The sequence below is a fragment of the Schistocerca piceifrons genome, chromosome 7 (assembly GCF_021461385.2).
Source record: "Schistocerca piceifrons isolate TAMUIC-IGC-003096 chromosome 7, iqSchPice1.1, whole genome shotgun sequence".
Taxonomy (NCBI): domain Eukaryota; kingdom Metazoa; phylum Arthropoda; class Insecta; order Orthoptera; family Acrididae; genus Schistocerca; species Schistocerca piceifrons.
The window spans coordinates 336989274-337277631 of NC_060144.1; the positions used below are offsets into that span (position 1 = coordinate 336989274).

The 288358-nt window shown below is 40.9% G+C and overlaps 2 protein-coding genes across 2 annotated transcripts; one reads left to right on the plus strand and one right to left on the minus strand.

Annotated features, from left to right (window-relative positions):
- Nucleotides 1–1629: 1629 nt before the first annotated feature.
- On the minus strand, nt 1630–196819 carry LOC124805050 (centrosomal protein of 97 kDa). Its single transcript, XM_047265473.1, has 15 exons — nt 196726–196819; nt 196215–196366; nt 195981–196139; nt 152418–152519; nt 150061–150257; nt 132341–132424; nt 127939–128138; nt 122033–122146; nt 121647–121871; nt 90372–90749; nt 89585–89677; nt 81546–81663; nt 67479–67578; nt 26234–26344; nt 1630–5230 (listed from the first exon to the last, which is right to left on the minus strand). The coding sequence occupies exons 1-15, from the start codon at nt 196736–196738 to the stop codon at nt 4601–4603; spliced, it is 2676 nt and encodes an 891-aa protein (XP_047121429.1). The 5' UTR covers nt 196739–196819; the 3' UTR covers nt 1630–4600.
- Nucleotides 196820–196862: 43 nt separating this feature from the next.
- Nucleotides 196863–198100, plus strand: LOC124805051 (NAD(P)H-hydrate epimerase). The gene has a single exon (XM_047265474.1). It carries the CDS (start codon nt 197150–197152, stop codon nt 197906–197908), a length of 759 nt encoding a protein of 252 aa, XP_047121430.1. The 5' UTR covers nt 196863–197149; the 3' UTR covers nt 197909–198100.
- Nucleotides 198101–288358: the final 90258 nt, after the last annotated feature.

Consider the following 288358-nt stretch of genomic DNA (forward strand, 5'->3'; position numbering starts at 1 on the left):
GGAAGAGAACTTCAATTACTGCATTTAACGTCAGAAGCGCAGGTGGTGTTCATTGCAGCATGTCAACTAGATATATTTTTAATAAGTGAATATATTGCACACATTTCTGAAGAAATCTCACATGTGATACCATCTTAGTAAACAGAAACAGACTGTTCTTAAGTTACATCAGTAGCTGCTAAAGCCAAGGCGAAAATGAGAAGACTGTGCAGAATACTGCTTCAAGTGTGAGTAAGCCCCATATCATGGAAAAAAATACTCAAATATTTGTTAAGTCCAAGTCAGAAAAATATGTTATTGTATGGTGTTGACAAAAATAGTGTTTGTTGAACTATGATGGAGTACCATGAAGTACTCAATAACACTCCTATGCTAAATTAATTTCTCTGCGTGGTTACAGATACATGTTTTCATAGCTACTCTGAAGTCTCAGATCTCTTGTTTAGTTCAGGTTCGCTGAAAATATCTTCAAGATCTGGACCTTGGGCCAAGACACTATCCTCATTTCTCCACAACCTTATCATCATCTCTCCCATCTGCTTCAGCTGGTTCCCTCAGCCCAGCATGACACTTTCCTTGACATTAACTTTCACCTCAGCGACAGTTCAGTAAAAACCTCTGGCCATATCAAGCCCACCAAACATTGATATCACCCCCATTCTGGTAAATGTCCTCCCTTCCAGTGCCACATCCACAAATGCCCTTAATCCTCCAACAATCCAAGTGAACGAACTCTAAAAGGAGCAACCCCTTCATTATCCAATGTCACCTCGGACTGGAACAGCTTAACCACATCTTATGTCTGGGTTTCGACTACTTACATTCAGCTGCCAACTCGAATGAATGAACACTGTCAAACTGTAGCCAAGAGCAGAGTTGACCACCCTGAACATGCTACTGAGCACAACATGATAAAATTTAAAAGGCTGCATTGCAGCACACACCATCTTTATGACCCCCCCCCCCCCTCCCCAGAAACACTAGCTTCACAGAACTATTTAGAGGGGGATTGTCTTTGAAATACATCCACCAATCCCGCAATTCTCCTTCTCTCGATCTCCACACACCCTCATTCTGAACCTATCTCTGTCCTTGTCTCCATGCTCACAACTTACTCTAAACTTACACCCTCCTCTGCAGTCTCCATCTTCCTCTGCTATACATCCATCCCCCTTCCCCCAGCCTCTCCTCCCTGTCATTCTACTTTACTCCTCCTTGTCATTCTACTTTACACAACTCCCTCTTCCTGCGCCAAAGCAAGCTCACCTAGTTACATTCCTATCTATTGTGTTTGCTGCCTCTTGCTCACAGCTGTGAGCCAGTTCTCTTCAACTGTGTCCTTACCCCTCTCAACTTTCTTTCTTCGCTCCCCAATTCCACTTGATACATACTTCCAGCTATACTGCCAACAAAATGCAGTTGACCAGGACAATGCGGCAGCCAGCCGTGTGTGTGTGTGTGTGTGTGTGTGTGTGTGTGTGTGTGTGTGTGTGTGTGTGTGTGGGGGGGGGGGGGGGGTTGAACTACCGTGCGCGCGCGCGCGTGTGTGTGTGTGTGTGTGTGTGTGTGTGTGTGTGTGTGTGTGTGCGTGTGTGTTTTTTTTTTTTTTTAACTACCCGATACTCTAGCTATTGAATATTCATCAAAAAGTTTACCAATGTCTTTCTTATGTGTCCAAAGTTTATCAATGTCTTTCTTATGTGTCCATCATCAAACACACAATGCTTCAGCTATATAGTGTCTTTAAATTTACTACTTTCATTTATATTACGATTCTTCTGATTATACTGCTTAACTAACATGCATCCAACAAAAACTGATGCACCAATAAAGAAAATGGTCAATAAAAACTTATTTATCAGTTGCTACACTGTTACTCTTCAAGGCTTTTTAAATCACCGTTTTGTTTTACATAAAGGAGATTATTTTATAAAATTTTAGATCTCTTTGACAAATGAAAGAAAGCTTTCAACATCAAATGTACAAATATTACTAGAGGAAAATGTCATCATAGATTTGTTTTATAAGTACCATAAAGATTTTACAGTAATCTAATACTGATGGTGATACAATGCCAGTAACAAAATTCAGCTAATATGAACAACATGCTGATAGAGAACAGTTTTAAAAGAAATAAGTTGTAAAAATAAAGTTGTAATATTTAATATACATTGAATACAGAAGGAAACAATGGCATATTTGCCAAAACTGGATTTGAAACATATTAAATATTGTTTTATAATCCTCAGATCTTACAAAATTTTCTCCTGAGAAAATAAGATGTTGCTTTTTTTTTTGCTTCACATGAATGATAACCAGAGTTGTCAATTACTACATTGTTACAAATATACTGACCTGGCATTTTTTTTAAACATAGTAGTGTGGAAACATCTGTTATATCTTAATTGTGCATTTATTTTACCAAAAAATTACTTTTAGTTCTCCAGATTTCACTTTGTACTGTTATACATTGACTAGAAAATTTTTGTAGAGTATTTCAGCAAACGAAATACCTGTATTACAAGGTCGTTTCAAATGCCTCCTTGAGGTCTGAAACCTTCTCCGTAATTATACTGAAATAATCACTTAGGTTAATATAAAAGACATCAAAGAAGAAACAGGGTGATCACAAATTAAAGTTTCAGTTATATGAGTAATCTAAAACACCTTAATTTTGGGTAAAACATGAGTATTTCCTTTTGCAGTAGAAAAGCTACTGGTAACAGCCATCGCATACATAATTCCTCTGCTGGTTGCTGAAATGTCTCTAACAAATTTATTTGCTTCTCCTATGTAATATCCTTTAACTGAACAAGATGTTTGGAGACTATTACAAAATGAATCTATAAAGTAGGACCAGTGTCATTTATACAACTGCAATGGTATTTTAGTTTACATTTGGCAAATCATAGCATATAGATCTCTACTTATTATAAATTCCTAAATAACTAATAGTAAACACATAGATCAATGGGAAAACAAGGATGTGAATGTTGCTTGTACTTAATACTTTGTGATACACACACGTCCTTTGAAAGATATTTTGCTGTTTAGAAAATTATTTCGCCCCATGCTAAATTTCTCCTTTGACAGTTGACCTTAATCTCTGCTAAGAAAATTCCATAGAAACAGAACTGAGTGTCTGCAATAAGCACCAAAATTTTACACAGAAGATTGGCCCCTAACTAACACACACTGATATTTGAGAAAATTAGTTCTCTGTCAATCCTTATCTGTAGAGAAGTAGCCACATGACAATATATTAGAAAACATACTGCAGTGGACAGCACACAATTCCATCACCACAGAAGTTCACAAATTATATAACAGATAAATGAAACACTGTCCACTATACTAACATCAGTGGCAGTCTAACATTTTGTTCAATAGGAAACCGGGAAAGAAAATCAATTTCAGCATGACATTACTATAACCTGCTCCCCATTCCACATAAAATTATACAAAGTTAGACAGCATTGCTATTAGAGCAGAAGAGCTCAACTACATTACGCTGAGCAAGACAATTTTTGATTTTGTAAAAAGTTGTATAATACAATCTTTTGAAAAGTCATTGCATTTTTGTTTCATTTAGTCACGTGTGAGGTAGGCAAGAGCTTTGATACTTCACAGTCCTGCGTGCAAAGCACTGGTAACTTATACATAAATTGAGAGATAAAATGGTAATGAGCATTTAAGTGTTATGAGCAGTTCGTGCTTGAAGACTAACTACCTGGCTATTTTCTCAGCAAGTACTCAATGTGCATATTAACATTACTCTGACAGAGCTGGACGTTTTTGTGCATTGAAGCAATGACTACAAGGCCACTGACAGGTTCAGACAATTTGTGCTTCTACATATAAATACTTGATTCAATTATAATAAACATAAATCTTGGAAGCAAAAACTCACAACCTAAGATTGTTAGAAAATTATGACTACTGGGTAATTACACAAAACTTTCACACACAAATTGCTCAAGCAAGAAAACTGTAATTTTATTTGACCTACTTAGAACTACAAATCCTGTAGAACTTGCAATCTTGCAATCAATGGCAGTGACTGATTACACAGAATCTGACTTATTTAAAAAGTCATCTGTTTGAGAGTTCAGTACAAAACCTCACTAATGTAAGGAAACATTTCCATATTTATAAGCTGGAAAAAATGCAATTTTGGGTTCCATTGAATGGTACACTTATAGTGGGAGAAAGTTTAGAAAGAATAGTTGAGATTCAAATATTAAATTTATAACTAGTGGATAGACTCCAAACATGAGGCAACAACAAGCTGAATACTTTTTACAACAAGTAAAAAGAACAACTTATACATATTTCTCTTGGACATAATTTATATGTATCACAGAAAGATGAAATGAACTGCTAAAATTGCTTACAAAATTAAGCTCAAACAGTAAAACACTGGCAAATAAAATTGAAATCAGTCAACATGAAAATAACTATGGGTAGTTATTCATAAGATTTGTACAATCTGTATTAGGAGCAAGCCAAGAAATATGCTTTAGTAAAATGTCTTCAGCAGTCTCAGCAACAAACCAAATTAAAGCTCAACCGTAAAAGCTCCAATATGACTGGCATTCTACTATGCAACTGGCCCATTCTCAACTACAGGTGCAGCATCTGTGTTTGCTTTAACACAAATGTTACCAACACTTTCATGGGTTGGATTGGAATATTGGGATGCCACCAGTAATCCTTCATCGTGCTCTGGTGCAGAACAGCCACTCTCAACTGTAACTTCTGTCTTCTTCTGTGAAATATGTACACTGTCCTCTGTCTCTGAACATACAGCCAATTTTTCTGGTTCCCCATTGGCAAAAACATTATCTCCTGGTGGCAAGCACTCTGGAAGAGTAGGTGCAACTTCATCCTCCGGCAGTGAGGCACAGCTTCCAGCAGCTGTGTCACTACCCTGTTCTGCAACTGTTCTCAGAACGCCATCCACCAAACTATTGGCGAACTGTTGTACCGATTGTTGCTGATCAAGATCACGAGGACTCTGGGATGGTCGTGATATAGGCAGTGATGAAGGGCGGTGTGGTCGACCATATGGGAAACCGGGAACACTGTCTGTCTGTGGTGTATGCACGGCTACAATGTCAGTCTGTGTACCGGCAGTGTCAGCTGAGAGGACCCGCCTCGGCTGCTGAGAAGCACAAAGGAGGGACATGCGTTGCATCATGCTCTGCATCGAGCCCTGCAGCTGCTCCACCTGTAACATGCAAACATATATTACTCATATAATATTTCTTCTTTATAACAAGAATATCCAGAATTCATTTACCAGAGACAAATCAAGATGGTAATGTGAACTTGTTTTTAATAACCAAGAACTGTTCATTAAGATGCCAGTTATGCAATATGATCCATTTTTATGAGTTTCTTTATGGAAATGAATATGTTAAGGGAGGAATGTGTTTCTGCTCCAGATTAAATATTCTCTTTTGGCAAATATCTTTCTTTATCTGTTGGAATTGAGTACAGAAGTTTTCAGTGATTCAATATTTCTCTTCCATCACTAAAGCTCATTTTTATGTGTTTTAAAGTGATTTAAAATTTGGCCGGCTGATCACTGGATTAAAAAAGAATAAGTCATTTTGCAACACACTAAAACCCAAAATATATTTGTCAGTCGTCCTGCCAGCATATGAAGCTACAATAGAGCCAAATTTGAAGGGGGTTCTGAATAATTTTGTCCCATCACAGTGACTAGTATGACGTACGCCACTACCAGACAAATAGCTTAATTGATTGCGGCTTCTTATCCCTCACTGTCTGCCACAACTCCTCCCGCACGAGACGATACTCTGCAGGGGTGTTCCCACTGTACTTTTATTACCTGGCTACCATATCTGCTTGCACATTCTCCTAGAGCTGTATGTGTGCACTGGGTACCTAGCAGAAGTGTATTCTGTATACTTTTGGTAATTTTTCAGCTGAATACATTTGTTGTGATGTTTTTAATGCAGAAAATTTTTATTTCTGCGATGTCTATTTGCTCCATCGCCCCCATGACTACATACATTGTCTGACAAAAGGGAAACACCCAGAAGGGAAGGAGAAAACAGAAATGTAACTTCACAGACTAAGAGGTTATGTGATGTTTTTCCAGTGATTACACATTGAGGGAAATTTCCACAGAACTCGGCAGTATGAGCCTATTTATCTGTATGACACTGCAATCCCTTTAGCCTGAATGTGTGTGCACCGATTCAGTTGGGAAGGGCATAGTCACTATAATCCTGGGAGGCAAGCTGGCCTACAACTGTTTCAACTGGTCCTTCACATCCTAGATACTGGCACTGGGATACAGTTGACACCTAAGGTGGTCCAACACATGTTCCGTCAGAAACAGATCTTGCTGCCCAAAGGAATACCTCAACATCACACAGACATTTCAAAAAGGAGTGTGCCATGTGTTCACAAGCATTTTCCCATTGAAAAATGGCATTACGATCCTGTCACATGAAAGGGAACATGAGAATGCAGGATTTCTGTGATGTACTGCTGTGCTGTCAGAGTTCTGTCAATTGCTACCAGTCAACTGCTCCTCACAGCATGATGCCAGGAGTAACACCACTGTACCTCTACAAAACATTGGAGGACTGTGAACTCTCCCCACGTTGTCTCCACACCTGCAGATGATCATCTAGGTAGCAGAACTGCAATCCATCACTGAACACAATGCGACACACACAATGAAGGCTTTCATGATCAGGTGTCTTAGCTGCAAGCAAATCTTTGGAGCTGTATAGCTGTGATCCAGTTATCAGCAGTCTATGCTGTCATGAAATCACTTGAAACGCAACTGTCTGTGTTAAGCGTTAACAGCATGCTATGCATGGAGTGGTGATTCACAAGTCTGGCTGCTGTTAGTCCCTGACAAATGGTGCGGAATGACATGGAATGTTGCAGGGAATTCATTACTTGTTCTCAGATGGATGGTGCACAATACGGCGATCTGCCCTTGTGATAGAAGTAGTCAACTGGAAAATTGTATAAGTATGACAGCCCTGATGTTCCTGTGCAGTCCAACATCAAGCCACTGTTACTTCCAAATGCCCCACAATCTGTAAATTACACAACTTAACCGACTGGCCAACTGGTACCCACAATGAGGCCTCTTTCAAATTGTCAGGTGCTGATAATGCTGTCTCACAGGAGTATGCAGAAACACTGTGCCCTTCGCAGTGATCATTCAACATTTGAAGCTATTCATGCCCTTATATATCTTACCAGGGCTTGCAACAACACTAAACACAAACAAAACCCTTGCACTCTGCTGATGTACTATTCGTCAAGGGCAACTGCAATTCTTAATATTTTACAAAACCACCAATGATGGTGTTCATATATGAAGTTACAGTGACAATCAACTGTGTTTGTCAGGCACGGTTATATACAGGAAATTCCTTAGGAAGGGGAATACTGGTGGCACACTTAGCAAACATTTTTGAAGAGCCAACACAGTGCCCTTGTTTGGAACTACCATTACATTCTACAAAAAAAATTGTGGGGCTTATCTCAAATATTACAAGTATAACATAAAGACTTAGAAGATGAGCAATGCACTGAACTCAATAGTTCGCACCCGGCAAGTTCAGAATTGTCTTTGCCAGTTAGAGGGTCTTTGGTGTTCTCTCTGGTGAAAGAAAGGAAGTGGGCTGCGTGAAAAGGAAGGGGGCAGTCGGAACTGAGCAGTTGTGGTGGATGGTAGATCCAATGGAACATAGGGACATCCCGGAGAGCAATAGGGCAGCATTGCCTGCACACCATTTTTCTGGTCTGATGATAGTGATTGGTCGGTATTCTTCATGCAGGGCTATGTGGCTATTGATGTACCATGCTGGGCCAGCCTAATCCTGTCCTGGCTGTATTTGTTCACGCAGTACCCGAGTTCCTCCTAGGGAGTTTGAAGCAATTTGGCACAGCCCACCAGTTGTGACCCCTTCTGCACTAGACAAACGGAACGCCTTTACCACAGGATTCTGCAGGGCACTGGGTCAATGTCTTCTTTGGGTTCCGTGTGTGGTGAGTGTCATTTGTATGTTCCCTAGTGACTTGTCTTCATTGCTGCTGTTTGTTGTGTTTGAAGCAGCTTGGTTCTGGCCTTCTGTTTGCTTTCTCAATTTTTTGTTGTGCTACACTCCCCCATTTTCATTTAATGTGATTTTGAAATGGTTTTTGGCATATGTTCAACTCTCTCTCCCATTGGGATATTTACTTGTGTTTAGAGTAAATGTTTTAAACAATTTTGGGTGACCAATTTTAAGTAATATGCAAACAGTTGTTTTCATGATTTAATTTTAAGACCTTGAGGCCAGTGCCTAATTCTAAGTCACATCTTGTCACAATGTTGGCCTTTATAAAAGACGTTAGCTTTGTTTAGTAGCATTAACTTGTTTTTTGCAGTCACAAAGTTTTTTCTTTCTGCTTAGATTCATAACAACCTTTACAAAGAATACGAGAATTTTTTTTATACAATGCTTAAATGATGCTTACCTCTATTAAATTATACATAAACTGTGCCAAACACAATTTCATGATAACAACAGAAGTTCCTAAGAACATCTGATTTGACTGTGATGCTAATAATTGGTCATTGGTATATCTTGGGTTGTGAATGTTAGTTTGAAGGCTGCTTCTGCATTTATTAAGAGTGTGATGATATTGGTTCTACCTTTAAGATATTACTAATTTGATCATTGGCCAGTAGCAATTTCGGCTTTAATTTTGTATCTTACCTGACCCTGTTAAAGTTAACTAGCGTCACGAGGGGAGTTAACATTCAGTGCACTTTTATTTTAACTTTGTCTTAGTTTTTGGATTTCCTTAGAGCCGGGGCAAAGGCTTTAGTATAATTTAACCAGAAATTTGCTGTATATGTTGCAGTGCACTACCTATCCTGCCTTGGCTTCTTATCAGTAGGGGGCTGGGTCCCGATGTCTATGCCTAGAGTCTGTTGTGTCGTCTGTGAGTTTGTGCCCTGATCTGATGGGAGGGGCTGTTCTATTACTTCATTGTAATTTTCAGGTTATGCTGTGCCTCGACATGACTTTCAATGTAAATTAATAGTTTCAAAGAGTACTTAGTAACAAATGATATCCAATGGTTTTCCCCAGCCCTTCCGCTAGGACCTGTTACAAGGTTTTGTTGCCTGTGTCAGAAGTTAAGCATAAAGTGCATTTATTTTTAAACCTTGTCAACTGTAAAACACATCTGAGGCTGTCAAGAACACAATGTGATCTTCTGCGTCATCTTGACCATACAAAATGAAATTAAGTTCAAATCTATTGATACTAGTAGTTTCTGCCTATATCAACAATTGGAAGCCTGTGTTTGTGAATTACTGCTACCAGAAAAATCATTTATAATTGTTACATTATACAGATTCCCACTGGGAAAATTTCACATATTCTTAAAAAGCTTTGCGTCTTAATTATGACACCAGTCAGACACAATAAAGGAAATTATGGTATATGGAAATTTAAATATTAACTTCCAGGAAGAGTATGATAAAAGGAACAACTTGGAAACTAAACAAAACAGCCAAATAATAAATTGTAGCCACCTGGTAGCCAATGCATTTAATAATCACTTCCTAGAATTAGTTCAGAAAATTGGTACTGGCGTTTCAAGGCATAAAGAAGCAGAATATATGCAAGAAGCAATGCCTCGGACATAAAGGCAAATTTCAATTACTCCATACGCTGTCAAAGAAATTAATATAAGTAACTCCCTCAAAACCATGAAGTCTATGGGACTTAAAATGAGCATTAAAATTCTGTGGCATGTCATTATCAGAGGGGATGCATCCAGGCATATTGAAATTAGCAACTGTCAAGACCCCTTTACAAGGAAGGCTGTAAAACACATTACTAACTACCAACCAGTTTCACTACCTATCACCTCCTCAAAGCTGCTGGACACTATTATGTATGCAGGGATAACAACACACCACTCTCAAAACGTATCCAGCCTCAATTTGCATTGCAAAGGGGCCTCTCTCTCTCTCTCTCTCTCTCTCTCTCTCTCTCTCTCCCTCTCCCTCTCCCTCTCCCTCTCTACAGAACATTATTTTTAAATTCACAAATTAGATTCTACAAAATCTGAATGACTAAATACCACCAACTGGCATTTTCTATTACTTGTCAAAAGCATCTGATTGTGCAGTTCACAGTACTCTTGGAGAACCTCAAATGTGGCATCACATATCTCATTAATTGTTTCTCATCCAATTTAACTGAAAGAATGCATACAGAAACTTGAGAAGTGCAACCAATGAAACAAAATTTCCAGAATGGGGGGAAAAAATCTTTATAGGTGTACCACAGGGATCAACTTCTGGTCTGCTCTTGTTCCTGTTATGTGTGAATGATCTTCCATGACATATCTAAGAAGCAGAAATAGTTCTCTTTGTCACAGATACAAGTACTATAATCAAGCCTAACTTCAATACTTGAAAAATCTGTAAATGATTTTGCAAGTGGATTGTAACTGAATTTAGATGAAACAATATACATCCATTTCAATACTGCACAAGGTTCAGCACTTCATTAGAAATAACACATTAGGGTACATCAATTATTATTATTATTATTAAGCATTACAATCCATGAAGGCTTTTTGCTGCAGAATGGACAATGTTGAGCCACTTTGCTCTGTCTTTACAAGTAATTTGCCACTGTCTGTCATGTCCTAGTTTTCTGAGATCGTCTTGAATATTGTCCAAGTATCTCATGCGTGGGCGTCCAAGAGGTCGTCTTCCGGTGGGAATCTCTTCAGTCAATAAACAAGTATAATGTGTGTTGTCCATTCTAGAACCTCTTGTAGACAGTTCTTAAAACAACCGTGATACTGGCAACAGCCCCATAGTACATTTTCTCTCCTTTGAAGGTTGTCAGCAATCAATCACAGAATGACAACAATAGTAACAATGATAAACATGACACCAGAAGGAGAAAGGGTTTACACTGACCTTCACTTTGCTGTGTCACAGAAAGGAGTGAGATATTTAGTCATAAAATCTTTGCCTAGCTACCCAGTGATATAAAGAATTTAATAGATAACAAAATAAACTTCAAAGACTAGCTGAAATGTAAGGACTAGGTTTTGGCTTATTAGGCCATTCAGGAAATAATGACTAGCGTCTGAAAGGGGCAATGGTTCTTAAGTAACCAAATATTATAAGTAAAGGCACAGTCCACCTGCATACAATACTGTGCATCAAACTTGTTTCTTAAAGTTGAAATTACACTTTACACAATGGACATTATTAAGCACAATTAATAATTAATCTAAACAATATTACAGGTTATGAATATAATAGAGGGAAACATTCCACGTGGGAAAAATATATCTAAAAAGAAAGATGATGAAACTTACCAAACAAAAGCGCTGGCAGGTCGATAGACACACAAACAAACACAAACATACACACAAAATTCTAGCTTTCTCAACCTATGGTTGCCTCGTCAGGAAAGAGGGAAGGAGAAGGAAAGACAAAAGGATATGGGTTTTAAGGGAGAGGGTAAGGAGTCATTCCAATCCCGGGAGCGGAAAGACTTACCTTAGGGGGAAAAAAGGACAGGTATACACTCGCACACACACACACATATCCATCCACACATACACAGACACAAGCAGACATTTGTACAGGCAAAGAGTTTGGGCAGAGATGTCAGTCGGGGCGGATGTACAGAGGCAGAGATGAAGTTGAAAGACAGGTGAGGTATGAGCGGCGGCAAATTGAAATTAGAAATTAGCGGAGATTGAGGCCTGGCGGATAGCAAGAAGAAAGGATATGCTGAAGGGCAAGTTCCCATCTCCGGAGTTCTGACAGGTTGGTGTTAGTGGGAAGTATCCAGATAACCCGGACGGTGTAACACTGTGCCAAGATGTGCTGGCCGTGCACCAAGGCATGTTTAGCCACAGGGTGATCCTCATTACCAACAAACACTGTCTGCCTGTGTCCATTCATGCGAATGGACAGTTTGTTGCTGGTCATTCCCACATAGAACGCTTCACAGTGTAGGCAGGTCAGTTGGTAAATCACGTGGGTGCTTTCACACGTGGCTCTGCCTTTGATCGTGTACACCTTCCGGGTTACAGGACTGGAATAGGTGGTGGTGGGAGGGTGCATGGGACAGGTTTTCCACCGGGGGCGGTTACAGGGGTAGGAGCCAGAGGGTAGGGAAGGTGGTTTGGGGATTTCATAGGGATGAACTAAGAGGTTGCGAAGGTTAGGTGGACGGCGGAAAGACACTCTTGGTGGAGTGGGGAGGATTTCATGAAGGATGGATCTCATTTCAGGGCAGGATTTGAGGAAGTCGTATCCCTGCTGGAGAGCCACATTCAGAATCTGATCCAGTCCCGGAAAGTATCCTGTCACAAGTGGGGCACTTTTGGGGTTCTTCTGTGGAAGGTTCCAGGTTTGAGGAGATGAGGATGTGGCTCTGGTTATTTGCTTCTGTACCAGGTCGGGAGGGTAGTTACGGGATGCAAAAGCTGTTTTTCAACCTGAAAACAGCTTTTGCATCCCGTAACTACCCTCCCGACCTGGTACAGAAGCAAATAACCAGAGCCACATCCTCATCTCCTCAAACCCGGAACCTTCCACAGAAGAACCCCAAAAGTGCCCCACTTGTGACAGGATACTTTCCGGGACTGGATCAGATTCTGAATGTGGCTCTCCAGCAGGGATACGACTTCCTCAAATCCTGCCCTGAAATGAGATCCATCCTTCATGAAATCCTCCCCACTCCACCAAGAGTGTCTTTCCGCCGTCCACCTAACCTTCGCAACCTCTTAGTTCATCCCTATGAAATCCCCAAACCACCTTCCCTACCCTCTGGCTCCTACCCCTGTAACCGCCCCCGGTGTAAAACCTGTCCCATGCACCCTCCCACCACCACCTATTCCAGTCCTGTAACCCGGAAGGTGTACACGATCAAAGGCAGAGCCACGTGTGAAAGCACCCACGTGATTTACCAACTGACCTGCCTACACTGTGAAGCGTTCTATGTGGGAATGACCAGCAACAAACTGTCCATTCGCATGAATGGACACAGGCAGACAGTGTTTGTTGGTAATGAGGATCACCCTGTGGCTAAACATGCCTTGGTGCACGGCCAGCACATCTTGGCACAGTGTTACACCGTCCGGGTTATCTGGATACTTCCCACTAACACCAACCTGTCAGAACTCCGGAGATGGGAACTTGCCCTTCAGCATATCCTTTCTTCTCGCTATCCGCCAGGCCTCAATCTCCGCTAATTTCTAATTTCAATTTGCCGCCGCTCATACCTCACCTGTCTTTCAACTTCATCTCTGCCTCTGTACATCCGCCCCGACTGACATCTCTGCCCAAACTCTTTGCCTGTACAAATGTCTGCTTGTGTCTGTGTATGTGTGGATGGATATGTGTGTGTGTGTGCGAGTGTATACCTGTCCTTTTTTCCCCCTAAGGTAAGTCTTTCCGCTCCCGGGATTGGAATGACTCCTTACCCTCTCCCTTAAAACCCATATCCTTTTGTCTTTCCTTCTCCTTCCCTCTTTCCTGACGAGGCAACCATAGGTTGAGAAAGCTAGAATTTTGTGTGTATGTTTGTGTTTGTTTGTGTGTCTATCGACCTGCCAGCGCTTTTGTTTGGTAAGTTTCATCATCTTTCTTTTTAGCAATATTACAGGTTAAATGGATATAATGCTTAAGTTTGTGAGGGCTTGACATTGGCTGTAAAACTGTTGAACAGTGCACTCTTCATTTATGTTTTTGCAACAAACATGATTTTAAACACTGTAAACTAAACTTTAGGCAATGGACAGTATTATACACAATAATCAAAATACACATCCTTACAGTATTACAGGCTATGGGATTATGACACCACAGTTTGTGAGGAGGTGACATTGGTTGAGAACTTAAGTGAGCACTAATAACTTATGTTGTGCAACAAACACGTTTTACACATTGTCTTTTAATTTCCTCTTCACCGGCAGGAAATGGTTGTCACCAAAGGAGATCTGCATTTCTCACTATGAGGTACAACAATACAGTTTAATGGATCCTGTAATGACCAGGTGATATGTAATAAGCTCTAGACAATGCAGATTCCAACTTCCACATGTAAGAGGTGAAGTACCACCCTGTCCTTTCTGTAACAACACACTGCATAATGTCAGAAGACTCAATCCTGATTGGTGGTAGTCGCAACTGAATTTATACATTCATCTCTCTCTCTCTCTCTCTCTCTCTCTCTCTCTCTCTCTCTCTCTCTCTCTCTCTCTCTCTCTCTCAGTACAGTAACAATCAAGTGAAACCTCCTAGCAGATTAAAACTGTGTGCCAGACAGGAACTCTGCAGAGGTACTGCCCAAAGTAAAGCTGTGAGGACAGGTCATCAGTCTAGCTCAGATAGCTCAGTTGATGAGCACTTGCCCATGAAAGGTAAAGGTCCCAGGCATGATTCCTAGTGTGAAAGGCAGTTTTAATCTGTTATAACATTTCAGTTCAGCACACACACTGTTGCAGAGTGAAAATTCATTCTGGAAATAATCAACGATCTTACGCCTTTTCCTGAAAAAACATTGCAACGGTCTTACATTGTAGAACATGCAGTGCTGATTGGCAGTAGGCTGTTGCCCTGATTCCTTCTTGCCCTCTGTAATAATTCTGTGACATTTTGTCCCGACAAAGTGCTATGAAGTTTTCAACTTTTATAGTCCTGTCTTCCTCAGTTGCGTGTAATATTACGGTATATTGATAATTTTTACTTATGGACCGTCTGACAGCAACTGAATTAAACACAATTTTAGTGCCATACGCGTTTCGCCTTTATTTTCTGCAAGGCATCATCAGTGGCCTGGAATATGTACATATGTTAGCTATTTTTTTACATTTTTGTCATTGTGCCTATAGGTTATAAACAGTTCTGGTGGTTGGTATTTCCTATTAAGTAGTAATGTTTTGAACTGTACTTACAGGTTGCGTGGACAATTTCTTACATATTACGCTCCTGTTGCATTTTAAGTGTTGTTCTTCTTCTTATGAACGCCAATTTGCGGTTTTTTCCACATTCCACAGCACTATGCACTGAACGCTTGTTTTAATGCAGTGTTTTGGTTTCTGTTGCCGACTGTCAAATGTTTTTGCCAAAGATCGAATGTTATTGCCAAACTTATGAGTGTAACTGTTGGAGGATCTGTGGTCTGTTCGTGTATGCATGTGTGTGTGTGTGTGTGTGTGTGTGTGTGTGTGTGTGCGTGTGTGTGCGTGTGTGTATTTTTTGGTGTTATATAATTTTTTATTTTATTTTATTTATTTATATTTTTTTTGGCACTAAAATTGTGTTTCATTCAGTTGCTGTCAGTCGGTCCATAAGTAAAAATTATCAATATAGCGTGCTATGAAGTTGTTTGACAATGGAGGATCAAAAAAGTTTCCATTTGAGGGTATTGCTGCAGAGTATATGCAATGTAGCACAACCCTGATGCGGGTATATACGCAGCAACACGTAGGCGAGGAAGTAGTGTGGCATTCTTGTGTTTCTGACATGCGTGCGGTAAATGTGGAAATGTTAATTATGGCAACGTTATTAACAAATCTGTCCAAACAGGACCAATGCGCTGTTATTCTTTTCCTGCTGCCAAAGGACACACCAGTAAGACATACATTAGAGAATGAAAAATGTGTATGGGGACACTGTGTCTGTTGAAAACTACTGCTGTGGAAAAGTAGGGAAAAACTGCAACAAGGAGTGCTGCTGCTTCATGATAATGCACAACCCCATAGGGCAAATGTTGTACCAATTGGTGTACCAATGCTCGACTGTACAGCCTTTGAACATAAGCTTTTTGAGCACATATGGCGGGGGGTGTATATATATATATATATATATATATGCCGCCCCCCACCCCACCCCCATGAACCATGGACCTTGCCGTTGGTGGGGAGGCTTGCGTGCCTCAACGATACAGAGCTTCATAAGGCTGCATATGGCAGTTCAATTTTACATTGGCTGTTCTATGAACGAGTAAAAGAATGTGTGCACCGAGCACATTGTCTAACAGTCTAGTCTAAGGACAAGGACACAACATGGTGACAGCTACATTATTAGCTCAAAAACACTGTACTGCTTCAAAAAGTGTCATGTGACAGTTGTTTGGGCTTGTTATTAAACGGACATTGCTTGTTTTACTTTGTTTCTAACAACTTATTATTGGAAACTAATGGAAATTTGCCCAACAAAAACATTTTATTTACAAACTGCAAATTTTTGGTGCCACTAATATAATTTTTGCCAGATTTCTTTTCCCAGTTACTAGTACTTTTTTTAAAAAAGCATTTATAACTCAGACCAATAAATGACTGAAAAAGTGCTTAATAAGACTAAAAAACCAGTAGGTTTTCCCCATCCCTATTCCTTGGTTCTCCTTGGATCAGTGACAGCTGGCATCCACCAATACCGAACTAAAGAATTACTGTTAACTATGCCTTCTCTGGGATTCTCCTTACTCAGAAGATCACTGTCATCACACACACATGAAACCCATAAGGTGCACCAAGAATGGGGTACTACTGTAGAGTAGTAATATTGTAAGTTCTGTGGTTTTGTAGATATTGATACCACGAGCTGACCACAGTGCATTTTCACCTCGTATCAAGACATTTGATTTTGCAAGACTGACAGTGATTTGTTTTACAAACTACTGACAGTTGTGAGTTTGGTCTGCAAGAGTGCAAGCTTGATTTGCGTGATATTAACACTATGGAATCTACACACAAGCCTGAGGCAATGAAGAGAAATATAAAAAAAGAGAGAATGATGAGAAAAGGAAAAAGTGTCAGACAAGCTTAGCCAGGCTAGGATTTGTTTCCCACAGTATACAATGGTAAAAGAAAGGACAAAAACCAGTCATTTGATGTCAAAGCCACACAAATGGAAAAAAGATGTGATTGTGAAATAATTATTGTTTATTGCTATGTCATTTCATATAATTTTATTGTCTCTAGTGCACTATTATAAATACTAAATTGTAATAATTTATAGTCTGATAGATAAACATTTTGATATCTTTGTACTGTCCAGTGATAATGCACTAAACAGAAGTAATTCTAGTGATTTTCATGCTTCCTTCGAATTTCATAAGAACTGTGCATAAGCCGATCCAGTGAAAACAGGATAAATCACTTCTTACTCTCTGGCAGCTACAATTGGACCCCTGCCTCTGATCTGGTCAGCAGTTGTCAATAGATACTGGAAACTGTTATCATTGCAACTACCAATGCACAGTATGCAAACGAACAGTGAGTTGCGGTATATTATTACCCGTGTGTTGAATAGCTATGCTGTGACTGACACTGACTGGCCACGAGTGAAGAGCTACAAAGTGATTTTTAACAACATTTTCACTTCCTCGCATTATTTCTGCCACAGCAAATTCTCGGTATAAAATGTGAAGTTTTCAGTATCGCACAGCACTGTCTCCCCGCACTGTTCCTAATTACTCATCCGCCATCATAGTCTAATAGTATGTATGGAACAATGGGGTAAACACCACTGCCATCACAAGGAGTAGTATAATGCGAGCGGAGATCTCCTGCAGTGCTTACAACATTTTCATTTTCAGCTCATGCTATGTTTTAAACACATGCTGTGATGGAAATGATGCAAATGCAACAAGGCTTTTTGAATGTACACAACAGAGACATTCATTTCACATGTTACACTTATTTGTAGCAATGTATATGAAGTGAAATGGAATTAAGGCTGCAGCTCAATGTCAAACACTAAGCAGCTCAGCTCACTGTGTAGTGCCTACCTGAGTGCCATACAGTTTTAGGTCGTATTGATTGGCAGGAGTGGCTGACTTTATGAAAACTTCCAATTTCTGTCAACCAGTTTCAAGAAGTCCAAGGGGTTCAAGCCTATAGAAAAGTTGAATATGCAATAAATTTCTGAATAGCCATTGTTAATTAACTCATCTGCTTTGACAGCTGACTGGTTTGCATGCCAGTCTTCAGACACAGAGGTACCAGATTTGATTCACAAAAAATTTCCAACTAAAAAAAAAACCACCATAAACGTTTGATGTGATTCATGTTAGGTGATCTGGGTGGCCAAATCATTTGCTCAAATTGTCCAGAATGTTCTTCAAAATAATCCTGAACCATTGTGGCCTGGTGACACAACATCGCTGTTTCGAACATGAATGGCCGCAATTGGTCTCCAAGTGCCAAACGTCACCATTTCCTGTCAATGATCAGTTCAGTTGGAGCAGAGGACCCAGTCCATTTCATGTACACACAGTCCACACCATTAGCCACGAGCACAGGAGAGGCACTGCAGGCAACATCGCGCTATCAGCAAAGGCACTTGTGTCAGTCATTTGCTGCCACAGTCAATCAACGTGAAATTTCGCCAAGTCCTAATGGATATGTTCGTCGTAAATGCCACATTGATATCTTGCAGTTATTTCACGCAGTACTGCTTGTCTGTTAGCAATGACAACTCTATGCAAACAATGCTGCTTTCGCTAGTTAAAAAGTTTGTTGGCCACGGTGTTGTCTGTGGTGAGAGGTAATGCCTGAAATTTGGTATACCTGGCACACTCCTGACACTGTGGATCTTGGAATATTAAATTCCCTAATAATTTCCAAAATGGGATGTCCCACACATCTAGCTCCAATAAACATTTTGTGAGTCTGAATACCTGTGTTGTGGCCATAATCATGTTGGGAACCTTTTCACATGAATCACCTGAGTTCAAATGACAGCCCTGCCAACACGCTCCTCTTTTTATACCTTGTGTATATTATACTATCACCATCTGTGTATGTGCTTATCACTATCCCATGACTTTTGTCAATGTAGTTTAATTGTTTATTATTTGTCTGTAAGGCATGTAAAAGTTTTAGTGAGCTCAGCCACAGTAGTTCTAGATTGTGATAGCAGATGAATGGTAAGAGGTGTATGTTGATAAAACTCAACAAAATGGCCAAAACTGCTTTCTTCTGCACCACCTGTCTTCCCATGGGAGTTATGTGCTCTGAAACCTCTCCTCGCAAACTTCTAACAACCGAGCTCACTAAAACTTTTTCAGACTATATAGCTCGCCCCTTCTTTCTTATCCCCTGCTTGGAATTTGTCAATACAATGAGGAAGCCTTCGTGTTGTTTTTAATTGCTGCCAACTTAGGCGATCTACTACTGTGTGGCACGATACTGCACTAGCCATTATGCTGTGGATAGCTTATTGTTCATCACCGAGTTGTGTGTTAGGCCACTTTAGAAAGGTGTTCACAAAATGTTGTTACTTCTGTGCATCACTTCCTCTGCAGCACGTGATTAGTATGAGCAATGTGAGTAGAGAGTGTTGCCAGCACAGCAGGAAATAATCTCACTGCACCATTCTTCAACTAGAGGTTCACCCAGTCATCTTCAGACCAATGAGTAAGAACCTCCTTCTGGTGGTAAATCGCAGTTTGAGTAACACATTGATCACTGTTCACTCCCACAATGTATTCAAAAGTAATTAATATGAAAAGAGTTTTGATACTGCAGCAGTGAGCCTTAGGATCATAGCAAAAATAAAACCAGTAACTTCTTGCAAACCCCTATTAACTAGACACAATATTCACTCAGTTTATGCCACGTATATACTAGAAACTATAATGCTAGTGAAAGGAGACACTAAAATCACAAAAAGAAATATGGATATTCACAATTATGAAACAAGGTGTAGAAAAGATTTTCATATGGTTAACAGAAGATTAACAGCGAAAAGCCCCTATGTCAAAGGAGCTGTTTTTAGTAACTTGTTACGAAATGAATTTAAGATACTGACAGGGGATACTTTTAAAAAGCCAGTCAAGCAGTGGCTTACCCAAAAATGCCCTTATAACTTGAATTTATCATGAATTAAAATGTAATAAGAAATAATATAAACTACAAAAAATTGTAATTGTAAAAACTTTATACTTAGTTGAAAACGCACATGCATGTAAAATTACGTGTTGTGGGCAATAAATTTAATTGAACTGCAAAGCGAGAGTGAAAATTAGAGCACAATCTTACACCTCTTGTCACTTAGTACTATCCTGGTCTTGAATGTATTAATCAGCCACTTTGAAAAGGCTATGATTTCCTAAAATCATGCCCTGAAATGAGGTCCGTTTGTCTGACATTTTGCCTACCACGCCTAGAATAGCAGGGCCAGATGAAGAAAACAGACAAGAAGGTGTTGAGGTTCTGGAGGATTGCGGAATAGGGTATTCTCACCCTACCAAGTTCCTTAGTGGTCATCTTGAAGGACCATATCCGCGCCCATGGTAGCATCACCTACAAACAAATCCCTGGTATGGCAGTGGACACTCACAAGGCACCATCCTATGTCAACCCATTCATGGTCCATCTAGAGGAATCATTCCTATCCATCCAGAATCCCAAAACTCTCACCTGGTTCACATTCAATGATGACATCTTTGTGATCTGGATCAAGGGTGAGGACACCATATTCACATTTCTCAAGAATATGAACACAATCCTCCCCCATTCGTTTCACCTGGTCTTCTTCAACCTAATGAGCCATCTTCCTCAAATACTGACCTCCACCTCAAAAGTGGCTACACACCTACCAACCATCAGCAATGCCTCCATTTTGACAGCTGATACCCATCCCATACCATGAAGTCCCTTCCATACAGCCTAGTCATGCATGGTCATCATATCTGAAGTGATGAGCAATCCCTCTCCAAATAAAGCAATGATCTCAAAACTTACTGTAATTACACTGCTAACCTTGTACAGAAACAAATTTCATATTCCTTCTCTCCTTTTCCTCTTTTTGGCTCCCTCTCTCTCCCTCCCATCCAACCTTCTGACTGCATCAAGCTGCCTACCCTTCCCCACTACATCCCTGCATGCCCCCACAAGCAGCACTTTACTGTCACCCATCCCTATCCAGTTACTGCTCCTGATAAAGATGAGTGTGTCACAGGCATATTTTTAGATCTTTCTAAGGCCTTAGATACAGTAGACCACAAGATTCTATTAAATAAATTAGAAGCATTAGAAATAAGAGGGTAGCTAATGACTGGTTTCGATCATACCTAGCAGATAGGGTACAAAGAGTAGAGATGACACATACTCTACATAGATCTAAACATTTAGTAAACCACTTATCAGAATCAAATACATTAATATAGGGGTTCCGCAAGGTAGCATATTACGACAAATACTATTCTTGATATACATCAATGACTTTCCCACTCATGGTGAAAAAATTTTCTTCACTGATGACAGCAATATTATAGTCATTGGGAAAACAAGAGAACTCCTTGCAGAGAAAGCAAATGAAACTCTCAAGGAAGTTTATAATTGGTCAATAAGCAATAAAGTGACGTTGAACATAAAGAAAATGAATGCCATGAATTTCAGTTTGAAGAGGAAAATGACAATGTTAATTAAATGTAAATGGCACCTTTATAGACTGTATAACAAATGCAAAATTTCTAAGAATGAATATTGATTCTCAGTTGAAGTGGTGTGAACACACAAAGGTACATGCAAACAGAATGTCATCAGCTTGTTATGCCCTTAGAATCCTATCATCATCAGTGTGTAACATGCAGTGTCTTTTAGTTACATACTACTCTACTGGCCATTCAAATTGCTACACCACGAAGATGACGTGCTACAGACGCGAAATTTAACCGACAGGAAGAAGATGCTGTGATATGCAAATGATTAGCTTGGCACCGGTGGCGACACCTACAACGTGCTGACGTGAGGAAAGTTTCCAAACAATTTCTCATACACAAACAGCAGTTGACCGGCAATGCCTGGTGAAACGTTGTTGTGATGCCTCATGTAAGGAGGAGAAACGCGTACAACCATGTTTCTGACTTTGATAAAGGTCGGATTGTAGCCTATCCCAATTGCGGTTTATCGTATGGCGGCATTGTTGTTCGCATTGGTCGAGATCCAATGACTGTTAGCAGAATATGTAATTGGTGGGTTCAGGAAAGTTATACGGAACGCCATGCTGGATCCCAACAGCCTCGTATCACTAGCACGCGAGATGACAGGCATCTTATCCACATAGCTGTAACGGATCGTGCAGCCACGTCTCGATCTCTTGAGTCAAGAATGGGTTTGCAAGACAACAACCATCTGCATGAAAAGTTCGACAACGTTTGCAGCAACATGGACTATCAGCTCGGAGACCATGGCTGCGGTTACCCTTGACGCTGCATCACAGACAGGAGCGCCTGCGATGGTGAACTCAATGATGAAACTGGGTGCATGAATGGCAAAAAGTCATTTTTTCGGATGAATACAGGTTCTGTTTACAGCAACATGATGGTCGCATCCGTGTTTGGCGACACAGCGGTGAACGCACATTGGAAGCTTGTATTCGTCATCTCCAAGCTGTCGTATCACCCAGCATGATTGTATGGGGTGCCATTGCTAACACATCTCGGTCACCTCTTGTTCGCATTGATGGCACTCTGAACATTGAACGTTACACATTTCAGATGTGTTACGACCCGTGTCTCTACCCTTCTTTCGATCGCTGCGAAATCCTACATTTCAGCAGGATAAAGCACGACTTCATGTTGCAGGTCCTGTGTGGGCCTCTCTGAATACAGAAAATGTTCGACTGCTGCCCTGGCCAGCACATTCTCCAGATCTCTCACCAATTGAAAACATCTGGTCAATGGTGGCCGAGCAACTGGCTCGTCACAATACGCCAGTCACTACTCTTGATTAACTGTGGCATCGTGTTGAAGCTGCATGGGCAGCTGTACCTGTACACGCCATCCAAGTTCTGTTTGACTCAATGCCCAGGCGCATCAAGGCGGTTGTTACGGCCAGAGGTGATTGTTCTGGGTACTGATTTCTCAGGATCTATGCACCCAAATTGTGTGCAAATGTAACCACATTTCTTCTTGGTGCAGCAATTTTAATGGCCAGTAGTGTATTCATATGTACACTCAATTCTTAGCTATGGCATTCTTTTTTGGAGAACAAATGCACAAAATATGAACACAATTTTAAAAGGATAATAACCTAAAATACTAGTCGAGCTCATTGCAAAGATATGTTCAAAACATGGGATTTCAACTGCTCCATGTGAGTACATTTACCAGTCAGTTGTACACAGCAAAAATAGCATTAGTAATTACTGCACAAACAGCTCTGTCCAAGACCATGCAACAAGAGCTAGATTCAACTTACATTTACTAAGAAAAAATAAACATAAAACTCTAAACAGCATTTTCTACCATGGAATAAAACTATACAATAAATTACTAAATGAGAATAAAGAAATTGCTAAAATATATTTATTTAAAAAGGCAGCTAAAAAGCACCTGTTACGCAATACATTTTATACATCGAAGGATTACTTCGATAAAACAGAGTAGGTGTTTGAAAAAAAAAAAAAAAGTTATACAAATAAATAATAATAATAATGATTATAAAACATCCAACATTCCACATAACACCTTCACATTATGTTTTTTTCCTTTCTAGAACTACTTACCCCCAAGCTATGCATAGCACAATAGTAACACCTCTTTCTCTTTCTGAGCTCAACACTTCACTCATTATATACAGATGCTGACTCTGCTTTTCAGGATAGCAAATGGGAAGTTGTGGTACAGAAAATGACCCAGAGATCACCAGTGTGTGTGTGTGTGTGTGTGTGTGTGTGTGTGTGTGTGTGTGTGTGTGTGTGTGTGTGTGTGTGTGCGCGTGCGCGTGTCTAGTGAGTGAAGTGTTATGAAACAATGTGTGTATAGTGTGTGCAGTGACTGATAGTGCGATATGAGTGAACAGTGTGGCATTACATTATTTTAATAAGTTATTTGCAAAAAAAAGTATTGTATACCAGGAGTAAATCGAATGATTATCACTAACTAGAAGTCTGTAAATGTATGCTGTCCTCCATAAGTTTGGAAACACCATACAGCGTATTACAATAGAGCAAGATGAAAGTGATCTATGTGAGTTATTGGTCAGAATACGGAATAGCAAGCTCAAATAACAGTTAATAATGAAACGTACAGTATTGTACACTTCATTATTGTACATATACATACATATTGGAACATACTAGTATTGCTCCATTTTATGTAAACTGACGTTATCTGTCCAAGCAGTTCTATTAAATACGCCAGGTGGTACGAGTTGGCTGCATGGCTATGTAGAGGTCTGATGTTTACATTTCTGTTCACTTGTGGTTGCGTTTGCATAAAAATATAAAATGCCGCGAAAGTAATTAAAAAGGCCCCAAAGTGCCAGACTGCTTATGAATCACAGGTAATGACAATCACTATGCACCAAGAAGGCAATAGTGTCCGACAAATAGCAAAGAAACTGATTATTTTCATCAGCGGAGTTGTAAAAACCATACACTGGCATCAAGAAACAAGCTCCTATGGAGATCGTCCTTGCTCAGGAGCACCCAGGAAAATATCAGAATGACAGGAAAAGTATTTGGTAGTGACCAGTAAACATAACAGATTAAAAACTGTCCATGAATTGACTGCTGAACTAAACGCAACGAGGGATACACTGGTGAGAGTCAATAGTGAGACGACTCCTGGCAGACAACAACCTCCAAGGTTATGAAGCAACAAAGAAACTACTGTTGCGCCCTGTCGACAAGAAGAAAAGGCTTCAGTGGGCTAAGAGACACCAACATTGGACAGCAGGGGATTGGGAAAGAGTCTTATTCACTGATGAATCCAAGTTCAAAATATTCGGAAGTAAACACCGTCAATTTGTACGTCGTTTGCCCCATCAACGCTTGAATCCTCAGTGCGTAATTCCAACTGCAAAACATGGAGGGGGTTCTGTGATAGTATGGGGATCCTTTGGAGGGAATAAAGTTGGAGATTTGGTGAAAATAGATGGAAAACTGAACCAAAAGGATTATCAGGCCATTCTCCAGCGACGTGCTAAGACTTCTGGTTTACATCTGATTTGGAAAGGGTTTGTCTTGCAGCAAGACAATGATCCGAAACATATGTCTCACTTGTGTCAGAAATATGCGAAGTCTCTAGAGGTTCATAAAATATTGGAAATCATGGAATGGCCGCCCCAATCCCGATTGTAACCCAATCGAGCTGCTATGCGATGAATTAGACAGGAGGATCTGAAAATGGGAAATCATGAGTGGGTCACACTTGTGAAAGGTCCTGCAGCAAAAATGGAGATTAATTCCAACTGAAACCTTGGCAAAACTGACACAGCGCATGCCGAGAGTGTGCAAGGCCGTGATGAAAGCAAAGGAGGGGCTATTTAGAGGAATCGAAAACTTAATTGTTGCATCTTCCTGTGTATTATCTGAGCTTAATAAACATTTGGAAAACAACAAAATGCACTTTTATACTGTATTTCCTTTCCATTGTCTATAATTACTCAAAACTTATGGAGGGTAGCGTATGTGTATATGAATTAGCTTATTTTAAATTGGTCTAAGCTTGTAAATATTTTGACATGTCCTATATCCTTGTAAATACTACTTACCAACCACCCTTTGACATTACGTGCTGTAGAATCCTGCATGGTGTTGTGTACGGCCCTATATATAATGTACTCATGGCTTTACTTCTATCTATTTTGTGTGGTTGTGCTGAAATGTTACTTCCTTGCACATCAACTACTTCAATGGTCATTGCATCCTTCTTGAGGCAATTTTAATGGCCAGAAGTCTATTTTGCTGTTTCAGTGTACTGCACATCTTAAATGGAACCTATAACTATCTTGGGACTGGAATGTTGTACATTACTACTTGTAATTAATGTTTTAGCCCATCATAGTTTATAACCTTGAAGTATAACAAAAGAATATTCAAATTAAAATCCTATTTTCAAGCATAAATGTGCATGCTTCTTAATGAATTGAGATGAAATGTGTATGGGAAAATATAATCTACTTTTATTCAGTTGCACTTAGACATACAGCTACCAACTGAGGAATGACAAGTAAACAACAGGTAATGTTTTAATTGACTTTCTGTACATCATAATTTAATAGTCATAGATAATTCAATTTTAATTTGATTATTACATTTGGATCTTGCTGTCAAAGATCCAAATCCAATAAATCTATGCCTATAAATCTGTTACTAAAATAAAAAAAAACCATTCTTGTAAGTATGAATTGTTGGTCAGTTTCTTTCTCAGTAATATAAACAAATAATTACCTGGCTATGCAGACGTGAACAAGTTTCAGTAAGTTCTTTCATTGTGTCTGCGTCTGCTCCTTTACTGCTTCCACTAGGTTCATTCTTAGGTGATGGCTGGAGATTAACTACCTGTTAAAAACAAAGTCTGTTTTACAATATTTCATTTTATTGTGTTCCACAAGTTGTTTATTAGAATATATTTACTTTCCAAGCAGACGAAGTTAAATGAATCCTTTTGCAGCTTTATTGTAAATAAACATTTATCTTTGACAATTTCCTTTATTTTACTTAGGATAAATCTCTCTCTCTCTCTCTCTCTCTCTCTCTCTCTCTCTCTCTCTAAAATGACACAGTTCTAGAAACTGTAAATGGTATTGTCTGCAAGCTGTATAGAATGTAGTAACCTGCAGAAGCAAAGGATATTTTTTTATGCTAACTAGTACAACAGGATCTACATTAGATCTGTTTGACATACACTCACAAAACCAACAATAGCAGAATAGTACTGCCTTTTACAATTTGTTACCAGGGACACAAAGCTTAGGTTGTTATAAAAAAAACTCTCATGTTGCTTAACCTTACTGAAGTGACCTCTTTAGTTCTCGACTTATTACACAAAGTCAGGGCCGTAAAATGGTGTCTGTTCATTGAATTTGGACCTTGATGGATCCTAAATGTGCCTATTAGACATCCAGAAACAAATGTGGACAAAGAAGACCATTTAACACTTCCAAATTTTCAAAGTACATACAAAATCTAAAAAGGAAAGAAGTCCAGTTACCTAATCAGATGCATACAAATACGCTGTTAACTGATCATTTCAGCTGACTCTGGGAGATTTGATCAAAATTTCCAGTAGAAATGAAAGATGTTGACATTGTTAACCAAATCTTCACAATGCAGTCCATTGTATGGACGGCAGTAAACATTTTGCTTGAAATTACAACCAGAACATTGTGAAACAAAAATCTTGAGGTACACAATTATGCCATTTTTGACCATCCAAATTGACTGATTATAATGTAACAATGGAAAGTCCAGGATGGATAACAATATTGAATAGATTCTACTCAACACACAGAGGTGGTGTTGAACCAACTACAGGCACAATGAAAAAGAACACTAGAAACATATTTAGCTTTCGGATAAAGCTCTTCTTCAGAAGCAGAATTCTCATGCATTCACACAACAGCAGCAGCAACAACAATAAACCCCCCCCCCACACACACACACAAGTCTAATAAGACCCAACTGAGACTACATCTGACGTCAGCAGCAGTCTAGTTGGGGCGGGTAGCGAGGTGGCAGCATGTAGGCAGGGGGAGGGAGAGCAGGGTAGGGATGGGAGAAGATGTTGGTGCTGCTGTGCAAGTGTGGAGGGCCATGGTAGCGACAGAACAGGACTGCTACCTGCAGCAGTGGTAGGCTGTGCTGGGGGAGGAGGAAACTGAAGAGGGGAGAAATACCGAAGATAAAAGGTCTTGTAGGTGTGTAGGTGGGATAGATGGCAGGTCTGTATTGGAGTGAGTGCAAGAAAGGAGATAGGGAGGTGGAGGATGGGGATTAGTGAAAGTTGAGCCCAGCAGAGTTAAGGGAACAAAGGATACGTAGTAGGAAGAGTTCCCACTTGCGTAATTCAGGAACGCTGGTGTTGGAGGGGAAGAACCAAAATGGCAAAGGCTTAAATGCAGTCAGTAAAGTAAAGCACATCTTGTTGGGCAGCATGCCGAACAACTGGGTAGTTTGGCTGTGTCTTAGCCATTCTTGCAGACAGACAGTCTGTTAGTTGCCATTCACATGTAAAATGCAGCAGTGTTTATAGCTGGTTGTAATTATAATATAAATTAATGTCATCCTCATGGAACACTGCCTTAATGACGCACTGTCAGTGCAACTGAGAGCTAAGCTGGCAGTAGCATTTGTTCAGTTATGGTCAACCATACCAGACAGGTCTCAGCTGAGGAGCCAGGCAAAGTGTTGCATATCGATCTGTCTTCAAATACCTTTCCCATAATAACCCGTATCTATACCAACAGGAGCTAACAGGTGGACTGAGCAACTCAGATTATCAAAATTATCCTTTTTCCCTGTTCCCCCTCGAATAAGGTACAGTAACCCTAGCAGAAAACTCCCTTGTCATCTACGTTAAGAGGTTGCTGAAGGGCTGGCATCAAAAAATTCTATATTACTCAGATCAGAAGCCAACAAATTATGTGATGACAAAGGAAAGCATCAAGACTAAACGATTTTGGAATCTAAGATATACAGGATGTTTCAAACCCGCTATTACAGACTTCTAGTAGTTGTAGAGGGGACATAGTAGATAAATATTTGATAAAGAATCCATGTTCAGGAATGTGCATTTGTATATGAAATAATTTTGAAGGTCTAACCACTTTCAAATCTCCCACTTCACAGTAGGTACTGAGCACTATGTACTCTGCAAAAGGCCATGACATGGGCACTATTTCAAGTACACTTTGATGGTTCTCTTCTACATGGTGAAGGACATCTTCCTTAAACGCGAGAGTGTGGTGCATCTATAGAGTGCCACAATCAACCCTCCTAGTTGTGAACATACTGCTTTCTCACATCTATTATTGTTGTTAGGCGAAAATGATATGTTGTTTCATAATTATGAAAGTGACTGACGACGCCTGTATCTCAGTTTGTGCATGTGCCGTGACGTGGGAGATATGAAAGTGATCCAATCCTCAAACTCATTTTATACCCAAACGGCAAATTCCAGACATGGGTTCCCTACCAAAACTTTATCTACTATGTCCCCTCTAGAATCATTGGAAGCTTGTAATAGAAATTGTGAAATGCCCTGTATAGAAAGCAGGTATTTTAAATCTAAGAGCTGTAAAAAACAAAAAGGAAGAACTCGTTGGGAAGCTGTTTAGAAAGGAAATTGATATTACAATAATAATGAAGACAAAAAAGAAATTGAAAGGAACTAACGAAACACAAAAATAAACAATGTTTGACAGTGGAGCTGCCTAGGTAGAAAGAGCTGTTTCCATAGTGGAAATATTAGCAGAGAGAAAATGAAAAAATAAAATGTTTTTAAGTTTCACCAATCTAAGTGAACGGATTTTAACTCTTACATCAAGAACAGAGAGAGGAAGCCTAACTTTGACAGCCATACATGCCACAGAGGAAAACAAACAAGAGAAAGCTAAGCAGTTCCAGGAAGGTCTTCATTCAGTTATGGATAAAATTTGTAAGAATAATTTCCTTATTGCGTTGGAGATCTTGGTGCTCTTGCAGGAAACACGCCAATTCTCAAACTAATAAAAAATAAAAGTGGACACACATAAAATGAAAAGCATTAATCATCGAGAGAAAGAATATTCACAAGTTTACGACAAGAGGACAATGATTGACTGTGTGATAGACAATAAAAAAGTTAAACCTACATGTAGTAGACACCAGAGTACATAGAAGTAGCATTGTTTACATAGATCAGTTCCTAGTAGTTTCTAAAATGAGAATTTTTGCTGAAAGCAGTACAATGCTACATAAAATTATACAAAATGAATGAAAAATTTACAAGATATATTTACAACAAGTCAAACTGATAAAATATCTGTATTAAAGCCAACTACAACTGTTGTAGAAATTGCTTGAAAATCCAATAAGTGGCGATATTAGCAAAGAATGGAAAATCTTAATGTTGGCAATACTGAAAGAAAAGTCTGTCTAAAGCCCTACTAAACCGAGCAGAATCTCAGCTGGATTCAAAACTAGGAGAATACCAAGGTGGCTTCAGTAAAGGCTGATCATGCGCAGAACAAAGCCTTAACTTGAAAAACTCGATGAAATATTTGCATAGTACTTCAAACAAAAGTTATGTCATCATGTTTGTCGACTTTAAAAAAGCATATAACATTATAGATCGAGAATCCCTTTTTGAAGTGTTAGCAGAATTTGGACTAGATCAAAAGACAACAAACATGATAAAAGAAACATCACGGAGACCAAATCCAAAGTGAAATTTATGGGAGAATTGAGCATAGAATTTGAAATAGACACAGGAGTACAACAAGAGTATGGACTGTCCCCAGTACTCTTCAATTGTGTTCTTGAAAAAGTTGTTCCAGAATGGAGAAAAGCAGGTGCACCAGCACACAGATTGGGACCAAAATGTAAGGGCATAGAATTAAACTGTTTAGCATTTGCTGACGACATGGCACTGATGGCCCAAGACATTACCGATGCACAGAAACGGCTAGAATTATTACAAGAGCAGGCAGCAAAAATAGGATTACAAATTTCATTTGAAAATAAATAAATAAATAAAATAATAATAAAATACGACTGACAACTAAGATGCACCTTCTGACCTCAAAATTGGTAATAACTACACCTCTCGAGTAAAATAATTCAAATATTTAGGTGTATGGATTGCAGAAAATTGTAATGAAAAGAAATCTGTCGGATCAAGAGCCCAGAAAATGGAGATGGCGTTTCAGTTAACAAAAAACATTTGCAACAAAAAGAGTCTCTCGTGGAACTGGAAAATACAACACTACACAACAGTAATTAAACCCGAAGCTCTCTACATATCTGAGACACTAAATCTTCAACACAGAACACTAAAAGGGAAATTAGAAGTGAAAGAACATAAAATAATGAGGCAACTCCTAGGACCAAGAACTCAAGATGGTGTGCATTATCCAAAACCCAATGCAGAAATATATTAAAATATCTCCAAAATAACAGACACAATGTGCATGAGAAGAATCCAATTCATGGGGCATTTAGAAAGAATGGACTAAAACAAGTTTATGCACAAAATCCATACATTTTTAAACAACAAAACTACAACACCAAACTGGTACAAGCAGACAGAAAAAGACCTGAGAGAATTAGGGTCTCCAAATCTACATGACAGAAATGAAATCAGAAAAATCACAAACACACAGGATTTTGAGGAAGAAGAGAGGAAAACTAACGAACATACGTGGTCTAAGCAATGAATGCTAGCCCATTCGTTGCTTATGAAGGAATAGTGGGCGAAAAGGAAGGCCAACAAATACTGATTACGCTTGGTCCTAAGTGATCCATCTGCAAAGAAGAAGAAGAAAAGAAGAAGAAGAAGAAGAAAGAAGAAATGGAAATTCCAGAAAAAATTCTAACAGAACGATATATATATATATATAAAAGGAGCATAGCATCGTCAACAGGCACACACAAAAGAGAATGAAGACTTGTTAGCTTCTGGAAGAAATCCTTTGACATGCTAGAGTAAAACACACACACACACACACACACACACACACACACACACACACACACACACACGTACATACCCCTACAATGTGCTGGCTGAACACACAATGCCTGGATTACAGTTTAGCAGGTCGATTAGCGAGGAAGGAGGGAGGGGGAGGTAGAGGGAGAAACAGGTGGGAAACAGCTCAGGTGTGTTGGCTAGGAATGTGGGAGCGAGACGAGGCAGAAGCCTGGGCTAGGCATATGATACACGGGCTGGTGAAGTGCAGTGCATCATGAAAATGATGTGGAGGCATGGTGTAGGGCTTATGTTGTTGTTGTTGTTGTTGTTGTTGTTGTTGTGGTCTTCAGTCCTGAGACTGGTTTGATGCAGCTCTCCATGCTACCCTATCCTGTGCAAGTTTCTTCATCTCCCTGTACCTACTGCAACCTACATCCTTCTGAATCTGCTTAGTGTATTCATCTCTTGGTCTCCCTCTACGATTTTTACCCCCCACGCTGCCCTCCAATACTAAACTGGTGATCCCTTGATGCCTCAGAACATGTCCTACCAACCGGTCCCTTCTTCTGGTCAAGTTGTGCCACAAACGTCTCTTCTCCCCAATCCTATTCAATACTTCCTCATTAGTTATGTGATCTACCCATCTAATCTTCAGCATTCTTCTGTAGCATCACATTTCGAAAGCTTCTATTCTCTTCTTGTCCAAACTATTTATCGTCCATGTTTCACTTCCATACATGGCTACACTCCATACAAATACTTTCAGAAACGACTTCCTGAGACATAAATCTATATTCTATGTTAACAAATTTCTCTTCTTCAGAAATGCTTTCCTTGCCATTGCCGGTCTACATTTTATATCCTCTCTCCTTCAACCGTCATCAGTTATTTTGCTCCCCAAATAGCAAAACTCCTTAACTACTTTAAGTGTCTCATTTCCTAATCTAATTCCCTCAGCATCACCCGACTTATTTCGACTACATTCCATTATCCTCGTTTTGCTTTTGTTGATGTTCATCTTACGTCCTCCTTTCAAGACAATGTCCATTCCGTTCAACTGCTCTTCCAAGTCCTTTGCTGTCTCTGACAGAATTACAATGTCATCGGCGAACCTCAACGTTTTTACTTCTTCTCCATGAATTTTAATACCTACTCCGAATTTTTCTTTTGTTTCCTTTACTGCTTGCTCAATATACAGATTGAATAACATCGGGGAGAGGCTACAACCCTGTCTCACTCCCTTCCCAACCACTGCTTCCCTTTCACGCCCCTCGACTCTTATAACTGCCATTTGGTTTCAATACAAATTGTAAATAGCCTTTCGCTCCCTGTATTTTACCCCTGCTGCCTTCAGAATTTGAAAGAGAGTATTCCAGTCAACATTGTCAAAAGCTTTCTCTAGGTCTACAAATGCTACAAACTTAGGTTTGCCTTTCCTTAATCTATCTTCTAAGATAGTGGAGATTATAATCTAATGAAATATCTCTACAAACGTGAATGGAAAACTGCCAACAGAAATGTAATAGAGAAAAATCAAGGTTAAAACACTATAAAGAATTTGTACAATTTTAATAATAGAACTAGGGAGGTTGGAGTCAGTTTTAAAATCTTTCAAAAATATGAAAGTTCCAGAATTATACAAAATAAACTTGGAAATAGTCAAATATAGTGGAATAATTCTAAAATGTAGGTATTTACATCTAATTAACTATGTTGGAAATACAGTCACACCAAAGGAGTTATGGAAATACAGTCACACCAAAGGAGTTATGGAAAGCAAAGGTAATCATCATTCAAGATGGGAGATATAGTATTCATCTGATTATGAGACGAGATTTTCTTCCCAAATTCATTATTTGAAAAATACTGGGTCATCTTAGATTTGCTGATTTAACTATTGATGCTGAGGTCAAAATTTTTATTTTTTGTAGTTAGGTTACGTTACGTTAGGTTAGGTGTCATCTTACATTTACAGATGAAGCTTTGGCAATTGAGGTCACATACAGATTTATTTTGAAGACTTTGGAAAGGTACCAGCTTGGCTGAGAACTAGGACAAGCGCGGAAAGTGGTGTGGTGAGTGAGCAACAAAATTTTATTGTGCTGGCAACCATGGAAATATATACCACGTACCTTGACTAATTATGAACACAATGCCTATGTTTAAATGGCAGTATTCCTGAATTGGTTTATAGTCAGAATTGAACTGACTTTAAAATTGGACAAATACTCAACAATAGTACACATTTCTGCAGGAGACAGTAAATTATAGATGGGGGGCAGTGGCATAATTATGAGTTTTTTGCAGGAATGTTGTCAATGCTCACCACGAGGTTTGATGCAAACGATAGGGGGTGTGTTAGCTTCTGTTTCTACACAGGCAATGCAAGACCAGAGGGCAGATGACATATCTGGAAGCAAGAGACAAAGGAATATTGTCGCATTCTCATGTGATATAGATACGAAATCTGTTATGTGCTTGGAAATATCGGCTGTGTTCTCAAGTTCCACTGTAATCACAACCTTGGAAATTGCAACATGTTCTGAAGAAACAGCCAAATATTTCTGACAACCCACATTAAATTTCACTGCTACTCGAATACAGAAATACATTGCCTCTTTCCTCACCTCTCATTCGTTAGTGAAACTATCATCCAAGATGATGATGATGATGATGATGATGATGATGATGATGATGATTATGAAAAACCGTGATATCACAGACAAATGGCTTAAATAGAAAGCAAAAATGGAAGTGAAGATAAAAATAAATGTAAACTATTTTTTTTTGTTTATTTTATTCTCTCCTTCCATCAGACTGTAGACCATCAACAAAATACATAAGTTATAAGGTATAATGTTAGCTTTCTTATACAGATACTTTACATCAATAAAACAGTTTGCAATTTTGATTAGTCAGAATATGTTAAAATAAAGTTTTCACAACAAGCCTCTTAAAAATGAGGAGAGTAAATTTTATGTGAAGGGGATACTCGGATAAACGCGGTAATTATCGAGGAATAAGTTTTTTAAACTCATGTAAAATATATGTGAAAATAATATATAACAGGCTCAATATGATAGCACATGCTCTTTTATCGGAAGAACAATGTAGAATTAGAAAAGGTAGATGCTGTGTAGATGATGTATTTAGACTCAAACAGATATTGTAGTAAAGATGAGAGTTTAACCTGAGAACGTACATTTCCTTTGTTGATTACGAAATGGCTTTTGATTAAGTAAATATGGAAGAGCTGTGGAGCATAATGCAAAAGAAAGGATGTTCAAAACATCTGTGTAATACGGAATTTATATAAATGTCAAAAATTGTGTTAGATCTTGGATACATAACTAACAGAAGAAATTTTCATTAACTGATGTGCGTGGCGTAGTTGTAACTTCTCACCAATTCTCTTCGACATATACTTGGATGAAGCAGTTAGAAAATGGAAAGAAAATGTTCATCATAGAATAGAAGTGTACAGGGCTATTACAAATGATTGAAGCGATTTCATAAATTCACTGTAGCTCCATTCATTGACATATGGTCACGACACACTACAGATACGTAGAAAAACTCATAAAGTTTTGTTCGGCTGAAGCCGCACTTCAGGTTTCTGCCGCCAGAGCGCTCGAGAGCGCAATGAGACAAAATGGCGACAGGAGCCGAGAAAGCGTATGTCGTGCTTGAAATGCACTCACATCAGTCAGTCATAACAGTGCAACGACATCTCAAGACGAAGTTCAACAAAGATCCACCAACTGCTAACTCCATTCAGCAATGGTATGCGCAGTTTAAAGCTTCCGGATGCCTCTGTAAGGGGAAATCAACGGGTCAGCCTGCAGTGAGCGAAGAAACAGTTGAACGCGTGCGGGCAAGTTTCACGCGTAGCCCGCGGAAGTCGACGAATAAAGCAAGCTGGGAGCTAAACGTACCACAGCTGACGGTATGGAAAATCTTACGGAAAAGGCTAAAGCAGAAGCCTTACCGTTTACAATTGCTACAAGCCCTGACACCCGATGACAAAGTCAAACACTTTGAATTCTCGGCGCGGTTGCAACAGCTCATGGAAGAGGATGCGTGCAATGCGAAACTTGTTTTCAGTGATGAAGCAACATTTTTTCTTAATGGCGAAGTGAACAGACACAATGTGCGAATCTGGGCGGTAGAGAATCCTCACGCATTCGTGCAGCAAATTCGCAATTCACCAAAAGTTAACGTGTTTTGTGCAATCTCACGGTTTAAAGTTTATGGCCCCTTTTTCTTCTGCGAAAAAAATGTTACAGGACACGTTTATCTGGACATGTTGGAAAATTGGCTCATGCCACAACTAGAGACCGACAGCGCCAACTTCATCTTTCAACAGGATGGTGCTCCACCGCTCTTCCATCATGATGTTCGGCATTTCTTAAACAGGAGATTGGAAAACCGATGGGGTCGTGGTGGAGATCATGATCAGCAATTCACGTCATGGTCTCCATGCTCTCCCGACTTAACCCCATGTGATTTCTTTCTGTGGGGTTATGTGAAAGATTCAGTATTTAAACCTCCTCTACCAAGAAACGTGCCAGAACTGCGAGCTCACATCAACGATGCTTTCGAACTCATTGATGCTCATGCTGCGCCGAGTGTGGGAGGAACTTGATTATCGGCTTGATGTCTGCCGAATCACTAAAGGGGCACATATTGAACATTTGTGAATGCCTAAAAAAACTTTTTGAGTTTTTGTATGTGTGTGCAAAGCATTGTGAAAATATCTCAAATAATAAAGTTATTGTAGAGCTGTGAAATCGCTTCAATCATTTGTAATAACCCTGTATAATACATGCATAAACACAATGCTATTTATGGATGTTCAAGTAATTCTACAGGAATATGAAAACAAATTTCAAAACTAATTTTGTTTTTAAATTTTGCAGATAGCTACAAAGAAACTAAAAGTCATGTCATGGGTAGGGAAATATAAAAGCTTAGGCTGCAGTCATCAGCTGAAACAGACAGCAGATCCCCACAGAAATTCTATTCCACACACTCTTCATCACAATATAAAATGGACTCAGTTAAAATGTGGTGTACAGTAATTTGCATGCTACAAGCATCAGAGAATGAAGGGAGGTTCTCTTTCCAGTGTATAATGCCATATATTAGGGGGCAGTGCCCATTTTAGAGACAGCACAGAGATGATTCAACCCACCACAGCGACTGGCAAGCCACAGCCAGGTAGTTTGCTTCAAGTGCAGCTTATTGTCCCTCACTGCCATCCACTCCTCCTCCCACAACTGTGTGGATCTCTGACTCCCCAGTGAAATGATAATCTGTAGGCGAATGGCACAATGTGTAATGACAAGATGTTCCCTGCAGGCCCCTTTGGCGGCTCTGTCTGCTTGTTCATTCTTCCAAAGTACCATGTGTTCTGGTGCCCAGACGTGGGAAGTAGGTATTATTCTGCTGAACACCACCTGCTTCCCATGTCACTGTAGGACATAAAGTTGGTCGTAGATTAATTGGACCATTTTCTCTGCTGGTTACATGTCCCAAAAAAAAAAAGGAATCTGAACAGAGAAGAAACTACTTGCCCGGACAATGACTCTTCTGCTTTAGAACTCTCAGGGTCAAACAGAGCCCTGCAGAAAATATAGTATAATCACAGGAAAGACGAATCCTGAAGACATGGTAGAGGAACACTACATATCAGCTAAAGGAGTTCCCTTATTTGAATCCATCAAAGTACACAATCTTAAAACTGCCAAGCCAATTTAAAATGCTAAAATGCGGAGATTTACATGTGAAATGTGGAGTGCAATTTTTATAAAAATTTGTCTAGCCTAAAGTAATTCTGGGCCTCTATAGGAGCCAAGGTGAAGGTCTGCTCCAACCTTGGTGTAAAACATTAAAACCAGCAATACCAATCTCTAAAAGGTAACCTTGTGTGCCAATTCCATACAGCCTCACCAGTCAGTGTTGAGCACGAAAGAGTCTTTCCATCGATGACCACGCAACAGTATGGTATGCAAGTTTGTATGGCATGGACAGTGTTCTATAATACTTTCATGTCATGAGGAGTTGTGGCCTGACATGAAATGGCGGTTCACTAATCTCAGTGCAAAGGCTCAATATGGTGCTGGTACCAAAGGCCCCCCTTGACCAGCGGAATTCCTTCATGGTCTACCACGTCCAGCATCATGCTGACCCATCCACTGTGCACCCACAATCAAGCCATGAGTACAAAAAGACCCTGTAAAACTGGAGCAGACATGTTTGGTCTGCTACCTGTGAATTTTCACTAAAATAGTTTTAAATACTGGGTGCTTGAAGAGACTGTCTTTCCATGTGCCTAAGGTGTGGTAACTATCCACGTTTAGAGTCGAATGTGAGACCAGAAACCGCACTATGTCATTAAAATTATAAATAGTCCCTCATCTTTGACTACGGACAGTTTGAAATGGAATGCAGACATCTTACTTATGCGGAGTTTATTACTATGACAGGGCATATGCGCGAGCAAGAAAAAAAAATTCCTGGATTTTTCCCAGATGTCCCGGTTAAAAATACACTTTCCCCTGGGTGAAAACACATTTTTTCCGTGTTACGTACAGTATATTTTCCCTCGAAACTGCAAAACTTCTTTGAATGGTTATGGTTTTATACATGGTCGTAAATTTTCCCGGCACTTTAGAAAACGAAACTCAGGGAAAAAGACACGTTTTGGAAATATCTTTGATGTGCAGCAACATGTGCGCTGCGTATTTTTGTATTACGAAAGAATACATTGGAATTCCACCAAACACCGCATGTTACTTGAAATCGAGATTGCGATGCACTTTTGTACACCAGTCATAGCTCGTGTAACGTTATCTCGCTAGCCGATGACAGCGGATATTCAGAGCATAGGACACGTAATGCAGTCAGCCAACAGCAATATCACTGTTCAGTAGCATGAACACACAAACAGGGAAAGTTAATAGTTTAAATTAATTATGTATATTAATTGTGTTGCGGCAAGAAAAGCAAAGCTTTTACATATAATATTGGTCTCTTAGATTAATAAGCTGCAAGATAAGTTAAGCCTTCGCATATAATGTTGATCTTTTTTGCTTGTGTTACACTAAGATATATCACACAAATGAGCCAGTAAAATTTTTAATAATGACGTAAATGTCTAATCTTCAGGGTTGTAAAGTCTTCTAAATGGCTCATCATCAAAGAGCTGATTTTTAAATGAGAGTCAAGTGCACTGTGATTTAAGAAATTCACTGTACATTTTCGCACATAGTCCACCTTACATAAAAGGATATTTACTTTGAAAGTAACACTTTTCAAACCACCATTCACAATATTTCTCGCGACCTGTCAGTAATAGGCTCATTTCAGCAGTTGCCAGAGATCGCAGGTAACAGACAACACCGCACTTGCGCAGCTACCATGACGTAGGAAGCCCGTACGTACGTACATGTAAAACATTGAAAGATCATACATTATGTCATAAAAGAAACAACACATGAGAGGATACTTCAAGAGCACCGGAATTTCATGAACCATACTTAAATGTGCACATTTAAAGTGCATACTTAAAGTGCACATTCATATGTCCATATTCCTGAAGTCGACCTCGACCTGATATTAAGCTTTTCAGTGTGGTTTTCAGGAAGTAAATTTTCTTGGAGCACCAGTACTGTATTATATCATGCTTGGTTCTTTACTATGGCATAATGCCATGCACGCTAGAAGATGAAAAAGTGCACCTGAAATGCAATGAACAGTTGAAACAAGCCGGTACTGTGGAATTAAACATTTCATTTCAAATACATTGACTGCCTCTGCAGAAAAGGTTAATAAAAGTCAAATTTCTTTAGCAGGCAGACAAAAATAACTTCACTGTTCTGCAAGGTGATTAATGCTCGACTGTCAGGAAGGTGGAAATAAAACAAAATCTGAAACTAATAACATATTTTAGCCTTCCGTAATTATGTGAATGTATTTTAATTCACTTGATAGCTCCCAGCCACAGATAACCATTTTGTTTTCATTTGATGTGAGAGCAAATGAAGGGGGAACAGCAAAATCACCAAATGTAAACACAGGTCACATGGAGACTACCCACTGTAACTCAGACTGCTCTGCGCATCAGCCCCAGATCTACAATATTTACTAACTGGGTCAATACTAAAAAAATCGAATTTTCAAAAATATTTTCATCCTGTAGCGCACATCTTCCTGTAAAGTCTTAAACATAAAACATATATGTTCAAGGAAATGTAAGGTATGTTATTTTGTCTCAAGTGTGCCAAAGTGCAGTGCCACGCGTTTTCATACAGCATTCTTCTATCGCACGTCACTGTATTTCGCTCTGTGGAATTGAAACATGTATATTTTGTAATGAGTGCCATCAAATTATATTCAGGACATGGGGTGAATAAGAACTCTTCAGAAAATTTTCACTCTTTAGTGTCTATTAGCTAATAACTTGCTGTTTTGTCTGACATAAAATGAAATATAGGATACATAACACCAATAAAGACAAGAGACAAGCAAGAAAGTACACATTTATTCAATCCTTAGTTCCTAGCATTTTTTTCTCTCTAATCTTGCTATAGCTTTACATAGCGTACTTTCCTTTTTGCGAAAGACTCTATTACCTTATCTAAGTTTATCCAACGTTTTGCTACATGAAAAATTGAAATGTCGTTATCTAATACTGAAAAAGCTGTCAATACAAATAATACCCAAGACGGGTGTGGTTTCTCAATCTGATTACATCTATTTTGTCACTGCCTGCTAGCTAAAATAAAATATTCTAATATTACAGCAATTTTGTAACACACAACAAATAAACGAGACTGTTTTGGCACAAATGGTCATTTTTATAACACGACAGAATATAATTCACGAAGTACCAATATCAAATGCCTATTAGGCCTACTACAAGCAAAAAGCTTTATGTTAGGTAATAGTTTCACATTTCATTCATATGCACCAGTTTTTCAAGCGTGAGATCGAAAAGTGGTATTATAAAATTTTTATATAAATTTGGAATCGTCTTATTCTTCCATAATTTGTGTGATGTGCCCGTTTCTTCTCCTTCCTCGTTCTAACAAACAATCTTGTCATCACCAATTCTGTAGCTATTCCTGCCATTGCCAAAATTTGTTCGCCAATAAACTAACCCTGCCAGAATCACAGGTTTAGTTATCCTGCGATTATTCTCCAGTTAGGCGTCGTTACATGTTTGTGCAACACGTTTTCCACATTACTTCCCAACTAGAACTTAAGCGGCTGCTAGCCGGGGACTGTACAACTGGTCCTTACTAGTGTAGTGATCTGGCCAAAAATTTTCTGCCCAAATCTATTTCTTGGGTACACCGAGAAGATGATACGTAATCTTTCTCACATGTTATTCCTGTTAGTAATTTATTTCCATTCTGGTAGTCTGAATCTATGGATTTCGCTAGCAATTATAACAACGCTGTTCATTCACAAACCCAATCAACCACATAACCAGACATCGATTGGGATTCATTCGTTTGGCTTTACTCCGCTCAGCTCGTATAGCTCCGTACCCTTTTGTTTGCGGAAAGTTTGTTTCTAGATGCGACAAGGATTCTCCTGACAGAAACATCACGTACACTATGCAGGAATTCAAAAACCAACTTATGATTCATTCAGAAATTAACTTAAAATGTGTTCAAAATGTTCAAAAACCAACAGGGATGCATTTCAAAATCATATGAATAATCGATAGACCAATGTGCACTGGATGCTAGGTGGTTTGTGAAACAAGTTTTTTTCCCTCAAGAATATGAATTTGACGCCCCCTTTTCCCAGCAGAATCAAGCTGCGACTGCTTGCAAAGCCAACAGCCACAATCCTGTAGCCAGAAGCGGGAGGATCTACTACTCAAATGTGACTCATCTGCGCATGTGCATGAGCCCGCTCAATTGCCAAAAGGAATCTAATACAAACAGCTGTGACTTCATGCTCATCGGAGGCAATTTGTTGTTATGAAGCATTGCATAGTCTTCCTAAAGCCTTTGACACATTTTGCTGTTGACAGACACTTGCATGAGCATTGTGAGTCGTTGTCGTATATGGCGCGTTTCCTTTGCAATTTAAGCTATTTTAGTTTTTTTTCCTCTCATTTATGTTTTATTGTTGAAGTATTATTCTGCAGTAGCGGGATACAGTAGCATCCTTTCTTAGAGTATAGGTTCTTACGAGTCAAAATTACAAAAATTTAACAGAAAACTAAAACAATAAAAAAATTCCCGGGTTTTTCCCGGATCTCCCGGTTGTCCCGGGTCGTATACACCCTGTATGAGCAGTTGCGCACCAGATGTCATTCCACTTTTGGGCAAAGAGAGATTTGACACAGATCCACATATCCACAGCTGGAATCATGAAAGAGAATGAGGTAAGTATCTGCTTCTCTAGCCAATTGGTTAGCCAGCTCATTCCCTGGCATGCCCGCATGACTTGGGACTCAGAAAAAGACAAATGAGCAGGCAGCACGGCCAAGGGCAGAGAGGAGGTCATAGATAGCAAGACCAAAGGGTGAAGAGAGTAGCATGGTTGATAGCCTGCAGGCTGCTCACTGAGTTGGTACAAATTAAAACACTGTGGAGGGATGCCTGAGAAACCAAATGGAGGACCCTGTGAATGGCTAGAAGCTCTGCTGTGAACACACTACATGATCCTGGCAAGAACTGGTATTCTAAGCCAGTAGGAGATGTGAAAGCATATCCCACCTTATCTATTGTCTTAGAACAATCAGTGAAGAAGTTGGTGGTTACAGGACTCCGGAAAACCATGGGAGTGACAGAGACCTTAGGACCCTCGAATAGGTTGGTCTAAATCTGTGGTCTAGACACTATCCAAGGGGAGATGTGGGAGAAAATACATGGAGGGCATTGCAGTGGATGGAGATCCAAAAGATGGAAGTGAGACACATGCTGACTGGCATTCCCACCCATGGGTGGTTGTCAGGAAGGAGACATCACTTGTTTGAAAAGAGGGCGGGGTACACAGGATGGTGAGGGAATTGGCGAATGGCGATTGTGTAAGAAACCAGGAGTTGGCTCCATCGTATATTGAAAATAGGAGTTGGCAGGCGCTGCAGTAAGTTGAAAGCATAACATAGCATCGAACTTCCTGAGCTGGAATGTCTGTGTTTGTCCTTTTGAAGGTACACATTGTCTGCCTCAGTGTGATGAGCAGCTAACTCTCTGTCAAGTTGTTCTATAGAAGTATCTTTCACTGAAGAAAATTTATTTCTAGCATATAAAACACCACATTTTGTGACACATATCCATTTTAGACTCTTAAAATGTAAGGTTCACCTTACATAATTCACTCTTGTGTATTCCTCTCGAAACTGGCCCATCCTTTCTATCACAGCAGAGCTTGTACATAGTTCACAAATTCAGATATGGCGGTAGAGAAACTTTATTACTTTCTTTACATGCATAGTGTGATTTATAATGAGGATATAATGAAATGTGATGTTTTTTTCTTTTAGTTTCTCAGGAGGGTGTTCGTTACCAGGTGGTGTTTTTCCCTGTTATCACTTAAAGTTCCAGACACATTAACCTGTCGATTGGTATATGCAAGTTTAATGAACATCTGGGACTCATCAATGATATTCATGAAACATCTGCAAACACGAAATCATTCTCCTTTTACTTGGAAATGTAACAAATGAGTAACCATATGTAGTGATGTAAACTGCCTGGGCACATATAAGTTGGGGCAGATGCCCAAAATTTGTAAATGGACAAGCATTTAAGTATTTTAAAGATTATTGATAAGCATCGCTTATAAAAAAAATTTAAAACTGATATTTTGCATTGGAAAAGGTATTTTGCAACACTGCTTCTGTAGTGGTTGGGTACACGAGTTGAAAAAGCTGCTAAGTATTGTTTTAATAAGCAGATAAAAAAAGAGTAAAAAAAAAGTTTGTCCATAGTGATTTTAATTATGCATGAGTGGTGTCGATTCTGATTCCTTGACTTCAAGAATTGCCGATTGTCTAGAAATTGACTAGTAACATAATCGAATGAGTACAGCATCTTGGGCATTGATTCTTTGTTAAATCTTTTTTATGTTAGTGTTCTCATTTTATCTTCACAGCAGTGCAGTCATACAAAAGTATGATAAAGAAAGGAGCAGAATAGAAAACCATAGTCTCTCAAACGTTGCTACATCTGACAGTACAGATACGCAAATGATTAGCTTTTCAGAGCATTCATACGAGGTTGGCGCCAGTGGCGACACCTACAACATGCTGACATGAGGAAAGTTTCCAACTGATTTCTCATACACAAACAGCAGTTGACCAGCGTTGCCTGGTGAAACGTTGTTGTGATGCCTCGTGTAAGGAGGAGAAATGCGTACCATCAAGTTTCAGACATTGATAAAGGTCGGACTGTAGCCTATCGCAATTGCGGTTTATCGTATCGCGACATTGCTGCTCGCATTGGTCGAGATCCAATGACTGTTAGCAGAATATGGAATCGGTTGGTTCAGGAGGGTAATACGGAACGCCGTGCAGGATCCCAATGGCCTCGTATCACTAGCAGTCGAGATGACAGGCATCTTATCCACATGGCTGTAACGGATTGTGCAGCCATGTCTCGATCCCTGAGTCAACAGATGGGGATGTTTGCAAGACAACAACCATCTGCACGAACAGTCTGACGACGTTTGCAGCAGCATGGACTATCAGCTCGGAGACCATGGCTGTGGTTACCCTTGACGCTGCATCACAGACAGGAGCGCCTGTGATGATGTACTCAACGGCGAACCTGGGTGCACGAATGCAAAATGTCATTCTTTCGGATAAATACAGGTTTTGTTTACAGCATCATGATGGTCACATCCGTGTTTGGCGACATTGCGGTGAATGCACATTGGAAGCTTGTATTCGTCATCGCCATACTGGCGTTATCACTCGACGTGATGGTATGGGGTGCCATTGGTTACACGTCTCGGTCTTGTTCGCACTCACGGCACTTTGAACAGTGGACATTACATTTCAGATGTGTTACGAGCCGTGGCTCTACCCTTCATTCGATCACTGTGAAATCCTACATTTCAGCAGGATAATGCACGACCACATGTTGCAGGTCCTGTATGGGCCTTTCTGGATACAGAAAATGTTCGATTGCTGCCCTGGCCAGCACATTCTCCAGATCTCTCACCAATTGAAAACGTCTGGTTAATGGTGGCCGAGCAACTGGCTTGTCACAATATGAAAGACACTACTCTTGATGAACTGTGGTATTGTGTTGAAGCTGCATTGGCAGCTGTGCCTGTACACGCCATCCGAGCTCTGTTTAACTCAATGCTCAAGCGTATCAAGGCTGTTATTACGGCCAGAGGTGGTTGTTCTGGGTACTGATTTCTCAGGATCTATGCACCCAAATTGCGTGAAAATGTAATCACATATCAGTTCTAGTATAACATATTTGTCCAATGAAAACCCGTTTATCATCTGCATTTCCTCTTGGTGTAGCAATTTTAATGGCCAGTAATGTTTAAGCATCCTTGAAACACACAAACACCATGTTTTGTAATAAGTGCAACTCGTCCTCCCTCGCATATCCGTAGTTTTTCCTATGCACATATGGTCATATTGCTGCAGATTTATTCAAAATCTGTTCATAACTGTTCTGTTACTAAGCTGCAAATGATCTTAAATGTACATAATTATGTTTACTATCTGCTCCTTGGACAGTGATTGTCCTTTACTACATTTCACTGGAGACAGGATTCATTGCTCCCTGTCAGACAAGAATGATGAACTACACATCTGACAACTGTTTCAATATCACTTTCAGTTGTTAAGTGAATTTCGTTGTCACCGTGCTCCTCACGTACCCTGTCCACATATTCGAGTTTATTCAACACCACAAATTCCACTGACTCATCTCTCAAAAATAGTTCAACTTCCACATCTTTTTCATTCTGCAAAATTCCTTGAGTTCCTTTCTGGTGAAATGTCAACTTCCGGCAACTGTTGTAATAGATACAGTGCATTTTTTGATTTGTTTATTGTTGTCATTGCTCTGCTCTGTATCAATGCTACTAGCACTGTAGCGCTGTTGTGAGTTACTCATCAAATAAGCAGTTCATAGCCTCATGCTGTACTCACCATTGGATACTTCCAGTCCTGCCTCCTGTTGCCATTAGCAGCCAATATTGTGGTTGCGTGGTACACAGTTGTGGGGCATCAAAAGCTGTAAACATCATTGGCCTTTTGCAATCTCACACTCAAGGGGTTCATTATTATTTGAATGGTTTATGGTGGTCAGGAACTGTTGCAATGATCTCCTCCTTGGTTTCTCTAATAATTCAGCACCATTTTGCCCTTGCCACCTTAGTGGCTGTGAGGTTCTCTGCAGCAGGCTGACACTTGAGCCTACACAGTCACACTGGTCCTGATTGCAAAGTGGCAGTCTTCACTCCACCAAGGGACTGGCTGCTATTTCAGCTGGCCTGAAGACTGTTGAATGGATGCTTCAGTGACATGGTGGATCATCTGGGTAATATGATCCACCCATTCTTGGATGCTGTAATGGTATTCAAACACAACAAGTTGGTGGTAAAGCACCCATATTGCCCTGCTGAGCATTCACTGTGGTAGCTCTCTTTCGGACACCAAGGTGTCTGGAAGGTGAAGCCAGATCAGGAAGTTATCATCTGAATGCAGTTTATCGACCACTTCCCACCGAGAGGTGTGTGCGTGGTCTCGAGAGCATACTGAGAGATTGATAGCCGTGATGTCCCTGTTGTAGCGCTGAAATGCATGTATGTTGAACAAATACACACTTGTTGACAGGGGAAGTCTCCATTGCTCTACTCCCGGGGCAGGTGGTTGCTCACCTCCAAAGCACATTATGTGAGTTACAATCATCACTGAGGATGAAGGGGTGGTGGAGCTGAGTATGATGGTCATGTAGAGCCTCTTCATCCAGCACCTCACATTGTCAACCTATGATGCACAACTGCTGATACAGCAAATGCTTGTAGGCCGATTGTCGATTGTGCGGGAAAGATACTAGAAGTGGTAGGCACCATTGAAGAAAACAGCTATTCCTCTTTTAACTAAGGTCACCTTTTTGTGGAGAATGTAGCCATGTAGTAAGAGAATTTAAAATATGTCTCTTTAAGGCCAATACCCACTGGTCTTCCCAGAGCCAACAGACATAGCTTCTCCATGTGTCCTGAACCCATTCAAGTTCCACTTAAGTATGCAAACCATCTTAATGGTAAGCCTTTTCCTTCGTCTTTCCCCCTGTAATTCCTCTGTGGTTGGGACAGTTGTGTTACTTGATTGACTTGCCAGTTCTCTCAAGAAGATACCGTCATCCATACCACAATATTACCGTCACAGTCTGATCCATAAGACACGATCGTTTTGGCTGTTGGTTTTCATACCCAGCTTGGATTTTGGAAATGTTGGCAAGACTGTTTTAATAGGAACGATTAGATGTGTCTCTTCTACTGTGTGTTATCGTTTCTGACATTAGTTTCAGCAACCACCAGAATTTCATTGGTAGGAAGGCTTGGTTGTGGGACTAATGGTACAGACGCATAGCTGCATTTACAAGTGCAGGTTAATATACTCTGCTCCGCTGTCAAAATCTGGCTGCCAATACTAGTCTTTTACATGTGTTGCTTCACTGCTGAGGCAAACGACTTCACAAAAGTGAGTGCCTGTGAGGCCTTAAATGTCTTCCTCACATCTGAAGAGGGGATATGTTGGGTGACTAATTTCCACAGTTTCTTCTCTTCAATAAAGACAGAATGTTTCTTATGTTTCTTGTTCCAAGCTGAATGGGCTTGGGAGCAATGGACTGACTTGAATTGACTCACTTGGGACGAAGGAAGGAAAATTAGGATTTAATGTCTCATCTATATCGACGTCATTAGTGACAGAGTGCACATTTGGAATGTTTCAAGAATGGGGAAGGAAATAGGCAGTGCCCTTTCAAAGGAATAACCCCAGCATTGTCTGGAGTGATTTAGGGAAATTGTGGAATACCTAAGTTGGGATGACTGGATGCAGATCTGAACCACTGTCCTCCCAAACGCGAGTCCAGTGTGCTAATCACTGCACTGCCTTGGCCAGGAAGTCGATCAGTCACAGACAATGGGTAGACCAGTAAACCGAATAACTGGTTCATAGAGAGCATAATCAGATCTTCCATGTCTTGTCTGATCTTAGCCCATAGTGGTATGACTGAAGCAGTGACACTTAAAGCAGTCTATTGGATTAGGTACACAGGCTCTAACTTTAAGGCGGAGAAAGCCTGCCACAATACAGTTAGGCACCGTCTGGAAACTGAAGGTCAGATAATGCATGATGACTTATGGAGCTCACCATCAACCTTTTTTACGAAATTCTGTACTCTAGTGACACCTTGTATTTCTCATTCCTGTTGCAATTATTTGGTATCTACACCCATGTCTTGGCATATGTCACAACTCCTTTACAAGGATTTAGCCACATGCAGCTCACTGTTGCTAACATGTTTTCTATGTAGTTTAGCATGTAACACTTATTCAATTGGTTAGCTTTCAGTATTTTGATCGATAATGTACCACTGCACAGCCTCTTGATGGATTTACGTTGTCCTATAAGACCTTCTTGAGCTCTATGGCTGTAGAAAGGTATCAGTTTTTCAAAGGAACATTCTACATATTTAACAATAAACAGATTATCTACCACACAATGTGATCCATTACTATTACAGCTTTCTCATACATTCCCAGACATCTCAGGCACATCAGTCACGAGGTCTCTCTGTGTTTGCATGCTAACACTGCCAGCAGACCACTCTAACCACTGGGAGTAAAGGTAAGGATTTAAGCTTCATTAATGTCTTATGAGCAACTAGGGAAGTAAGCGTCTACCCAGACAGTGCCCTGCTCAGCTGGGTAAGCCTTATACAACTGAGACGTAGCAGGTTCCCCAGAGATCGCCCACTAATGACTGTTCTGCCGTAACAGCCATGCATCTGTAGCATGCCTTAAGATTGATGGTTTCTTTACAGAGGTTTACCCTATCCTTGCAGTAGGGGCGGTTAAGTCGAGATCCCTGTTCCCCATGATAACGCAATGTTCCATCTCTGCAACACATGGTGGTCACTGAAGTACGCCCAGAGCTTATGGTTACAGAGGACTTATGGCTCTCCAGCCCCCAGCTTAGTCTGTCAAGCCCATATCCAGCAAACAATTGCTGAGCTCCTTAAGGTGCTTGCCATTAAGAATGATCCAGGGGCAACATCTGGCAATATTGAAAACATCACAGACATGGCAAGTATTACCGTATTTACTCAAATCCAAGCTGCACTTTTTTTCCGATTTTTGTTATCCAAAAAAAACCGCCTGCAGCTTAGAATCGAATGCAAAGTAAGAGGAAGTTCTGAAAAATGTTGGTAGGTGCCACTACAACTAACTTCTGCGTCTAATATATGTAGGGCTACACAGGCATGCTTTGCCGGCACAAAGACAAATACTGGTGCCAAAACCTCTGCATCAGTAAATAAATTAAAAAAGGCTAGAAGACAAGCTTTTTTCTACACCCCAAGTTTTGACTACTGCATTTTCATACATTATCCAATGAAGTAAATAGAAATTCCATATTCTGCATCTTCGAATGTAGCAGCCTTTCAAATATTCGCAGCAACAAAAATAAATTTCTTTACACAAAAATACCAACAATGCACAAGGCTTTAGGATTGTTGCAGGAGTTGATATGCTGGGGCTCAAAAGATTTCACGTAGCGGCACCTATTGCTTCATGGAATTTTGTGAAGAACTTTCATTATAGTGCCAAATTCAAAAGGGGAGTTATTTCTTTTGTGGAACGAAGTTCTAATAGTGCTGCAGGTTTGCGATACAGGATTGACGAGACCAACATCAGGCAATGGCGACTGCAGAGAGACAAATTATTTTAATGTTCCAGTAGCAGGAATGCATTTAGTGGGCTAAAGTGTGGCCGATATCATGCACTAGAAGTAATTTTAAATGCATTTGTCAAGGAACAGCATCAGAAATTCCTGCCTGTGAATGCCGCAATTTTAAAAATTAAGGCATTGCTGGAAAATTTTAAGGCTGGTCGCAGCTAGATTGATCTGTTTATGAAGTGCTGGGGTTTATCATTTCGGAAGCGAACTTCAGTTGCACAGAAGCTGCCGAAAAATTATGAAGAAAAACTTGTGGAATTTCAGCGCTTCATAATTAGGCGGTGCACAGAAACGCAATACCTTCTTGGTCAGGTAGGAAAGCTGACCAAACTCCCGTATATTTTGACATACCGTCAAATTATACAGTTGACGCCATAGGAAAGAAAGACTTAAGTGTTCTTATTTCAGTTGGTGAAAATCAGCGGATGTCCATCATGCTTGCTTGCACAGCAGATGGACATAAATTACCCCCATTCATAGTTTTCAAGCAAAAGGCTTTACCAATATCAGGAGTGTTTCTAAAAACTGTAATTGCCCAAGCAAACGAAACTGGGTGGTTTTCACACGACATGGTGCTGGAATGGATTGGGCGGGTATGTGTGGAATCATCGTCCTGGCACAATGCTTGGTTTATGCAGTCTTTTGGTATTAGATGCGTACGCAGGCCATACAACACCTGCAGTAAAGCAAAAATTACAGGGAAGCAAAATGGACTTGGCAGTAATTCCAGGCGGGATGACTTCAATTCTGCAACCACTTGACGTCTGCTTGAATAAACAATTTAAGGGCAAGCATGTACACAAACTGGCTTTCGAAAAGCAACAGACAACTGACACCAACAGGACGTGTAAAATACGCATGTTTGTCAATGGATTTATGATGCATGGAAGTATGTTTCAAATCAGACTGTGCAACAAGATTTTTAAAAAATGTTCGCTATACAATGCACTAGATGGTACAGAGGACGATGCTCTGTATGAAGAAATGAGCAACAAGGAATCTAGTGATAGTGACTCAGAATCAAGACAGAGATTTTAAACATTTCGTATAAGGGGTATTACAAACCTAATAAAATTTTCTTTAAATTTCAGCGTTTAATTTCTAAGTTATTTCCATTCTTATGCACAGGACACAAAAGCGTGGAGAGCTACATCAAACCAGTCTACAGACTGAAGACAACAACACACTCTGCATTTGAACTCATCACTAAAAATCTACTACGAAAATCCGACTGGCAAGACTGTTTGAGACGTATGTCAATATGGCCAATTCTACGTTCTGAATTTTTTCCTACCTGTTGCTAATAGGAACTTTTATGAATCGTGAATCACATGCAGTACTCTCTTCACCATAAGAATAATACGAATGTAAACATTATGCCATGTACTCTTTCGTGTTTGCTGCTATCTCATTTAAATCCTGTCTGCCTAATAAACTACGAAACTAGAGTGAGACAACCACAAACATGGAAGAATATACATATCATGTCATGTTTATATTCGTATTATTCTTTTGCTGAATAGTGATATAGTCAGAAATGAAGCACAGCAACTAACTAGATTTTCAATTCTAAGATGACTAATTTCTGTGCAGAATGTAATGTACTAAAGAGACGTCTGCAAAGATTATCAAATGGAGAAAAATTTCTGCTGAACTCTCGTTCAGAACATCTTCTGTCATACGCAGTCAGTTATTTGGTTCTTGTTTAACATTATCAAAGAAAGCAGCAGTGTAAGTAACAACAAATAGCAGTCTCTTGCCATTGCTTCACTAATGAGACAATTCCTCCCTTTCTTTTATTGTAAGCGGCGGAAGCGTGCACAAAAGCAAGCCATGCCGTAAGCGGCGACAGGTCATGAACACTCATTATCAGAATGCGACAAACAGTGGATGACACAGTACAATAATGCATTTTCAGCTTCGAGTTACGTAAACCCATATTACAATGAGAACGGCACTTATCAGATCAAAGCAAAATAAGCAATCAATTCAAACCAGACGAAGCATGTTGAAATGTCTCTGTTGGATTCCTTTCATGTTAATTTCTTAAATATGTTGTCATTTATGGCATAAATTCCGCGTCTAAATTTACTGTGGTGTTTCTGACTATCTGGGAGGAGATTGGGCAGTGAAACGTGTTACTTTTACACATAAACAAGAACGATCTGTCACACTACTACACTTTAAAACACAGTTTATATGTAATTCATGTCACACAGTCTCATACGGAACCTACATCTGCTTTCTTTTATATACTGTATAAGATAAGATACTGTCATCCCCCTTCCCTTCTGTGTGGGAGGGTGAATGAGCAAATGTGTTTCTAGTTGCATGCTTGAGGGTAGCAGACAAGCCTGTCTGCTAGAGAACAGTAGGACCAATGTCGGAACAGGTAGCTACGCTTTCTAAAGGCAGAGAGGTTTCCATTCTTAGCATGGTCCTGGCCGTCTCTTGTCATGTTGGTATAGGAAGCTGCCCCTCTGGCCACTTCCGTTTGTATTTGTGAGGCACCCTCAGAAAGGGAGCAGGGCAGTCTGCCCGCGGCGAGCGTCTGAAGTGGTAAGATCTCCGGCTAAGCGCGTGTCTGCTAAGTCCGTAGGACAACGGATTTCTTAAGTTCAGCCTAACTGAAAATTTAATCACCTTCATTTCAGGTTTAGCTCTAAAATATCTAATGTTATCTTAAATTGCAACGCAGTGTAATTCGCGTGTGAAGTAGTTCAGAATATCTTCCGGTAGTTGCTTTGTCACTACTTTGTGAGTAAAGTGGAACCACGTGTTGATCAGTAACTCTAACTAAGATCATCAATCTTAAATGCGAATGCTCGTGTGATTATAACATCTCGTCTTGACAATATTTTTCAATATAGCAACTTTTCTTTATGTTCAACCCACGTGGGGTGTACTTTGTGAAACCAGTACCACGTGCTTATACAATTGTTTGACCCATCAGGTTAATAGTAAGGCGATAGTAACCAGTTCGAGGTTTTCCTTTTGTAAATTGCTTTTTGATCTAATTTATTTTAATTATCAAAATTATTGTGGAGTTACACTCTTTGTGTAAACCAAGTTGACCACATGAAGCATGTGGTATAATCATCAAAATAGCCCTCAGCTATTCTTTTCGGGAAGATTTCACAAAGAGTTAATATGAATTTAGTACACTAGTGTGTGGTAATTACATGACGGACAGGATTGTGCTACGAACGTAACTTCTTTGGGTGAAAATTGAATCGGTTGGTAGTGTTTAATTTTCTCTTGCATATGTTTCAACGTTCTTTGTGTGTTGTTTTATGAATGCAGTGTTGTACGCAGTCTCCCAATCTTGGCCCCCTATTTGATGTGTTCCTTAAGAGTACAAACTCACATTTTCACAATCCTAAATAAGGCACCAGCTTAGTTATGAGTCACGTTTAATATGCTGAAATTTCAATGATCAATGTTAAAATAAATTTCCAAATATAAACTGATTTATTTCTTTTTATTTAAATTCTCTTAATATCGTATGCCTATTAAAAGATTATAATTCATGTTAGTCTGGTTGGGAATTTGGTAAGCTAAACTGGATACCTGGTGAAACAGTTGCTCAGTAATGCAAGGTTAACTTCCCCAGACAGCTCACAGCTTTTAATGCCCATCAGCACCGCTAACAACACAAATTAAAGTAACAACGTTATACATGGCGACCCTGTTCTGTGATCCCGCTACACTCTGGAATCTCTGAAACGTTAGATTGCAAGCGTTGTATAATCTTAATTTTTTTTCCCTACAGCGCTCAAACAACTTCTGCGTTGTTTCTGAGGAGACTTTCAAAAGATTCACTGCGTTGTGTTGTTTGTCTTGTTGTTTTGTTTTCTATATTTGTGTGTTTATATGTGTGTGTGGTTTTTTTTTTTTCTTCTCGCTTGTACATTGCACTGTTTCGGTCAAAGATAAAAATTTGTTTTGCGTGTGAAAAAGTGCGAACTAGGTTGGGTACCTTTCGTGTAACTGTCGAAATTTTTGGTGGATACATTTATTGTGATTAGTGTGTTGCGTACCGGGTATAAATTGAACTAATGCAGACACGTAACCAAGCTAAAAGTAGGCGGTCCAACAACGTAAGCAACATGGACCAAGGGGATAATTTGATTTCCAATATTAACGCGTCGGGCGGTTCCGAAAATGCAATGGGGAATACTTCAGACGAAATGCAAAACAGGAAAACGGGCTCACAGCAGAGCCAGAAATTAATTTGCCTCCAACTAACCAAATTGATTTGGCAGAACTCATGAAAGCCTTATTGCAACAAAATAAAGAAAACGCAGAGAAATCTGAAAAATCGATCCGCGAGCTAGGGGAACAAATGACGCAGAAATCAGAAAAAACGTTCCGAGAACAAAAAGATTCATCCGAAAAATCGATCCGAGAGCTAGGCAAACAAATGACGCAGAAATCTGAAAAATCGATCCGAGAGCTAGGCGATCAAATGACGCAGAAATCTGAAAAATCGATCCGCGAGCTAGGCGAACAAATAGACGAAAAACTAATCCAGCAGACAAATAAAGTCAACAAGTCGATGCAGAGTGTGTCCGATGATATCTCACAAAGAATAAACAATCTGGCAAGTGAAATAAAAAGTGATATTATGAAAGAATTAGGCCGTACATTTGAACAAATCGATGATCGTCTGCAAGCCCTAGAACAGGGCAAGCGGAGTCGCGATGCGGAATCCAAAGAGCGCGAAGAACAGCTACTTAGGAGTTTCCAAGCGCTGAGAGAAGAATGCCAACGCGAACACCAGCAGGTACTTTCCAGGGTCCAGGAGGCGGAAACACATTGTCCCGCGTCCATTAGCAACACAGTAGCGGACAACGGTCGAGCGATTCACGCACTCGAACAGCAAGTAGAACAATTGAAGCAGACTGGGGCGGAGGACAACAGACAAATACATGATAAGATTGCGGCATTAGCGGACATCGTAGGCACGATGAAGGTGACGGAAAGCGAGAGCAATACTACACCGGTAGCGGTCGCAGAGACCGAAGAAGTGCGTTCCCTTCTTATATTTCAGAAGGGACAAGTTCGAAGTGAACAGGCGGCACAAAGCTGTAACAGGCGAATTACAAGAACGCGTGGCGCATCTGGAAAACCGCATGGCGTGTGATTCCGAACTCGCCAACAGCACTAAAAATAGCCGTACGGACAGTGCAGAGAGGGACTCCGGCCACAAGGGAGATTTTGACGACAGGGAAGAATGTATTTTGAGGGGCAGACATGAGAAAAATAGAAACATTCAAGGGCATCGCCGGGAGGAAATGCGGGGATTTGATTTCAAACATTTCCTTACGGTGAGAAAGTTTGAGATATTTCGAAATTCGCAAAAAGGAATACATCCACGAGCATGGCTCGAGCAATTTGAGTTCTGTCTTCCCCCCGACTGGGCAGATTCACATAAGATAGAATATATGTGTGGCTATTTGGAAGGCGAACCGGCGATTCGCATGAGGTCGGCAGCGCGTCACTGCAACTCCACTCGGGAGTTTCGACAAGCCTTTCTGTCCGCCTATTGGTCGGAAGCGGCACAAGATAGGGTCAAACATGGCATAATTATGCTGCCAAATTTGAACCAGTCCGGTTTTGGCAGCCCAGCACGCCTATTCGACCACATGCTGCAGGCAAATCAATTTTTATACGACCCATACGGGCCTGCGGAACTAATTAGGATATGCATCACCAAATTGCCGATGCATTTGCGCCACGTCATTCTTGCGGGACGATGCAAAGAGGACATGGAAACGTTTAAGACACTTCTCCAAGAGTTGGAATACAATACAGGAGAATGCCTGCCTAATCTGGCACAAAGTTATTACGGGGCACAGCAGCGCGATCGCAGTCGTGGCCTTAGTACTAATCAACAGTGTGACTGGTCGTCGCGACGCGAACGGAACAATAATCGGGACCGGCCGTATAGAAACTGGTGTAACAGTCGCGAACAAAGGTGGAGCAACGGAAATGATCGAGGACGTGGACAAGATCGTGAACGCTACAGGTACGCCAACCAGAATCGATACTACGATGAATACGGTGGGAATAGGACTGTAGGCGGAGCACCTCATGATGCTGAAATTCGGCCGGCTAACCCTAGACCTAATCCAGCAAATGGAAATGAACAAAACCGGCAATGACAAACGATCAGCGCAGAAGGCGCCCAATCGGAACAAGCGAGTGACATGGCAAATGAGTAGAAAGGACAGTGAGAAGTAGAGAGGATGGTGAGGAGAAAGAATTGATTAGTTTAAATTTGTGACGTATGCATTTTGAATAATATGTTGGTAAAAATAATGATAAAGATGTTTCTATGTGATTGATTGAAGTGATGTTTTTAAATTTTTTTTTTCTTGTGCAATTAGGATTTAGGTTGGTTCAAATGTGAAGATAAAAGGTTTCTTTGTGAACGAGTGAAATGCTTTTTATGGTTTTTTTGGAGTAAATTGAAAAAGAGTCGCTCCTGAGAGAAGCAAGATCTGTGTTGAATTAATGCAAAACTCAAGGAAATATCCGATCTGTGGGTATTATGGGTCTGGCAAACCCAGGTCCCCAGCTGTTAGTAGCCTTGTTTCCGATTTTCTGCTTTCAGTGCTACTATCTATCTATTACTATTCTATATCTGTCAGTATAAATGAGGATCTCGTACTATAGTATGCGTGCGGTATGAATATTTTAAGATAGGAGAACTCTGAGAAAGGAATGAGGAAGTTTAGAATCTTGAAAACAGGATGGGATAATACGATTGTTTAACCATTGGCTTCCCAATATGCGATGATATGTTAATATTGATGATATATGTCTTTTTTGTTCTTTATAGCCGAGTACGTAAAGTGCTGTCTGTGGATTTCGTAAGTATATTGATTCCTTTCAAGGTGAAAGAAGAATTGTGGTTTGTGTAATTTACGTGGCCCTGAAATATTATTGTGGTAGTCAAATACGAGCAGATTTTCAGCAAATGGAGAATGGTACAGAAATATGGATCCTTTCTGTAGTCTTGATTGATGTTGACCCAAAGCCTGGAAAACTTATTCCGCGTTAATACTTGTCCCAGAAAAGCAACGTTTATGTGTTTTGCTGATGCTGTGAGCATTACAGCTTACTGTTTTCGCTGGTGCGAGATGCACTGCAGCCTATATGATTTGTACTGAGGAAATTTCCCTCTTGAGTGTAGAGGAAGAGTAAATAATTTTGATTATGAGACCGAAGGAAAGCTTGGTTTAAGGTAATAAGGATGAAGCAAAACATTTGTCATTTAAACTACAGGAGGATTCGGATCTTTTGTGTCTGTTGTGAGTTCAACATGTTAAGATGAAACTGTTTTACAGAATAGAGGTGACCACAATTTTGCCATTCATGAGAAATGAATCCAGAATAACCACCACAGGCGAAATAACTGATTTGGAAGCAAAAGGTAACTTAAAGAAGGAACGAAATCGCAGCAAAATGGGTAAGAAAATGTAGTATAACCCGTATAATGCAGATATTTTTACCGTTCTCAGAGTCATCTGCCTGATTAATTCTTGTGATAACGTAATTTTAGATGAAATTTTCTTACTGTTTCATGTGTGAATGTATGAGTATGATAAATGTATAATTGCGAGTCTCTTATCAGGTGTGTCAACTCGTATAAATGTTTTGGCGTGTAAATAACCATTGTTCTTTTTACTGTGTATGTTTAAGGAAAGTTTCTCCATATTTATCATGTGACAAGAAATATGCGGCGAGCGTCAGGAAGAGGATGAATTAGGACAATGTTGTAGTGGTGTAAACACGGTGTTGAAGTAGCATTGAAGTAGCTTGTTGGATTAACTAGTAGTGGATAGAAGTAGACTTTTGAGTAATGCATGTTTATGGGTAGTTAGTTTGTAGAATAGACAACAGGTGTGCATGTGTGTGTGTGTGTGTGTGTGTAAATAACATGTGAACCCTATGCTGTCCAGACCTATACTTGCACAAAGCATAATCATATTCATTTTAGTGAATTAATAAGTAGCATTTGATTTATTAAAACGTAAGTGAACCACATTAGTGATGTGGATTTAAATATTATATTGTCAGTTCATTTAATTTTTATTTTTATACTGTCAAGTCACTTGACTTTTATTTTTTTATATTGTCAAGTCATTTAACTTTTATTTTTATATTGTCGATTCATATAATTTTTTTTATTTAAAAAAAATAAATAAATAAAAAAATAAATAAAAATTAAGTCTCACTTTCGTTCTTAAAAATTGTGAAAGACAATACGAAGTGGTATTGTGTATGACATTTTGTAATCACATAAGTATGATGAACAATTTCTGTGAATGCAGTTGAGAACGTGAAAGCGAACCGGCTAAACTCTTACGAGATAGCGGGAGCAGCGAGGAGGAGGGCTAGTTGTAAACTAGCGGGTTTCCCAGCAGGACACGCTGTCAACCGGACCACTTCGGGAGCGCGGTTGACAACAAAAGAAGGACACACGACAAACACTTTCCCTTGCACCTGGAGCTAATGGGCGGCCGCCCTGTGCGACCCTTCCTGGAGGCGATGACCTGAGATGGGCGAGCGGTCCACCGCGCGGAAATCCATCTGCTGGCAACGCACCACACGCACGCGACCGTGGCGAGACGGGCGCGGTGAAACAGAAGACAGGGGATAAAGGGGCGTGGAGCCTTTTGACAGGTACTGTCCAGAGAAACTGGCAGACTTCAACGACGCCTACCAACATTTCCTGACGGATGCCCACTGTCAAGCGACAGTAAATCATAGATCGATGTTCTCTGGTTGCTAAGGGTGGCACAAAGAAGAGTCACTAAGTGTCATCCTTGCCCAGGAATATCAAACCGGCGAGCCAATTGAGGATAACTCAAGAATGTAACAACACAAGGGGCGTGGAGCCTTTTGACAGGTACTGTCCAGAGAAACTGGCAGACTTCAACGACGCGTATCAACATTTCCTGACGGATGCCCACTGTCAAGCTACAGTAAATCATAGATCGATGTTCTCTGGTTGCTAAGGGTGGCACAAAGAAGAGTCACTAAGTGTCATCCTTGCCCAGGAATATCAAACCGGCGAGCCAATTGAGGATAACTCAAGAATGTAACGACACAAGGGACGTGGAGCCTTTTGACACGCACTGTCCAGAGAAATTGACAGACTTCAACGACGCCTATCAACATTTCCTGACTGATGCCCACTGTCAAGCGACAGTAAATCATGGTTCGATGTTCTCTGGTCGCTAAGGGTCGCACAAAGAAGAGCCATTAAGTGTCATCCTTGCCCAGGAATATCAACCTGGCGCGTCAAACGAGGATACCGCACGAATTTGACAACACAAACATAGAACCAAATCGAGATGTACGTGACACGGGCCACCAAGAGAAACTTCATGAGAGGGCAGAGACGGTGGGATTGCATGCAACAGATGGACAAAAATCCCTACTGACAGCTGCGGCGACGAACCTCCCCCCCCTGCCCTTATATTGTGCCTCGGAACAGTGGACGTACTGAGTGTGTCGGTGAACAATGATTATATGGTTCTTAGTCCAGTGCATATACGTGTGTTTCTGTCACAGAAACTTTGACTCGTGTGTTTTGCAGGAGTTCGATTTATTGGTGTTTATTAGACTGACTCTTGTATTTTGCAGGTGTTCTATTTATTGTTTTTTTTTAAGACTTTGACTCTTGTATTTTGCAGGTGTTTTATTTATAGGTGTTTTTTTTTTAGACGTGACTATTGAACTTTCAGAGCTGTTTTATTTGTCAATGTTTGTTTTTGTGTGATGTATTAGTTTTGTGATATTTTGTTTCGTAAATTCATTCCTGTGGCATTGCTTCGTTTATCAGTCAGATAGCTATTCATTCTCATTGGACTGTGATCGATTAGCCTTTGCATGGGGCATATTTATAGTGAGGAACCCCATAAGGGTAACAATCACATAATTAATTGTATTTTCAGTATAATGACACAGTGATCATTGTTTGCTAACTAACTGAAATATAGTAGAATGATTAAATTAGTGGCACATAGTTATTTTAATTCTACAAATTATTAGTCTTATAAGATATAGAATTTTTTTGCAATAACCACTTTGTAAAACATGTTTTTTCTCTTATCATTTTTTTTGCTTTGCGGATTGTGCATTGTAATGTTCTGCTTTATAATACGGATGTTATTTCCATGTTGTTTTTTTTTATTGCTGTGGCACCTTTGCTATTTTCATAAATTTTACTTGTCAATAAACAGTCAAATTTTCCTGTGATCAGTTGGCTCTTGCAATGAGCAAATACGAGTGAACTCCATAAGGGTAAAAACCAGAAATTGTTTTCATATTAATGACACAGGAACCATTGTTTTTACTTGCTGACCGAATTAGGGCTACACTATCTTTTAAATAGGTGTCACAGATTGTTTTTTTCTCTTTGAAATTGGTAGATTCTAAAGATGTGTTGAAATTATTGTGTTCTAGCAAGTAGCTGGTGACCTTTTGCCTTTTCTTTACATTTTTGGTTTAAGTAGGGTGCGAGAAGCCTGCTTGGGAATGTCCTAGCATGGCCAGAAAATTCCCTGCACAGTCTTTCCCTGAGCGTTGAAAGGTCTCTGTTGGATTCCTTTTATGTTAATTTCTTAAATATGTTGTCATTTATGGCATAAATTCCGCGTCTAAATTTACTGTGGTGTTTCTGACTATCTGGGAGGAGATTGAGCAGTGAAACGTGTTACTTTTACACATAAACAAGAACGATCTGTCACACTACTACACTTTAAAACACAGTTTATATGTAATTCATGTCACACAGTCTCATACGGAACCTACATCTGCTTTGTTTTATATACTGTATATGGTAAGATACTGTCATCCCCCTTCCCTTCTGTGTGGGAGGATGAATGAGCAAATGTGTTTCTAGTTGCATGCTTGAGGGTAGCAGACAAGCCTGTCTGCTAGAGAACAGTAGGACCAATGTCGGAACAGTAGCTACGCTTTCTAAAGGCAGAGAGGTTTCCATTCTTAGCATGGTCCTGGTCGTCTCTTGTCATGTTGGTATAGGAAGCTGCCCTCTGGCCACTTCCGTTTGTATTTGTGAGGCACCCTCAGAAACGGAGCAGGGCAGTCTGCCCGCGGCGAGCGTCTGAAGTGGTAAGATCTCCGGCTAAGCGCGTGTCTGCTAAGTCCATAGGACAATGGATTTCTTAAGTTCAGCCTAACTGAAAATTTAATCACCTTTATTTCAGGTTTAGCTCCAAAAAAAAATATCTAATGTTATCTTAAATTGCAACGCAGTGTAATTCGCGTGTGAAGTAGTTCAGAATATCTTCCGGTAGTTGCTTTGTCACTACTTTGTGAGTAAAGTGGAACCACGTGTTGATCAGTAACTCTAACTAAGATCATCAATCTTAAATGCGAATGCTCGTGTGATTATAACATCTCGTCTTGACAATATTTTTCAATATAGCAACTTTTCTTTATGTTCAACCCACGTGGGGTGTACTTTGTGAAACCAGTACCACGTGCTTATACAATTGTTTGACCCATCAGGTTAATAGTAAGACGATAGTAACCAGTTCGAGGTTTTCCTTTTGTAAATGGCTTTTTGATCTAATTTATTTTAATTATCAAAATTATTGTGGAGTTACACTCTTTGTGTAAACCAAGTTGACCACATGAAGCATGTGGTGTAATCATCAAAATAGCCATCAGCTATTCTTTTCGGGAAGATTTCACAAAGAGTTAATATGAATTTAGTAGACTAGTGTGTGGTAATTACATGACGGACAGGATTGTGCTACGAACGTAACTTCTTTGGGTGAAAATTGAATCGGTTGGTAGTGTTTAATTTTCTCTTGCATATGTTTCAACGTTCTTTGTGTGTTGTTTTATGAATGCAGTGTTGTACGCAGTCTCCCAATCTTGGCCCCCTATTTGATGTGTTCCTTAAGAGTACAAACTCATTTTCACAATCCTAAATAAGGCACCAGCTTAGTTATGAGTCACGTTTAATATGCTGAAATTTCAATGATCAATGTTAAAATAAAGTTCCAAATATAAACTGATTTATTTCTTTTTATTTAAATTCTTATATATATATGCATCTCAATCCTTCTTAAAAAACCTTAATCCTACACCCAACATCACCACTGCTGAAGCCCAGGCTATCCGTGATCTGAAGGCTGACCGATCCATCGTCATTCTTCCGGCGGACAAGGGTTCCAACGACCGTGGTACTTGATCGTCGGGAGTATGTGGCTGAGGGACTGCGTCAGCTTTCAGACAACACCACATACAAAGTTTGCCAAGGTAACCCCATTCCCGATGTCCAGGCGGAGCTTCAAGGAATCCTCAGAACCTTAGGCCCCCTGCAAAACCTTTCACCTGACTCCATCAACCTCCTGACCCCACCGACACCCCGCACCCCTACCTTCTACCTTCTTCCTAAAATCCACAAACCCAATCATCCCGGCCGCCCCATTGTAGCTGGTTACCAAGCCCCCACAGAACGCATCTCTGCCTACGTAGATCAACACCTTCAACCCATTACATGCAGTCTCCCATCCTTCATCAAGGACACCAACCACTTCCTTGAACGCCTGGAATCCTTACCCAATCTGTTACCCCCGGAAACCATCCTTGTAACCATTGATGCCACGTCCTTATACACAAATATTCCGCACGTCCAGGGCCTCGCTGCGATGGAGCATTTCCTTTCACGCCGATCACCTGCCACCCTACCTAAAACCTCTTTCCTCATCACCTTAGCCAGCTTCATCCTGACCCACAACTTCTTCACTTTTGAGGGCCAGACATACCAACAATTAAAGGGAACAGCCATGGGCACCAGGATGGCCCCCTCGTACGCCAACCTATTCATGGGTCGCTTAGAGGAAGCCTTCTTGGTTACCCAAGTCTGCCAACCCAAAGTTTGGTACAGATTTATTGATGACATCTTCATGATCTGGACTCACAGTGAAGAAGAACTCCAGAACTTCCTCTCCAACCTCAACTCCTTTGGTTCCATCAGTTTCACCTGGTCCACTCCAAATCCCATGCCACTTTCCTTGACGTTGACCTCCACCTGTCCAATGGCCAACTTCACACGTCCGTCCACATCAAACCCACCAACAAGCAACAGTACCTCCATTATGACAGCTGCCACCCATTCCACATCAAACGGTCCCTTCCCTACAGCCTAGGTCTTCGTGGCAAACGAATCTGCTCCAGTCCGGAATCCCTGAATCATTACACCAACAACCTGAAAACAGCTTTCGCATCCCGCAACTACCCTCCCGACCTGGTACAGAAGCAAATAACCAGAGCCACTTCCTCGTCCCCTCAAACCCAGAATCCCCCACAGAAGAACCACAAAAGTGCCCCACTTGTGACAGGATACTTTCCGGGACTGGACCAGACTCTGAATGTGGCTCTCCAGCAGGGATACGACTTCCTCAAATCCTGCCCTGAAATGAGATCCATCCTTCATGAAATCCTCCCCACTCCGCCAAGAGTGTCTTTCCGCCGTCCACCTAACCTTCGTAACCTGTTAGTTCATCCCTATGAAATCCCCAAACCACCTTCCCTACCCTCTGGCTCCTATCCTTGTAACCGCCCCCGATGCAAAACCTGTCCCATGCACCCTCCCACCACCACCTACTCCAGTCCTGTAACCCGGAAGGTGTACACGATCAGAGGCAGAGCCACGTGTGAAAGCACCCACGTGATTTACCAACTGACCTGCCTACACTGTGATGCATTCTATGTGGGAATGACCAGCAACAAACTGTCCATTCGCATGAATGGACACAGGCAGACAGTGTTTGTTGGTAATGAGGATCACCCTGTGGCTAAACATGCCTTGGTGCACAGCCAGCACATCTTGGCACAGTGTTACACCGTCCGGGTTATCTGGATACTTCCCACCAACACCAACCTATCCGAACTCCGGAGATGGGAACTTGCCCTTCAGTATATCCTCTCTTCTCGTCATCCGCCAGGCCTCAATCTCCGCTAATTTCAAGTTGCCGCCACTCATACCTCACCTGTCTTTCAACAACTTCTTTGCCTCCACACTTCTGCCTCGACTGACATCTCTGCCCAAACTCTTTGTCTTTAAATATGTCTGCTTGTGTCTGTATGTGTGGATGGATATGTGTGTGTGTGCGAGTGTATACCTGTCCTTTTTTCCCCCTAAGGTAAGTCTTTCCGCTCCCGGGATTGGAATGACTCCTTACCCTCTCCCTTAAAACCCACTTCCTTTCGTCTTCCCCTCTCCTTCCCTCTTTCCTGATGAGGCAACAGTTTGTTGCGAAAGCTTGAATTTTGTGTGTGTGTTTGTGTGTCTATCGACCTGCCAGCGCTTTTGTTCGGTAAGTCACCTCATCTTTGTTTTTTTTTATATATATATATATATATATATATATATATATATATATATATATATATATATATATATCACCGGTTATCGTATGCCTATTAAAAGATTATAATTCATGTTAGTCTGGTTGGGAATTTGGTAAGCTAAACTGGATACCTGGTGAAACAGTTGCTCAGTAACGCAAGGTTAACTTCCCCAGACAGCTCACAGCTTTTAACCCACTTTTAATGTCCATCAGCACCGCTAACAACACAAATTAAAGTAACAACGTTATAACGTGAAAAAGGAAGGGCACCCGTATAAATACAGACGGAGTGCCTGACATAGCAATGGCTACCTGATAAAGCTTAACTGCTAAGCTTACGACTCAAACCAAACTACTGTAGCTGTATCTTCATCCAATCGACCTAAATTGTCTCTCATGTTACAATGGACCAACTTTATTTCGATTTGGAGGTGCGGTCTAAAACTTCCCTCTCCCCTTGAATTTCGAGTCTCAAATTTCAGGTGCAGCTTAGATTCGGGAGTTTTTTTTCTCCTTGATTTTGCATCTCATTTTTCAGGTGCGGCTTACATTCACATGCGGCTTAGATTCGAGTAAATACGGTACCCCCATGAACGAAGGTAAAGAATAAGAGATTAAGTTCTGCAATACAATGGCTATACTGAGTCTGCTGTATATAAGTGAGATGCTGATGAATAAAATAAATAACAGAAATAAAATACAGGCATCTGAAATGAGATTTCTGAGAACATTTAAAGATTACTCTATAAAGGTTAAGGATGGACAACAATAGGTTCTTTAAACTTGCTGTTGAATAGCTTCCCTGGGAGAAGAGACATTGGTTGTACTGTGAAAAGATGGTTGTGAAATCTGAGGTCGAAACATGCTACAAGCCAATCCATAAAGAGGATGTAAGTACCTCATCAGACCAAAAAGTTTCAAGACTGGGAAAAAAATAGTTAAGACAGTGGCGTTCTATACAGTCTCCTCTCACTGGAGTACAAGGCACAGAATGTTCATATAAATATCTGAAACTGACAGAAAAGTCGTTCTTTGGGATGTTGTTCAACTTGTGTATTACATGGGCTTGAATATTGCTCATGTCGTCAAGGCGTTGTCCCCTCATGTGTATTTCAGCACTCTGTAACTCTGTCTTGGTTTGTACTGATTACACCAACTCTCATCACCCATGGTGATTTTTTTCCAGAAAATGACTGCCCAAATTTTGAATTTCAATCAAGTGACAGGAATCCACGTGCTGTATTTGTTTGGGAGTCAAGGTGTGCAGGCCTAACTTTGCACACATTTTTCACTTCTTTTAATCATTCTAGAGAAAGTCTTGAAAACCTGACTTAGAGATGTTTTCTCATTGTAATTTTGACACAGTACTGTTGACATACTATGCCCACACACCCACTATTTAATACTGCCTGCTCACAACAGATTTGTCAAACGCATATCTGTTGTTTACAGTTGTTAGTTAAAGCTACCTCCATAGTTACTGTGCTCACATCACTTACAGAACAGGAATAAAATCAGTACTGGAACTATTTGAACGGATGGTGTAAGAAAATAAGCAAGTAAGTAAATAAATATGCTGCATTCACAGTGGCACCGACAACAGTCATCAGATGTCGTTGCCAAAGGTTGCCCAATAACATCAGCCGACAACTTTGTCACTGTGCTTCCGATCTCATTTGTCAGTTTTTGATGGGATCGAGGATGTTAGGTTAGGTTGGAATCTATTTTATGAACGAAGTAAGTTATATTTTAACCTCCAAGGATGGGACGGATACCACGATGCCTCTGTGCTTGGAGGAAAGTGCTGCAGTGCACTTTTGCCATTAAAAAATGCATGTAAATGAGCTATATCTGTCTCGAAAAGAACATGGCGTGTACAGAAAGTACTGTCCTCAGTTACTGGAAGTATCAGACAAATCTTATAAATATATGATATTAAGGAAAAAGCACCATCCAACAATAGTTAAAAATGCTTTAACTTTGTGCTGCCACTTTCCTTCTCTCACCAGAAATTTGTGTCAGAATGGGCAACTACCTTAGAAACTAACAGCCCATAATTGATGTTTTTCATATTTAAACGAATATATTATGAAAGTATGTAGTTTTAGTGATACAATGCACTAATGATCTTTCTAAGACACATTGTTCAGAATGTGTTTTATTGTGATACTGTGGCAGGATGTGCAACTGTGGTGTGTTAAGTTTTTGCCACAGAGTATGCACACATAATGGTTAATTTATATGGTAAAAGTACATGTTTCTATTATATGGTACATGGATAAAATGTGTGTGTAAGTAAGCAAATATTAACTAATTAACGAAAGGTAGATCTGTGGTTTCACAGCAGTTCACTTTATTCTAAAAATCGTGAAAATTAATGCAGTACTGGCAGGACATTCAGATAATCTGATTCTAGTACACTTCTCAGCTCTCTAAACACTTATCCAGTGGATTTGAGATAGGAAGTAATAATATAACTGGAGACAGTATTATTTCAGATTGGGTGTTGCTTTTAATTTTAAAAAAAAATCAACAATACTGTGTTGTCTTTTAGTGCACTTGCACAGCTCCAAAAATTCAATACTGAATACATTAAAAATTTTGTAGTATAGGTATTTGAGGTGCAAGAATGAAAATATTAGATTTTAAATCAGTATTTACAGCATCGTAAATAACATCCAACATATCACACACAAACTTTGAAACTGCACTTTTCGGAATGTGGTGTAAGCCTAATATTAGAAAGATGTACTCAACAGAAGTCAAATATCATAGTGTCACTTCTAGTTTTACTTGAACCAAAACTGCATCTTTGATGTGAGAATCTGATTTTTTAATAGATCTCTAATCACACTCCAAGTAGGGGCCTGCTCGAAATCTGTTTTGCTGAATTTAACATTGTGCAGGCATAGGTCAATTAACCTTCAATCACTGTCATTCATTAAACATATGAAAGACAAATACGAAGTTTAGTGTAAGATACTCTGAACATCTAAAGCACTGCAAAGTGGAAACACATACGTACACCACATTTGCAAAGCACTTCATCTAGTAGAATCACCACCCTACTTCCATAAAAATGACACCAGTAAGCAGCAATAATAATTTGTAGACAGCTGATGTTCACCTACCACAACCCAAAAAGATCCACTTCAGTAATTTTACGCCAAAGATAAACCGTCCTTATCACTTGAACAAATTATTTTTTTATGTTATAATCCACACCTAAAATTTCTGATAAAGATTTTGCCCACTTGTGGTTTTCAATAAACCTGCAATTTCAGTCCATAGATCCCAAACTATATCCTGGTTATGATATTTTTTATGCTCAAGATGCCACAAACTCCGCCTTTGACTAAACTTATCAGCTTCTCATGAACAGTTCATGTTTCGTGTCGTGTTAGCCATTATAGGGGTGGGGGGGAACTATTTGAATTTCACCGGTTGTAGTCTGAAATATGTAAATTCAGACAATGAGGTTAGCTACACTGTGACCGCACACAGATAGTGGCGAACTGATTTGAAATGATCAGCTGTCCTTCTCCGATGTTGGTCGTCGGCAGAATCTACTGATACAGGTGCCACTGTGATGCAGCCTAAGTATAAATTTATACAACGTGCAGAAAACACACTATGAACCATTTTACTTACTTTTTTCCAAAGAGCATTAATTGCTTGCATCTGCAGGAGTTGTAACTTCCGCTCACTTTCCAAAGCGGCTCTTGTTGCTTGCATATCAGATGAAAGCTTTCTGTAAGTTGTAACACATATTAAATCTTTGTTCCATAAGGTTATCCACAGGTTTTTATTTAAAAACTTTTATTAGATGCACAAGAATAATGCATAAGACATAAGTACAGTGACAAGCTAACCAAGCCTGCAAATGACCCAGTAAACTCAGTTTGCAAGCGACACATTATTTTTCTGAGTAATCCATAGTGATAACAGGATGTAAAATTATAAACCATCATTATCTATGTTTTGTTCTTTGATGCTCCTTGACAAGAATTTTCCTTACCTTACATCACCAACTCTTTATCTTATACAGTGAAGGACAGATCCATGACTTGGTGTGATGTTTCACTTTCATAAACTTTTATCCATAATTTTTTGCCTGTTTCCAATCTACCTTTTCCTCATGACCTCTGTCCTAGCAGTTAAGCTATACACCAGCTAAGCCGCAGATGCCTTTTACTGTCCTTAGGTTAGTTAGGTTTAAGTAGTTCTAAGTTCTAGGGCACTGATGACCTCAGATGTTGAGTCCCATAGTGCTCAGAGCCATTTGAACCACTTTTACTGTCCTACAATGTATTATTTTTCTAAGTCATGGATAATGAAATGAACATTATACTGTGAGGGTACAGATATCCAAATTAAAAATTTGGGAGTGCCATGCATCGTATGATGGAGCCCCTCTATGACGAAGTTTCTCGATGATGGTCAACAATGATCTGTAAAATGGAGTAAAGAAGAATTTTGTCAATAGCCTTGGAACAGTTCATTGATGCTTGTATTACTAATGAGTTGTAACTTGAATTGTGATTTAAGTCTGTTTGTAATCTGGCAAATAAAACCAGATCATCTTCCAGAACAATTGAATATTTCTTCTTTCTAAAAAGCAATTTTCAAAAAGAACTTATGGAAGAAGTGGGGAGTTCTGCTGGCTGAAGGTAAAAGTCAGCATAAAGATGGCGAAACCCCTATAAAACATTTTCCAAATCACTAGAATCAAATAGCTGGTGATAAAAGAACTTTTGCTGGAAAATTTATGAAACAGGTTACACACATGAAAGGCCAAAGATAGCATAACTCAGCTTAAAAGCACAACATTCTACTGAACTTCTAAATAATAATAATAATAATAATAATAATAATAATAAATGTACAAACAGTAGAACAAATAAGAAGCATGGGACTAATAGAGAAAACAACAAAAAATCATTGCCTAAGAAAAATAAATGAAGGCAAGACGTTTGTTCGAAAAAAAAAAAAAAAAAAACTGATACATCTACATCTACATCTACATCTACACTCCGCGAGCCACCTTACGGTGTGTGGCGGAGGGTACTTATTGTACCACTATCTGATCCCCCCTTCCCTGTTCCATTCACGAATTGTGCGTGGGAAGAACGACTGCTTGTAAGTCTCCGTATTTGCTCTAATTTCTCGGATCTTTTCGTTGTGATCATTACGCGAGATATATGTGGGCAGTAGTAATATGTTGCCCATCTCTTCCCGGAATGTGCTCTCTCGTAATTTCGATAATAAACCTCTCCGTATTGCGTAACGCCTTTCTTGAAGTGTCCGCCACTGGAGCTTGTTCAGCATCTCCGTAACGCTCTCGCGCTGACTAAATGTCCCCATGACGCATCGCGCATAGTTTCAATAAAATTGGTCTGGGTGTGTGAACACATCGCTATGTAATGAAAGTACTAACAGCTTGAATGCAGGATGCCTGTGAAAGCAGCTGGAATGTTAGTAGTTTTATCACATCATGATGTGGTCTCACACCAAAAAGAACTTTACTGAAACAGTTTCTGGCAATGAAAGATTCACTTTGCCATTAATTTACTGACCTCAAACTGCATAATGGGTACAGTACCACTGACAACAAAACCGACTTTTAATATTATTGCTCGAACAGTCCACGGGTGTACTGTTGGTCCATAGTGTCCAACGGGCACAATATTTCGGTGATCAGACATGTCACCATCATCAGGTGCACTGACAAACTGAGCTCCTGAGGGCGGGCGGCCATCCTAAATCCCCTTCCCCCACGAGGCATTCTCTCCGAGGTCCACGCCCGCGGCCGCACGTCGGCGGTCGCTGAGAGGCTGGCGTCAGTGTAACTGCCTCGTCCGCCCTGGTCGCTTGAACGAGCGACCAGGGTGGACGAGGCAGTTACACCGATGCCACCACAGACGCCGACGCCAGCCTCTTAGCGACTGGCGATGTGCGGCCGCGGGAGCGGACCTCGGAGAGAACGCCTTGCAGGGGAAGGGGATTTAGGACGGCCGCCCGCCCTCAGGAGCTCAGTTCGTCAGTGCACCTGATGATGGTGACATGTCTGATCATCGAAATATTGTGCCCGTTGGACACTATGGAATGACAGTACACTCGTAGATTGTTCGAGCAAGAAATATGCCGGGAGAAGTTAAAGAATCACATTTAATATTATTCATCACAGTTGGTATACGAGACACAAATATATTAATTTTTTAACATATAGGGAAGAAATCTGCCTTGAGTAACAAACAATAATATTCGAGATGTTCGGAACTTTACGAGCTTAGCTGCTTAAAATTTGTATTTTGTCAATCTTTGTAAGCAACAGTTTTCATCTCTCTCTCTCTCTCTCTCTCTCTCTCTCTCTCTCACACACACACACACACACACACACACACACACACACACAGAGAGAGAGAGAGAGAGAGAGAGAGAGAGAGAGAGAGAGAGAGGTTAATTACAAATACCAAAGAGGGAATGTGATGAAATATTTACCGCTAAACCATCAGATTAATTAGTCATAGTTGTGAAATAGTAACATGACTCACCAGAAGAATGGCACAATTAGAGGCCAACCTGGGGGAAGACCAACTTCAGAGGCAGAGAAATAGAGCATGTGAAGCCATAGTGACCCAACAACTCATTTTAACAGATAGGTTGGGGGTTGGGTGTGGGGGGTGGGGGTGGGGGGAAGGAAAATCCAAATTTATACCATACGTAGATTTAAAAAAAAAAAAGACTGCTACCTCGCATACAGTCTTTGAAATGCAGGCAGTAGCATGAATAAAATACAGGGAACAAAAGATTATCTACAACTGTGAAACCGAGGCAGTAATTAAGAATGGAGTAACACTGGGTTGTAATCTATCACTCACATCATTCAACCTGCACTGAGAGCAAGCAGTAAAAGAAATCAAGGAGACATCTTAATAGGGAAAATGTGAAATAACTGATGGCAGAAGTAAAGAAGACTGGCAATGCCAAGACAAGTTTTCCTGGAAGAGAAATATGTTGATGTCAAATGTAAATTTAATAGTGAGGAAGTTTTTTTGAAAGTATTTCAATTGTAGCTTTATATGGAAGTGAAATGTTTATAATAAGCAAAACAGAAAAAAAAATATTTTCAAAGGTGGTGCAATAGAAGTACTCTGAAAACCAGGTACTGTAAGTAGATCAAGATACTAACAAAGATATACTGAATCAAAATGGGTAGGAAAGAGCTTTATGGCACAATTTGATTAGGCATGAACACAGTAAGAGGGTTCAAATGTATATTACAAAGTGGATATTTCGGAACCCAATACCAGTTGCAGGTTGCCTATCTAATAGCTTCCAGGGACAACAAAAATTTGCTTTTGATATTTCATGTAATTATTGCCCAAATTTAAAACAGACATAAACTGCTCATTAAGAGTTATAGTTTTACTACTTCCAACAAATATTACATGCAATTTCAAACTTTTATGAAACTTTTTCTCTCCGACACTCCCACAAAGAGATGAAAGGAAAAAGTTTCTCACTTAACTACATTTTCTAGACACAAAGGAATTAAAGACATTAGCTGTCGGTGGGCACTGATTTATACCAATGGGACAAGCTGAAAATTTGTGCCATGTCAGGATTTGCAACCAAACCTCCTGCTTACTAGGTAGCTGCGCTGACCACTATGCCATTCGGACACAGTGGTCTCCACAACCACATGGACTACCCTACCATGTCGTCCGTCAAAAACAAGCACTTGCACTTGCCCATGAAAGGCAAAGGTACCAAGTTCGAGTTTCGATCTGGCACACAGTTTTAATCTGCCAGGAAGTTTAATATCAGCACACACTCCGCTGTAGAGTGAAAATTTCGTTCTAGAAACATCCCCCAGGCTGTGGCTAAGCCATGTCTCCGGAATATCCTTTGTTCCAGGAGTGCTAGTTCTGCAAGGTTCGCAGGAGAGCTTCTGTGAAGTTTGGAAGGCAGGAGACGAGGTAGTGGCGGAATTAAAGCTGTGAGGACGGGGCATTAGTGGTGTTTGGGTAGCTCAGTTGGTAGAGCACTTGCCCGCAAAAGGCAAAGGTCCCGAGTTCGAGTCTTGGTCCGGCACACAGTTTTAATCTGCCAGGAAGTTTCACAAATTATCAACTAATACCACACACTACCGATGTAGTGCCCTGCTCACTGGCCTCATTACTTGCAGCATCTCGCCAATTGCCATTAAGAGTTCGAGCTTGGTATGCATCTGTACTGAAGGTATAACTGGCTGTCATCACCTTAATTATATGCATGTCATGTCTGAAAGAATGGACACCACATATATGTACTACATTTTGTCCTTTCATGCAGAAAATCTTCAGCATCAAACATGCTGTTTTAATTTATTAATTCTTTACTACAAACTCTATTTGCAACCCAGTTTACAGACAGTATCCACATATACCACTGACTGTAGCTGCACAATTACATCACTGTTTGATGCATAGTTCAGGAGATATGACGTGAAACATTGAGACTTGTGAAAAATTTTCTTCTGCTTAAAAAGGAGTGCAAATTAGCCAGGCTATATTCACCCTGTGTTTTATAACGACTGTGCTCAGTGACTTCCAACACACTTTAAATACAATTTCAAATCTCTTCTAAATTTTCTCTCTCTTACAGGCCTATTTTAAATATTTAACACGTTAACTCATTCGTTAATGTACAGTGAGTAGCTATGTGGATGTGACAGACTTCCACAAGACAAATTATCATGGAGAGCAGCATCATACTAGTCTTCTGACTGAAGGCAGAAGCAGCAGCAGCAGCAGCAGCAGCAGCAGCAGCAGCAACAACAACAAAACTATGACAAAAAAGAGTACTTTTTATAAAAACCAGCTATCTGGAACTAGTAATGATTGCACAAAACTGAAGCACAGAAACTTAATGAAACACTGTTTTGCCTAGTACTGTAGTTTCCTTATGTGGACTGTGTTGTACATCACTACATCAAACACTGTTCCTTTAAACTTCCTGTGTGATTGCATTCTGTCATGAAACAACATTACCTATTATGGGGGGGGAATCCCCATTGTCACTGCAACAATTGCCATGAAATACTGGAAACTAGTAAGTGCCCTTCCCACAGATCCATGAGCCACAATCAAACTGTAATTCTGAAACACAGTTAAAGCTCTTATTACCAGTTTTTGGTCAAGTGATGGTAAATGGATCATGTTGCAATACTGGTTCACATAATCAGGTGTGCGCATGTATAAAGCAAAACACCTTCTTTCCTTCGTATGTGGGCTGTGTGGTTTTTACAGACCCAATACTAAGTTGGGTGCTAGCTGGTTGGTTTGGGAAGTAAAGGGGGCAAACTATGGGGTCACCAATCCCTCTTTTCTCATTTAAAAAGTTCTCGAGTTAAACAGCCCAAAAAGGAATCGCAGAAAGTAAAAGGTGTAAAACTAACATTGAATCGCATTGAAAGACAAAACTACATAAGCTTACAGAAAGGGGAAAACATACACTAAAAGGAAAAGATAATGGAAAGTATTAAAGTAGCATAGCAGATGGCCTGGGCGCTCGTTCACAAAAATAAAAAAGGATGAACCAGCCACCCTACACACACTAAAATCTCAAGCCTGAAAGACAAGCTTAGAGGATCAAATATAGGGAAAAGATGAACACCAAGGTGAACAAACAGCAAAGAAAGTGTGAGGAAGAGTTAAAATAGAGGGAGGGTGGAGGCCTTAGATTGTGTGATAAATTAAGTGGGCATTGAACATCAGTCCCAAAAAGCGGTAAGTCTCCACTTCATAAAGTAGTTGGTCATTGAGGTAAAGTTCTGGATATGGGTGGACACTATGACGACAACCGTGCATGATGCAAGTCTTGGCGGCTGAAACATGAAAGCCATGAGTGAGGGCCCACAACTGCTGCTTCCATATGGCTCCCTGCAACTGGAGTTCAGACACACCAATGGAAGCGGAACAGAAGGAAATACAAATATCATCAGCACATAGGAGAGGAGATACTGAGGACCCTAACTCTAGAGCGAGGCCATTAATGACAATTAAAAAGAGTGGGACACTAAGGACAGAGCCCCGCAGGACCCCATTCTCTTGTATATGGGGCGCAGTGTGGGAAGCACTGCCGCAGCGACCCCACTCATGCAAAGTAGCGAGGATGTGGTGTCAAAAGGCGTATCGAATGGCAGACTCCAGGTGCACAAAGTTGTCAACAGTGGAGTGCCCTTGGCGAAAACTGCCCTTGTACTGAGCCAGAAGGCCCCAAACTCTAGGAGCCAACACGATCGCCAACTCACCATACATTCAAACAGCTTGCACAGAACGTTGGTGAGGTTGATAGGAGGATAGCTATCCACATCTAGCGGGTTCTTACCAGGCTTTAGCACTAGAACAATGACACTTTCCCACCACTGCGATGGAAATTCGCCATCGCTCCAGATACGGATGAAGACGGCAAGAAGGTGGCGCTGGTAATCCACTGACAGTTGTTTAATCATTTTGGAATGAATATGGTCTGGGCCAGGGGATGTGTCAGGACATTTGGAAAGGGCACTGAGAAATTCCCATTCACTGAACGGAGCATTATATGGCTCAGGGTGGCTTGGAGCAAAAGAGAGATGATGATGTTCCACCTGCTGTTTGAGGAGACAAAAGGTGGGGCAGTAATTTGCAGGCGCAGAGGCGCAAGCATAATGTTCAGCAAGACACTCTGCAATTATGCCTCAATTGGCAGGTACACCTCCATGTGTGGAAATTTCAGTATCAGGTACACTGCAGGGTCTGATAGCTGTCAAGTCATCTGAGCTTGGTAAAATTGGGAAGGAGAGCTTCGTGCTCCAATGGTGGAGAGGTATCATTCCCAACATTCCTGCTTCCACTGTTTGATGAGTAGGCGCTTATGATGTTGGAGGACCCTCCTATGGTCTCTAATGGCTGCAGTGATTTCTGGCAACCACCAAGGTATGGACTTCAGCCAGGAACAACCTGGTGAATAAGGGACTGCCGATTCAGCTGATGGTGTGGATCACCTCATCAGTGTTGCCATGCAATGGAGATTCAACAGTGGTAGCGGAGGTGAAAAAATCCCAGTCAGCCTTGGTAAGAGCCCACCAAAGTGGAAAGTGGTCACTAGCAGACAAGTTGTCATGAGCTCCCCAGTGGATAGAGGGGGAGAAGGCCAGGACTGCCAACAGAGAGATCATTTGCCAAGTAATATGCCAAGTGTCACACTGAAGTGAGTGGGGGCACATGTATGAAGGAGGCAAAGGTCGAGTTGAGTTAGTAGGTCCTCAACATCTTTACCACAGCCAGTGACCTTGGTTTCACCCCAAAAAGAGTTATGGGTGTTAAAATCACCCAGACGAAGAAAAGGTGGGGGAGTTGCGAAATTAGTGCAGCCTACACATGGGGTTGCACTTCACCATCTGGAGGGAGGTAGATGTTACAGATGGTAATTTCCTGCGTTGTCTTCATCCTGACAGCCACAGCTTCTAAAGGTGTGTGAAGGGGGCACAGGTTTGCTCCAGACAGAGGAAAGGACCTAGATAAAAACTCCACCTGACAGTCTGTCACAGTCACTAGTGTTTTTGTAGTACCCTCCATAGTCACAAAGGACGGGGGTCCGCACTGTGAGAAACCAGGTTTCCTTGAAGGGCAGTGCCAAAAGCAGGTGTAACACTTAAAGAGTTGTCATAACTCAGCCAGGTAGGAGAAGAAAACCACTGTAGTTCCACTGGAGGATACCACTTTTGGTAGTCGGGGAAGGCATGAAGTGACCAAGAAGGCAGTTTATGCCTCAGCATCACCTGCTGCCACCGGTTGAGTATTTGTATCAATTTCCACTGCGGGTGAGGTGTTGGCAATATCCAGGTCCTCAGGGGACGCTAAAATCTCCACCTCATCCTCAGACACAGAACTTGTAGGGAGTGGCGATGTTGGGGCCACCGGAGGGTCCCATTTCTTAGTAGACTACTTCTTCGTCTGCTTGTTCTCTCGTTTCTCTATAGGGGCTTGCTGGGGGGACTTCTCCAAAGTCGCTTCAGGCATGGAGGAAGACCGTGAAGCCCTTCATCCAGCAGCTTGTGGGTCCTTCAGCCACTGGCGAGTGTCCACATTTGCATTAGTGGAGACCTTGGAAGGGAGAGAGGGAGAGTCCCAAGCGACCCCTTCAGTGCGAGAGGAGGCGGAGGAGACTGTAGTCTATCCATCTGTGGGATGTGGACTGATGTCTCTGGCACTTGGAGGGGTATTGCTCTCAAAGTAGGTGCTTTGGGAGCAACAGAAGAAGAGATGCATCCAACCGCCAAGGTTGATGTTGACGTAGATACAGCATACATAGATGTCGAGGGGTGGAGTGCAACTGTTCAAATTTACATCTAGCCACTTGGTAAGTCAGCCGGTCCAGCATATTGTACTCTATAATTTTCTGCTCCTTTAGGAGTACCGTGCAGTCTGGCATGAAGGGAGAGGTGCTCTGAACAGCTGACCCAAGTGGGAGGAGGTGCACATGGAGTATTGGGACACAGTGGACGACCGCAGTCTCAACATGTGCCCGACACTTAAAGCACAACATAGGGTGGCGGACGTTTGGCTTTATGTAACATGACCTTTTCAGGCAATTAATCACCCTCAAAGACCTAGATGAAAGCACTGGTAGCAACCCTATTTTCTTTGGGTCCCCTATAGACCCGCCAGATGAAGTAAACACCTTGTCTAAATTGGCACAGAGCTTGTCGTCAGACTGCAAGAGAAGATCACGATGGAAAATAAGACCCTGGACCACGTTGAGGCTTTTATGGGGGGGTGACAGAAACGGGACTATCACCCTGCTGGTCACAGGTGAGCAACGCCCGGGACTGGGCTGGAGATGCTGTCTGAATGAGGACTGCCCCACTTCTCATTTTCGACAGTGTAGCCACTTCTCCAAATTTGTCCTAAAGGTATTTGACAAAAAATAGAGGCTTTGCAGCCAGAAAGGAGTCCCCAACCATTCTGCTGCAGATTAAATACCTTGGCAAATAAGACTCGCTCTTTTCCACAGTTCTACGTTCCTCCAATGGTATGGCTAGGGAGGGGAATGATTTGGGGTAATATCTCTCAGCATTAAAGTTGATTTTTCCTTTTTTGGGACTGCTGTGGGTCATCCGCACTGATGGCACCCAGTCCTACCAGGGGCTCTCTCCACGGCCACCACCTGGCTACAGCAAAGGCCACATGGTGTGATGGCCATCGCCGGGAGTCCCAATGCCCCAACAAGATGGGAATCTGCTCCTTGGCATACATAGGGAGATTGCAGCTCAGGCATCAGCAGTGCAATCCCTGTGTTGTTAACCACAATGGACTGGCTACTGTGCTGGACATTGGATGCCAAGGAATCCAATATTGTCCTGGGGATGAAAGAGGACAGTGGACTAGGGAAGCAGATGATGTACCCTGTAAGCTGTCTTTGCCCAGATAACTGGATTGCACATGGAGTTGCAGATCCAGGACAATATGAGGTGCAGAAGGTCTAATTGCACACTGGATATATGGCACACCACATAAGGCGTCCTTCCCCAAATGGCCCGTGCTTCAGATAATTTTGAAACGTGTAGGTCAAACCCTGAAAGGGGACAATAACTGATTAGGGCAAAAAGTTTCTTTTGGAGGGTAACCTCAAAACCACACCAGACAGACATTCTGTTCTTCTTTAGGGAGTATATACATCCTCAAGTGAGGATATTCCAACCAAAGATACTTCTCTGAAAGAAAAATAACCATAGCAATTATTCAATCTCAAGTGCAGTAGGTCGAGACACTGTCCATTGGGCTGTAACTTGTAATGAAAATGACAACTGCAAATGTAGCAGTATCCACGTTGACAATGATGGAAGGCAAATAAACGTAAATGAGGAGATCCCATGCAGCAGAATGTGCCTACTAATGATGTATAAAATAATATTCCTGAATCAGATAGAAATCAGTTATTTAAAAAGAGGACAAAACAGAGATGGAAACATTAGTACAGAAACCACAATAGGAAGACCAGGAACAAATGTTGCATCCAAAACAAGGACTACTTTACTCAAAGAAATGTCTTCCAAGAAGCTAAAAAGTTCCAATGTCTTCTGTCCCTGCAAATGTTTCGAAAGAGAGAGGACATTGCTAGGAAAGAATGTGACAAATATTATAATGCTGAATCTTCTGATGCCCAGCAGGCATATTTGCTCATTGTTTTCCGATTTCGAAAACATCAAGCAAAGAAAGTTTAGTAGGTTATATGGACTGTGTGGAGAGGTCATATTTAAACTATTCTTTTTACGGGCATTAAGGATATCAAGTTGTAAAGTAAATAATGCTTTGCAAAAAACAAAATGCCCTGTAGGGCTTTGTGATTGTCGTGGAGCAGGTGGTGGAAAAATAAAATTGGTGCTACTAGTCTACAGGAGATAATTTAATACATTAAGAAAGTCCCCAAATATAAATCTTTAATGTTATTTGTAGTGTTGAAATTGTTTTGTGTTTCAAAAAATCAATGAAAGATATTCCCCAGCAACAATAATGACAGTTTTCTCACCTTCAGTATGTTTTTCAATAATGTTTAGCTTAGAAAACATTTACCATTTATTTGACCTTTGATTACAATATACTGCACCTCATCAAGTTGTGAAAGCCATGGTTCACTAATAATGCCTTATTGTTACAATAGGTCTAATGCCGTGTTTGTTATGCATAACGAGACCAACAGATTTTCAAGTCTTTTAGTCTATTGATGCATAACAGAAGCTTATGAGCGGCAGTTGAATATATATAGGCTAACAATAATTTTCATTATTTTTTCATGTTGTTTAGAATGTAATTACACTGAGGTTCCACTCTTAACTGAAACAGTACTAAGCATGTTTCAGTATAAAAAAGGTTCAACAATGTTACATTTTGAAAGGAGTGGAAAATTTGGGCTCCACTATCTCACTATGATATTTTGGCACTTGGTCCAATGATTACTGTCCACATATGTTAACACTTCCAATACCTGTGTACATTAAAATATAAAAAAATCACAGAATAACTGTACACAAACAAATTATACCCTTCTATGAAAGAAACGGATCAAACCTCTGGCAATAACATTTGTAGATTTTAAGAAGACATATGACTGTCTCCACAGACCTTCGGTATTAAAAATTTTAAGAAATCTAGGACTCCATCCAAAACTAATTAAAATAACACAACTCACTCTAACCAACACCAAATCAAAAGTGAAGTTTAGAGGAGAAATTTCGGAACCATTCCTCATAAAAACAGGCTTAAGACAAGGTGACTGCCTATCACCATTACTGTTGAACTGTGCACTGGAGTACATAATGAGAGAATGGTACAAGGACAGTCCAAAGATAAGAACTGGAAGTGTAAAAGTGGATATTAGCTTAAACTGCTTGGGATTCACTGATGATCCTGCTCTCCTAGCCAACACCGTTCAAGAGGCCAGGCAACAAGTGAAATCACTACATGAAATAGCAGAGAAAGTAGGCCTTAGAATATCATTTGAAAAAAAAACAGATATTATGCTAACTGATCCACCACTTGCAAAGAAAATTACAATATGAGAACAGGAAATCAAAATTGTTGATAAATTTCAATATTTAGGCGAAATAATAACATACAATCTAAATGGGAAGCCATCATGGCAGAATAGAATAAAAAAACTGAACTACACCAATTACATTACCAAAACTACGTACAACAAAAAAAGCCTATCTATAGATGCAAAATTGAAACACTATAAAACAGTTACACAACCAGAAATAACATGTTGTTGTTGTTGTTGTTGTTGTTGTTGTTGTTGTCTTCAGTCCTGAGACTGGTTTGATGCAGCTCTCCATGCTACTCTATCCTGTGCAAGCTTCTTCATCTCCCAGTACCTACTGCAACCTACATCCTTCTGAATCTGCTTAGTGTATTCATCTCTTGGTCTCCCTCTACGATTTTTACCCTCCACGCTGCCCTCCAATGCTAAATTTGTGATCCCTTGATGCCTCAAAACATGTCCTACCAACCGATCCCTTCTTCTAGTCAAGTTGTGCCACAAACTTCTCTTCTCCCCAATCCTATTCAATAGCTCCTCATTAGTTACATGATCTACCCACCTTATCTTCAGCATTCTTCTGTAGCACCACATTTCGAAAGCTTCTATTCTCTTCTTGTCCAAACTAGTTATCGTCCATGTTTCACTTCCATACATGGCTACACTCCATACAAATACTTTCAGAAACGACTTCCTGACACTTAAATCTATACTCGATGTTAACAAATTTCTCTTCTTGAGAAACGCTTTCCTTGCCATTGCCAGTCTACATTTTATATCCTCTCTAACATATGCAGCTGAAACTATCTTCAAAACAACTAATACAGCAGAAATTGACAGAATACTAAAAATAGAAAGAAGAATAATTAGGACATGTATAAATAAACCGTATAAATAAATGGACATTGGAGAATAACATCAAATGAAACAGTATGTAAGAAAATAGAACCAGTCATGAGCACGATCAGGAAGAAACGCATCTCATTCTTTGGACATCTGATGATAACTCCAGAAAACAGAATTAGTAAAAAAATAATAAAAAAACTGTGGAATAGCAAGAGCGACATTAAATGGATCACAGAAATTAAGGAAGATATAAAAGAACTCCAAATTACAGTAGATGACCTAAAAAACAAGACAGAGAAAACCAGAATACTGCAAGACCCGCAAACCAGACTACAAATGAAAATCAAAAAAAGGAGTACAGGAAGAGTGGTCTCAGATGAAGAAAGAAAGAAAATATCTGAAAGAATGAAGAAATACTGGGCAGACAGAAGAGCAAAACACCTTTCATATAAGAATAGACTCTAATAATTATATTACCTAAATATCATATTAAGTTACTGTAGAGCCAAATTGTATCCCTGTATAACAACTTGTTTACAACTTTGTATTTTTTGACTAAAGTGGTCCAATGAAGGCCATAAAATGAAATTAAAATAAATAAATAAATAAATAAAAATACTCTTCTATGTACTACAAGGTTACTATTATTAAGATAATAGTTTCCTGTCAGTTTCAAATGAGATCTGTACGCTGTAAGTGATGTCAATTTTTAAACTGATTATTATCAAATAGCTTTTAAATGATCTTTTTTCTCATGTACTGGAACATCAGATACAGTCACACACTGACTCGTAAGAAAAGGAGTAAATGAAAGACTGCAAAAGATTGTGTGTGGGAGTTCTGGCACTTTTTCACCACCTGAGATAATTCTTTAATTTGAAATGATGAGTAAATCAAAAATTATGGTACATTTTGTCATTGGCCATAATTTTACTCCCTGAAGTCTATGAAAGCAAGTTTCTTTATTTCCCATTTTTCCTTTTCCTAAGGAATAAGAAGCAAAACATTTTAATATTTTAAGGAAACAATTGTTATCATCTGCTTATAATGCAAATCAGCACATGTGCTGTGGCTGGGAGGTTTTTAAGTAACTAACTAAATAAACAAACAACTGTTCAAAAAATGGAAGCTACAGTCATATAACAAAGCAGATTACAGACTTTTGTCTATACATGATCATATGGTTGAATACAAAGAGCTCTCTCTCTCTCTCTCTCTCTCTCTCTCTCTCTCTCTCTCTCTGGCACTCATACACGTGGTACCACAAATATAGTATAGTTAATTTCACTGGCAAATGTGACAACTTACTGAATGTACTGGTGTGTTCTGGAATCATGAAGAGTGCGGTATATGGCCTGAACACTCTTGTTAAGATTGCGAGTCTGGTAACCGCGCCACATTCTTTGTATGCATGTTGCAGCTTTCTCTGTTAGGATACAAAAACTACAATTATTTTCTGCATTAAATCACACAAGATAAATATTCATGGATAAAGCAAATAGTGCACGCTGGTACAATCAGCTTCTCTCCTGGTATTTACTTCTAGTTATTTGAAGAGGCTGTTGTGTCATGAATTATGATTTGCTTTGTATAAATCCTGATATAACAGCAGGATTTTAGAAGTTACTAGAATAGTTCTGTATGTCTGTTGATCCTTTGCTCTTCAAGGAGGCAATATTTCTTTCCTTCATTCCATGGCTTTAGCTACAAATCACTGCAGCCTAACATTCAGTAATACTCACTGATGAGTTTTGCAGTAAATTCTTGTCTGTTCATATATTTCCTCAGTAAGTATATAAGAATGTCTCTGTATTAGTACATATTTCATCGATCTTTCATTGTTATATTACAAACTTTATTGATTTTAGCACACATTTTGTTGATTTCGATCTAAAACAAGCTATTTTAGATTTCTTAATTATTCTGCTCAATATTCTGAAGACTTATTTGTCTAGAGTTAACTGAGTGGAGTTGTCAATGTTTTTGATGTAACATATCATTCTTAAATTTATTTATTTATTTGTTCTTTGAATCATTTTTTACAGGACATGCACATGGAGATGCACAGACATACAATTGGTATTGGACAATTCATAGCATCTGTGATGGTTTGACAACATGAGGTGAAGTGATTGGAATGTATGAGGGCTGTTCAAAAAGTAACTTAACTTTTCAAATTGCACGGCCAACGTACATTCGATTATTGTTTTTTTTTCTGTTCTGTTGGTACACATGTCCTGAACATAAGTTCACAGTTTCAAGTGTACAGCATACTTCGTTTGTTTTTGAAAGATAGAAAGGTTAGACGTATTTTAGTGTGCTTGGCGATTTTCGATTATTATAAAAAATTGAGCAAAGAACTTGCATCAAATTTTGCGTGAAAAATCGAATCAAGTACTCTAAAACACTTGAAACTTTGACAGTGGCATATTGTGAGTCTGCTGTAAGTGAAAAACAATGTTTACAATTGATACAAGCTCTTCCAACATGGCTGAGAAGATGCCAATGACGAACCTTGCTCTGGACACTCCAGCATATAAACAACAGATAATAACATTGAAGCTGTGAAGAAAATTGTTTTGGAAAACTGTCGAATTACCATAAGAGAAGTTGCTGATGATGTTAGCATATTGGTCAACTCATGTCATGCAATTTTTTCAGATGTTTCGGATATGAGATGTGTGTCAGTGAAGTTTGTTCCAAAACTTCTCAATTTTGATCAGCAGAACTGTCACATGAGCATCACTTGAGCATCACTCAGGAGCTCTTGAATGATGTCAATGGCGATCCTGATTTGCTCAAAAGGGTCATAACCGGTGGTGAAACATGGGTTTACAGTTACGACATCAAAACCAACCAATGGAAGCATCCCAGAGAGCCATGACTGAAAAAAGCACGTCAAGTTCGATCACATGGCAAAGTTTTCAATTACTGCGGTCTAGTGCATCATGAATTTTTGTCTCACGGTCGTACAGTCAATAAGGATTATTACCTTGATGTTATGCGCTGTTTGTGAGAAGCAATACGCAAAAAAGTCCGGAATTGTGTAAAAACAATTCGTGGCTTTTGCATCATGATAATGCACCTTCTCATTCATCGTTGCTTGTGAGAGATTTTTTTGGGGGGAAAAAAAAAATCACGACAATCATACCTTAGCCACCATATTCACCAGATTTGGCACCCAGCGACGTTTTCCTCTCCCCAAAATTGAAGAGCCCTATGAAAGGATGAACATTTTTCAATGACTGAGTAAATAAAAGCTGCACTGCTGGAAGTACTCAAGGCTGTACCAAAAAGTGCTGATGAGAAGTACTTTGAGGATTGGAAGAAGTGTTGGACCAAGTGTATTCTATCTGAGGTGGTATTACTTTGAAGGGGACAACACATCTCATACACACGATTTTACAAAGTTACTAATTATTTTATTTCCATTTCTTTCTCACATATATAAAACACATGCCGTGTTGGCATACTTAAAGTACAGCATACATGTTGCATATTTTTAGATAGTATAAACACAAAAATATTTTGCATATATTTTACATTAATGTTTAGTTCTTGTACAAAAATTCATTCTTGCAACTGACTCATATTTCTTTTCACACATATGGGTCAAAAAATTCAGATGCTGTGTAAAAGCAATGATCTAGCAGCGGGGTTTCCAGAGGCTTATTAAACAAAGGCAGAAACTTCCTGTTCCTTATTTCTGGTGGCAGACTGTTGTATAGTTGGATGCTTTGGTTAAATGGTGAGTTTTTGAAGGTGGAGGTCCACATATTTTGTACATGGAGGTTTTTTTTTTTTTTTTTTTTATTTATTTTATCTTGTACCGCGATCATGAACATTCACATTTTTGTTGAGTTTAGTAATATTACTTCTTACATGTTTCTAATATGTAGAGACTGCCAAGAGGAAGAATGAGTGAACTTTGGAAGAGAGGTCTGCAGCTGTCAGCTGGCTTTGCCCTGTTCGTTATGCACTCAGCTCTCTTCTGGGTGAGGAGAATGTCTTTGCTGTGTGCAGAGTGTCCCCAGAATACAATACCATACCATTTTACACTATGAAATTGTCCATAGCAAGCAGTGCAGACAGTCTCTGTACTTGTGCAGTGTACAAGGATACGTAGGAACAGCACACTTAGTTCAGCTTATTATTTGTTTTGCTGATGTGTTTCCCACTTTAAACTGTCCTAAACCTAAAGGTGAAAAAAACTTTTTTTCTGATGTGGGGGATATAACAGAGCCATGCATTCCATGTGAAGTATAAATTTTGTGTTTCTTAGTTGGAAGTTTAGAAAGGTGGTTTTCTTTGTATTGACTATCAGATTACTTCTGTCAAACCAATCGCCCAGCTCATCTGCATTTTTAGTTACAGCCTCTTGCAGCTCATGGTCATTTCTACTGGTAAGGGGGATACTGGTGTCATCTGCAAAGAGTGTACTGGTAGTGGTACTTACATTCAATGGAAATTCCTTAATGTAAAGAAGGAACAGAACTGGTCCAAGTACTGAACCTTGGGGAACACCTTTTGCGATATAGTCATAGTCATAGAGTAGTTTCAATATATCCATGATCATTGTTTGTTACTGGTACTTTTTGTTTCCTGTTTGAGATACATGAACTGAACCAGTTCAAAGGAATGCCTATGATGCCACACAACGGTTGTTTGAGAAGTAGAATATTGTGATCAATGATATCAAATCCCTTTGACAAATCTACGAAGAGCCCAATTCCTTTTTGTCTTGTATAGAGCATCTAGGGTGGACTGTATGTATTCATACCCGTTGTTGTGGATTTATTATTCCTGAAGCCACACCGGGCATCTGTGAGGATTTCATTATTTTACAGAAAGTTTATTAATCTTTGATAGATCAGTTTCTCCCAAAGTTTACCAAACACAGGTATCAATGATATACGTCTGTATTTTCCCCACATTATTTTTCTCATCTTTCTTAACGACTGAGATAACTTTTGCCACTTTCACACTATCAGGAAATGTACCTGTCATCAGCGATGAGTTGTACACATTACAGAGGGGGACATTTGTGAAGTTCTTTAAGATGAAATCTGGAATGTCATCAATTCCACATGATAGATTGTTTTTAAGGCTCTTTGTGCTTAATATAATTTTGTCAGTAGTAGTTTCCCAGAAGAATATAGAGTCTATGAACTTTTTATTATATTTTGTCTATTGGGCGTGGGTGTTCATGTTCATGCTTTGTAGTAACTGGTTTACAATAGTTATGTAGTAATAGTTGAAAATAATTGCAACTGCTTGTGGATTAGCAACTATGGAATTATTTTGGGTCAGTGTTGTATTTTCATGTTCACAAGGCAGCTGATTTGTTTAATTTCTTATGATACTGAACACTGCCTTGGCTTTGTTTGAGGATGTTGCCACACAGTTGTCATTTGCCATTCATTTGGCTTGTGCTACAACTTTTTAAAGGATTTTGACATATTGCTTGACACATCTCTCTCTTGGGAGGGGGTGAGGTTGTCATTTTTAAATACTTCAGCAGGTCTCTCTTCCTTCTGCAGGAAATCCTTATGCCAGTTGTTACCCACGGCTTCTTTTTGGGTTCTTTTTATTTAATATGTTTTAATCTGAGAGTAAAAGCAACACTGAACTGATACAGGTAGCTATTTAAGAAAGATTCCATTTTTTGTCTGCATCATTTGCTTTGTGTACCATATTTCATTTTTCTGCTACCAGGGAATCGTTGAACATTTTCAAGGTATCTCCATTTCCACAGTAATCAATGATGTTCAGTGGATTCTTTGAGGAGATTCCTTTAAATGTTTTGAAAGGCAGCTTCATTATTGTTCTGTTTGATTACTAAACAAGTAGTACTCGACTTGATATCTATTTCACTACAAGTGTTTCAGATTCTCCATTTTGAAGATCTTGCATGGTATATCACATATTTAACATCTCATCATAACTGCAGCACAAGATCTCACCCACCTAGAATCTTTGCTGTACTAATCTACAAAATAAAAATATTCCCACTGGTTGCATTAAGAATGGCTGAAGTACTTCCTAATGGCAGTTTCAGGAATTCTTCATATAAAATTAACACATATGCTGTCCAACAATGTTGATTATACTTCTTGTTCCCATGTGACATGAACATTTATGTATAATGTACTTCTCACTATGTTAACAAGGTTAACATTACTCACGTAATTCTGTTTAATCAACATTTTAACTTCCACTATTATTATTATTGCCACTTGGTGTAACTAATTGTCTACACTCACTTTAACATTATCTGCAAAGAAAATACCTTGGAAAGCCTTATTATGACCTAAAAGAAAAGGTATGCCCCCAAAAAGGTTTACTCTTGTCTCTCCTTTAAACAAACCCACACTGTTAAAATGTAGTGTGCAGTAATATGTATGGTGTTTAAGCACATATTTAATTTCAGACAATATTTTTGGTTTGTTTTTTTGCAACAATGACTGAGTCACTGGACAGTACTGAAGAAGAACTGCCAAGTGGAAAGATAAGGTATATATTGAAACAATAGCAGATATTTCTAGTTGCTTGTTAGTGTGACAATTTATACATTTAAAATGTAAACAAAATTATGTATAAGCAGCATGTATATTTTTTCGTTAGTTGAATCATAGTAGGACCCAATTTCTGTTGAGGAACATGAAAAGGAAGCAGTGGTTGGGAAGGGAGTGAGACAGGGTTGTAGCCTCTCCCCAATGCTATTCAATCTGTATATTGAGTAAGCAGTAAAGGAAACAAAAGAAAAGTTCAGAGTAGCTATTAAAATCCATGGAGAAGAAATAAAAACTTTGAGGTTCGCCGATGACATTGTAATTCTGTCAGAGACAGCAAAGGACTTGGAAGAGCAATCGAACGGAATGGACAGTGTCTTGAAAGGAGGGTATAAGATGAACATCAACAAAAGCAAAACGAGGATAATGGAATGTAGTTGAATTAAGTCAGGTGATGGTGAGGGAATTAGATTAGGAAATGAGACACTTAAAGTAGTAAAGGAGTTTTGCTATTTAGGGAGCAAAATAACTGATGACGGTCGAAGTAGAGAGGATATAAAATGTAGACGGGCAATGGCAAGGAAAGCGTTTCTGAAGAAGAGAAATTTGTTAACATCGAGTATTTATTTAAATGTCAGGAAGTCGTTACTGAAAGTATTTGTATGGAGTATAGCCATGTATGGAAGTGAAACATGGACGATAAATAGTTTAGACAAGAAGAGAATAGAAGCTTTCAAAATGTGGTGCTACAGAAGAATGCTGAAGATTAGATGGGTAGATCACATAACTAATGAGGAGGTATTGAATAGAATTGGGAAGAAGATGAGTTTGTGGCACAACTTGACTAGAAGAAGGGATTGGTTGGTAGGACATGTTCTGAGGCATCAAGGGATCACCAATTTAGTACTGTAGTGCAGTGTGGAGGGTAAAAATCGTGGAGGGAGACCAAGAAACGAATACACTAAGCAGATTCAGAAGGATGTAGGCTGCATTAGGTACTGGGAGATGAAGAAGCTTGCACAGGATAGAGCAGCATGGAGAGCTGCATCAAACCAGTCTCAGAACTGAAGACCACAGCAGCAGCAGCAACAACAACAACAACAACAACACCTAAGTGTTGAGAGATAGTAAGAGATAGCACATATGACAAATTGAAGCTCATCATTAGTCACAAATGCTGTGAATCAAAATTTCATGATTTATGAGCTGCTGCTAGAGCTGTATCGATTGGCAAAGAATGTGCATTACTAATAGCCCTCAAAACCAAAATCAGAGTTCAGTGTCAGACACAATTTTGGACAGATACTGATGAGGCCACTAACTTGGAAGATTTCAAAAGAACCTCTTATCCTATTGCTGATGTGATTTGATTTTAGGAGCGAAACAATCTTTGAGCTCTGCATGTAGAAGAGCTAGAATTTTCATAACATACAGTCCCAACATTTCTGGGTGAAGGTAGTGATAGTTTAAAAGAATTCAAGCATCATTATGAAGGCAAATGTGGTTTTTGGAATTACAGAAGTTGAGGATGAAATAATCTACGTAGGTGGATGAACTTTAAGGGGGTGTAAACGAACCATTTTAACAGAACTGTGAAACAAACTCTTAAAATGTTAAGGAATCTTATACTATAAATGGAATCAGTACATAGATATGAGTTAATGAATTTGCTATTCTTAGTTCAGAGCATCATTTCAAAAAAACGTACGCCATAATGTTGGTTCAAATTGATGTTCATTCTGTTCTGCGTATTATAGTGACTTTTACATACATGTTATGAATTCAGGGAGAAATATAATTCTCAGTTATATGAATACCTCATACGTGCTCCTTGATAATCCTTCATGAGTTTGAAAACTTCTGTTGTAGAGCACAAGGCAAAGCTTAAGTATGAGACTGTTGGGTTCAACGTAAAGCAAAACTGTCTTCACTGATTGTAGGTATGGAGACAAAAGCAAAGGTATTTTTCAGTTTGTGAAATGTCAGAATTCTTATCAATTACAGTAGCAAATAATGGTCACTGTTTTGCTGAATAACTGTGCCAAGGAAGAAAGTGGAATGTTATCCATAATAAGAAGTTTGATGGGATATTGTATATAATAATTAAAATGGATTTGGATTTTAAAGCTAAATATTTGTTCCTGTGGGACAATATTTATTCATTTAATTTATCTACCACATCACAGATTTCAGAGCTATTTCCCACTCACAGTTCCAATAACATAAGTAATAAAAAGATCGAAAAAATTGTGGCTAACGACAGCAAATAATTTGATGCTGGAAACAAAAACAGAGGTGCTGTTTGCAATGATAACTGTCAGTGGTGAAACAGAGAAGAATGAGATTAAGAACTTATGTAACACATCAAAGCAAGAAAGCCAAACAACTGTAATCACTGCAGAACTTTTCAGCAAAGCCTGTTTGTCTCACAAAATAAATAAATGTGTACCTGTGTCAAAATGTTTTAAATATTACAAACAGAAACACCCTTCTGTTGTCTTTCAATTATGCAAATCTTGTGCATGTCTTGCCAGTTATATGATTCTAATGAAGTACACAAGAGAGACTTAGTTTCTTCCCACACAGGAAAGAATTTCTTTCACGAGGACTCATTTATGGGGTATTCATTTACAAAATGCTATGATCTTGATTCCACAAGCTTGGTTTCTTCTTAGTGCTAAAATTAAGACATGAGCGAAATTACATTTTTGCATTTTCCTTCTTCACTGAGTTCACACAAACTGTATACAGAGCTGAAACTAACAACCACAGAATAATAAAGAAACATGTTAGTGTATTACTATAAATTATGGAGTATTTAGATGTCTTGCTTACCCTGTTGGATGTCAACTGTCATTCCTTGACCGACTTCTGAGTTCGACTGTACCCCATTGGTGTTCTTCCACTGGCTGCATTCAGTTGCTGGACCTAAAATGGATATGCAAATCAAAAAGAGTGTCACCAATACAGCATATTATTAAAAATAACACAAAGAGGGGGGAGACAAGGAAGGAGGAATGACAGAGGGGTAGGGGGGGGGGGGGGCGGGGAGCAGGGATGAGTTGGGACAGAGGGAGGATGTAGGTGGAGGGTGAGTTATGGGAAAGGGTAAGTATGGGGAGAATGGAGAGAAGGGAGTGAGGAACAGAGAGAGAAAAGAAGGAAGGAAGGAAGGAAGGAAGGAAGGAAGGAAGGAAGGGAGGGAGTGGGGGAAAAGGGAAAAGACAGTGAGGGAGAGAGGGAAGAGAAAGAATGGGAAGGTAGACGCGAGAGTGTGAAGATAGGGGAGAGAGGAGAGTGGGACAGAGCAGAGGAGGGGAGGAGGAGGAGGAGGAGGAGGAGGAGGAGGGAGGGAGATGCAGCATGCAGGTGGCGCATGAAGCAGGGGAAGCAGGGAACAGGTGGAAGGGGAGGGGGGAAAAGGCTGGGAGGTTGGGGAAGAGTGGTGGGCAGGAAGTGAGAGTGAATGGCTGATGGTTGGTGGATGGGAGTGAGTGTGGGAGCAGTTGAGAGAGTTTGGATGCAGATGACAAGAACAAAAGGGAAAAAGAGAGAAAGAGAGAGAGAGAGAGAGAGAGAGAGAGAGAGAGAGAGAGAGAGAGATTATATGACCATTAATTACCAGGAGCTGAGAGATCTGCTGGAGGCACAGCATCTTTTCTTTGCCAGCGCTCTTGTGCTCTGTGTCTTATTGTTTCTAGTTTGGATGCAGACATTTCACTATCATCATCGCTACTATTGCTAACGCGAATGCGACGTGGTGAACCATGCCGTCCACTTCCAGCACCGCCCCTTCGTGGTCTTGCTCTTGGGCTAGAGTGCGCACTCTGGCAACGTTCTGGAGATCCTTTCCCTCCAGGGGGTCGAACTCTATGTGGCCGACCAAGTATTGCTGCAGTCACTGGTCGATAGTCTGGGCTCATCAGAGATTCTGGTACAGGAACCAGCTTAGTTGCAGCTTGAAGTGGGCAACCACTGTTAGCATCAGCATCCACAACACCTTTAACAATAAAGTTTATGGAAGTTAATGAGTGGAAAATAACCATTATGGATGAAAGTTTTACAGGGGCAGAAAAAATCTGATATGTTGAGGTTTGATTTCTCATTGATCCTACAGTGCTTATGATGTCATTTTTTTTACACACTGCAAAATGCTATTTGAACTTTTTTTCACATTGCTCTTCATCTATATGACTGCCCTGAAGTTCACAGTTAAGAGCGTTGCAAATGGTTCATAAAACGATGTTCAAGCTATTTTTCTAACATGCCACTCGAACAGCACACGGCAAAAACCAACACTTAAATCTTTCTGTACGAGCTGTGTTTTATTTTATAATGAAGCTCACTTCTCCCTGTGTAGGTGGGAGCCAACAAAATATTTTTGCATTCGGTGGAGAAAGCTGGTGACTGAAATTTCAGGGAAAGATCCTACCACAGCAAAAAATGTCTTTGTTTTAATTATAGCCACCCCAACTTGAGCATTATATCGGTGACACTCTCTCCCTATTTTGCAATAATAGAATATGAGCTCCCCTTCTTTGTACTCTTCTAATGGTCTCTGTCAATACTACCTTATGCGGATCACATACCACACAACAATACTCCACAAGAGGAAATATAGCATAGTGTAGATCTCTTGCACCTTTAAAGTGATCTGCCAATAAAACACAGTCTTCAGTTCACTTTCATCACAATATTATGTATGTGACTGTTTCAGTTTAAATAATTCAAAATTTTAATCCTTAAGTATCTAGTCGAATTTACAGCCTTTAGATTTGTGTGATATGTCATATAACAAAAAAATAAAGTGAATTCCTTGTAGTACTCATGTGGATGACTTCACTCTCTTCATCATTTAGTGTCAATGGCACCTTTTGGATAATATACATACCCCATATAAATAATTTTGTAATTTGTTTTGATCTTCTGATGAGTAAATGTGATGGTAAATGACAGCATCATACGCAAACAATCTAAGAGGCCTGCTCAGATTGTCTCCTAAACTGTGTATATACATTAGAGACAGCAGAGGGCATACAACACTTCCTTGGGGAACACCAGATACCACTTCTGTTTTACTAAATATGACTTCCCAACAGTTACTATGAAATGTGACTTTTCTGAAATGAAATTGAAACTATAGTTGCATAATTGAACTGATACTCAGTCGGCCCACAATTTGCTTAAAAGCTGCTTTTGAGGAATGGTGTCAAAAGCCATCTGGAAATCTAGAAATATGGTATCAGTTTGAGATTCTCTGTTGATAGCACTCATTACTTTGAATAAAGAGCTAGTAGTGTTTCAGAATGATATTTACCAAATCCATGCAGATAATTTGTAAATAGATTGTTTTCACCCAAATAATTTGTAATTTTCGACCACATGGTATGTACAAAACCCTACTACAAATCGACATCAATAATATGAGTCTGTAATCCTGTGGATTACACCTATTTCCTTTCCTAATTAATGGTGTACCTGTGCAACTTTCCAATCCTTAGCTATGGACCTTTCATTAAACGAATGGTTGTATATGATTGCAAAGTGCAATTGGTATACAATTTCAACTGGAAGACTTGCCTTTATTAAGTGATTTAAGCTGCTGGTCTACACTGAGGATATCTACTTCTAAGTTAATCATATTGACAGTTGTTCTCGATTCAATTCCTGTGTCAATATACATGTCCATTCTATGCCTTATAAATTGAACCAGTTGCCAAGTATGAGGAAAGAAATGGCATACACTTGCAATATAACATCATCTCAAGGACTTTCGTGTTCAAAAATCAATATTCTTATTTAACTGCCTTTTGCTTTCAAAGCTTCCAAAGCAAAACAAATAAGGTTTTTTTTTAAACAAACTAAGTCTGGAAAGTGTTCTTTTCAGAATAAAAGAAACTTTTAACTGATCCTATGTGAAATGAAATTTTAACACACCACCTTAGATCAAATACATATTAAGTATTAGTGTTTAAAAAAAGCTTACTGGGAGTAAAATAGTAAGCCTGCATATAGCTCTTGTGAGTTGTCATGATGGCGCTTTATGTTAATTGCCCTAATGTCAGATCAAATATTGGAATTACACAATGAAATACTATTAATGCAAATAGCAGAAATGGAAGTACCAAATAAATTATGTAACATAAAGAATCAAAGAACACACAAATATGAAGAATTTCACAAAAATATAGATGCTAGCTTGCAGATTTGTGGATCCAAAACTGGAATGTTGAAATAAATAGTAAACTCATCAACTGATACTGCTATTTGCATGTGAATGTGTCAAAAGGTGTTGAGGTTCTGGAGGAATGTGGATAGGGCATCATCACCCTCGATTCAGATCATGAAGATGTAATCAATGAATCTGAACCAAGTGAGGGGTTTGCGATTCTGGGTATTCAGGAAGGATTCCTCTAGATGGCTCATAAATGGGTTGGCACACGATAGTGCCATGCAGGTGCCCATAGGCATTTCTTTGTAGGTGATGCCTTCAAAGGAGAAATAATTGTGGGTGACTAGGAAGGATGGTGTAGGTTTGGAATACATTGGCACTGGGAAAGGTACTGTTCAACATCAGTAGGAACGTGAGCATTAGGGATGTTAGTGTAAAGGGAGATGGCATCAATAGTGACGAGCAGGGCACCATGTGATACAGGAACAGGAACTGTGGAGAGTTGGCGGAGGAAATGGTTGGTACCTTTTATGCAGGAAGGTGGGTTGCGGGTAATTGGCTTACGGTGTTGGTCTACAAGAGCAGAGGTTATCTCAGTGGGGGTACATAACTGGCCACAATGGGGCATCATGGGTGTTTGGACTTATGGGCTTTAGGAAGCCTGTAGAAGGTTGGAGAGTGTGGACTGGTATGGGTAAGGAGAGAGATGGACTCCAGGGAGTGGTCCTGGGTTGGGCCTAAAGATTTGAGGAGAGTCTGTAGGTCTTGCTGGATTTCTAGAATGGGGTTACTGTGGCAGGGTTTGCAGGTAGATGAATCTGACAGCGGGCGGAGTCCTTCTGCCAGGTAATCCTTGCAGTTCAAAACAACAGTGATGGAGCCTTTGTCAGCAGGTAGGATTATGACATTGAGATCAGTTTTTAGGTAGTGAATTGCAGTTCTTTCTATGGATGTAAAGTTAGTTTGCATGTTCAGGGATTTGGAGAATGATGATGAGACAAGGTTTGAGGTTTAGCAATTCTGGAAAGTTATCGGGGTGATTTGGAGGCAGTAGGGGTGGATCACCACCTTTCCCAACACCCGACGGATTCCTAAACTACAACTTCCTTCTTAGTCGCTGTGACCAACTATACCTTCACCCACGATTACTACTTCTTTGAAGACATCACTTACCAACAAATCTGGAGTATAGCAATGGGCACCTGAATGGCACCACCTTTGCCAACCTATTCATGGGCCATCTAGAGGAATCCTTCCTAACTGCCCAGAATGCCAAATCCCTGACGTGTTTCAGATTAATTGATGTCATATTTGCGATCTGGACTGAGGGTGGGGACACCCTATCCACATTCCTCTACAACCTCAACACCTTCTCCCCATTCAAGTCATCTGTTCCTACTCAATCCAACAAGCCACCATCCTCCACTTCAAAGATTGCTACGTTAGTACCTCTGTCCATATCAAACGCACCAACCACCAGTAATACATCGATTTCAATGGCTGCCACCCATTCCATATCAAGAAGTCCCTCCCATACAGCCTAGTCACCTGTAGTTGTCACATCTGTAGTAAAGAGCAATCTACCTCAAAATATACCAAGGATCTCACTGAGGCCTTCACCGACTGCAATTGTCTCCCCAACCTTGTACAAAAGCAGATCTCCCCTACCTTATCTCTCCAGACACACACCACCTGCAAAATTGCCAATGTCTGCCCACAGAAGAGCATTTCCCTTGTGACTCAGTACCGCCCAGAACTGGAGCAAAGGAATCACATTCTCTGCCACATTTTCGACTATCTCTCATCATGCCCTGAAATGAGTACTGTCCTACTCACTATCCTTCCCACCCCTTCCACAGTTTTATTTTGCTGCCCTTCAAACCTACACAATATCCTTGTTCATCCCTACACATCTCCTGCTCCCAACCCCTTGCCTCACAGCTCATATCCCAACTGCTGACTACTCCAGTCCAGTCATAAGCATCATCTATCCCATCAATGGCAGGACTACTTTTGAAACCAATCATGTGATCTACAAGCTAAGCTGCAGCCACTGTGCTGCATTCAACGTGAGCACAAAACCAACAAGCTGTCTTTCTGCATGAATGGCCACCAAACAACTGCGGCCAAGAAACAGCTAGGCCACCCAGTTGCTGAGCATGCCATCCAACATGACATTCTTCATTTCAATGACTGCTGTCTGTGCCTTCTAGATCTTCCTACCAATGCCAGCTTTTCTGAACTGCACAGGTTGGATCTCTTCCTTGCAATATACGTTCCCGTAATGCTCTTAGCCTCAACCTTTGTTAGTCATTGTCTTTACCTGTCTAGCCCCTTCTGTGATCCCATTCCAGCACTACACAGGCCTCTGTTCCACCAATGCACCACATTCTTTTTACTTCTCTCCTTTTCCGTGGCCACCCCACCCCAACTCCAACCCCTGCCCCTGTCTAATCTCCCTATTGCACCTTGCTCCCTACCCTCTCTGCACCTCGCCCTTGTATACTCACACAAGCAGCACTTTATCATCTCCCTGTTATCCCTCCCCTTTCCCACCCCAGCCCCCTCCCCCTTATTCCCACTACCCAGGTGCTTCTCCATCATGCACTGCTGCTCACAGTCTGGCCTCAGCAACCAGAGACTGTGGTCGTGCGGGAGGGGGGCACTCTGTCTAATTCTGATGAAGGCCTTGTTGGCCGACAGCTTACTCTGTGACCGTCTTTTTGTTGTGCCTATCTGTGACTCAGTATCTATGCTACATGGTGAGTGGCAACTATCCTTTTCATAATATTGTCATATTCCACCCTGGATTTTCCACTGATTAAGGGCAGATGTTTGTGTTGCTGGTTCATCAATATATCCCTCTGATCACATAGCAGTTTTATTGATCAATACCTGTTGCTAAACATCAATTGAATGAATGAGAAGCCACATTGCTGACAAGAAGCAATTCTGACACACACTTCACTTAGCACCTTTACCATACAATAAGAAGCTGACATGAGAAAGATTGCTCACTAAGGATTACCACCACAACAGCCATTGATCTTATTGACATACAGCAATCAAGATCCCTGTTCCACTTCCTTGGTAAATAATGGTCGCTGAATAATGTCTTCAGTTTACAATTATAGGGAATGGATGAGTCCGAAGATTCACCAAACTTGCATGCCAAGACTGAGCGAGTGCCCTGAGGTGTTCACCATTTAGTATGTCCCAGGAGTAGCTTGTAAAATGTTACAACACATGATACTTATTCCTCCTCCTCCTCCCTCTTGATTGAATTTATTTTGTTTGCAAAACAGAAGTTCCAACTTTTACTTAAAACAGGATATCTGTAAATTAAAAAACTCGAAGTTTTAGGTAACAGTACATGCACTTCCTTTGTGTACACCCTCCCTTTGAATATCCAGGAATGAATGCCTTCATTGTTAAATTGATTTTTGGGAACATCGAGGAAACATCTGATATCCTATCAGGCAAATACACAAAATGAAGAAAAATGTGATCCTTTTTCTGCCCAATAATTACGTATTTACTTGGGTTCGTTGGAAGGGGCATTAACGTGTATGAGCAGCTAGACACTTATACAGTGGAACCTTGCTTACCGAGCACCTCCCATAATGAGCAATTTGCATAACAAGCAAAATAAACTGTAAAGAAATGACTCGCTTAATGAGTGATGTTTTGCATAATGAGTAACGACAATGCATTGGACATCACTAGCCGTTCAGGCACGGCAGGGGAGATGTTCAGCATTTTTCATTGTCAGCAGCAGCATTTCTTTACTATGTACTGCAGTCTGGGTTTAGGCCCTTTCTGCTACCACCTTACTACAGCTTGTGATCACACACTTTTTCTAAACTTGTGTTCACACAGTGTTTTTTGTGCGCAAATTTTAATAACCTTCACAGAAATGTCCCCAAAGATAAAGCTGAAAGTAGGCGACCGCAAGAGAAAGAAATTGACCTTAGAAACGAAATGTAAAATCACTGAAAAATGCGAAAGTGGTGTGAGCATTGCTGATTTACCACACAAGTACATTCAGTCCACATCAACTACTTGCACTATCATCAAGAAAAATAACAAGATTAAAGAGCCAGGTGCTTCAAAGGGAGTGACAATAGCATCTAAACAAAGGTTTTGTATTCTGGACGATGTCGACAGTTTGCTCATTCTGTGGATAAAGGAAAAGCAATGGCAAGATGACACTTAATGAGATCATCATTTGTGGGAAGGTGAGAATGATTATCATTTACCTTGTTACGAAAACACCAGGACCATCAGTGGCTGAAGATGTGTTTAAGGGAAGTCGTGGGTGGTCTGAGAAGTTTAAGGAATGAACTGACATCCACAGCGTTGTGAGGCATGATGAAGCAGCCAGCTGTGACACAAAGGCAGCAGAGAACTTCATCAGCAACTTTAAGATGTTCATAGATTCTGAGGGTTATCTGCCATGGGTTACCTGTCACAACAGGTTTTTAATAGTGACGAGACAGATCTGTTCTGGAAAAAGATGCCAAAGCATACCTTTAAAACAGCAGAAGAGAATGCACTGTCCAGTCACAAGCCAATGAAAGACCGTCTCACACTGCTATTCTGTGCCAATGCAAGCGGTGATTTGAAAATTAAACCACTGCTTGTTCACCATCGGAAACTCCCTGAGCCTCCAAGATGTGTTAAGTCCAGAAGAGCAGGTTAAATGTGATTTGGGGGTCCAGTGACAAGGCATGGGTGACATATGATCTTTTTTGTGATTGGATCAATACAGTGTTTCGTCCATCGGTGAAAAACATATTTGCCTGAGATGTATCTTCTGCTCCATGTCTTGCTTGTTGTAGACAGTGTTCCTGCACATTCTCCAGACCTACAAGACCACCACCTTGAATGGTTTCAATTGCTCAAGATCCAATTTCTGCCTCCCAACATCACTACACTACTCCAGCTTATGGACCAGCAGATTATTTCTAACTTTAAGAAGCTTTACATTAAAGCTCTCTTTGAGCATTGCTTTGAGTTTGACTGAAGCTACCAATCTCACTCTCAGAGTTTTGGAAATATCACTTCAACATCATTGCCTGCATCTAGATGATCGAAAAGGCGTGGGAAGGGGTCACCAAGAGAACTCTCGCTTCTGCTTGGAAGAAGCTTTGGTTGGAGGGCGTTGTCAAATGTGACTGAGGCATTGGAGTCAGTACCTGTAGAGCCTGTAGTCAACGAGATTGTGTCTTTGGCCAAGAGCATGGAACTAGAAGTGGATAAAGATGATACTGATGAGATTGTAGAAGGTCACAGCAAAGAAATGACCACCGAAGAGCTTATGGAGTTGCAGTGTGTTTCACAGAAGGAAGTTGTGGAGAGGAGTTCTTAGGAGGAGGAGGAAATCTCCTGGCACATTAAAATGCTGAAAGCATGGGATTCAGTTGCATCATACAGTTGAAAATCATCACCTCAATAAAGCAGTCGCTGTGTGTGCTACAAATTTATTTGACAATAATGCTGTATCACATTTTCGCCAAGTGTTGCAGTGTCGGCAGAAACAAATAACTATGAACAGCTTCTTAGTAAAAAAGAACTAGTTATGTATTGTAACTAATAAAGTACATAACACTAGACATGTAATTTTCTTTGAATAAATCCCATGAATGAGATAAAACTTCTGGCACTTTTTCTGCGTGGAATGCATTCTCATGTTTTACATTAATTTATATGAGATAAACTGTTTCGTTTAAAGAGTGTTTCGCACTATGAGTACGATTCTGGAATGAATTATGTTCACAATGCGAGGTTCCATTGTATCTTCTTTCATCTCAGTGAATGATTTTTAATATGAAAAAAGGCAAGATGCGCAGTGGTACTGCGTCTACTTGAACTAAAGATCCCCATTATGAGTGGCTTGATTAGTTGGATGGACAGGAGACGGCAACAGCATGTCACCTCCAATACCATCATGTAGCTAAGGCCTGTGGTGTTCAAGCCATCCATTGCGTTGAGATAGCATTGCGTTACACTTGGGAAAACTTAGTTATTCTTAGTTATGAGGTGACTTCAAAAAGTAAGTTACACAAGCTGTACCTAACTAAGACCATTACAGTATAAGAATGGCACATTATCATAAGAGAGTAGGTGTTCTGAGTTTCCTACAGACGGAGTCTTTCTGCCGTACGGGTAACAGGTGCATCACAGTGTGAGGGTGGAATGATGTGGTAACTAGAAACATAGTCCATAGTTAAAATATGTGGGACAATACAAAACATGTTGCAAAATGTCTAAATTGAACACAGATTCAGCATGAAATTCTGGAGGTATATGGACCAAATGCAATGTCATGTCCAGCCATAGTAAGTTGAGTCAAAAATTCGAGCAGTGCTGCACAGGCATAGGTGACCCTGATCAGCAAGGAAGAAGATTGACATAGACCATGGATGACAATATCCATGCAATTGAGGAAATGATTTGCAGAAATGACCATGTTCACACAACAGTTCCCAAATCTCTCTGTAAGCGAAGAGCAGATTTCTACTGTTGAGGACTTTAACATCTGATAGAATGTTCCGATCGTTGTTTACAGATACTTAATGACTATGTTGAAAAATGGTGTCATGTATCTGTGTCACTCTGAATAGAAATGCTACATTTAATAAAAGTTACTTGGCCTGTCATGATGATGTGCAACTTATATTTTTTGTCCTCTTGCAATAACATACATGTTATGGAACTACTGCGTCATCTATTATCTTAATTGACAAAATGCCACATCTAGACACCTTACATTTCTTTAGTTTTGTTTACAAAGGTATTGTTTCCGATTACTCAAAAAAGTGAACTGAAGATTCACTTGCAGTGGAACTAACTTGCTCATGTGACAAGATACAACCACATTACACTTCAAAGTAGTGCACATTATTTATTCACAGTGTACGTGTGGACACTGATTCCAGAAAATGCGTTTGTGGGCAGCCACATTCGTTTGCTGTTGATGTAATTAAATTTACTGACAATGAGAAGGAGAAATTGGTGACAGTACTAACAGAAAAGATGGCTGGACACATCAGCAAAATGTTAAAGTTACATTATGTTGAAACATCCTGGGAGATTAAAACTGTGTGCCGGACCGAGACTAACTCACAATATGGATATATGTGTTATTTTCCATCATTACTAACATGTTATGAACAATACAAAGAAATTCCAACTGTGTGAGAGCTTCACAGGTTTTCTCACACAGAACTTACAGGCTAGCAAGGAAATTCTCAGAAAAAATTTCCTGTCTTTGGGATTTGGTCTTAAAATGTGCTAGAATACACAAGTTAACATGAGTGAACGAGATTAAAGTTTTTTCAGGTGAAATGTCGATAAGACATATTACACAGTCAATATATTTTCTTTTTCAAATTAGCTGTGAGGAAGGAATACTCTATCAAAAGTAGCAGCCAATGTTTAATCAGCTGTGTAGTATTTGACAGTTCCACTTGGAAGGGAGATATATGTTACAATCCAATACTCTTACCAGTTTCTCAGGTGTAAACATGACATTGCTGTCATCCTCGGCAGATCCTGGCTTCACTTTGTTGAGTAATAATTAAAAAAAAAAACTATATCCCTCTAATACATTGGAAATTTTTCCAAATAATTTTGTAAAATTTTGCAAATTATTTTTTGTTGCTGTTATCATTTAACTGAAACTCTTGTCTTCTCTTTAATAGCTCATCCCATTTGAAATTTATTTTCTTTTGCTTTCCTTCTACCTGTTTATTTGATGGCTCTTTGCATAAGTACCACTTTTGTCTACATCTGTATGACATTTGTCTTTTAACATGTTGAACTCGTTCGTAAATCTGATCTGGTAAATCTTCCTATTCTTGAATGCATTCTCACAATCTATATTTCTGAATTCCTGTTTGATATGTCCACTTCTTTCTGCATTTGTATACTTTCCATTACAGTATTGGTTTAGGACAGTTACTCCTACACACTTTCACCGTCATTTGCTGAAGTATTATGTTCCATACTTAGTGCCTCTTTTAAAGTCTATTTTCTGTTTGTTTTGTTATGGAATAAGCACAAAAAAGCTTTTCTTGGAAAGTTCTACTAACATAAGACATCTGTCTTTTCTGGTATCATAACCAAGATTTCCAAATAAAAAATAAATATTTGGCTCTAGTCGTAATATTGGAGTATCTTTTAGTGAACTTTGATGTATTTTAACGCTTATGGCTCACAGAAATAAAAATGAAAAGTAATTCTAGTATTCAAATACCTAAGCAAAAACATCATCTTTTTGTTCAAATTTCCTTTACAGCCAGTCTACATCTAAGGAAACATACAAAAACAAAATCAAAGCAAAATTTAAAATTCATAGAAACAACCTTGGCAGCATGTAGGCAGACCCGCATGTCACCAAGGTTGTTTCAACTAAGCTGCAGATATTTCACTGGGAAGCCCTTACACATCCTCCATACTTTGTACAGTCCCAATCTCTCGTCATGCAACTTCCATATTTTTGGAGCCCTGAAGAAAGACATCTGTGGCTGTCTATTTGGTTTAAATGAAGAGATGCATGCCTGGGAACACTTGTGGTTCTGTAGACAACTGCAAACATTTACCCATGAAGGCACTGACCATCTTGTCTCACAGTGGAGTAAATATATTAACAGTTATGGTGATTAATTTTGAAATATTAAACTGTTTACTTGCATTTTTTCCAATTATCCATTTTTCCTTTGACTGTCCTTTACAGCTTATACTTAGTATTTAGTTATGTAATCAGGTGTCATGTTCAAAACACTAAGTGCAATCATTACATTGCCAACCATGGCAAAATTTATACATACATAAAAATTTTGGCTGGGACTCAGAGATAGGACAGATGGACAGCAAAGTTTTGGTTATGTCACAGCTGTGGGTTTGTTAGGTTGACATCTAAGACATTATAACTGAGTAAATGTAGAAGTGACAGACTGATAAGGAATTAAGAACTCTTAATAATATATGCAGATTTATGTACACTCAGGCTGAAATGGGGTACAAATTATTGGTTTTGGAAGATATAATGAGTACTGTGAGTTAGTCAAGATAATTGGTCATTTAGAAAATACAAAAAAAAACACATAAATCGTAAATAACTAAAACAATTCATAGTAAAAATGACGGGGAGGATGAAGGCTGTGTGTGTGTGAGGGGGGGGGGGGGTGGAGGGGGAGAGGGAGGGAGGGGGGGGGGAGAGAGAGAGAGAGAGAGAGAGAGAGAGAGAGAGAGAGAGAGAGAGAGAGAGAGAGAGGGTGGGGGGGATATTCACATAGCAGACTGTGAAAGGAGTGATAGAACAAGAGTACAGTTGAGTGTTGTTAAGATTACACCCATTGATGTAAAGATTCAAGTAATACATTACATTACATAATGCCTTAAAATAGTATGGAAATACAGATTTGTTGGGTTTTGAGAGTCAGACCTTTCCATTGACAGCTGAATCCCTGCAACAACACAATTTCTACCAAAGCTTTTTTTCAGCACTTATGTCAACCAATGCAATCTCTCAGACTGTCCAAAACGAATATTTGCAGTCATACTGTAGATTATGCAACTTGATGCAACTCATTGGTCAAATTTGGAGCATTTTCTTCACTCACCCAAACAGCCATATCTATAAAATTACCAGGTGGCTCATTTGCAGTCCTGTCACTTTACAGCCCACTGAGATCACTCAACAAATGGCATGTAGCAGGCAAATTTCTGACAAACACAGTCAGCTTACTTAATTTTTATAACCTAATTCTTGTACTACATGGTGAAGGATGACTTCCTATGCCGCCACCCTTATATGCTTGAGTAATTTCCACCCATTTGATTAAAACTCCATTTATGTATATTATTTCAAATCTGTCCATGAAATGTGGCCACACTCTCCCTGGTCAGTTCATTACAGTCATGTAATCGCTAGTGGTAGTGTAGAATGTTGCTCTCCTTTTATTGTTTGGATAAACAAGTGCATGAGGCTTCTTTTGTGTCCATCCTTTCACTTTTCAATGTGTTCCCCAGACTTTTTTGCACCATGCAATGCAGTCACAAGTGTCCGGGCAAATTAGTGTGTGTGAATTCTTTTGCACCATGGGGATAAATATACCACACACGTAGGGGCTTTTTGTTGGTCATATACTCCTTTGTATTATTAATAATATACATTATAACAACAAAAACAATCAACTTTTGACAATATAAGGTAATTGGATTGATAAAAAAAATCTACTCAACAAGTGGCAGCAGAACACACACATAAAAGATTACAATTGGGCAAGCTTTCGGAGTCAGTGGCTCCTTCTTCAGGCAGAAGGGTTGAAAAAGAAGGAGGGGTGAAGGAAAAGAACTGGAGATGTCTAGGAAAAGAGGTAGAATTTGGGAAAGCTGCCCATAACCATGGGTCAGGGGAGACTTACTGGATGGGGTAAGAAGGAAAGACTGATATAACAATATACAAAGTTTGTCCAAAACCATAATTGAAAGGTATTGTAACGTATTTAACAACACACAAAATTAATAACTATGTACGTTAAATGGGTTTTATCTCTGAAACCATTCAGAATAGGGTGTACATCCAATATGAAGTATTTTTGCTTCAAATGATCATTCCCATAATATCTGTAGATATTAACTATTCCTTTTCAGACACCAAATCTGAACCTAATTAACATCACTTAACTTTTGAGCAGACGCACCTACATATAAGGTGTGTCAACTGCAAATGAAATTGTTTTGCACCATTCCATTGTTGTTTCATAAATGCAAGCCCATTCCTATTTCTTCATTATTGCTTCACCTAACACAGTGATAAATTGTGTTGTCATATGCCCAAGTGAACAGCAGTGTATAAAATAAGCAGCAAGTTACACAAGAAAAATTTTATGTTCTGTGCAACAAAATGACTCAGATTACGAACCAACAGCACAACCCCAGCAGTTGCATTGACCACTGCACCACTCGGACACGGTGTTTATTATAACTAGCACCACTCGGACACAGTGTTTATTATAACTACGCAGACTATGTCAGTCCATCTCCTGACTGACCCACATTTCCAACCAGCGCCACCTATCTGCTGCCTGTTCATGTCCTCCATGCTCGTTACTTAGAGATTCCCCACAGGAGGTCACATGTAGCTGTGCACCCACACTGAAAAAGGTGGATTTGTTGCCCATCGAGGTGAATCAATTATATCAATGCATCACTGATGATTCTACATACAGTCCCAGTGCAACCACACACTGATTTGCCTTGATCGACAATTAATCCATCTTCAGTGTGGATGCACAATTATGTTTGACCTCCTGTGGGAATCTCCAAGTAATGGGCATGGAGAACATGGATAGGAACAGAAAGTGCAGGTAACTGGTGATGGATGGGAATGTGGGTAAGTCGGGAGGTGCACCCACATAGTCTGCACAGTTGCAATAAACACCCTGACCTAGTGACAAAATGGTTAATGCAACTGCCTAGTAAGCAGGAGATTCTGGGTTCAGATCCTGGTCCAGCACACATTTACACTTGTTGCCTTTGATTCCACATACAGACCCAAAGCAGCTGACATCAAGAGCCATCTTCCTGTCCAGTGCTTTCCTTCCCCTCCCTCCAAATTCCGTTTATATATAATAGAGATGGCCATTCTTTACATGTGTACGAAGTGTGGCGCTTGAGGGTTAAGGAGGTTAGTGACACACAAATAGTAGTACATGAAAATTGATATTTGGGGAGCAAAAATAACTGATGGCCAAAGTATAGAAGATGGAAAACGCAAACTGTGGTATAGAAAGCATTTCTGAAGAAGAGAATTTATTAAAATCGAATATAAATTTAAGTTTTAAGAAAGTCTTTTCCACAGGAATTTGAAGTGTAACCTCCTATGGCAATGGAACGTGGATGATAAGCAGTTCAGACTAGAAGAGAACAGAACCTCTTGAAATGTGGTGTTACAAAGAATGCTGAAATGTTGAAGATTATATGGATAGACCGTGAACTAATGGTGAGATACAGACAAGAACTGAGAAGAAAAGAAATTCGTGGCACAACTCGACTATGAGAACCTATTGGTTAATATGATACATTCAGAGACATCAAGAAATCACCAATTTAATGTTGAAGGGAAATGTGTGGAGGGCAAAAATTGTTGAGGGAGACTAAGAAATGAATACATAAAAAGCTGCAAATGGACTCAGGTTGCAGTACTTGTTCAGAAATGAACAGGCTTGCACAGGATGTTCAAATTATCACTGAAATTTTCTGACAGGCATAGACAGGACGTATGATTAATTATCTTGTTTCCATGAGCCACACAATTCTAATTGTGTCCTATCACAGCATTGCCTTGAGGCATTGAATTACTGCTTGTGTATTGCAGCTTTGTTTTGTACTAGTGGGAAGTATTTGTGTTTGTGTGGCAAATTTTGTAAGGGTGAAAAAGATCCTCTTTACATTGTGTTTATTAACACCATGTGAATCTTTCTTCCATGTTGCGAGCTGTTCGGCACGTCTGTTGCTTAGAACAAAATTGCCTGTGACATGCACAACAGTAGGATAGCTGTTGAATAGAATGTGAATGAATTGCCTTATGGTGTAACTGAAGAAAACAATCTCGTCAACAGTGCAGACGAGTGGGAAAATAATTTAGGTGAACTAATGATGTCTGAGATAGCTTCGCTTCTGGAATCAAGATGGACTAATTTGTGTGTGTGTGTGTGTGTGTGTGTGTGTGTGTGTGTGTACGCACGCATGTGCTTACCCAGAAGATAACACTGTTGATGTGACACCACTGAGGGTAGTGTCAAATGCTCTGGGAAACACGCCAAGATGGGTGTATCAAAGCACGCTAGTGCTGATCTTGCAGAAGCCCAGAAAACAAGGTAAGCTCAATAAGAATGAAAAGCAACTTGAGGAAGAGAGTGCCAGCTTTGGTTAGTGATTTGATAAGACTGATGAACAAAATACTACACTTGGACATGGCTGATAAATGAAGTGCACAACTTAATACTCCACAATTGCTGAAAGCTACAATGCGGCATGGTTAATTCTAAACAATTTAGCTGAAGTTAGAGTAGAAGTTGAGAAAGAGCAGGAGATTTTGAATGTTAAAAAATGACTTCATCTTACATTTTGAAGGAGCACCTGTTAATAGAGTAGAAAGAAGTTGAGCAATTGCATGCAGAACAGTGACAGATCTTAGAACACGTCAGTCAGAAGGTACATTGAGGTATTACAACAGCAAGGGTAGTCATGCTCATGAAAATAAAAATGCCATGACCTGACAAAGATGATGATAGTAGTGTCACTAACAAATTGGATGTTCTTACAGTAGCTATACAACAGTTATTGCTAAGAAATGAAAATGATTTGGATTGCAACCTGTTGGTTGCTCTACCCAACACCAATGAGGTTCAGTCCATGTTGCAATGTAAAGAAAATCAGTTAGAGGTTAACTACCACAATCATGATGTCCAGTTTGAACAACAGAGGTCGAATCGCATTAATGATGATGATGATGTGCGAATGAGACATGTAAGTGCTAGAAGCAAATACAGATAGGAAGCAATGTAAGTGATGGCAAGATGATACAGAGGATCTAAAGAAACTCAAAGAAAGAATCCTAATTTTCATAGCTCCTGAGGAAACTCTTCACACAAGCCAAGGCAGGAACAAAATAATATCAATGATGATGATGATCATCATCATCATCATCATCATCATCATCATCATAAATTAAATTTATTTGTAGCCATTTTCTGGACGAAATGGCAACTCTGATGACTGTAATCATGAGTGTGTTTCATTCATACAAAAAGCTCCAGAGTCCCTTCCTGTCAGAATATGGTCAAAGAGCATGCATGATCGAATTAAAGACAACATTATGATGATGTTGAACTACCCAAGTCTAACCACTGCAATCCAGTCATCTACTTCTAGGGAATGGTGAAAGGAATTCAGTATTTAGGTACACCTTAGGAACCCCTGGAACTGATCATTTGTCTCATGAAGTACCAAACTGGTTCCGCCGAGAAACTGTAATTGGTGAGTGCAACATGCAGACTATAAAATCCTTTAAGGGGCCACTGCAGGAGCTCAGGTATGGTAGGAACACGAATATTGATGACCCAGTGAGACGGACAGGACTAATTTACAATTCAATCAACAGAATCATAAAGCAAGACAACTGCATCCACATAATTCCAAGAGACAAAATAACTGCAGGTGGAACAGGAACTGTGGACATGGTGCATAGAATCCCTAATACAGATGTGATGACCACAGTCATTTCAATACAGACTGCGGCCACTGAACTATAGATCACCTCCATGAATAGTAGCAATTCAGTGTGGATCACAGATATAATGAGCAAGATATGAAAAGGAGGAGAATAGGTGAAATTAATTAACGGGAGTAGAAGAAGATTGTGAAGGTGACAGTGGGAAAACAGTACAGAGACAGACATCAAATACATAAATTTCAAGGACATGGGAGACAGTCACCATGTGTCAAATATCAAATTTTTTGTTGAATAAAATTAAAAATAATCATCAATAAATGATGGTTCTCAAATTGTTTATTTGCGACTGATTAAAGTATGACAGACTTTTATGTAAGAAAAATCGGGAACAGCAATAGGCAACACCAAGGACTAACCGTGGGTTCAGTTGTACTTCAGGAAGTGTAACAGTTGTCATAACTGGTCTACTCCTTGATATGTAAAATAGATTGCCAGGGTTCTTAAGTAGTATGAGGATGTATATTATGTCTTATGAATCATCATCAAGTGTGTCTTCTTTCCTACTTTTTGTGCATTATATGATAGCTGTTGGACTTGTTTAAATGTGTAGATCATTTTATCAGGCTTTAGAGTGGTGAATATAGCTGAGACATATGTGTTTTACTGCAGTTTGGAGTGGTGTGGAGCAGGGAGAGGGAGTGATAGGATGAAGGTGGAGGAAGATGCTATGTTGCCTAAGGGAGTTTGCAAAAACGCACTGGGGTCAGGACAATGAGTTGTTATCCCTTATGCATGACCCACGATAAGAGTTATAAAACTACCACAGACTATCATAAATAAACCAGGCTACAGTAGCTTTTCCAGTACACCTGGCCTGTTAGATCCTACCCATATCACCTGTACATTAGGTATGTTGCATACCTATCGGGCATTACCTCATTTTGATTGCTTTGTTTACACATTATATTAGTGTCTTACTAGATTCCCCTAGAAACTAGGAGTGCTGAACCAACTAGAAACTGAGTGAGAATATATAAATGGCTGTGTAATCTACAGAACATCAGTTGCGAACAGCGTTCTTCATCACATGTCGTCATTCAGAAGTGTGGGAACTGTACAATACCATTGAAAACAAGACAGAAGCCACTTGTAAGTACAACAGAACCATAGATCATAATGCAGTGGCTACTGGTCTACATCACCACCTTCAGAAGTGTAGACTCTGTCCACCACCTATCGAATGTGTGGCTCAGATTCATTTACAGAGACGTGAAACAACTAATGAAACATTAATGTCTACTATTTCTGTGGCCTCCCTAATGAGCAATCTAGTCTTTCCAATGCCACATCATCAGCTTCATCAGACACTCCTACACCAATTTCTGACAGATGTAGACAAAGTCATTGTTAGAGCTGTTTATATTTCAGGAGTCTCATTATCAATGTTAGAGACCAATACTGGAAGAGAGCTTTTCATTTAATTTGTCCTGGCTACAAGCCACCTGACCACCATGCTCTGGGTAGAACTTTGCTCAACACTGAATATCAAAGTGTTCAAATTCTTGTCACAGATAAGATTAAATGATCAGATGTTCTCACTTTACTTTCTGATGGACGGACAGATGTGTCCAGACACCAAATTATTAATTTCATTGACAACACCAGAACCAATTGTCTTCAGGAGTATTCGTCCTAGTGAGTGCAGAGTAACAGCATAATTTATTATCTTAAGTTGTATCACTATAATTCAAAAGATAGGAGACAAAATGATCATAGCGGTGATCACCGACAACGCAAGAAATATGCAGGCTGCCTGGAGAATAGAGAGAAAAAAGTACGCACGTATAACATATAGGATGTGCTGCCCACAGCATCAACCTCCTCATCAAAGAGATCATGGCTGTACCCATACTCCAGGAACTGTTCCAGCTCAGTAAGAAAATAATCAAAGCATTCAAATTCAGTCATGTACCTCAATCTATTGGAATCCCAGCAGAATGAAAAATACGGGTGTTTGGCTGTATCTTTGTAACTTCCCTCACCAAATCGTTGGGCAGGAGCTTTAATAAATTTCAAGAGCCTGATAAAGAACAGAGCGTCTACTCTAGGATCCACTGTTTCCTCTTCAGTTTGTTTCGATAACACAGTAAGAAGTGCTGTCTTAAAGAACAACACATGGGAGAAACTTCAACAAGAAAGTTGCTTACTATGATCACTGTCTACTGTCATCATCCCACTTGAGACAGACAATGTCCTGCTGTCAGGTGTGCATCATCATTTTACACAAATTGCAGGCGAGGTGGACCTTTAAAAAATTATAGCTATCTCCAGAAGATCAGCTGTGTGTTACATCTGCAATCACAAACAGAACAAACTCCACCTGCAAGCCTATCCCTGCTGCAGCAAATCTGTTAGATACATGGTTTAAAGGCAATAGTCTGATTGTGAATATGAAAGCCATTGCATTGTAATTCATCAGTTCTTTGTGTCAGTTGTTGAGGTATAAAAGGAGATATATGGTAGCTAATGTCACTGAATTTAGAACTTGTGATAGTTTTATTTCCTCAATGGTGTGTGGGTTGCTGTTGAACATGCTTCACCTTGTACCTGGTGGAAGGGATTGTGTAACATTCAGGCATTGAGCTATCTTACTGTAAACTTCTCAGTTTAAAGCCATCAACAGCTGCAAGTGAGTGCGACTGGTCGCTGCAAGGGAGGATCCATGGTAAAATTAGAAACACACTTCCTCCAGTGACAACTGAAAGTTAGTTTCTGTGCAGTGGGACTTGTATTAAGAAGGTTGACTGAAAAGTAATGCCTCCAACTTTGTAACTCTTCAATAGTTGGCAGCATTGGTATGCGGCAGGTGGTGGCTTGTTTCGAAGCCTCTTCTCTACAGCTCCAGTTGGAAGCCTTAGCATTGAACGGTTGTGCTGTTACAGTGTTAAGTATGGAAACCTGCGCAAATGGTCGGTCAATGCGATTTAAGCAATTTGCAGTGATTGAATTCTTGACAGCTGAAGGTGTCACCCCAAAGGAGATTCATCAGAGAAAGAAAGCAGTTTATGGTGATTGTGTTGATGTGAATACTGTGCGTCATTGGGCGAGAAGTTTAAAGATGTTGAGGCGGGAACATCTGAGCTGCGTGACAAACAAAGAGTTGGGTGCTCTGTGACAGCAACTAATGAGTTTCACAAGCAAAATGTTGACAGATTGATTCACGATGATCGTCTTATCACTCAGAGAGAAATTGCATGTGCAATCAGCATTTCACAAGAACGTGTGCGTCACATTATTGCTTTACTTGGGTATCGGAAGATCTGTGCACGATTGGTACCTCGGATGCTGACTCCTGAAATGAAAGCACACAGACTTGAAATTTTCAAGGAATTCCTCTCGCACTGTGAGAATGGAGATGATGCCTTTCTCCATTCAATTGCACCAGGAGACGAAACTTGGGTACACCATTATGACTGGATATTGTGGTTGCAGAAACACAGTGTCGACTTCTTCCGTGATGGTATCAGAAAACTTGTTCATTGTTGGCAGAAATGTATCCAATTGGCTGGTGATTATGTGGAAAAGTAAATGTTGGTAATTAAAGATCACATTCTAAGGATTATTTCTGCATTTGATTTGCTAAAATACTCCCATCCAAATCCAATTAACGAAGGTGAAGGCATTACTTTTCATTCGAATCTTGTATATGGAAGATAATGAATCTGTGCCTTGAAAAATTTCAGGAAGCTTCACCGAGTATACTACAGCAAGAAACTTAAAAGCTGGGTCGTAAACATCAAGAGAGTACAGATAATCCCTTTGCTGTACAGATGGCCCCAATGTCGATACTGCTTGGAGCCCTTCTGATAAGTAGGTGGACTACAGCAACCTCAGTACAGTATAAGCAGGATGCTTACGGGATGTAGGAGTTCCGCAACTCCCTGGGAATGTACTACAATGGGGAAGGAAAGGTACAGATGACCAGCATCACACGGAAAATTGTGACCTACATAAAGAGGCTAGAGGAAAAAGCTGACAGAGGCATTGAGAGAAATGGACCCGGACAGCATGGTAGGCACTATGGAAGAACACTCAATAGATAATATGGTAGAACGGCCAAAAGACAGACTATGAGAATCACAGGTACAATGGCAGAAAGACGACAGACGACGAGAATCACAGGCATTGATATAGTAGCTGATACGTCACGATCATGGCCTAAGCAAATCGTGAACTACATGGTTCCTGCGAGCAAACTTTTATTGAGTATCTTAAATGAGCAAGATGTCACGTACATCGAAACCAGAATAAACCAAGTGGAAGATGAACAGAAGCAACTACTGCACTTAAGACAGGAAGAACTGACATTAGTGAAACCAGCAATAATGAACTGTAACAACACTCAAGAGGATCGACAGACACACACCAATATCCTGCAAATCAGTATTGAGAAAATCAAAAAACATGTCTCCTAATTCCAGAACTAAACAGACCAGAGGATGCAGTGGATTACCTTAGAGACAGTATTCAACAAGCAGACAATGTAACTAATCATAATATTTCGAGTTAAGAGAAGGATACCAATTACTGTTGGCAGCCATTGTGAGTGCACAGAAGGGGGCTACTAACCCCACATATCATTAATCCCACACAGATAACAAATACCTTGAAATACCATCTAATAATCAGGGATGACATTGGCGACAAGAAGTTCTGTGGTTCCTCCGAATAGAAGAAACTCATGTATTCTTAAACGACGCATACCCAGCATATGTACTTAAGGTTCCGTTAGTGAAGATATCAGGTCTTTAATTTATAAGGGTATGACCACTTCCTGAAAGAGGCGAGCTATCTGCTAATAGATGATGCAAAGCATCAACACACAGCCATACGACAGGATCAGTTAGATTGCAAATACGTAGCACAAGACCAAGAAATCTGTGTCGATAGCAAGCACCATCTGGACCCCAGTAGGAACGAATGAATGGATTTATGTACCCAGAGAGGTAAGATTGGGACTACAACACAAAAAGATAGCAAGGAAGATAAAGAATGGAAGTTCCCCACACCTGCGAACAAACACCACTGGCATGACCTAAAAGGAGTCAGCGTTGGCACGAATTGGAAGTAAGTTAGGATTACATAAGAGAATAGTAGAAACTGATAGCTCCAGTTGGGAAACACGTGTTTTCATCTATGCATCAGCAGTGGCTGCCACCCTTATAGCCATAGATTGCTTCTTCGGTACATCAAACCCAGCATCCAATGCCAGAAGTGGAAAGGACGAGGCAAAGTTACAACCAGGTGAACGTGAATTCTGAACCAGCTCAGGAGAAAATCTCACATTAAGTGCACCCCCCACCCCCCAGTGAAGTTTCACCTCACCACAGTGCTTCACCATCACATACACAATATAACAAATGAAGGACAAAATAAAAGTTGGCAATCACATACTGTACATGTTTGTGCTTCAAGGATGTAAATTGTACAAATAAAAAATCTCTTGTATAAACATTTATACATAAAAAAGAGAGAGAAAAATATATGTATGTATGTTTGTATGTTCATGTGTTGAGAGAAAAGAGAAATCTATGTATTCATATAAGTAACTTGCATTTAAATAATAATAATAATAATAATAATAATAATAATGCCTAAGGTTTGACAGGGTGTATACAGGGACAAGGAAAAAAAATTCCCCGATTTTTCCCCATTTCCCAGTTGAAAATACACTTTCTCCGGGTGAACATACACTTTTCCCGTGTTAAGTGATAGTATACTTTTCCTCGGCACTGTAAAACTTATCAGTCCTTTGAATGTTTATGGTTTTATATGCTGACGTAGAATTCCCCAGCACTTTAGAAAACAAAACTAAGGGGGGAAGAAAACACGTTTTGGAAATATCTTTGATGTGCAGCAACATGTACACTGCATATTTTCACGTTATGAGGGTATACATTAGAATTCCACCATACACCGCATGTTACTTTCCAAAGAATTGAAATCGAGATTGCGATGCACTTTTGTAAGCCAGTCATAGCTCATGTCATGTGATCTCGCCAGCCGACAACAGCTTAGGACATGTGATGTAGTCAGCCAATAGGAAGAGCACTCTTACATAGCGCGAAAACACAAATAGGAAAAGTTAATGGTTTAAATTAATATACATAGTGATGCTACAAGAAAAACAAAGCTTTCACATATAATCATGGTCTCAAAGGTTAATATGCTGCAAGAGACGCTAATCTTCCACATAGAATGTTGATCTTTTTTGCGCGTGTTACACTTTCAGGTATATTGCACAAATGTGCCAGAAAACTTTTAATAATGACGTAAATTTCTGATCTTCTGAGCTCGAAATTCTTCTAGATGGTCGTCTTCAAAGAGTTGATTTTTAATTGAGAGTCAAAAGCTCTGCGATTTAAGAAATTCATCGTACATTCTCGCACATTGTTCATCTTGTGTAAAAGTAAATTTATTTTGAAAGTGACGCTTTTCAAACAACCATTCGCAATATTTTCCTGTGACCTGTTAGAAACTGATTCGTTTGAGCAGTTGCCAGAGCGCGCCAGATAACAGGCGCCACTGTTCATGAGCAGCTACGATGACGCAGGAAGCTCGTATGTTCGTACGTGTAAAACATTAAAAGATCTTGCACTATGTAACAAAAGAAACAAGATATCAGAGGATACTTCAAGAGTATCAGAAGTTTGTGAACCATACTAAAATGCATAATTCGGCTTAAAGTGCACATTCATATGTCCAGATTCGGATGTAAATTTTCTTGAGTGCCAGTACTGTCTGTCACGTCACGCTCATCGGAAGCAATTTGTTGTTAGAAAGCATTGCACAGTCTTCCTAAAGCCTTTGACACACTTTGCTGTTGGCAGACGCTTGTATGACCACTATGTTTTGCTGTTGTACATGGTGCATTTCCTTTGCGACTTATGTTTTATTTTTGTCTTTTTTCCCCTCTTGTTCATGTTTCGTTGCTGCAGTATTATTCCACAGAAGTGGGATACAGTAATATCCTTTGTTGGAGTATTGATTCTTACCAGTCAAAATTACAAAAATTTAACTGAAAACTAAAACAATAATAGACTCCCGGAATTCTAAAAAATTCCTGGGTTTTTCCCGGTTTTCTCCCAGATGAAAAAATTCCCGGGTTTTTCCCGGTTTTCTCCCGGATGAAAAAATTCCCGGGCTTTTCCCGGATCTCCCGGTTGTCCCGGGTCGTAGACACCTTGGTTTGAGGGCAAATCTTCTCCCCAGGAGGGGAATTTAATGTTCAAAACATGAAGGGATTATTTAAAAAAAAGTCATCTTGGTACGAATTTTAACAAGTAGAGCCTGGAAACCTAAATGGAGGTTTACAGTGCTTGACACTTTCGCAAGACCAATATGAGGTCTTGAGAATTAAGAAACCACTGATTTCAAGATGACGGATTGCAAATTGCAGGTAAAAATGTAATGTGCTCATGTAGCATCTATAAGCAAACAGCCTCAACACAGTATAAAGAGGCCACCAGTTGACGAGCGGGACAAGTTCAACAGTTCAAGAGTTCCTGCCAGCAGACGAGCCTTCAGTGTGTCAGCCAACAGCAGAAAATTATGTGAGCAAAATAATCTATTCAGTTAAGATTGTACACCAATGAGAATGTGATTTCTTGTCTGTATGTACCTCTGGACTGTGGGTAATTAGTCTATCATTGCTTACTTGTACCTACAACTGTGTTACTTACAGTGTGACATGTAACAGAGCCTGAGGGTTAGATTTAAGCAATAAGACACTGGCTCCTTTTTGTTATTTGAGTCAAGGTGACAGACCAGACAGGCTATTTCTTCTAATAATTTGAGGATCTAGTAAGCCTCATCTATGGTATATGTTAACTGAAATTATGATCCAGTTTCTGCGCACTTTGACATGTTCATGTAAACTTGGGAAAAAGCAATAAATTCAGACCAAGGTACCAACCCAGAAGTTGGTTTCTTCATTTCTGCCTTCCGAAGCTAATACTTGAGTCTTTCTGTACTGTCTCCTATCTTATAGGCCTTATAAATCTCAGCTAGATCCTGTCAGCAACTTATTCCCTTACACAAAGCCGCTCATGTGCCAAAGAGTCAGTAGATCTTAAAAATTCCAAATCGCTTTCTATTCGACTGAGGGATTCACATAAGTATGTTGCGGTCCCAGTGGGTTTCGATAGTAAGATTACATCTAGAAACAGAGCTATCAATGTTTCAACTTTAGGTCTTTGGAGCAGCAACAGAATGTGGGACCTTAGTTTTGACTATGCAAAAGCATGTTTCTGAAATCCCTACATTTGTTCCTTTCGAAAAGCAGATTTCCCAGACCATCGCATCCAATCCTGGTACTGCTGATCCCTCCAAAAATCAACTTTGGAGCACACCACTTGTCACTCTGTATTGTACTGGTCTTGAACGTATTAATCACCTACTTTGACAAGGCTATGGCATCCTTAAATAATGTCCTGAAATGATACCCATTCTATACCAAATTTTGGCCATCACAGCTAGAATAGCTTTTCATCACCTTCCCAGTCTCTGCAGTATTCTTGTTAGACATGTGCACTTTCTGCACCCATTTCCCTAATCTGTGGCTCCTACCCCTGTGAACACCCCCACTGCAGGACTTAGCCTATGCACCCTCCCTCCACCACCTATACCAGCCCTGTAACTGGTAAAATATATACTACCAATGGGTGAGCCACCTATGAAACAATATGTCATCTACCTGTTGTTATGTAAACACTATTTCGCCTTTTACAGTGGCATGACTACCACCAAGGTATCAGTTAGGATGATAGAATACATGCAGATGGTGTATGCTAGTAACACACAATATCCAGTTGCAGAGAATGCTCTACAACACGACAATAATGACCCCACTTCCCGTTTCACCACCGACGCCATCTGGATTCTACTTCCAGATGTAAGTCCCTCAGAATTCGCAGGTGGGAACTAGGGTTACAACATGACCTTGGTTCTCACTCACTTGGCCTTAATTCAAGTTAATTTCTTTGGGCTCAATATTTATTTTCAGTAACTATTCCTTTCTTTGCCCCTTTTACTTTTCTACACCTTTTATTTTCTGATCTGTTCATTTTTCCCTGCCTGACAGTGTTAAATGGTAAGAGTGGAATTTGTGTCAATGAAAGATACAAATGACATTCTTCTGGTTGATCCCATATTTCTTGGCAGTACATCTTGTACCAATATTCGCCATACCAAAGTGGTATGCCTCACTTCTCCTCATTGGTGTAACTGTCTGAATACAAGGACTTTTGAAGCAGAAATGATCTGCCCATAGACGACACAGTTTCTGCTAGTCCTTCAGTGCCATCAAGCGAACAGTCAAAAGGCTCGATACAACAACGCAGCCTATCATGAGCGTGTTTACAATGCAATACCCAAATCCGGCCAATTCGCCTTTTAATTTTAGAATATTTCTCAGATTCTTTTGTGAAGATGTTCAACATAACCACTGTGAAGAATTATATCACTGCACCGGACTTCTCAATCTCTTTCAGATGCTGTTAATAAAAGTGTATTATTCTATCTAAAAAAATCACACTTACTTCATTTGCATCGATACAAGAGTTAAGTAAATGTCCATTAGTGTACTGGGATTTGCCGAAGACCTCGTTTCAATACCTGGAACTGTTCGTGAGATAAAAGAGGCGTTCTGCAACTTTCACATTTATCATTAATAGCAGGAAACTCTTGCCTTTTATCATGGTGAAAAAAGGTCTATTGAGTAGAAATAACAGTAATTGTAGAGATTTTTTATGTTGCTGCATGTAAACTGCAGTTGAATCAGAATTGATTGACTTGGTTAAATAAAATCGCAAAGTTAAGCAATCAACTTTTTTTTTAAAAATTGCTTATAAAATGCAATTTATATTATGTAAGGATATGAAAGACACAATGAACTAACACTGAACCATGAGCGGTTTTAATTATGTGTAAAACAAACTAACAAATACATAAAGAGAAGTTGTCAGCTCCCAGTTTCTCTCCTACACATTACTTTATGTTTCTTGCCATATCAATGTTACCAATACTACTGGCAAGCCTACCATTTACTATGTCATTTATGTACTGTACTAAAACTACCCAACTGTATTTTTGGTAGAGTGCAACACTACCCACAATCTTTTATCACCATCCATACCTGTACACCATTTTCTGCTGCAGTTCAGACGCAAGTATTTCACACTCAGTGAAAGCTGCAGACACAAATGAAAGCAGCCACATCATATTATGTGTGTTGCAATTACCGTATGCCATTCTGAGTGGTTATCACAAGTATGGTGTATGTCTGTCAATTACTATTGACTTGACCAACCACTTGCTGCGAATGTTTCATACCACAACATTAGTCACCTCTCAGCGACGTAAATTATAACCTCAATTGTCACATGTTTACATTCTGACATGGTTACGCCTGTTTGACTCTTTCTGGAAATGCACCCATGACGATTACGCCATAGTCGAAATCTAGATTTGCAATACATTACAGATTCTGCAACTGACTGCTGTCCACCTTGACATTCTCAGGAATAATTTCAACAGTATAATATTTGTTATAGTTTGCAGTGATTTTTTTTTTTTCTTTTAATGTAGCTAGATAATTTTCAAAGTACAAGTTCCGAGGCACTTGGCAAGAATGTGTGTTTCCTCTGCAACCTACCATTTTAGGCATTGATCCGAGCCCTGTGCAGTAATGTTTACACCAGCAGGTGCATGCAATTTCAATTATCAATAACAATTTTCATTATCTACCTGCTTTTGTGAAAATTTCACTGAAAACTGTAACAGATATTATGTGACTGGAATTCTGCTTTCCTAGAGGTTTTAAAAGCCACCGATTTCATTTAAGGACCATAGCAGCTTCAATATCTTGGTAAATAAAGGCACAGATATTATCAATACAGCAAATTATAAACCAATTTTCACACCATCATTTATAAGAAACTTTGTCCAATACATGAAACTGTGTATAAAATATCTGGAGCATCCCAGTTACATGGATCACTATGTATGTCATAGTATCAGATGAAACAAAATTTCAACAATGCAAAATTTTGGTTGCGCTCTATGTTTACCAATCACATTTTTGGTCAAAAAATGAGCACGACAAGCAATGGACAACACATTCCATACATTCTGATCAAGCAGACATGTAAATAAAATTATGACACAGCAATAAACACAAAAAGGAACAACTTCCTGTTAGACAAGCTAAATAGATGAATTAAAAAGCAGGGAACAGGATACTTTATAAGCACAGCGTACAGGCAAGTAAGTGTACACACACACACACACACACACACACACACACACACAAAATATTGATTACCTTTTGAAATTAAATTTTCCTCCTTTGGCTGCCAAGACACAATGGTACAGGAAATAAGCTGAAAAGGAGAATCAATCCTTATTCCTTACATAACATAGCCATAAGGAAAAGACTATACCTTCCACAACCCCATTCACTTTTCACACTTCCTTTACTCAACTCCTTGTCTATATACCATTCTTTCAAGTGAATAGCAAAAGTGTAGATCACAAAGAACTGAAATTATCTGAAAATGTAGGAAAGCTAAAGAAGAACGTATGAAGGAAAGAGACAGATGTAAGGGAAACAGAGCAATAAAGTCATTGCACACAGACTAATAAACAATCATGTTAGGAACACAGAACAAAGACCATAATGATGAGTCATGGAAAAGGTAATTACATACTGGAAGGCAATAAACATGTAAAAAGACGAAAACAATACTTAGAGAAAATTTCTCTTTTCCCCCCCACAAAAAGTTAGGCCAACTGAAAATGAGGACAATGTACGAAGACAATAGGAGTATTCCAATATTTATTTCCAAACTTCAAAAACCTATGCATGCAGTCTGCAGAAACAAACTGCCCAGGTTTTAATGAAATGCCATTGGGTCTCTTACAGGCATCAGGCCAAAATAATTCTTATGCTCTCAAAGGAAGTACAAGCAAACATATGTGAACATTGACTGCACAATCAGTCCAGTATCACATGTATAAAAAATATTCAAGTGAATACTTTGTCAAAGAATGGAAAAGAGAACACAGTAGATTACAAGAGGCCCTGTGTGGTTTTAGAATAAGTAGTGACAGTTGAGAAACAGTTTTAACACTGTGATTAATAAAAATGCGGATTATTTTGACAAAGGAGGGGAAAAGGATTTTGATAATATGGAATGAAATAAAATGTTTTCCATTCTTAGGCAATGTTACAAATTCCCAGTATACTGTCAGTTGGTACAGAAAGCAACACAATCAGAAAGAAATAATTAATTTGGTTTATAGTAGCAATTTGCTTTGCCTACTGACAAAGCACATCATCAGGTCATCCCCTGCCACATAGTTGTCAACCTTGCTTCCCAAGTGTCAAATCATATACTGTATGTTTTACAACTGTACTGTTAGCCCCCAAGTCCAAGACTTGTTTTGTTGGTGCTCCACAATTTTCGCAATTTTGACTGATTAACTAAAAAGGCAGACTTCCAAATTTTCCTTTGTGCGAGACCACGTTTATCAGATGTGTGTGCCAATTCAAATTTCGAAATTCTAATATTTTACTGTTCAAATCACTTTTGTATAATATTTCAGCAATTGTGTCAATATTCATGCATATTGTGATACGTTGTGTATTTTCAAACTTTTCCAATTGGCGTAAAAAATCCATACTATATCGTCTATTGTAAACTGAAGTTCGATTTTTAGAAACTTTTGGTAACACAATCCTCATTCAAAAACAAATGTTGCCTACAAATATGTATATTTTTGAGAATTTTCAGATGCATGAAAACGTTTATTTCTGAGAATTTTCACAAGTTATGGGTGTTCCACTTAACTTACTTCATAGCAAATCAGTGTTTGTGATCTACAGCTGCTGTCCAAAGAATCATTCAGCCTATATTTCAATAGATGTCAACATCAATAAATGTAGATTTTTGACAATTTTTTGATGTTATGAGTGTTGTGCACAATCTATTTTGTAGTAAATTGTAATTTGTAATTCTACTCATACAAATACCTGGTATTGTTCCCATAGCAACCTTCAGGACAAGAATAGGTTAATTGCAGTGTGCACAGAGGCTAAGAGTCATTCTTCCCGTATTCCAAGTGTATGTAAAAGGGAAAAAGTCCTACAAGCTGGTACAGTGGAAAGTACCCCCTGCTATGCATTTCACAGTGCTTTGCAGAATATGGCTGTAGAGGTAGATACTTGACAAGCAAGGCTGACAATTGTGCACGAAGGGGGTGGCCTAATGATGGTACTAGGTACCATAACCGTTAGCCAGTAGGCAAATAAAACTGCGGCTATAGACCAAAGCAAATAATTTTTTCTCGGGCAGTTTGACACCACATACAGGGATAAAAGGGCAATCTATTCTCTTTATGTGTAGCAGCCTGGAATAGACAGCACTAACAGAGTGATGCAAGAGCCCAAGAAGCAGTAAAATTGTAGGGTGGGTTTCTCATTGTCGCCACTGATATTTAATTCGTCTATCAAAGAGACAATGAGTTACATACGAGTCTATCTTGAAATAAGAGCTGTTTATAGGAGACAGAAAAACAGAATGATATGGTTCACTGACTACATATTTAACCATTTAAACAAAAAGTAAAGCAAGGTAATGGCGTGCACAAGTGGACATGCTGCATGGCTAAAAGTCTGACAAGTACTCTTGAAGAGGAACAAGTTTTACTATCTAGGAAGGAGAATAGATAAAAGAAGAAGTAAGAAAAAGTAGCGAGAATTTTTCACATCAAAGTATCTTTTCACAAAAAAAGTTAAATATAGATCTTGAGACCAGAAAAATAATCATGAAGAGCTATGTTTGGACCACAGCTCTGTATGGCCACAACACATGATTAGTGAGGACGACAGAAACAAATTGATTGGAAATAAGGTACTACAACAGACTGCTGAATATCTGATGCACTGATATAGTTAGAAATGAAGTCCAATAATGGGCCAATGAGGAAAAAATGTAATGAAGAATATAATGAAATAAAGGGAGACAGAATGGCTGGGCACATGTTTAGCCACAAGCCATTACTGGACACTGCAGTCTAAGAGATGTTGGAAGGAAAGAGTCACAGGGGCAGGCCTAGATATGAGTATGTGAGGCAGATTGTTGTTGATGCTGGATACAGTTATTATGCTGAAATGAAGAGAATAGCTAGCAAATTACATGGAAGGTGATCTGCCTCAAACATACATCAGAATTAATGACCAAAAGAGCATATCATTCTTGTCATCTGATGGCAGGCTGATAAATCAACTCAATTGACCAACTTTAATTATTTTTAAATTATTTTCTTCTCTTCTGATACTTCCACAATCTTTTAGTTTTATCATCATCTGCAAAATTTCACAGTTCATTACAAACTATGTTGTTATGAATACTAACCTGCTGAAATGTCCTCTACTGCTACAGCTGTATCAATGGAATCCTTATTGTTGTTATTATTTGAACTACTGTTAAGTAGCAAGCTAGGATCAAGGCTACGTGTCATCAGATTTCCTGACATAGACACTGTCATCCCTGAATTTACTTCAGGTTTTGTCATCTGACAACTGACAACCATACGATCTGGAGAATGGTGTCGTTCAGTTACAGGCAGACGAGATGTATCTACGCAAAAGGAAAAATGGAAGGACAAATCAATATATTGTCAGCGTTGTTTTTATATAATAAAATGCCTTGAAACATTTACGATTAACACAAAAATTAATTTTTGGTCGCAATTAGTGTTTAAATAACTTTGTAAGAACAGAAAATATAGGAGAACTTACTGCTGCGTAATGCAGTGGTGCGTTGTGGGAAAATACGTCTCCTTGCAGCAGGAGATGGAGCAGGTGAAGACTGGCTCCGATGAAAGCTGGATGCATTTCTCCTCAATCCACTACCTAAACAATGATCACAGTACAAATATACCAGCAAAAATTTTATTACGATTTACACTAACAAGCTAAAATATAATGATCAACTGCTTAATAGCGTGGAGGTCCATCTTTAGAATACAATACTGAGTGGCATGGATTGGGAGGTTGAAATGCGTCAGCCTGTAGTTTCATTCTCAATTCAACACACTTAAGCCACCGATACAATAGGTCTAATCCTTGAGACTGGGCATGGATTGCAGAGGATTTCCTTTAATTTCTCTTAACTCTGAAGTGCATGCTTAATTCATTCTGTTAGTTAGTGGTAGTGGAAACATGGTCATCACAGTTTCAGTTCTCCTTGGCCTGCCCTCAGCAAATGAGACGGCTGGCTGGTTGTATGTTAGGGGGTTGCACGTCCTGCGAGTGCCTCCCACTGTCACAGTCACTGCGGCAGAGGGTGGTGTGCACCCTCAACAAATCAGCCATGCTTGGGAGAGAATGCATTTGCATGCTGCGTTCAGTGAACTCGCCCTGTCCTTGTCAATTGGCGAATATGAATACAGAGGTTTCTCAAAACAAATCACCCACGCAAGGGCAGCACCTGCAAGTTGCTAGAAAGAGAAGTTTGGATAGGTTGGTGTTTGGAATCCTCCAAAACAATCAATGCCAAACCTTCCAGAACAAAACCATTAGGAGGTTTCAGATTGGCAAAATAAAGTATGCGGGCTCAGTTTAGCCAAAATGGGAGTTTTGGTGGACTCACACCAAGAGGGAGCAGGCGAGTAAAGCACAGGACTTTCTTTGCTGGGAGATACACAAAGTGTTTCATCAGGAGTCATAGTGGACACTTCCTTGCTGGGAGACATAATAAATGGACTTTGCATTGAGAGGTGCAGAGAACGGTCTTCTACACTGTGAGAGGAGAAGGCAATTCATGAGCTGACGGACAGCGCCACACTAGCATCTGACCCTGCCTTCAACCTCACTGCGCCTCGCCTTCAGCAAATGATGTAAGTGTCATACCTACAGTGTATGAAATTCGTGTGGGATGATAGGCATTTTGGTTCACACTGATCAGTCAGTCACTGTGTGGTGATGTTTCACACATGATTTTACTCTTTGGGGGTCCTACTGCTCTTTACTCACTACCATTCTGGTACAATCACCACCAACCCTCCAATTTTGCAATTAACAATTTCTTGTTCATACAGTCTACTTTACTAACATGTTTCCAGCCCTTTCCCTCTGAAGATCCACAGTTATCACAAGCTCATATGTATATATGCACTCATTCTCCCACAAATGAATATTTGATCATTGTTCTGAGCAATTAGAGGTCATAACAATAAATGTCCACAATTTGTAACCCTGTTTCATTACAGTACCTGACAGTACCCATAACTACTCAGTAATTCTTAATGTTCAGTCAGGGCGCACAACTATGGTTCACATGTCAGGACCAACCCATTCCTTCTGTTTTCGTGCGCACAATTCCTGTATAGTCAGTTGGACAGTAGTGAGAGACTTGCACCTTGAGGGGGATACTCAGTGCATGTAAGTGGCAAAACAGATTGACTCAAACCTTACCCCAGTGGCACCTTGCAATGTTTCTAGAGGTATGTGGCACTTGATGTCTATGCACAGGAGACACAATTCCCAAAAAATTATATGCCAGGGGTTTGTGGAAGCAGAGTTGTCAACTGACGGCAATCCATATATGTTCCTTGGGTTTAGATACCATATTCCTCAAACCACTGTACCACGATTATGGCCTTGTGGGGTGCTATTACTACTGGAAGATGCTATTACAGTCAGAGAACGCATCAAGCCTGAATGGATGCATGTGATCGGAATGTTCATAACGTCCACAGCTGTCAGGGTGCCTACTATAGGTGTCGCAGGTCCCAGCCTGTGTCCATGGGAGGATGCATGTTTCAAGCAGCCATTTGTGTGGAAGACAGTATTTATGGACCTAAGTATCAACCCGTTATAACAACAAATGTAATTCATCCAGCCAGATGAAAGGTTTCCATTGATACATAGTCCAATTTTGATGATCCCTTGCCTGTTGCGGTCATACTTGGCAATGTCATTGGGCCATTATGGGTACACTTAAGGGACACCTGCTGCTAACCCCATGTTTAGCAGTAAGTGCTGAATGGAATGCTCCAAAACCCTTGTGCCTGTATCAGCATTGTAGTCTGTCATCAGATCTGCTACAGGTTGCCATCTATCCTGCTTTACAGAGTGGGTAAGCCATTGACCTCAATATTCTGTGATGAGGTGTGGAAATCCGGTACCTCAGCATTTTGCAACGTGGTGTGGAAATCCGGTACCTTGTATTCTGCACATTGTCCTTCAAACATTTACCACAGAGGCCCACAACAGATGCATGTTAACAGCAACTAGCTTCGCCACTTCCAACATGTTCATGTTCACTCCAGGTGCTGCGACATGAGAGTCTACCCATTTTCAAGGTCATTATCCAACAGATTTCTCAATTTTTGACCCATAATTAGAACAATTTCCCATTCATCCCTGGTTCTCTTACATACTTTCCTTGCCACATTACATGCCTGAAATGTCACCAAGCCCATCAGTGTAAGTATATTCATTTCAGTAACACTGCTGTAGCGTTTTCATCAATTATTTTCTACCACAAAAGCTGTCTCATATGCAGTATATGACCAGTTGACAAATACCTAGGAAAACTAATTTTTATCTTTGTCTTTCAGAGAACTACATTGAATATACCTGCCATAAGCTCAGAACTATCACTCCCAATCCAAAGGAGGGGGTAATGATGGGAACATAAAATCAATATACCTTGGGGATGGAAATCAGCCTGGGTACAATGAGGCCAAAGAAAATGATTAAGCAAATAATTGTTTCAAAAACATTTCTTCTCATACACTGTCACATTATCAGAGACTAACTAAACAGCAATTTACTGATAAAGGATTGGAACAGTATAAATATCATGCCTTGCTTGTACACACAAACATTCACTGTAATGGACTCAACTCTGACAGGGAAATGTGAGTAAACCAAAACTAGCCTTTCTAGGGGGGAGGTGGTGGGGAACAATTATTCACATGAAGGGATTTATGAACTTCGAGGAAATCCTCTAAAATATGGTGTAGAACTTTTAACAACATCCCAAATCTAAACCAATGATCACAAAAAGAGTTCAAGTATCTAGGAATCAATTATAATAAGAACTGCAAATTACTATAGAAGCACAGGCACATTATTTTAACACACTAGCAAAGTCTGCAGTACATGTGTTTGGCAATTCCTTATAAGGGTATTAACTTACAAGAAGTTCCCTTTTATACTTTAAACAAAATATTTAGCTTAATATAGATAAAAATAAATATTATTATTATTTCTTTACTTTCTCAGACGTTAAGTCTGGTTAAAAATGGAAAGTGACGCGGACCTTGATCAAGTGTCACTTCCTTTTAACTGTATGGTATGTGTTATATTGCATTTAGGAACTTTCGGGTAATTGAACATGTGTCAATAATTACAGATTTCTGTAGCTGTATATATAAGTTTGGATGTAGCTGTATTGCATTTATGTACTGGTGGATACTGTGTGGTATGACCTAGTGGATATTGTGTGGTATGACTCCTTTAGTTGATAGTATAATTGGTATAATGTCAACTTTATCCTGATGCCACATGTCCTTGACTTCCTCAGCCAGTTGGATGTATTTTTCAATTTTTTCTCCTGTTTTCTTTTGTATATTTGTTGTATTGGGTATGGATATTTCGATTAGTTGTGTTAATTTCTTCTTTTTATTGGTGAGTATGATGTCAGGTTTGTTATGTGGTGTTGTTTTATCTGTTATAATGGTTCTGTTCCAGTATAATTTGAATTCATCATTCTCCAGTACACTTTGTGGTGCATACTTGTATGTGGGAACGTGTTGTTTTATTAGTTTATGTTGTATGGAAAGTTGTTGATGTATTATTTTTGCTACATTGTCATGGCTTCTGGGGTATTCTGTATTTGCTAGTATTGTACATCCGCTTGTGATGTGATCTACTGTTTCTATTTGTTGTTTGCAAAGTCTGCATTTATCTGTTGTGGTATTGGGATCTTTAATAATATGCTTGCTGTAATATCTTGTGTTTATTGTTTGATCCTGTATTGCAATCATGAATCCTTCCGTCTCACTGTATATATTGCCTTTTCTTAGCCATGTGTTGGATGCGTCTTGATCGATGTGTGGCTGTGTTAGACGATACAGGTGCTTGCCATGTAGTGTTTTCTTTTTCCAATTTACTTTCTTCGTGTCTGTTGATGTTATGTGATCTAAAGGGTTGTAGAAGTGGTTATGAAATTGCAGTGGTGTAGCCGATGTATTTATATGAGTGATTGCTTTGTGTATTTTGCTAGTTTCTGCTCGTTCTATAAAGAATTTTCTTAAATTGTCTACCTGTCCATAATGTAGGTTTTTTATGTCGATAAATCCCCTTCCTCCTTCCTTTCTGCTTAATGTGAATCTTTCTGTTGCTGAATGTATGTGATGTATTTTATATTTGTGGCATTGTGATCGTGTAAGTGTATTGAGCGCTTCTAGGCCTGTGTTACTCCATTTCACTACTCCAAATGAGTAGGTCAATATTGGTATAGCATAAGTATTTATAGCTTTTGTCTTGTTTCTTGCTGTCAATTCTTTTTTCAGTATTTTTGTTAGTCTTTGTCTATACTTTTCTTTTAGTTCTTCTTTAATATTTGTATTATCTATTCCTATTTTTGTTATTATTATTATTATTGTTATTGTTATTATTATTATTATTATTATTATTATTATTATTATTATTATTATTTTACTTGGAGAGAATATTCTTGCTGTTGTCAATAAGCAAGTACTGGTTTTACTATGAACACTTGACTCTAATTTCTTGTTAGTCATAATTTTTCCCAACTAATGCCTATATAAAGTTATTTAACAACAGGTTAATATGCTGCTTCATAAAAAGTGCCCTTGAACTTGGGTGAAAAGTGAAAGCGCACGCGTGTGAACATTTCTGGCTGTCCTGTTGGTGGCATTATTCAGTTTCTCCACATGTATTTAAGATTGTGTCAGTAATCGATACACTGTGCTGAAAGCAGGAATCAACAATTAAAATGGACTCATATATTCTAGGTTGTTTGTGTTATAGAATGTAATGATGGTTTTTAAAATTTATTTGTCGTCTATTATATGAATTACCGTTTTAAATACAGATCAAATGTTTCTTTTAAATTCATTTGCTTCAGAAAACAATGAAAAAATGTGTTTATAAGAAGAAAAAGGTTACATTTCTAGAGATGTGTAATTGAACACTCTGCAATATAGTATAACAATGTCAATTGCAATGCACAAAATATTACCATCATTAGTTGGGTAACATTACTGCCATTGGCGAGGCAGTGTATTCCACTCTGCCAGAAGAAATAAACCACCAGTCATCAAAACACTTTCAAAATAATACATAATATTAATCTGTGAAACTACTTTTAGCATTAATGATCTTCCCTCACAACTAGCCCATGATAACGAAGAAGAACCACATATAAATTAACACAAGACAAAAATAATCATTGATAATTCTAAAGGTATCTTTTTCTTATAAGCTGGATAACAGTCATTTGTTACTGCCTCTGAATACAGATTTTCTCTCTCCCAGTGACAATTTCATGTTCTGAGGTGTAATTTTTCTTGCTAAGGTAACATATAAAAATAACTCATGGATAAAATATGACATTATGAACCGAAACTACTAACACTGCAAAAATTTCTGATACAGGAGATGCTTACCATTAGTCAGCTGACTTCGCAGTTGCTGCTGATGCTGATGGGCTTTGCTCAAGATTAAGCGCAGTTTACGGTCTTCTTCAGATTCTAAGTTATCTCCCGTAAGTGGGCATACAGATGCTAGGTACTGTGTAAGAGCTTCATGATCCCCAACATGAAACTGCCTTCCTCGCCCTTGGGAGTATAGCCATTCTGCTTTTAAACTAGCACAAAAATGATTACTGTATAGTATCAATAATGCTTGTTACAAAACTTATAATGTGCTGAAATTGATCATTACTCTTCTTATGAATACTAAATAGAATGCAGTGTTGTTAGTTCCCAGCTACCACCTGTGATCGAACAGCGGAGAGGGAAGTTGCATAATTATTTTTTTGTAGTTTGATTCTTAATTTCCTTGTGTGTTTTGTAATCTCATGTTTTAATAACTCTTAAGTGTAGATTCATGCAGTCTGTGGCACAATTGTCATTTCTTTTGAACGGCCAGCTACACAGCTCAGTAAAATGCCTCTATTGGTGACGCATCAGGAGTGTACCAAGTGACTTAATTAGCTTTCTCTGTGTGCTTCTATGGTTTACTACTTATGTCAGACCTGCTAGGATGGATAGGAAGTGTGTGTGTTGTATGTGGGTGCAGGAGAAGCTAGCCGCAGTTCACCAACAGCTGAAGACTCTTCTGGCCATGGTCAGCCATCTTCAGGTTGCTGAATTCGAGTGTAGTGGTGGCAGAGAGTATGACGCATCACATGGAATACCTCAGATGTCCCTTGTTTTTCTCAAAGACTCTGCTGCCGAGGCACCTTGCAGTGTATCTGCCAAGGGGATACGCCTTCACCACAGAGTGAGTGGAAGGTGGTAAAGCTTTCGTGTTGCTTGAAGTGAAGAGTCAATGTGAAGGCTGCCCACCCGGTGCTTCATGTTCACCCTGTGAGTGAGCAGGTGACTGCTCACTCAGCAGGGAGTAAGCAGGCACAAAAGAGGAAAGATTTGTGAAGATGTGGATGAGAGACTGATTGTGGCTATCGAGCGTCAGGATGCAGTCGTCTGCAAGTTGTGGCTCAAGTCAGCACAAATTATATTTATCACTTGGCTTCTGAGGCCATCCTCAGTTTGTATGGGTAAGTGGTGGAAGTGGTGATGACTGCTGGCCTTGTGCACAGGGTAGAAGTAGAGTTCTAAATTTGCAGCACCACTCCCAAAACTGATGGGGATCCTTTGATTTGAAACCGAGTGGAGGGTCTCAGCTAAAGGCTGCAAAAATTCAACAATAGGGCTGGTTGCCAATTTCTGGACCTGCGTTATGGGATGGAGAATTGTCATTGACAGGTCGGAGGTGCACCACACAAAGGACGCAGAAGCTTGGATATCCCAGTATTTGTGGAATGTTCACACTATTATTATCATTATTATTACTATTATTTTGAGGCTAGGTGGTAGTTTGAAGCCCTCTGACGAATGCTTGCCAGTGGATACGCAGAGAGCACACAAAGTAAGGACACTAGTGATCCAAATTTTAGCAGTAAACTGCCAAAGTATTTGTAATAATGTTCCTGAATTTATTGGCCTCCAGAAAAGCTGTTGTGCTCAGTTTATTCTCCTAACTGACTGCTGACTGAAACTCAAAGTAGATAGCTCTGAAACACTTAGCAAGGCATGGAACATATACCAAAAAGACAAATTACAGGCCATACGAGGCAATTAGGATGAGGACAACCGGCAGATTTCATATTCCTAGACTCCTGAAAGCACTTTACACAGTGCCCCACTGCTGACAGTCAATGTAGGTACATGCATACAGACTAGGTTTCCAGATATGCGAGTGGCTCAAAGACTTCGTAAGTTATAGAACCCAGTACATTGTCCTCGAGAGTGAGTGTTCATCAGAGACAAGTGTATCATCAGGAGTGCCCCAGAGAAGTATGACAGATCTGTCCTTATTCTCTGTATACATAAATGATCTGATGGACTTTGTGAGCAGCCGTTTGCTGATGATGCTATGAAGGCGTTGACGCTGAGTGACTAGTAGGATAACAGACGACTTGGGACAAAATTTCTAGTTGGTGTGATGAATGGAACCTTGTTCTAAATGTAAGTTAATGTTTGAATACTGCATTAGGAGTGTGCTGCTCAACACAGTCATGTGGATTACATATCTAGGTATAATGCAGCAAAGCGATTAGAACTGGAACAAGCACGTAAAAACAGTAGTGGGGAAGGTGATTGGCCAACCTTTGTTTATTGGGTGAACTTCAGGAAAGTGTAATCTGTAAAGTGCTCTGTGTGGAACACTTGTGCAACCCATTCTTGAGTACTACTAAAGTGTCTAGAAGCCCCATTATGTTGAATTATCGGAAGATATCAAAGCAGTTTGGAAGCTTGCTGCTAGATTTCTTACCGGTGGGATTTATCAGTGTGCGAGTCTCCCAGTTTCTACACTGGAAGCACTTTTTTGTCACCAACGCTACCAATCACACTCCATCTAAAACTAGTATTCAGGTACTGAACCCTACCTGACCCAGTTCACTTTTCCAATCAACCTTGACCCACTCCCACTGCCCCATATCACCCCTTGTCAACATCCCAGAAATTACTAATCTCAAATCTTGCCTCACCGTCACTCCTCAAATTCTTCAATATGGAAACAAACTACGCATCTGAAGAAAGAACTGCACTCCACCACCAAAAATGGATTCAGACTTCATAATCCCACCCACCAACGAAGGTTCCAGAACTGTGTTTGTGGTCTGTAACTTGACGCCTTCTCTATGTGATGTGTCACAATCTATTCTTTTCATACTGATATTCCATCCTAGATTCTCTATTATTACATTACTTGTACAAATATGAATGATGCATGAATAGAACCATTAACTCACTGAATTTGCATTTTACACTCTACAAATGTTCTATGAGTGCTCCTCTGGTCACATGAGACAAGTTCAAGCAGCAGTCAAGTTTGTTCCGTAACTTATGCAGAAACATCTTGTCACTGGTGCTCATAGCGGCATCAATTAGATTCTCTGAGATGTTTCAGTGTTCTTAGCAGTTGGAATACGTAAACATGGTCCTGAATGTATCCCCTAAGAAAAAAGTCGTAATTCGACCTGAGGTGCGAAGGGAATGGACCACATCATCTTCACCACTATGCCCAATCCAACAATGCGGAAGTTTTCTTTTAGGCAGACACAAATGTCAATGTTCCAATGAACCAATTGGGAGGGGGGTCCCCCATCTTGTTGGAAGATGAAATTCTTGGACTCAGCAGGCAGTTGTGGAAACAACCACAACTGGTAGGTATGAGTTTACAGTTCTACTCATGCACCAATCATTTTTACATGTAATACTTTGGAAAATACACCGTCCATCAACTACAAGTTCTATAAATCATTGAAAGTGTGATAACAATCACTGAACCTTATGATTCCAAAAAATCTGTTCAGTTGCCACAGACAAACCTGTTATAAATCACAAGTGACCTATTCATCAAACTGGATGTAATTCTAAATCATCATCCAAAAATTAAGGGGGAACATATTTTGTCAATCCTATAAAAATGGGGGGATGCACATGAGAAGATTGAGGGGTGCATGGCGAATGGGTAAAAATGCACAGGGGAGTAGGGGGTGGGAGCATGGTAATTTCTTTTGTGAAAAGAGGCATCAAAATACAACCAACAAATATATTTGTTATATGTGTAACAGTATTTTCAGACTCACTGAAGAAGACAATTTTGGTAGTATCCAAATGGAACAGTTTAACTTAAAATAAAATTAATGCACCAGCAAAAATAAAGCAAATAAAACAAAACACTTTTTTAAATCTAAAAACAAAGATTCTGTAACTTACCAAACGAAAGCGTTGGTATGTTGATAGAGACAATAACAAACACAAACACACACACAAATTTCAAGCTTTCGCAACCCAAGGTTGCTTCATCAGGAAAGAGGGAAGGAGAGGGAAAGACAAAAGGATGTGGGTTTTAAGGGAGAGGGTAAGGAGTAATTCCAATGATTTGTGTCTGCCTAAAAGAAAACTTCCGCATTGTTGGATTGGGCATAGTGGTGAAGATGATGTGATCCATTCCCTTCGCACCACAGGTCGAATTATGACTTTTTTCTTAGGGGATCCTTTTGTCTTTCCCTTTCCTTTCCTCTTTCCTGATGAAGCAACCTTGGGTTGCAAAAGCTTGAAATTTGTGTGTGTGTGTGTGTGTTTGTTATTGTCTCTATCAACGTACCAATGCTTTCGTTTGGTAAGTTACAGAATCTTTGTTTTTAGATATATTTTTCCCACGTGGAATGTTTCCCTCTATTATATTCAAAACACTTTTTTATCTATACATAAATGTTTACAACTCATGTTGGAGTATTAAAATTACAACGTAACACAACAATTTTATTCTTACCTTTCAATGGCATCCACTACAAAGCCATCAATAATTTTTAAGCTCATGCACCAGTTTATGACAAATGGACGGTAATCAAATCCACTTGACTCCTGTTAAGGAAAACTTTTCAATGTAAATCAAAATGTTGACAACTTTGTAACACTCCCATAAAGAACTCTTCAAATGGCTGATAAAACAGTTGCTTCACTATTACTGACTATAATTACAGAGTGAAGTACAGTGTTCTGTAGACATACTGAGTCTCCAATTACTGTGAACAGTGCGAGTTCATACAGTCGTATACCAAAATTTGACATTCCTGAAGATCATGACAGCTTCTATTTACCTCTTGACTGTGTCTTTATTTATTAGCATAGAGATATTTTTCATAATCAACACAAAAATGATGTCAAATTAAGTGAGCTATAGTCTAATTAAAATTACTTTTTAGATGACATTAGCTATATTCCAGTGCAGTACTGTCAGCACAGATTGATCATCACTGCCCACTGCATCCCGTGGTAGTTGAACAGGTCACACACTAGGCCTTAATACCAGTTTACAATTGTACACGGCATTATTTGAACATAGCAAATAAGAGAAACTTTGTTGCAACACACTGACAGTGAGGGAAAATGTGTGTGTGGTGTTGACAGTTCTGATTGGAGCAACTTGGTTCCAAGTACTGAAGAGTCAACAAACAACTACATTTAATCAGACTACTAAACCACTTTTAAAAGGAAGAAAAAGTCTGAGAGAGAGAGAGAGAGAGAGAGAGAGAGAGAGAGAGAGAGAGATCAATTTCAGCAGTTTTGTTACAATATTAAATCTAGATTGTGAATGTTATTTTATCCGTGTAAGATGTTGTGAACTCCATGGTCGTTTATGATATTTGGTGAATGTTGCAACCAGCCACAACTACTTTCTGAATGTTTTATTTTACTGCCATCACTGGTTTCAGGCAGCCGTGTCCATCTTCAGATGACTAACATTTTTCATTACATAGATGTTTCAGTTGTTTCATCTGTTCCACAATACATTCCAGTAGATAGTGGTTCATTTTGTAGTGGTCCGTGTAGATGTATATGTTCTTGAATTGCACCACAGTACACATACTGTAAAAAAGTTACTGTTGCACACTCCATAATAATGTTAAAATGCGCATTGAGCATTGCACAAGTGTTACACACTTGATGCTTTTCTTTACAACTGTAAAGTGTCACCTACACCGAAGTGTCAAAGTGACACACAGGTAGATATCAATGATATGGTATTAACATTAATACACTCTTAAGCCACCAATCAGGCAGGTGGTGGAAGTGAGTGGAGAGGTGTTTGCATGAGGAGGATCGAAATCCTGAATAGGTCTGACATGCTTCCTCATTTCTGAATGATACAGACCCTATTGTTTGATCATGTGCACCTGTACGACTGTTTGCAGCATGATTCAAGCAACCTGCACTATCTGCATCTTAAATGTGCAAGGCAGATTTGAAGAATGCTCCATGGATGCGAGGCTCCTTTTATTGCCCACGAGGTCATTGACCCCAAATGTACTGAGCACCTCTGGGATGCCAGTAAGCTTCAGCTCTGAGAGTCAATGAGTCACAGTTGAGCAGTCATTAGTAAGAGTGATAGCCTAACACTGTGTCTCATGGAGTCCATGCCATGAAACATCTCCAGTTGAAGGGAAAGTATTGCCAGAGGAAAATCATTGGGAAGGTATTCATTATGAGTAATTAACATATGAAGATGGGCACCCACGAAACACTCAACTGCCACTTTGGGAATATTGTTGGTTAGTGTGTGACCCTCACCAAGTTGGAGTCAACAGCAGCATTGCTACATCTTTACGAGGGGGAAACATTAGAAAAACCAACACTGAAACCACATTAACACATGATTTTAAAAAAGCCTGCATTCCAAGATGAGCACAGAAACATGTTATTTTGTGCCGTATATATATCTTATATGGTGGTAAAATTTGAGCAATTCGAGCTCAGGTAGATGATTATCGACAATCATCCTTTCTAAACAACACGTGCATACAGAATAGGAAGGATATAACATAATACCGATATCCTATGTTCTCTCCTCCATACACTACTCAATGGTTTTCAGATTACTACAGTACATTATCTGGGTTTGGTAAATACAATGTATTCCAAGCAGAGACCATGGATTTAGAAGGTCGTAATTTGTATTTAAAAAGGTGCAACATAATAATACAACGACATTTTTGCTATACATAATCCCATACTGGCAGCACAGGGGTGTTAGGGTCAAGTAAAGTAAATGATAGTCTTGGTGCTATCCCTTTTTGTAAAAGTGAAGCACGAGTCCCCAATGAACAGAAGTTATCGTGATAGAACACCAGACATCAAAGTACAACGAATCTAAATATATGGATACAAACAACATTTACAAAAAGTGTGCAACATATGAAGCAAAAGACTTACATAATCAGTATCAAGAGGGCTTTAGTCATTAATGAACACTACAAGTACGTGGACAGTGTTCCTTCTGGCTGTAAGTAAAGTTTAAGTTGTGTGCCTCTATAGAGTAATACCATTTAATTATGTATTTTTTTTTTCCCCACCAACAGATATGATCAGATACTTTAATTTTTAATGTAATACAGTAAATGTCATCTGACTATAGTGAGCTCATATTATCAACACATCTATGAATACCTTATGTGACTGCTGCTTAATACAAAGTATGCCAACTTGCACAAACATTCTCTTGCAGGATAACATACTGCACTGTAGCCAGTAAATTAAAGAAAACTAGGAGTTTTAGATTTCATGAGATAAAGTCACCTTCAAATCAAAACAACAAAAAACACTTGCCCATCAGTTTCACACCCCCTGGAAAGTAGCGTCGTGTCATTCTCAAGCTGTTCAATGTATGCTAGCCCGTAATCTGACACTGAAGTCTTATCCAAAATTATAAAGCTCCACCAATAATTTTCTTGAGAAATTACAGCAGGTAAAAGTACATAAAACACTGTTGAGAATATATATTTGGTAGTTTGAAAGTTAAAACCCAGGATTGGTTTCTCAGAGTATTGATGTCTTGAAACCCCTCCTCGATTCTAAGCACTATTGACTGGCATTCTAACCCTTGCATCACTACCCACAGGGATCAAAGCAAAGCAATGACAATCGTTCAGCACGCAGTCTGTACCTGCGTTAAAACATGCTGGAAGAATCTTTGTGCAATTATACAGGGTTAGGTTGAGACTGGAAACAGCAGCAGAGTGTATTTGAGTATCAAAAGGGCCATTGGGCCCACCCATAAAGAAGACTGCCCCACTTAAGGAGATCAATGGAACAGTCATCACAAATTGTAGTCAATAATTGCAACGATGGGTGAAACACTATTCCAATCTCTACATACACCTGCTCGACATCAGCCCAAGAGCAGTAGGAGACATTTCCAACTGTCAACTTGCCACGAGCTGGATGTTGTGCCTACTAAGCAGGAGCTTCAGGCAGCTGCTGCATAGCTTAAATGAAGAAAATGCCCTGGTAAAGACAACACTGACACAGAACTTATCAAACTGACTGCTTCTCCCAGTGTTCTACATTTTATTGAAATGTTGGACTGAAGGGTATTATGCAGCAGGATGTATGTGATGCCAATATCATTACTACACAAAGGTAAAGACAATTGTGGTGATTGCAATTGCTAGCATGTAACTTAACTGCTCATATCAATGGAACAAGCTATTGACCTTATGGTGCTGGGCAGACTGGAGAAGCTGGCTGACTGATATGACCTTCACACACCAACAAATTCAGGAAAACACCATGAGCAGAAGACACTACTGTTCATTGCTTTCACTGACCTAAATAAGGCATTTGATACAGTCAGGAGGAAGGGACTGTATACTAGTGAAGACAACCACAGTTTTTCGCAAGAATATGGAGGGTGCTGTGGTATTTGGAGGAAGCGCACCAGATCCTTTTCTTGTGCAAAGAGGAGTCCTTCAAGACTGTGTACTGGGTATAACCTTGTTTGTTATATTCTTCTTATTAGTTCTCAAAGCCGCTTTCAGCAAAACAAACCAGGACATCCATCTACATATCACGGCTGAATTAAATTTTTAAATCTTGTTACTCAGAAGATTTGAGATGAGGGGCACTCAACATCATGGTCATCAGTGTGCTGACAAAAAGTCAGCATGCCAATCTTGTGGGTGGGGACGAAGGCTGTCCCCACATGCGGAGCAGTTTATAGTGTATTAAAGTCTGCCTCCTTTCCCCATCAATTTTAGGGATGAGGCCTGACAGTTCACAAAATTTTACCACTCTAGTAAAACTGGAATCAGTATCGGCAAGGATGGTGGACAGATCTCCATCAAGACTGAGAGATGCCCTAATATCAGTATATAGGACACACATTACCAAAATCCGCTGAACTGAAAGCGGCACACCACAAACTTCACAGAGTGGTAGATTCTCCCACCAGTGGAGGAAGTCATTTGTTAAAGGGCTATGTCCAATGTGCAGCCTGGCAAGCAGAACCTCCAGCCAATAGTGAGGCTGGCATGAAGTCCACCATGGCTATGAGTTCAATTTGAGCGACTGCAGCCATTCAGTCCCCCCACTGACGCATGACATGTCTGTCAGAAAATGAGATGATGGCATATTACGGGGTGGGACATTGACACACAACACCATCCCGACATGTTTCCTTGGCTGCTTTGTCAGCCATGTCTTTCCCTGCATCCTGATGTGGTCAGGTACCCAGCAAAAGATCACCACCTTGTACGGTGTTGGAGCCGCTGAAATGAGTCATGGATGAGCTGAATCAACTGGTCTGCTGGATAAATTTGGTGATATGCTGGTAGTGCACTGAGTGAGTCAGAACAGACAAGAAACCATGTACAGTGATGTCTGTGAATTCTCACCAGTGCCATCATAATGCCATACAACTCTGCACTATAATTTGAAAATTGTTCCAAAGGACGCACTTTGAAAACCCTATCATGGAAAACAGTGGAACAACCGAGGACATTCTCTTGCTGGGATCCATCTGTATAAACAATGATAGAACTGTGGTACGTACTTAAAATTGACGAAAACAAAGTTGTGAAAGCGTAATCTGGAGTACAAGTTTAATTGTACTGTATCAAGCTTAAAATCCCTTTGGGCCTCTGAAGACACCAAGGTGGCAACATGTTCCATCCCTGGCTGTGTATCTGGTATTTGTAGGTCTGATAGATCCAGAACTTTGAAACAGTCAGTAGCACTTATCCCAAACGGCTTGGCTGCATGGGGCCGATTCCTTAACAGCCTTCAAAGTTGGGTTGGACCACTGTACTAAACGTCAATGACTGAGGTGACACTGAGTTTTTCAGTGCCTGTTATCACAGAAGGACACATCGCCAAATCCAGAATGGTGTTTCACTAGCCTCTGCACACAGACTCTGAATTGGGCTGGTCCGAAAGGCTGCAGTAGATACCCGAATGCTCTCATGGTGGATAGTGTCCAACATCTTGATGTAAGAAATACAAGCTGATCCATAGACCACTCTGCCATAATATAAATGTAATCAAATGCCCTATAAAACTGCAGGAGGCGGGACCTGCCAGTTCCCCACGTTCTTCCGCTAAGGTATTTCAAAATATTCATTGACTGGAAGCCCTTTGTTCAAACGTCTTTCAGGTGTGGGAGCCAAGTTAATTTTGAGTCAAATAATAAACCCAACAAGCACTCAGTTTCCTGAAAACATAAAATATTGTCCCCCACTGTGAGCACTGGTTGCTTAAAACTTTGACAAGCACCGTTAAAACTGACACATTTAGTCTTCTATGGTGAGAACTGAAAACCAGTTGTCCTCGTCCAGGATTCCAGCCTCCTAATAGTCAGATGTAGCTGCCTCGTTATCATTGTAAGATCACAGGAAGAGTAGAAGATTGTGACGTTGTCGACAAACAAAGAGCATTTGACAGGGCTCCTGACTGCAAAAGGAATGCCACTGATAAACAAGTGACACTGAGTACACCGCCTGGGGGGGACCCCATTCTCCAGAACACAGTAGTCACACAGGGCATCGCCAACGTGACAGCAAAAAAACGCCGGTCCTCGAGAAAGGATTGGATAAGAAGTGGCAGACATCCACACAGTCCCCATTCATGAAGTTGGCGAAGGATGTTGTACCTCCAAGTAGTGTTGTATGCTTTCTGAGGTCAAAAAACTCACACACGAAATGGTTTCAGTGTAAGAAGGACTCCTGTATCGCCGTCTCCAGTACAATTAAGTTGGCAAGGATGGAATGGTAGCGCACTGGGAGCGGCTCAGGTAACCTCGGGATTCAAGCAGCCAGATGAAGTGGTGGTTGACCATACATTCAAGAGTATTACCCATACAACTGGAAACGACTACAGCCCTGTTATTGTTAATAGGTGCTATGGTCCTTGCCTAGTTTCCAGAATGGAATTAATATTGCCTCCTTCCAAGTCGTGCGGTACTGTCCATCAAACCAGATCTGAGTGAAACAAGAGAGGAGCTGTCCTTTCGCTTCAGGGCACAGATGAATGCATGGCATAAATGATTTCAAAAGGTCCTGGAGCAGCATCTGTGGCCGCAGACAGAGCCAATTCTAGTTCCCACACGGAGAACGGAAGGTTGTAGAGTTCTTACGCGAGAAGAAATGGAGCTTCCTGATAACCACAGTCCAATGAAACAACTGAAAAGCAGGAGCTTGTCTGGATGATGCAGTGACAGTAGAAAAGTGTTCAGCCAAAAACTGAGCCACGTCTTCTAGCACTTCCACCAAGACCCCATTACTTGACAAGGCTATAAGGGACCTGTACTGCCCTTGCCTGAAATCCGTCTTATTAATTCCCAAACTTGCGCACTGGCAGTGGACCAATTAATGGCAGTCGTGAATTCCTTCCTGGAATCACTCTTCTGTTCTTTTATCACTCGCCTCGCATGTGCTCTTTCAGAACTCTAGGCATGAAGGTTTTCTGTAGTTGGATGGTGATTGATGATCTGCAGAGCTGTACGTCTGGCTCTGATTGCCAATCGACAGTCGTCATTCTACCCATGTACAGGCCACAGTCTGAGGTTGTTATTAGACTGGGGGATGGGCTCTGTGCCAGCCCATTGGACCTCTCATGGGATGTGGGCCACTGTCTCCTGTGCACAATCCTTTTGTTCAAAAATAGCCTGTCAACTGTACTGCAACCAATTTGCCTTTTGTATCATCCATATTCGTGGTCTCCTGTCAGCCACCGTCCAAAGTCAGCAGATGGATCCACACTGAGAAGTGGTCACTAGAATGTTGCCATTTCCCACTGAACTGAGTCTGCAATAGCTGCAGAACAAAAACAAAGGTCAATGGCTGAAAAAGACCCTATAGCTGTGGAAAAGTATGTAATCTGACCTGAGTTCAGAAGGCAGATATTCTCACAATGGATGAGTCACTCAACACCTGAAGCAAGCGGTAGCCGAGCCCCACGCATATTGTGTGCATTTAAGTCCACAACAAAGAGGAATGGGGGGGGGGGGCAGTTATGGTTACATGAAGAGTTCTGTCAGTGTGCCTGCATCCAAAGTATCATGAGGTGGAAGATACAAAGGACATACTGTGATGTTAAATGGTGTTAGTACTTTCATGGTAACTGTGTTTATGGTCATGGTAAGAGAGACAGGAGAGGATTGGCATCTGAAAACAGCCACTCCACCTTTAGCTCTGTCTCCAGCAATATTATCCATCCTGTAGAGGTGGTAACCCCATAATGCAGGTGCGTCGGTGACTTTAAAATGAGTTTCTTGTAAGCAGATGCAAGACGGTTTCTCCTGTACCAGGAGCTGTAAATCTTCCAAATGTAATAGGTATCCATTTAAATTCCACTGCAACACAGAAGTCCCTGAGGGAGCCATTGTTTAGCAATAGTTGGTCTTTTCTTTCTCCCTCGAAGGCAGCAATTTACTGGGGAGGTCACGGGAAACATTAGCTAGTTGCTGTCTTCCCAGTTCCTCTAATTGGAAGTCCATATCCTCAAGAGCATAGTTCCCATCTGAGAGGGAAAGAGCTCACCAATCTGAAGGTTTAACTGCTACTTTCTTTGACTGAACTACTTTTCGAAGGACGTTTTCCTTACTTATGGGAGAAGTTGGTTACTTGGACTAAGGGGACAGCTCTGTGGGCTTCTCATGGTGGGCGGTGGTTTGTGGCTTAGGTGGTGAGCCTATCACCAACGGCTTCCGAATGATTTCTTGTTCAAGCGTAGTGTTTCCCCCACAGGCAAACTGACAAGTGCTTGTGTTTGTACTTTAATCTGTGGTCTGAGTTTGTTAGGAGGCATCACACTTGGTAATTGGATTCTTAAGGGCTGATGCAAAAGAAGTAGCAAAAACCGGAGGTTGCATAGCTTTGAGAGCTTTTCTAACTTCACCATAGGGTATGCATCTCTTGACTTTCAACTCCTGAATTTTCCTTTCCTCATCGTAATCCTCACACTTTCTGCTCCATACTGGGTGATACCTGGGGCAGTTTATACATTTTCCTTAGTGGTATGGCCAAATCTTTGACATTTGAAGCATCACATTGGATTAGGAACAAACAGGCAATCTTAAGATGAATACAGCCTGCAAGGATATGTTCAGGTAATTCTGGAATACTAAACATTTATTTTAATGTTGCAGATTTTTCCAATTTGCCTCATATACTTCTGCACTTCCATGACACCCATATTTTTCCATTCTTCACGTAACTCCACAGGGTACATCTCCATTATATCGGAGCAGGTAATCACGCCTTTACTAAAGTTAAGGGTATTATGCAACTCAGAGTCGATGGGTAGTCACCTAAGACCTTACATCCCAGAAGCATAGATACTTGGTTTGAATTAGAAGTTTCATCAACTAGAAGTGATACATTACCTTCCAATGCCTTGTGAATATAAAAAGGGGAGACCTTCTCAATAGGTTCCCACAGTTCTCTTGATTACAATGAAAGTGTTATGGCACACTAATGCCCTATTACTTCTTTTCGGGAGGACTGACCAACCAAGCTCTCTCTGATGAGTGGGTGTAGGTACCACCTGTGGGTACAACCATTCAGTCAGTAGTACAGGGTGTACAACAAGTCCGGAAAAACTTTCAATTATTTATTGCAGAAGAATTAAACATTGTACAAATGTCATACATATTGCATTTTGAAGAGAAACTCTGAAAGTTTTTTACAAACATTCGACACGCAAACCATTAGTGACCTGGCAGACGTCAATATGGTAATCAAATTCTTGCCATATCCGTCCCAGCATGGCATCATCGACTGTGGCAGTGGCTTCCCGAATTCTCTCCTGGAGCTCTGCTACATCACATGGTAGAGGCGGTACATACACCAGATCTTCAGTGTGTCCCCATTGATCTGTCCCCTTCTGTAGCAAGACCTATCCACTGATGCAGCAGCTCCATGTTCAGGTACCCATGAGCTTCACGATGTGAATGGGATGGAGCCCCATCCTGCTGAAAGATGAACAGAGAGTCCGATTGCATTTCAGGCATCAGCCATTGCTGCAACATGTCCAAGTAGGAGTATTCAGTGACAGTGCTCTCAGTGAAGTAGAATGGCCTGTACAGTTTTCGACATGACAAGGCACAAAAAACATTTATCTTTGGGGAATCGCACTCAAATTCAATGCATTCATGTGGGTGGTTTGTACCCCAGATTCAACAATTTGCCTGTTCACTTTCCCATTAGTGTGAAAAGTGGCTTCGTCACTAAAAATTAAGCAATCAACAATGCCATCCCCACCCTCATTCAATTGTTGCAAGTGCGAACAAAACTCAAAACACTTGTCTTTGTCGTCATCATTGAGCTTCTGCACTAGCTCCAATTTTAATGGTTTCATAGACAGCTTCTGTCACAGGACTTTCCACACTGTCATTGGAGCCATTTCGAGTTCACGGGATGCACAATGCACCGATTTCTTTGGACTCATTAATGTCTCTCATATGCACTCCACATTCACTTCACTCACACTACGACATCCGCTTCTCTTTGCTGGGCACAAGCAACCCATCGTAACAAATTTGTTGTGCCAGTGGTAAATGACCTTCCTTGTCAGTGGCTTCTTACCGTACTTGGGGCTTCTTACCGTACTTGGTTCTGTAGTAGTTTGATTAGATAATTAAACTGGGATCCCATGAGATGCTAGGGAAACAAATGTCCAATGACTCACAGCCCTGCATGCCTGAGCAAGCCTTATACAACCGGGGTGTAGGGAGGGGGGGGGGGGGGGGGGACTACAGTTTTTTATAGAGGTGTGTAACTGCTTTGTAGTCCAGGCGGTGAAATCAAGGGCCCCTTCTCGGAAACACACAACATTTCATTGCTGCACCACACGGTGGTCATCGAAGCATGCCCGGAGCTTACGGTAACAGATGACTTGCGACACTTACCAGTCCCCAGAGCTCAGGAAGCCAGGTCGTAAAAACTGTACCCAACAACTGAAAGCTGAGGCCCCCCACAGAGTTGTTACTCAGATCCAAGTGCCATCACAAGGACTTATTTGCTAGCAAACTTTTATTCGCTGCCAATGTAACAGTCATAGCACATATCCAAGATGACCTCCTAAGGTTTACACACAAATCTGCTGCTGTCTGCGACATCGTCCCCATGCCTTCAACGTAAAGAAGACTGATTATGGTGCAAGGATACACAGATATGTCTACATAAAATTAGATAGATCCTTGTTGAAAGCAATAGAAAAATTCTGCTAGCCTGGTTCACTAGTGTCACATGATCTTTCTCTGCACAACAAAAAAAAAACCAAGAATTGGAACAGCACTTTCTGGACGGTCTACACAAAAGCATGGGACAACGAACACCTTACAGTGACCACAGAAATGTTAATCAATCATGCAAGCATGCCGAGCACTCTCTTTCATGGTGCTGAGACCTGGACATCATATGCCAAACAAGAACATAGCTGAACACCTTTCACCTGTGATGCTTACAAAACATCCTAAGCATAACATGGAAGGACCATGTGACATATGAAATGGTTCTGAATGCCCTACTCTCAAGGAACATCACCTGCAATGGCAGGACACTTGAATCTTATCGGTCACTCCCATCTTTTGCAACACACACTACTAAGTGAGATAGTACCTGCCAAGAGACCCCCAAGACCCGCTTTACGCTTTAAAGATCGCACCAAATGTGCTATGAATGTATTTCATATTGACTGTAACAAATGGGTGGCATGATTATGATGATGATGCTGAAGACGATGATGACACTGAAGTTTATAAAGACAAACAATTAAGTATCTTGCATTTCTTGAATTTTTAATGTGAACAATTCACAAAAATCCTGTGTTTTACTGTGATGTATTTCTGCTGGCTTTTTCCCCAGTCCTCTGCAAACACCTCTTGCTGCCCCTACACTGTTAACAGCAGATCTGTACAGGAGCTGGTGTAATACTTGAAAGCAGACAATTGCCATTATAGGTCATTATGATGGGTTTCGCACAGCAGTTAAGCGTCATATAGAACTGGCTATATTTTAATCACTGGCCATAGTTATAGCGATGCTTCAAAATCAACTAATCCATCGTACTTAATTCACAGTGTTTACAATTAAAATGTCAACAGTGCATACCTTAAATTTGGCACATTTTAAATCATGGATTGTTGCGTATGAAACATGATAAGTTAGAAAGGGCATGTAATCAATTACTAGCATCACAGTTAGAAAGTGAATAGACATCATTAGGTTCCAGTATGATGGACATAGAAAAACTAAGGACAAAGTTTAAGAAGATTGTAAATCGCACACCGGAGAAGTATGTGCCAAGTTAGTTGATTAAGAACAGGAAAGACCCATCTAGGTTCAATAACAAAATTCAGAAACTGCTGAGGATGCAGACACTATTGCATTCAACGTTAAAAAAAAAAGAACATGAAAATAATGCCAGACAAAAGTTAGTAGAAATTTTTACACCTTGTTAAAAAAAGAGCATGGTGTCATTTGACCATCATAGAGATTCTTCAATGGAGGGCATAATAACTGACATTCCTAGCATAGAAAATCAACTGAAAGAGTTGAAAATAGACAAGTCAATATGTGCGCATTAAATACACATTTGATTTTACATAGAATGCTCAATGGAATTGGTCCCTTACTTAACTTGGTATTATCATGGACCTCTTATCAAGCACAAGGTGCCAAGTGACTGAAAAAAAGTACAGGAGATTCTCGTACGTAAGAAGCGTAAAAAGAAAGAATCGGTAAAATCACAGATTAATATCCTTAATATTGATATGCCGCAGAATTCTTGAACATATTCTCAATTTGAATATAAAAAATTTCCTTGAGATGGAGGCACACCTGTCCATAATTAAGTGTAGATTTAGAAACTATCAATCAAGTAAAACTCAACTTGCCCTTTTCTCACGATATCCTGTGAACCCTGGGTGAAGGACAACCGGCAGATTCCATACCAATAACTTTCCAGTAAGTGTGTGACAAGGCGCTCCACTGTAGACTGTGAATGAAGCTACAAGAATATAGAATAGATCCCTAGCTATGAGAGTGGCCTGAAGATTTCATACAAAACGGAACCCAGAATGTTGTAGTTGGTGGTGTTCATCAGAGACAAGGGCATCATCAGGAGTGCCCCAGAGAAGTGTGATAGAACAGCTCTTATTCCATATCACATAAATGATCTGATGGACAGGGTGAGCAGCAAATTGTGGCTGTTTGCTGATAATGCTGTGTGTGCAGGAAGGTGTCCTACTTTATTGACTGTAGGAGGAGACTTTGACATAATTTTTAGTTTGTGGTGATGAATGGTAGCTAGCTCTAATGAAGAAAAATGTAAATTAACACAGACGAGAAGGAAATGTGATTGTATTTCCTTCTCGTCTGTGTTAACTTACATTTTTCGAATACAGCATTAGTAGTGCGCTGCTTGACGGTCACACTGATTAAATACCTAGGTGTAATCTTGCAACACAATACGGAATGGAATAAGCACTTAAAGGACAGTAGTAATGAAGGCAAATGGTCGACTTTGGTTTATTGTGATAATTTTAGGACAATGTAGCTCAAAGGAGATCACTTACACAACACTAGTATGGCCCATTCTTGAGTACTGCTAAAGTGTTTAGGATCACCACCAGGTCTGATTAAAGGAAAAAAAATCAAAGCTAGATTTGCTACTGGTAGGTTCACGCAACACTTGAATATTATAGAGATGCTTTGTGAGCTCAACTGGGTATCCCCAGAGAGAAGATAATATTCTCTTAATGGAACACTATTGAGAAAATATTTGTTGTTGTTCTCTTCAGTCCAGAGACTGGTTTGATAGAGCTCTCCACACTACTGTATCCTGTGCAAACCTCTTCATTTCCGAATAACTACTGCAACCCATATCCTTCTGAATCTGCTTAGTGTATTCATCTCTTGGTCTCCCTCTACGACTTTTATCCTCCACACTTCCCTCCAATATTAAACTGGTGAGCCCTTGATGCCTCAGAATGTGTCCTACCAACTGATCCCTTCTTCTAGTCAACTTGTGTCACAAATTCCTCATTTCCACAATTCTATTCAGTACCTTCTCATTAGTTACATGATTTACCCATCTAATCTTCAGCATTCTTCTGTAGCACCACATTTCGAAAGCTTCTGTTTTCTTCTTGTCTAAACTAGTTGCCGTCCATGTTTCACTTCCATGCATGGCTACACTCAATACGAATACTTTCAGAAGAAACTTCCTGACACTTAAAACTATACTCGAGGTTAACAAATTTCTCTTCTTCAGAAACGCTTTCCTTGCCATAGGCAGTGTACGCTTCATATCCTCTCTACTTCGACCATCATCAGGTGTTTTGCTTCCCAAATAGCAAAACTCATTTACTGCCTTAAGTGTCTAATTTCCTGATCTAATTCCTTCAGCATCACCTGATTTAACTCAACTACATTCCATTTTGCTTTTGTTGATGTTCATCTCATATCCTCCTCTGTTCAGCTGCTCCTCCAGGTCCTTTGCTGCCTCTGACAGAATTACAATGTCATGAGCAAACCTCAAAGTTTTTATTTCTTCTCCATGTTTTTAATTCCTACTCCAAATATTTCTTTTGTTTCCTTTACTGCTTGTTCAATAAACAGATTGAATAACATCGGGGATAGGCTACAACCCTGTCTCACTCCCTTTTCAACCACTGCTTCCCTTTCATGCCCCTCGACTCTTAACTGCAGTCTGGTATATGTACAAACTGTGAATAGCCTTTTGCTCCCTGTATTTTACCCCTGACACCTTCAGAATTTGAAAGAGAGTACTCCAGGCAACATTGCCAAAATGAGTTTACAAATGCTAGACACATAGGTTTGCTTTTCCTTAAACTATCTTCTAAGATAAATCGTAGGATCAGTATTGCCTCGCATGCTCCAACATTTCTACAAAATCCAAACCTATCTTCCTCGAGGTCAGCTTCTACCAGTTTTTCCATTCTTCTGTAAAGAATTTGTGTCAGTATTTTGCAGTCTGACTTATTAAACTGATAGTTCGGGTATTTCACCTGTCTCCTACATCTTGCTCACCAGATGGTAGAGTTCTGATGTGGCTGGCTCATGTAAGTCTATCATTAGTTCTAATGGAATGTTGTCTACTCCTGGGGCCTTGTTTCGACTTACGTCTTCCAGTGCTCTGTCAAATTATTTATGCAGTATCATATCTTCAATTTCACCTTCATCTACGTCCTCTTCCATTTCCATAATATTGCCCTCAAGTACATTGCCCTTGTCTAGACCCTCTATATACACCTTCCACCTTTCTGCTTTCCCTTCTTTGCTTAGAACGGGTTTTACATCTGAGCTCTTGATATTCATACAGTTGGTTCTCTTTTCTCCAAAGGTCTCTTTAATTTTCCTGAAGGCAGTATCTACCTTACCCCTAGTGATACATGCTCCTACTTCCTTAAATTTGTCCTCTAGCTATCCCTGCTTAGCCATTTTGCAATTCCTGTCAATCTCATTTTTGAGATGTTTGTATTCTTTTCTGCCTGCTTCATGTACTGCATTTTTGTATTTTCTCCTTTCATCAATTAAATTCAGTATGTCTTCTATTACCCATGGATTTTTACTAGCCCTCATCTTTTTACCTACTTGATCCTGTGCTGCCTTCACTATTTCATCCCTCAAAGCTACCCATTCTTCTTCCACTGTACTTCTTTCCCCCAGTTCTTGTCAATCTTTCCCTATTGCTCTCTCTGAAACTCTCTAGAGCCTCTGGTTCTTTCAGTTTATCCAGGTCCCGCCTCCTCAAATTCCTACCTTTTTACAATTTCTTCAGTTTTAGTCTACAGGTCATAACCATTAAATTGTGGTCAGAGTCCACATCCACCCCTGGAAATGTCTTTCAATTTAAAATCTGGTTCCTAAATCTCTGTCTGACCACCACATAATCTATCTGAAACATTCCAGTGTCTCCAGGTATCTTCCACATACACATTTAGAGAACCATAAATTGAATCTGATTGCAGAACAATTCTACTGCCACCAATGAACATTTTGTGTAATGACCATGAAGAAATTGGGGCTCATACAGAGGCATTCAGTCAGGCATTTTCTCCCTCACTCTGTTTTTGAGTGGAACAGAAAAGGAAATGACTAGCAGTGGTACGAAGTAACCTCTGTTATGCACTATAAGGCAGCTTGGGGAGTATGTATGTAAATGTAGATGCTTATCAACATTGTTTTTAAAGCTGGAAGGAGAAAGAGACCTCAAATTTGGAGCAAGCAAATTTTATATAGTGGTAGTACATGTTACATACCATGCAGAATGTATATCTCATGTTTCTCCCTCATGTATGGTTTTATCAAGTCTGTCATGGTCATTATCAAAATTTACACAGCGTTAATAGAAATTCTCATTATGTTTTGGAATCAGGTGCACACTATCATAGATCCAGCAGCACATTAATCTGTATCACCAGCAATTCCATCACATTTTATTCACAAAACACAAGTCCTTTGTTAAAAAGTTGAAAACAGCTCCAATCTGATGTAGCTCGTGTGCATAGATCTGTAGTATACCTTCGTTTGACATCATCCAAAATTTTTGAGTTAGAATATTACTTCACTATACAATGGTTTTATGGAAATTTGATTATTTTTATTTCGTCCATCTCAGTTGCATTGATATAAAATTCAGCTGTAGTGGTAACTGGTTTCGGGCTGACATGCCAATTCTCAAACCACACACCTTCCTATTAACCGTAATTATTTATTTGCTTCCCAAATAGCAAAACTCATTTACTGCCTTAAGTGTCTAATTTCCTGATCTAATTCCCTCAGCATCACCTGATTTAACTCAACTACATTCTTTGTTGATACAGTATGGTTCCAAGAGGCGCAGCAAAGTACACAGTGACCAGGAAATACCCTCACTGATCTTAGCCTGGCATCCATTGCTACCGACTGACACAACCAAAGTGAGAAATATAGTTTAATTGCGCCAATCTGCAACAATGGACATACCGGCTAAGATCAGTGAGGGCACTGCTTGCCCCTGTATGCTTTGTTGTGCCTTTTGGCACTATACTGTATGAATAATTATGGTCAATAGCAAGGTGTGTGGTTTGAGAATTGGCATGTCAGACCGAAACCAGTAACCACTGCAGCTGAATTTTATATCAAACTAACTGAGATGGACGAAATAATAAAAACCACGAGTGAGAACAATGGTTGGTTGGTTGGTTTGGGAAAGGAGACCAGACTGCGTGGTCATCGGTCTCATCGGTTTAGGGAAGGATGGGGATGGAAGTTGGCCGTGTCCTTTCAGAGGAACCATCCCGGCATTTGCCTGGAGTGATTTAGGGAAATCACGGAAAACCTAAATCAGGATGGCCGGACGCGGGATTGAACCGTCGTCCTCCCGAATGCGAGTCCAGTGTCTAACCACTGCGTCACCTCGCTCGGTGAGAACAATGTCAGCAGTCAATAAGTGCAATCGTTTTTGTTTGTGGTGGGCACATAAATGCTTAACATGCAATCTAGCACCCTGTGCCAACAGCCCATCACTGGTGCCATCTAGCAATCACAATTTTAAGTGACCACAAATACACAACATTCTATGTTGTTCACAAAAGTATAACACTGAATTTGCTAGTTGAATGTCATGTTGCCCACAGACAATGAATATGAGATGACAATGACAATTTCATATATTTTGATGCAGACTGAAGAGAAGACAGCATGTTGTTAATGCAGCTACGACATACAAGTCGCTTGATAAATAGGTAAGCTTGGAATCTAAATTGGTTGAGATCTCTGTAATGTTGTCCCCTGTGGAGCAGCTCTTGCAGAAATGAATCAACAAGAAAGAGAGAAAAGAAAGAGAAAATAGTGTACGAGGATTAATGTAGTTTTCTCAACAGCAAGGTAAGTGGAGAACTAGCAACAAGGCCATGCTATTTCTGGATTAGACACGATACTCCCAAGTGCAAGTTGCATGTAACTAGGGTGCTGTATATTTCAAAAAATGTGCTTCTATGCTACTTACTACTAATCACCTCAGCACCAATAAAGAGAACTAGACTTCTCCAAAGGAAACTGCTATGTGCAAAAGCAACATTTCTGCTCACTAATTTACCATGCTGCCAGCAGTTCAAATACCATTAATACCAGCATAAGTATCTGACACATTGATTGTAGAATCATCTCCTGTTAATCTCAATACGCATAAAAAATAGGTAAAGGATACACAGAGCCACCAGTCATTGTTACACACGGATTTCCTACAATACTGAGTTCCTGAAGATTTTTTAAGTGTGACAGATAGGCCACTTCGTTAAGGTCCGTAATATGGTTATCAGCAACTGACAACACAGTTAGACTTGTTGGAAGATTACGTTCACAAGGCCGCAACTGCGTGATACGGTTTCCGTAGAGCAGAAGTTGCTGAAAATGTTATTTTGGGTTAGAAATGTCTTCTTTAACTACAGGATACTGACAAAATTAATGGTTTACAAAAGACATTTGTACTTCAATCATTTAGGAGAACATGTAAAAACTCACCAAATAGTAAAGGCATTGAGTAGTCGACAGGCACATAAACGAGACTGATCACACACTTGTGCTTGCATACATAATTCAATAAATACACAACTATTATGAAAGGAAGTTAATAGTTTGAATAAGCAGTTTGTTTCATTTGTGATTTACTAATACATAAAACAATTTAGTAAATTATGGGAATATGGTGATAAAATATGAAAAAGATAATTACAGATTAGCGAAACATGTTGTGCTACTTCAATATTGTGTCTCCCTATGATTTGCGAGTGTCTACAGGAGAAGTGTACGTGGCAGCAAACTTTTACAATTCTAGCTTCATGCTTCTCTATGCATCTGCACTTTACATTTCTTTTCATTTGGGAACATTTAATGTCCATTCTCACTGAAGTTTGATAAACTAGTTCACTTAGCCAAAAACACTGAAAGTAATCAGCTGTGGTTTTGCTAAAGGAAACATCATGAAATGTTTATGAATAGATTTGGCAAAAATTTTAGAGAAGCTAATCTAGATAAATTCTAGCTCTAGAGAAAACAAGTATAGTATATTAAGCACTTTCTATAAAAGGGGTTGGACAAAAATATGGAAAAACCTTGAGAAATGCATGCAGATGCAGATACTAGCCAAGTCTGCAAGATGTGCTGTTGTATCTGACCATCAACAGCAGCTGTGTAATGTCCTCGATACAACGCAAATGTTATCCATGTTCAGAACAGTATTCTGCATGGCTGTGATGGCATTATGTCATAGCTCAGTGAATTCGAACATTGGCAAGTTGTTGGTGCTTGTATGGCGGGTGGTTTTGTAAGCAAGGAAGCCTAGCCAAATGAGTTTGGTGTGTATATAGGCATAGTTATCAAAGATTTGTACCTTACAGAGGGAAAGTGGAAAAAAAAAATCATCTGCTAAGTTACAACGTGGATGAAAGAGTATGTTGAGTGATCAGGACAGATGTTCCTTGAAAAGAATCCAATTGCAACAAAAAATAACAGGAAAACAGTTGCAATAGTTATTGTAGAACTGGATGTTGCACTCATCAACCCTGGCAGCACTAAAAACAACATGAACGGGGCTCCAGAAGTTCTGAATTGCAAGGCAAGCTGGAATTCCAAAACAACTCTTCAGTGGTGCAAATACCCATAACAGGAAAATATGGCGTTGAACCCATAAAACTTGAACTATGGAGCAAAGGAAGGAAGTCATTTATTTGAATGAGTGTTTCAAACTATTTCCAAGATCTGGCCATGTTTATGTCCCAAGAGTGAAACATGGCGGAGATTGGGCAGCCATATTGTGATATTCCGTGGGCCCCACAGTTGCTTCGCAAGGTTGCATTAATGCCAAGGATTACATGACCATTTAGGCTAAGCAGGTCCATCCCATTGTACAATGTTTGTTTCCCACTGGTGATGCTGTTTGAAGACGACAGGGCTCCTGCCCACACAGCTAACACCATTCAGGACTGGTTTTGTAAGCACGAGGATGAAATATCATGTTTCCCCTGCCACCACAGTCAACAGATCTAAATATGATTGAGCCTTTGTGATCTATTTTCTAGTATAATCACTGTCCACCTCCATCATCATTATGTGAACTTGTCTTATTTTGCAGGAAGAATGGTACAAGATTCCCTTGAAAACCACATAGGCCCTATATTTATCTATTCCAAGATGGCTGAAAGCTGTTTTGAGTGACAACAGGTTTACTGCACCATATTAGGCATGGTAATGTGTTGTGTTTTTGGTGTTCTCATATTTTTGTCACCCCCCCTCCCCCCTTCCCATATGTATATGGACAGAAGTGGACAACTATGGGGATCTTATACTTATACAATCAAATTATTTGTTTTCTTTTGACTATATCTCAATGCCAACATTTTAATCCACATCTCATATTTTTCACTACTGCATTTGAATTTGCACTCATCTTCATTAAATTAGCACCATAGCGAGAAAGTATTTCCATATGAGACTGTAAAAAAACCTCGTTGTGAAAACTGGAATACAAACATTTACAAGAAGAAACATATTTTAAAATTTTGTTACCTTAAGTCTTGGAAGATAAGACAAATCAGCAATATGCACAATGTTGTTGTCTGACAAATCCAAATGCTCCAAATTTGAATTAGTGTTCAGATGTTCAATTGTCTGTAGACAGAGGAAAAAGAAGTATTTAAATATACAGCAGATTTCACTGACAAGATATTAAAAATTGGTAAGCAACAGAAAAACAATAATGAAGTCTTGTTCTACATTCTAATTATACTGAAGTACTGATGGATGTCCACATTGATAGTTGTTTGATTAAATTCATAATAATTTCCTTATTTCAGTTCTCATCAGCTTACTATTGGCAGAGGGTGGAGGGGGATAAGAATAATAAAAAATAACTCTGATACTATTCACAGACTGACAAAAAAAATGGAAGGAAGATTAGTGCATAACATTCCACCAACACCAAGAATATTAGATGTGTTGCTTGTACTGGAGTCTACTGAGAGTGACTCCTAGGTCAAGTTCGTATCAACATAAACACTTCAGAATTTGCAGGATTCAACTTTAATTACCAATTTACCCTGAGGCATTATTTCTAATGGCATGGTCACATCTTCTACAGCCCTGAATTCCATGTACCGCATTTTATCTGAATTCAGTGACAGTCAAGCATGTGTTGTGTTTTGTCCTAATTCAGTGACAATACATTTGCAGAGAACAGCTATAACTTTTCAAGAAAATATTTACTTTTTTAAGTGGTGAAGTTACTCTTTTAGACATGATACTAATAGTTGCATCATCAGCAAAGAAAACTATTTCTGCTTCCCTTATATACAATGGCACATCATTTATACGTAACAAGAACACAAGCGGATCAAATATAGATTGTTTTGGTACACCTGCAGTGATTATTTTTCCATTCCAAAGATGCTGTTTCACTGTGTACACTCCCTAGATTTCTTGAGGTGATGTGCTACATCCCCAAACAGTATTAGGAAAAGGATAGTTGCTGGTCATCATATAGCAGAGATGATGAGTCACATAAGAGAACAACAAAAAGACTGAAGAAAAGTGAGCTTTCAGCCAACAAGGCCTTCGTCAGAAATACACTATACACACACAACTCGCATATGCATGACAGTCTCTGGCTGCTGAGGCCAGACTGATAGCAACCAGCACCCAGGTGGAGGGAGTAAGTATAAGGCTGGGGCGGGGAGGGGAAAGGATAGCAGGGTAGGGGTAGCAGACAGTAAAAGTGCTACTTGTGGAAGCATAGAGGACCAAGGAGGAGTGAGGGTAGGTCAGCTACTTGCATTCGGGTTGTTAGACAGAGGGCAGTGGGAGAGGACAGGGTAGTGGAAAAGGAGAGAAGTGAAAAGGCTGTGGGTGTGTTGGTGGAATACGAGGTCTTTGCAAAAAACTACAGAACATTCTTAATTTCGAACCAATGGTTTGTTGGAGCAAAATGCAGTTGGGATCCTTGCACGTGCTTATGTTTAACGTGTAACTGCCAGAAGTTTCACTGTTGAATGTCTGTTAGTTATTATTCAGTGCTGTATTAAGTAGAACACTGTGTCACACAGTTGCGAATTTAGAGATGGCAGAGTTAGACGAGCAATGCATCTGTGTTAAATTTTGTGCGGAACTCAAGAAAACCTTTACAGAGACATACAAAATTATTCAGGAAGCCTATGGAGATGAGTGTTTAAGGCATACTCAGTGTTACAAATGGTTCATACAGTTTAAAAATAGCCGGACAGAAGTTAAAGATGACCCTTGTTCAGGACGTCCTTCGACATCTACCGAAGACACTCTTGTCAGGAATGCAATGAAACTGTGTGCACCAATCTAAGACAGATTGACTGAGAGATAGCAGAAGTATGTAAGATTTGAGTTGGATCATGTCATGAAATCCTGACACAGCACCTTGGGATGCATTGTATTGCTTCTAAGTTCGCCCCATGGTCCATAAGTCAAGATCACAAAGACCTTTGGTTCGCAATCTGTAAAGAGCTTTTGGATTGCACAAATGTGAACAAAATGTCCCTTATGAGAACCATAACTGGTGGTGAGACACGGGTCAACAGTTATGATGTTGAGACCAAGATTCAAGCTTCACAATGGGTCAGGAAAGGTTCTTCAAGATCAAAGAAAGTTTGTCAGATCACATGTCAAAGCCATGCTGACTTTGAGTGATTGGTTCATCTTGAATTCATGTCACTGGACAAAACTGTTAATCGATGGTATATCGGAACATGTCGTGATGCCTGCGAGAAAGTGTGAGAAGGAAACGGCCTGAAATGTGGCACAAAAATTCATGGCTCTTGTATCACAATAACACACCTGCACATTCATCCCTGTTGGTGCACATCTATTGCACAAAAAACGAAATACTCTGCTGCCTCTGCTCCATACTCTCCAGACTGGTCCCTGTGGACTTTTCTTCTTTTTTTGCAAAGCTGAAAACCCTGCTGAAAGGATGAAGATTTGCAACAACAGACAAGATAAAAGAAATTCCGCATACAGCGCTTCGCATGATCCAGCAAGAGACTGCTCCCAGAAATGGAAATAGAGTATCAATTATGGAGGACAGCATTTCGAAGGAGCCCATACACAATAAGTAAAGATGAGAGTAGAAAAATTTTGTACACACAGTTCCAGAATTTTTTGATCAGACGTCATAGAGGACTGTGTAGTGCTGAAATGGGAACACTGAAGAGGCTGATGGGTAGGACAATGACTAATGAAGGTTGAGGCCAGGAGGCCAGAGTCATGGGAACATAGGGTACACTGCAGGGGGAGTTCCCAGCTGCGCAATTTAGAAGAGCTGGTGTTGATGGGAAACATCCATTCTGCTCAGGCTGTGAAGCAATCGCTGAAATGAAGGACGCTGTGTTGGGTGGCATGCTCAGCAATGGTGTGGTCCAGGTGTTTATTGGCCACAGTTTGTCAGTGGCCATTCATGTGGACAGACAGTTAGTTGGTTGTCATGCCCACGTATAATGCAGCACAGTGGCTGCAGTTTAGCTCGTAGACTGCGTGACTGGTTTCACATGTAGTCCCCCGTTTGATGGAACAGGTGATGCCTGTGGCCGGACTGGAGTAAGTAGTGGTGGTGGTGGTGGTGGTGGTGGTGGTGGTGGTGAGAGGGTGTATGGGACAGGTCTTGCATCTAAGTCTTTTACAGGGATATGAGCCACGAGGCAAGCAGTTGGGAGCAGATGTTGGGTATGGATGGACAAGGATATTGTGGTCAGTGGAATACCACTGTAGGAGGGGGGTCAGAAGAATAGTGTGTAGGACATTCCTCATTGCAGGGTACAATGAGAGGTAGTCGAAATGCTGGTGGAGATTGTTAGTCAGTTGCTCCAGTCCTGGATGGTACTGATTCGCAAGGGAAATGCTGCTCTATGGCCAGACAGTGGTAATTTTGGAGGTGCTGAGTGACTGGGAAGATAAGGTACGGGAGATTTTTTTTTTTTTTTTTTTTTTTTTTTTTTTTTTTTTTTTTTTTTTTGTACGAGGTTGGGAAGGTAATTACGGTCCATGAAGGCCTCAGTGAGAGCCTCAGTACATTTCGAGAGGGACCGCTCATTACTATAGATGTGTTGGCCATGGGTGGCTAGGCCGTATGGAAGAGACTCCTTGGTATGCAAGGGATGGCAGTCGTCGAAGTGGAGGTATTGTTGTGGTTGGTAGGTTTAATACAGATGGAGGTACTGATGTAGCCATCTTTGTGGGTGGAGGTCAACATCGAGGAAGGTGGCTCAACCTTTGTTAGTCATGGTCCTACCAATCAACCCCTTCCCTGTTCCCATTCTAGCACTATACAGCACTCTATTCCAACACACACACACACAATCTTTTCAATTCTTTCCTTTTCCGCTAGCCCCCCCCCCCCCCCCCCCTCCCCCGGTCAAACCTCCCAACTGCACCTAGCTGCCCTACCCTCTCTGCACTTCATCCCTGCAAGCTCCCCCACAAGTAGCACTTTACCATCTGCTATCCCTACCCTGTTATCCCTCCCCCTTCCTGCCCCAGTCGCATCCTTAATCCAAACACCCAACTGCTTTCCCACATGCATTGCTGCTATCAGTCTGGCCTCAGTAGCCAGAGACTTTGTGTGTGTGTGTGTGTGTGTGTGTGTGTGTGTGTGTGTGTGGTGCCTATCTGCAATTCAGCATCTCTGCTATATGGTGAGTGGCAACTATCCTTTTCATAATATTGTTATATTCCATCTTAGATTTTCCACTGTTTGATACATCCCTTAATTTACGTATAAAAACTATTTATCAGTGAGATGTCTGATACAATAATATTTGAGCTTTTATAAGAGAATACAGTGAATTGTGAAATCAAATGCTTTTAACAAATCACAAAAAATACCAGTTGGCAATGGTTGTTGCCTATAGTGTGTTTCCAGTACCTTTGAGAATGTAAGTAGCAAGACTGGCCTTTAATTATTAATGTGTCTTAAGATCTTTTACAGTAAGGGAGACTGGTAACAGCGCATTTCAGTCTGCCTGGAAATATCCCCCATGATAGTGATGCAGTCCATATGTGACTGAAGACCTTGCATTCAAGCCATGAGCATGCTTTTAGTATTTTGCCAGAGATATTACCAACTCTGAGTTTTTGGTTTCGAAGACGTTAATTACAACCCTTTATGTGACAATGGTAACTACATATAGTGCACGTCTTATTTGTTATTTATTACTTTATTTGCTACAATTGATTTATTAGCATTAACGTATTCACAACAGTTTCTCGGATAAGTATCTATACCATTTTTATGTTTTTAAGTCTGTAACTGTCAAGTATCAGTGAACAAGAGAGTTACAGTAGCAATATTTACCAATGATCTTTGGGGTACTCCTCTTCGGAGCTGGTTTTCGTGTTCAGCTAACATATCTCACCTGTGGAACTGTGTCAAAAGCCTTCTGGAAATATAAAAAATATGGAATCAACCCAACACCCCATTGATGCGGCTCATTAAGTGAATAAGAGTCAGTTGTGTTTCACAAGAAGGAAGGAAGGAAGATTATAGCTCAATGGCCCACCAACACCAAGGTCCCTAGAAATGGAGCACAATTGAATTGCAGGTGGAGATGCAAACCATGACAAGAGGTTAAGGAGATCGAATCTACGGGCACTACTACGGGTAACCCAGGCACCATGTAAGGTGTCATTCTCCATATGGCTCGCACTTTTGTAGAATTTGGAAAGTGGCAGGTCAAACCATAAAATGGGACCTGAACTTACAGGGTCGAAAAGTGAGAGACTTTTTAGTTGCCTCTTACGACAGGCAGGGATACCTCAGGCCTATTCTAATCCTCAGACCTGCAGTGGGTGTTTTTGTTGATCACTGTCTTGCACATCCTATTGATATGAACTTAAGAAATGTGGAGTTAGAATTTTTCCCAGCTAACAGCAGAAGCAAACTGAATCCTATCAATTTGGAAATTATGTACTTCAGGTCATTTTATAGGAAGAACCTTGCTCAAAGACTTTTGACCATGATGGATTCTGGGATGGAACTCACATTTAGCAGGATTTCAAAGCTGAAAGCACTGCATTTCATTGATAAGCCTTGGAAGTCAGAAGAAGAAGAAGAAGAAGAAGAACGCTTGCTTACAGCTGTACGAGAAACACTGCAGCCAAAGTGCACTTTTAATGAATTTCCACAGGTAGACAACATTACAACTGCAGAGAAAAGAACCATGAGGAATTCACTGCAGGAGAATTGTTTGCTAGTTCCTCTTGATAATGGAGAAGAGTATCAGTGCCCACCAGTGCTCAGGCAACTCCAGCAGAGTAGTACTACAAAGCTAGTTTTTTCTGTCCTAGGTTGTGAAAATACGCTTGAGACTTACGAATTGATGTAAGAAAACTCTGCTATGGACTTCATTTGTAGAAAACAATAATTGTTAGAACTGTGATTTTTTTAAATTGTAAATATTAAGTTTTTATTAAAATTTGAATGTTTCTTAAAAAGACATAAGATTTCTACTATGAATTGATCCATTTTTCATTTTGTAAAATACAAACAAAACACAAGAATCAGTCCACAGAAAAGCTATTTCACAATGTTTCAGCTATTGACACCATTCTACTTGCCAGTGGTTCGTAGAATTGGTAAGCAGAGCAATATCAGCAGATGCTTTTCACTGGATATCTGAAGTAAGTACTAGAAATAAGACCTATGAACAGTATTATATATCAACACACATTCTGAAACCTTCACCTGGCTTTTCTGGAGCATTTCTACCTTTGAATGTGATTTCCCCCTGTTTACATCACCAATCAATGACAAATTTCATATATTTCTAACTGCTTTGCAAATAACTTTGATGTGAAATGAGTGAAGAGTTCATTATGAAGATTTCATTTATAACTAGAAACAGTAGATATCAATTACATATGTAGTATACTCCCTGAAGAACAAAATTGTAATCAATTACACAAAGACAACACACAATATGTTCCAGCACCTAATAAATGAAATGTTATGGACAAGATAGACCTTACTATTAATTGACACAATAAATAACACAGTACATCTGGAGGCAACAGCTACTGCTACCACCACCACCACCACCACCACCACCACCACCAACAACAACAACAACAGACAAGTGGCTGCCAAGAGATAAGTGTGATTTTAGTGCTTGTCGAAACTGAAGTTTTGATTGTACTTTTTTATCATATCTTTTAAACAATTATGAAAAGATACATTGGTACTCACCATAAAGATGACACACTGAGTAGCACTTAGGCACAATGAAAAGACTATTATACACTATGCTTTCAGCCAGAGCCTTCTTCAGAAAAGAAAAACACGCAAGCACACACAAATGCTGTCTCTGACCGCTTTAGGGCGAGGGATAGCAAATTACAGGTGGGGGAAAGAAGATTGATGTCTAGTGGAGTGTGCAGGGACTACAGTAGAAGGCAGCATGACAAGACTCTGCCATCTGGTAGCATCAGGAGGCTGTGGGGGAGGGGGTGGGGCAGAAAAGAATAGGAACAGAGAGCAGAAAAGGCTGGTGGATGCATTGGCAGAGAGTAAACAGAATGAGGGTGAGGGGATGTGAATTGGGAGTAGGTTATAGGACAAAGGGAGCAGAAACTGGGGTTATTGTAGGTTGAGGCTGGGACAAAGTCAGGAGCAGAGACTGTGTTGTAAAGATAACTCCCAGCAGCACAGTTCAGAAAAGCTGTTCGTTGTTTTGTTTTGTCTTAGGGTGCAAAAACAACTAAGGAGTTGATCAGCCAAGCCACTGGAAAGATTTAATTTCCCGGAGCTTGTTAACATGAAGGAAAGACCAGTGATGATGCTGTATTCTGGTCCCTTCAACCCCCACAAACCAACCAACCAGTGATGATGCCAAAGTGGCACCACCTGCTGACAAACAGCAAAACAGAGATCATCGGAGAGAATGGAAGAACTACCGGGCGAAGGTATGAGGACTGCAGACTTAGCAGCAGTGTCAATAGCCTCACTTCCCATCAGACCAACGTGACCATGTACCCACATAAACATCACAGTGGCTCCATCAAGAGTGAGCAAGTGAAAGCTTTCCTGGGCCCACTGCACTAAGGGGTGGTCAGTGTACAGAGCACAGACGCTCCAAAGGGCACAGAGATTCAGAGCAGAGACCACAATTGAACTGTGTGCCATGATACAGGGCAAAGAGCTCCATTGTAAATACTGAGGAGTGTTCCGCAAGCCTATAACAAAAATCGTCAGTGCCAATGATGAAGGCACACCCAACACCATCCTCGATGCAAGAGCCATCAGTGTACACAAAGGTATTATCATGAAGTTCTGTGCAAAGGTTGAGAAACTTACGCCGACTGAGTGACTGTGGAGTAGTGTGCTTAAGGAGCGAATGAAGTCCAAGGTGAACATGGGCTGCCATATGAAGCCAAGGTGGTGAAGGGTTCACACCCATCAGGAAAGTGGCAGGTAGCATGAAGTTAAGTTGCTGGAGCAATAGCCAAAAGTGAACTTCAGAAAGTAACATAAAAGATGGCTGTGCCCCATGCTCATGATCAATGGAGTCATCGAAGGAGGCATGGGATGGGTGGCTAGGCACGGAGACAAACAACGTGTGTATCTGCTGAGGAGAAAATCACAGCGGTATGACAGCAGTAGTTTGGCAGCTTCTGCATACAGACTCTCACCCAGGCTAGTGTAAAAGGCACCAGTGGCCGAACAGATGCCACGATCGTGGATAGTACTGAGGCAGTGTAAGAGCGATGAACATGCTGATGCATATATGAAACACCACTAGTCTAGTTTCAAACCGCCTAGGGACTGGTACAAACAAAGGGGGGTGGTCCAATCTGCTCCATGGACTGGTGAATACAAAGGAAGGTGGTCTGATCTGCTCCCCACGGAGTACCGCTGAGAACACGTAGGACAATGAGAGACCGCGTACAGCAGACGGCCAGGTAAGACACATGGGAGGACCAAGAAAGTTTCCTATCAAGCTTGAGCACCAGGAATTTCATAGTTTCAATGAACAGAGATGCAACAGGCCCAAGATGCAAAGACGGTGGAAGAAACCAATTGCACCGCAAGAAATTCATATAAATGGTTTTGTCAGTGGAAAAGTGAAAGCCATTATTGATGCTCCATGAGTAACTACAATCAAGACACCACTGAACATGCTGCTTGAGGTGACCAGTCTGGAGAACTGCAACATATCGCAAAATTGTCAACAAAAAGGGAGCCAGAAATGCCCAGTGGGAGACAAGTCATAAGAGCGTTAATGCTGATAGCAAAGAGGACAGCGCTCAGAATGGAACCCCGAGGCACATCATCTTCCTGGATAAAGGTTCCAACAAAGCAGAACCCACACGTACCCTGAAAACTTGGTCTTTTAAAAATTCCTGAAAGAAACGGGGCATAAGGCCACAGAAACCTCCCATGTAGAGTGTTCTCCAGAAGGTGTCTTAGGCATTCTCCAAATCAAAAAACATGGCCACAGTCTGGTATTTCTGTGGAAAATCGTTCATGACACGGGTTGACAAAGTGATGAGAGGGTCAACAGCAAAATGGCATGCTCGAAATCCATACTGTGCTCTGGTTAATAAACTGTGAGATTCGAACCACTATACCATGCGGGCATGAATCATACATTCCATCACCTTGCAAACACAGCTGGTGAGAGAAATGGAAAGAAGGAAGGCGTTTCTCCTTACCGGGCTTAGGTATGGGTATGACAATGGCGTCACACCAGCATCTGGGAAACATGTCCTCTGCCCAGATGTGATTGTACTTATGAACGAGAAAGTGCTTGCCCGCAGGAGAACTGTTCGGCAACACCTGAATGTGAACATCGTTTGGGCCTAGAGGAGCAGGATCAGGATGAAGTGACAGCATGATCTAGCACCCTCACAAATAAGGGCAGCATTGTAGCACTCATGATTCTGAGAAGAGCAGGGTATTACCCGAGCTGTCTCCACTTGTTTCCGATGGAGAAAGGCAGGGTGATAGTGAGTGGAGCTTGATATCTCTGCAAGAAAGTGGCCCAAGGTGTTGGGGATAGCAGTAGAGCCACTATGACATCATCTGTTATGGTCAGGCCGGAAATTGGGAAATTCACCTTGGCCACAGAGAGCCACTGGAGGCTGGTCCACACAACGGAAGATGGAGTGGAACTGTTAAAAGAGCTAGAAAAGGAAATCCAGCTAGCTTTTTTACTGTACTGAAGAATGCGACAATGCTGTGCATGTAACTGTTTACAACAAATGCAGTTGGCCATCACAGCATGATGGTTAAAAACGCGGAGAGCACATCTCTGCACATGAATTGTGAAATGATATGCCTCAGTCCACCAAGGGATGGGGATCAGCATGTAAAGAGGAAGTGCAAGGAATGAAACTTTCTGCAGCGGTAAGGATAACATTTGTAAGCTATTCCACCTAGTCATCACAACTGAGGAAATGTTCGTTGAAAGTCGCCAGGGAGGAGGAAACGCTCCAGTTGGCCTTAGAAAGGTGCCATTTGGTTGTGCATGTAGGTGGGATAAGAGTCAGCAACTGGATAGTACACGGGAAATGGTTGCTCAAGTACGTGTCAGAGAGAACAGAACACTCTAAACGATGGGCAAGCTGGGCAGTGCAAAAGCAGAGATCTGAATGGGAATAGATGCATCTAGAGTCCGAAAGAAACATGGATGCTTCTGTGTTAAGGCAGATGAGGTTAAGTTGATTGAGTAGGTCAGCCAAGATGGCACCTCTTTGACAGGTTCTGGGAGAACACCAAAGGGGATGGCACACATAAAGTCACCAAAGAGAGGGGTGAGGGAGTTGCCCAACAAGCTGGAGGAAGTCTACGCCGGTGACACTGAATGACACAGAGATATAAACAGTACAAAGGGAAAAAGTGAAGTGAGGAAGGAAAATGAGGACTGCAACAGCTTGCAGCTAGGTATTCAGGGAGATGGTGTAACTATGAACTTCTTTCCAGAGGAGAAGCACAACTCCCCCATGAGAGGGAATGCCGTCCTTGGGGGAAAGATCAAAATGGACCAGAAAGAAATGTGAGAGGTCAAAGTGGTCATGACGACGCAATTTTGTTCCCTGGAGGCAGAGAACAAGTGGACACTGTGATTCCAAGAGCAGCTGTAATACCTCCTTGTTGGATCTAAGGTCGCAAACATTCCATTGGAGAATAGTAATAACGAGGAAAGGGGAGGAGGGAAAAAGTTAAGGTGTGTCACCTCGGTGGCTGTCAATTGCTAGCCTTCGAAGACACACGGCTACAGGGTGCAGAGGCTGGAGGATCCTGCTCCATGAGATTTACGGAGGCTACAGCATTATCCCTCAGTCAGTCTGCGGAGTCCAGGGCACAAAAACAATTGACGATGCCCACCAGCAACACTGAGGTTGGCTGGGTGATGGTATCACACGGCAACACCTTTGAAGAGGATCTCCAAGTCAGCAAAGGAGAGGACCGTTTACCTTTGCTTGATTTCTTGGAGCCTTTGCTGTTGGCAGATGATGATTCAGGTGTTTGTTAGTAAAAAGTCTTTGTGGGAATATTCCTTCTGTCCTTTCCAACCTGCTAGTTGTGAAGCAGGCAATTTCGCTGCATGAGGTGAAAATTTAGTGACTTGTTGCACAGCTGGAGGAGAAGGAGTCAAGGATGCTAGTGTGACATTGGGTGATTTTATCACCATGGTGCTGAATTTGAGACTGCATGTCTGATTGGCCACGTCCTTCGTGGAGAGAGATGTAGCAAGAACAGTAATGTCAGTGCCAGATGGTAAAACACAGAGTTTCCAACTAGCCAACAGCTTGCGAGCAACAGGTGAAGGCACTGCCTTCTTCACCCGGATCTCTTGGATGGACCACTCATTAAGACACATGGCACAATCTCAGGAGAAGGCTGCATCGTTGCCGCTGCAACTAATACAGAGAAAGAGGAACATAATTACTCTTGTGAGCATCCCTACCTAGGTTACACATTTGGCCAGGTGTCGCAAGGACAGTCTAGTGTTGTCATAAGAATGACAATGGTAGCAACGCATCAGGTTCGGAATGGATGTTCGGACTGTAATAACTTCGTAGCCTGCTTTGATCTTGGATGGAAGCACTAATCTATCAAATGCGAGGAAAAGAGTATGTGGGGGCACTAAGGATGTGTCTACCTTTTTCATCACCTGATGGACTGCAATGACACTCTGATCAGAAAGGTAAGTTTGGATTTCTGCCTCGGTCGGACCATCAAACAGTCTAGTGCAAATAACACAATGCAAAGAATTCAGCATTCGATGGGCCTTGACATGAACAGGATAGCTGTGAAGGAGTGAAGCTGCAAACAGTTGCTGTGCTTGAGAATCAGAAGTAGTCCCCAAAAGCAAAGTTCCATTGTGTAAACGAGAGCAGCATGACACAGGGTCAGCAACTGCATCAACACGTTTCTGAAAAATAAACGGATTAACCGTAGCAAAGGCTGACCGTCGTCAGTATGTAAACCACGAGGAACCAAGGTGCAGCTGTGACGGTCTTTGATACCTCAGCCTCATTCCGTTTATGTTTAGTAGACGTAGACTGAGAAGATGATGATTGACTCATTGCGAGAGAATCCCCCACAATTAGTAGCGTCTCCTATGGCGCACTCCTTCCAACTGGGGGGGCCTCCTCTCAGAGAGGCACTCCTCCACCTGAGGTGATTGTTCACACCTCCCGAACACCTGACAGAGGGACTAACTGGTAATTTGGGAAGATAACTGCTAAGGAAATCAGTCCTCCCTGGGCCTGACCTCTACCTGGGGGTACGCGCAAAACCTACCAGTTGAGCCGGGGCTGGGAATTACATGTTACCCAGTTATGTGTCAGACACGTGGGCCGCCCTTCGGGACTGCAAAGCGAGAAAGAAGAAAAAGAGGAACCTCAAACACCTAGAGGAGGAAGGATATGGGAAGGGGAATGAAGAAAGAAGGAAAGGACGAAAAAACAGTGCAGGGACTGTTTTGATATCAGGCTACTGAAAATGTCACACACATTCCCAAAAACATCGCACACATTCCCCAAGGGAGGGGAAATGATTAACACGAGGATAGGCATGCAGTACGGAGGATCCAGATGGCTCAGGTTGTGAAGCAGTCACTTAAATCAAGCGTGTGGAGAAGGTACACAATTGACAAAGGCCTTCCACCAGGTAGTTACTGTGATTCATAATGACAGTAGTAGGACCCTCGTCTGCAGGTAGGATGGCTGTGCAACAAGGTGGTCCTCTTTGTTCTTGACCACAATTCGGTGGTGGCCATTCCGCCCAGTAGCTGGCTGGTACTCATTCTGTGCAATGATTGCACAAGGGTTGGTGTTTGAAAATACTTCTTGCACAGGTAGCCTGCCCTCTGATGGAGTAGGAGAAGTCTCTGACAGGACTGTAACAGGAAGTGTTGAGTGGGCAGGTCTTGCAACTGAGTTTTCCACAGGGATGGACTGTGATGATGTGGGGGATGGGTGGGCGACGGAACACCACTTTAGGAGGGGTGGGAAGGATCTTGGGTACGATGTCCCTCGTTTCAGGGCAGCATGATAGATATTCAAAGCCTTGATGAGGGATGTGGTTCAGTTGTTAAAGGCCAGGATGATATATGGTGATGAAGGGGGCACTCCTCTGTAGCTTGTTTTTGGGGTGGTGGGAGGGTTGGAGGGCATGAGGACATGGCACAGGAAATTGTGTGTGCAGTGTAGGTTTAGGGGACACTGCCTGCCTGTGAAGGCCTTTGTGAGACCTTCAGCATACTGGGCAAGGGAGTTCATGTCACTGCAGAGACATTGCTCCAGATGGCCAGGCTGTGTGGGAGGGATAGCAGGTGTCAAAATGCAGGTACTGTTGGTGGTTGGTGGATCTAATGTGGACAGGGGTGTGGACAGAGCCATCAGAGAGGAGAAGGTCAACGTCTAGAAATGTTGAACACTGGGTTGACGAAGACCAGATGAAGTGGACAGGACAGGGGATGTAGAGGTCATCAAGGAATGAGGGTAGGGTGTCTTGGATCTGAGTTCACATCATGAAGATATCATCAATGAACCTCAACCAGACCTGGACTTGGGGGTTTTGAGGGACTAGGAATGTTTCCTCTAAGTAGTCCATAAACAGATTGGCATAGGTAGGTGTTGATTTGCTTGTATACCTCCCTTCAAAGGAGAAGTAGTTGTGCATTCGGATAAACTTAGTAAAGTGTATGAGGACAGACGGTTTGGAGTCTGAAGGACATTGAGAGAGGTAATGTTCAATAGTGGCAAGACCATGGGCATGAGAGATGTTGGTGTATAGGGAAGTGGTGCCAATAGTGATGACTAGGATCCTGCAGTTAGAGAGGGTGAGGATGATGGAGACACAGCAAAGAAAGTGGTTGGTGTCTCTGACATGGGAGGATAGATTTTAGGTAATTTGTTGGAAGTGTCCATCAGTGAAGGCCAAAATTCTTGTGGGCACAATAAACAGCTACAATGGGGCGTCCAGAATTGTTGGGTTAGTGGATTTTGGGGAGCATGTAAATTGGTGGGTGCGCAGGGTGTCTTGAGGGTGATATGGGAAATGCATTCAGGGGAGATGTTCTGGGGAGGGCCTGAGGCTTTAGGTAGGGATTGGAGGTTATGTTGGACCTCATAGGACCTTTGTCTGCAGGTAGTATGACTAGGTGTGGCTGTTTTGTGGCTGTCCTTTCTTCTGCTGAAAAGCTGGTATTCTTACAAAGGGACTTAGGGAAGGATGGTGGGACCACATTGAAGGTAAGTAATTCCTGGAATGTTATCAGGGGTTAATTAGGTAGGAGGCATCTTGGATCATGGTTGGATGGTGGGTGTGAACTGGGAGAGGCAGGGCTCAATGTTAGAATTAGGTTGGATGAATTTGAGGCAAAGAACTGTGTCCATTGATGGGAGAGGAAAAGTAGGTCTTTGACAAGTCCAACATGGTTAAATTTGGGTGTAGCGCTAAAGGTGAGGCCTTTGGCTATGACTGAAACCTCTGTGGGGCTGAGGATTTCATTAGAAAAGTTAGTAACAGTGTTCCGAGGTAGTTTCAGCTCTAAATTTCGTGGAGTGTTGGTAGGGAGTTACGGGTGATGTGACAAGTTGAAAAGGTCAGCAGGTCTTGGTGTTACAAGGAGTTGATGAGGAGGAATACTGTGGGTAGGTTAGGGGTTGGATTGTGGTGCCCCAAGGAGGCTGTAGGATGACAGCAGGTTGTATAACTTATGGAGATGGTGTCTGTAATGCTCTCCCTGGTGCTGGAGAGCAAACAATTCCATTTCAGGTATATATGTAGTAGAGACTGCACAGTAGCAGTAACCTGAGGAGGGGGCAGAGATGGCTCTGGGATACCTGTGCCATGAAGAAGTGTTTTTGCACCACTAGGACTTTTCGAGGATCAGGGACTGGTGGAATCTGAGAACGTAAGGGTTACTGTGAAGGAAGGGGTGAGATCCAGAGAAAGAAATTATTATGGTTTGCCTGTTGGGGGGGGGGGGGGGGGGTCCCACAGTTTAGAAGGCATTTCAGGAACAGGATGATGGACTGGGTTTTAGCCAAGGAAACGAATACTTTTCTGAACAGGTGCAGAGAAATGGAGCCTTGCCCATTTCCTACATCTTTTCCTTTTTCCCTAATTCCATCCCTGCTCCATCTTTCTGCACCCCTTTCATTGGCTAGAACCTAGTCCCACATCCCGTTTCTTAAATGCCGCCTAACCATAGAATTCCCTCCAACAGCCTAACCATAAAAATTCCTTTCTATAGGTCCCACCCATCATTTCACGGTGACCTTCACCTTTTCAGACTCTGCCAGTCGCTGTCCCTCACAATCCTAGTACTGCAAAAATACATCTGCACAGCACAGGCATCACAAAACCACCTCTGCTCCCTCTGTAAGACACAGCTACTGTGCAATCCCTTCGATATACATCTCTTCCCTTGCTATCCAGCACAGGCAAGAACATTCCAGACACCATCTAGATAAGTTATACAATCTGCTCACATCCTACAGACTCCTTGGGGCACACTATCCAACCCCTATCCTACCCACAGTCTTCCTCCTCATCAACCCCTCATAACAACCAGACTAACTGACCTTTTCAATTGGTCACATCACCCAAAGCTCTCTACCAACACTCCACTAGATTTGGAGCTGAAACAACCACAGAACACTGTTGCTAACCTTTACAACAAAATCTTCAGCCTCACAGAAGTTTCAGTCCTATCCAAAGGCCTCACGTTCAGCACTACACCCAAATTTAATCTCGTTGGACTTGTCAAAGACCTACTTTCCTCCTCCCAAACCCTGCAACGGAAACAGTTCTTTGCCAGCAATCCATCCAACCAAAGCCAACCTAATTCCAACACTGAACCCTGGTATTCCCAGTTCCCATCATCCACCATGATCCACCCAATCTCCATCTATTCAACTTCTGGTAACCTTCCAGGAATTCCTTATCTCCAACTTGGCATCACCATCCTTCTCCAATCCCTTCCTAAGAACACTAACTTTTCATCAAAAGAAAGGGCACCCACACACAGCCACAAAACAGATCCTCACTTAATCATCCAGCCTGCAGAGAAAGTATAACTGCGTAGGCTCCAGCACCAGAGCCAGTCAACATAAAAGTTTCCTGGGTATGGTACCACGTCATATTGTATAAAACTACTGCTGGAGAAAACCATTGTTTTGGCAACAGATGCAGCGGCCTTCTTCTGGGTCAACTGGTGCATTCTAGCTATGTAGTGTCCATTATATTTTGTTGTTTCTGTTCACTGCAGAAGCAGGAATGCAAGGAGCAAGACTTGTGTTAAAAAGAAGAGACTGCTGCTTGGCAGCAATTACAGCAAATGTGTAGGTCCTCAGTCACAGGGCAAATCAAGGAAGAAATCAGGTAACCAGCACTTTCAAGCCAAGAGCTGGACTGAATCAGATGATTGAGGGTTTAGGGCCTTTGTGAAAGGACTGCACAAAAGATTATCGAACAGTGATAGTGTGTGGGGGAAGGAACCGCTTATATAGGGTCAGGGCATTGAATATACACAGTGACATGAGCAAGATAGCTTTCCTAATCAGCAGCACCAACATGTGCATGCTTGTGCTTTTCTGGTGGCGTGATCAGCCTCATCTTGGCAATGCTGTCTGATGAGTCAATGCAGAGTTGGAAATGGAACAGAAGACCGCTGACCAGGTGCACACTGGGGCTACATTAGGCATGGTCAGCACCTCAACGGGAATGTTATGTGATCCTCACTGCTTTTCTCGCAAGGATAGTAGTTGTGAATCTTTGAGTACGGACTCTAAAAAGAAAAAAGAGGACTGTTAATCTGTATCTTGTGAAAAGAGGAAGTGCTGTTAGGCTGCCGCTCAGAACGTATTGGTACATTTAATGAAAATTGATATTTTAGTGATAAAACCGAGTAAAGTACGTGTAAGAGTTGCCAAACATTTATGTATACAAATTTTTTGGAAGTGAAGAATAGAAATATCTTGTTTTTGGAAGAGGTGAACTTCATTGTCATCGCCGTCTATCAATCGACAGAATTGTAAGTGTACAAAGTTCACTAAAATACAGGAAAAGAAATGCATTCTCTATAGTTTTCATTCAATAAGTAACAACCTCTCATAATTTCTTAATTACAGTAATTGGATTATGTTCTTGTACAATAGTATGGTGATGAAATCCACTGACCAATTTTGATGTAGCAGGATGTGTAGTTTGAAGGAAGTTCATGTGCCAAGCAATCTCCTTTTCTCATGAAAAGCAGACTGCAGTTTGATCTTATTTACTTACAACAGTGGTTCTTTAGGTATGAAAAGCTACAAAAACTTGAGCTAAAAGCTATCCGCAATACGAACAGTCGTTCAATGCCTCTGTGCATATTTCAATTTCATTCAATAAGTAACAACCTCTCATAATTTCTTAATTACAGTAATTGGATTATGTTCTTGTACAACAGTATGGTGATGAACTCCACTGACCAATTTTGATGTAGCAGGATGTGTAGTTTGAAGGAAGTTCATGTGCCAAGCAATCTCCTTTTCTCATGAAAAGCAGACTGCAGTTTGATCTTATTTACTTACAACAGTGGTTCCTTAGGTATGAAAAGCTACAAAAACTTGAGCTAAAAGCTATCCGCAATACGAACAGTCGTTCAATGCCTCTGTGCATATTTCAATTGATGTAACATTGTCCTCATGATCCCTATGAGAACAATACATAGGGGGTAGTAGTATATTCCGAAATCTCTTCACTTAAAGCCGGTTATTGAAACCTTGTAAGTAGGCTTTCTCAGATTAGCCTATGTCTATCTTCAGAATCTGCCACTTCAGTTTTTTCAGAATCTCTGTGACTGTGATAATCTCCCACAGATCAAACAAACCTGAGACCATTTGTGCTGCCCTTCCCTTTATTCATTCAATATTCCTTGTTAATCCTATTTGGCCAGGGTCCTTCACACTTGAGCAATATTCAAGGACAGCTCACACAATTGATGCTCACACGATTAATTTGTAAGCAATCTCTCTCTCTCTCTCTCTCTCTCTCTCTCTCTCTCTCTCTCTCTCGCACACACACACACACACACACACACACACACACACACACACACACACACACACACACATTTAAATGCCAGTTTACATCAGTCATCAGTGGAACAAGCTGATGAATATTTTGAAGAGGAAAGGAGTAGATTGGAAAGAGAGATGACTGATACGGGATCTATGATTACACCAGAAAGTAAGGATAACGGGTGGAAATGAAATGTCAAAAGGAAGCAGCATTGGATGAGGTGTTAAACAAGATTGTTGCCTTTCCCCACAGTTGTTTAACACATGCATTGAAGAGATTATTGTGAAAGGCTTAGATGGGGAAAGAGGAATATGTATTGGTGAAAAGAGAACAGCATGTATAAGATTTGCTGACGGCACAGTATTAGTGGCAGAAAGTGAGCAGACAGTGAATAACAAGCTGAAAAATCTGAATGAAGCTTGTGTGGAATATCGGATGCAAATAAACACAGCAAAAACGAGGAGTATAGTCATCAGTACAAGATGCAGACTGCCAAACATTGAAATAGGACAAGCTACCATTTGCCAAGTAAGTGCATTTAAATATCTCGAAAGCACAATAACTGAAGACTTGAGATGTGACCAGGAGGTGAAAACTCGAATTACCATAGGCGAAGGAGGCATTCAACAGAAAGAGGAGACTTACATGGCAAATTACATAAAGGTCTACGGAAAAGGCTTGGCAATGTCTTATCTGGAGTGTGGCACTATAGGGGGCAGAAACATGGACACTGACGACACAAGAAGATAAAAAAAAAAGGTAAAAGCATTTGAGACATGGAAGACAATGGAGAGGATAAGCTGGATGGAAAGAGTGAGTAATGAAAGAGTATTGGAAAGGGTTGGTGAGAGAAGCTATCTGCTGAAGGTTATAACAGAAAGAAAAAAGAACTGGTTAGGACATTCATTGAGAAGGGAGTGCTTGCTAGCAGATGCTTTGGAAGGACTGGTTTGTGGGAGATCAACAGGAAGGAGGAGATACAAAATGATAGACAACATAAAGAGGAAATTATGTGGACCTGAAGAGGATGGCAGAAGACCAGTCAGCCTGGAGAACTACCACGTGAAACCTGCTTTTTGACAGAACAATAATGATGATTATATCAGTGGGTTTCAACATGACAAATCTGACCATTACCTAGACACATTCTACACTGAGACATGAAGTTCTTCTCTGGGGACCTATGACACAGAACAAGGACACAGTTTTCAAACTGCTGAAAATGGCAATAACGATAATAACTTAAAGTAGTAGTCACACAGACTATTTAAAAAAACTGTATACTTCCTGCACCAGGTGAGTATGGCTACCAATCTGCTGTGAATATCACCAAAAATATTACAAAGTATTCCACTATTAGTTCTATACACAATCATGGAACAAGTGCCAATTTAGACTTTCATTTATCACTAACAAACAAAATGCAAAACATTTTCAACCAGGGAATAAAATTATATAACAAACTGGCTAAGGAGACGAAAAATCTTACTGAAACAGATGTAGATCTGTTTAAAAAAAATTTGCTAAAACATACTTTGTAAGTAATGCACACTACACAATTAAAGATTACTTAGAGGATTCAGAGCAGAAGTTGAAAATGGAAGCACACAACAGCCTGTCACTTTACACTGTATAATTACTGTGCAACGTTGTTATAAGTACTTGTGCTAAAATCTATAGTGTATGATAGTAAGGTCTCTTTATTCTCCTCAGCTCAATGTCTTATTGATTGTCTACTGGATTGGGGGGGGGGGGGGGGGTATGTCCTGGAGGCACCAGTGGAAGACCATAGTGTGGGCAGTGGTGCAGCGCAATACTATATTTTTATTATAAGATATTTGGCCCCCCATGAACCATGGACCTTGCCGTTGGTGGGGAGGCTTGCGTGCCTCAGCGATACAGATAGCCGTACCATAGGTGCAACCACAACGGAGGGGTATCTGTTGAGAGGCCAGACAAACGTGTGGTTCCTGAAGAGGGGCAGCAGCCTTTTCAGTAGTTGCAAGGGCAACAGTCTGGATGATTGACTGATCTGGCCTTGTAACAATAACCAAAACGGCCTTGCTGTGCTGGTACTGCGAACGGCTGAAAGCAAGGGGAAACTACAGCCGTAATTTTTCCCGAGGGCATGCAGCTTTACTGTATGATTACATGATGATGGCGTCCTCTTGGGTAAAATATTCCGGAGGTAAAATAGTCCCCCATTCGGATCTCCGGGCGGGGACTACTCAAGAGGATGTCGTTATCAGGAGAAAGAAAACTGGCGTTCTACGGATAGGAGCGTGGAATGTCAGATCCCTTAATCGGGCAGGTAGGTTAGAAAATTTAAAAAGGGAAATGGATAGGTTGAAGTTAGATATAGTGGGAATTAGTGAAGTTCGGTGGCAGGAGGAACAAGACTTCTGGTCAGGTGACTACAGGGTTATAAACACAAAATCAAATAGGGGTAATGCAGGAGTAGGTTTAATAATGAATAGGAAAATAGGAATGCGGGTAAGCTACTACAAACAGCATAGTGAACGCATTATTGTGGCCAAGATAGATACGAAGCCCATGCCTACTACAGTAGTACAAGTTTATATGCCAACTAGCTCTGCAGATGACGAAGAAATTGAAGAAATGTATGATGAAATAAAAGAAATTATTCAGATTGTGAAGGGAGACGAAAATTTAATAGTCATGGGTGACTGGAATTCGAGTGTAGGAAAAGGGAGAGATGGAAACATAGTAGGTGAATATGGATTGGGGGACAGAAATGAAAGAGGAAGCCGACTGGTCGAATTTTGCACAGAGCACAACATAATCATAACTAACACTTGGTTTAAGAATCATGAAAGAAGGTTGTATACATGGAAGAACCCTGGAGATACTAAAAGGTATCAGATAGATTATATAATGGTAAGACAGAGATTTAGGAACCAGGTTTTAAATTGTAAGACATTTCCAGGGGCAGATGTGGACTCTGACCACAATCTATTGGTTATGACCTGTAGATTAAAACTGAAGAAACTGCAAAAAGGTGGGAATTTAAGGAGATGGGACCTGGATAAACTAAAAGAACCAGAGGTTGTACAGAGATTCAGGGAGAGCATAAGGGAGCAATTGACAGGAGTGGGGGAAAGAAATACAGTAGAAGAAGAATGGGTAGCTTTGAGGGATGAAGTAGTGAAGGCAGCAGAGGATCAAGTAGGTAAAAAGACGAGGGCTAGTAGAAATCCTTGGGTAACAGAAGAAATATTGAATTTAATTGATGAAAGGAGAAAATATAAAAATGCAGTAAGTGAAACAGGCAAAAAGGAATACAAACGTCTCAAAAATGAGATCGACAGGAAGTGCAAAATGGCTAAGCAGGGATGGCTAGAGGACAAATGTAAGAATGTAGAGGCCTATCTCACTAGGGGTAAGATAGATACCGCCTACAGGAAAATTAAAGAGACCTTTGGAGATAAGAGAATGACTTGTATGAATATCAAGAGCTCAGATGGAAACCCAGTTCTAAGCAAAGAAGGGAAAGCAGAAAGGTGGAAGGAGTATATAGAGGGTCTATACAAGGGTGATGTACTTGAGGACAATATTATGGAAATGGAAGAGGATGTAGATGAAGATGAAATGGGAGATATGATACTGCGTGAAGAGTTTGACAGAGCACTGAAAGACCTGAGTCGAAACAAAGCCCCCGGAGTAGACAATATTCCATTGGAACTACTGACGGCCGTGGGAGAGCCAGTCCTGACAAAACTCTACCATCTGGTGAGGAAGATGTATGAGACAGGCAAAATACCCTCAGACTTCAAGAAGAATATAATAATTCCAATCCCAAAGAAAGCAGGTGTTGACAGATGTGAAAATTACCGAACTATCAGCTTAATAAGTCACAGCTGCAAAATACTAACACGAATTCTTTACAGACGAATGGAAAAACTAGTAGAAGCCAACCTTGGGGAAGATCAGTTTGGATTCCGTAGAAACACTGGAACACGTGAGGCAATACTGACCTTACGACTTATCTTAGAAGAAAGATTAAGGAAAGGCAAACCTACGTTTCTAGCATTTGTAGACTTAGAGAAAGCTTTTGACAATGTTGACTGGAATACTCTCTTTCAAATTCTAAAGGTGGCAGGGGTAAAATACAGGGAGCGAAAGGTTATTTACAATTTGTACAGAAACCAGATGGCAGTTATAAGAGTCGAGGGACATGAAAGGGAAGCAGTGGCTGGGAAGGGAGTAAGACAGGGTTGTAGCCTCTCCCCGATGTTGTTCAATCTGTATATTGAGCAAGCAGTAAAGGAAACAAAAGAAAAATTCGGAGTAGGTATTAAAATTCATGGAGAAGAAATAAAAACTTTGAGGCTCGCTGATGACATTGTAATTCTGTCAGAGACAGCAAAGGACTTGGAAGAGCAGTTGAATGGACTGGACAGTGTCTTGAAAGGAGGATATAAGATGAACATCAACAAAAGCAAAACAAGGATAATGGAATGTAGTCTAATTAAGTCGGGTGATGCTAAGGGAATTAGATTAGGGAATGAGGCACTTAAAGTAGTGAAGGAGTTTTGCTATTTGGGGAGCAAAATAACTGATGATGGTCGAAGTAGAGAGGATATAAAATGTAGGCTGGCAATGGCAAGGAAAGCGTTTCTGAAGAAGAGAAATTTGTTAACATCCAGTATTGATTTAAGTGTCAGGAAGTCATTTCTGAAAGTATTCGTATGGAGTGTAGCCATGTATGGAAGTGAAACATGGACGATAAATAGTTTGGACAAGAAGAGAATAGAAGCTTTCGAAATGTGGTGCTACAGAAGAATGCTGAAGATTAGATGGGTAGATCACATAACTAATGAGGAAGTATTGAATAGGATTGGGGAGAAGAGAAGTTTGTGGCACAACTTGACCAGAAGAAGGGATCGGTTGGTAGGACATGTTCTGAGGCATCAAGGGATCACCAATTTAGTATTGGAGGGCAGCGTGGAGGGTAAAAATCGTAGAGGGAGACCAAGAGATGAATACACTAAGCAGATTCAGAAGGATGTAGAATGCAGTAGGTACTGGGAGATGAAAAAGCTTGCACAGGATAGAGTAGCATGGAGAGCTGCATCAAACCAGTCTCAGGACTGAAGACCACAACAACAACAACAACAAGATATTTGGTGCAAACTGTGTGTGATCAAGAGAACATTGTACAGCCAGGACCAACTGAATGAGGTAGGCATATGTTAAAAAACTGATTTCACATTTCGGAAGATGCAGCTCGCTCTGTTCAGCTATGCAGATTCAGGTTTTCTGTAGTTTTCCTAAATCACATCATTTCAGGCAAATGCCAGGATGGTTCTGCAACTCCCAGTTGCCCACCTGTCTTATCTTCAAGCATACTTATACATTGATGCTATTCATTTTCATCACAATATAATGACAAATACTCCATCTTTGTTAAATGAGCCCCTTATCAGTGAATGACTAAGTACATAAGAAAGATGAGACTGGTAGCAGGACTCCACCAGCTGTCAGATACATCCACCTACAAACGTTGATACAATGACCCCATTCCGGAAATCCAGCAGTATCTCGTGTCACTCCTCAAATCCTAAGCCCATCCCAGAACCTCTCCTCGGAGTCCACTTCTCTGCTCACCCCTACCACTCCCTGCACTCCTACTTTCTAATGCTTCCTAATGTCTGTAAATCCAACGACCCAGGAAGCCACATTGTGGATGGTTACTGTGCCACCACTGAGATAATTTCTGCTCTCGTAGACCAACACCTTCAACCTATTACCCAGAACAGACCCTCCTATATAAAAGATACCAATCATTTCCTAAACTGACTCTCTGCAGTTCCTGTCCCTTTATCACATGGTGCCATGCTCATCACTATTGATGCCACCTCCGTTTACACTAACATCCCTAATGCCCATGGCCTTATCGCTATTGAACACTACCTATCCCAGAGCCCAGTGCATTCCAAACAAACAACCTCCTTCCTATTTGTTATGACCCACTATATCCTCACCCACAATTACTTCTCCTTTGAAGTTATTACCTACAAAGAGATCCAGGGTATGGCAATGGGCACCTGCATGGCACCACCCTCTGCCAACCTATTCATGGGCAATCTAGAGGAATCCTTCCTAAAGACCCAGAATCCTAAACCCCTCACCTGGTTCAGATTCAATGATGACATCTTTGTGATCTGGATCGAGGGTGAGGACACCCTATCCACAATCCTCAACAAATTCTCCCCCATTTGCCTCACCTGGTCCTACTCAATCCAACAAGCCACCTTCCTAGATGTTGGCCTCCACCTCAAAGATGCCTCCATCCATATCAAACCTACTAACCACAAGCAATACCTCCACTTCGACAGCTGCCACCCATTCCATACCAAGAAGTCTCTTCAATACAGCCTAGTCATCCGTGGTCATCGCATCCACAGTGACAAGTGGTGCCTCTTGACATATACCGGGATATCACGGAAGCCTTCACAGACCATAATTATCCTCCCAACTTTGTACGAAAACAAATCTCCAGTGCCTATCTTTCCAGTCTCCCACCACCTCCCAAAGTCCCACTGTCCAGCCACAGAGGAGCATTCCCCTCATAACTCAGTACCACTCAGGACTGGAGCATCTGAATTACCATCTCTGCCAGGGTTTGAACTACCTCTCATTGTGCCCTGAAATGAGAAATATCCTGCCCACTATCCTTCCCACTCTTCCCACAGTGGTATTCCACCATCCACTGAACCCACACAATATACTCGTCCATCCCTACACAATCCCTGCTCCCAAACACTTCCCTCATGGCTCATACCCCTGTAATAGACCTAGATGCAAGAGCTGTCCCATATAACCTCCCACCACCCCCTACTCCAGTCCAGTCACAAACATCACGTATCCTATCAAAGGCAGGGCTACCTGTGAAACCAGTCATGTGATCTACAAGCTAAGCTGCAACCACTGTGCTGCATTCTATGTAGGTACGGCAACCAACAAGCTGTCTGTCCGCATGTATGGCCACCGACAAACTGTGGCCAAGACACAAGTGGACGACCCTGTTGCTGAGTACACTGTCAAACATGACATCCTTCACTTCAATGACTGCTTCACAGCCTGTGCCACACGGATCCTTCCCACTAGCACCAGCTTTTCTGAATAGCGCAGGTGGGAACTTTCCCTGCAATATATCCTACTGTCCCATAACCCTCCTGGCCTCAACCTACATTAGTCATTGTCTTCAAACATCCACCCCCTTCCCTGTTGCCATTCCAGCACTAGACAGCACTCATTCCACCATCGCACCCAGCCATTTTTACTTCTCTCCTTTTCCACTACCCCCGCCCCTCACCCCCACATCACCCCTGCCTTCTGTCTAACCTTCCGACTGCACGTAGGTGCTCTACCCTCTCTCCACCTAGTCCCTTTGTGCTCCCCAACAGCACTTCACTGCCCGCCACCCCTAACCTACTATCCCTCCCCGCTCCAGCTGCCTCCTTACTCCCACCAAGTCACCACTCCCATCATGTACTGGTGCTGCTGTTTGCAGGTGTGGCTTCAATTACCTGAGTCTGTATTGTGTGTGCGAGTTGCATTTATTTGTGTGTGTGTGTGTGTGTGTGTGTGTGTGTGTGTGTGTGTGTGTGTGTGTGTGTGTGTGTGCGCGTGCGCGTGCGTGTCACCTACTTTTGATGAAGGCCTTACTAGCGACAATCTTTTTGTTGTGTCTATCTGCGACTCAGCATCTCCACTGTATTGTGAGTGGTAACTTTCCTTTTCATAATATTCTTACATTTCAACCTGGATTTTCCACTGTTTGAACGATGAGAAATATGCTACACAGTGTCCAAACTATTGAAACAACATCTAAATAAGAAAGTCAAAACAAGAAATCTAAAAGTTGACAAATTACAGACACAATGTTCAAACAAAAAAATGCAACAAAGTGTTTTTGAAAATATGTATGATTCAGATTTGTTTTACAATGAGCCACTTGTCTAATGAAAAATGGCATTAGACGGCAAGGATGACCTCAATCAGAGAGTTGATTTTAACGCTGTATTCTTTTGTTACACATTGTTCCTTTGTAGGCACTGTGCCCTTGCCTTCCTTTGAACTTTGAACTGACTTACCAAGCCAATTATAGAGGATCTACACTTTACTGTCAATTCCAAACCATAGGGCAATTAGGCATTTTTCACAAACACAAATCATTATAGTTACAGAAAAAAATCCAGGACCAACTGGAATTAACACCAAATCTTTGAAATTGTAGTCTGTACTTCCTACTGAGGCATGAGCTCACAATAAGTGGAGAATAATTTAGATCACTGTTTGATGATCTGTGTAAGACAATACTTTTAATGCATAAGAATATGAATCAAATGCTATAAAATTATATTTAAATAATATATGTAAGTTCACGGTCTAATATAAACACAACAACTTAAGTTCACTTTTCTGTGATACTTTATATAGCTGTTTCATCTTTACCTACATCTACATATACACTCCTTGAAATTGAAATAAGAACACTGTGAATTCATTGTCCCAGGAAGGGGAAACTTTATTGACACATTCCTGGGGTCAGATACATCACATGATCACACTGACAGAACCACAGGCACATAGACACAGGCAACAGAGCATGCACAATGTCGGCACTAGTACAGTGTATATCCACCTTTCGCAGCAATGCAGGCTGCTATTCTCCCATGGAGACGATCGTAGAGATGCTGGATGTAGTCCTGTGGAACGGCTTGCCATGCCATTTCCACCTGGCGCCTCAGTTGGACCAGCGTTCGTGCTGGACGTGCAGACCGCGTGAGACGACGCTTCATCCAGTCCCAAATATGCTCAATGGGGGACAGTTCCGGAGATCTTGCTGGCCATGGTAGTTGACTTACACCTTCTAGAGCACGTTGGGTGGCACAGGATACATGCGGACGTGCATTGTCCTGTTGGAACAGCAAGTTCCCTTGCCGGTCTAGGAATGGTAGAACGATGGGTTCGATGACGGTTTGGATGTACCGTGCACTATTCAGTGTCCCCTCAACGATCACCAGTGGTGTACGGCCAGTGTAGGAGATCACTCCCCACACCATGATGCCGGGTGTTGGCCCTGTGTGCCTCGGTCGTATGCAGTCCTGATTGTGGCGCTCACCTGCACGGTGCCAAACACGCATACGACCATCATTGGCACCAAGGCAGAAGCGACTCTCATCGCTGAAGACGACACGTCTCCATTCGTCCCTCCATTCACGCCTGTCGCGACACCACTGGAGGCGGGCTGCACGATGTTGGGGCATGAGCGGAAGACGGCCTAACGGTGTGCGGGACCGTAGCCCAGCTTCATGGAGACGGTTGCGAATGGTCCTCGCCGATACCCCAGGAGCAACAGTGTCCCTAATTTGCTGGGAAGTGGCGGTGCGGTCCCCTACGGCACTGTGTAGGATCCTACGGTCTTGGCGTGCATCCGTGCGTCGCTGCGGTCCGGTCCCAGGTCGACGGGCATGTGCACCTTCCGCCGACCACTGGCGACAACATCGATGTACTGTGGAGACCTCACGCCCCACGTGTTGAGCAATTCGGCGGTACGTCCACCCGGCCTCCCGCATGGCCACTATACGCCCTCGCTCAAAGTCCGTCAACTGCACATACGGTTCATGTCCACGCTGTCGCGGCATGCTACCAGTGTTAAAGACTGCGATGGAGCTCCGTATGCCACGGCAAACTGGCTGACACTGACGGCGGCGGTGCACAAATGCTGCGCAGCTAGCGCCATTCGACGGCCAACACCGCGGTTCCTGGTGTGTCCGCTGTGCCGTGCGTGTGATCATTGCTTGTACAGCCCTCTCGCAGTGTCCGGAGCAAGTATGGTGGGTCTGACACACCGGTGTCAGTGTGTTCTTTTTTCCATTTCCAGGAGTGTATATTCTGCAAGCCACCATATGATGCATGGGGTTCCTGCACCACTATATTAACTTCCTTTCCTGGTGCACTCGCAAATAGAGTAAGGCAAAAACAATTACTTATACATCTCAGTATGAGTCACAATTTCTCGTATCTTCTCTTTGTTGTCCTTACGCAACATACATGTTGGTGGCAGTAGAATTGTTCTGCAGTCAGCTTCAAAAGGCCAGTTCCATTAATTTTCTCAATAGAGTTCCTCAAAAAGAATGTCGCCTTCTCTCCAATGACTCCCGTTCAAGTTCCCAAATACCTCCACAGTACCTGTGTGTTGTTCAAAACTACGAGAACAAATCTAGCAGCCCGCCTCTGAACAGCTTTGATGTCTTCCTTTAATTTGACCTGGTGGATATCCCAAACAGTCTAGCAGTACACAAGAAAAGGTTGCACTAGCATCCTATGTTCAGTCTCCTTTACAGATGAACCACAGAGTTTCCAAAAATTCTTCCAACTAACCAAAGTCGACCATTCACCTTCCCTACCAAAATCCTCACATGCTCATTCTACTTCACACTGCTTAGCAACATCATGCTCAGAAGATTGTTGATGCTCTTCATGGTATGCAGTTGGATTTCATCGTCCTGATGACAATATTTTGACAGTCCAACTGGATGCTATCTTCAGGTGAGACTGCAGGTGTACAATCACACCAAAACTGATGGAACATAAGATACGGTGGCCCCTTTATACCCCAGGAGCAGACTGCTGCATGTGCGCGAGAAGTGAAAGAACTGCAGCACCGCCAGTAATAGAAACAAAAGTGATTAATCGCAAATTAAGCTGCAGCCAGTTTAAAACCCGACCATTGTCATTTTATATCTGCTAAAATAGGATGCTATATATTGCTTAAACAAAAACTTTTATCTCTATTGATAATGTCGTCAGATAATCTTATTTCAATGGATTCCTTTAGTGCATAATTCCACTAACTAGAAGCTTGGACAACAATTTAAATCTCTTTAAATGACATTTTACGCCCTTCATTGAGACAATGTTCAGCGGTGGTAGATTTTTCAGGCTGGAGCGAACGTGTATGCCACACACACACACACACACACACACACACACACACACACACACACAAAAGAAAAACCAACAACAACAACTGCCTGGTTTCAACTGCATCTTAATTATTGATTCATTGGTTTTGTTAGTTTATAGTGCCGGTGCACTGTAATTCTTCACTTCACAGGAGGCAGCCCTTTCGCTTCTTGCGCATGGATGGCAGATTGTTCCCAGGGTACAAAGGAGCCACTGAATCTGATGTTATCGCAGATCTGGTGTAGTTGTGCACCTGTAGTATCACCTGAAGATGGTGGCCAGTTGGACCATTGAAATATCGTGTTGTTAGGACGATGAAATCAGGCGGCAAACCCATGAAGAGCACCAATAAGCATTACATCGAAAAAATCTACGTAACTACGTTACACCCAGATATTCAAATGATGAGACTGTGTCGAGCACAACACAACTAACAATGTGTCTGAACGTTATGGGTTTGCTTTTCCTACTCATCTGTATTAACTTACATTTTTATACATTTCGAGCTAGCTGCCATTCATCACACCAATTAGAAATTTTGTCTCAGTCACTCAATGAGGACTCATTCCTGTGCACCACACCACAATCAGCAAACAACTGCAGATTGCTGCTCACTCTCTCTGTAAGATCATTTGTGTATATAGAAAGTAATATTGGTCCTATCATACTTCCCTGGAGCACTCCTGATGATACCCTTGTCTCTGATGAACAGTCACTATCAAGGACAACATACTTGGATCGAGCCACCACATATCTGGGAATGTATTCTATGTGCCCATACCTTTGTTAACAGTCTACAGTAGGGTACCACGTCAAAGGCTTTTTGGAAATCTAGAAATTGGAGTCAGTCTGTTGGCCTTCATCCACAGTTCACAGCATATCACGCGAGAAGAGAGCAAGCTGAGTTTTGTACGAACAATGCTTTCTAAAACTGTGCCGCTCTGTGCATATTTTAAGGTTCTTGATCTCAATGAAATTAATTATTTTTGACCTGTGAATATGTTCAAGAATTCTGCAGCAAACTTGTTAAGGACACTGGTCTGCGATTTTGTGGGTCCTTCCTTTTACCCTTCTTATAGGTAGAAGTCTACATTCATGCTCATAAATTAAGGATATTGCTAATACATGGGGAAACAACGCTCTGGTGAGCAGTTTGTGGGTTTAAATCACCTCGGGGTATGACCATGCAGCGCATCTGACCTGCGGTCATTGCACGGTGGCGCTGCCAGCAGTCCACAAACACAGAGGTCTGTTGGTGCATGTCAGAGTACAATGCAGCGAATAAGTGTGCAGACATTTTCAGACATGCTAATGGTGACTGTATGTTGAAAATGGCTCAAAGAACACATACTGATGATGTTATTAGGGGTAGAATACTTGGGCGACTGGAGGCTGGTCAAACACAGCAGGTCCTAGCAGGGGCCTCCATGTGCCACAAAGTGTGATCTCAAGATTATGGCAATGATTCCAGCAGACAGGAAATGTGTCCAGGCACTACAGTACAGGATGTCCACAGTGTACAATGCTACAAGAAGACCGATATCTCACCATCAGTGCCTGCAGACGGCCACGGAGAACTGCAGGTAGCCTTGCTCGGGACCTTACTGCAGCCACTGGAACAGTTGTCTCCAGTCACACAGTCTGCAGACGACTGACTGAACAGCCACGATTTATTCACGCTGAGACCTGCAAGGTGCATTCCACTGACCCCTGGTCACAGGAGAGCCCGTAAAGCCTGGTGTCAAGAACACAGTACATGGTCATTGGAACAGTGGTCTCAGGTTATGTTCATGGACAAGTTCAGGTATGGTCTGAACAGTGATTCTCGCCGGGTTTTCATCTGGCAAGACCCAGGAACTAGATATCAACCCCTTAATGTCCTTGAAAGGGACGTGTATGAGCTCGTGGTTTGATGATGTGGAGTGGGATTGTGATTGGTGCACGTACACCCCTGCATGTCTTTGACAGAGGAACTGTCAAAGGTCAGGTGTAACGGGACGCCATTTTGCACCAGTATGTCTGCCTTTTCAGTGGTGCAATGGGTCCCACCTTCCTCCTGATGGATGACAATGCACAGCCCCACCGAGCGGCCATCGTGGAGGAGTACCTTGAAACAGAAGATATCAGACGAATGGAGTGGCCTCCCTGTTCTCCAGACCTAAACCCCATCAAACATGTCTGGGATGCTCTCGCTCGACGTATCACTGCACATCTTCAAACCCCTAGGACACTTCAGGAGCTCCAACAGGCACTGGTGCAAGAATGGGAGGCTATACCCCAGCAGCTGCTTGACCACCTGATCCAGAGTCTGCCAACCCGTTGTGTCTCCTGTGTACATGTGCATGGTGATCATATCCCATATTGATGTCGGGGTACGTGCGCAGGAAACAGTGGCATTTTGTAGCATGTGCTTCAGGACGGTTTTCTCAACTTATCACCAATACCGTGGACTTACAAATCTGTGTCGTGTGTGTTCCCTATGTGCCTATGCTATTAGCGACAGTTTTGTGTAGTGCCACATTGTGTGGCACCACATTCTGCAATTATCCTTAATTTATGAGCATGAGTGTAGAATAGTGCCAGTGGCGTACTTACGTGTTTCATGCAGCAACATTGTCAGTGATTGCCATGAGGTGTGATGGGAACAAAAAACGATGCATAAGCTGTTTACACTATGCAACCAATGAGAGAGCAGGAGGCAGATGACATATTTCGAAGCAATACATTCAGAAGAAAAGGTGAGACTGGTGTAAATGAGGCTTATCAATTTCATTGCTCCTTGTTTGAATCAAAGCTATTTAAACTGTGCTAGTATCTGCAAACCAAGGACAGCGTTGCAACCCATGATATATCTGGAAAAGCAGTGAAATATTTCTCTGGTATTTGTTGCTATTGAATCGGACTGTTCGAGCACACTGGGTAAGTGGATCAATGTATTTTAATTAAATCATGGGAGAAGGCAGTGGGTCAATGTTTATTAATAAACTGAACATGTGAATTTCTTAGTAATAAAAAATGAACCATCTGCCTTCTCCCATCACTGAATTAAAAAATATTGCTCCATTTACTGACAATGGCAGATTTTGCCACACTTCCAGATAATTCCACCCACAAAAACTTTTGAGACTAATTCAATTTACTGCCACATGTGATACATTTTCGTGTCTCTGCAATTAATCCATGAGACATGCACCAATGGAAGATCTTGCAGTGCTGAACTAAATCACTTAAATTTGTCCTTTATAGTACTCCCTGTCAAACACAAAATATTTCTCTCGAAACTCACTAATACGCTGAAAAATGGCAAACAAGACAATGACTTCAATTTTGGCACTAGAAACACATTGCCTCTGTTCCAGTCTCTAATTAGTGATGTCAAATAACCATCCCACTGGCTACCAAAACTGAATTGTTGCCAACCTATAAGCAGTAGATAAGCACAATCATGACTACTACTGGCTCTGATCTAGGCTTTAACCCTTCTTATATATAGGAGTCACCTGCACTTTTTTCCAGTTGCTTGGGACTTAGCAACAGGTGGGAGATTTTCAATAAATGCAAACAAGGGCCAATGCCACAGGGTGCTCTGTAACCGAATGGTGATTCCACACAGACCAGACAACTTATTTCTTTCCAACTCTTTCAGTTGTTTCTCTACCCCAATGATGCTAATTACTATGTCACCCATATGAGAGTCTGTTCAATCATCACACAAGTGTGTTTATACAATTCTCTCATGTGAACGATTTGTTAAAATACTAATTTCCGATCAATTCTAGTGTCCATTACCACTTATCGGCTTTGAGCAATGATGTCATACTAATGGCAGAGACGCTACATAGAGGCAATTTTCGAAAGCAACTGATCATAATCGTAAACAAACAAATGTAGCATACAATAAAATTACAAACACAGTTCATGTGATTAATTTCTTAGTTACCGATTCCAATCACTCCATGGTTCATTATTTAGACCATTTTAATAACAAGTGTGTGCACTAATGTGTTACAGCATTTGTACATACGGTATTACGCTCTTCACTAGTATGAGAAAGAGAAAAATTTGGAAGCTGTACCTACATATTAATCTGTTTTTCGTTGTAGTTCGGAGATCAATAAGAAATCTAGAAATCCTACAAAACATAGTCCACAGATTTACTGCAAATATGTTCAAAATTACAAATCATCGAGTAGTTGGAATCAATAATTAGAATTGACCTCCTATGTAGGTCAATAGCAGTTTTCTAAGACTTCCTTCCATTTTTAGTTTCCCTCCTCTTCGAGTTTTGCTCACATTGCTGCTCATTTGAAATTTGGTTTTTTACCCTTCACTAAGCCACAGAATGGGTTCTTATGACTGTAGCAGTTTTTCACCCTATTACCATAAAAAAAAAAGCAGCTCATGGTGTCAGCCTCAAGAAGTAACTTATACGAAATTCTATCTCCTAAATAGAAAACAAAGGTAGTTCGTGAAGCAGTGGTCTTGAAATTTTGTCTAAAAGCTGCAATACCACCTATAAAGGTCAATTCTAGTTATCAATTCCAGCCATTCGATGATTTTACAGATTCCAGGCATTCGATGATTCATTAATTATATCATTTTTTCACTAAAATGTAAGCTAATATGATTTCTGCACTTGTAATTTCTCTCTTAACTACTGCAAAAAAAGTTACTAATTTTGGAATCAGTAAGTAGAAGCGACCCATGAGGGTGAGTCAAATGAAAACCTTAAATTTGTAATAACAAATAGAAATTTCGCGCCGTTATCCTGTAAGTTGGTAAGCGTGCTACAAACAGCATGCAGAATGGCCTGTAGGTGGCAGCATAGTGCGGATGCACACACACCGTCGCAATATCAGTGTAAAGATGACCAACCCACTTGCAATTTGCATCAGGTAAGAACAGCGTTCTGTCATTAGGTTTCGTGTAGTGAAGGTGTGAAACCTATTGAAATTCATCGATGAATCACGGTACAGTAGGGTGATGCATGTTTTTCACAGCAGCAAGTCCACAAATGGAGCAGGAAGTTCACAAATGGTGTGACTTATTTGTGAACTTCAGTGGAAGATGCTCCTCGACCAGGTCAGCCACAATGAGTTGTGACTCCACAGAACATTGCAGCAGTTGAAGCCATAGTGAAGGAAAACCGCCAAATGACACTGAATGACATTGCAGCATGTTTACAGATTAGTCATGGGTCAGCACACCACATTCTGCATGATGCGCTCCAGTTTCACAAAGTATCTGCAGGATGGGTGCCACAGCAGCTGACTCCTGAAATGAGAGAACTTATTCGGCACTTTGAATGAGAAGGTGATGGCTTCCTTGCAAGAATCATTACTGGGGATGACACCTGAGTTCAGTTCCACACAACCGGAAACGAAGAGAGTGAGCAGGGAATGGTGCCATTCCTCATCATCCTCATCACCAAAACCAAAGAAGTTTCGAACAGAACCATCAGCAGGGAAGGTTACGCTGACTCTGTTTTGGGATGAAAAAGGCGTCATTTTGGAGCATTACATGCCTAGAGGGACCACTGTCACCACTGCATCGCACACAGATCTGCAGCCTGCAATCAAATCAAAGCGACGTGGATTGCTGTCAGCAGGTGTCCTTTTGCAACATGATAATGCAAGGCCCCACATTGCCCGTACAACAGTTGCAACAATCACACACCTGCATTTTGAGTGTCCTCCTCATCCAACATACTCACCAGACCTTGCCCCAATGATTTCTATACGTGTGGACCACTCAAAGACGCAATGGGAAGAAAGAAACAAGTTCCGTTCTGATGAAGAGGTACGCCACGCCGTGCACGAGTGGTTGCGTGGACCACCAAATGAATTTTTTTCTACAGAAATTTATGCACTTTGTAAGCGCTGGAGGACTTACATTGAGCATGGGGGAGATCATGTTGAAAAGTAATACAGCTTTGTACCACTTCTGCGCAATAAATAATATTTTAAAAAATATTTAATGTTTTCATTTGACTCACCCTCTAGTTACCAATACAAATTTTTGTTATACACCACAGAAGCTTTAGAGAGCAATTACAAATGTAGAAATGCTTTAAGTTTGAGTGCATACAACTGCAAAAATAATTTACACACGAATCACGCAGCAGATGGAATCTGTAACTGGAATTTATCTACGTTTGTTAATTCTAGTTATCTATTCCAACATACTTTATTTCTTGTAGATATTCGTTAGTCATGTACTGGATTTTATTTTAGAATATAGTGTGACTATTTCTCCACATCTGATGCTACTGTTTCGTATTTGCTGTCATTCACTTCATTTTCCCGTTTTTCTGTTACATTTTAGTTTCTCCCCGCCCATAACCCCAACTTTTCTGGGCTTCTCCCATTAGATTCAGAAATTAATAGTAAAATTAATGCTATTTTATAACAGTATGACTTCACCATGTGCTTTACAGTAATGCAAGTTAAAGGTTCTCATGCTTTTCTACTCATGTAAATAACGAGAATACTTCTTATGAGATGTGAAAGTTTGTTTTTAATTCTTGTTCTTAATTATTTTCATTATCTACAGTTTGTTTGGATATAATTCATGACTAAGTAAAAACCGGCATGAATGTGATTGTAATTTTATCATATGCTACATTCGTTTGTTTTTGAGTATGATACGTTGCTTTCATAGACTGCCTATACATAGTGTCTTTGCCTTACGTATGACATCATTCCTCAAAGCCGACGAGTGGAATCGGGAACTAGAATTTATCCCAAATTTCCCCTGAATCCTTTTTGGATGTGTAAAATTTAGAGGCTTCCTGCTGAGGTTGGCTGGAAGAGTGTTAACAATAAACCCACTCTGGTACTTTGGCAATAAATAATTATGTGAGATCAACAAAAAAAATTATCATCTGCAAAATATTACAGTATTAATTTTATTAATGTAAACCAAACAGAAAACAAAGGACAGAGCACTGAGGGATTCCTGGCACACAATCCCCCCTGGTGTTGCAACTTTTACACTAAAGTTCAAGACCACATCTTCACGAACTACCTATGTTTCCTATTTAGGAGATAGCATTTCCTACAAGTTACTTCTTGTGGCTGAAACCATGATTTGTTCAAATGGTTTTAGGGTGCAAAACTGCTACAGTCATATGCGCCTATTCTGTGGCGTAGTGAAGGGTAAAAGCCGAATTTCAAACGAGCAGCAATGCAAGCGAAACTCAGGGAGGAGGGAAACTAAAAAGGAAGGAAATCCTAGAAAACTGCTATTGAAGGTGGGTTGGTTTCCCCGAAAAAGAGCTTCAAATGACTGATGTCATCGCACTGACACTGATAAACTCAAGGACGCGATCGGCTGAGAACATATCATCTGCTAAAAGGGAAGATATGTCAGGTGACAGCTGTAGACGGGTGTGTAGCAGATTGAAATAGGGCACTGAAGTAAAAGGTGTCTCACCATCGACGGTTGAGAGCAGTGGGGAAAAAGTGGGCGATGATCACCACTTAAAAGATGTCAATGGCTAAGAAGATAATGCCCTATCCGGAGTCCAGTTAAAATTACCGCCTCCCAACGACAAGGCCAAGAGGAAGAGGTCCAAGCATAGGGAAGAGGTCTGACATAATGTAATTTATTATCAGGAAGTGCAGACCAATGTGTGTGCCATAAAAGAGCAACATGACAACATAAAATGCTCTGTAGACTGGCAAAGGGAACCATGCGAACAGCGGGCCAAGGGAGAAGGGAGAAGGCTGCAGCCTTTACTGCTGTATCGGCTGCCTCGTTTCCGCGGATACCAACATGCCCTGGGAGCCAGAGGAATGCCACAGAGACGCCTCCCAAGTGGAGTATGAGAAGGCAGTCCTGAATCCGGCGGACCAGAAGATGGATGGGATATAGAGCTTGGAGGCTGAGAAGAGAGCTGAGCAAATCCAAGCATATAATATACTGTATCAGCTTATAGCGATGAGTGTATTGGACAGCCTGGAGAACAGTGGTTGGGAAGCCGAATGCTAATAGCGGTGTCGCCAACAATACAGGCACTCCCAACACCAAATGTGGTCTTTGAGCCATCAGTGTAAATAAATATGGCATCCTCCATTTGTGCGCATAGATCCGGAAATGCCCAATGATAAACTATAGGGAGGGGGGGGGGGGGGGGGTATTATCCTCAGGAAGCTGGCAGAGGTCACGGAGACGGCAGGTCTGGGGGCGAAGCCAAGATTGGAAGGAAAGGGAATGTAGTAGTTGACAGAAACAGACTCCCGGTGGTAGTAGAGAGGAAGGGCGGCCAGCATACCCTATATCCAAGGAGGCGTCGAAAAAAAAGGCATGGGTCGGATGAGCAGGCATGCATAACAGATAACTAGCGTAACGACTCAGAAGGACAGCTCGCCAATTGGACAGCAGAGGTTCAGCAGTCTCAGCATAAAGGCTCTCCATGGGGCTGGTGCCAGAGTCGAGACACTGAAGAATAGACGGCCGTGCAGAGGAGTACACTATGCTTCCATAGTCAAATTTTGAGTGCACTAAGGCGTGGTATAGGTGAAGGAGGACCACTCAGTCCACTCCCCTGGACATACCACTCAGAACACGGAAGGTGTTGAGGGAAGGCAGAATGCGAGCCGGAAGATATGAAACATGGGAAGACCAACACAGTTTCCTGTGTCCCAAGAATTTGGCAACGTCCGTGAAGAGACGGTCGACAGGGCCTAGATATATGGTAGGTGGATAACACTTGGTATGATGCCAAAAATTTACACAGACGGTCTTACTGGGAGAAAATCAGAAGCCGGTTTCGATGCTACATGAGTGGAGGCAATTGAGGCATTCTTGAAGATGTCGTTCAAGAAGGCTGAGTAGATTGAGGGCTGTAGTAGATTGTAAAATCGCCGACAAAGAGGGAGCCCAAGACGTCGGGAAGCAGACAGTCCGCAATTGGACTTACAGCGATGGCAAACAGTACAACACTTAGCACGGAGCCCTGTGGCACCCCGTTGTCTTGGGAGAAAGTATGGGAGATAGTAGTGTTCACCCACACCTTAAATGTGCGCTCTACCAAATTCACGAATGAAAAGGGATAGACGACCTCGAAAGCCCAAAGAAAACAGTGTGCGGAGGGTGCCTCTCCTCCAACAGGTATGCCCGCTCCAGATCAAAAAATATAGCAACAATTTGGCGTTTCCTGAGAAAACTGTTCATGTTATGATCACGCAGAGAGCAACAAGACGGTCAACTGTGGAATGATACATTTGGAAACTGCATTGGACAGGTGTTAAAAGGTTTCGGGACTCCAGCCACCAGCCTAAACAGCAATTTACCATCCACTCCAAAACCTTACACACACTACTCTTGAGAGAGATGGGGTGAAGGCTAGATGGGAGAGGTTTGTCCTTTCAGGTTTCGGAACAGGAATGACGATAGCTTCCCGCCATCTTCTGGGAAAGGTACTGTCAGTCCAAATTCGATTATAAAGGCGAAGGACGTAATGCAGACTACGGTATGACAAATGCAGCAACATTTGGAGGTGGATGCCATACGGTCCTGGGACGGATGAATGAGAAGAAGAGAGTGTGCATTGGAGTTCCTGCACAGAAAAAAATAGTATTATAGCTTTTGTGATACTGAGAGGAGAAAGCAAGAGGTTGCACTTCTACTGCTCATTTCTTCAGGAGAAAGGCTGGCGGGTAATTTGAAGAGCTCAAAATCTCTGCACAATGTTGACCCAATGATTTAGAAATTGCTAACTGGTCAATTAAGGTATCTTATGTAACAGTTAGCCCAGAGATCAGGAAGAAACTAGATGTGCCGGATAACCTTTGAATTCGACTCCAAACTACAGATGAGGGAGTGAAGGTGTTAAAAGGAGCTGGTACAGAAGTCCCAGCTTGCCCTCTCGCTATCGCAGATGATGCAACGGCATTATGCATGTAACTGCTTATAGCAGATACAGTTAGCCAACGTAGGATGGTGGCAAAAACGCGAGGAGCACTTCTCCGCTCGCGTACTGCATCAAAGCACGCCTTGTTCCACCAAGAAACTGGGGGGTGCTGGGGCAAATGGGAGGTACGGGGTATTGAATGTTCCGTGGCTATAAGATTAACTTCTGTAACTTGAGTGACCTGATTGTTGATGCTAGGAAATGGTCGGTCATCAAATGTTGCTATAGAGGAGAAAAGTGTCAAATCGGCTTGGAAAAACTTCCTGCGTCTTGGGCGCATAGATGGCGGTTGTGGCTGTAATCGAAGGACACAAGTAAAATGGTCACGAGTGTGTATCAGCAAGAGCTCACCATTCAAAGTGCCAAGCTAGATGAACACTACTAACTGAAAAGTCCAAAAGAGAGAAGGCTGACGTGGAGGCAGACAAAAATGTAGGTTCCCCAGTGTTACGGCAAACAAGATCCGCTTGCTGGAAGAGGTAAATCAAGTGGGAGCCTCTCGGACAAGGACACGGAGATCACCAAAGCGGCATTGAAGTCTCCAACCAGCACATAGGGGTGTGGGAGCTGACCAAGTAGGTGAAGGAGATCGGCTCTCGCCATTGGTGTGGATGATGGAATGTATGCAGTACAAAGAGAGAAGGTGAATCCAGAGAGGGAATTAAATACAGCGACAGCTTGGAAGGAACTGTTTAAGGGGACTGGGTGATAATGGCTAGTATAATGGAGAAGAATCATAAGTCTCCCGTGTGCCGGAGTGCCATACACAGAGGGGAGATCAAACCGGACTGATTGGAAATGAGAGAAAACAAAACAATCGTGGGGACGTAGCTTTGTTTCCTGAAGACAGAAGACGATCTGGGGGTAGGGTTGTAAGAGGATCAACAAATCATCTCCATTGGAGCGAATTCCACAGATATTCCGATGGATAATTGACATAGGGTGGACAGAAAAGAGAAAAATCTCACCACGATTGCCGTCAACTCAATGACCACTGAGAGACGGCGGCCAATGGCGTGGAACTGCATTCAGCCAAAGGCAGAAGATCCTGATCCAAAGGTTGTTCAGGGGCAGCTCCTGCCAGCAGTGATCGGCTCATTGATTGGCCGCCAGCAGTGTGCCTCGGCGACACGGAAGACACCCGCGGGCGGTTACCGCTGGGTGGCGCTGCAGAAGAGACACACCATGGCGGAAGAGGAGAACTGTTTTCCTTATGAGCCTTCTTGCGAGCAGGACATTGAGAACTGGGAGGAGTCAATGGTTGTGAGGTCTGGGTATTTAAAAAAATCTTCGCGAATAGGCTCTTTTTTGGATGTCTGGGTGTCCAATTTTGGGGCCCTTGATTTAGCATGAGCCAATAAAGGTTGAGCCTTAGAGTGAGCAGGTGATAGTGAGCAGGTTGAACGGGTGATGTTTGGGCTGGCAGACCTGACAACTGTGGCGCTAAAAGTGAGACTGCAAGTCTGCATGGCTACCTTGTTAGTAGGTCGAGGAGAGGCGAGGACAGTGCTACATTTACCAGCTGGGAGCACAATGGACTTTCTGCTGGCAAATAACTTACGAGCAGCAAAGGTAGACTCCTTTTCCTTCACTTGGATTTCCTGAATAATTCACTCATCCTCAAAGATAGGGCAATCTCTAGAGGAAGCAGCGTGGTCACCCATACAGTTGATGCAATGAGGGGATGGAGGTGGACAATCACCCTCATGGGCATCCCTGCCACATGTAACACATTTGGCCGTATTGGAACAAGACTGTCTGGTTGATTAAACCACAGACACCAGTAGTAACGAGTAGGGTTGGGGATGTATGGGCAAACTGAAATGATCTCATATCCCGCTTTAATGTTAGATGGAAGCTGAACTCTGTCAAACATCGAGAAGAGAGTACCAATTCTTTTTCAACCTGTTTCACTATACGATGTATGGCAGTTACGCCCTGATCAGACAGGTAATTTTGAATGTTCTCACCGGATAATCCATCGAGTGACCTTGTATAAACCACCCCACGCGATGAGTTTAATGTACGGGGCACTCCCTACCAGACAGGGAAGTTGTGTAGCAGTGTAGTTTGAAGCAATGTTTGTGCCTGGAGGGCACTGTCTGTTTCTAACAACAAGCTGCCATTTCGTAACCACGAACAAGAGTTGACAGAGCCTGCAATTGCGGTGACACCTCTCTGAAAAATGAAAGCGTTGAATGTGGTGAAGTCTTGACCTTCGTCAGACCGAGAAACAACTAGGAACTTTGGCACTGATGGAAGAATTGTCTGTGGCTGAGACTGATCTAACTTTCTCTTGTGGGCAACAGTTGTAGAAGTACAGGAAACTATTGCAAAAGTATCCCCCATGATTACCGATGTCCCCGATGGCGTGTTCCTTCCAAGTGGGGGGGCCACTGGCCACTCTGAGGGCACTCCCCCATTAGGTGATGGTCCACACCTCAGGTCACACCTCCCGAGAAACAAACTGAGGGACCAATCAGCATGTTCGAAAGGTACCAGCACGGGTAATCATCCCTCCCTGGGCCTAGCCTTTATCAGGGGGTACGTAGGTGTCCTACTTGTCTACCAGGGGCGGGGAATTATGCGTTACCCCGTCACCGGCTATGTAAGGGAACGTGTGGGTCAGCCATCAGACACACACAGGGAGGAAAGAAAGAGAAAGGGAGGAACAAAGAAAAGGAAAGAAGAGAGGTGGTCTCAAACGCCGCAGTGGAGATGAAGGGTAAGAGAAGAATCAAGGAAAAGAGAAGAACGAAGTGAGGACAGAGACTTTCCAGTATAGAGAGAAAAGAAGAAAATCCACATTTTACAGTCATAAGTGTCTATCTCGGGATGTAGGCACAAAACAAGAGGGATGGAAGAGAAAGGAAGGGGCGGGGAGGGGGGGAAGGATCGGGGACAGGGAGGGATGTGGGACGGGAAGTTATGCAGCCCGGAAAGGAAAGAGAGTTGCACAAGCTCAATGTCCCGTGTTCACCACGCTCGTATCCAGATGTGGACCCCCTGGGGTATGACACCATGGTGCGAGCTCTCTAAAACCAATTAAAGTGTAATAAATTCGTAAGCATTTAGAAGGTTCAGAGGGACCCAGCAACATATGCTTATGCTTTGGGACTTCATTTTCACTAGCTCTGGCTGCTCACAATCAGTCTATCACCTTCCAGGCAACAGGGCAGTCTGTCACAACTTACATTCCAAAAACTTAATACACACAAAAAATAAATAAGTGAATAAAAACAAATAAATAATCAATTTTTGTCCGAGTCCTGTTCTCTTCCTTTTTGTGTATGTATGATGTCATAAACCGCATTATCGTTGCATTCTGAGGCACAGTAAACATTTGGTATTGGTAGATTCAACTGACCTGATGAAAGTGGCTAAGAAATCTTAGTTATGGTGATACTGGTCTGAAAGATAGCCCAAGATCTAGATTAGGTTAAAAAGTGACAGTCTGATTGTGAATTGACAGAGCAGTCTGGAATGCTTCAGTGTAAAACCTACAGCCAAAGTCTTACACTTATTAATGGCGAGATGGGAAAAAAAGTGCAACTTAAGTACATTTCTGTCACATTCATTTGACTGAAAATTTGGTCACCTGGTTCACTAAAAAGCTGATCAGCATCAACTGTGGAATGTAACACAGAAAACTATGGAAATTTCTCCATAAAGCTTACCGCGAATTTTGTTTGGTGAAGAGTAAACTACCAATATGTTACTTTTACATTATCTTAAATATAAATTTAAAAAAACCAAAACTGTATTAATCTACTCTTTTTCATCCTACAATCTTTGTTATCCATTATGCATCCAGTGTGACAGAGAAATTAAGGCACTCAATATGCTAGCCAAAGTCCTCTACGACATTGTAATTCTTCATATGAAACAATGGAAAATCCAGAAGAGAATCACAACAATACCAATTAGGAGAGATTGCTACTTACCACACAGAAGTGGCACTGAGCAGTAGACAGGCACATTTAAAGACACGCAAAAGTAGACTAACCCGTCAAAGCCATGCAGATTCTTTTTATCTCATCAAACAAACACACACACACACACACACACACACACACACACACACACACACACACGTTGAGGACCAACTGTAGTGTCTGTACACGACAGAGGTGCGCATGCATTTGCATGTGTTTTTCTACTAAATCTGAAGGAGGACTTTGTCAAGCAGCTTAGTCTACTTTCAAACATGCTGGCCTGCCACTCACTGCTTCGTCTATGTGCTGAGTAGCTGTCTACCATATTCATATTGTTCTTTGAATCATTTATCAGTAGCAACAAGAGAAAAGATTTCTGTTTAACGAAATTTTTATCAGTCAGATCCCCCTGTGACTGTTTCTCACAAAACAAACATACAGAACCTAGGCACTCAACTGAGGGATGATGCTGTCACTGAAGCATTACAACTTAATTAAAAACTATTTCTATTAATGCTATTATGACTGTTCCCCAACCCTCCACCTCCTCCCCTCCACAAACACTGGTGGTTAAGAGAAACTAGAGTCAAAAGCGTCCAGCCCTCAGGCATGAGAATTTGGTATTGTTAATATATGATAAATGACTGAGTAACATAAGTAGAGAGAACTGATCGTCTTCAACTTACCTTAATGTTATTGCTCGCTAAACACAACCACCTTAAATGAAGTAAATCTTTAAGTCCTTCAATAGTCAGAATCCCATTGTGCGACAGATCCAGCCAACACAAATGATGCAAACGACCAACACTATACATCCGAAGAAACTGATTGTATGATGCTGATAGCTGAAAGAAAAACAACAAAATAAGAAACCTCGTATACTGAAAGTTGGCGAAATAAATCTCCAGCAGCTACCTCACCCTCGTCACTGCATGGTATGAATCAATGTTGTCCCATTTTTGCAGTTCATTTCTGTCCAAAATCAGTTCTGTAACTCTTTGAGAATCCTGACTTTGAGCTTTAGGAATTTTCTTCAAACCTTTGTTCGACAGATCGAGGGTATTTTGTGCTTCTGAAACATACATAACATGCAGGATTTCAACAAAGTACATTGACACGGCAAAATAAAATCTGTAAAGAATCGAAGACGTAAATGAAAATGGTTCAAAATTTCTAATGGGCATCTTTTTTTCTTTAATCATGCCCTTAAAGTATGTAACGTGAAGATGGATTATAAATTAAACAATGTCACTTCGTTTCCGATTCAACCTGTCAGTGGTGTAAACTAAGCTAACTCTCCTTAAAATGTCAAGGGCAGACTTAATTATAAAGGTATCGTTCCAATTAGGCACACGCAAATCCATTAACAGAAGGAAACTGTGATTTACACAACACAACACTATTGTTATATTTTACATCCATCATACTTACCCGGCTCTGCCATTTTCCGTAGTCAAAGTACATAGAAAATACAGATCTCCTGCATATCTGTCAAATGTGACAGTAGGACCAACTATTAATCGATTGACCCGGTCGGAGAATTTGCTCTCTGAATCAGTGATTTATTAAGTAATGTATATTGTTTTCTTGTCGTTTACTCTAGACATGGTATGACAACTACTTTCATCACGGGGTAGAAGTGATACTCTTATCATATAGTACATTGGAAGAAACAAGAATTGCACAGATTATCTTCATCTCAGAAAGCGCATTGTAATCACTAATCAGACAGAAGACTGAAGAGGACACACGACTGACGACAGTGTGCACTGTGCAGTCGTACAGATTGGGAGTGTGTGACGTCTTTTACGAAAATGTGGTTGTAGAATTTTTATTGTTGTTCCTTGGAGGGGTAATGAATGTGAAAGTGGTGTCACGTATCAGTTTACGTTTTGCGAATTCCATTCACTCGAGAAGTATGGTGAAGTTTATTGGCCAAGATGAAGCAATCAACATCGATCAAGAACTGTTTAATGACTATAAATTTAGCGTTGACCAGTTAATGGAACTGGCGGGATTAAGTTGTGCCGTTTCAATCGCGAAGTGTTATCCGTTAGAACGAATTCAGACGAATACCGTCTTAGTTTGTTGTGGTCCCGGAAACAACGGCGGTGATGGTCTTGTTTGTGCAAGGCACTTGAAACTTTTTGGTTACTGTCCGTCCATCTTCTACCCGAAGAGAACTGAAAAACAGTTGTATCAGAATTTAGTGGCTCAATGCCAGTCCATGTCGATACCATTCTTAGAGTCCATGCCACCTACGAAGACAGTTGATGAATATGCATCTGTTGTTGATGCATTATTTGGATTTAGCTACAAGCCACCCACAAGAGCAGAGTTTGTGCCAGTTCTAGAAACTTTAAAGCAGACAAAAGCACCAATTTGTAGTGTGGACATCCCAAGTGGTTGGAATGTCGAAACTGGTTGCCCGACCGACGGCGGTATACAGCCAGAACTTCTAATTTCCTTGACAGCTCCGAAGAAATGCGCCCAGCATTTCTGCGGAAAATATCATTATCTCGGCGGTCGATTTGTTCCTCCACCTTTAGAAAAAAAATACCAACTCGATTTACCAAAATATCCGGGAACAGAGTGTTGTGTTAAAATTGAGTGAATTGTGTTTTCTTGTTTTCTGTTAGGGTTCAAGTTGGAGGGTAAATGTGATGCTAGATAAGAAAAGGTCATCATTTTCACATTTAATCTTTTGTGTGAAAACTGGCAGTGGAACTGAATTTACTGTATGTTTATGAAATGCTTCAAAAAATTTGTTACATACTTGCTATTAAATGACATACATACAGAATGAGAGTGAAGTTTGATTTATGTGTAACTATTCTATACCTGCTATATTAACTATTATAGATTATAGATAGTATCTTTCTTTGTTGGTTCAGGCCACTCTGTGGTAATGTTTCCACCATACTGTTTACAGTAGGGTCTAGAATTTGTATTTGTAACTTTTGAAGATTATTATTATAGGGTCATTCCATGTCAAGTGTCCCAGTTTAGACGATGATCCCAGTGGGTATATTTTGTTACATTTATGTTTTTTAGCAAATTGACAGGATGGTAGCACATTAATTAAACTCACAAGACAGGCCAAAATTTGTGATATACTAAACACCCAGACAGGCAGTAGTTTGGCAAAAGACCACGTCCATAGTGCACTTTATCCACTACTTATGCCTTGTTAAACTATGGGGCAAATTTCTCATGACATGATTTGTTGCCCACTTTGGTTCCATAATATCTTGGTTATCTACTTCTATAGAAGAGGGAGACAATTTAAACCTCATGGCATATTCAGGAGTTGGGGGATCTGAGGCCAGGGTGATGCATTTGATATCCATTGATAGTGGAGACTATGAAACTGGATTGGATTAGATTAGATTAGATTAATACTTGTTCCATAGGTCATGAATATGACACTTCGTAATGATGTGGAACGTGTCAGGTTAATAAAAGATGTCTGTACAAGATATTACATTACACAAAATATTGCATGACACTAATGTTTAAGTTGTTGTTGTTGTTTTTCCCCTTAATTTATATCTTAAAATTCAGCCAATGAGTTGAAGGAGTTGTCATCTAGAAATTCTTTTAATTTATTTTTAAATGTTAGTTGGCTATCAGTCAGCTGTTTGGTAGGTGACCAAAGACTTTTGTGGCAGCATAATTTACCCTTTTCTGTGCCAAAGTCAGATTTAACCCTGCATAGTGGAGATCATCCTTCCTCCTGGTGTTATAGCTATGCACACTGCTATTACTTTTGAACTGGGTTGGATTATTAACAACAAATTTCATAAGTGAATATATATACTGTGAGGGTCCCTAGATCCTTAAATAGATGTCTGCAGGATGACTGTGGGTGGGCTCCAGCAATTATTCTGATTACACGTTTTTGAGCAATGAATGCTTTTCTACTCAATGATGAATTACCCCAGAATATGATACCATACGAAAGCAGTGAATGAAAGTAGGCATAGTAAGCTAATTCACTGAGATTCTTATCACCAAAATTTGCAATAACCCTAATAGCATACGTAGCTGAACTCAGACGTTTCAGCAGACCATCAATGTGTTGCTTCCAGTTTAACCTCTCATCAATGGACACACCTAAAAATTTTGAAAATTCTACCTTAGCTACAGACTTCTGTTCAATGTCTATATTTATTACTGGAGTTGTGCCATTTACTGTACGGAGCTGTATATACTGTGTTTTATCAAAATTTAAAGAGTCCGTTTGCTGAGAACCACTTAATAATTTTGTGAAAAACATCATTTACAATTAATCACTTAGTTCTTGGTTTTTGGATGTTATTACTATACTTGTATCTTCAGCAAAAAGAACTAACTTTGCATCTTCATCAATGTGGAATGGTAAGTCATTAATATACATCAAGAACAGTAAAGGACCTAAGACCGAACCCTGTGGGACCCCATACTTGATAGCCCCCCAGTTTGAGGAATCAGCTGCTGTTTTAACATTACATGAACCACTTATTTCAACTTTCTGCATTCTTCCAGTTAAGTATGAATCAAGCCATTTGTGCACTGCCCCCCTCAAACCATAATGATTTAGCTTATCTAAAAGAATTACGTGATTTACACAATCAAAGGCCTTTGAGAGATCACAAAAAATACCAATGCGTGATGTCCGGATATTCAGAGCATTTAATATTTGATCAGTGAAAGCGTATATAGCATTTTCTGTTGAAAAGCCTTTCTGAAAACCAAACTGACATTTTGTTAGTACTTTATTTTTACAAATATGGGAGGCTACTCTTGAATACATTACTTTCTCAAAAATTTTTGATAGAGCTGTCGGAAGAGAGATTGGGCGGTAGTTGTTGACATCTGACGTATCCCCATTTTTATGCAATGGTTTTACAATGACATATTTCAGTCTATCGGGGAAAACACCCTGCTCCAAAGAGCTATTACATACGAGGCTGAGAATCCTACTTATCTGTGGGGAACAAGCTTTAAGTACCTTGTTGGAAATGCCATCAATTCCGCAAGAGCTTTAACTTTTCAGTGAGTTTATTATGTTACTGATTTCAGAAGGAGAGATTGGTGGAATTACAGTTGTTTCAAACTGCACAGGTATGGCCTCTTCTATTAGTAGCCTTGCCTCTTCTAGTGAAGATCTAGAACCTATTTTCTCCACAACATTTAAAAAATGATTATTGAAATATTTTCAATTTCTGATTGTTTGTTAGTACACTTGTCATTCAGCTTTATGGCACTAAAGTCTTCCTGTGCTCTTGGTTGCCCTGTTTCCCTTTCAATAATATTCCAAATTGCTTTAATTTTATTAGCAGAGTTACTGATCTCAGACATGATACACATGCTTCTGGACTTTTTAATAACTTTTCTTAGTACCACACAATAGTTTTTATAATATTGAACAATTTCGGGGTCAGTACTCCCTCTCACTGTTAGATACAGTTTTCTTTTACGGTTGCAAGATATTCTTATTCCTTTAGTTAGCCAAGGTTTTTTATATGTTTTCTTGGAATTATGTTTAACTATTTTCTTGGGAAAACAATTTTCAAATACCCTTAAAAATGTATCGTGAAATAAGTTATATTTCAAGTATGCATTGGGTTCCTTATACACTTCATCCCAGTCTAGCTGCTGTAGGCTTTCCCTAAAGTTTGCACTGTTTATATTGTTAATTGAATGCACTGCTTTGAAATTCTGATTTGATATACTGCATGGAGCTATGTCCTGTACTGTAACTAGCTGTGCACCATGATCTGAAAGACCATTCTCAACAGGATAAGCATTTATGTCCTTAAACTTATCTTGGTCTATAAAAAAGTTATCAATCAATGTACTGCTGTTCTTTGTTATCCGAGTAGGAAAATCAATGACGGAGCTCAAATTGAAAGAATTGAGTAATACTACAAGGTCATTCTTCCTATTACACTCTGTCAGGGAATCAACATTGAAATCCCCACAAACGGTAATTTGCTTCCCCCTGTCTGACAGATAGCACAACAAAGCATCCAAGTTTTCTAGAAATAGCTGGAAATTCCCTGAGGGGGACCTATACACTGTTACAATTATGAAAGTGCCATCATTTAGTTTTAGTTCAGTGGTACATGCTTCTATATGTTGCTCTACTCAAAATTTTTTAGTTTCTAAATTTTTTACACTGTGGAATCTTTTGACATATATGGCAACTCCTCCTCTCATCATATTATCTCTACTTACATGTGCAACTAATTTGTACCCATTGATGCTAACCTTTTTGCATATCAGTGACAGTGTAATGCTCAGACAGGCATAGTACATCTATTACATTCTCAGTTTCTATATCTTCTAAACAAAGCAGAAGCTCATCAGTTTTATTCTTCAAGCCCCCAATATTTTGATGAAATATACTAACATTATTTTTCACTTTACTTTTGTGAGTATCTTGAACTTTTTTAACATCTTTAGTACTTGCCTGGCTGAGTTTCCCACTGGACACTGATCTTACACTAAAAAAGAGTGCCCAATGTATATTGACAACATGTTAATTTGGAACAGGATGTTCAGTATGGTAGACAGATGACAGCTCAAGCTGTTGAGCTTTTTTACATATTATTTCACTTAATCACTGCAAATAGGTACTCACATAGTACACTGAAAGTACTCCACTACACAAACGCAAGCTCACAATCAGTGAAGCTGTTTTTGTAGTCATATAAGAAAACTGTACAGGAAATGAAGGGGAGGTATAGTTTGTCTGTAAACAGAAAAATGAGCAGCATTCTTTGTTGGAAAAAACTGCTTTTCATGGAAGAATGCAACAACTGGTGTACAGGATGACCGAGAATCAATTTCCCCTCTAGCAACGTAGAAGACCGTGCAGAGATTTTGTGGGTTCTGTCCATATGCGTTTCTTGCATTGATGGTGTTAGTAACTTCCATCGATTCAGTGCATTTTGGGAAAATAAACAGGTCTCTGACATGTCTGGCCACTGCATTGCCAGTTATTCATAAGCATGCTGCAGATATATATATATATATAAAAAACAGATGATGTGACTTACCAAATGAAAGTGCTGGCAGGTCGACAAACAAACATACACACAAAATTCAAGCTTTCGCAACAAACTGTTGCCTCATCAGGAAAGAGGGAAGGAGAGGGAAAGACGAAAGGATGTGGGTTTTAAGGGAGAGGGTAAGGAGTCATTCCAATCCCGGGAGCGGAAAGACTTACCTTAGGGGGAAAAAAGGACGGGTATACACTCGCACACACACACATATCCATCCACACATACACAGACACAAGCAGACATTTGTAAAGGCAAAGAGTTTGGGCAGAGATGTCAGTCGGGGCGGATGTACAGAGGCAGAGATGAAGTTGAAAGACAGGTGAGGTATGAGCGGCGGCAAATTGAAATTAGAAATTAGCGGAGATTGAGGCCTGGCGGATAGCGAGAAGAAAGGATATGCTGAAGGGCAAGTTCCCATCTTCGGAGTTCTGACAGGTTGGTGTTAGTGGGAAGTATCCAGATAACCCGGACGGTGTAACACTGTGCCAAGATGTGCTGGCCGTGCACCAGGGCATGTTTAGCCACAGGGTGATCCTCATTACCAACAAACACTGTCTGCCTGTGTCCATTCATGCGAATGGACAGTTTGTTGCTGGTCATTCCCACATAGAATGCGTCACAGTGTAGGCAGGTCAGTTGGTAGATCACGTGGGTGCTTTCACACGTGGCTCTGCCTTTGATCGTGTACACCTTCCGGGTTACAGGACTGGAGTAGGTGGTGGTGGGAGGGTGCATGGGACAGGTTTTACACGGGGGGCGGTTACAAGGGTAGGAGCCAGAGGGTAGGGAAGGTGGTTTGGGGATTTCATAGGGATGAACTAAGAGGTTACGAAGGTTAGGTGGACGGCGGAAAGACACTCTTGGTGGAGTGGGGAGGATTTCATGAAGGATGGATCTCATTTCTGGGCAGGATTTGAGGAAGTCGTATCCCTGCTGGAGAGCCACATTCAGAATCTGATCCAGTCCCGGAAAGTATCCTGTCACAAGTGGGGCACTTTTGTGGTTCTTCTGTGGGAGGTTCTGAGTTTGAGAGGATGAGGAAGTGGCTCTGGTTGTTTGCTTCTGTACCAGGTCGGGAGGGTAGTTGCGGGATGCGAAAGCTGTTGTCAGGTTGTTGGTGTAATGCTTCAGGGATTCCGGACTGGAGCAGATTCGTTTGCCACGAAGACCTAGGCTGTAGGGAAGGGACCGTTTGATGTGGAATGGGTGGCAGCTGTCGTAATGGAGGTACTGTTGCTTGTTGGTGGGTTTGATGTGGACGGACGTGTGAAGCTGGCCACTGGACAGGTGGAGGTCAACATCAAGGAAAGTGGCATGGGATTTGGAGTAGGACCAGGTGAATCTGATGGAACCAAAGGAGTTGAGGTTGGAGAGGAAATTCTGGAGTTCTTCACTGTGAGTCCAGATCATGAAGATGTCATCAATAAATCTGTACCAAACTTTGGGTTGGCGGGCCTGGGTAACCAAGGAGGCTTCCTCTAAGCGACCCATGAATAGGTTGGCGTACGAAGGGGCCATCCTGGTACCCATGGCTGTTCCCTTTAATTGTTGGTATGTCTGGCCTTCAAAAGTGAAGAAGTTGTGGGTCAGGATGAAGCTGGCTAAGGTAATGAGGAAAGAGGTTTTAGGTGGGGTGGCAGGTGATCGGCGTGAAAGGAAGTGCTCCATCGCAGTGAGGCCCTGGACGTGCGGGATATTTGTGTATAAGGAAGTGGCATCAATGGTTACAAGGATGGTTTCTGGGGGTAACGGATTGGGTAAGGATTCCAGGCGTTCGAGAAAGTGGTTGGTGTCTTTGATGAAGGATGGGAGACTGCACGTAATGGGTTGAAGGTGTTGATCTACGTAGGCAGAGATACGTTCTGTGGGGGCTTGGTAACCAGCTACAATGGGACGGCCAGGATGGTTGGGTTTGTGAATTTTAGGAAGAAGGTAGAAGGTAGGGGTGCGGGGTGTCGGTGGGGTCAGGAGGTTGATGGAGTCAGGTGAAAGGTTTTGTAGGGGGCCTAAGGTTCTGAGGATTCCCTGAAGCTCCGCCTGGACATCAGGAATGGGATTACCTTGGCAAACTTTGTATGTGGTGTTGTCTGAAAGCTGACGCAGTCCCTCAGCCACATACTCCCGACGATCAAGTACCATGGTCGTGGAACCCTTGTCCGCCGGAAGAATGATGATGGACCGGTCAGCCTTCAGATCACGGATAGCCTGGGCTTCAGCAGTGGTGATGTTGGGAGTAGGATTAAGGTTTTTTAAGAAGGATTGAGAGGCAAGGCTGGAAGTCAGAAATTCCTGGAAGGTTTGGATAGAGTGATTTTGAGGAAGAGGAGGTGGGTCCCGCTGTGACGGAGGACGGAACTGTTCCAGGCAGGGTTCAATTTGGATAGTGTCTTGGGGAGTTGGATCATTAGGGGTAGGATTAGGATCATTTTTCTTCGTGGCAAAGTGATACTTCCAGCAGAGAGTACGAGTGTAGGACAGTAAATCTTTGACGAGGGCTGTTTGGTTGAATCTGGGAGTGGGGCTGAAGGTGAGGCCTTTGGATAGGACAGAGGTTTCGGATTGGGAGAGAGGTTTGGAGGAAAGGTTAACTACTGAATTAGGGTGTTGTGGTGCCAGATTGTGTTGCTTGGAATTTTGAGGTTTTGGAGGGAGTGGAGCTGGAAGTGGGAGACTGAATAGATGGGAGAGACTGGGTTTGTGTGCAACGAGAGGTGGTTGAGGTTTGCTGGAAAGGTTGTGAAGGGTGAGTGAGTTGCCTTTCCGGAGGTGGGAAACCAGGAGATTGGATAGTTTTTTGAGGTGAAGGGTCGCATGCTGCTCTAATTTGCGGTTGGCCCGTAGGAGGATGCTCTGAATAGCCGGTGTGGATGTGGGAGAGGAAAGATTGAGGACTTTTATTAAGGATAGGAGTTGACGGGTGTGTTCATTGGATGTGTAGGTGAAGGATTAGGTGGGTGAGGGCAATGGATTGTTCAGTTTGGAACTGGTATAGGGACTGATGGAAAGAAGGGTTGCAGCCAGAGATGGGAACTTTAAGTGTGAGGCCTTTGGGCGTTATGCCAAATGTCAGACAAGCCTGAGAAAATAAAATATGCGAGCGTAATCTAGCTAGGGTGAAGGCATGTTTGCGGAGGGAATGTAAATAAAACTTAATGGGGTCGTTGTGGGGGTGTTGTGAGGGTGACATGGTATTAGAAGGTGATGTGTAGGTGAAGGATTAGGTGGGTGAGGGCAATGGATTGTTCATATATATATTGGTCTTTAAATAGTCTGCTTGTGTCTGTATATGTGTGGATGGATATGTGTGTGTGTGCGAGTGTATACCCGTCCTTTTCCCCCCCTAAGGTAAGTCTTTCCGCTCCCGGGATTGGAATGACTCCTTACCCTCTCCCTTACACCCACTTCCTTTCGTCTTTCCCTCTCCTTCCCTCTTGCCTGATGAGGCAACAGTTTGTTGCGAAAGCTTGAATTTTGTGTGTATGTATGTGTCTGTTTGTGTTTCTATCGACCTGCCAGCGCTTTCGTATGGTAAGTCACATCATCTTTGTTTTTGAGTGAGACATTGAGCCCCGTTCTCTCTACCCCATATATATATATATATGGGGTAGAGAGAACGGGGCTCACTGTCTCACTCTTCAGTTTGCAGACGTGTGAAAAAGGAAAGTGCATGACCACAATCCAACAACCTACCTGCCCCCCACATTTCTGCCATCCAAGTTGTTAAACCCCCAGAACACAATTTATAGCTTAATATGGCTCTGCTGCACTTGGATGTGGTTCACACATTCACTATTTGTTTACAGCCCACTTCATCTGACAAGAAATATTAAATTTATACAGTTAAAAACACCATTTTTAATAATATGTGATGTTTCTGTTCCCAGCAATATGAAAAGTATTAGCCCTAGACAAAAATAAATTACACCTTTTTTGTTGGAAATTTAATGTAGCTTAATTTTGTGCTGGGAAACAATTTGGGGCAGACGCCACAAATTTCAAGTTATTCAAGGAAAAATTACCTTTAAACACCCCCTCTCCTTCCTCAAACTCTCACTAATACCCCAGTGGTTGGGAAATGATATTATCCTTTGGCACATGGAAATTGTTTGTTCCACACAGGAAGGATTGCCAGTATCAAACTAAAATCTACTTACCCCATCTGTTTTGCTCATTCATCAAGTTTACATTACACTATAGGTGTAGATTTAATAACATAGACTCATATAACTAGATGATACAAGAACAAAAATACATATTTCAAACTGTTGCTTCTACAGGTTCTTGGCAAAATGGTCCTGAAGGACATGAAAGAAGCCAGAGCATTTTAATATAATGTCATTAAAAAAAAAAAAATACAAAACCAAAAACATGTTTAAGTGAACAGATTTAAGCACAATTTGTGGTTTTTGCTGTATTTTTGCATATCTGTGGATTTCAAATTTCTTGTTCTTTACTCTAGACGAGTTTTGCACTGGAGCACAGGTATCCTCTAGTAACATAATTTAGTTCTGTTTGTTTATCTAATTTGTTACAAGATATTTAGGTAGGCCATTCTTAACCCATAGTTCGGGAACACACTTGTGGGTTACACTACATTTGTTACCAAACTTGTGGTATTCCGTATAGGACACAGGAACTTACCCAATGCTAGAGCTTTTCATCCTGTTTGATGTAGTTTCCCCAAATACTGTAAATTGAATGCTGTGATGGAGTCTTCAATTGCTCATATAAGCCCTAATATTCAATAAACTATTCATATATCCAGTATCATGACAAGTGGGGAGCACCTCAGGATGTCGTCAGCTGCAGTTTGGATTTGGTGAATCTTAGGGGCCTGTTAACCGGTTTTCTGTCACTGTAAACTCTCTTTCAACATGTCTTGGTGACAGTTGTTTGGTGTTGTCATAGAACTACATGTCACACAGTTTATGGATCTTTGCTTAACTGCCCAGACTGGGAGATGTAGAAACCTCTGAAAAAAATAATGTTAATTGACAAAGTGTGTCACACACCAGAGAGTGTGATGGCTGTTGAGGTGAAACAGTTATTAGTAGGCAATCTGTTGGTTCGAAGTCAGACTGAATTTGTAGAGGAAGGGCACAGGTACATTGGGGGGTGGGGGTGCCTTGCTCGGGCCATAGCATAATGTTGGTCCATCACTCTGCGTCTGAAGTGCAGTGGTGCACATTTTAAAGTAGCTGTTTGTTGACAAGGCTATTGACACAATGTAACAATATGATTCATCCCACCAGACAACCAGTTTCTATTGATCAATGGTGCAATCTTGATCCTCTTGTGCCCACTGCATTCATAATATACAGTGTCATTGGGTCAACAAGGGAACTAGATGATACAAGAACAAAAATACATATTTCAAACTGTTGCTTCTACAGGTTCTTGGCAAAATGGTCCTGAAGGACATGAAAGAAGCCAGAGCATTTTAATATAATGTCATTAAAAAAAAAAAAAATACAAAACCAAAAACATGTTTAAGTGAACAGATTTAAGCACAATTTGTGGTTTTTGCTGTATTTTTGCATATCTGTGGATTTCAAATTTCTTGTTCTTTACTCTAGACGAGTTTTGCACTGGAGCACAGGTATCCTCTAGTAACATAATTTAGTTCTGTTTGTTTATCTAATTTGTTACAAGATATTTAGGTAGGCCATTCTTAACCCATAGTTCGGGAACACACTTGTGGGTTACACTACATTTGTTACCAAACTTGTGGTATTCCGTATAGGACACAGGAACTTACCCAATGCTAGAGCTTTTCATCCTGTTTGATGTAGTTTCCCCAAATACTGTAAATTGAATGCTGTGATGGAGTCTTCAATTGCTCATATAAGCCCTAATATTCAATAAACTATTCATATATCCAGTATCATGACAAGTGGGGAGCACCTCAGGATGTCGTCAGCTGCAGTTTGGATTTGGTGAATCTTAGGGGCCTGTTAACCGGTTTTCTGTCACTGTAAACTCTCTTTCAACATGTCTTGGTGACAGTTGTTTGGTGTTGTCATAGAACTACATGTCACACAGTTTATGGATCTTTGCTTAACTGCCCAGACTGGGAGATGTAGAAACCTCTGAAAAAAATAATGTTAATTGACAAAGTGTGTCACACACCAGAGAGTGTGATGGCTGTTGAGGTGAAACAGTTATTAGTAGGCAATCTGTTGGTTCGAAGTCAGACTGAATTTGTAGAGGAAGGGCACAGGCACATTGGGGGGTGGGGGTGCCTTGCTCGGGCCATAGCATAATGTTGGTCCATCACTCTGCGTCTGAAGTGCAGTGGTGCACATTTTAAAGTAGCTGTTTGTTGACAAGGCTATTGACACAATGTAACAATATGATTCATCCCACCAGACAACCAGTTTCTATTGATCAATGGTGCAATCTTGATCCTCTTGTGCCCACTGCATTCATAATATACAGTGTCATTGGGTCAACAAGGGAACTAGATGATACAAGAACAAAAATACATATTTCAAACTGTTGCTTCTACAGGTTCTTGGCAAAATGGTCCTGAAGGACATGAAAGAAGCCAGAGCATTTTAATATAATGTCATTAAAAAAAAAAAAAATACAAAACCAAAAACATGTTTAAGTGAACAGATTTAAGCACAATTTGTGGTTTTTGCTGTATTTTTGCATATCTGTGGATTTCAAATTTCTTGTTCTTTACTCTAGACGAGTTTTGCACTGGAGCACAGGTATCCTCTAGTAACATAATTTAGTTCTGTTTGTTTATCTAATTTGTTACAAGATATTTAGGTAGGCCATTCTTAACCCATAGTTCGGGAACACACTTGTGGGTTACACTACATTTGTTACCAAACTTGTGGTATTCCGTATAGGACACAGGAACTTACCCAATGCTAGAGCTTTTCATCCTGTTTGATGTAGTTTCCCCAAATACTGTAAATTGAATGCTGTGATGGAGTCTTCAATTGCTCATATAAGCCCTAATATTCAATAAACTATTCATATATCCAGTATCATGACAAGTGGGGAGCACCTCAGGATGTCGTCAGCTGCAGTTTGGATTTGGTGAATCTTAGGGGCCTGTTAACCGGTTTTCTGTCACTGTAAACTCTCTTTCAACATGTCTTGGTGACAGTTGTTTGGTGTTGTCATAGAACTACATGTCACACAGTTTATGGATCTTTGCTTAACTGCCCAGACTGGGAGATGTAGAAACCTCTGAAAAAAATAATGTTAATTGACAAAGTGTGTCACACACCAGAGAGTGTGATGGCTGTTGAGGTGAAACAGTTATTAGTAGGCAATCTGTTGGTTCGAAGTCAGACTGAATTTGTAGAGCAAGGGCACAGGCACATTGGGGGGTGGGGGTGCCTTGCTCGGGCCATAGCATAATGTTGGTCCATCACTCTGCGTCTGAAGTGCAGTGGTGCACATTTTAAAGTAGCTGTTTGTTGACAAGGCTATTGACACAATGTAACAATATGATTCATCCCACCAGACAACCAGTTTCTATTGATCAATGGTGCAATCTTGATCCTCTTGTGCCCACTGCATTCATAATATACAGTGTCATTGGGTCAACAAGGGAACGTGTAGGTGTCTGTTGTGAGCCAGTGTTCAACAGTGTGCTCTGATAATAATGATGCATGAGCATCCAACACCTTGTTGCCTACTCGTGTTTTTATTGTCCTTCAATCAATTTCCATAAATGTTCACGACAGTAACACCCAAATAACTAACCAGCTTTAGTGCTTCAGATATATATTCCCAGATGGCAGGTCGTAACTATCTGCCATTTGTCAATGTTGTTTCCCCAACTTGTGGCCCATGTCATCACCGGAATGATTCATCTATGCTCCTCATAAACTTTCGTTAATACATCACGTGCAAAAATGCAGAATTGAGTCTTGTGGCCGGTAGTCGCCATGTTGAAGTACCTGAGAAACAATGGCAAACAACACTTTTTTCCGGTGGTTACTACCTCACTGTGGCTGAATTGCTCAAAACTGAGCAAAATGGCACATTGGGTTGAGACAGAATTTTAGTCTGGGTGGAGCACAGTTTAAACCTCCATCCAATTGCCCAGATTTAGGCTTTCCAAGATTTCTTCAAATTGCTTGAGACGATTCATTTAAAGAGGACACATGATTTCCTGTAAACATGTTGTCGAACTTGCACTTCTGCTCGATTTCTTATAACTACATGATCAATGGAATGTTAAATCGTAATCATCCTTTACCTCCAGATTCCACAAAAGCCTCATTTCTAACCATGGGTTGACTAACCATTTGATCAAGAGGCTTTTTCATTGTCAGGTGTCTATTAATAATTGGCAGTTCAAACATATGGTGAATGGTGGTACCTCTTAGAGAAATGGCAGCAAGAGACTCTAAGATTCTGATGACTTACAGTGTGAGTGTGGGTGTGGATTGTACTGATTTATTTCCCCAAACCACATTCGACTTCTTTATGAGGTGACTTACTTGGAATTTTGCAGCCCCTCTTTTTTAGGGGGTAGTCAGCTGCTGGAAAATCTCTTGACTTCTCCGTTGAATAGAGCTAGGTACAGGAACTTTTAAGCCTCTTTCTGCTTATAAAATGAGTAGACATACAACTTTCCTTTTTGTCAGTTAACGATTTATTTGACTTTCATGCACAACATAATTCACACTTTCAACATACATATGCGACTTTATGTAAGTACCATCGAACATTAGAAACAGAATGAGTTACACTTAAAAGAAAGTTGGCTTGACTACCATGACTTCCTTAAAATGAATCAGAAAATATGTCTTGCCTCTACCAGGGTGAGTCAAGAGCCTACAAGAGTTCTTTTTCAACTGTTCTTGTTTCACATAACAATAGTCAACAGCACAATAAGCACAGAGCGGCATGTAGACTCCATGGTTCTTCATTACAGACTCACTAACACATCTATGGATTGTCGGACAGGTACTTGCTGGTGCCGTTCGACTGCTGCGTCTACTTTCTTCCCGCAACTGGTTTTAAACCTGCGCACACAAACATGTGACGTACAGAAGGTAGGATTTTACCATCCCACACTCATATCTAGAATATAGGCTCAGTGGTTGTAGAATTTACACAGAAATTCTCAAATCACTACAGGACAGGAAAGGACACCAGGTGTACTCAGTGTGTATGGCTGGGGGCCTCATTCAACATGTTGAAGAGGCTGTTCCAGAAACCATTGAGGGAATGAGGTGCAACGAACTACAGATTGTGCTGCATGTCGGAACAAATGATGCGTGTTGTCTGTGCACCAAGGTCATTCTTGGGTCATTCCAGCAACTGGCGGAGAAGGTTGAGAAGACCAGCCTTGTGCATGGAGCTTCAACGAAGCTCTCAGTTTTCGGCATCGTCCCTAGAAGTGAACTTGGTCCTCAGTAAAGTGAAAGGACTGAACCAGAGACTTCAAAGGTTCTGTGAGAACCTAGGCTGTGACTTCCTGGACTTTTGCCTCAGGGTTGAGAACTGTAGGGTACCCCTTAGTAGGTCAGGTGTGCACTACACATCAGAGGCTGCTATTCAGGTAGCTGATCGTGTGGGGTGCACATAACGGTTTTTTAGATTAGGTGACACTCCATCCTAACCAGATAATGATACTCTAGGAAAGCAAGAAGTGTCGGTGTAAGATTGAAAGAAATGCCTCCCACAGGTGAAAGTATTAAAATCCTAAAGGTAAACTGCTGAAGCAGTCACAACAAAGTGTCAGCATTTTAATTGCTCATGAAAAGCAGCAAAGCTCGCATAATACATGGTACAGAAAGCTGGCTGAAACCTGAAATTGATAGCAGTGAGATTTTTGGGGAAAATTTAAGTGTGTATCGGAAGGATAGTCAAATGGGAAATGGAAGTGGTGTACTTGTCGCAGTAGACACTGGGATAGAAACTGAAGCTGCACATGAGATTGTTTGTGCAATCCTAAGCATCAGGGGTGAGTATAAAACGATAACTGGATCCTTCTATCGCCCACCTGACTCATTTCCTGTAGTAACTGAAAATTAAGAGAAAATCTCAGTTCACTTGTATCGTATCATAATAGGTGGAGACTTTATAATCATCCATCACAAAAATATTCTTATATCGCATGATGGTAAGAATGTCACTGACCCCAGGGCAGTTGCAAACAGTTTCAATTCTTATTATGCAACCGTTGCTGGAAAATTAGTGAAGGAAAAATTTAGAAATCCACCTAATACAACATGGAAAGAACTTTGATCTATTGAAATAGATAATATATCCATGTTCCTCAGTCCAATAAGCCCAACAGAGCTCCTAAATACCATTAACTCACTGAAGAGTAAGTATGCAACTGGTATTGATGATATTCCATATTATAATATAAAAATAACAGCAAGTCAAATACTTTCGCCTGTATTTGAAATATGCAATTCATCCTTATGTGGTGTCTTCCCTCAGCAACTGAAAATGGCAAAAGTAATACCCCTATATAAAAAAGGTGATCATCAATGTATGGGTAATTATAGGCCTGTCTCTCTATTGTCAGGGTTTTCGAAAATCATTGAAAAAGTGTTCCTTTACATTCTTCGACAAGGATAATATTATTTCTGGATGTCAACACGGCTTCAGACCACAGCGATCAATTGAAACAGCCACTTTCAGTCTGATAAACCATGTCTTAAATGCAGTGGACAACCACAGAAACATCTGAGGTTTGTTCTTGGACCTAACAAAAGCTTTTGATGTGATTGATCATTCTATACTCCTGAGGAAGCTTGAATGGTATGGTGTAAGAGGTGAGCCAAATCAGTGGATTAAATCATATTTGGAATATCGCTCTCAGGCAACTGAAATTAAGTACATGGAAGGAAATGAACTCCAGGTACACCTTTAAGAACCATGTGGACTAAGTCACGGTGTTCCACAGGGCTCCATTTTAGGTCCCTTTCTTTTTTTGGTCTACATTAATGATTTCCCATCACCCGTTAGGGATTCTGAACCAGTACTGTTTGCAGATGACACCAGTCTATTGACTGAAGGGAATAAAGAAGAAAACCTTATTGCATCTGCAAAAGATATTACAAAAGGAGTGTCTGAATGGTTTACCAGAAACAGGCTAATAGTTAATCCCCAAAAAACGGTACTCATGAATTTTCACACTGATCAAAATAAAAATCTGGCACAACCTATAATACGTATAGATAACCAAAACATTAGTGCTGTCAATAAAACTGAATTTCTTGGGATTCATATCCAGGAAAATCTTAAATGGAGCACTCACATCACATCCCTAAATTCAAAACTACCAAAAATGAGCTATGTAGTAAGAATTCTCTGTAACAATACTAGTGCAGAAACAGTTAGGGCTGTATACTTTGCTCGTATACATTCAATACTGAAGTACTGTATAATATTCTGGGGAAATGTACACCAGGCCATAACAGTTTTCAGGAAACAAAAGGCAATTATAAGAATAATGAAACAAGTGAGCAGCAGAAAACCATGCAAACCTTTCTCTAAAGATCCTACCCCTTGTCTGCATTTATGTACTGGAAGTAGTCATGCACGTCAAAAAAAGCATACTGAGAAAAGAAAACATTTTTCCTCAAAACAAAAGTGTCCTTGATTACAGTACCAGGTCAGACAGTGACATATACGTTAATCATTGAAACACTACATTATGCCAAAAAGGTGTATATCATGCAGGAACAAAACCTTACAACAGATCACCAAGACATATAAAATCTCTTCCTGAACTACAAAGCTTTAAAAAGTCTGCGACAACCCACCTTCTGAAAAACTGCTACTATTCAATCTCACAGTATCTTATGCAAGAAAAAATGTAATTTGTATCTTTAATTGTAGAAATAAGTTATAAATATACAGTATTTCAAAATTTGTAATTATTAACTGTATAGATCCAATTTGTCATAAAAATTTAAATAATGTATGATTGACATTTGAAAAACCAATAACTAAAAAGGTTTTCTGTCCAATATCCTGTGTACAATATATGCACCGAAAAAGAGATTTATATGAACAAATAAATAAATTGGGAAAATTGCAGTTTTGTTAGTGGTGAAACTTTGCTAAATGCCTTCTCTGAAAACAACGTAGAACACATAGCTAGGAACCCCACTTATGCCGCAAATGTATTGGATCTAATGGCAACAAATATACCTAATGTCTTTGAGGTAATCCACGTCAAAACTGGCATCAGTGATCATGACACGGTTGGTAAACAGTCAGTGTAAAGAAACTCCTAACATTACTGCATGATAGGTATAAAACAAAGTGTAGAGCTATAGGTAGGGAGATGCTGAATGAAATGCGTTTGGCTGTCAAGAGAGCAATGGTGATGTCTTCAGTGACTACTGTAGCTAAATATTGTTAAGTGATCTTTCACAGAACCCAAAGAAATTCTGTTCATATGTAAAGGCTGTTTGTGGCACCGAAGTTAGTGTTCAGTCCCTATCAAATGAGACACGATCTGAAATTGAGGGTAGCAAAGATAAAGCTGAAATGCTTAACTCCATTTTCCAATGGAAACCCAGCAGGATTACCCCAATTTAATCCTTGTACCATTGAAGAGATGAATGAAATAAGTATTAGTGTCAGTGGTGTTGAGAAACAGCTGAAATCGTTAAAACTGAACGAAGCTCCAAGCCCCAATGGAATCCCTGTAAGATTCTTTACTGAATTTATGGCTAAGTTAGCCCCTCTTCTAACTATAATGTATCCTAGATCCCTCGAACAAAAAATAGTGCCCAGTTCTTGAAAATAGACACAGGACACACACGTCTGCAACAAGGGTAGCAGAAGTGATTCGCAAAACCACCGTCCAGTATCCTTGACATCAATTCATTGTAGAATCTTGAACATATTCTGATCTCACAAACATAATTATGTATCGTGAATAGAATGACCTTCTCAATGCCAACCAGCACAGATTTCGAAAGCATCGCTCATGTGAAACCCAACTTGCACTTTTCTCACCTAACATACTGAAAGCTTTTGATTGAGGCAACCAGGTAGATTCAGTGTTTCTTGATTTCTGAACAGCATTTTATTCAGTATCGCAGCTACGCTTATTGTCAAAAGTACATATCAAGTGAAATTTGTGACTGGATTGAGGACTTTTTGGCAGGGAGGACACAGCAAGTTATCTTGGATGGAGAGTCATTGTCAGATGTGGAATTAACTTTGGGTATTCACCAGGGAAATGTGTTGGGACCCTTGCTGTTATGTTGTATATTAATAACCTTGCAGACAAGGTTAATAGTGACCTCAGGATTTTTGCAGTTGATGCAGTATCTATAATGAAGCTCTACCTGAAAGAAGCTGCAGAAACATTCAGTCAGATCTTGCTAAGATTTCAACATGGTGCAGAGAATGGCAGCTCGCTCTGAAGGTTCAGAAATGTACAATTTTGCTCTTCACAAAATGAAAAGAAGGTAGTATCCTGTGACTAATTCCAATGAGTCACTGTTGGAATTGGCCAACTCATACAAATACCTAGGTGTAACTCTTTGTAAGGATATGAAATGGAATGATCACATAGCTGCAGTTGTCGGTAAAGTAGGTTGTAGACTTCGTTTTACTGGTAGAATACTGAGGAAGTGCAATCAGTCCACAAAAGAGATTGCTTACAAATCACTCGTGCAACCCATCCTAGAATGTTGCTCAAGTGTGTGGGACCTCTACTAGATGTGACTAACAGGGGATATTGAACATGTACAGAAAACGGCAGAACGATTGGTCACAGGTTTGTTTAATCCCTGGGAGAGTGCCACAGAGATACCAAAGGAACTGAACTGGCACTCTTGAAGACTGACGTAAACCATCCCTAGAAAGTCTATTAACAAAGTTTCAAGAACCAGCTTTAAATGATTACTCTAGGGGTCTACTACAACCCACTACATATCGCTCACCTAGGGATCGTGAGGATAAGATTAGAATAATTACTGCACACACAGAAGCATTTAAACAATCGTTTTTCTCATGCTCCATTTATGAATAGAATAGGAAGAAACACTAATAACTGGTACACTTGGACATACCCTCTGCCATGCCCCTCACAGTGGTTTGCAGCGTATAGATGTAGATGTTGTTGTTGTTGTTCTCTTCAGTCCAGAGACTGGTTTGATGCATCTCTCCATGCTATTCTATCCTGTGCTAGCTTCTTCATCTCTGAGTAAGTACTGCAACCTACATCCTTCTGAATCTGCTTAGCGTATTCATCTCTTCGTCTCCCTCTACAATTTTTACCCTCCATGCTTCCCTCCAATACTAAATTGGTGATCCCTTGATACCTTAGAATGTGTCCTACCAAGCGATCCCCGCTTCTAGTCAAGTTGTGCCACAAATTTCTCTTCTGCCCAATTCTATTCAGTACCTCCTCATTAGTTACGTGACCTACCCATCGAATCTTCAGCATTCTTCTGTAGCACCACATATCGAAAGCTTCTATTCTCTTCTTGTCAAAACTAGTTATTGTCCATGTTTCACTTCCATACATGGCTACACTCCATACAAATACTTTGAGAAAAACCTTTCTGACACTTAAATCTATAATCAATGTTAACAAATTTCTCTTCTTCAGAAACACTTTCCTTACCATAGCCAGTGTACATTTCATATCCTCTCTACTTCGACTATCAGCAGTTATTTTGCTCCTCAGATAGCAAAACACATGTACTACTTTAAGTGTCTCATTTCCTAATCTAATTCCATCAGCATCACCTGATTTAATTCCACTACATTCCATTATCCTCATTTTTCTTTTGTTGATGTTCATCTTATATCCTCCTTTCAAGACCCTGTCTGTTCCGTTCAGCTGCTCTTACAGGTCTTATATTCAATTACGATTCTAACTGCAACTCTAGATGTGTAAATTTTTACTAAGGCCTAAAATTTTATTCTTTTAATTATAACTTTGAAGGTTCCTTTGACAGAATTACAATGTCATCAGCAAATCTCAAAGTTTTTATTTCTTCTCCATGAATTTTAATTCCACCTCCAAATTTTTTTTTTAAATTAATCAAATTTTTTTTTTTTTTTTTTTTTTTTTTTTTTTTTTTTTTTTTTTTTTTTTTTTTTTTTTTTTTTTTTACTTTACTGCTTGTTGAATATGCAGATTGGATAACATTGGGGATGTGCTACAACCCTGTCCCACTCCCTTCTCAACCACTGCTTCCCTTTCATGACCCTGACTCGTACAACTGCCATCTGGTTTCTGTACACATTATAAATAGCCTTTCGCTCCCTGTATTTTACCCTGTCACCTTGAGAACTTGAAAGAGAGTACTCCAGTCAACATTGTCGAAAGCTTTCTCTAAGTCTACATGTGCTTTCCTTAATCCATCTTCTAAGATAAGTCATAGGGTCAATATTGTCTCGTGTGTTCGAACATTTGTATGGAATCCAAACTGATCTTCCCCGAGGTTGGCTGCTACCAGTTTTTTCATTCATCTGTAAAGAATTCATGTTAGTATTTTGCAGCTGTGACTTATTAAAGTGATAGTTCGGTAATTTTCACACCTATCAAACCTGCTTTCTTTGGGACTGGAATTATTATATTCTTCTTGAAGTCTGAGGGTATTTCACCTGTCTCATACATCTTGATCATCAGATGGTAGAGTTTTGACATGACTGGCTCACCTAAGCCTATCATTAGTTCCGATGGAATTCTGTCTACTCTCGGGCCCTTGTTTCGACTTACCTCTTTCAGTGCTCTGTCAAATTCTTCACGCAGTATCATATCTTCAATTTCATCTTCATCTACGTCCTCTTCCATTTCCATAATATTGCCCTCAAGTACGTCACCCTTGTATAGACCCTCTATATACTCCTTCCACCTTTCTGCTTTCCCTTCTTTGCTTAGGGCTGGTTTTCCATTTGAGCTCTTGATATTTGTACACATGGTTCTCTTTTCTCCAAAGGTCTCTCTAATTTTCCTGTAGGCAGTATCTATCGTACCCCTAGTGATATATGCCTCTACATCCTTACATTTGTCCTCTAGCCATTGGCTTCTTAGCCATTTTGCATTTCCTGTTGATCTCATTTTTGAGATGTTTGCATTCCTTTTTGTCTGCTTCATTTACTGCAATTTTATATTTTCTCCTTTCATCAATTAAATTCAGTATCTCTTCTGTTACCCAAGGATTTCTACTAGCCATCATCTTTTCACCAACTTGATCCTCTGCTCTCTTTACTGTTTCATCTCTCAAAGCCACCTATTGTTCTTCTACAGTATTTTACCTCTGGAATATTTTACCCGAGAGGATGTCGTCATCATTTAACCATATAGTAAAGCTGCATATTCTTGGAAAAAATTACAGCTGTAGTTTCCCCTTGCTTTCAGCCGTTCGCAGTACCAGCACAGCAAGGCTGTTTTGGTTAATGTTACAAGGCCAGATCAGTCAATCACCCAGACTGTTGCCCCTGCAACTACTGAAAAGGCTGCTGCCCTTTTTCAGGAAATACACATGTGTCTGGCCTCTCTACAGATACCCCTCCATTGTGGTAGATGTAGGTATCCTCACATATTCCCTTCAACCATTCCTTTTCTGCGACAAATAGTATTCAATGGGAGCTCTGCTACCACCTACCACTAGGATTCAGATATGTTGACAATTCTTGTTCTGAACATGGTGGGAGAAGGAGGAAGAGGGAAGAGGGGTGGGGAGGGACGTGCACGGTATGCAATCCAGCATTGCTTAGGGATCTTTATGCTGCTGATGTTTCATTAATTTCTTTTGACCACCAGCTGTAGAAGATTGCATACATTTAAAGGCAACCACACCGCCTCCACCATTTTATCTACTACCCAACTCAGCACAGAGCCACCAACCTACTAAAACAAGTGCCCATTCAAAAGCCGCCATCCAGCTTGTTTCACTGTCACGGAGAACCAGAATTATATAAATTATGTATGTGATGACTCTGTGGCAGTCTCCTACTCTGAAAGAAGTCTAGGTAATCTAGGTGAAACTATTTGGCCCAGTTAACCTGGAAAACCTTCTGACAAACCCAGGTCCCCCATGGCTAGTATTGAGCTCATGTTTATCACCTTCCCACGCCCAGAATGACATCAGAGTTTCCCCCTGTGGGTCTGGGGATAAGAATTGGCCCAAGGTATTCTTGCCTGTCGTAAGAGGTGACTAAAAGGAGTCTCTCACATTTCGGCCTTTATGTGATGGTCCTCTGTAGGGTTTGACCTCCATTTATCAAAATTTTTCCAAAGAGCGAGCCAACTGGGGAAGGGCACCTTACAAGGTGCATTGTGTCCATCCTGCCTTGAGATCTGTAGCCCGGTTTCTCATCGTAGCATTGCAGTCCCACTCATTCTCCATCTCTTGGGTGAGGACACCCTCCTGGGTGCGTTTCCCACAATGCACTATGCAGTGTCACTTTCTGTGCCAACGATGACCATGGACTTGTTTGCACCTGATATCCAGCATGGTAGCCAGTCCATTGTGGTGGGGCCGCCATGTACTCTGTTGGTTGTAGCCCCCTGGCAACACAGGGATCACTCTGCTGATGCCTGCGCCGTTAACTCCCCTCATATGTCAAGGAGTAGATGCCTGTTACCTTGGGGCAGCAGCACTCCCGGCAATGGCCATCCTGCCAGGTGGCCCTTGCTGTGGCTGGGTGGCGCCTGTGGGGAGGGTCCCTGGTTGGAGTGGGTGGCATCAGGGTGGATGACGCGTGATGAAACGTACCACGTCATCACTTGCTGGTGATCAAATGCCAGCAGTCTCTAAGCATTCTAAATCATTCCCCTCCCTGGCCACACCTTGGGAGGAATGCCAGGCTAAGGATGGCAGTGAACCTTATTCACCTCAGTACCTCATATGTACGAGAACTGATTGGGACTCCTTTGTTTCAATGAAGCCACAGTTTTTTTGTAGACCATTTAGAGGACAAGTTTGGGGAGGTGAAGGGATTGTCCAAAATACAGTCAGGGTCAGTCTTGATAAAAACAGCATCCCCTGCCCAGTCACTCGCTTGTGACAAGCTGGGGGATGTTTCCATTATCATCAGGCCCCACAAGAGCTTAAATATGGTTCAGGGTATTATAGTCCACGGGGACCTTCTTTTGTAGTATGACAACAAGCTGCGCGTCAGCTTAGAGCAACAAGGTGTTCATTTTGTCCGGCGCATCCATTGGGGTCCTAAGGATAATCAGATTGCCACCGTTGCCTTTGTCTCGGCCTTCGAGGGTGACGCATTGCCCGAGAAGGTCAAGGTGATGGTCTACCGCTGTGGCATAAAGCCATACATCCCTCCCCCTGCACGGTGCTTTAAGTGCTGGAAGATCTGCCATATATCTTCCCACTGTACTTCCAGCATGACATGTTGAGATCGTGGACGTACATCACATTCCAATACTCCATGTGGCCCACCCCCCATCTGTGTCAACAGCAGAGAGCGTCATTCCCTATAGCGTCCCCAGTGCTGTATTACGAAGAGACTTAAAAAACGGTATTTATAAAGAAGAGACATTAAAAAAATTGAATAATATATTTTTATCATGTAGCCGTAAAATAATAATTTCTCTGTGTAGGTTTAGATTGCAAAGAAATAATTTATGTCAAAATGATCTAAAGAGATGACAAGATACGCTCATTTGTTAATTTTTTTTTTAGTCGACTTCACTTCCTATCTTGTCTTTGTTGTGTATAGGCGGACATCTTGCGAGTGCTGGCAAATGTAAGCTTATTTGTATGAGTTAAGCAGATAATATATTAATTGAATATTATTGTGCACTTTTAATTTGTAAAAGGTGATCCCGATTTCATGTCCGCCTTCCTTGAATTAACCTGCATTCAAGTAATTTACAGTTCAACAATCGCAGCGGCCGATGCAGCCAACGACGCCATTACGTGGCGATATTAAGTTATGAAAATTAGCAGACGCGAAATACTCGCCCGCTATTAACAGAATATTAATTTTTCTCCACAGCCGCACGAAGTTGCAGAAATACGTAGCTTTAAGACTCTTATTTTCAGTACCGTAGCCGACAGCCAGAGCCAGGACTCCGACTACAATACAATGGTTAACGGAGGTAAGAAAAATACTCTCGCGCGTGTGTGGGCCGCAATTGCAATTAATAACTAAAGATCTTTTGCTTTAAAGTGAACTGACTAGCCGAGGAAATTAATATGAAAAGTTTATTACATTGTTCACTTGTATGCTCATGTTTTAAGATGCAGCGAGTCTAACATTCATTAACGTAACAAATAATTTGAGATTAATATTGTTAAAAAGGAGAACTTCAGGAAAGCATTTAATCGTAAAATCAAAATTAAATGGAATATCATTTTTATTAAGGCCCACCACGTAAGTTGGCAACAATCAAAAAATAATAATAACGATAATAATATATTAAATTACGACGGCCAATGGACGCAAGATCCCTTGCTCGCCACACTGCACGATTTTACAGGAACTGACCTACACTGTGGCTAAGAGGAAATTTGAGCGTCTACATCCTGTGGCTATGGCCACCTCTTATGCCGCTGCTACGAGAACAGTTGGAGACCCATCTGTCCTGCGAATCCCGATCGGTTCTTAGAGCCAGAAGACCACACCTGCTCCCTGGATGGTGGGAGCCACTTCCCTCCCTGTTGCTCCCACACAACATACCTCAGGAGCACTGCCTCCCCCCCCCCCCCCCCCCCCCAACCATCGGGGCCACCAGCCCCCACTTCTCAGCCAGAGAAACGTAAGTCTTCTTCGACACCTCTCGCTAGGAAGGGTCATTCCCTATCCAGGTTTCTGCTAGTGGGATAGATGACTCCCACCAGTGGCTTAAGTGCCCAAAAGTAGCTGGTCGTAGGGCTTCACAATCATCCTCAGTCCTGGAGACTGAATTAGTCAAGCCCTCCCAGCCACAGAAACCCAAGGAGCAGTGAGAGAAATGGAAAAAGAAGACCTCCAAGACCAAGGGACTTGCAGTGGCACCCACACCACCGCTACCTAAAAGCTTTGCTTCTGAGGATGAGGTGGAGATGCTGGCATCTGCTGAGGACCTAGATCTCGCCAGACCCTCAGACACCATGGATACAGACTGCTCAGGAAATAAATCAGTGGCAGCAGGTGACCCTGAGGCGTAAACTGCCTCACTGAATGATCCATGCCTACCCAGCCTCACGTCATCCTCCAGTGGAATTGTGGCGGTTTTTTCCACCACCTAGCTGAGCTATGGCAACTGTTAGGCTTTACACCTGCTTTCTGCATTGCCCTGCAGGAAAAATGATTCCCTGCAATGCAGAACCCTGCCCTCCATGGCTATAAAGGATATTACAGAAACCATAGCGACTATAACTGAGTGTCAGGTGGAGTCTGTGTCTATGTCCTGAACTCAGTCTGTAGTGAACCTGTGCCCCTTCAAACCCCTCTTGAAGCAGTGGCTGTGAGGATAAGGAAGACGCAGGAAATAACTGTTTGCAACGTATATCTTCCTCCAGATGGTGCAGTACCCCTGAATGCATTGGCTGCACTGATTGATCGACACCCTAAACCTTTCCTACTTTTGGGAGATTTTAACGCTCATATCCTCTTGTGGGGTGGCACAGCTCTTACTGGCTGAGGCAGAGATGTCGAAAGTTTACTTTCTCAGCTTGAACTCTGCCTCTTAAATACTGGGGCCACCACACATTTCAGTGTGGCACATGGCACATATTCAGCCATTGATCTCTCAGTTTGCAGTCCTGGCCTTCTCCCATCTATCCACTGGAGAGCACATGATGACTTATGTGGTAGTGACCATTTCCCCATCTTCCTGTCACTGCCCCAGCATCAGGCCCACAGACACCTGCCCAGGTGGACTTTAAACAAGGCGGACTCGGAAACTTTCACATCTGCTGTCACATCAACGCGGTGGTTGAGCAGGTATCTACAATGATTGTTTCTGCAGCAGAAAACGTGATCCCTCATCCTTGAGGGTGCCCCTGGCAAAAGACAGCCCCTAAGTGGTCGCCGGAAGTCGCTGAGGCAATTAAGGAGCATCAGCAAGCTCTACAGCGGCATAAGTGGCACCCTTCGCTGGAGCACCTATAGCCTTTAAATGGCTCCGTGCCCACATTTGCCAGCTTATCAAAAGGCAGAAACAGGAGTGTTGGGAGAGGTACGTATTGACATTGGGTACATACGTCACCTTCCCAAGTCTGGGCAAAGATCAAATGGGTTTTGGGTACCAGACCCTAACAGGTGTTCCCGGTGTTATCTACTGATGCAAATGCAATTGCTGAGCACTTTGCTGAGCGGTATGCTCACGCCTCTGCATCGGAATATTACCTCACAGCCTTTCGCACTCTCAGACTGCAGATAGGAGGGAAAGTCCTCTCGTTCACTACACGCCACCATGAACCCTATAATGCCCCATTTACAATGTGGGAGCTCCTCAGTGCTCTTGCACATTGCCCCAACACAGCTCCTGGACCCCATCAGACCCACAGTCAGATGATTAAATATCTGCCATCTTACTACAAGCAACATCTCCTCATGATCTTCATCCGGATCTGGTGTGATGGCATCTTTCCATCGCACTGGTGCGAGAGCGCCATCATACCAGTGCTCAAACGCAGCGAAAACCCACCTGATATGGATAGCTATTAGGCCATCAGCCTCGCCAATGTTCTTTGTAAGCTGCTGGAACATATGGTGCGTCGGTGGTTGGGTTGGGTCCAGGAGTCACGTGACCTACTGGCTCCGTGCCAGGGTGGATTCTGCCTACCACTGATAATCTTGTGTCCCTCGAGTCAGCCATCTGAACAGCCTTTTCCAGACGCCAACACCTTGTTGCCATCTTTTTTATTTACAAAAAGCATATGACACCACCTGGTGACATCATATCCTCGGCATATTATACAAGTGGGGTATTTGAGGCCCACTCTCAATTTTTATCCAGAATTTCCTGTCGCTTCGTACTTTCCGCGTCTAAGCTGGTGCCTCCCATAGTTCCTCCCATATCCAAGAGAATGGGGTCCTGCAGGGCTCTGTATTGAGTGTATCTCTATTTTTAGTGGCCATTAACGGTCTAGCAGCAGCTGTAGGGCCATCTGTTCACTCGCTGTGTATGCAGACGACTTCTGCATTTTGTACTGCTCCACCAGTACTGGTGTTGCTGAGCGGCACCTACAGGTAACCATCCACAAGGTGCAGTCATGAGCTCTAGCCCACAGCTTTCAGCTTTTGGCCACAAAGTCTTATGTTATGCACTTCTGTCAGCGTCGTACCGTTCATCCGGAACCAGACCTTTACCTTATTGACGATCCCCTCACTGTAGTAGAGACGTATTAATTTCTAGGACTGGTTTTTGATGCCTGATTGACTTGGTTTCCTTACCTCCATCAGCTTAAGTGGAAGTGCTGGCAGCATCTCAATGCCCTCCGCTGCCTGAGCAACACCAACAGGGGTTCAGATCGCTCTACGCTGCTGCAGCTATACTGAACCCTGGTTCAATCCTGCCTTGACTATGAGAGTCTGGTTTATGGTTCGGCAACACTCTCAGCATTGCGTTTACTTGACCCAGTGCACTGTTGTGGCATTCAACTAGCGACGGGAGCTTTTAGGATGAGTCTGGTGACCAGCGTCCTTGTGGAGGTTGGAGTCCTTCCATTGCAGGTCAGGTGTGCACAACTGCTTGCCAGTTATGTTGTACATGTTTGTAGTTCTGTGAATTACTGTCTCCTTTTCCCACCCAAGGTGGCTCATCTACCCCATCAGCGGCTCAGGCCAGGGCTTACAATTGCAGTTCATGTCCGATCCCTTCTATCTGAACTGAGTCCTCGCCTTTACCACCTATTCTCGATGTCCAATCGCGTACACCTCCATGGTGAACACCTAGGCAGTGGCTTCTCATGGACCTTTCACTTGGCCCAAAGGACTCAGTTCACCGTGTGGCTCTCCACTGTCACTTCATCTCAATTCTTGACATTTACCGAGGCCATGAAGTGGTTTACAACGACGGCTCAATGGCTGATGGTCACGTCGGCTTCACGTATGTCCATGGAGGACATAATGAACAGCATTCCTCGCCAGATGGCTGCAGTCTTTTCATTACAGAGCTGGTGGCTATATCTTGTGCTCTTGAGCACATCTGTTCATTCCCTAGGGAGTTGTTTCTTCTGTGTACTGACTCCTTGAGCAGCCTACAAGCTATCGACCAGTGCTACCCTCATCATCCTTTGGCAGCAACCATTCAGGAGTCCATCTATGCCCTGGAACAGTCCGGTCATTCAGTGGTGTTTGTGTGGACCCCAGGACATGTCAGAATCCAAGGCAATGAACTTGCGGACAGGCTGGCCAAACAGACTACACGGAAACCACTTATGGAGGTTGGCATTTCAATAACTGACATGCATTCGTTTTTATGTCGCCAGGTGTTTCGGCTCTGGGAGATGGAATGGTATAGTCTCACTCCACATAACAAACTGCATGCTATTAAGGAGACTACGAATGTGTGGCAGTCCTGCATACGGGCCTCTCACAGGGATTCTGTGGTTCTCTGCCGGCTCTGCATTGGCCACGCTTGGGCAACCCACGGCTACCTCCTGCACCGTGAAGATCCGCCTCAGTGTCAATGCAGCACCCGGTTGACAGTAGCCCATATCCTGGTACACTGTCCCACTTTGACTGCGCCGCAATGATATCTTCGGTTACAAGACTCGTTGCTGCTAATTTTATCTGATAATGCCCCATCGGCTGATTTAGGTACGTTTTATTCGTGAGGGTGGGTTTTATCATTTGATCTAAAATTTAACTCATGTCCTTAGTCCCTCTGTGTCCTCCACTTTAGTGCTTTTAGGGTGGAGGTTTTAATGTGTTGCAGAGGGGCTGGCTTCTCCTTTTTATTCTCATGGTCAGCCAGCCATGATAATCTGTTTTGTCATTTTAATCTCTTCTACCATTTCTTGCATTTCTGTGGTTTTCTTCTCCCTTTTTTTTCCATTGAAGTGTTTGTTGCCCTTCCGTTGTTCTTGTGGTTTTTCATTTCTCTCCATTTTATGTTGTCAGCCCCTCTTGTTTTATTCTTACCCTTGTGGCATTCTTTTGTTCTGAACAGGGGACTGATGACCTAGCAGTTTGGTCCCTTCCTCCTTCTTTTAAACCAACCAACCAACATCAGGGTTTCTCAGCTTCATAGCCTGATAGCAGTTGAGCATGAAAACCAAGTAGCCAGAATCTCCCTGAGTCGAAGAGACTAATGAAATTCCCATTGCCCCACTCCTGGCACTTCACTGTGTATATCCAGAATCGGTCAACCAACTGAAGGATTGATGGAGCAAAACAGACTGTGCAACATCTGCCCAATGCAGAGGGAGTGTCTAGTCCCCATGCATTATAGACCTTCATTGCAAATGATAAGGCAGAGCAGTTGAGTGCTCTTCCCTGAGGGCTGCATCGTCTAGAGCCATTTATTTGGGCTTCAAGAGAATGACTTAATGTACAACTATCACTCAAGGTAGAAGCACCAAGAGGCGATCACAGTCCACCACTTGAGATCTGCTTGATGGTGTGGGCTGATTCATCCTCCAAGTAGATGGAAGCCAGAACCCAGAACAGAACAGAAGGCCTTCCCCAAGCTGCATTTTGGACAGAGGCAGACACATCCATTTGTTCAGTATGTTCAGTATGCTCTTACAGGACTCATGATATGGAGGAAGTGGCCATCCAGATTTATGTTTTCCTGAATCAAGACAAATTCTGTTGGAATGGATCCTTTGAAGTGGGATGACCAATATCTTTGTCCCATCCAAGCTCATACTGTATTTATTAATGTCCTTGTTCTCAACAGGATATATACCTCTTAAGTCCTCCTTCCATCTTTTTGCTCACAAATGCTGCTGCTTTTGCTCAAAAACACTGCTCAGGTGGAACTCGTTGATGACTTTTATTCATGTGACTACTTCTTAATCTCAACACATAGTGTATTGCGTGCTGTCTGTTATGGATAAATCTCAAGAAAACTCATGTTTTCTAAATGCTGGCTGTAAATGCCATCTGCTGTAATACATTTTAACTACATTGTCAACACAGCTGTAGCCAATGTATAAAACTTGATTGTACTTTTGTACATTTTGCTTATTTAGCATTTTATTGTAATTTGATATTTCAAATAGTTACAATTTTATCTTGAAATGCCTCCTGCTTTTAGAGATGGTCCTATTCAAAAAACAGAAGGAAATGAACGAATTTTAAGTAGAAGAAACCAGTAGGTTGTCCTCAATGGTGAGTGTTCATCGGAGACGGGTAACATCAGGAGTGCCCAGAAAAGTGTAACAGGACTGTTGCTATTTTCCATATACATAACTGATCTGGCAGACATGGTGGACAGCAATCTGCAGTTGTTCACTGATGATGCTGTGGTGTACAGGAAGATGTCAAAGATAAGTGACTGTAGGTTGACACAAGATGACATACACAAAATTGCTAGTTGGCAAGATGAATGGTTGCTGGCTCTTAATGTAGAAAAATGTAAGTTAATGCAGATGAGTAGCAAAAACAAACCTGTATTGGTCGGATACAGCTTTAGTAGTATCCTGCTTGACACAATACATGTCATTTAAATATCTGGGCACAATGTCACAAAGCAATATGAAGTTGAGCGAGCGTGTGAGGATTGTGGTAGGGAAGGCAAATGGTTGACTTCAGTTTATTGGGAGAATTTTAGGAAAGTATAGTCTGTAAAGGAGACTGCATTTGGGATGCTTGTGTGACCTATTCTTGAATATTGCTCAAGTGCTTGGGATCCAGACCAGGTTGGATTCAAAGAAAGCATCGAAGCAGTTGAGAGGTGAGCTGCTAGATGTGTTACCGGTAGGTTCGATCAGCTTGCAAGTGTTATGGATATGTTTCAGGAGCTCCAGTGGGAATCCCTGGAGCAAAGAAGACATGCATTTCAAAGAACACTGCAGAGCAAGTTTAGAGATTTGATATCTGAAGCTGACTGCAGAATGATCCTACTGCCGCCAATATACATTTCACATAGGACCACAAAGATAAGATACGAGGAATTAGGGCTCATATGGAGGCACATGGACTGTCGTTTTTCCCTCGCTCTATCTGTGAGTGGAACAGGAAAGGAAACGTCTAGTCAAGGTACAGGGTACCCTCTGCCATGCACCATACATGGCTTGTGGAGTACATATGTAAATGTTGACCTGAAATCCTTTTGGAGATTTTGATGGTAATCATTCATGTTCCCATTGGAACGAAGTGCCAGATGACTGTGAATGATTCCCCCTCTCCTCTGAGGACAATTTCAGTGACAGTGACATCATTTGACCTATAAATAAGTGTTGGTTATGAGTGTTTTCAGGTAATTCTGACAGTAGCAATGAAGCTGATTCTGTTCTTGTGAATGATTCATTTTGCTATAATGTTAACCCTTTTGAGGCAGCACCTGAGTCTCACAGCCAGTGCACTAGTGAGACTCATGTGCAAACCTGAATGTGTTAATACTCTTGCCAAGCACAGCACTGTCTCAAAGTAAACTGCTCAGGTGGTTGCTCTGCAAGGAAATCTGTGTGCTGTACAGTCAACTGGTTTTGTTTGATCTAATAGATAGTGTCCTAGAGTTAGTATATAACCTCACTACCACAATTGACTGCCTTGGTGTCATATCTGTTCAAGAGACTTCAGGTCAGCTTAATGCCAGCCTCTTCCTTATTAATGTGTGGAGTACTAGAATGTTTTCAGAGGCAACACATATTCTGCAGATGTTCAAATGCACACTGTTGTTCAGAATTCCACAGGAATTTCAGTGAGCTAGAAGGGATTGTTGTATGTGAGACAAAAAGAGGAGCTTACATTGTCCAAACTTCAGTGGTGCATTTTTCTAGCATGATTACCAATGAATGCCTGAATAAAACTTTCCACCACTGTGGACAGATTGCTGAAGAACTTCAGGTTTGCCAAAAATCAGGTGTACAGTCTCCCTTTCTCACTATAAGAGTTGGATTTGGTTTGTCTGTGGCTCATTACATCAGCTCAAGTCAAAATTCACTACCCCTCCCCCCAAACCTTTGTAAGGCCATACCTGCGTAACTACTTACCACAGCGATGTCTTCACTAGCTCTGAGAGACAGAATGGGTTTATAAACCAAAGTGAAATAGAAATCTCAGCATTTATACACTTTAGTGACTTGGCTGGTGGTGGTGGCTTCATAACAGTTCTTCCAGTATAGTCATCACCCAATGGGTGCTTTCTTCTGCTATAAGCAGACATTATGATAGTGCTCAGAGGCATAATATCCTCTGACAGTGCTTCACTAATGTGGCTTTGGCTATGTCTTCCAGTCCTTCCTCTCCCCATTTAATTTTCAATGTTGAATTGGTGATGGCCTGCTAGACTGCTTTAAGCATGAGACTAGTATCTATCATGGTAAATAACTATGACTGACATTTAAGAACAGCACAGTTCAGTGTCTATTATATACCTAGCCACTAAATAGTGAAGTTTCTGGGTCCCATAATTGATAAGTTTATCTGGTTGCCACAAGCAAGGTATCTGAAAACATGGTTCTTCAAATCTGTTAATATTTTTAAAAATTGTTAGCCCTGTGGCATAGGGTGCATATAAAATTCTCAGCTTTATACAGTATTTTTATGGTCCTGGCAGATTACGAGTGTTTAGTATGCTGGTCTGCTATGCCATCTTATGTGAAGACATTTGTTGCAGCCTGGTTGCAGGGTCTTTTAGCACCATCTTTTCCTAGGCTCTGCACAGAGGCTTATGACCCCATCTCTGGATCAAGTTGCAGCTTCTTGTGATGCAACAGGATTATTAAATTTGTGGGATCCCGCAGGCAACAGCAAACCTTCCTGTTATTTTTCTACCTACAGGACAAATTTTAACAATAATTTGTGACAAGGTCTCTTGGATTTCATGCAAAGAGCTGAGTTTAAGATATGAGTGTGGTAAATATTCACTAAAGTTGGCTCTTTAGGGGACCTAAATTATTTTAGATCTGACATATTTTAAAAAGGAAAGCATTCTATATGTAGTTTGTGGATTATCATTTCACAGTATTTTATGCAAACAATGTACGTGGGTCGTTCAATAAGTAACACCCCACATTTTTTTTAAAAAAGCCATTAATATACATATAGACAAACACCCTTATTGGTTCTTCACATTTGATATTTGTTTCATGTGCCAGTGTAGTTCCAAACTGTTCTGGCAGACGGCAGAGCCATTGTACAGTGTCAAAATGGCGTCTACATATGACTCGTGTTATAAGCAGCATGCTGTTATTGAAGTCTTGTATGCAGAAAAAGAAACTGTGGAGAACATCCATACACATTTGTATGCAGTGTATGGTGATGCTGCAGTTGATAGGAGAGCAGTTGAGTGATGGGTGAAAAAAGTTACAACATCAGGAAACGAAGAAACAGAGCTCCATGGTCACCCAGGTTCAGAACATCCTGTCACAGCCACTGCCCCAGACATACTGAATCGTGCACCCTCAGACTTCCATCTCTTTGGGCCACATAAAGATTCTCTATAGGGAACACACTTTGAAGATGACAAGAGTGTCAGTCATGCAGTGAAAACATGGTTACACCCACAGAACAAGAGCTTTTACCAGCAGGGAATATATGCTCTTTCACAATGTTGGCATATGGCTGTAGAACGTGATGGAGACTACGTAGAAAAATAGGACGTGGACAAGACATGTTGATGTTTATTCACACCAAATTCTGCCTCTTAACAATAAAAATGTTCTGTGAAAAAAAAGTGGGGCATTACTTATTGAACAACCCTCGGAATTTTATTGGGGTGTACAGTGAGGGATTCAATCGGTCATTAGCTGATCCATAGTTTTTCTCATCTATTCTGATTCCATTAGTGCTATCCAAGCAATTAAAAAGATGAACGTAGCAGAGAAAATCATTCTGATTAGTCACTACTGCTTTTTCCTGCTATAAAAACAAGGTAAGAATTTAGGGTTCTGATGAATATACAGGTATCTTTTGATCTGGGAATAGGTGAGCAGACACAGCAACCTATGAGTCTTGTCAGGGAGACAAAAAGCTCTTCCAAACAGTTATACCACTGTTGAGTCATAAGGGCTTATGCCAGTGGTGCAGGAAAGGGTTGGAGGGGGAAGGAAGAGATTGACTGGAAGTGATGGGCAACAAGTTACAGTCAGTGAAACCAATGTTGGCATACCATCTATCTTCTGATCATAGAGATGGGAAGAAGTGACACCAATCTGCATCTGTGTAGGGTGTGGCTCTCGGACCTACGGTTCTCTACTCCAGTGAAAGACAATATGTGTTTGTGGTACCTATAGAACTTAAATTTAAGTGAACCAGATTTAACCACTGTTCTGGTTTCAGACAAGAGTGAAGCAACAAATAAAATAAACCTGCACTCTTAAATTCGTTTTCTGATCTAATGTCTTGGTAATTTTAGTGAGTTGCATGCTGGCCATAATGATAAAATCAATGAAACAACTGTATTTAAAGAACTATAAAATGCAAAATTACACCAAAAGATATCCTTGACTGGCTGGTCACTAAAGAAACACTGGGAGTGCCAGGTCATTCATAAAACAAAATTTTTTGTTCATTTTGTTTTTGAGTAATTAATATTTAAAGTTTCACAAATTGTGCAATTTTTGCCTTGTGTTAAAACCTTAAAATTGCCATATCTCAAAAAGTATTTGACATGCAGACCTGAAATTCATACCATTTTATTCTGTTTATTAAAGGCTTTAAAAATAAGTGCTGTCTGGCAAAATTCAATAATATGCTAAATTCTCCCAAACCAAATTTTTTTTAAACTTTGAAAATTTCAAAATCTGACTTTTTTTGTTTTGAAAAAACTGTACATTAGTCGTACACTATTTGTTAGTGTGTGTGCTGATTTTCATGATGATATTCCTAAGGGAACATATGGAAATGAATTTTATTTTACTGCTATTCATATTGTCGACTGTATCTCAACTGCACTTGGTTTAATAAGGTGGTTCTTTAAACTAGTATTAAAATATAATTACTGAGTACTAATTAAGCACACTTCACTGCATTATTTAAAATTGTACTAAACTATGCTATATAACAATTACTGTGAATAATGTAAGGGGCAGTATGCATTTTCCATTTTATATAACTTTTAACTTAGGGAGAGGGAGAGGGAGAGAGAGAGAGAGAGAGAGAGAGAGATAGAGAGAGAGAGAGAGAGTGACAGTTGCAGACACAACACACAGTTACAGTAGTCTAGTTCATAGATGCTGGTCACTGCTGATGGGATCTTGTTTGCCCCCTCGAGATCAGTTAAGACCTGAAGTGGTGTACTGAATCACCAAAACTGGTTGCTATATACACTCCTGGAAATTGAAATAAGAACACCGTGAATTCATTGTCCCAGGAAGGGGTCAGATACATCACATGATCACACTGACAGAACCACAGGCACATAGACACAGGCAACAGAGCATGCACAATGTCGGCACTAGTACAGTGTATATCCACCTTTCGCAGCAATGCAGGCTGCTATTCACCCATGGAGATGATTGTAGAGATGCTGGATGTAGTCCTGTGGAACGGCTTGCCATGCCATTTCCACCTGGCGCCTCAGTTGGACCAGCGTTCGTGCTGGACGTGCAGACCGCGTGAGACGACGCTTCATCCAGTCCCAAATATGCTCAATGGGGGACAGATCCGGAGATCTTGCTGGCCAGGGTAGTTGACTTACACCTTCTAGAGCACGTTGGGTGGCACAGGATACATGCGGACGTGCATTGTCCTGTTGGAACAGCAAGTTCCCTTGCCGGTCTAGGAATGGTAGAACGATGGGTTCGATGACGGTTTGGATGTACCGTGCACTATTCAGTGTCCCCTCGACGATCACCAGTGGTGTACGGCCAGTGTAGGAGATCGCTCCCCACACCATGATGCCGGGTGTTGGCCCTGTGTGCCTCGTTCGTATGCAGTCCTGATTGTGGCGCTCACCTGCACGGCGCCAAACACGCATACAACCATCATTGGCACCAAGGCAGAAGCGACTCTCATCGCTGAAGACGACACGTCTCCATTCGTCCCTCCTTTCACGCCTGTCGCAACACCACTGGAGGCGGGCTGCACGATGTTGGGGCGTGAGCGGAAGACGGCCTAACGGTGTGCGGGACCGTAGCCCAGCTTCATGGAGACGGTTGCGAATGGTCCTCGCTGATACCCCAGGAGCAACAGTGTCCCTAATTTGCTGGGAAGTGGCGGTGCGGTCCCCTACGGCACTGCGTAGGATCCTACGGTCTTGGCGTGCATCCGTGCGTCGCTGCGGTCCGGTCCCAGGTCGACGGGCGCGTGCACCTTCCGCCGGCCACTGGCGACAACATCGATGTACTGTGGAGACCTCACGCCCTACGTGTTGAGCAATTCGGCGGTACATCCACCCGGCCTCCCGCATGCCCACTATATGCCCTCGCTCAAAGTCCGTCAACTGCACATACGGTTCACGTCCACGCTGTCGCGGCATGCTACCAGTGTTAAAGACTGCGATGGAGCTCCGTATGCCACGGCAAACTGGCTGACACTGACGGCGGCGGTGCACAAATGCTGCGCAGCTAGCGCCATTCGACGGCCAACACCGCGGTTCCTGGTGTGTCTGCTGTGCCGTGCGTGTGATCATTGCTTGTACAGCCCTCTCGCAGTGTCCGGAGCAAGTATGGTGGGTCTGACACACCGGTGTCAATGTGTTCTTTTTTCCATTTCCAGGAGTGTAGTAAATAACATCAAAAGGACAGCTGCAGATGTTTCATTTCATTACACAAGTGACTGGCTGAAGTCCCACAAACCTTCAATCAGAAGGACGGACATATAGAACCTCATACTAATTAATAGTGGAAGCACAACATGTAGTAATCAAGTAATACACGAAGTCGATCCAAATAACACAAATATGGCTTTATTCATAAACCTCTGAACAATAATGGAAATAAGCCTCTTGTGACTCCACATGTAACAACACAAAAGAATCATACAGAAAGTGCAGCATAAGTGATACACAGAACAACTGATGTGAGTGGTACAAATTAAAAGAACATTGTGAGAGTGAGTCAGCACTGCTCCGCACATGTATAGCTATGAGTCACCGGTAGACATCACAGCAGAAACTGTGCTGTGTGCATGCTTTCTACAGGCAGCCTCTAGTGGCCAGCTCACACTGGTACAGTTGGTGGTTGATTCAAGTACACACTTACAGTGGCGGCACTCACATTCCCACACACTAGTAGCAGGAGACCTCACACTTCTCACTCGTGCATAGAGGGTGCCCAAGTGACAGAGGAGATGCTGGTGACCTGATGAGACACACACCCATTGGATCCAGAGCAGAGGAGGTGGTTGGTGCTGACAGTGGGGGTAGGAAAATGTGCCGGATGGGCACTGGAGCATAGGGCCAGAACACGCAGAGACACGGGTGTGCCCAAGGGCAGTGATACTATGCAGTGGCTAGTGACAGTACTGGGGGAGAGTGCCATCACCATCTCTGTGTCATCATCAGCACGCAGGTTCCACTGTGGAGGAGATGGGGCTGGACCCACCAGTGACGATGCTTCAGGCGATTACGGCAAGGTGCCAGTGGAGGTGGCCTAGCCAGAACAGCAGGCTGCAGTAACAGAAACATAACATAATGAATGCTATGATGGAAACAAAACAATTGGCAGGTGTGAGAAACAAACTAGAGCCCATTATTGGAAACTAAAGTATAAGGCAGTCCCTCAATAGAAAAAACTCTCAAAAATGTACCTCAGCCAACAAGAACACACACCAGAGAATGTAAGGAAATTGGGAAAATGCATCCACAACCAAGAGGCAATAGGGATTCAAGAGGAATTGCAAACTCTACATGAATACGTTCCCATGGCTGGCGTGGAGCAGGCCTCGGGGCATACTGCTCACAAGCCGTGACAAAAGAGACAATTTTGCCATCAATCCCTGACCAAAAAACATCTCCCAGCTAACAGTGTGAATGCTAAGCTCCCCAATAGCCATGGTGGAGAAGATGTAGAACTTCACACTGTAATGCAGTGGGGGTGACTACTTTGGGAGAGAGGTCTTCCATGGACAACAGCAAAACACTGTCAAAAGCAGAAAGGCGGTACCATAAGGAAAAATAGTGGCACAGGGCATCTGAAGCCCGACCTGGGGTTTATCTGGCCAACCCTGTTGAACAAACTAAACCACCTGATGGAGAAATGAGTCGGCAGCAATGGTGGTTGCTATGCGCTAGCTTGTAATTGGGAAACCCTTGAACATGGCCTGCTTTTCAGTATCAAGATGGAAACAAAACAATTCTTCATGATCAAAGTAAGGATCAGGACTGCCTGGGAGGTAGAACAAGGTGCCCTTATTGGCATGTTTAGATGTACACCGAAAATGGATTTCGTAATTGTAGTGAGACAAGAAAAGTGCCCAGCATTGTACGCAGTATGCTGCCTTGTCAGGGAAGAAAGTGTGAGGGTTAAACAAGGAACCCAAGGGTTTATGGTCAGTAATAAGGTGAAACTTGGAGCAATTAAAAAAAACTTCAAATTTCCAGAGAGCATGGAGTTTGTCAAGAGCCTCTTTTTCTACCTGAGAATAACACTGCTGGGCCAGATGAGAGCTTTAGAGGCAACAGCAACAGGTCATTCAAAGCCATCAACATATTGGTGTGCTGGTCCAGAGAGAGCGTAGCTAAACAATGGGCCAAGAGTAGTGCGGATATTTTGAAAAGCATGTTTGCGATCCAGGCTCCAGCAAAAATGTACATTCTTGCTCAACAAGACATGCAACGGGTGGACCAATGTGGCCACCCTCAGCAGGAATTTCTGGTAGTACACTGTCTTCCCTAGGCATGCCTGAAGCTCCTTTGTGAGCGAGGGGCGAGGCATAGATGTGACAACAGAGATGTTGTCTGGCAGAGGGCAAATCCCATCCCAGAAGACCTCAAATCCCAAATAAATGATAGAAGGTTGAAAAAACTGAGATTTTGTGAGGTTACACCATGAGCTTGCAGACAGTAAGACAGAAAACAAAGTGCGCAAATTTTTCAAGTGATTGGCTGAGAAGGAGCCCTTGACAGCATCATCATACAGACGATTAATGCAGCCTGGGACAGGCATAGTCAATTGTTCTCAACATCAATGGAAAATAGCAGGGGCACTAGCCTCACCAAAAGGAAGGCACAAATATCTACAGAGGCTAAAAGGAGTATTCACAACCAGAACTCGCCGAGATTCTTCATCCACAAGAACCTGTAGATATGCTTCACACAAATCAATTTTAGAAAAGTGCTGGGCTTCTGATATCTCTACCAACAGTTTCTCCTGGCATGGAAGAGGATACATATCCACAATTGACTGTTTTGATAGTAGTAATGAAGACGCCACAGAGCAGAAGTTTCCCCTGATGGCTTCTGAACAACAACAAGTGGAGACAACCATTCACTTGCCATAACAGGTTGTACCATCCCTAGAGATTGAAGTCTGTCCAGTCCTGCTTTCACTTGATCTTTCAGAGTGACAGGAATAGGATGTGCATGGCAAAAATGAGGCCAAACTGTGGATTTCAAAGAAATATGAGAAGAAAAATTCAGAGCACACCCAACACCTTCCAAAAACAAGTCCGATAACTCCTCACACAGTGTTCCCAATTGAGATTGGACACTACATGAATTGTGTCGGTGATAGAAAATCCAAATGCCTGAAATGAGTCCATCCTCAACATGTTCTCAACACCGGCATCAGCACCCACCAAAAATGCAATGGAACAAACCACTGACTTGTAAGAGGCAGATGCCATAATTTGCCCAATAGCACAATGTTCTGTTTCTTAAAGCTGATCTGCTTCTGTGTGACCAGTGTCAATGGCAGCAAGCCTAAATTCACATAGGTTTGAGAATTCAATAATGTCACTGCAGCACATGTGTCGGCCTGTAGCCAGAGCACTTGCCAAAAAACATTTAACTTGATAAACAACTTGGGAGAAGTCACACGCACTGGAGTCACACAGTTAATATCCTTGTCCATATCCTGAGCAACCTTCTGGCAAGCATTACAAGTAGCCCAGCACTTGAGGCACACCGAACTTTCGCGTTGGACTAGACAGAAACAGAGAATGTTGATGTTGGTGCTGTGGCAGTCGTAACTGCTTGGGCTGGCCTTGGTCTGCTCAGCAATAAGCCTGCATATTTGCTGCCACCACTGCTGCTTCCTAATGCAAGCTATCTCTTGTTGTAGTGGCCACACATTGTGACACTACTGCCACACCAACCCACGCTTCAGTTTGGTCACATGCTGTCCAAGAAAATTCAAAAGATTGTGCTATTTTCAAAGCTGCTAACTTCTCAATCAAAAGTAAGAGCTGGTGGTTCTTGTAAAGAGGCAATCTGACACGGTAATTGATACACTTTAGGTGGAATCCACAAGAGGAAAAAAGGCTTTGCACAAATTTGAGTCTGTCACATCGAAAGCCAAAAAATGCTGTCTGCGTCTTTTATCATAAGCTTCTCAATCCTTGGATGACTCATCATATGGGGGAAAAGTGGGTGGCTAGACTGGTGGAATGGTATCCTGTCTGTTAATGGAAGCCCACAAAGTGACTAGTGCCGAAGTAAGCTGTTCAATCAGTGCCAGTGGCACAGCATTCATAATGACTAAACCTGATGAAAACACACTTAAAGACTGCACACACAGAAACTGTTGCAAATTCTTCACATATCATGTAGTAACCAAGTAGTACACAAAACTGATCCAACTAACACAAATAAAGCTCTGTCCATGAACATCTGAACAATAATGTAAATAAGCCTCTTGCAACCACACATAACAAGACAAAAGAATCATACAGAACATGCCAAATAAGTGATACACAGAGGAACTGATGTGACCAGTACAAACTAAAAGAACATAATGAGAGAACAGACAGTCTACTGGCCAGCCCATGCTGATACAGTTGGTGGTTGATTTAAGTACACACGTGTGGCGCCGCTACACTCAGTGCACTCACTTGCCCTTGTAGCAGGATACAGCACAATATGATTAAATATTAACTTTGTTCCAATTGTTTGAGTGGGGTAAACCACATATGCTATCAATCATTCCTACGTGAAAATGATAAGCATGCAGCATAAAAAAGGGGCTTGGGAAAAAGTTTTTACAAAGCCACAACAGTCACAGGGCCACAGAAATATATCATGTATATAGTCTTATAAGCAAAGAAACAATTGTTTCCTATTTAAAGGATTTTGATTCTCATAAAATTCAAGTGGGTCCAGATGCTGCATGCTTCTGAACACATTACAGGACTTGTTGCTTGTCTATGACAACGAATGGCGGATGGCCGCTGTGCTATCCAGAGATGAAGAAAGAGAAGTAAACCTTTTATTTACGTGTCATTGTGGACCAGCTCTTTAGTTTTCATGACCAAGAAGACCGGATTAATTGATTTTGTACTAAAAAGCTTCTGACTTTGTAAATTAAATCCTTCAGCTGCCATTGGAAGAACATCCATTGACAGATGAAGAGCTGCTACTAGCCTCAGATTATGTTGGAAAAGAACATGTTGTTACATCTATTGTCTTATCATTGCTTGAGAGAACTAGGTTATATAATTCAAATGAAATGTGCACGACATCATTTTAGGCTCTAGTAAGATTGCTAGTGAATCACCATAACATCTTTCTTGTTCAAGATGAGTAAAAAATTTCTCTTTGTGAGGCACTCAGATAACACATTGTTAAATAACAACAGCTACAGCATTGTTTAATTACTATTGATAAATATTAATGCATGTGTAAAATGAAGGTATAATTGAGGAAATTGTTCGTAGTCTTTTTTGAGCGTGAATTGTTATGGTGTGTGTTGAAACAACTTCACAATTAACATGGGAAAACCAACTGTGAATTTAAATTTAAGTCTATAATACTAATAATGTAATAAACTGACTGACCCTAAATAAAAGATAATGATTTAATAGCCTTATTTGGTTTTACACATATTACATCTTAGTAACAAGTCCAAAGCTCTACAGACTATGCACAAGGTGCTGTGCTTACCAGTAAAACAAAATGTATTTTAATATGCTCCCACTGGAACACCAGCATGAAATTTGGCACACACATTAACAAAAAATGAACGAACAACATACATTTTTTCAAAACAAAAAAATTATGATTCTGAAATTTTCAAAATTAAAAAATAATTTCATCTTGCAAAATTTGGCATTGTTACAAATATTGTCAATTAGCACACATTTTCAAGCTTATAAGAAACAGAATAAAATGGTGCAAATTTTATGTCTGTAAGTCAAATTGTTTTTGAGATATAGCGATTTTAAGGTTCCAAAATGCAATTAAAAAATCGCATAATTTTGGAAGTTTTAAAAATCAATAACTCAAAAATGAAAGGTCCAAAAAATTTTTGGTATAGGATTTGTCATATGAACAAGTATTACGATAAGTGTACAAAAAATTATCAAAGTCTGAGATGTCAAGAACTGGACCATTGGTTGATTTCACATGGACTGACCCACCAGCCAGCCATATGCAGTGCCCTATCAAGAAACAAATCTTCCTGCAGCATCCTTTCCTGTTGTACAGTTTTTGTCCCACTTTATTTTTAAGATAAATAAGCTGGAAATAAAAAAAATTCTATGTATGTAAGATTTATTAAAAAATTGAAATAAAGAAATTATATATTGAAAGATTATAAAAAATCATTTATGGATGTTTGTTCTTAAGATAGTTTTGAATACTTCTCTATTTCTCTCGTAACACTCTTTAGCAACTCAGAAATGACAAATTCTTCAAAAATGCTGAATGAACTTGCACATCATTCACAGTATTTTTAAAGTTAGTATATGCCAGATTACCTATACTGCCAAGGCTGTAACTAAAATTTGAGCATCTGTCAGTTCTTCGACATCAGGTAATAATGCAATCATGTTGGTATCTATTTGCTCAGAAAATGAGTTTTCTACAGCTTCTTCAAGTGATTTCAATGTTTTCTGCACATTCATATTAGAATTCTCAGAAGAAATGGAAATCAGGCTCAGGTATTGTAACACCCCACCATTTTAAATACAAATCTTTGTAGCATAAGATTATAGGTTTTCATCAGGAATTTTATGCAGCTGGTCTCAATATTTAATACAAAGTAAAGTAATATGGATGCACTTCTCCTATGACTTTCAGCAGAGTGGAAAATAAATTACGTGCACAGAAGCAAATTCACAAATGTTTAAAAGTAGTGCACACAAGGAAGCACATTTTATGCCCCCCCCTCCCCCTCCCTCCCCCCCCCCCCCCCCACACACACACATACATTTTCTTTTTTTTAAGATTTTGGCCAAAAAGCTTATATGTAACAGTCTTTTGGTCATGCCTGTCTGTAACTCAACACCTCATCTCTTTAGTGAATAGCACTGTATCCTTTTCAAAATATCTATGTCTACATCTATATTCCACATACCACTGTGAAGTTGTATGGTAGAGGGTGTGTCCCATTGCACTAATTGTTAGGGTTTCTTCCCATTCCACTCACGTATGGAGCATGGGCAGAATGATTGTTTGACTGCCTCTGTGTGTGCTGTAATTATTCTAACCTTATCCTCATGATCCCTATGTGAGTGACATGTAGGAGTTTGTAGTATATTCCCAGAGTCATCATTTAAAGCTGGTTCTTGAAATTTTGTTAGTAGGCTTTCTTGGAACAGTTTATGTCTATCTTCAAGAGATTGCCAAGTTTAGCTTCTTCAGCATCTCTGTGATACTTTCCCATGAGTCAAACAATCCTGTAACCATTTGTGCTGCTCTTCTCTGCATGCATTCAATATCCCCTGTTAGTCCTATTTGGTATGGGTCCCACAAACTTGAGCAATATTCTAGAATGGGTCTCATGAGTGATTTGTAAGCAATCTCCTTTGTAGACTGTTAGCTCTTCCATAGTATTCTACCAATTCACCAAAGACTACCATCTGCTTTACCCATGACTGAGCCTATGTGATCATTTCATTTCATACCTGCATCTGCACCTAAATCTATATCTATATAGATACTCTGCAAGCCACTGTTCAGTATGTGGTGGAGGGTACCCTGTACCATTACTTGTCATTTCCTTTTCTGTTCCACTCGCAAATAGAGCGAGGGAAAAATGACTGTCTGTATGCCTCCATATAAGCCCTAATTTCTCGTATCATATATCTTCATGGTCCTTACATGCAATATATATTGGCAGCAGTAGAATAGTTTGGCAGTCAGCTTCAAATGCTGGTTCTTTCCTGAAGCATCTCTGTAACACTTATGTGTTGATTGAACCTACCGGTAACAAATCTAGCAGCCTGCCTCTGAATTGCTTTGAAGTCTTCCTTCAACCTGACCTGTTACAGATTCCGAACACTCAAGCACTTCTCAAGAATAGGTCGCACAATTGTCCTGTATGCAGTCTCCTTTACAGGTGAACCACTCTTTCCTAAAATTCTCCCAGTAAACCAAAGTCGACCATTTGCTTTCCTTACAACAGTTCTCACATGCTCATTCCACCTCATATTCCTTTGGAACATTATGCCCAGATATTTAAACAACTTGGGTGTGTCAAGCAGGACACTAGTAATACTGTATCCAATCATTACAGGTTTGATCTTCCTATTCATCCGCATTAGCTTACATTTATCAGTATTTAGGGCTAGCTGTCATTCATTGTACCAACTGGAAATTTTGTATAAGTCATATCTTCCTACAGTCACTCAACTTTGACACCTTACCGTACACCACAGCGTCATCAGCAAACAACTGCAGATTGATGCCCACCCTGTCAGCCAGACCGGAAGCCTTAGACCCACTTAGCAATTTTACATATGACCAGAATTTGCTTGGGTTCTGAGCCAGATCTTTTGCTAAGATGTGACAGTGGTAGTTGTTGTATGCTTTGTGCATAGATCTTTTCACAGATACACGAATCTCTACTAACCTTTGCTTCTCGTCATTTATGCATTCCCTTTTCAACATAGACTGCAACAGCCTCTGCTTCCTCAGCATCTGCCGAATTTCATTATTAAACCATGGTGGGTCTTTTACATTCTTTATCCAGTTACTAGGCACATAACTCTCCAGACCATGATTTACAATCTGCTTAAACATTGCCCATAATTCCTCCATATCCATCTTATTGCAACTAAGTGATGCCAATTCACTATCTACATGAGATGTTAATAACTGCTTATCTGCTATATCTAGCAGAAACTCTCTCCTAGCCTTTTTGACTGATTTATTAACTTTTTTAATCATAGTTGCTATAATGACATCATGATCACTAATCCCCATTTATGTACTGACATTGTCAATAAGGTCCACCCTACTTTTAGCAAGAAAGTTGAAGATATTTGCATTGTGTTTGGGTTGCCAAGCTAGCTGCTCAAGACAATTTTCAGAAAATGTTTTCATGTTTTCAAAAGTACTTCACATGACTGTCTGTCTGTATCTCCCCCCCCCCCTTCCTCTTCCTCCCCCTCCATTGAATCTATAGGCATCCCAGTCTATACTCAGCAGGTTAAAGTCGCCTCCAATCAATCTTGCACGACCTGGGTATTTATGCACTACTGACTGTAGAGTTTCTTTGAATGACTAGAATTGTCATAGTGAATCAGGTGGCCAGTAAAAACATCCAGCAATTAATTTTGTTTCAGCTACACCTGTTATACGTGACTAGATGACTCCACTGTCACAAAATTCTGACCTCAATAGAGACAATGCTTTTGTCAACTGCAATGAACACTCCCCGTCCTTTGGCCTCTAATCTGTCTTTCTGATATACATTCCATGACTTGCTAAATATCTCAGAGCCTTCCATTTCGGGTTTCAGGCAGCCTTTGGCCCCAAGAATAATTTTAGCGTGAGAACTTTTCTGGATGGCAGTAAATTCAGGAACTTCATTATGAATACTTTGACAGTTTACTGATAAAATTGTGACAGTTGAAGTGTCTGTACTCTGAACACCATTTGACTTCCTTTGCTGCATATCAAATAGTGAATGTTCATCAGAGTCCCTCAAACTACTGCCTAGCCTAAAAAACCCTCATGTGCAAACCACAAGTACACTGCTACCCAAGTAGCTGCTTTCTTTGTGTAGTGCACCCCTGACTTGTGGAGGGGAGTCCTACAAAACCCTTCACAATAACACAGATTTAGAAATCTGCACTCGAGATGATCACAGAGTCAATGAAGACTTTGGTTGAAACCCTCCACTTGGCTCCAAACCAAAGGACCCTGATCAGCTCTCAGAACAATGCTGCAAAGTGCGAGCTCTGCTTGCACCCTATGCCTGAGGCTAGCAGTCTTCACCATCTCCCCCAGCTACCTGTGCGAACTGAGGATTGCCTCAGAACCCATGCAACAGGCATTGTTGGTGCTGACATGAACCATAACTTGTGGACGACTGCACCCTGCACGCTCGATAGCCACCAGCAAAGCCACCTCCACATCTTGCATGAGACCCCCCTCACCGGCAAACATACCAAGTACACTTTGACTTTCTTTCCAGCCCTGAATGCTACCTGCCTAAGGGGCTCCATAATGCATCTAAAATGGGAGCTCCCAGTAACTAGTAAACACTTCCCCCTGTGTGCCTGCTGCAATCCTGTTGAAGGAGTAGTCACCTGTCTACTCACAGGGTGAATTGGTGAGGCCAGGTGACTAGTTTTGACATTGGCTGTCTGCCTCAGGTGATGCAAACGCGTTACCAACTACCACTCACCCCATTTTGAGGGCAAATCCATCATATCAGGTGCACTAGGAAGTGCCTCAGAGGCAGGGCCCATGGGCTAAACAATTGACACCTGAGCTGTCCCATGCAAAGTGACAGATTCTCTGACACTGCTATACCCCAAAGCAGCAATGTGAAGATGACTGATCGTAGCCAAAAGTACATTCAACTGTTTTAGAACTGTAGCCAGCTCGTCCTGCATCTGCACATAGCATGCACACATTCTAGCTGTTATATCCTGGCCAGTAATGCCACCCGAGCCCGCTGCCAAAAGGTTGGCAGCATCAAAGTTTGGACGCCGTTCGCATAAGCAGCGCCAGCGAGACAGGAAATCGCCGCAAGTCTGCGCGCGCCACCGCTGGCTTCTGGTTTCTTAAGCGCTGGAGTCGCGAGCGCTAGGACAGTTCTGTATTCGCCGCTCAGTTGTATACTCGCCACCGAATTGTGTACTTGCTAGTCAGTTGTGTGTTCATCGCAGCAGAGTTGTTGTTTGTCGTCAGCCGACGCTGACCTAGCCGCTCCGACTCGAACTAGACAGGTTTCTGTAGACACGGAGTTCACTACTGTGTTTCTGTATCTTCGTTAACAAAGATAAGTACCGACTTTTATTTAATCAGAGTGTTTGGGTTTTCATCTTTCTGTTCACCGTTCCAGCGGACCGGTCGGCCCGCTATTAAAAGTGTGGCGGCGACTTCGTAAGCCGTTTCTACAGCGAATTGTTTGTCGCTACGAACGCCGCCACAAAACTGGCGACGAGGGCTTCCAAACTCGTGTGCAGGGCTGGTTCAACTTGTTTCTGGTTATACTAATTATAGCGATAAAATTTTGGGGGCTGGTTTAATTTGTGTTCACTATGTCTGCCGAATCACAACAGTTGATCTTGTTACAGAGTCAGCAAATACAAAGTCTGGTGGAAGCAATCGCCAAACAAGCGGCTAATCCTCCAACACAAAAGGAACAAGCACAGGCAGCACCACCTTTCCGTGCTTTTGATGCATCAAGAGAAGAATGGCGAGAATATTTTGCGCAGTTGCAGGCGCACATGACAGTCTACAAAATCACGGGTACTGAGCGGCAGCTTTATTTAATTTCCACTGCAGGTGTGGAAGTCTATCGACTACTTTGTAAGTTGTTCCCGGAATCCAAGCCAGAAGCTTTAGACTATGACGTTGTTGTTAACAAGCTTGCTGAGTATTTCGAGTCGCGAGTTCATGTGGCAGCAGCCAGATTCAAGTTCTTCAGATTAAAGAAACTGCCACATCAATCTAACAAACAGTGGTTAACAGATTTACGGGGCCTCACCCGTCAGTGCCGATTTAATTGTGTGTGTGGAGCTTCCTACAGTGATGTCATGTTACGAGACGCTATTACTCAAAACATTGCAGATTCTCATATTCGTGCTGCTATCTTAAAGTTGCCTGACCCGTCATTAGAGACTGTGATGAACATCATTGAAGCCAAAGATACTTTTGACTATGCTGAGTGTGAGTTAGATCAGCCATGTATTTCTCAAATTGCCTGTGCTAAGCAAGTTATGTCACGCCCGCGGCCCCACCGGCAGAGTCAGACTGTAAACACTAGCCGGCCGCGTCATGTTACACACATTCGTCAGCCGCGTGTGCAAAATGATAGAGTTAAGTCTTGCCCTAAGTGTGTTCTTGCTCATCCTCGTGAACGTTGCCCGTTAAGAAACACGATTTGTCACTTTTGTCAAAGGAAAGGACACATCCAGACTGTTTGTTTGCGTAAACGCAAGAACAATTCTAGTGCTGCCCAGCCCATGGATATTCATGTTCTTCAAAGCCAGCCCGCCCAGAAGGTCGCGTTTAAAGACTCTTCCACGGTTTGTGTGGGTAATCAACTTGTTCGCAATAAGCCACCCACCCAGCCCTCTGCTATGCGACCCAAGCGTAATTCAAACGCTGTAAAAAGTAATGTACAGACTGCAAGTGAAGCGGGAGTTGTTGTTCCACCCGCCCAACCCACGAGTTGTCGTAAGCAGCGAACACGCGCTAAACGCGCTGATTTTGTGTCTTCCGCCTCCACTGCACCGATCCAGAGACAGTTTAATAAACTATTTGTGATGCTACGCATCCAGGATCAGACCTTCAATTTTCAATTAGACACTGGTGATTCTGTGACTCTCATAAATAGTGCTACGTATGCGGCTATCGGCCGCCCTAAACTTTCAGCGGCAAAACATTCTTTGGCTACTTATAGTGGAGAACAAATTCCTGTGTTAGGTGTATGTAGCGTACCAGCCACATTCCGTGGCAATACAAAAACAGTTTCATTCACAGTGCTCCGTGCTACAGACAGTGTAAACATTTTCGGATTAGACTGTTTTGACTTGTTTGGCCTGTCTATACAAGACAATGTGTTGCAAATTAATTCTGTTCTTGTTCCTCAAGACCGCATAACCGATTTGTGTAAACAATACAGTGACATATTTAAAGACGAACTAGGTTGTGCTGCGAACTTTGCCGCTCATATTATGTTAAAAGATAATGCTCAGCCTCGATTTTTTCGTGCTCGTCCAGGCACCTGTAGCAGATGAACTTCGTCGTTGGCAAAACAACGGTGTTATTCAACCCGTTTCAACGAGCCAGTGGGCTTCTCCCTTAGTTATTATAAAGAAACCGTCTGGCAAGTTACGTTTGTGTGCTGATTTTAAGTCGACAGTTAATCCTCAGACTGTCATTGATTCTTTTCCTTTGCCTAGACCGGACGAGCTGATGGATAAGTTAGGGGAAGCTCGTTTCTTTTCCAAAATTGATCTCCGTGAAGCATATTTGCAATCGCCCCTCGACAAGCAATCACAACAGTATTTTGTCATAAACACGTCGTTGGGGTTGTTCCGTTTTCTGCGTTTGCCTTTTGGTTTTGCGTCAGCTCCAGCTGTTTTTCAGCGTTTTTTGTCACAACTTCTGGCTAATGTGCCATCGTGTTGCAACTATTTAGACGATATTGTTGTGTCTGGTCGGACGCCTGCTGAACATTTCCGTAATTTGGAGTGTTTGTTTACAGTTTTGTCTCATGCAGGCCTACGTTGCAACATCGATAAATGTTCATTTTTCCTTACGGAGATGGAGTATCTGGGACATGTTATTAATGCTCAAGGCATTCATCCCTCCCAGTCACATTTAGCAGCTATTTGTGATTTGCCCGCCCCTCGCAATCTGCATGAATTGCAAGCAGTTCTTGGCAAATTGACATATTATATTAGGTTTATACCTAATGCATCACAGATTGCTGCACCGTTGCATTGTCTCCGCCGTAAGAATGTTCTGTTTGTGTGGTCAGCTGATTGCCAATCAGCCTTTCAGCAGCTTAAAGAGGCTTTATTGAATGATCGTTGTCTGGTCCATTACGACCCTAACAAGCCTCTGGTGTTAGCTCGTGATGCCTCTTCTTTCGGCCTCGGTGCTGTGTTGTCTCACCGAGTCGGTAACACCGAACGTCCTATTGCGTTCGCATCTAAATTGCTAAACAAAGCTCAGTGTAATTATAGCCAATTGGACAAGGAAGCGTTGGCTATTGTGTTCGGTGTCACAAAATTCCATCACTACCTCTATGGTAGACCATTCTATTTAGTAACAGATCACAAGCCCCTGATGTCACTGTTTCATCCGTCTAAACCAGTTCCTCAGCAGACAGCTCAGAGACTACAACGTTGGGCTCTTTTGTTATCACAATACCAGTATGAGATACTGTATCGCCCTACAGCTCAGCATGCAAACGCTGACGCGCTTTCTAGATTGCCGATTGCTGTGGATGATGTCTTCGATTCCTCTGATGACTCTTGCCATCAGATTGACGGCGATGAGCATCAATCCCTCCGGGATTTTCCGATTGATTATCGTCAGGTGGCACGTGAGACAGCTACGGATCCTCATCTGAGTTTACTATTACGTTTTGTTCAACGTGGTTGGCCGTCCAAGGCAAAGGACATATCGGATCCTGTGGTTCGTCGTTATTATCCGCAACATCATCTGTTATCTGTTTCGCACGGAGTTTTTCTGTTACGCACCGAGAATGACCAGCTTCGTGTAGTGGTTCCCCAAGTGCTCCAATCCAAGGTCCTCGACTTGTTGCATCAAGGTCATTGGGGAGTGGTCCGCACCAAGCAGCTTGCCCGCCGTCATTGTACATGGATCGGCATTGATAAGCAGATTACGCAGATGTCTACAGATTGTTCGACGTGTGCCGAGCACCAAGCTGCTCCGCCTCAACGCTATTTTGAGTGGGCACGCCCTGCCGGTCCCTGGCAGCGAGTACATATTGATTTCGTTGGTCCATATTGGAATTCTCGTTGGCTCATCGTGATAGATGCATTTAGTAATTTTCCGTTTGTTGTGCCCATGCAGTCTCCAATGTCTGCACAAACTATACAGGCGTTGACTTCAGTTTTTTGTATTGAGGGTCTTCCAGAAGTTTTAGTGTCTGACAATGGTCCACAATTTACCTCTGCTGAATTTGAAAGTTTTTGTTCTGCCAATGGCATTCACCATGTTCTTACTCCGCCGTTCCACCCTCAATCGAATGGTGCAGAGAACGTTTTGTACGCACATTCAAGGATCATATGGACCGCCTTCGTGCTACGCACTCTCGTCAGCAGGCCCTCATCACGTTCCTGTCGTCGTACCGGACCACGCCACGCGACGGCCCTTCACCTGCGGAGCTTCTCCACGGCCGTCGTCATCGCACCCTACTACGGTTGTTGCACCCCCCGGATCGACCCGCCGCTTCTGAGCATCGCACGCGTTTTCAGTGCAACGACGCCGTTTTTTTCAGAGTTTATCACGGTCACCGTTGTTGGGAACGTGGTACCATGATGAGTGTCCAGGGTCGCGGTTTTTATACTGTTCAAGGTGCTACTGGGGTGCACAGGAGGCATCAGAACCAGTTGTGCCACACTGGCCGCCCGGATTCTGCCGCTCGTTCTTTGTCCACAGATTTGGTCCGCGGCGGGTTCCAGCCGCGCCTTCCGACTTCGCTGCCGCCCCCAGGGCAGCAGCAGCAGCCGTCGCCGCTACCACGCCGACAGCCCGTCCCGTTGATGCCTCCCGCGCAGCTTCATCCGGGAGCGTCCCTGCGGTCCCTCTTCAGTCGCCACCGCCTTCGGAGCTGATGGACGTCGACCCCTCGGCCGGGCCGCCTTCCCAAGCGGTGGCTGTGCAGCCTGTCCTGCAGCCGCTTTCCTTGGGCACCCCCAAGGAGTCTGACACCGCAGCGCCTTGTCCGGCGCCCACTCAGCAGCCGTCGACGCAGCGTCAGGAGACGCTGCCTCTCTTCGTGGGTCCCGACGCCCCGTCGCGTCCAGTACCAGAAGCTGCGCCCGTGGTCACAGGCGTGCACCCTGACCTCGGTTTTCAGTCGGTGTTTCCCGAGGCCCCGCGCAGCCAATGCTGGGGTGCGGACCGGGGACTGCCACCGACAACAGTCTCCGCCCCGGTCTCTTCTGCTACGCCTGCGGCCAGACCCCTCCCCCGCCGTCGACGCTTGCCACGTCATTATTCAATGACGATGCGGCGATTTGGGGGGGAGGAGTGTTATATCCTGGCCAGTAATGCCACCCGAGCCCGCTGCCAAAAGGTTGGCAGCATCAAAGTTCGGACGCCGTCCGCATAAGCAGCGCCAGCGAGACAGGAAATCGCCGCAAGTCTGCGCGCGCCACCGCTGGCTTCTGGTTTCTTAAGCGCTGGAGTCGTGAGCGCTAGGACAGTTCTGTATTCGCCGCTCAGTTGTATACTCACCACCGAAATGTGTACTTGCTAGTCAGTTGTGTGTTCATCGCAGCAGAGTTGTTGTTTGTCGTCAGCCGATGCTAACCTAGCCGCTCCGACTCGAACTAGACAGATTTCTGTAGACACGGAGTTCACTACTGTGTTTCTGTATCTTCGTTAATAAAGATAAGTACCGACTTTTATTTAATCAGAGTGTTTGGGTTTTCATCTTTCTGTTCACCGTTCTAGCGGACCGGTCGGCCCGCTATTAAAAGTGTGGCGGTGACTTCGTAAGCCGTTTCTACAGCAAATTGTTTGTCGCTACGAACGCCGCCACAAAACTAGCCATCCTACAAAGTGTTACACCCAGATATTTGTATGAGTCAGTTGATTCCAACTAAGACTTGTTGATATTATAGTCATAGGATACTATGTTTTTACATTTTTTGAGGTGCACAATTTTGCATTTTTGAACTTTTAAAGAAACTTGCCAGTCTTCACACAACTTTGAAATCTGGTCGAGATCTGATAGAATATTTATGTAGCTTCTTTTAGAAAGTACCTCATTACAGATAACTGCATCATGTGCAAAAGCCTGAGCTTACTATCAATATTGTCAAACAGGAAGGATACCAATACACTTCGCTGGTGAACAACTGAAATTACTTCTACATCTGACAATGCCTCCCCATCCAATATAACATGCTGCATCCTCCCTACCAAAAAGTCTTCAGTCCAGTCACAAATTTCACTTGATACCCTATATGATCGCACTTTTGACAATAAGCATAGATGTGGTACTGACTCAAATGCTATTTGAAAATCAGGAAAGACTGCATCAACATGACTAACTTGAACCAAAGCTTTCAGTAAGTAATGTGAGAAAGTGAGATTTGGGTTTCAAATGATCAAAGCTTTTCGAATCAATGCTCATTGGTTGGAGGAGATCATTCTGATCAAGATACTTCATTATGTTTGAGCTCAGAATATATTCTATGATCCTACAACAAATCAATGTCAAGGATATTGGACAGTAGTTTTCTGGATCACTTCTACTACCGTTCTTGTAGATGCGTGTGACATGTGCCTTTTTTCAAGAACTGGACACCATTTTTTGTTCAAGGGATCTACAATAGATTATAGTTAGAAGAGGGGCTAACTCAGTTGTAAATTCAGTATAGATACTGACAGGTATTCCATTGGGGCTGGGAACTTTGTTCGGTTCTCACAATTTCAGCTGTTTCTCAATACCACTGACACTAATATTTATTTCATTTATCTTTTCAGTGGTACAAGGATTAAATTCTGGCAATTCTCCAGGGTTTTCCTTTGTAAATGAACATTTTAAAATGGAGTTAAGCATTTCAGCTTTTGCTTTGCTGGCCTCAGTTTAAGTTCCCATCTAACTTGCTAGGGACTGGACACTAACTTGGTGCCACTAACAGCCTTTATACACGAGCAGAATTTCTTCAGGTTTTTAAAATAACATTTGTCAGTATTTTGCTAAGGTAGCCATTGAATGCTTCACACATTGCTCTCTAGACAGTCAAACGTGTTTCATTCAGCATCTCTATAGCTATAGTCTTATGCTTTGTTTTACACCTATTATGCAGTAGTCCCTGTTTCTTTAGCAGTTTCTTAACAGTGTTTGTGTATGACGGAGGGTCCTTTCCATAAAGAACTGTTCTACTGTGTGAATACCTACTTCAATTTTCCAATTGACTGTGAATTATTAGTCTCATAACGTACACTTACAAATCATGTGATTATGGTACAGGAGACATGTCAAAAATTACAAACTAGAATTTATTATTAATTTTTAAAACTATATTTAGTCTATGTAGCAGTATCTATATTTTATATAAAAACAAAGATGAGGTGACTTACCGAACGAAAGCGCTGGCAGGTCGATAGACACACAAACAAACACAAACATACACACAAAATTCAAGCTTTCGCAACAAACTGTTGCCTCATCAGGAAAGAGGGAAGGAGAGGGGAAGACGAAAGGAAGTGGGTTTTAAGGGAGAGGGTAAGGAGTCATTCCAATCCCGGGAGCGGAAAGACTTACCTTAAGGGGAAAAAACGACAGGTATACACTCGCACACACGCACATATCCATCCCCCTAAGGTAAGTCTTTCCGCTCCCGGGATTGGAATGACTCCTTACCCTCTCCCTTAAAACCCACTTCCTTTCGTCTTCCCCTCTCCTTCCCTCTTTCCTGATGAGGCAACAGTTTGTTGCGAAAGCTTGAATTTTGTGTGGTCTGCTTGTGTCTGTAGGTGTGGATGGATATGTGCGTGTGTGCGAATGTATACCTGTCCTTTTTTCCCCCTAAGGTAAGTCTTTCCGCTCCCGGGATTGGAATGACTCCTTACCCTCTCCCTTAAAACCCACTTCCTTTCATCTTCCCCTCTCCTTCCCTCTTTCCTGATGAGGCAACAGTTTGTTGCGAAAGCTTGAATTTTGTGTGTATGTTTGTGTTTGTTTGTGTGTCTATCGACCTGCCAGCGCTTTCGTTCGGTAAGTCACCTCATCTTTGTTTTTATATATAATTTTTCCCACGTGGAATGTTTCCTTCTATTATATTAGTATCTATATTTTCTTATTTTCCAGCATAGGTAAATATCTTTCTTGATAATGGACAATTTTTTTTTTTTCACAATGTAATGCTAAATTATCAGATCATCTTCCATGAACTCTTCTAATGAGTAATAACATTTGTGTACAAGAATTTCATGTAACTTCTTTTTTACTATCCCTAGTTTCATGTTTAGAATGTTTTTGCCTTTAAGTTTGTTGTAAACTTTCATGCCCATATATATTGTGGGGACTGAGCATATAATTTCAATCTATGGGCAGGAAGCATAAAATTATCTTTATTCCTTGTACTGTATGGATGATCAAATTGGTTTCTAATGAACAATTCTGGTTTGTTGTGTAAAAATATCATTAGCTCGTTTATGTATAGGGAGGGGACAGCCAAGATTTTTAGTTTCTGTAATAATGGACAACATGATTCTCTTTGCTGCGCAGTGCACATATTTCTGATAATTTTCTTCTGGAGCTTCAGTACACGAGATATATTATTGGAGCTCCCCCAGAAAATAATGCCATATCATATCACTGATTCAAAGTAACTTAGATATGCTACTTTGCGAGTGGACATGTTAGTAGCACTTGATAATATAGGCATGGCATATGCAAAGCTACCCAGTTTGCTGCACAGGTACTCAATGTGTGTGTTCCACTTTAAATTCTTATCGAGGTGTAGACTTAGAAATTTGGCAGAAAGCACTTCTGTTAATTCTTCACTTTCATGACTTATACCAATTTCCTGGTCTCTTGACTGTTTGGTTCTGAATTCAGTCAAGTTTGTTTTTGATATGTTAAGCTTCAGACCATTTAACTGGAACCATGGCTCTAGCCTGTATAATGTACCAGTGACTTTATCAGGAATCATTTCTGTTTTTTCGCTTTCTATCAAGACAGAGGTGTCATCAGCAAACAGAATGGATGGTGAATTTATGTTTAATGGTAAGTCATTGACATACAATAGAAAGAGAATTGGACTGAGGATCGAACCTTGCGGGACACCCTGTGTTATTGTTTTCCAGTCTGAATGATAGTTTACACCATTTGAAGAGATAATGTTCTTTGTTTTCTATTAGGTAAGTAATAAGTAAGCCATTGAAGTACTGCACCCTTAATCTCATACATATTTTTCTAGTTTGTGGATTAGCAAGGAATGATTTATGGAATCGAAAGCCTTTGTCAGGTTGCAGAAAATTCTGGCTACTTTACTTTTTTGTCTAGAGCTGTGCTAATTTATTCTATGAAATTATTTATGGCATGTGTTGTATTTTTCCCTTGCTGGAAGCCAAACCGATTGCACAAAATAATCCCCTGTGATACAATAAAGTTTTGGATTTGGATAGCAGCTACTTTCTTGAAAAATTTTGACAGCACTGGAAGGAGGGAGATAGGACGATAATACCCCATATCATCTCTTGACCCTTTCTTAAAAAGTGGTTTTATTTCTGCATATTTTAATGATTCTGGAAAACAACCTTCTTCAAATGATTTGTTGATTAATTCAACTAGTGGAGGACTTACTATTTTGTACACTGATTTAATTACTTTCACAGGTATCCCATCCCAACCCGCCGAATTTTTATTTTTTAGTGACAATATAGTGTCTTCTATTTCTTTCATTGTAATATTTCTAAATTTCATTGGAGATATATTTTTTTGATGATGCCCATATGGATATAGATTTTTATTGCAATTTGTAACATTGACATTTGATATTTGTCATATTGATAAAGAATTCATTAAAGTGTTCCGACATTTGAGCAGGATTTACAATGATGGTGTTTTCATGCTTTATTTTACAAATTTCATGGCTGCCAACTTTGACGCCCAATTCTGATTTACCAACAGACCACACTGCTTTTAATTTATTCTTATGATTTGAGATTAGTTCGCTGTTGGTCATTTGTTTTGCTGCCTTTACAACATTTTTGAAAACATTTTTATAATGCTTCACATATTCAATAAGAGCTAGATCATTGTTATATTTCAGCTCTTTGTGCAGCTGCCGTTTCCTAGCACTAGAAATTTTTATTCCTTCTGTTATCCAAGTTAGTTTACTTGTCACTTTGGTGTTGGCACACTTAGGTGGAAAGGTTTCATTGAATACAAGAAGGAAGCTGTTTAGGAATTTTTGAAAGTTTTCATTAATTTACTTGTTACTGTTACATTGCCAGTCTATCTCTTTTAATCTGTCCTGGAATACAGTTTAATTTTCTGAGTTGAAATTTCTTTTAAAGTACTTAGGCTTATTTTTAGGTGAGGTTTCTGTGTTTGTTTTTGCCAGTTCAATAAATAGTGCTTTATGATCAGACATTCCTATATCTAAGCAGAATTTATGAACATCTTGAAACACATAATTTGTCAGAATGTTATCAATGCTGGTTGCTGACTGGGCATTTTCTCTGGTGTATTCTAAGAAGTTTAGTTTGAAGGCGGATTTTTTAAATTATATCAGTGAATTTGTCAGCTTCATGGCATTCACTTAAGACATTGATGTTGAAGTCAGCTGCTATTACTACTTTTTTCTTCATTTAGGCTTTTGAGCATATTTTCTAATTTGTATAGGAAGTGGTTCATTTCTAGTGGATGGATGATTAAAGTCTACCTCAATGATTACAGTATAACTGGGGAACTTGCGTACAAGTGAACTGAGGTTTTCTCTAATGTTTTCGATTACATCAGGAGATGAGTCTGGTGGCCAATAGGAGGCTCCAGTTACCATTTTATGATTATCTCAAACACTGAGTCTTGACCAAACAATCTCACATGCAGCTTAAATTTCTACCTTGGCAGATTTGAGTTTCTTAATCTACTGTGACAAATACACTACCTCCATTTTTCCATTAGCTAATCCCAAAATCTCACTACTTTCAATTGCAGGTTTCAACCAACTTTCTGAGACATTTCATTTGATTTTACATTGATACTTCTGGGTTTCCTAAAGCTATCATTATCTGGACTGGATGGAGAGTTAACCAACCTAAAAAAACATTGTGTGTACACCACACATAGTCAGCTACATGGGTAGCAGCCTCTGATGTCTAGTACAAATCTGACCCATTTATGGGGTCCATACAGTTCTCAACCCTATGGCACAAGTCCACAAAGTCGCAACCTAGCTTGTCACAGAACCTTTGAAGTCGCTGGTTCAGTCCTTCCACTTGACTCGGGACCAACTGGCCACAATCAGTTCTGAGGACAATGCTGCAAACCGCGAGGTCCATTGAATGTAATTTATAAACACCGACTAGAAACCTTAGTTTTCAAATGGAACTTACAATTTTTATTACTGATCTCCCAAGCTAAATTAAGAGAGGCTTCCAGTAATATTTGCTTATGATACAAACGTCCTCTCCTTGAATCACTTGATACACGAATTAAGAAAAGTGACTGGTGACACCAGCATGTATATAATAGGATGTTTAAATACCAATAAATGTGACAGTCAGCATCTGAAATTGGTCATATAATCACTGATTAAGAAACTAACAAAACTTTTTGGTATGTGGACAGATGCGCCTTGCAATGGGATACACACAAGAAGTAACTGTTATGCAAATTGAATAGCTTTTACTATGGTTTCAGTTTCCTCGGCAAAATGTGACACACTGAAACATTCAGAACAATGTAATTTAAATGTGTGCACTTGCCCATGTCATATTCATTACACAGAATATGATTATTAAAACAATCAACCATGTTTCACTATGCTCTAGTTAAAAAAAAAAACTCTGTTCCATGAATTAATACCTGACTAGTTATCCTCCTACGTAGCTACTTTTAGTGATTTTGTGTATGTTTTTATGTCCTACATTGGCACATGGAGACACACAAAACTGTTTTATGGGACAAATTAAATAAACAAACATCACTTTGTAGGTGGTCAAAGATTTCTATGGATGAATATCACACTCCTTTCTGCAAAGCAGACAAGTACCTGCCCAGGATAAGATTTGAAAACCTGAGAGCTTAAAGGTGGAAGATAGGGCAATAAGAAAGACAGAGATCACTCTTTCGACTACAAAACCTTATTTTTCAACATAATATTCATTCAATGCAATGGCCTTATGCCACGTTACTGGAAGGGCCTGTATTCCTGCATGGTACCACTCTACTGGTTGATGCTGGAGCCAGCATCTTGCTGCATCAATAACCTTACCATCACTAATGTACTGCTTCCCGCAAAGTGCATCCTTCCTTGAGACAAACTAGTTGTTCTTTAAGGTATACTGTTATGTAGTGAGTAATCCAGCAGGCACACACCTGTGAATTCCGCAACTGGTGGACGAGGGTGTCAGCACTCTAACGGAGACGTCCAATTGTGCTGCAAAGTGTTTAATCCAGCAATCACCTTGAATGAAAGTATCGACATGTTCCACACTGCAAGAGTCACAGTTGTGTGTGGCTGGCTGGCACACAGGAGATTGGGCATGTTTGCGCAATCTTGTTGTGATGATGACAGACACCTCGCCCAACAACACAGTGTGCTTTCGTTCACCACCAGGTCTGCATAGACATTCTGAAAGTGCCTATCAATATCTGTGATGCCCCGGTTTTCTGGGGGGGGGGGGGGGGGGGGGGGGGGGGGGGAAAAAAAAAAAAAAAAAAAAAACTCTGTGGTATCTGTCTGCTTGGAATGCACCTCCGTTACAGGTGTAATTTTGAAGACCACTATAGTGTCTACACCTATTATAGTTTCATGAAACTATAGGGGTTGAAGCAGGAATACTTCATGATGCCTAACACAAATTATGCATTTTTTTGAACGAAAACTGGGCAAGGAAAAAATGTGTGCAGGGTAGTCAGGTGATCAGGGAGGGGGGGGGGGGGGGGTGAATAGACTGGTCAGGTCAGAAAATGAAAGACATAGATATAGAAAAAGAAAAGATAGCAAAGAAAATAAACAGTTACAGACAAAAAATGCTGAGATTCAGAGGTCACGGAAATCAATATAAATTAAGGCCAGTTGGGTGGCAAGAAATGAGCACATTCTGTAATGCTAGTTCCCACCTGCAGAGTTCTGAGAAGCTGGTTTCAGGAGGGAGAATCCAGATGGCACAGTCACAGCTGTCATGTCACAGAAAATTATCTGCCACAGGATACTGTGTGTTGCTTACATACTCCCTCTGTCTTCTGTCTCTGCCCATTCATCCTAACTTATAACTTGGTGGTAGTCATACCAATGTAGAAGGCTGAATAGTGTTTACATAACAGTTAGTACACAAGTTGTTTCACAGTTTGCTCTCTCTTCAATAGTTTACAGGGTGAGCACAAAGTCTTGCCCTGATTATGACAATTTATAGAATAAATAGTGTTTACATAAATAGTGTTTACATAACAGTTAGTACACAAGTTGTTTCACAGTTTGCTCTCTCTTCAATAGTTTACAGGGTGAGCACAAAGTCTTGCCCTGATTATAACAATTTATAGAATAACTGTTTGACTTAATAATTTACATTTGATGCTGTTACATAGGTTATTGTTACTACTGTTTCTTTCTTTCTTTTTTTTTAAAAAAAAAAAAAAAAAAAAAAAAAAGGAAGAAAACCACCACTTATGTTCATAAATTTCGTGTGCTCCCTTGGTAGCTCGGAGAATGTCAAAGCGGTATTCCAGTTCCCGCCAGGTGTTTCGTAACATGTGTTCTGTCTCAGTACCCACAGCAACTTGTATCCTAGCCTCCAGTTCGTTGACAGCAGCAACTGGTGTGACGAAGACTCTGTCCTTGATAAAGTCCAGAAAAACAATGTTAGTGGTAATGGATTTTTCTGCAAATAAAAATGGTCCAAAAACCTTGTTATGCATGAGGCTGCATCAAACATTCACTTTTTTGCTGTCTCGCTGTAACTGTACAGTAGCATGTGGAGACTCTGAACCCCATATAGGGACATTATGCATATTTACCGTTTCACTGACATGAAAGGTGGATTCATCGGTAAAGCAATTTAAGTAATCATTAGCGCAATCAATCCTGTTGAGAATCTCAGTTGCAAATTCAGCATGTGTCAGCAAATCATTCAGTTGCAAGGCCTGCATGATTTTTGCTTTGTAAGCATGCAACCTAAGCCTTTCATGAGGAATCTTCACCACACTTGCTTGTGGTATTTGAAGTTCACGTGATGCTTCACGAGTTGATTTAGACGGACTCCGTTGAAACAATTGCCGAACACAATCAACAGTTGCATCACTCACACGAGGCCTGTTTCATTAAACTTTGCATACCATCGCTTTATTGATTTAACAGCAGGAGGGCTGCATCCATAAGAAGCCCGAAATTTACGCTGAACACTGATGGGCAATTTCGTTTCGTGAAACCAAAGCACACATTGCACTTTTTCCTACTTCGACACCATTTTGCCAGTGACTAAAGTGACCTAACAGACTGTGTCTGTGTTGTGGAGCACTAGTGCCATCTATTGGTCACAAAAACTAGTAACACTAACCTATGTAATGGCATAAAATGTAACTTATTATGTCAAATGGTTATTCTGTTATAAATTTTTATAATCAAGGCAAGACTTTGTGCTCACCCTGTATGTTTTGCCAGTTACAGGGCTGGTAGATGTGATGGTAGGAGGGAGCATGGGGCAAGTCTTACAGTGGGGATGGGCACAGTGGTAGAAGCTGTAGGGTAGGAAAATGGGAGCAGAAGCAGCTTAAGGTCTCACCAGGATATTGTGGTGATCTGGGGAGGGGGGAGGGTGAATAAAAAGCTATTCTAGGAGTGCTGGGCAAAACCTCTGACAAAATGGACCTCATTTCAGGACATGATCAATATATTAATCCTTTTTATGTCACACTAAGGCTGTGTGATGATTGGTGTAAATCATATTTCCTTCTAGATTATATTTATGAATTTTACTGTAGGTTTCAAACTGTGATTAGTTGTTGACAAAAATTCCTAAGGGAGTAAATCTACTGTGAAGCTGTTGTCAGCACATCCAACCACATATCCTTATTACCAGTGCTTTTTTTCTAAAAAAAAAAGTTTGAGGGCACTCCGTCATTGGATATAATGCAGCGAAAATTAATTATAACTGAAGCATGGGATACCACTCGTCTGCTTTTAGCCATGACGTCATCAATATGTCAAACTACAAAATAAACGGTATTGGACTCTTCAATTGACTTTACAGCTCAAATGAAGCAGGCGATACCGAGAAATACACAAGAGAAAGTGGTATCGAACACTTCAGTTTACATCACCTCAAATGAAGCATGCGATTTGAGCGTACGCATATCCGTTTAGCACTACCATCGCCCACTATTAGCGGGCGAAGGCACTACATGCTTGTCGAACTGGCTGCCAGCGATTCAGTTGTCAAGAATGATTGCCGCAGCTTTGAAATGCTTGAAACAGTCAATGACATCGATTTTCCCACCAAAAACTGCACTGGTATCATTTGTATTGCAATTACCAACACGAAAATATGAAATAAAAAATTTAAGTCCGTGAAATAAATCTTTGGCACTCTTCAAAGTTCTCAACATTGTAAAAGAATTACTTTGTCGATGAAGAAGTTTAGGGGTACGCATCCCCCAACGTTCCCCCCCGAAAAACAGCACTGCTTATTACACGCTTCTGTACAACAAACACTTTTTCCTCAATGGCATGTTAGCCACAATAAGATGCCATAAGATATTAGAGAATGAAAATAGGAAACATAGGTAAACTTCCTGAAAGTTTTGTTTCCAAAATCTGATATTAAGCATAACACAAAAGTTGCAGAGCTTAACACATTCAGGAATATTTGTTACATGACTTCCTGTTCTATTCTTATCAGTATAAACACTTAATAATTTAGAATACTTCGCACTGTTTATTGATTTACCCTCATGCCATTTCAAACAGAATGGTTGGCCAGACCTCGTGCAGTACCAAATTGCATGTACAGTAATCATTATTTAGATTTGCAAGTATTAAAGTTTTTTCATTAGGTTTAATTATAATCGTTGCATTCTTGGCAAAGAGAACTGTTTCTGCATCTTGGATGTCTGATGGAGGATCATTTACACAAAACAAGAACAAGAGTGGACTAAATATCAAACCCATTGGTACTTCAGCAGCGATTAGTCCCCTCCTAAAGATGCTATTTCATTGTGTACACTCCCTGAGTGTACATCCTGTTACTGAGGATGAGAACCATATACCAGCAACATCTCTGATACCATAATATTTAAGCATCTGTAGAAGAATGCTGCAGATTGTATAATCCAATGGTTGAGACTTTCTAAGTGGTCATCCAGCATGATGTAGATCAGTTACACTTGTTCTGCTTCATTTAAAGTGTTCACTACATATGCTACAAGAACTAAATTTTATAGATGACAGTTACTGATGATTACCCATGGTGTACGAGAATTATGTAATGAATAAAGATTGTACTACAGGTTCCAGGTTAGGAGCAGAGGGAAGTGTTCCCTCTTGCAAATACATATGGGCTGTAGTATAGTCGTAGATTCTTTACTTCACGCTGGTTCTTGAAACTTTGTAAGTAGACTTTTATGGATAATTGGCATCCATCTTCAAATGTCTGCCTATTCAGATTTTTCAGCTTTTCCAAAGCTCCCCTGTGGGTTAAACAAATGCTGCCCTTGGCCATGCATGTTCAATATCCCTAAATCGTTCCATTTGTGTCACACATGTAAGCAATATTACAAGATGCCTTAATCAGGCATTTTATAAGCAGTCTCCTGTATAGACTGACTACATTTTTTCTGTACTCTACCAAAATCTACCACCAGCTTTACTTATAATTATGACTGTGCTCTCAATTCCACCAGTATCTCGTCTCCTACTTTTCATACTTCACAGAAGCTCTCCTTGGAATGTAGGAGACGAGGTGCTGGCAGAATTGAAGCTCAGTCAGTAGAGCACTTGCCCGCAAAAGGCAAAGGTCCTGAGTTTCAGTCTCGGTCTGGCACACAATTTTAATCTGCCAGGAAGTTTCAGAGAGTGCACATTCTGCTGCAGAGTGAAAATTTCATTCTGGAAACATCACCCACATTGTGACTAAGCCATGTCTCTGCGATATCCTATCCTCCGAGAGTGCAAGTTCTGCAAGGTAGGCAGGAGAGCTTCTGTCAAGTTTGGAAGGTAGGAGATGAGGTACTTGTGGAATTGAAGCTGTGAGGACGGGTCGTGAGTCGTGCTTGGGTAGCACAGTTGGCAGAGCACTTGCCCATAAAAGGCAGTTTAAAGGTAGAAGTTGAAAAATATGTTGCATATTGCAATAAGTCTGCATAGTGGCAAATGCAAACAGCACTTGATTATGAACACTACACAAGTGAAACTTCATAAACAACTGTCAAGAAGATTTCATGTTGAAGAAGAAAGGAAGAAATGCTATTAACAAGGTGTACACGACCCAGGACAACCGGGAAAAACCAGGGAATTTTTTCATTCGGGAGAAACTCGGGAAATTTTTAGAATTCCGGGAATTTTCATTGTTTTAGTTTTCAGTTAAATTTTTGTGATTTTGACTGGTAAGAACCAATACTCTAACAAAGGGTATTACTGTATCCCACTTCTGCAGAATAATACTGCAGCAACAAAACGTGAACAAGAGGAAAAAAAAAACTAAAATAAAACTTAAGTTGCAAAGGAAGTGCGCCATATACAACATCAAAACACAGTGCTCATACAAGCGTCTGCCAACAGCAATGTGTGTCAAAGGGTGTATGAAGACTATGCAATGCTTCCTAACAACAACTGCCTCTGATGAGCGTGACATGACAGCCGTTTACATTAGATACGTTTGAACAGTTGTGTTCCGTATGAGTAGTGCCTTCTTCCACTTCTAGTTTCAGATGTGTGGCTGGGCGCCACTATCTAAAAATAGTTTGGAAATATCGTAGATCTGGGGCTGATGCACAGAGCAGTCTGAGTTGTAGTGGGGAGGTGGGTAGTCTCCATGTGACCTGTGTTTGCATTTAGTGATTTTGATGTTTCCTCTTCATTTATTGCTCTCACATAAAATGAAAACAAAACGGATTTCTGTGTTCGGGAGCTATCAAATGAATTAAAATATGTTTGCACAGTTACGGAAGGCTAAAATATTTTATTAGTGTCAGGTTTTATTTCCACCTTTCTGACAGTCAAGCATTAATCGCCATGCAGCACAATGAAGTTATTTTTTTCTGTTTGGTAAAGAGATTTGGATTTTATTAATCTTTTGCACTGAGGTAGTCAATTTATTTGAAAGGAAATGTTTAATTTCACACTGTTGCCTAGTTTCAACTGTTCGCTGCATTTCAAATGCATGTTTTCCATCTTCTAGCTCGTATGGCATTATGCTATAATAAAGAACCAAACATGAGATAATACAGTACTGGAATTTAAAAAAATTTACATCCAAGTCTGGACATACGAATATGCACTTTAAGCTGAATTATGCATTTTAGTGTGGTCCACGAAATTCCGATGGTCTTGAAGTATCCTCTGATGTCTTGTTTCTTTCATGGCATAATGCAAGATCTTTCAATCTTTTACACGTACGAACATATGGGCTTCCTGCATCTTCGTACCTGCGCAAGCACAGTGACACCTGTTATCTGGCGCTCTCTGGCAACTGCTCAAACGAACCAATTTCTAACATGTCATGGGAAAATATAGCGAATGGTGGTTTGAAAAGCATTACCTTCAAGTAAATTTCCTTTTACGCAAGATGAACTATGTGCGAGAATGTACAATGAATTTCTTAAATCACAGAGCATATGAGTCTCATTTAAAAATCAACTCTTTGAGGACGACCATCTAGAAGAATTTCAAGCCCAGAAGATCAGACATTTACGTCATTATTAAAAATTTTACTGGCACATTTGTGTGATGTATCTTAAAATATAACACGCCTAAAAAAGATCAACATTATATGTGTAAGCTTAGCTTCTCTTGCAGCTTATTAATCTTAGAGACCAATATTATATGTGAAATCTTTGTTTTTCTTATAGCAACACTATGTATATTAATTTAAACCATTAACTTTTCTTAATTGTGTGTTCGCACTACTTAAGACTGCTCTTGCTATTGGCTGACTACATCACATGTCCTATGCTGTCATCAGCTGGCGAGATCACGTGACATGAGCTATGACTGGCGTACAAAAGCGTGTCGCAATCTCGATTTCAATGCTTCGGAAAGTAACATAAAGTAACATGTGGTGTTTTATGAAATTCGAATTTATACCTTCATAACAATAAAATATGCATGTACATGTTGCTGCACATCAAAGATCTTTCCAAAATGTGTTCCCCCCCCCGCGAGTTTCATTTTCTAAAGTGCCGGGAAATTCTACGTCGGTGTATAAAACCATAAACATCTAAAGGATTGATAAGTTTTACAGTGCTGAGGAAAAGTATACTGTCACTTAACACGGAAAAAGTGTATTTTCACTCAGAAGAAAATGTATTTTCAAATGGGAAATCTGGGAATTTTTTCCCTTGTCCATGTATACCGTACACCCTGTATACATGTATACACCATGACAAGGGTAGCCGCATACCCAGAAGATACCACAGAGCACTAGGATCATGTGGGAAGCAGCACAGTAACAGGGAAGGGGTGCAAAGGAGGGGCACGCACAGAGGTCTGGGGTTCAACACATGGTGGGGAGTTGGAGCACTACTTTGACCATACTTAAAGTAAGTTAAACTTTCAAATGTAACAAGAAGTTGTATTAGTGGAAATGTGATGTTGTTTAGAAGTGACAGAGTAAGTAAAATCATTAGAATCTCTGCCTCTCTGCTCTGCTGTGGTTTGCTGCAAGATGCAGGTCTTTCTATGTATTTGATGCCATTTAGGAGGCATGTTGGTGGTGATGAAATGATGATGAGGACAACAGAATACCCAGCCCCCAAGCAGAGGAAATCTCTGACCCCACCACAAATCATGTCCATGCCCTTTTTGGTGGCAGTCAGCCACACTGACCACAGTACTACTATGGCAGACACCCTGTTAGACTGAGTAACATAAATGAAAAGTGTGGAGCAAAATATGGCTCAAGAAAATGTATATTTCTTAAAGGATGGAGATATGTTTTCATTGGCGAAATCTAAGAAAGAAATGTGTGATATAATACAAAACAAAAGAAAACACCTTTAGGGACTTTAGAATCAGCACAAAACATGACTAAGGCAAACACTCAGGCAATAGTTAATGATTGTATGACCACAGGAGATGAAGCTAAGAAAAATAAGGATACAGAATTTAACATGCAGGAAATCTTTCTAATAAAGAAAATAGAAGAAACTGCTAGGATACTAAACAACAGCTAGAGGATATTACACAACAAATAAATACAAAAATGGAAGAAACAGCTAGGGGTACTAACCAACAGCTAAGGAATACCAACCAACAACTAATGAATATCATTCAAGAAACTAAAAAAAACTGCTGATAAATTAAGAGGAATGTATCAGAAATGTTAGCAAAAGATGTAAAGAAATGAATGAGGGAACAGGGGATGCAATAAAGGAGAATATCCAGGAAAATGAAAATGGTATTAATATTTTGCAAGCTACAGCCAATGATGAGACTGAAGAATGTAACAGGATGATGATGATGATGTTTGGTATGTGGGGCGCTCAACAGCGCATTCATCAGCACCCGTACAAAGTCCCAATCTTTGCACAGTCTAATTTTTGATGACAACAACACAAACACCCAGTCCTTGAGCAGAGGAAATCCCCAATCTGAAAGTAATAGGACAGTCTCTGATGTAAACAATAAGTTAGCCGCAAATAGACATGATCAGTCAATACTACATTTTATAGTAAACTCTGATTTAAATTACAATGTGAATAATAACTTACTTGCGAAAAAGGAAATCCAAAATAAACTAGAGTTGAAGTATACTATGTTATAAAATTTCATGTCAGTAATGAGACTGCAAACTATGAGGTGTCAATTTCCAATTCAAACAAAAAATTCAACAAAACTGGGTTAGCATTGTCTAATAGAATAGTGTCAGCGCAGAATTTTGCAAAAACTAATACTAAAGAGATATTTGACAATGTAGCTGATATTAAGCAGGAAGTCAGTGATTTTCCTGTCAGAGGCAAGAAAATTAGAGAAAAAGTGAGATTCAAAAGTAAGAAATTATTAGCAGTTAATAACAGTAGTAGAAATGCTAATAAAGAAGACCACTATGCAGAAATAGTTACTTTTCACAAATTTGCTACTAAGAGAAAAGTACACAATACAAGTAGCCATAAGAGGAAAAATGGAAATGCTGTTAATGAAATAGGTAGGTTAATAAAGTAGGTAGGTTACACAAGATTGTTACAAAGAGAAACGTATGCCATATTGGGACTCATAGTGAGAAACCTGGGAATGTTTAGAAGCCTTCATGCCAGTGATTTGCTTTGCTAAAGAAAGCAACAAAGGGTAATGGTTGGAAGCACATAAAATCGAAATCAAAAAATAAAGGGAACAAAAACAGTAATAAAGTATGTACCGTCCCATAAATGAAAATAAAGATACGGTCATGATCTTCCCAGTGAAGGAATAAATAGGAAATGAAGAGGCTCATGTTTTAATGGTGGTATACAAAATAATGATTGTGACAGAAAAACACTAACAAGAACTCACATTTTCATGATTGTGGACAGAATGATGATTTTGTCTGAGAGAACCTTCATATGATTTTAATATTTCATCATAAAAAATGACGTAATAATAATGCTGAAGAAAATATGTTTAATAGGAAAGAGTCAAGGAATGAGAATAGTGATCATTGTGATATCTAGCAAGTTATGTACCACTGTAAAAGGAGGATCTTACGAGCAAATAATAGGCAGAGAGAGAGAACCAGTATTACCAGTGCAAGGATTTGAGGTTGTCCATGCCAGGAATCAAGAAGCAAATAATATTGAAATTGAGATACAGAGAAAAAGTAGTAAGAATTATTGACATGGTGGTTCCAGATGAATGTACCAGGTTTGTTATGGGAAAAAATCTGTCAGTACACCATGCTGATGATGTGAATTTTGGAGAAGGGCAATATGAACATTAGTACAGAGACTACAATGAAATTTGCAAATATAGATGTGCAAAATACAAAAATGCAGAAAGTGAGGCAGGCAAAGAGGAAAACAAACGTCTCAAAAATGAGATCAACAGGAAGTGCGCAATGGCTAAGCAGGGATGGCTAGAGGACAAATGTAAGGATGTAGAGGCTTATCTCATGAGGGGTAAGATAGATACTGCCTACAGGAAAATTAAAGAGACCTTTGGAGAAAAGAGAACCACTTGCATGAATATCAAGAGCTCAGATGGAAAGCAAAGAAGGGAAAGCAAAAAGGTGGAAGGAGAATATAGAGGGTCTATACAGGGGCGATGTTCTTGAGGACAATATTATGGAAATGGAAGAGGAGGTAGATGAAGATGAAATGGGAGATATGATACTGTGTGAAGAGTTTGACAGAGGACTGAAAGACCTAAGGCGAAACAAGCCCCCGGGAGCGGACAACATTCCATTAGAACTACAGATAGCCTCGGGAGAGCCAGTCCTGACAAAACTCTACCATCTGGTGAGCAAGATGTATGAGACAGGCGAAATACCCTCAGACTTCAAGAAGAATGTAATAATTCCAATCCCAAAGAAAGCAGGTGTTGACAGATGTGAAAATTACTGAACTATCAGTTTAATAAGTCACAGCTGCAAAATACTAACGCGAATTCTTTACAGACGAATGGAAAAACTAGTAGAAGCCGACCTCGGGGATGATCAGTTTCGATTCCGTAGAAATGTTGGAGCACATGAGGCAATACTGACGCTACGACTTATCTTAGAAGAAAGATTAAGGAAAGGCAAACCTACATTTCTAGCATTTGTGGACTTAAAGAAAGCTTTTGACAATGTTGACTGGAATACTCTCTTTCAAATTCTGAAGGTGGCAGGGGTAAAATACAGGGAGCGAAAGGCTATTTACAATTTGTTCAGAAAACAGATGGCAGTTACAAAGAGTCAAGGGACATGAAAGGGAAGCAGTGGTTGGGAAGGGAGTGAGACAGGATTGTAGCCTCTCCCCGATGCTATTCAATCTGTATATTGAGCAAGCAGTAAAGGAAATGAAAGAAAAGTTTGGAGTAGGTATTAAAATCCATGGAGAAGAAATAAAAACTTTGAGGTTCGCTGATGACATTGTAATTCTGTCAGAGACAGCAAAGGAGTTTTGAACGGAATGGACAGTGTTTTGAAAGGAGGGTATAAGATGAACATCAACAAAAGCAAAACAAGGATAATGGAATGTAGTCGAATTAAATCGGGTGATGCTGCGGGAATTAGATTAGGAAATGAGTCACTTAAAGTAGTAAAGGAGTTTTGCTATTTGGGGAGCAAAATAACTGATGATGGTCGAAGTAGAGAGGATATAAAATGTAGAGTGGCAATGGCAAGGAAAGCGTTTCTGAAGAAGAGAAATTTGTTAACATCGAGTATAGATTTAAGTGTCAGGAAGTCGTTTCTGAAAGTATTTGTATGGAGTGTAGCCATGTATGGAAGTGAAACATGGACGATAAATAGTTTAGACAAGAAGAGAATAGAAGCTTTCGAAATGTGGTGCTACAGAAGAATGCTGAAGATTAGATGGGTAGATCACATAACTAATGAGGAGGTATTGAATAGACTTTGGGAGAAGAGGAGCTTGTTGCACAACTTGACTAGAAGAAGGGATCGGTTGGCAGGACATGTTCTGAGGCATCAAGGGATCACCAATTTAATACTGGAGGGCAGCTTGGAGGGTAAAAATCGTAGAGGGAGACCAAGAGATGAATACATTAAGCAGATTCAGAAGGATGTAGGCTGCAGTAGGTACTGGGAGATGAAGAGGCTTGCATAGGATAGAGTAGCATGGAGAGCTGCATCAGACCAGTCTCAGGACTGAAGACCACAACAACAACAAAATGGTTCAAATGGCTCTGAGAACTATGGGACTTAACAGCTGTGGTCATCAGTCCCCTAGAACTTAGAACTACTTAAACCTAACTAACCTAAGGACATCACACACATCCATGCCCGAGGCAGGATTCGAACCTGCGACCGTAGCAGTCGCGCGGTTCCGGACTGCGCGCCTAGAACCGCGAGACCACCGCGGCCGGCACAACAACAACAGTTGTTTCTTACAGGGAAGTGTTAAAGTGATCACATGGGGTGGTGATCTGTGAATATTTTCAATACGAATCCAGTAAAGGTAAAATTAAAGCATAGTCAGAACTTTAGTGGAACAGAACTAGTAAACTATGAAATGAGAGTTAAAGTAAATAAACAAAATGGTGAAAGTAACAGTAAAGAATTTGATTTTGAAGTACATGAATGTATTTTTAAAGAGAACAGATGCAATGTAAGTTGATAATGTTACTGGCAGAATAAAAATAGTACAAGAAACTGTAAAAGGAGGACCACAGAATTTATTTTCATGGAAACAGAACGTATCTTTGAAAAGTACAATAATGACAGAAATTGATGAGAAATGAATTACTATTAAGGAATCTTGAAGAGCAGTATGTTACGAGCAGGATATCACATACAAACCCAGTAGAAGTGGCACTTTGTGAATCCAAAGTAATAAGATGTACATAGAATGTAGCTGATGTTATGAGATACTGTGGTAGTTAAGGTGAAGCCTGCTGGTTCTGACAAGTTTGATTATGAGTTACCAGTGAGAACAACTCTTTAGTAAGCAAACATATGAAATGCATTTAAAAGACGCAGATACAATGCATAATTCATTGTACATAGTAGCACTGTAAAAGTATGAGGTTGTTAAGAGAAACAACAGTTCTAAGAATTTTGAGATGTGTGTTTATTTCCATGTTTGTATACAATAAGGACCTGGAGCTGAATGGGCTTCACAAGAGCCAAGGGTAAGGCATGTTGTGGCATCGGCAACACATTTAAAGGGTCAGTATGGCTGGAGATGTGCTAATAGCTTCTGAGTGGTGTAGCCGGCAGCTGATGTAGCCAGAATGCAAGGATGAATGAATGCAGACATGACATAATCAAGGACATATGTCAATATGTCTGTTAGTAAACAAACCAGGTGAAACGTACTGACCTCAAGAAATAGGGATAAATGATCTGCATACATACTGGGTGTTACAAAAAGGTACGGCCAAACTTTCAGGAAACATTCCTCACGCACAAAGAAAGAAAATATGTTATGTGGACATGTGTCCGGAAACGCTTACTTTCCATGTTAGAGCTCATTTTATTACTTCTCTTCAAATCACATTAATCATGTAATGGAAACACACAGTAATAGAACGTACCAGCGTGACTTCAAACACTTTGTTACAGGAAATGTTCAAAATGTCCTCCGTTAGCGAGGATACATGCATCCACCCTCCGTCACATGGAATCCCTGATACGCTGATGCAGCCCTGGAGAATGGCGTATTGTATCACAGCCGTCCACATTACGAGCATGAAGAGTCTCTACATTTGGTACCGGGGTTGAGTAGACAAGAGCTTTCAGATGCCCCCATAAATGAAAGTCAAGAGGGTTGAGGTCAGGAGAGCGTGGAGGCCATGGAACTGGTCCGCCTCTACCAATCTATCGGTCACCAAATCTGTTGTTGAGAAGTGTACGAACACTTCGACTGAAATGTGCAGGAGCTCCATCATGCATGAACCACATGTTGTGTCGTACTTGTAAAGGCACATGTTCTAGCAGCACAGTTAGAGTATCCCATATGAAATCATTATAACGTGCTCCATTGAGCGTAGGTGGAAGAACATGGGGCCCAATCAAGACATCACCAACAATGCCTGCCCAAACGTTCACAGAAAATCTGTGTTGATGACGTGATTGCACGATTGCGCGCGGATTCTCGTCAGCCCACACATGTTGATTGTGAAAATTTACAATTTGATCACGTTGTAAAGAAGTGTCATCCGTAAAGAGAACATTTGCACTGAAATGAGGATTGACACATTGTTGGATGAACCATTCACAGAAGTGTATCCGTGGAGGCCTATCAGCTGCTGATAGTGCCTTCACATGCTGTACATGGTACAGAAACAACTGGTTCTCCCGTAGCCCTCTCCGTACAGTGACATGGTCAACATTACCTTGTACAACAGCAACTTCTCTGACACTGACATTAGGGTTATCGTCAACTGCACGAAGCATTGTCTCGTCCATTGCAGGTGTCCTCGTCGTTCTAGGTCTTCCCCAGTCGCGAATCATAGGCTGGAATGTTCCGTGCTCCCTAAGATGCTGATCAATTGCTTCGAACATCTTCCTGTCCAGACACCTTCGTTCTGGAAATCTGTCTCGATACAAATGTACCGCGCCAAGGCTTTTGCCCTGTGCTAATCCATACATCAAATGGGCATCTGCCAACTCCGCATTTGTAAACATTGCACTGACTGCAAAACCACGTTCGTGATGAACACTAACCTGTTGATGCTACGTACTGATGTGCTTGATGCTAGTACTGTGGAGTAATGAGTCGCATGTCAACACAAGCACCGAAGTCAACATTACCTTCCTTCAATTGGGCCAACTGGCGGTGAATTGAGGAAGTACAGTACATACTGACGAAACTGACATGAGCTCTAACATGGAAATTAAGCGTTTCCGGACACATGTCCACATAACATCTTTTCTTTATTTGTGTGTGAGGAATGTTTCCTGAAAGTTTGGCCGTACCTTTTTGTAATGCCCTGTATAATTGTTTTCATGTAGGGGATTGTTATTTATGGTTAAGTGATCAAGTAAATAAATAAAATAATGGCCTCATTAGTTAGTTAGTTGGTTGCGTGTTCCATTGATCAATAGCACAGTATGGTAGCCGTTATGATGTGGAACGTGTCAAGTGCACAAGAAATGCACATATTAAACAAGATTATATAATATATTTATATATACAATACAGAGTTATGGATTAATATTTCTATTATTTACCCCATTCCCTTAAATGCATATACTATATTTATAGATTTATTTACACCTATCCAAGAGTTCATCCATGGTATAGAAGGAGTTGTCAAGGAGATAGATTTCAATTTATTTTTGAAGCTATTATTGCTGTCTGTCAGACATTATTTCATCTGGTAATTTGATGAAAATTTTTATAGCAGCATATTTTACCCCTTTCTGTGCCAAAGATAGGTTGAGTAAAGGATAGTGTAAGTCTTTCTTTTTTCTGGTAATATAATAACGAATGTCACTGTTGTTTTTAAACTGGTCCATGTTCTTGAGAACAAATTTCATTAGCGAGTAAATGTACTTTGAGGCTGTTGTAAGCAGTCCCAATCTTTTAAAAAGATGCCTACAAGATGTGCAACCATGAACCCCACACATTATTCTAACCACTTTCTTTTGATCGGTGAAAATTTTTGTCTAAATGTTGAGTTACCCCAAAATATTATTCTGTATGACATCAGAGAGTGAAAGTATGCAAAGTATTTTAGCTTACTAATTTCTGTATCCTCAAAATTCGCAATTATTCTGATTGCAAAATTTGCTGAACCTAGTCGCTTTAGATGATTGAAAATATGAATTTTCCAATTAAGATTCTCATCTATGTGTAGACCCAAAAACTTAGTATGCTCTACTGTGTCTACTGACTTCTGTTGATATGTTATATTTATTGAAGGAACTGTACTTTTTGCAGCAGAAAATTGGATGTACTGTGTTTTTTCAAAGTTTAGAGTAAGCCCATTTCCAGAAAACCAATTAATGACTTTTCCAAAGACCTTATTTGCATCATTTTCAACTGGAGTTTCTTTTACCAGATTAATACTGATGCTTGTATCATCAACAAACAGTGTCAGTTCAGCTTCCTGTTTCAGATAGGAAGGGAGGTCGTTCACATATATCAAGAACAGAAGGGGACCCATGATTGAACCCTGTGGAACACCTACTTCCTAGGTAGATGAAGCAGCGAACTTATTTAAATCACTTGACCCATATAAGGAAACTTTTTTCTTCCTGTTCTGTAGGTATGACTTAAACCACTCATATGCTATTCCATTAATACCATAGAACTGTAATTTCTGTAACATAATGTCATGGTTCACACAATCAAATGCTTTGGACAAGTCACAGAAAATTCCTACTGGTGACATTTTACTATTTAAAGACTCTATTATGTGGACAGTGAAACTGTGTATTGCTGTCTCAGTGGAACAGCATTTTTGAAATCCGAACTGTGATTTACTAAGTATCCCATTACTGTTGAGATGGCTAACCACTCTCGAGTACATTAATTTCTCAAAGATTTTTGAAAATGCTATAAGCAAGGATACTGACTGATAATTATTGACATCTGTGGTGTTCCTCATTTTGTAGAGCAGCCTGACAATGGCATATTTTAACCTGTCTGAGAAAATACCTTGAGTTAATGATGCATTACATATGTGACTCAAAACATCAGCTGTAATTTCTCCACATTGTTTTAATATCTTATTAGAGATGTCATCTACTCCAACAGAACATTTATTTTTCAAAGATTTAATAATTTTACTTATTGCACAAGAGGTTTCTAGGTGAAACTTAATCTGACTAATTTTTCTTCAAAACAGACTCTTCCATGTACTGCCTGGCTTTTTCTTTTGAACTGTTCTCACTAATTTTTTCTCCTACACTTAAGAAATGGTTGTTAAATACATTAGCTACTTGTGTACTGATGGTTAGGATGGTCTCATTCTCCTTAATAGTAAAACTACCTACCCCAGTGTTTACTTTTCCTGTCTCTCTTCTAACAATATTCCATATTGATTTTATTTTATTGCAGAGTTGTTAATTTCTTCTCTAATATACATATATTTCTTGATTTCCTTAAAACTTTTCTCAGTATGTTACAATAATTTTTATAGTGTAAAACTACTTCTGGATCTTTACTAGTTCTTGCTGTCTCATAAAGTTTTCTTTTTCTTTCTGAAGACACTTTAATACCTGTAGTAATCCAAGGTTTCTTTGTAAAGTGTGCAGTGTTACATTTAGTAATTTTCTTTGGGAAACAATGTTCAAAATGGGATATAAATTTATCCAGAAATATGTTGCATTTATCATTAGCATTTGGCTCATTATATACATCTCCCCAATTAACATTTCTTAAGCTTTCTTTGAAGCGCTCTATAGATACAGGATTGAGTGACCTTACACTTTTACTTAATGGTTTCTGAACTTTACCACCCTGTTAGGTTTTGTAAGTTAATCAGTTGTGCATCATGGTCTGACAATCCATTTACCACAGGGAAAGCATATGTTTGTTTTACATCTGCTTTCTGTACAAATACATTATCTATTAGTGTGCTACTGCCTTGAGCTATACATGTAGGGAAATTGATGACTGATTCTAAGTCATATGTTTTTAATGACACTTCTAGTTAACTTTTCCTCTCAGAATTATTTAGAAAGTTTACATTGAAATCATGATACCATAATAGTGTGATCTTAATACATCCAAAATTGCAATTTTGTTTAAAAAAAATTTGAAATGAAATTACCGAGAAAGACAGTTATGCCAGTACATGGTACATAGGGAAACCAAAGACATTCTGGCAAGAAGCACGTAATTTTGCAAGTAATTTTGTTTAATGAATATTTACTAATGAAACCTCTTTTTCCAGTACAGAAATTAGGAGAAGCCTACAGATCATAAACACTTCCATACAACAATAGTTTGATGCAGGAAAGTTGTCATTTTAATAGATGAATAATTTTTAATATAACAAAGTTTTATGAACAGCTACAAAGTTTCACAAATACAGCTTCAAGATGTAGACAGCTCACCATAGTTAGCAATTGCTGATAGGATACCTTTCTATATAGTTCTGTCGTAAGACTATGCTTTCAGAAAATAGTTTTGAGTTAATAAGTAACATATTGTTTCATTTATTATTAGATTCTGGTGTCATCATAAATCAGCACATCTTAAGTGCATCCACCAATATTACGAGGCTGAGTCAATTATTATCCGCAATTTAGTTATATTTTTGTTTATTTTGGTAGTACTGCCATTTTGCGTTGATGACACATGCTCTGTTTATTTGTTGTTATATCTTTGCAATTTTCAAGTTGCTAGGTTAGTTTCGTTTTCGCTGTTGTGCTGTTAATCATGGCTGCTCCGCTGTTTATTTGCACCAAAGAAAAGCAATGTTTAGCAATCCGTTTTTTATGATTGGAAGGCATATCAGGGGCAAATTCATCAAAGACTTTTGGTACAGTATGGGAACAGTGTTTTGTGACTACAGAGTATCTACGAATGGACTGAAAAATTCGGAAATGGTTGCACAAGTGATACGCATGATACAGGAGCCGTACAACCATTTACCGCCACAAATGAAGAAACCATTGAGTGTTCATGTGAAATGTTTCTCTTAGATAGATGATTAACTATTGATGAAGTGGCACATTGTCTGCAAATTAGTCATGGTTCTGCCTATGAAATCATCCACAACAGATTTCGGTTTTTTAAAGTTTGTGCAAGATGGGTCCCAAAACAACTCACACAGTTGATTAAACACACACACTTGGACATCTGCAAGAAACATTTGGATCGCTATGGTAACAAAGGGGACGATTTCTTAGGCAGGATCATTACTGGTGACGAAACACGGATCCATCATTACAAGCCGGAGAGTAAACGGCAGAGTATGGAGTGGAAACATCCAAATTCGCTATGCAGGAAAAAGTTCAAGACCCGACCGTTCGCAGGAAAACTGATGCTTATGGTTTTTGGGATGCACAGGGTCCAGTACTGGAACATTATGGGGAAAGAGGCACAACAATAAATAGTGTACATTACAGTGAGGTGCTTATGCTAGGCTAAAGCCTGCAATTCGAAGCAAATGCCAAGGATTGCTGTCAAAAGGTGTTGTGTTGTTGCACGACAATGCCTGTCTGCATACTGCTGCCAACACTGCTGAAACACTCCAGAAACTCAAATTTGAAGTACTGGATCATCTTCCATATAGTCCCAATCTTGCTCCTTCTGACTATCACTTGTTTGGTCCATTCAATCATTAAGAGGTCGTTGATTTGCCTCAGACGAAGCAGTGAAAGACGTGCTGCATTCCTGGCTCGCAGCTCAACCAAGAACTTTCTCTTATGAGGGCATCAGGAAGCTTGTACAATGATGAACCAAGTGCGTTGAAACACAAGGAGACTACGTCAAAAAATGATGTTCTTGTAAGTTTCCTATTTGATTGCAATAAAATTTTCTAACTACTTTGCAGATAATAATTGACTTACCCTCGTATTTCAACTACTACAGCTTTCCATTTCATCACTTAGGAATTACAGGATACTGAATTGCTCTTTCCAGAGAATCTGACGTTACTGATACTGCTCCTGCGAGGGACATCAATGATTAGAGGTTTGTGGCAAAACTGTAGGAGGAAATTCTATGTGACAACTTATTAATATACCAACAATTATGTTTGTTATTATATTGACAACTTATTAAGATAGTCCAAGGATGCATTGTCTTAATCTCTGTAACTCTCGGATGGAAGAGCAGGGGGAGTCATATTGTATGTCTCTTATGCCATCTTCTATGGACTGTACAAAAAAGGGATGGGGACCTTACAGCTTCCTGGTACAGAAAGGTAGCTGTTGAAATAGAGGTATTGCTGGTGCTTGGTAGGTTTCATATGGACAGAGGTAATGATGTAGTCATCTTTGAGATGGAGGTCAACACCATCACATTCCTAATATCTGGCCACTCCCCTCGTGATTCACAAGGAGAGGGCCCCAGAGGTGGGATTGACTTTTTGAAACCGTCTTTACTGTGATGTAGGTTAAAATCTCAGCTATCACACCCTGCAGCTATTAACTCTGATAGGCACTCATTTGTGAGCTATTGATGAAGCAGCAATGTTGGAATTTTGCATGGTGCTCAATACCATTAATTTAGTATCCTCTTGCTGACTGATTGTGTGGCGTAATGGATAGGGTATGGCCCTGACATGGATAACGTCATGGGTTTGAATCTCACCAAGTACTTTAATTTTTTTATTTTTAAATTTTTATCAAAATTTCTCAATCTGTATATTGAGCAAGCAGTAAAGGAAATGAAAGAAAAATTCGGAGTAGGTATTAAAGACCATGGAGAAGAAATAAAAACATTGAGGTTCACCGATGACATTGTAATTCTGTCAGAGACAGCAAAGGACTTGGAAGAGCAGTTTAACGGAATGGACAGTGTCTTGAAAGGAGGATATAAGATGAACATCAACAAAAGCGAAACGAGGATAATGAAATGTAGTCGAATTAAGTCGGGTGATGATGAGGGAATTAGATTAGGAAATGAGACACTTAAAGTAGTAAAGGAGTTTTGCTATTTGGGGAGCATAATAACTGATGATGGTCGAAGTAGAGAGGATATAAAATGTAGACTTGCAAAGGCAAGGAAAACGTTTCTGAAGAAGAGAAATTTGCTAACATCGAGTATAGATTTAAGTGTCAGGAAGTCGTTTCTGAAAGTATTTGTATGGAGTGCAGCCATGTATGGAAGTGAAACATGGACTGTAAATAGTTTGGACAAGAAGAGAATAGAAGCTTTTGAAATGTGGTGCTACAGAGGAATGCAGAAGATCAGATGAGTAGATCACATAACTAATGAGGAGGTATTGAATAGAATTGGGGAGGAGTTTGTGGCACAACTTGACAAGAAGAAAGGACCGGTTGGTAGGACATGTTCTGAGGCATCAAGGGATCACATATTTAGCACTGGAGGTCAGTGTGGAGGGTAAAAATAGTAGAGGGAGACCAAGAGATGAATACACTAAGCAGATTCAGAAGGACATAGGTTGTAGTATGTACTGGGAGATGAAGGAGCTTGCACAGGATAGAGTAGCATGGAGAGCTGCATCAAACCAGTCTCAGGACTGAAGACAACAACAACAACAACATCAAAATTTCTTTGATCATTATCATTATTCAATTAATTGGTTTAAATATAATTTTATTTATTTTTTGTTCCTCTGGCACATCACTTTAATCATCATATCAGCTTCTTCATTTGCTCTCATTTTTCTCCCTATCATTCTTTTTCCACTTTAAATCTATTTTCATTTGATTTTAATTAATTTTATGTATTATTTTTGATTTAATTTCTTTTGTTTTATTATCCTATTTTTTCATCCATGTTATTGGAGTAATTATTTCTGTTCCTCATTTTCCTTGAATTTTATTTTACTTATAATCCCTTCTTTCATTTAAATCTTCATCTCCTTTACTTTGTCCATAGTGCAACAGGAATTTAGGCTGTGTTTTAAATGTTTTTTACAATGATAACCATAAAAAATGTACATCTTGTAATGAAAAATACATTTTTGACACTATTTCACAGTCAGTATAAATGGAAATTTTGTTTTTTAATCAATAGATCAGAATTTTTTGAATATTTAAATATTGTAATAGCTAAACAGAATTAAATTCACATTCACAAATTTCCAAGTGGAAAATGTGACAAAGGAATAGAAAAAAATTACATTTAAAACAATTAATTGAATAAAAATAACGATCAAAGTCCTTTTTAGTAAAGATTTAAAAATAAAAAAAATTAAGTCACTTGATGGGATTCGAATCCACGACTTTAAGCAGGTGAAGACCTTACACCACGCAACCAGTCTACATTAACCTTCTCTTGAGTGTCACATAAAATTCTGCATTTATTTCCGTAGATTACTCGCAAACCAGGGTCCAACAGAGTGAATGGCTGTAGGGTTTGATACCTGGAATCTTAAACTATATCTCTATATAGATGGTTTCAAAAAGTTGGTCCCACTGCTGGGGACCTCTCGTTGTCAGTACCACTGAAGACTGGAGCAAATGAGTGACATTCTCTGCCAGTGTTTTGACAACCTCTCATCATTCCCTGAAATGTAGAATATCCTACTCTCTACCCTTCCTACCCATCCCACAGCGATATTCCACTGCTCACCAAAACTACAGTGTCCATTTCCATCCCTACTCCACCCTGTTCCTAACCCCTTGTCTCATGACTCATATCACTGTAATAGACCAAGATGCAAGATTATCCCTTACATCTTCCCACTTGTCCCTACCCAGTCCTGTCAATGGCATAACCTATCCCATCAAAAGTAGGGCTACCGTGAAGTCAGTAATGTGACCTACAAACTAAGCTGCAACCACTATGCTGCATTCTATGTGGGCATGACAACCAACACACTGTCTGTCTGCAAGAATGGCCACCAACAAACTGTAGCCCAGAGACAGCTGGAGCACCCAATTACTGAATGTGCTGCTGAACACAACATGCTTCACTTCAAAGACTGCTTCACAGGCTGTGCCTGATCTTTCCTGTCAAGACCAGCTTTTCTGAACTGCACAAGTGGGAACTCTCACTGCAATATATCCCACATTCCTGTAACCCCCCTGGGTTCAACATTCACTAAATCCACCTCTTCCCTTCCCTGCTCCCACTCCAACACTACATAGCCTTCTATTCCATCACCACACTCACTAGTCTTTTTCCTCTGCTTTACTCCCCCCTCGCTTTCCCCAATTCTCAAACCTCTTGAATGCACCTTGCACCTAGCAGCCCTACCCTGTCCCCATCAAATCCTTGCGTGCTCCCACAAGCAGCACTAATCCCTCCTGCACCCCTGCCCTGCTATCTCTTCCTCTCCCAGCCCCAACCACCTCTTTACCCCCACCACGCATGGATTGCTTCCCTCATTGGGCGCAGGGCTCACAGTCAGCCTCAGTAGCCAGAGACAGAGGTAGCGGTCAGGTGTGTGTGAGTTGTGCTTGCGTGAATATGCGAGAATTTTCTACTTTAAAAGAAAGCCTTTTGGCTGAAAGGTCAAATGTATGGCAATCTTTTTGTTATACTTGAGATGACTCAATACCTCATCTACGAGGGTTGCCCAGAAAGTAATGTACCACATTCCCCCAGCCGAAAACCATGCTACGAATGTGAAACATTATGCTTGTATTATTTGAAGTCTCCTGAGTCAGTGCGCCAAGTTTCTGTTGCTTCTGACAGATAGCGTAGCTGTAGGACAGTTTCAATATGGCATCTGTAGATAATGTACATTATAAGCAATGGGCCATCATTGAATTTCTCACTTCAGAGAAAGAAACTGAGGGGGAAACTCACAAATGCTTGTACAAAGTCTACGGAGCATCTGCTGTCGACAGAAGTACAGTTAGCCACTGGGCACTGAGGATGAGGTCATCTGAAGGGAGTTCGGCGGAGCTCCATGATTTGCAGCAGTAGACACCCATGGCAGTCACACCTGACATACCTGACCTAGCCCCATCAGACTTCCATTTGTGAGGCCATTAAAGGATGCCATTTATGGAAGACATTTTGAGGATGATGAGAAGGTGATTCACACAGTGGAGCACTGGTTCTGCCACCAAGACAAGGATTGGTACTGACAGGGCACACACGCCCTTGTTTCACACAGGAGATACACAGAAAATACCAAATGTTCAAATGTGTGTGAGTTCCTATGGGACCAAACTGCTAAGGTCATGGTTCCCTAGACTTACACACTACTTAAACGAACTTATTCTAAGAATAACACACACACCCATGCCTGAGGGAGGACTCTAGTGGGAGGAGCCAGAAAATAACACTGAAAACAATTAGCTTATTTAAGAACTAAAAGGTTTTCTTTATTACTTAGGAAAAACATATATTATAATGTTTATTTGACACTACAATAGTGAAGCCATTGTCACAGTACATATATTTTTCTTTAAAAAGAAAAGGTTACATTACCAGTTTGAATGAACTACGTCGTCATTTTCAAATGTAAAATATCAGTTGGAGAATTTGTAATGGAAATTATGACCATACATCTGACAAAAATTAAGAGAAATGATGAGACCAGGCATCTGAGGCAGTGGTGGCACAACCAAGTCACTACAAGTTATTCCCATGCTTGCCCAAACATTCATTCCATGTCCTGATGTAGCATAGATAAAAACTACACCTTGGTGAAAATTGCCAAGAATTCTTGCAATGTTTCCTGCTGTGACACAACGATCATATGGCTGATATAAAGGCTTGTGAATGGTAACTTATCGAAAAATTTTATGCTCAAGTATTCACAAACATTATGGACTATTGAGGAAGGCAAATCCAACAAATCTGTTATGATGTACATCAGCTCTCGTGATAAATTTTTCCTGATTTTTTTTATTACATATATTAAACAGTTATATACATACAAACTAGGTACTGTCATTACGACAAGACATTTGAAGTGGTTTCTGCAGGATACTCTGGGTGGTAATCTGATTCAGATTGTCTTCTTCTACCACCTGAAAATACATTCAGCTTCTGGGAATTGCCCCAGAGCAATATTCCATACTGCACATGGGAATGAAAGAGAGCAAAGTATGAGTGGAGCAACAACTGTTTGCTTACACTGCTCCTTAATTTGTACAATGAAAAAGTACATGAACTAGTTTGCTGCACAGATAATTAGTATGTTCTTCCAAAGAGAGGTTTGATTTATGGATAGTTCAAGTAGTTTTGCTAGAACAGTCTAAATTCTCACCTGTGGTCATTACTGTCACGTCACCAGCATATTATATATTCTTACATGACATATGGCATATAATTCAAAAAGTCATTAATGTAGGCAATAAATGGGACAGGCCCAAGGACAGGGCCTTAAGGTGTTCCTCTTTTTAATGGAAGTATTCCTAATCTCTGCTTATTTGCATATACAAACTGTAACCTACTACTTAAATAAGATATGAATGAACTGAGTGATTTATCTTCTACGCCATAATAGTCTAACTTTTTGGTGTTTATGTCAGATTTTTGTTTGAATCAATAAATGCTCCAGATATAGATAGCCTTTTTCAAATCCTTCACAAACATCATTCAGCAAAGCTTCAATTACTTGCACAGTTGAAAGGTGAGACCTAAATGCAAGCTGCTGTTCATTTAAAATTTTGTTGCTTTCAAATAGCCATATATCTACTTATGCATACAATTTTCTATCTTAGATGTGGTTGGTACTACTGAAATGGGTCTGCTGTTATTTAGAAGGTTTCAATTATCTTTTTTGAACACAGGTAATGTAACTGTGAGCTAATGGCATCCTGGGAAAATTCCTTATCTAATACTCCCAAACAATGGAAAATCCCGATTGGAATAATGACAATATTATGAAAAAGATAGTTGCTACTCACCATATAGCAGAGATGCTGAGTCACAGATAGGCACAACAAAAAGACTGTCATACAAGTAAGATTCCAATGAAGGCCTTTTTGGTTGTAAACTTACTTGTCTGACAATCTTTTTGTAGTGCCTATCTGTGACTCAGTATCTTCATTGTATGGTGAGTAGTAATCTATACTTTATCTAGTACTTACATTAGGCAGCGAGACAAGTGGCATTTTGATCTTCTTTGTTATGTACTTTATGCTGAAATTGCTGAATCAAAAATTTTCTATTTTGGAATTGCTTAGTTTGTGTATACTGCTTTGTGAGTGGCAATGGTGCACATGGTACAATGGTATACATGAATTTCATTAAACTTATAAAAAAGGATTTTTTCCAAATATTCAGACAAAGCTTTACAGATAAAAGTTAGCTTATTATGAAATCTCATTACAGTACTGCCCAAACTATATGTAATTTAATGCACTACCCTTAGATTACAGCATTGTGACACACCAGTGCCAAACTTGGGTGACTTGCAGAATCAGTGCTTACAAAACACTCAGAGAATCAAAATGAAACATATTTGTGTTAGTGGCGATGTTCACAGAAGTAGTTAAACATTGACCGTCACCAGCTATGAAGGTTTGGTTTCTCTTTGCCATGTTCTTGGGAGCGTCAAGCAGAGACCCACGTCTTGGTGCCTTTTTCTTTGTCTTTGTGCTGTATACATTGTGCCATCAAGTACAATAAATCAGTGTTTTTAGTAATGGGTGTATTATTCGGTATTATAGTACCTACTTATACCCCATATTGGTGACCCCGAGTTTGTTATTCCACCGTTTCGCACGAGTTAAGTGTTCGCGACTACCACGTTGCGAAAAACGCTATTTACATCCATCGACTCAACAGCATCACGGAGACCATGACCACGGGCAACACACACTTGGAATTTAGTGTCGACCAGCACAATGAAGAAAGCGTGTTTAACCCGCTGGATTTCCAACACCCTACTACAGTGAAATCAGCTCATGGTACATTGCCGGAACCTTCTTCCACGCCACTTCGAGTACATAACCTAGAGAACAATCTGAGTGACTCTGGTTTTGTGACGCCATGCTTCCCCCACGTTACGCCGAAATATGAATCCCACCAGCGGAACAACCCCTTCGCATCTCCTACATCTACAGCAGTGCAACGAAACATTAATTACAGTGTGCAAGCAGACAGCGTTAATTCCGTAGATGGACCTGCTTCTGTCCCGTATAGACTTCAACAGTATCCTTCCACGAACATGGCACAGCAACAAGTTGCACAGTTCACGAACGCCTATGTTGACTTGTCAGCCAGTTACTCTAATAATGTGAGTGCTACCATACCTTCGCCAGTGAATGTACCTCAGGACTTTTTCGTACCAGTTCATGGAACCTCTTTTTATACGCGCCATGTGAACACTGTAAACAATGCACCCTGGTCATGTAGTACTGCACCACTCCAGTCGAGCACAGTGAACTATTCCACCAGGGGATCAGATAACATCAATTGTGAACGCTGGCCAAATGCTCAGCCATGTACCACAACACGTGTTGTACCACGGTTGACTGCTTCATTGCGCTGAGCGACCCTACTGCCCATTTTTACAGTGCCACTGAGCACGCCGGCCACGCCGCGAAGGCTCGAAGATACAGCAACCTCCCCCACATGGGACCTGACATCCGCGCCCGAACCTATCGGCCGCTTCCAAACCGCCGCCACCCGAGAGGCTACCAAAACTACCAGCGTTCACACTAGAGCACCCCGAATTCTGGTTTGCTCTCGCACAACAAACTTTTCAGTACTATTCGCTCAATGATGACTCAACATTCATCTGTCTGCTGACCAACCTCCATGACCGTGTAGACCTAATCCATGATTTAGTAAGCACACACCCACAGGTAGACAAATACACAACAGCGAAGGAGATAATATTGGAACGCGTCAGCCAGACGTCAATGGAAAAGGTTCAGAACCTCATCTACGAGGAGCACCTCGGTGACAAAACTCCATCACAGTTGTGGCGACGCTTACGACTCCACGTCAACGAACGGGCCATACCCAATGACACCCTCATGTCGATATGGATTGGGAAACTGCCTCTCTCCGCCCAAACTGCCATCACTAGCCATGAAGATCAATCAACTGAAGAACGCATCTGCGCTGCTGACCGATCGCACTCCGCTCTCCAGGGGAACTCCACATACAGCAAACCCCCGAGCACTACAAATCCCCCCCCCCTCCCCCCCAGTGGCAGGCCGCAGACGACGCCACAACTTAGACGCTAGGCACAACTCACTGGGCCAGCCGAACCAGCTACAAGCCGCACAAACAGCAGCGATTACACCACCTCCGCCCCTTCCCCCTAGTCTCAACATGATGATCCAGAGCACCAAGAGCACCCACAACACTACCCATTCTGCTACTACCATGTCAAGTTAGGATCAGGCACTAAGAGATGCAGCCCTCCTTGCTTCCACCCAAACGCACTGCGCAGGTCGGTCTAGGCGCTGCCACCTGCAACGAAAAAGCCAGGTGCCAGCTGTCCCTCCACTCAGTAGAGCAGCTGCTCCCTAAGTGCACTCGCATGTACATCAAAGACTGTGTAACAGGCATTCGTTTCCTAATCGACATGCGTGTGGATGTGTCTTTGCTACCACTGTTGATGAAACCAACAAACATCCGACCACACCGTACGCATTTACGAGTGGTCAACGCTATGCGCCTAAAGTGTGTAGGCTCGATGTCATTTTCCGTACACCTTTCCCTCAAGTGCGTGCTTAAGTGGACTTTTCTGCTGGCAGACATTCCAGAACCGATTATGGGCATTGACTTTCTTAAACACTACATACTTTTGCCTAACATAGGGCGCAATACTGTTTCTCACGAACCCTCAGGCGAACATATCCAGTGCACCACTGCGAGTGCGTGTGATACTGACTTGAGTTCGTACCTCCACCTAATAAGTTTTTGTGACTCGCTCTCAACCACTTTACAACAAAATAGTGACAAATTGTTCGCCGAGACAGACGAGAGGACACGTTTACAACAGGAACAGCACGAGATCAAACGTCGCATAGAAAAGGTCATGCTCGAGCTTACGGCAGCCAGACACCACATCGAGACGCGATAGCAATGCATCACAGAGCACGATACTATGGTTAGTAGCAGTGCCTCAATTAAGTGCGCAAACAGCGATTCTCCACCCACACACAGTGCCAATCTTCCCTCGGCAGACTCCGCACAACTGCAACCCACAGACAAGGATGTTTGTAAACATTCAGCTGTTACCATGATAACCGCGTGCACAAACAGGGATGTCTCATGCAAGGCAGTCGTTACGTCGCCACTAGCACCAGTTTCCAACGCCGCGGTTGAGGCTCCTACTACCTCACCTCTAGCGACGCCTCCTGTGCTAACTAAAGACAAGGCCGCCATTACACGCAAGCGTAACGCACTTTTTTCGCCGACTCCGGAAGCGTTTGTCACCCCTGTGCGGCAGACATGTCCCTAGAAATGCCCGTCGCGCCACCAACTCAGATTATGGCCACGCAGCACACTACGTCAGTAAGGACACAAACAGCTGACCCGAAGACAACCGAACAGCACCCTTGGAATACTTCAGACCTGCCGAACCACACCACACCGTGCGCACTGACCTCGCGCCATTCCAATAGGCTGCTGCACAACACACGAGTGCTCACAAGTACGCAGCTGCACGCATCGACCCAACAGTCTTGGTCATTACAAATGAAACCGTCCACAAACTGCGCCTAACTGAAGGACCTCCAATCTCTTGTAGAACTAGACGCTTAAAACCCGAACTCATGCAGACCACGAAGGAGCAAATTACTGAGATTTTACAAGCCAAAGTCCTGGAGCCCTCCTCCAGCACATGGTCTACACTGATACATTTCGTAGATAAGAAAGACGGAAGCAAGAGAATGTGCGGAGACTACAGACTACTCAACACCCGCACTATTCTTGACAAGTACTCTGTACCCAACATAGCTGATTTTACACACACCTTGTCTGGCTGTAGTTATTTTTCGGTCATCAACTGCAAACGTGCGTATCATCAGATACCTATGGCACCCGAAGACGTTGAAAAGACAGCCATTACCACACCTTTTAACCTCTTTGCATACTGTTCCATTACATGCCTTTTTGTCTGCGTAACGCAGCCCAGACTTGGCAGAAATTCATAAATGTGGTTCTCTTTCACCTCGATTTCTGTTTTGCCTATTTAGACGACATCCTCGTGTTCAGCCCTTCACTAGAGGACAACAAGACCCATGTACAAACTGTACTCGATACCTTGCAGGCAGCAGGTATCCAAACAAACAATAAGAAGCTGCAGTTACACCGGACCTCCGTTGACTTCCTAGGGTTCATGGTGTCATCAGCAGGCATAACCCCCCTCCCCCGCTAAAGCGCGCAACCAGTATTAGAGATGCAACGCCCGACTACTTACAAGGAATTGCGCTGTTTCTTAGGAACAATAAACTATTACAGGAAGGACTTACCTGCTGTGGCAGAAGTCCAGGCTCCGCTTATGGATGCCCTCACAGGACGGTTAACTTCAAGCACATGACCCGTCCATTGGACAGAAGAAATGAACTCTGCTTTCGAGAAATTAAGAAAACTTTTGGCCTCAGCGGTTACCATAGCACACCCTCATCTGGAGGCAAAACTATTCATAACTACACTCGCTAGTGAAAACGCAGTAGGCGCCGTCCTGAGCCAAACGGTCGGCGACTCTACCTCCCCACTGAGTTTCTTCTCGAAGAAATTGAACAGCGCGCAGAAGAAGTACTCCGCCTTCGATCGTGAACTACTAGCGGTCTACGAGGACATAAAACATTTTCGTCCAGAGATCAAGGGCCAAGGACTCTATGTACTCACGGACCACAAACCTTTAGCTGCTGCCATACAGAACCCCCGAAAGACCCGCCCCCACGCCGTTTTCAATATTTCGACTTCATATCACAGTTTACCGCTGAAAGCAAGGGGAAACTACAGCCGTAATTTTTCCCCAGGACATGCAGCTTTACTGTATGATTAAATGATGATGGCGTCCTCTTGGGTAAAATATTCCGGAGGTAAAAGAGTCCCCCATTCGGATCTCCGGGCGGGGACTACTCAGGAGGACGTCGTTATCAGGAGAAAGAAAACTGGAGTTCTACGGACTGGAGCGTGGAATGTCAGATCCCTTAATCGGGCAGGTAGGTTAGAAAATTTAAAAAGGGAAATGGATAGGTTAAAGTTAGATACAGTGGGAATTAGTGAAGTTCGGTGGCAGGAGGAACAAGACTTTTGGTCAGGTGAATACAGGGTTATAAATACAAAATCAAATAGGGGTAATGCAGGAGTAGGTTTAATAATGAATAAAAAAAATAGGAGTGCGGGTAAGCTACTACAAACAGCATAGTGAACGCATTATTGTGGCCAAAATAGACACGAAGCCCACGCCTACTACAGTAGTACAAGTTTATATGCCAACTAGCTCTGCAGATGATGAAGAAATTGATGAAATGTATGATGAGATAAAAGAAATTATTCAGGTAGAGAAAGGAAGACGAATATTTAATAGTCATGGATGACTGGAATTCGTCAGTAGGAAAAGGGAGAGAAGGAAACATAGTAGGTGAATATGGATTGGGGGGAAGATGTGAAAGAGGAAGCCGCCTTGTAGAATTTTGCACAGAGCATAACTTAATCATAGCTAACACTTGGTTCAAGAATCATAAAAGAAGGTTGTATACCTAGAAGAATCCTGGAGATACTAAAAGGTATCAGATAGATTATATAATGGTAAGACAGAGATTTAGGAACCAGGTTTTAAATTGTAAGACATTTCCAGGGGCAGATGTGGAATCTGACCACTATCTATTGGTTATGAACTGCAGATTGAAACTGAAGAAACTGCAAAAAGGTGGGAATCTAAGGAGATGGGACCTGGATAAACTGAAAGAACCAGAGGTTGTAGAGAGTTTCAGGGAGAGCATAAGGGAACAACTGACAGGAATGGGGGAAAGAAATACAGTAGAAGAAGAATGGGTAGCTATGAGAGATTAAGTAGTGAAGGCAGCAGACGATCAAGTAGGTAAAAAGGCGAGGGCTAATAGAAATCCTTGGGTAACAGAAGAAATATTGAATTTAATTGATGAAAGGAGAAAATATAAAAATGCAGTAAATGAAGCAGGCAAAAAGGAATACAAACGTCTCAAAAATGAGATTGACAGGAAGTGCAAAATGGCTAAGCAGGGATGGCTAGAGGACAAATGTAAGGATGTAGAGGCTTGTCTCACTAGGGGTAAGATAGATACTGCCTACAGGAAAATTAAAGAGACCTTTGGAGAGAAGAGAACCACTTATATGAATATCAAGAGCTCAGATGGCAACCCAGTTCTAAGCAAAGAAGGGAAGGCAGAAAGGTGGAAGGAGTATATAGAGGGTTTATACAAGGGCGATGTACTCGAGGACAATAATATGGAAATGGAAGAGGATGTAGATGAAGACGAAATGGGAGATAAGATACTGCGTGAAGAGTTTGACAGAGCACTGAAAGACCTGAGTCGAAACAAGGCCCCGGGAGTAGACAACATTCCATTAGAACTACTGATGGCCTTGGGAGAGCCAGTCCTGACAAAACTCTACCATCTGATGAGCAAGATGTATGAGACAGGCGAAATACCCTCAGACTTCAAGAAGAATATAATAATTCCAATCCCAAAGAAAGCAGGTGCTGACAGATGTGAAAATTACCGAACTATCAGTTTAATAAGTCACAGCTGCAAAATACTAACGCGAATTCTT

Excerpts from the sequence above, each read along its gene's own strand:
- LOC124805050 (XM_047265473.1), bottom strand. Across the intron at positions 196,140-196,214 it reads CATACCATGCAGTGACGAGG|CTATCAGCATCATACAATCA; the intron begins GTGAGGTAGCTG and ends TTTTTCTTTCAG. Across the intron at positions 128,139-132,340 it reads GTAGTGGATGCCATTGAAAG|TTTAAAAGCAGAATGGCTAT; the intron begins GTAAGAATAAAA and ends TTTTTGTGCTAG.
- LOC124805051 (XM_047265474.1), top strand. The coding sequence starts at position 197,150 with ATGAATGTGAAAGTGGTGTCACGTATCAGTTTACGTTTTGCGAATTCC.